The sequence below is a fragment of the Sorex araneus genome, chromosome 1 (assembly GCF_027595985.1).
Source record: "Sorex araneus isolate mSorAra2 chromosome 1, mSorAra2.pri, whole genome shotgun sequence".
Lineage (NCBI taxonomy): Eukaryota > Metazoa > Chordata > Mammalia > Eulipotyphla > Soricidae > Sorex > Sorex araneus.
This window is the reverse complement of record NC_073302.1, coordinates 22,879,713-23,124,320: the sequence shown is the minus strand read 5'-3', so window position 1 is coordinate 23,124,320 and position 244,608 is coordinate 22,879,713. Positions and strand designations below refer to the sequence as shown.

Below are 244,608 nucleotides of genomic sequence, written 5' to 3'. Positions count from 1 at the left end.
GAACAGGCTATATAGATGACCAAATGAGAAAATATTCATCATCACTGATTATCAAGGAAATACAAGTCAAAAGGACAATGAGATACCACCACTACAATAAGATTCTGGCCTATTTTATTCATTTGGTTGGGAGAAGTTCTCAGACAATGCTCAGGGGACCACACTGTGAGTGTTTGGGGCCCAGGGATTTATCCTAATGGTGCCTATGCTGTTAGAGATCAAACTGGTCAGCCTCTTGCAAGTCAGGAATCTTGAATCTTCAGCCTGACAATGGCTTAATCTTTAAAGTCCAGAAGCAACTGGTGCTGGAGGGGATGTGGTGAGAAAAGAAGCCTAAGCTATTGGTGGAACCATCATCTGGTTCAGCCTCTATTATGGAAAACTCCCTAGCCCCAAATTAATTACCATATAATTCAGTGATTCTACTTCATAGCTTCTATCCTAAATATACATACAATACATAAATACACACCTATGATCACTGCAGGACTATTTCAACAGTCTAGATTTGGAAACTATCCAACTGCAGATGAGTGGATAAGGAAATTGTAGCATAGGTAGACAGTGGAATACTACCCAGCTTAAAAAAAAAAAGGTGAAATCTTGAATTTCACTTCAATAAGAAGGACAAAGGCCAGATGATCTTGCTCACATGTGGAGTGTAAAGAAACAAAGTAAAGGAATAGACACTTGCTGCTGAAACAAACCCTGAGATTCTGTCACTAGCCCTGTGTCTGCCAAGTAGGGGTGAAGGAGGGATTAGGCAACAGAGGGCCTCGGGACAAGTGATTGAGATGTGGGTGTGAAGCAGTAAGTAACATGGTATAATTAAAACATGAATATTAATGTTACTGTAAATCATGATACTTCAGTAAAAATGCTTTTTCAAAAAACATCTCTTGGTTCTTATTGTGGGGTTTGGCTTTTGTTTTGGTTTTTTGTTTCCGGGGACTCCCAAGCAGTGCTAACCTGGCCTGGGGTCCCTCCTGGTGGTACTTGACCACTGGTTCGATGTGAGGACCCAAGGATGCTCAGACCCTGTGGTACCAGGGACTACCTAGACCACTCCAGTGCAGTTGGGGGCCTCCAGGGTGGAACCTAGTGATGCTCAAGGTACTACGTGGTACTGGAGATCAACCCAGGGTCAGCCAATGCAAGGCAGGTACCTTAACCCCTGTACTATTTCTCATGTCTCTATGCTTTGTGGGGAAAACAAAAAATATTTATATTTGGTTTGGTTGGTGTGGTTTTGGTTTTGGGTTTGGGCACCACATCCAGCTGTGCTTGAGGTTTACTCCCGGATTTGTGCTCAGGGATCACTCCTGGTGTTGGGCGGCTATATGCAGTGTAGAGGATCAAACTAGCCAGCCATAGGCAATGCAAATGCCTAACCCTGTACTTTCTCCAGAACCTTCTGAACTTTTTTTGTAAAATAACATGCTGTATTTTAGTAATAACAATAGTGCGTACTTAGAGAATATCTGAATTATAGATGAATAAAAGCACTCCTAGATATATACCAAATTGGAGAATTGGAACCAGGGAACATTGGTCTGCACGAAAACCTGTATGTGAATGTTCATAACAACACTATAAATAAGAGTGTAAGAGTGGAAGTAATCCAGATGCCGATCGGCTGAGAAGTGAATAAATAAAATTTGTCTACCCATATTAGGGAATATGATTCAGTATGAAGAAAGGAATGCAGTATTGATACATGCCACAACAACCTTGAAAATATTATTCTAAGGGAAAGAAGCCAGATACTAAAGGCCACATAGGTATCATTCCATTAATGTCTAAAATTTGTGTTGAGGATTGGGGATAATTGGGGAAATGGGATTTCTTTTGGGAATCATGAAATTCTTTTACAATGAGTGGTGATGTTTTCATATCCTTGTGACAATATCAAAGCCCACTGAATTTTGTCCTTTGGTGGATTTGGAGAGAGAGACACACACAGAGAAAGAGAGAGGCAGAGACAGAGAGAGACAGAAAGACAGAGAGAGAGACAGAGAGAGAGGGAGAGAGTGAGAGACAAGGCAAGTGCCTACCCTGGTGGCAGGTGGTGGGATGGGGTGGGGAGGCGGGAGGGAAACTAGAATGACTGGTGCTGGGAAAATTACACCGGTGAAGGAACAGATGTTGGAACATTATATGACTGAAATCCAATTATGAGCAACTTTGTAAATATGTATATCACTGTGATTCAATTTTAAAAAATAAATGGCGGGGGTGCTGGATCGATAGCACAGCGGGTAGGGCATTTGCCTTGCAAGCTGCTGACCTGGGTTCGATTCCTCCATCCCTCTCTGAGAGCCCGGCAAGCTACCGAGAGTACCCCGCCTGCATGGCAGAGCCTGGCAAGCTCCCTGTGGCATATTCGATATGCCAAAAACAGTAACAACAAGTCTCTGTGGAGACGTTAGTGGTGCCCGCTCGAGCAAATCGATGAACAATGGGATAACAGTGATACAGTAATACAGTGAAATAAATGGGGGAGGGGGACGTGGATTTCTCGATCATTCTACTGGCGAACAAGTTAGGCATGCCAAAGGGCAGGGTTTAGCCAGAGTAATAGTACAGCGGGTGGGGCCTTTGCCTTGCACGTGGACCACCCATATGGTCCCCCAAGCACTGCCAGGAGTAATTCCTGAGTGCAGAGCCAGGAGTAACCCCTGAGCATCACTGGGTGTGGTCCAAAAAGCAAAAAATTGATAATTAAAGGAATACATTTAAAAAAGGCGGTGGGGGTGTCAGGGTTCCAGCCCTAGCACCACATGGCCACTGAGCATTTCTGGGAGCAACTCTGAGCATGGCTGGGTAGGGCCCAAACAGCAAAAAGGAAAAAAAATAAATTTATGATATTTGACATCTCAATTTTAAATGGATAATAAAATATCATTATTTATTATTTCTTTCCAATTTTCTAACTTATTACTGAAATGTTTTCTGAAGAGGGGGGTGCGTAATTCCCATTACTTGGCATCATTGCAAGATCTCAGATTTAGTATTTCCTAGAACTTTCTACGTTTGACAGATAAAAATATTCTGTCTCATTGTTTAGGCAAATGTTTTTAATGACTAGTAATACTGTTTTTTTAATAAATGACTTTTGTTCTTTAAAAATATTATTGATGAAATAACTTAGTTATAATGGCATTAATGTTTATACGTTTGACATACAAAGTTATTGCACCACCACCAAGTGCCAAAGACCCTCCACACTCTTCCTAGGCCACTTCTTGTCGCCCCTCCTCTTTCCCCTATTCTCTCCACCCCAGACCCCATCTTGGTCACCTCAGCACTGTTGTCAGGTCAAATGATTTATCATTAGATACTCTACCTTCCCTTTTTTGTTTCCTTATGTGCCACATTCAGGTGAGATTATGTGGCATTTGCCCTTCTCCCTCTGACATTTTGCTTAATTTGAAACCCTCTAGTTCCATCCAAAAAAAAAAGCAAGCCCATCCCGTCCTGTCCTGTCCTGTCCTGTCCCCTTTTCTTTTTTTTTCTTTCCTTCCTCTTTTTTTTCCCATTCCTTTCTTTTCTTTTTTTCTGCCCCCTTCTTTTTTGGGGGGCCTCACCTGGCCTGGCAGTGCTCAGGGTTTACTTCTAGCTCTATTACTTTTTACTCCTTATTAGTCTATTACTTCTTACTCCTTACTCCTTTCTTATACCTGAGTTTCATTGTGTACAAGTTCCACAGTTCCTTTATCCGCTATCTGTCTTTGGACATTTGGGTTCTTTCCAGATCTTGGCTACTGTAGATAATGCTGTGTGAGCATAAGTGTATATGTATCTTTTTGAACAAATATTTTAGTATTGGGATAGATGCCAAGGAATGGTATTTCAAGGTCATATTATAGTTATATATATATATATATATATATATATATATATATATATATATATATATATTGAGAAGTCTCCTACTGAAACTGATCAGATGGCAGTAAATGAGAAGTTCTTTTCTACCACATCCTGACCAGCACTGGTTTTCTCCAGGATTTTTGATAGGGGCCCTTGTTACTGGTGTAAAGTGATATCTCACTGTCATTTGGGGAAATTTTTTATTGCTGTTTCAGTTTCCTTACTGGAACTGATTTGTTCAAGTTTTCTGCTTCCTGCTGATTCAGTCTTGGAAGGCTGTATGATTCTTAAATTTCATTCATTTTTTTAGATTCCCATTAAAATTGTTCACAGTAATTACTTATGATCATTTGCATTTCTTAAAATCCGATGTAATTTCTCTTTCATTTCTGATCCAGTTTATTAGAGTTTTTCTCTCTTTTTTATGAGTCTAGCTTAGGAACTATCAATTTTATCTATTCCAAAACAGCAACATCAAACATAGTTTTTGGTCTCATTACTGATGTTTCTTTTTTTTTTATTTTTATGTCATTGGTTTCTGCTCTAATTTTTATTATATCCCTCCCAGTACATTGTTATTTGTTGTTCTTTTTCTAGTTTCTTGAGATGTGAGGTTAGGTTATTTATTTGAATTTTTTCTTCTTTTCTGTTGTAAGCCTGTATTTATATGAACTTTCCTCTTAGTACTGCTTTTCTTGTGAACTAGGTTCTGAAGATACAACTTGTATTTTCATTCTTGCTTGTTTCCAAGAATATTTTTATTTCTTTAATTTTGTCTTTGGGTTCATAACTTTTTCCATCATTTTTTCCTTTTTCTCTTCTTTTTAGATGATGCCCTATACTATATTCTCCAAGTATAAGACAGTCTAAATTCAGAGTTTGATTCAGAGTTTGGCTTCTTCCATTTTGCTGCCTAGTTTTGCTAAAGTGTTCTTTTTTCACTTACCTGTTGTCCTCACTGACTAATTAATTTCTGTTTGCAGGTTATTAATATTTTCCTTGAACTTTATAGAACAACTCAAAAAAACTTTGTTTATTATTGGACATCATGTTTCACTCATCCATCAAAAAAGCCCCCCAAAATAAATAGTAATATCATAGACCAATGGACTGGAACGATAGCACAGCGGGTAGGGCGTTTGCCTTGCACTCGGCCAACCACGGTCTGATTACTCCGTCCCTCTTGGAGAGCCTGGCAAACTACTGAGAGTATCCTGCCTGCACAGCAAAGCCTGGCAAGCTACCCGTGGTGTATTCGATATGCCAAAAATAGTTACAAGTCTCACAATGGAGACGATACTGGTGCCGGTTTGAGCAAATCAATGAACAACTGACGACAGAGCTACAGTGCTATCATAGACCAAAATTAGGAGGGGAAATCCTCTTAGTTTGGTTTTTTGAACCATTTCATACAAACCAACTGCTTTTAGCACAGCTAAGCACAGACGAGAAAAAGTTACTAGAATACTCAGGATAAAATTTTTAATTAGGAGTGGGGTGTTTGGGGGTCATACCTGGCTATACTCAGGGGCCACTCTTGGGGATTGTTGGGAACTATATGCTGTGCCAGGGATTAAACCAGGGTCGACCATGTTCAAAGCAAGTGCCTTACTTCCATTACTATCTCTCTGACCGTAAGAATATTTTGTTATTTTTGCTTTTTTTTAAATTTTTGTGAGATTGTTTTTCTCCTTAGATAATTTAGTGGTCACACCACTAAAATTTTTTTTTTCTTTTTGGGTCACACCTGGTGATGCACAGGGGTTACTCCTGGCTCTGCACTCAGGAATGACTCCTGACGGTGCTCAGGGGACCACATGGAATGCTGCGAATCAAACTTGGATCGGCCACATGCAAGGCAAATCACCTACCCACTGTGCTATTGCTCCAGCCCCCAGCTAAAATCTTAAATTAGAGTAAAAGAAAATGTTCTGAAGTTTGAGTTGATCATCTAAGATCATTAAAAATACCTGGTCCTCAAACATGATGACCTCTCAGTGTCTGTGTTGCAAGACATAATGCCCAAAAGTAGAGAGAGATTATGGGGAATATTGTCTGCCATGGAGGCAGGGAAACGGTAGGAAAGAGGGGGGTATACCCAGGATATCGGTGGTGGGGAATGTGCATTGGTGGAGGGATGGGTGTTTGATCATTGTGAGATTGTAACCCAAACATAAAAGCTTGTAACTATCTCATGGTGATTTAATAAAATTAAAAAAAAAACCTGGTCCTATTGATATGTACAAAATACAAATAAAAAAATACAAGCAAATTTTACTTTTAAAGCAACCTTTTATAAAATTTAAATGGAATCATAAGAAGTTAAATACAATTATAATGCATGTCTAGTAATGAAAAGTAAAATTCCTCTGGAGTATTATTGTGCCTAGTGAAGAAATCATAAAATTGATTGGAAATATTAATCTGTAAAGACTATTCTTAGCTGTGAGTCATACAAAAATAAGTGAGGACTTATATGTTATAGATTGCCAGTCCTTGCAGTTAAACTGAAGAGTTCTGCCTTTTTTCTTTCTTTCTTTTTTCGTCTTCTACCACTGCCCCCTGATGTAGCCAAGAAAATAGGTTGAAGCATTTCTCCTCCCCCTCTTCAGATTAGATTAGAATTCATAAAACACACTGAGGAAAATGCAGGAAGAATTCTATAGGCTATGGACCTCAGAGGTGTTGTCAATGGCTTGACTCCATTGGCAAAGATCACTATCACTGTCACTGTCACTGTCACTATCACTATCATCCCATTGTTCATTGATTGCTTGAGCAAGCACCAGTCACGCCTTCATTCGTCCCTGTGCCAGTGCAGCCCAAATATAAAGAAAAAAATAAACAAATGGGACTACATCAAATTAAACACTTTTTACATAGAAAAAGAAACTCAGGCTACAGATAAAGCTCCTGTTTGGCACATGGATGACCCACGTTCAATCCCTAGCACTCCATGTGGTTCCTTGAGCCTACAGGTGTGATTCCTGAGTATAGAGCCAGGACAAAGTCCTGAGTACCACTGTGTGAGGCCTCCAATAACTTCCTCTCACCCCAAAATCCCTCAGATTAAGATTAAAGGATACCCTGCTGAATGGGAGGAGATACTTGCATACGTTGCATCAGATAAAGGACTAGTAGCAAAGTAAATGAATAACTCACAAAGCTCAGCAACAACAACAAAAAGTAACCCTATCAAAAAATGAAAGGAGGGGCTGGAGCAATAGCACAGCAGGTAGGCCGTTTGCCTTGCATGCAGCCGACCCCGGGTTCAATTTCCAGCATCCCATATGGTCCCCTGAGCACCGTCAGGGGTAGTTACTGAGTGTAGAGCCAGGAGTAACCCCCTGTGCATCACCAGGTGTGACCCAAAAAGAAAAAAGAAAATGAAAGAAGATGAACAGACGTTTCCTCAAAGAAGACATATGAAGAGGCATATGAAAAAAGTGTTTATCATCACTGATTAGTAAAATGCAAATCAAAGCAGCAAGATATCATTTCATGACCATGAGAATGGCAAACATCAAGAAGACTGAAGACAGTTAGACCTGGCGGGAATATGGAGAAAAAGAAATTTACTGTTGGTGAGAAATTATCTGTCTCAACTGCTATGGAAATCAGTAAGAAGATTATGATTATTATTATTATTATTATTATTATTATTATTATTATTATTATTGCTTTTTGGGTCACACCCAGCGATGCTCAGGGGTCATTCCTGGCTCTGCACTCAGGAATTACCCCTGGCCATGCTCAGGTGACCATATGGAATGCTGGAAAACGAACCCAGGTCGGCCGCGTGCAGGGCAAACGCCCTACCTGCTGTGCTATCACTCAAGCCCCAGTAAGAAGATTAATCCCAAGGAAAGAATAGAGATTCCATATAAATTAGCAAATCCACTTTTTGGCATCTACCCTCTAATCACAAAACTCAAAAATGTATAAATCAAGTGTGTGTGTGTACAAATTATAATAATCGAACTTAAAAATAATTAAAAAAATAAAAAGTTCATTATCCACAAAATTAAAGTATGTTTAAGGAGAAAAACAGGCTTGGAGCTTTCATTTTTCCTAATCTCTTTCAAATTTGCATGTGGCACTCCCTGGGATGGGGGTGATGGCAGGGACTGGGGAAAAGCAGGGAGCAGGGATGACTTCCTATGCGAAGGTCAAGGTCACAGTGACCTTGCTATTAAGTTTAACTTTTCCTTTTTGGCTGTCTGGTCATCTTCATTGACCTTCTGCTTCTTGGTGTTCACATCATCATCTTCACCTCCAGTGGCCTGTAACTGCCTCAAGATCTTCATCTTCCTCTCCATCCTTCTTCTCCATCATCGCCATCCTCCTCCTCTGCTTCCCTGCCCTGTTCATTTACCACTTTATCTGCCTCCTGCTTTCCATTTTCCTCATCAGCCTTACCATTAGCAGGGACCTGTCATTCATTCTCTGTGGGTTTTACAACTTTACCGTCCTTGGTGGTGATTATGTTTCTTGTGCGTTTTTGTCTGCTTGGGTGACTAGGGTTAGGATGTCTTTGTATGCTCACAGTGAGGCATGAAGAGGTGAAGAAATGTGCCTCATGATAGCACTGTGATGCCTCAGTTTCCTGGAACCAGGGCTCCTTGGTGGCGATTTTGGAGCTGGTGTCCACAGCTGCGTCTGACTCAATGAAGCGTGCTGGTAATCCAATGCAGTAGACTAAGAAGAAAACAAAAGTTTGGGGAGCCCGGTAAAGATCGGCCAGAGTTCACAGCAGCAGCAGAAGCTTGTGTAGAGGCTGACGCAGAGAACTAAGAACAGGACATGTGAGCAATGCAAAGACAGTTTGTCAGAGCAGCCAGTGGCTGCCGAGGATTTACTGAGGGTCTCTTGCACTGATTTCTCAGTTCATGGGACATCAATAGGATTGTTGTTTCAAAGGCTTTCTTGGGAGGTTTAGGGAGTTCTGGTGTGTATGAAGACCTTTCTGGGCATTTGCTCCATCCATTGATGTGGCTGTATTTGCTCATTTTGTTCATGATGCTGCTACATGAAGACTGAGGTGGAAATCCAAGCAGGAGCTGGCATGAGCAACAACCAGGGGTTTATGTCAACAAAATCAAGCTGGCATTAGTAGTCTAAATTTGCATGGATGTAGATGTCTGCTGGAGATTTGTGGTCCCCAATACCCTATAGCTGCCATAACTATGAGATCTAACTTGCCTGGACTCTGGGCAAGGGTTCACAGTTGCTGATATTTGGTAATTGTTATGGAGGAAAAGTCTTAACCAACCTGGGAAGCAACAGGGGACTGCTGCTTCCATGTGGTACCCAATCAATAACAGCTGTTCAAAGAGCTGATTTTCATAGGTACTGGTAAGGTTGCAGTTGCCTATTTCTGGGTCTAACTGCAGAGCTAAAGTTAGCAGACCTAGGGAGTGACCCTTGCATGCTGTGATGCTGTGATTGTTTGGCTGGGTCTATGGCACCTAGTTTGAATGGATCTTTGTTCTTGACAGATGGAACTGATCCAATATGTCTGAGTGCAATGTGTAAGCAGGTCTGATAGGTGATCAAGGGGACACATTTCTGCTATCCGATGAAGGGTCTGTGTTAAGTTTGAACAATTCAGATGGGGAGCTACATGTCTTTAAACCAGTTTTGGAGACTCTGGGAAAATATGACCAGAGAATTCAGGCTATGCACGGCCAATGATAACTGTGACCCAGTCAGCCTTGTGGGGCAGGCTTCAGAACAGGAAGGCCTCACAATACTGAAACACCTGCTCTGGGAGGTTCTGAATGGCAGGGAAACACTATCTGTCACTAGAGTTTGGGAGATTGATCTCCACTCTGTTCCACAGGTTTGGACACGGGGCCTCATGCTTGTTGCTTTGGGAGGGTTGCTCGGCTGAGAAACCCACCATGGTGGACTGATCATGCTGAGTCTGTTGTTTTGGCTCAGCAAATATCTAATGAGCTCTTCTCAGCCGAAGTCCTGATGGGCAGGGCTCACCTGTGGAATGATGGCGCCCAGCCACCGAGGCAGAGGCAAGAAAGACTCCACCCATGCGGCGCCCGCCAGCTTCTAATCTTTTCCTTCCCCATTCAGTGGATGGGAAAACAAAACTGGAGTCATGGGGAGCCTGTGTACTCAGCACACTCCCCACTTCCACTTTGCTTTTCATTATCTTAGAAACCCACAACTGACGTCTGTGCTCAGCCTGCCAAAGGTCTGTCCCAAGTGCTACTACACCTCTCTTCTGCTGCTTGCCCTCCCACAGAACTCCTCCCCAGGGTGGGTGTCAAGATCTGCTGATACTTTCTGTTAGAACTCAGATCAGGTTCTGCATTCTTCGGTGGAAGTTTTGCTAAGGGAATGTGTTCGACGGGTTCCCCTTCATTCTATCCTCTTAGCACTCCCACCCATGACTTTTGGGGGTGTGTGCCAATGGAATTAGGTCTGTGATCTGAGAGCAGAGTTGCATACATGGCCATTTCACCAGAGACCATGAGTTTCCTCATCTTACAAAGAAAACCTGGCTCTCTTATTCCTCTAAGGCCTCAGAGCCAGAAAGACAGTGTAGAGAGTATAGAGGATTGGATGGTTGCCTTGCACGTGGATGACCTGAGTCCAATTCCTGGCACTGCATTGGGTCCTCTGAGCCTGCCAGGAGTGATCTCTGAACCAAGAGCCATGAGTAATCCTTGAGCACCACTGGATGTGGCCCTAAAAAATAAAATAAGAAGAAGAAAATTGAGACTAAGTATCTCCTAAGCCAGGGAAGTCACTTTAGCTAGGACCCTGCCAAACCCTCAGCTCTTTCTTGTGTCCTCGATGTCCTTGACCATTTATAAACTCTCCTCCTGGTAAATGCATGAAATTGCCCTGTGTCTGCTATTTTCTGCTCTGGGGTCTTTGTGTCTGTTACTTCTTCAACTGAGTCCTTCAGTTCCTTTAACTAACAGTCATTCTGCCCTTGGGACTTGAATCAGATCAAACTTCTTTGTGATCTGGCTTCCCATGGCTCACGTACCCCCGGACCCTGTGTCACTGTCTCCACCCCACTTCTGTCCTAGTACGTAAGACTAATTGTTTAATTGCTCCTTTAATTGCTTGTGTTCATCACTAGATTGGGAAAGTCAAAGACAGAGAGAGCCAGTCATATGTGACATTGGGTCCCAAGCACTTAACTTAGAACCTGACATGAAATCTATTTTACTGAGCTAATTAATGAACAAATAAAGATAAACTTGCCTCGATCACTAAGTATATCCATTGCTAATTAAAGTAACAGCTTGAGGTACAGACAGTGGAATTAGGATTGTCAGGTTCATTTCCAGATCATTCCTTGCTTTCTGGACTATGCCTCAGTGGATATTGATGTTACTTCCTTCTCAGACTTGATGTGATGATTAAAGGAGATAGTACAGATAAAAAGCCATGCATCAATAAAAGCCTTGAATTGTGATAAGATCTCGAGGGTTACACTGTGGTTGCTAAGTTGAAAATAAAAGCTAAGTTACCCAGTTAACAAAGCTCTTCTTTCTTCAAGACTTGGGGTGAAAAAAATGCTCACAATCTAATTGAGAGGATTGCATGATCTTTTGCAGCGTTACTGACCCTCAATCCTTGAAATATTCTAGCACTTAATGACAAAATCAATCTGATTTCCTTGCGCTATTATAAATAGTGCTATTGTAACCCATCAAACACTGTACAGAACTGCGAGTGATTGAATTGAGCTGAAGACCTGGCAAACATCTGCAAGTCTCCGTTGCACAGGAACTGCACCCCTTTTTTGGTTTAAAACTTTCTATTAGGTGCATATGCTGCCTGAGCCCATGTGCTGCCTGTGCCCACGTGGCCGAGCACATGTGGTGCCCAAGCACATATGTCGCCCGCATCTCCCCGCTTGAGATGTGTACTTTCATGCTTTCGTGTCCAGTGCTAGGATGTGTGTAGAGCTCTCTCCACCCTTGGAGAAGCCTGCATTCTCTCTTGAGCGCATTATTCTTACTATTCTCTCTCCCACTTATCCCTTCCTCCTTCCCTCAGAAACCTCTAAAAAATATAATCTGTTTATGTCAAAAAAAATAAAACTTTCTATTACAGTTTAGGAAATACGTTTCCAACACTGTTCATTTTTATGGTTTTGGTGTATTTGGTCACTGCACCCCAGCACCACCATCCAAGAGCCCAAGACCCTTCACCACAGTCCCCATGGCCCCCTCTACAAAACTGTATCCTTACAGGAAGAGTCCATGAAGTCTGGACACAGGGAGACACAAGCACTCAGCACAGGACTTAAGACACTGCCTGACTAGGATGAACCTCTGTTCAGAAAAGAAACTACGAGGTTCAGCTAACAGAAGGAGCAGAGAGAAATGTAATTAGAACATAATGCAAACTCTTTGGGGGTGGCACCCTCAGGAGTGACTCCTGGCTCTGCACTCAGGAATCACAACTGGCAGGGCTCAGGGAACCATCCGGGGTGCCGGGGATGGAACCTGGAGTGACTATATGCAAGGCAAATGCCCTACCTCCAGTACGAGGGCTCCAGCCCCCATAATGCAAACTTTTAAGAGGGTAACATTTAAGCATCAAGGAATAAAATGCTAGAACAAAAAAGCATTTTTTTAAAAAACTGTAGCACTGCACTGTAGCATTGTCATCCTGTTGTTCATCGATTTGCTCGAGCAGGCACCAGTAACGTCTCCATTGTAAGACTTGTTGTTACTGTTTTTGGCATATCGAATATGCCACGGGGAGCTTGCCAGGCTCTGCCATGCGGGCGGGAAACTCTCAGTAGCTTGCCGGCTCTCCGAGAGAGATGGAGGGATCAAACCCGGGTCGGCTGCATGCAAGGCAAACGCCCTACCCGTTGTGGAGCAGAGCGATAGCACAACACAAAGTGAATAATTATGTTTAAAAACCAAATTGATACTGGGAATGCATATCCCAATAATGCAGAGAAAAATAAAACAAAGAATACTAACATAATAATGAATTTTTATAATTATTAATTTTAATATTGGGGCTTTGTTATCTAATCAGTTTCAACTTTAGAATTGAATCAACAGTTGTGGTTTGTGTACATTAATTTTTTTAAGAAAGCTTATTTAAGTGTGAAAATGCATAGATAATATGCTTTTGTGCAAAGAGCCAATTAAGCAGAGGCTTATAGAGTTGTAATTGTGTGATAGTGTTGTAATTGGAATTTTGGGAGGAAAAGATGATTGAATAAACCAAAGAAAGCCCATTTTATTCAGGTGTTATTTAGTCCCCAATGAGAATAGTGAAGCAATACACTCATACAAAGGATTTTTGTTTTGTTTTGTTTTCACACAAAGAAATTTCTTGTGAAATTTCTGGCTTCACATATAAATGAAAGACTCAACAACCGCAAAAAACAAGTTGTTGATAAAGAAAAGAGAAGTGGAGCATCTTGGACAATAAATATATTGCTACGATTTTGAGGTGAAAAGCATTATGATCTGAAAATCTTAATAATTAATCAAAACATAAGGATAGGGGCAAAGAGAAGGCATTTTGGGATGTGTAGACCTTGGAAAGTCTACCACTTATGTACTGTAAAGAATTAAATCAGTATTCAAGTTTGCATAGGAGGTAGGTGGAAAGAGGGAGAGAGAGGGGCTGTTGATGGAGAGACACTGACTTTAGCAGTGACTTTGGAGATGGAACATTGAATGTCTAAAACTCTGCAATCAACAGCTTTGTAAGTTACAGTGAATGTAAACAAAGTTTTCAAGAAAATAAACCTAATAAAAACCTCTGCATGGAAGAAGACAAAATAGAGGAAAGTGGTGGTGAATAATGAACCTTATATTAGTTATATTCTAAATGAATGATGCTAGCACGACATGGAATATTAGAGACTAAAGAAAAATAGTACAGTGGACAGGGCACTTGTCTTAGATGTAGCTGACCCAGATTCTTTTTCTGGCAGCACATATGTTCCACTGAGCTTTCAAGAGTGATCCCCAATGCAGAGCCAGGAGTAAGTCCTGAGCATCTCCAAGTGTGACCACAGCTCCCCCCATAAAACAATTTGTTAATTAGATCAAATTTGCTGCATGGGGAAATCCAGTAACCTCAGCTCAAAATTTGTTATAGTAATGGAATACTAAAGAGGAAAATGAAGAAGCAGAAGTGTACTCAGTTGGCTGACAGGAAATTGACTCAAAGACAGAAAACACAAATGAGCAAAGATGGGGGGGAAATGTCAGGGTATAAGAGAGAAGATGGAATATAAAGACATAGACAGTGATTTAGGAGTGGATTTATCATAAGTGATTTGTATACTTATTCCCAATCACTTGTCACTTGTAGTCCCGTTGATCTTTGATTTGCTCGAGCAGGTGCCAGTAACGTCTCCATTTGTCCCTGCCACGAGCTAGTGCACCCAATGATACCTGCTCGCTCCAGGAACAGGAAGAGCCTCAAATCGTTCATTCAGAGATTTGACGAAGAAATCTGACCATCTAGTTGGTGGGCGGCCACAAGGTCTTCTGATGTCCCGTGGAATCCAGTTGGTAACAGCTCTAGTCCAGCAGTCATTTCTGAATCGCATTACATGACCAGCCCATCTGATTTTCAACACCCTGGCAAACGAGACAGCATCCCTGATTTTTGACCATCAACGGAACGGAGGTCAGAACTCCAGATTCCTTCTCTCACTTGAGTGAGACATGATATTCCCAGCATAGCTCTTTTTTTTTAAAAATTTTTTTTTTTATTGAATCACCAAGTGGAGGGTTACAAAGTTCTCAGGATTATGTCAGTTATACAATATTCAAACACCCTTCCCTTCACCAGTGCCCATCTTCCATCACCAACCCCCCCAGTATATCTGCCGCCCCCTCCCACCTCCCTAGTCCCCACCCTTGTACGTGATAAGTTTCACTTCATTTACGCTTATCTCGATTATATTCCATGTTTCACCACACAACTCACTACCGTTGCTGGGGTTTCCCCCCAAAAAGAAAAAGACAGTCCTATTGCCAATGACATTTGATAGTTCTCCATTGCTAAGAATATAGAGATATTAAGTCCTGCTGTTTGTTACATAACTTTTCTTTTTCCCCCTTGCCCCGCGCCACCGAGTTCACGCCTGTTTAGTAATTGCCACGCTGTCTGACAAAGGGAAAAAACCCGAAGAGGATGATTATTTCCCGTCATCAGCCGGCGTGGGGCTCTGGCTTAGTTGATAGTCTAGTAGAGTGTCTGCAAGCAGTTTCTGGAACCAAAGGTCTTGCGCTGATATCGGCTCCGGCTCGAGATACCACCAGCGTCCCGCTGGTCCATGCACCTAATTTTTCCCCTTATTTCCCATTCCCACGCCACCAGGTCTGTTTGCTTAATGGACATCACACTATGTTTGACACCACACCACATTTCTTCTCGAGAAGGAAGGATATTTCTTCTAAGCCGGCGTGGGGATATAGCTTAGTTCAGTCTAGAGAGATGGCTACCATTTTGAATGCCTTCAATATTTCAACAAAATACTTACTATTCTTGTTAGGATCACCCACAAAAGTCGGACCCATTAAGAAGGAACCATTACATATTGCTGATACTAAGATGACATTAGGTCGCGCGGCCGCTGCCGCGGCCGCGCGGTTTTGGGTTTCTGTCTAAAGTCTAGGGAAAAAGTTGAAGGAGAGAGAGAGAGATTTCCGCACGGGGGACCTGGCGGAAACTCTCAAGTCACATACTGCAGGTTGCTGGTGGGCTGCTGGTGTCCCAAGCAGCTCCTTCCTCTTCGTCAGTCAGTCTGGGGGTGCGGGCGTGGAGAAAACCTTTTTTTTTTTTTTTTTTTTTTTGCTTTTTGGGTCACACCTGGCTATGCACAGGGGTTACTCCTGGCTCTGCACTCAGTAATTACTCCTGGCGGTGCTCAGGGGACCATATGGGATGCTGGGATTTGAACCCGGGTCGGCCGTGTGCAAGGCAAACGCCCTACCCGCTGTGCTATCGCTCCAGCCCCAGCATAGCTCTTTTGATTCCTCTTTGGGATACCCTAATAGCATTCTCATCCCGTTTGCGTAGGGCCCTGGTCTCTGAGGCATATGTTAGTGCAGGAAGAACGGTGGAATCGAAAAGATGTGCCCAGAGTCGGAGGTTCTTCATTTTCTTAACCACCTCTTCGATGCTCTTGAATGCATTCCACGCTGCTCTCTTACTCCTGCGCAGTTCTGGCACCAAGTCGTTCCTTATGTTGATTTCTAAACCCAGGTACACATAGCTGCTGTATTCGGAGATGTTCGTTCCATTGAGAGCAAATGGAGCTTCAGGAACCAGTTCGTTTTTCATGAACATCGTCTTGTTGAGATTCAGCTGCAAACCGACCTTTCCACACTCGTGGTCGAAGTTGGTCAGCATTTGTGCCACTTGTCTAATGTTTGGTGTTATGAGAACGATATCATCAGCGAAGCGGAGGTGGTGTAATTGCTGACCTTATCTTCACTCCCTAAATCTTCACTCCCTAAATCTTCACTCCCATTCCTTCCCATTCCAGTCGTCGCATGATGTTCTCAAGGGCGGCACTGAAGAGTTTCGGTGAAATGGTATCACCCTGCTGCACCCCTCTCTTTACATCAATGATCACTTCCTTGTAGAATGGTGAGATCCTGGTGGTGAATCCACAATACAGCTTGCGGAGGATTTTGATATACTGAGTTTGAACGCCCTGTTTGGCCAGGGCTTCGATGACCGCCTCAGTCTCAACAGAATCGAACACCTTCTTTAAGTCGATGAACGTTGACAGAGCGGCATCTTGAACTCTCGCAAAACTTCAATGAGTTTGATCACTGTGTGGATATGGTCTATCTTGCTGAATCCCCTTCAGAACCTGGCTTGCTCACATGGTTGTCCTTCATCTAGTGTTCTGCCTATTCTATTCAGGATGACATGAGTGAACAACTTGTAAACGACAGACAGCAGGCAGATTGGGCAATAGTTGCCGATGTCATGGATGTCTCCCTTCTTGTACAACAGAACAGTCCTACTGGTTTTCCACTGGGACAGAACCTTGCATTCAGACAGGTAGCATGTGAAGAGTCATAAAACCGGACACACCATAAAACACTGAGTACCTATTATTCCCACACCATATTTGAAAGGGTTCAAATTCGGTGTGAACCACGGTAACACCTCTAAGGGCGATTGGAGGCCGCCCTAAAAGCCTTCGTCCCTCTTGGAGAGCCCGGCAAGCTACTGAGAGTATCTCGCCCGAGCAGCAGAGCCTAGCAAGCCACCCGTTGCATATTCGATATGCCAACAACAGTAACAACAATTGGCCTCATTCATCTGTCACCGAAAGAGCCCCCAATACGGCAGCGTTAAGAAAGATGAGCAAAGAGAGGCTGAAAAAATCTCGGGGACGAACTAGACTGCCAAAATGAAGAAAGACTAAAATGATTGTCTGTACTTTCAACGCACGGACACTGGCATCAGAAGCATCCATCGAGGACCTGATGGTGCAAGCGCAGAAGATCAAGTACGACATCATTGGTCTGACTGAAATGAGGAGACATCAATCACATCACGCCATTCTCGACACTGGAGAAGAATTGTTCCTTGGAACATGCGACAACAGAGGGGTTGGTGGTGTTGGTGTCCTTGTCAACACGAACGTGGCCATGAGCATCGATTCATTCGAATGCCTAACAACCCGAATTGGACGATTACACTTGAATAGATGTGGCTCACTGCCTGCAGTTTCTATCTTCATCATTTACGCGCCAACTTCCAACTACAATGAAGAAGAAATTGAGAGGTTCTACATGGAACTGGAGAAGTTCTATAAAGAAGACCACACCTTCTACAAGATCGTTGTTGGTGATTTTAATGCCAAGATAGGTCCGAGAAGGTTACCCGAAGAACTCCACATTGGAACACATGGCCTAGAATGGAACGATCAGGGTGAGAGACTGTCTGAATTCATCATGTCGACCAAGACCATCCATGGTAACTCACAGTTCCAGAAGGCCGAATCTAAACGCTGGACATGGGAGTCTCCCAGTGGACAGTTCCACAATGAAATTGACCGCATCATATTCAATCGAAGGTTTTGTCTGACTGATGTCGCTGTTGTCCCAAAATTCCAAACGGGATCAGACCACCATCTCCTTCATGCAAAATTCTACTTCACAGAGTGGGGAGAAAAGTCTGCAAAATTTAAGTCTAAGAAGACAACTCCCAGAAAGACCACCAACTGGGAGCTCTTTGGCACTATTGCAGCAACGTGGAAAGATGCCGTCCTTGACAACATCGACGAGGAATACGATCGACTGGTTCAGCACCTCCGTATCTGTGCGAAGAATGCCGAGAGTGAGAAAGCCACAAACAGACGCCTGTCTTTGGAAACTCTCGAGCTCATTCATCAACGTATTTTGGCGCGAGCCTCAGGCAACCACAAGCTAACGTCTGAGCTCACAAAGCTGTGCAGAGATGCGATAAAGGAAGACCTTAAAGAGAGAAGAGCAGCAGTGTTGGCCAGTGCAACAGAAGCCAAGAAAAGTATTTGCAACGCTCGCCTGTCCTTCGCCAACTACAAGACCAAGATGACTGCCCTCCGACGTCCCGATGGATCTATCACATCCTCCAGAAAGGCAATGGAGAAAATTATTCACGACTTCTACTCGGATCTCTTTGACAGCCATGTCCACCTGCCCACATACCAAATTCCGCAGGATGGATAAGTCGTTCCCAATGTTCTCCCTTCTGAAATCCAACACGCCATTTCACTGGTAAAGATGCGAACAGCACCTATCCGGACAAGTTCAGACCCAAACACCTGAAGAATCTGCCACCAGTACTCATCAATACTCTGGCCCGACTCTTCACACACTACCTGTCTTATTCCCAATAAACACCAAAAATCTACTTATATCACCAAACCATTAAGTAGTGTGCCATTGCAGAAAGAGCCTAGTTGTACTAAAATAGTCTTTCTGTTCTTACTACGTGTGTTCCGAGAGTGGTAGAGCACTGAAGCAAGAGTAAGTACCATATTCAATATATATAAAAGCTTGGTATCTGTTGTAACTGGAAATTATACAATTTAGCTTATGCTTGACTTTCTCCCTCTTCTACAGGACACAATGCTATCATTATATAGCATCAATCTAATAGGACATAGAGGCCAGCATATAACAGATAAGAGGTATATGAGCCTAAAATGAAAGTTATATCCATGAAAGTATAAGGGACTTCCAACTTGCGAAAGTATAAATCCCCAAAGTTCAGGGATTTTGAGAAGCACCCGTGTCTTGTTCTTAGTAGACAGAGATTGGATTCCTGTCAATGCACAGAGAGAATTCATGAAATGTCAACTGCCCATTGTGGATTGGATGCTACCTAATCCATTAGGTTATGCATACTTAGCAACACTCCATCAAAATGTCCTAAAGGCACAAGTTAAGTAATAAGCCCTGATGACTCAAAACTCTCATTGTTGACTGCTTCCTCACACTCACCTTTTCCTTGACACATACCTATGATCTCATAGGGAATTCCTTAAAACCAGTAGGTTGAATAGAGGTGACTGCATGTCCTGGCAGCAAAGAGGGAGAAATCTAAGCATATTATGTCTCTTTAAGAATTAAACCACAAGTTTTTTTTTTCCATATTCAAAAGTAGAGGCCCTGTGACCATGAGAGTTGGACATGGTATACAAAGCACCTTTAACTTTTTTGGCAGTGTGTGTGTTGGGGGAGCCCACATTTGGTGGTGCTCAGGGGTTACTCCTGCCTCTACACTCAGGAATTCCTCCAGGCAGTATGGAATGCCGGGACTGAACCCAGGTTGGCCTTATGCTAGGCAAGTGCCCTGCTTCCTGTTTTATTGCTCCAGTCCAACACCTTTTACATTTATATGTAATTAGCCATTTAGAAAAATGGCAAAGTTCATTTCCAAACAATGAGTTCCACTGCTGTAGAAGTCTTAGTAGCCAATCAAAAGATGTTTCCATCAGGGACACAAAACTGATGATACTGGAGTCAAAAACCAAAATGGTCAGCCAGTCACCTGAGGCCCTTCACAGTGCTTGAACAGGCATAAATGGAGTTAGGTGTTGATTAGAGTGATTGTTGGTTTTTAAAATCTAATTGATTTGTTTTGGGCACCACACCCAGTGATGCTTAGGGGTTACTCCTGGTTCTGTCTGTATTCAGGAATCGCTCCAGGTGGTGCTCAGGGGACCATATCTGGTGCTGGAATTGAACATGGGTTGGCTGCACACAAGACAAATGCCCTCCCTGCTGTACTGTCATCCTGGCCCCTTGACTAGAGTGATCAATCCTGAAGAAAGAGAAATAGATGCTGTGATGCCAAGGTGGGAGAGAGGAGAGGAGATAAAATTTTGACTAGAATTAGACCCAGTACCTTGTTGTCCTGTAGCCATTGTGTTCCATAATTTTATATTGTAAGGCCAGGAATCTCAAAGGGCTAGTAGAGTATACACTTTTCATGTGGGAGTCCCAAGTTCTATCTTTAGCACTGCATTGTCCCCTTGCACTTGAGAGGCCCCCAAATCACTGCTAAGTGTGCCCCTCAATACTGTATTATAAAACTATGATAATCAAAACAGCATGGTATTGAATAAAAGCAGACACTCAGACCAATCAATTAGAATTGAGAGCACAGAGATAAGTGAACATAAAATGTTCACTTTTAGTAAATTATTTAGTAAATGGTGCTGGGAAAACTGAGTAATTACTTATGAAGAATTAAAACCAGAAGTTTTGTGGGACTTCCCAACTGTTTTGCAAGTGGCCTGAAGGTCCACTGGGAAATCTCAGCCATCTGAACCATTGGTTCAGTGAAAGGGCTCACAAGTGTGATATTACTTGGGCCTCACAGTGTTGGGGATACCTGAGCCACTCTAGTGATGCTGGAGTCACCAGGTCCATACCCAGCTATGTTAAAGAGACCATGTGGTACCTGAACTTTAACCCCGAGCCAGATCCTGTCAGGCACTTTCTCTAACCACTCTATTATCCAGTCCCTGAAATCAAACTCTTACCTCATGCCACAAACAAAAATGAACTCAAGATGGATAATATTTAGACGTTAGACCTGAAGTCATAAGCATACAATATTGAAAACATAGGCACGACACTCCATGATACTGACTTCAGTGGTATCTTCAGAAACCCAATTTTTTTTTTAAACTGAATCACTGTGAGATATGGGTGGAGGGATAGCACAGCGGTTGGGCGTTTGCCTTTTACACAGCCCACCCAAGTTCGATTCCTCTGCCCCTCTCGGAGAGCCTGGCAAGCTACCGAGAGTATTGAGCCCACGCAGCAGAGCCTGGCAAGCTGCCCATGCGTATTGGATATACCAAAAACAGTAACATTAAGTCTCTCAATGAGAGACGTTACTGGTGCCTGCTCGAACAAATTGATCAGCAACAGGATGACAGTGACAGTGACTGTGAGATATATACACAGTTACAAAGTTGTTCATGATTGGGTTTCAGTAATACAATGCTCCAATACTAGTCACTTCATCAGTGTGTATTTTCCACCCTCAATGTCCCCAGTTTTCCTTCTATGCCCTCTGTGGCAAACTCTTTTCCTCCCCCTCCCTCTGTCTGTCTCTCTGTCTCTCTTTCTCTCTCGTTGTATCTGTCTCTGTCTCTCCTTTTGACATTATGGTTTGTACTACAGATATTGAAAGGTTATCATGTTATCATGTTAGTCCCTTTATTTACTTTCAGCACTCAGTTCTTGTCCAGAGATCATTTCCAAATATTCTTTTCATAGAGGTTCCTTCTCTATCCTAACTGAACCTCCCACCCCTCCACCTGTGACAAGCTTCTAACTGTGGATCAGTCCTCCAGGCCCTTGTTTCTACTGTCCTGGAGTATTAGCTTCATATTGTTTTTTCATATTTGTGTTTTTCCCACAAATGAACACAATCATTCTATGACTGTTTCTTTCTCTCTGGCTGATTTCACTCAGCATGATACTTTCCTTGTCTATCCATTTATAAGTGTACTTCATGCCTTCCTTTTTCCTGGTGGCTGTATAGTGTTCTATTATGTAGATGCGCCATAGTTTTTTTTTTTTTTTCAATTGTCTGTTCTCAGGCTGTTTCCAGATTCTGGCTATTGTGAATTGTGCTGCAATGAGCACAGAAGTGCAGATGGTGCTTCTACTGTGTGTTTTTGGATTCCCCAGGGTGTATTCCCAGGAGCAGTATTGCTGGGTCATATGGAAGTTCAATTTCTAATTTTTTAAGGAATGCCCACATTGCAAAACCCAAATTCTACTGACAAGGAAAACAAAAGTTAAAAAAAAAATGAAACACTGCCAAGCAAAAGGCTACATTGAGAAACTGAAAGGGAGAAAATATTTATATGCAATATTTCTGGCAAAGCGTTCATATCTAACGCATACAAAGTGTTCATAAGACTATAACAACAACAGCAACAAAACCAGTCCTATCAGAGCTAGAGCGATAGCACAGCAGGTAGGGTGTTTGCCTTGCATGCGGCCGACCAGGGCTCGATTCCCAGCATCCCATATGGTCCCCCAAGCACCGCCAGGAGTAATTCCTGAGTGCAGAGCCAGGAGTAACCCCTGTGCATCACCGGGTGTGACCCAAAAAGCAAAAAACAAAAACACAGTCCTATCAAAGAAGTATCATGCTAAGTGAAATGAGTCAGAAAGAGAGACAGACAGAGAAAGATTGCACTCATCTGTGGAATATAGAATAACAGAGTAGGAGACTAACACCCAAGAATAGTAGAAATAAGTATCAGGAGGTTGGCTCCACGGCTTGGAAGCTGGCCTCACATGCTGGGGGAAAAGGCAGTTCAGATAGAGAAGAGAACATCAAGTAAGCTCTGGTTAGAGGACCCTCTCGGGAGGGGAGATGCGTGCTGAAAGTAGACTATAGATTGAATACGATGGCCACTCAATACCCCTATTGCGGACCACAACATCCAAAAGGAGAGAGAGAGAACAAAAGGGAATGCCCTGCCATGGGGGAGGAGGGGAGGTCTGTGGGGGGGATGGGATTGGGAAGTGAGAGGGATACTGGGTTCACTGGTGGTGGAGAATGGACACTGGTAGAGGGAGGGGTGCTCGAATATTGTATGAGGGAAACACTAGTATGAGAATGTGTAAATCTGTTACTGTACCCTCATGATGACTCACTAATTAAAAAATTAAAATAAATAAATAAAGTGGGGGAGAAGAGCTGAGCAGACACTTCTCCAAAGAAGGCATACAGGTGGCCAGCAGGCAAATGGAAAACTGCTTATCATCTCTGATTTGTTTGAAATGCAAATCGAAATGACAATGAGACATTTCACACCAGTGAAGACCTATCAAGGAGAACAGAAACAACAACTGCTGATGAAAATGTCGAGAAAGGGAATCTTCATTCACTGTTGGTGGGGTAAAGACCCTACGGAGAAGAGAGTGGAGATTGCTCAAAAAATTAAAAATATAGGGGCTGGAGCGATAGCACAGCGGGTAGGGCGTTTGCCTTGCACTCGGCCGACCCAGGTTCTAATCCCAGCATCCCATATGGTCCCCTGAGCACCGCCAGGGGTAATTCCTGAGTGAAGAGCCAGGAGTAACCCCTGTGCATCGCCGGGTGTGACCCAAAAACCAAAAAAAAAAAAAATTAAAAATATAGCTAGCATATGATCCACAATTCACTCCTAGGTATCTGTCTCCCAAATACAAAAACAAAACCAAAAACAAAACAAAAAAACCCCACATAAACAAAACTCCACTAATTTGGGAGGATATATGCACACCTATGTTAACTTTAATTCTATTTACAAGAGCCAAGATCTGGAAAGGACCTAAGTGCCCAACAGCACAAGAGTGGATAAAGAAATTGTATATAGGTACACATTAGACGCCTAGTCAGCTATTAGGAAAGATAAACGCTTGCCTTTTGCTACAGTTTGGATGGAAATAAATGCTTATGGTAAGCAAAATAAGTCAGAAGGGAAAGGTTGAGTGCCAAATGATCTCACTCTAATGTGGTATATAGAGGCATGAAGCAAGTATCTAATGAAAACAAATGGTTACCAAGCCAGGACTGAGTATGGGTACAAAGATAGGGTGGATGAGAAGTGATATAAGGACAATGGTGGAGAGGTGTTTTTTTTTCCCTTCATCATTTTAGTAGTAGTGGTGTTAGTGTAATAACTGTGCATCAAAAGCATAAACATCAATACTCTTGTAAACCATGTTACCTCAGTAGTAATATCTTTTAAGTTGTGATATATATGTATATATGTACATATATATACACACAAAGTTTTATTACCCTGTTATAAGAAAAAATGAAGTCCTGTTCTTTTGCTACAATGTCACTAGAACTGAAATATGTTATGCTCAGTGAAATAAGTCAGGAGGAGAAAGACAAACACTGGGTGATCTCACTCATAGGTAGTATCTATTTTTTAGAGAGTGAGAAAATAGATGACACAGAAGAAAACAAACCTCTAGAGGTACATGTAGAAGGGAAGAATCATGAATGGAGGGTTGTTGGGGGTGGGCATGGTGGGACAACACTGCATACCTCTAAGACATACAGTATGCACACTTTGGTCAGCTAATTTCACCTTGGTAAATTAATAATTAAAGAAAGAAGGAAATCAGATACACGCAAATAAAGGTTCAGGTCGCCATAGCATGAGTAGAATAATCATATTAGTGGAGAACAAAAGAGTACAGAATGAGTGGGGAAGGGAAGCAGACCTGTAAAGACCAGTTCTGGCCACTCTGCCAATTAAGAGTGGAAAGACTAGCCCACATACTTATATTTTTTTCCCTTTATGTGTGGTAACTAATCATCTTTTATCCCTTTAAAAAATTCCTACTAACATATGGCTATTTAGGGATAAATAGTATATTTACAGCATAGTTTATGATATAAAGGCAATCCAGATGGACCTAGAGAAAGGAAGTCCCTGCCCAAGAGATCTCGAGCCTGAAACTGACTGCTCTCACTGAGAACACTGTCCCTTTGGGGACAGAGACAAGGCCTGTTCTAATGTGGGAGACTGTTGCATTACCTAAAGTAGGAAAGTTATTGGGGATAAGCTGAAGGATGCTAGTGGAGTCTAAGCTGACGTCGGACGGACAAAGGACTATCAACTGTAGATATTCATTTCATTTTCTGGCACCCCAGAAAAATTTTGAACACATTTACTGTATTTGGGGGAAATTTTAAGTACTTTATAGTGCTCCACTCTCAAAAAGCAAAAACAAAGCAAAACCAATGTGCATTAGTGAAGGGATGGGTGTTGGAACATTGCATGACTGAAATTCAATCATAAACAACTTTGTAACTGTATATCTCATGGTGATTTAATAATTTTTTAAAAGGATTAAAAAAAACAAACCAAAGCAAAGCAAAACAAAAAAAAAGACCTGTTTTTTTTGTTTTGTTTTTTTTTAAAAAAGCAAAAAAACCCAAACTTTTTTTCCCAGCTTTCCTGATATACCTGTGGAACAGATAACTGGGGTTCCATTCATCTGGGTCTCCTATGGATGACCCGCTTTTGAGGCAAGTAGTTGATGGAAGCCTGGAAACAGATCAGCTGCATACTGGGTCTTTTTTGGTGACAAGAGGGTAATGAAAAGTATCTGACTTCCAGAGCCCTTGGGACTGAGTTCCTGATGAAAGAACGAACACATGTGGACTGCAAGAGCAGCTGCCACAGAAAAGAAATTTCTGGCCCTGAAATGGCAGCATGGAAACCACAGCATTTGGTTAGTCTCCCAGGGAAATATTGGGCATTTCCTCATAAAGCCCGTCAGCACTGTGGTCCTTGGCAATGTAGGCCTATAGCTGATTCATTGGGCACTAGGCTTGTCATTTGATCATATTACCCAATAGCCAGAGAGTTTCTGTTGTTTACAACTGATAACTGATCCAAAGAGGTACCAGTCTCATTTGAAGGATATGTGGAAAGAAGGGGAGAGGCTGATTACGCAGATTGCCCTGTAGCTTCACCCACCAACCACACACAAGATGATCTGGATAATCCTCATGGACCTTACAAACTAAAGAGGTGAACCTGCTAGCTTTGTCCACTGGCAACTGAGCCTGGACAAACCAAATGCATTAGTATTAAATCTTTGTGTCTGGTTTGTTATTGTTTGGGCAGGGTGGGGGGTGGGTGTTCTTTTTTTGGTTTGTTTGACTTTGGACCTGGCAGTGCTTAGGAATTCCTCCTAGCTCCGTGCTCAGGAATCACTCTTGGCAGTGTTCACCGGACCACAGAACTTGAAGTCTCTGGACACTAAGGCTGCAAGTGCAGCTGGCGAACACCGCCTAAAGCAACAAGCAGCTTAATAAATTCTTAGACAAGAGTTTATCTGATCTCAGACAACCTGTGATTTTCACATAAATTTATTTTCTATACCTATATATTTTAATATTGCAGCTTCCCTCCCCCCACCCCCGCTTTTTTGAGTCACACCTGGCAATGCACAGGAGTTACTTCTGGCTTTGCACTCAGGAATTGCTCCTGATGGTGTTCAGGGGACCATATGAGACGCTGGGAATCGAACCCAGGTAAGCCGTGTGCAAGGCCGTGTGCAAGGCCGTGTGCGAACCCAGGTAAGCCGTGTGCAAGGCCGTGTGCCCTACCCACTGCGCTATTGCTCCAGCCCCAATATTGCAGCTTTTTTTTTTAAATATTGCAGCTTTTTATCTAATCAAGTTTAATTCTAGAATTATTCAACAGTTGTGGCTGTTTTCTACATTAAAATAAATTTTATAAAGTTCTAAACTTAGTGAAGATCAAGACCACAGGAAGCTAGTCTAGGAAAATAAAGAAAGTCACCCTTCCTATCAATCAATCTTTTTCCCGTACTTTCTGTCACAAGATTATCCATGATTCATTTAAAGGGATATGGGGATTTCTTAGGAAGAGCATTTCACTTCCTGACTTTTGTAGGCGGAACCTTATCTTTGTCCATGGGGCCAATTTTATTATTGGTTCTCTGGTAAATTTATTGACCTACGAGAATAGAAAGGTGGACAGAAGTGAACATGGAAATAGTGGGGTCTAGAATACCTAGAGAGCAGGGAGATAATTCAGCCAGAAAAAACAACAAGGCCCCAAGTAAATAGTGCCTTTGAGAGCCTTCAGGAGAATGAGGCAAGAATGTGTGAGTGTAGTTTTATCTGTGTTTATTGTAGGGATAGGTATTTTCCCCCCTGATAACAAGTAGACTTTAGTCTTGGATAAGAGTCCAAGTCATGTCAACAGGGGTGGCTATAAGGAAATTAAAAGCAGTTGCCTAAGATACAACATCTGCCCACAACCAAATTCTCACACTGCAGAACTGCATTACTGTAGGAATGGCCGTCATGATACAACGCATTATGTAATAGAAAAGACACTGATTCTTCCAAGTCAACAACATCTTCCAGTGCTTCAGGAGCCAGTCAGCCACGGGGAGGCATGACTCTGGAGCGTGAGCACGCTCCGAGAGCACTCAGACCCTGCAGTGCTTGCTCCATGGGGAATGGGTGTATCAGTCAAAGATCACACCAAGTTGTCAGCCACTTGGCAACTCCAAGAATTTCCTGCAGTCAGTCACTAGCTCCGTGCAGGAAATCTCGAAGCTGATTATATAAAGCACATCAAGTCGCTGAGTAGGAAGAGAGGAGGGGAAGAGTGTAGATAAAAGACTCCTGACTCACCTCCTTTGGACTAAGAAGGATGTGGTCAGAGATTGTGACTATATGAGCCTCTTCACTTATTCCAGGGCACTGTGATGACGCTTCCAAGGGAGTGTCTGGTCTCACAGAGGAAGCTTCGGAAGGCTGGGAGAGGGACACTGCAGCCCCAGGAACAGCAGCTATGGTATCTGCTATGAAGTCTGACAAGACATGGCTACCGCTGATGAGCCAATAACACCCACAGCTACAAGATCCATGAGCTTCCTCCTGCGAGCCCTCCAAGAGTGATATTGGTGTCAACTGATTCCACTGCTCACCTATTGTCATGTAATGCATGTGTAGTGGTGGAGAAGGTGAGCTTTCCTCCCAGCTCCACACAGACCCAGGAAGAATGAGGGAGTCATATACTCCCAGGATTAAATCCCAGCTAAGTCACTTCACAATTGGATGAATATGGATAAATAGTCTTTGAGCTTCAATTTTTTCATCTGTAAATTAAGGATAAGATTATCCTCTATGGAGAGGGAGGGAGGGAGGGAGGGGAGAGAGAGAGAGAGAGAGAGAGAGAGAGAGAGAGAGAGAGAGAGAGAGAGAAGAAAAGCGCCTGCCATAGAGGCAGGCAGGAGGTGGGTGGGGGGTGATAGGAGAGAATCTGGGGTCAATGGTGCTGGGAAATGTATGCTGGTGGAGGAATGGGCGTTGGAATACTGCATGACTGAAATCCAATCATGAACAGCTTTGTAATGGTCTATCTCACAGCGATTCAATAAAAAAGGTTTTTTTGTTTTTTGTTTTTTGTTTTCTTTTTGGGTCACACCCGGTGATGCACAGGGGTTATTCCTGGCTCATGCACTCAGGAATTACTCCTGGTGGTGCTTGGGGGACCATATGGGATGCTGGGAATCGAACCCGGGTCAGCCGCATGCAAGGCAAACGTCCTACCCTCTGTGCTATTGCTCCAGCCCCCAATTCAATAAAAAAAAAAAGTTTTAAAAAAATGATTGTAGGGCATTTCAGTAGGTTAAGTTAAGGTATAGGAAGTACCACATCCAAAGCCTTGAACAAGGAGAAGCTCCCTGATGAGAACTGCCTTCTACCAGTTTACCAGTTTTGACAGGCAGCAGAAGGTCTCCTAAATATTTACACACTCTAATCCTTGGATTAGGGGGAACATATTATGATGCGTGTATATTATATAGAAGGAGGAATTAAAATTGCTCAACAGCAGATCTTAAAACAAGATTACCCTGGATGATTCAGACGAGCCAAGTGTCTTACAAGAGACATACTCATTTTGCGTGTGGCACATGCTCATTTTGCATGTGGCCAACCTCAGCTCTATCCCCAGAACCACGAGATCCCCTGAGGACTCTGTTTATGGCCCTGGAGGCTCCCTTTAAATGTGAAAGAAAAGAACAGAAGTATTTCTGACTTTGAAGATGGAAAGAGGGGGCTACAAGTCAAGCAGTGGAGGTTGCCTCCCCAAACCAAAAAAGGTGAGGGAATGATACGCAAGAACTTCCAGAAGGAAAAATAAAAGCCCTCTGACACTTTGATTTTAGCTCTCTGAGACCCATTTCAGACTTCCTTTTTTGTTATTTTGGGAGTGGGGGTGGGAAATGGGGGCCCCTCCAGCAGTGCGAAGGGCTGCCAGGGCTACCCCCAGTGCTGTTAGGGCAGCCGTGCAGTGCTGGAGATTGAATCTGGGGCCCCGAGCAGGCTCTCCTCTGAGCACCAGCTCCAGATTTTCGACCTCCAGGATTCTTAGTAATCACTTGGCATCCTTTAAAAAAAAAACTTTTGTATTGAATCACTATGAGATAGACCCTTATAAAACTGTTCATGGCTGGTTTTAGTCATACAGTATTCTAACACCCATACAGTATTCTAACATCCCTCCACCAGTGTACATTTCCCAGCACCAGAGTCCCCAGGTTCCCTTTCATCACTCCCCACCCTCCACCCCCTGCATGCCTCTATGGAAAGAGCTTTTCTTCTCTCTCTTTCTCTCTCTCTCTCTCTCTCTCTATCCCTTTTGAGTATTGTGGTTTGCAATATTGATACTCAAAGGTTATCAAGAATATCCCTTTATCTTCTTTTAACCCTCAGATCTTGTCCAGCGTGACCATTCCCAGCAATTATTGTCATACTGATCTCTTCTCTGTCATACCTACAGCCCCCCACATACTTGTGGTTAGTTCCAACTGTTGACCAGTCCTCCTAATCCCTGTTTTCCCTGGCCATGGATATTAGTCTTCTACTATATATATTTTTATATATCACAAATGAATGCATCTGTCCCTCTCCTTTACACTCATTTTCACTCAGCATGATACTTTCCATGTCCATCCATTTATAGGCAAATTTTATGACTTCGTTTTTCCTAACAGCTGCATAATATTCCATTGTGTAGATGTGCCATAGTTTCTTTATCTATTCGTCTGTTCTTGGGCACTCAGGTTGTTTCCAGATTCTGGCTATGGTGAATAGTGCTGCAATGGACATAGGAGTGCAGATGGTGTTTCTGCTGTATGTTTTTGGGCCCCCGGGATATACTCCTAGAAGGGTATTTCTGGGTCAAATGCGTGCTCAATTTCTAGTATTTTGAGAAACATCATATATTTTCAAAAAAAGGCTAGGCCAGTCAGCATTACCACCAGCAATGAAGGAGAGTCCCTTTCTCCCCATCCACATCACTTGGCATCTTTAAGTCACTAGGTTTGTAGTTATTTGGCTCATTAGTCAAAGACTATTCGAACATGAACCCATTCCAGACCTTTTCCTGTACTATTTTCAACTCTAGACAGGAAACTCCAATACTCTCTTGCTCAGCAGTCCTAAGTGTTTCTTATCCTCCAGCCAAAAAAGCCATGATGACCTAAGTATCACTTTCATCAAAATACGGTGCTCTGGAAAGCCAGAGGAGCTTTGGAAGTCCCCCATCCAAAAAAAAAAAAAAAGTGCTTTACCTAATACAATCTCCCTGCCACAAAGGATGATGCCTACTATGTTAAGCCCAGCTGAAATCAGATCCGGTGTGAGCTGTACAACTCTATCTTTAAGGTGACACGTATGCACAAGTCTGTCTTCGAAAGCTGTTTGCCTAGCGCTCAATTGCTACCTCCAGATGTTTCCGAACTTAGTCATCCATCTGCCTGGAACCACCTTTCCCAACAGTCACAATGATGCTGCATCTGAGAGGAGAATTTTCACCTCACCCCATTCTCAAGACGCTTCAAAGTGACTATTACTTCTTTCAGCCAAAACAAAACTGTGCAAAGTAAACAAACAGCCTGGTCTGGAGAGACAGAACAGGGGTAAAGTGCTCATTTTGCATGTGGCCAACCTCATCTTTATCCCTAGACACACATGGTGCCCTGAGCACTGCTGGGTGTCGCCCTGGAGGCTCCTGAGCACTGCTGGGGTGAGCCGGAATCCCCAGCACCACAAACCCCTTGCAGGGAACCACTGGGCTGGTTGACAGAGAATCCCAGGAGGGGCCTGACCTTCTGAGTACCATTTGGGAGTGCCTCCCTCTAACGCTCTCGCCTGCTTAATGAAAGGAAAAAATAAGAAAAACCCAGCCCGGCGTTTTTACTGTAAAAGCGCATTTTCACCTTCCAATCCCCCTGAGGAAATGAGCTCGTGATTAGTACCCGGTCATGTTTCTCATCAGTGTAGCTTTATTTCTAGATCAGTATTGCTCCTCCCCACTTCTCTAAGTATCCCCACTCCTCCCTTGCTACACACACATACCCATGAGCCTATCAGTGAAGTTAAGAATTTTGCCACATACTGCCTGAGAATGAGACTTTCAGGAAGGAAGGAGTATCAGGCTTCTAGGCTGCTTTGCATCTGTCTGTCTGTCTGTCTCTCTCTCTCTCTCTTTCTCTCCAGCCCCCTCACTCATGGGCCTTTCACAGGTGTCCTGCCTAACAACTGGGATAGAGAAGGAACCACTAGGTGAATGATGCTTGGAGGGCTCGCTCGGGATGGGAGATGTATGTTGAAAGTAGACTATAGACCAAACATGATAGCCACTTACTACCTGTATTGCAAACTGTAACACCCAAAAGAAGAGAGAGAGTAAAAAGGAATATGCCTTCCATAGAGGTGGGTGGTGGGGGGATGGGATGGGGGTGGTGGGAGGGATACTGGGAACATTGGTGGTGGAGAATGGGCACTGGTGGAGGAATGGGTACTCAATCATTGCAGGACTGAAATGTAATCACAAAAGTTTTTAAGTTTGCAACTGTATCTCAACGTGATTTAGTAAAAAATACTAAAAGGAAGAAAGGAAGAAGGAAAGAAAGGAAGAAGGAAAGAAAGGAAGAAGGAAAGAAAGGAAGAAGGAAGGAAGGAAAGAAAGAAAGAAAGAAAGAAAGAAGAAAGAAAGAAAGAAAGAAAGAAAGAAAGAAAGAAAGAAAGAAAGAAAGAAAGAAAGAAAGAAAGAAAGAAAGAAAGAAAGAAAGAAAGAAAGAAAGAAAGAAAGAAAATCCTATACAAAAAAAAAAAAAGTCTCCAGCCTAAGGTTGGTGGTTGCCACACCTCCCAATCACTCCCTCCAGCAGTCTTACACTCTGCCAGAGTCACATTCCAGTCCTATTTCCGGTCTCAGAGTCTCAGCAACTGCACGCCCTTGGTTTATTACCCTCAGGTCCCCTTTGCTCCTTACTCATTAGGAGGCTTCAGATTGGGTGGGAAGTCCAGCATGCTTCATGGGACATGAATCACAGTTCCTTTGGGAGGTTACTGACAGCTCAGCTATAAGGCAGGAAGTGGTACAGGTTTCAAAGTATTGATTAGACACCCTGGAAACTCAAACATGAGCACACTGGATCACTTTTTTCAAAGAAATTAAAATAACCAAGTTTAAAATAATAGAGTTCATCTCGCATGTGTATTTTTGTCTCCCAAACACAGCCACTTGTATGATGACCATGACCGCTGTGCCCCACTATCACAATCCGCCTTCAGTTTGGAGAGAGGCCTCTTCAGGAGGCGGGACAGGATGCTGAGCCAGGCCTTGCAAAGGAGGAGGGAGTTAGGGACGTGACAAAGGGGGTGGTGGCATTTCTGGCATTTCAGGTGAGTGGAGAGTTCAGAGGCATGATAAGGCCGGGTGGAACTGTGGGGAAGAATGAAGTTGAGCTTGATGGGAACAGAGCCTGGTGGGGGGAGAGTGGGACATCAGATGGGAAGTGTCCGCGGTGTCAGACTTCAGCATGCTGTCAGGAGAACAAACAGGCTTGCGTTTATAGCAGTCGGGGTCTTGAAAGTTTGGTGAGCAAAGAGGAAAGTCATGTACTTTTTTTTTTCCTTTTCACTTTGGGGGAGACACCATATGGACCCTCCAAAGTATCTCACGGTCTCCCAAAGTCACATTCTTTTTATTTATTTTTAACTATTTATTTATTTGGGGGCTGGAGCGATAGCACAGTGGGTAGGGCATTTGGCTTGCATGCAGCCAACCCGGGTTCGATTCTTCCGCCCCTGTCGGAGATCCCAGCAAGCTACCGAGAGTATCCCGCCCATATGGCAGAGCCTGGCAAGCTACCTTCACATATTCAATATGCCAAAAGACAGTAACAAGAAGTCTCACAATGAAGAGTTAGTGGTGCCCACTTGAGCAAATCAATGACCAACGGGACAACAGTGCAGTGCAGTGCTATAGTGTTTATTTGGGAGCCACACCAGGCAGTGCTCAGGGCTTACTCTATTATTCTCCTGGCTGCTTTCCACACACTCGGGCCAAGTTTCACATATGAGTTGAATATATTCCTAAACTGTATGGCCGCTTTTGCGGCCGCAAGACACATCATAAGACACTTTCCAATTGTTTTTCCATAATTACCACACCATATTTGATTGGAGGCAAAATGGCACCAATGCCACCTGAACCGCTCGCACTCTCCCGAACCCGGCTCACCATCTCGCCTTAGACAACGTGCGGCTCAGCACGCCAGGCATGAAACTCTATGTGTGATCCCTACTGGAAGTCTACACGTGATTCCTGATGGGCATCGCCAGCTGTTTTGCAAGATTCGGACAGCATGGCGTCGGCAGGGCACGGAGAAACTGTGACAGTGGCCACAGCATCATTGCCTGCCCAGGCCAGGACGAGTCACAACACCTTCGGACATAGAGACTCGGCAGCAGTGCATGCAGTGGCTCAGCCACTGTGCAGTGCTGTCAGCCAACCACCCTCGGCGCAGGTGTTCAACCTGGCACAGACACCCCGCTATAGGGTCCTGCTCTGCCAGCTGCTCAACAACCTCCAGCCACATTCCATCAACCTCGAGAAGATCAACCTGAGGCCCCAGATGTCCCAGGTTCTGCCCAGAGACGCAGGCAGGTGTGTGTTTGTCAGTGTGCAAATCGTTACAACATGCCAGTCGACCAAAAGCTTACATTCAGTAGACTGGGAATATCTGTAAAGGCGATTAGAGGCCACCCCAAAAGCCTCCATCCCTCTCAGAGAGCCCAGCAAGCTACCAAGAGTATCCTGCCTGCACAGCAGAGCCTGGCAAGCTATCCGTGGCATACTTGATATGCCAAAAACAGTAACAGTGACGGTCCTCATTCCCCTGATCCTGAAAGAGCCCCCAATACACCATCTGGCTACACTAGCACACAACAGAGACAAATGGAGGTGTTACTGGCACCCGCTCAAGCAAATCGATGGACAACGAGATGACAGTGATACAGTGATGATGATGATGATGATGAGGAGGAGGAGGAGGAGGAGGAAGAGGATTTTGACTTTCTGACTGCTGTGTGTGTCGTGAATGCCCTCTTCTGATTCTCACAAGAACAGCCTCCACCTAGCACATGCCCATCTTAGAGACCTGGACCAGGTGTTTCTACCCCAGCCTCCGCTCTTTCTGCCTTTCCTGCATCCCAGAGAGCAGGTCCTGATCCTAATCACCGGGGGCTGACAACCCAGCTGTGGGTGCCCCCAGCAGGTCGAGTGCCCTTCACACCAGTGAGCTCGGAGCTGTGTACTATTACCTGCAGTGTGGACAAGATGGGAGGGGGGGTAAGAAGAGGGCACAAGGTCAGGGGACAAAGGCCAAGTTCAACGTCATTCTGAAGTCAGGGCTTACTCTTGACTCTGCACGTAGGGATCATTCCTGGCAGGGCTCAGGGACCATACGGGATTCCAGGGCTTGAAACAGATCAGCCACATGCAAAGCAAATGCCCTAGTGGCAGAACTATGTCTCTGGCCCCATTCCAGAATTTTTTAATGAATAACTCATCTACTAAATAAGTAACAAAGAAAATTGGTGTTCTGAGTTTTTTGTTTGTTTGTTTGTTTTTTACTGTACTGTATGACTTGCTATCTTGGTCGTTGTCCAAACACTTTTCGGTTTGGGGGACACACCCGGCAGTGCTCAATGGCTACTCCCATCTTGGTGCTCAAGAGTCCAGCCCTGCAGTTCTTGAGAACTGTGCATGGACTTTTCTTTTAGTCTTTGTGAGATGTCTCTTCTAGCTGCATCTACTCTCAGAGCAGTAATGTACAGTTCCAAGCATACTGCATTATTATACATAATATACACAAAATTCTAGCTTTATACTACAAGCAAATCCAAAATTGTTTAAGTCACATAAACGCTTCCACTGAACTCTTCTCCCACTTCGATGCTAGGACCAAGGTCTGCCCATAATCCTGACCTGTTTAGGAAACCAAGGGAAAGACCCAAACGAGAAAACTTAGACAGCTTCTCTTGTCTGCAGTCAAATGAACCCAAGCTGAGTGTAATTCAAGGATCTTAAATGGTTTTTTAAAAGCTCTCCTGACTTTTCTTTCTCTGTAGTGGATGTTTTTCTTGTGAAGGCCAGGAGTTGTGCACACACTTAGCTTAAGTGCTCACACATTTTAATTGTGGCGTTTGCTGGAGGGCTGTTCGTCCAACTGCAGTGCTCACCTACTCAGCCACAGTGCTCACCAGCACTCTAGTTGAGTTGCTGGCACACATTCGGGTTTTGGTGCTACACATCGCTGTGGTGCTCATACAATGCTACTAGGGGTGCCACGCCCTGTCCCATGTGCTGGTTTATCTTTCAGTTGTGGTGCTTGTCAGGGGTGACACCCCTGGGTTGTGCTGCCAGGTGCCAGGGAGAGGAGGAAATGGTGCAGCAACACTATCTCCCTTGAACATTTCCTCTCCCCACTGTTGCTCTCCTGGGCAAATGGCCGAGGTGGGGGGCAGGGAACAACACGTGCATGACATGACAGACTGAGGAGGACTCTGCCCTCCTCCCTGTCTGCACCAACAATAGCAGGTGCAAGTGGGTAATTGGCCCCTGAGCACAGTCCCTGCTCTGCCCTTATCTGCGATGGGGAAATTATAACACGCCCCCCCCCCCAGCAGAAGGTGTGTGTCTGCATAAAGGAGTTCAGAGATTGTTTTATTGGGAGTGGGGGGGTGGGGTGCACTGACATGCAGTAGCAGAGCCTCCCAGGGGCTTCCCAGACCCATCTGGAAAAGAGAGGGAGACACTTTTGTCCCTGCCCACAGACACATGATCAGCCATTGGACACAAGGGAATATGAGCTCCTAACCCAAACAATAACGAGACATCGGAGGAGCAACAGCCATTGAAGAGGACCAAGCACAGAGCCAACAGCAGAGGAAGCAGAATTAAAGGGCCAGACCAATAAGTAGCCAATGAAGCTTTACAGAGGACCTCAGGAACCTGGTAGAGGACTGAAACATGTGATCATATGAAACCTAAAATTATAATGAAAGGAAATGCCATGTGAGAAAGAAAACAAGTAGTTGTAAGTTGATTGCGACCTAGATAAAATAGTGACCCTTAAGAAAACCCCAAAAGATATGTCCTTGGTGATCTAAAACCATGACAAATCAACAGTAACACGATGGGGGAGAAGGCTAGGCTACGGAGAGGTGAAACTTTGGGAAGGGTCTTGACTTATTTCAGAAGACAGCATTTATAAGTTTTAAAGATAAAGCTCGGGGGAATCTTAGTGCCTGGTAGACAGAAACTGAATAAGAAGAGTCCAGAGAGACCTGGGAAGCTTTTTAACTTTAGGTAAAATCCGTATTGAAGTTTTCACTACCACTGCCAACAGAGGTGAAGGGGAGATTAATGATTTCATGTATCTTTAGGAGCTTAGATCTTAAAGATGTAATAACTATGGGCATATATGCACACTTAACTGTCTTAACATCTATAGACACAACTCTTGGGACACAGTTAAAAAGGAGAGAAAATATATTTTTATTTAATTATATATATATATATATACATATATATATATATATATATTCAATTCTCAGGGCTTATACCTGGTTCTGTAATCAGGGATCAGTCCTGGCAGGGCTCAGAGGACCATACCGAGTGCTACAGATTGAACTAGGGTGGCATTTATATGAAAGAGCTATTTTTAGAAGAAGTTTAAACCCTTCTTCCTTCTCAAAAATTATAAGTACCTGTATGGATAGTTTAATAAACATAGCACTTTTTTTTGTTTGGGGGACACACCCAGTCTTGCTCAAGGTTTCTTCCTGGCTTTGCCCTCAGATATCATTCCTGCAGGGCTCAGGGAACCATATAAGGTGCCTGGAATCAAACCCAGGTTACCTATATGGCAAGGCAAGCACCTGAACCCCTGTAGTATCTCCTGACATCAGCATTAGATATTAAAAAAAAACAACACTTACAACATATGTGTTTCCAACTTATCTGAAGAAAATTGCTCATGATTAACAACTATCCCCCAAAGTCAGAAGTCTAATTGAGGGGTCAGACAGATAGTACACAGGTAGGGCACTTGCCTTGTATGTGACCCACTCAGGTTTGATCCCGAGCACTGCATACAGTCTCCTGAGCATTGCCAGAGATGATCCCTGAGTACAGAGCCAGGAGTAAGCCCTGAGCAGAGCTGGTGTGGCCTCAAAATCTGAGAATAGACCCCCCAAATAAATATGTATTTTGTTCATCTATCTATATATCTATAAATCTACCTATACATATGTGCACATGTGTATCTATCTCTCCAGAGAGAGAGAAAGAGAGAGAGAATTTGAATACTTTGAATTTGGAGGCATATACAGATATACAGTGTGGCTAGAACTTTGGAACCACACTGCCTTTATGTAGGATTCTGCTACACTATTTACAAACTGCATAACCTTGGGTGAGATATTTTGCTTTCTTACCCAAGTTTCCTTCTCTCAAAGCACTTACATCAGGGTTATTAAGATGAAATGAACTGCTACACAAAAGAATACTTGGCACAGGGAAGTGCTAACTAAACATTTGCTACCTTAATTACTAACAGTGATTATTTCTGGAGAATATTTCAGTGCTGCTACTTTTGAAATTAGGGAAAACAGTTAACTATTGGGAATAATTAATAACCCTAAGGTCAGTAAAACCATGAGCTACTGATGCAGAAATAGAGGATGACTGAATCAAAAGAGACTGCAGCAAAATTTCAGTTATGTTGAAATATTGATAGCTAATAAGTAGGTGAAGTTGATGGGAAAGATAATGAACCTAATGAATATTGGGTTCATTATCTAGCCATTTAGGGGGGGGAAATGTATGGCCAATTTTTGGAGGGCCAAGTCTAAAACAATAAATTGTCTCAATTTTTTTCTTTCTTTCTTCTTTTTTTTTTCCTTTCAGTTTTTGAGCCACATCGTGCAGTTCTCAGGGCTGACTTCTGGCTCTGAGCTTAGTGTTCACTCCTAAAGGTGCTCAGGAGAGCCTATAGGGTGCCCAGGAGTGAATCTGGATCAACCACATGCAAGGCAAGTGCCTGAACCACTGTAGCATTGCTCCTGCCCCTTGTGTGTCTGCATTTCTTGTCTAGCTATGCAGGATGCAAGCACTCTGCTTATCTGAAGTGACCTGTGCTCTGTTCTCCTTTAGTGCCACGAGTACTCTTTCCCTTCCTCCTTTTTCTGAGTTAGCTTCTCCCGCCAGAGTGGGAATCGGGCAGTAAGTGTCCCCTTAGTACAGTGTTCTCAGCTCTGGCTGAACATTAGACTCACCTGGGGAGCTTTTCCAACCATTCCTGCTGGGGTTCACCTCTGACTGAGCATTTGTCATTGTCTCTGGAATGGGGCCCAGATGTCAGGATTTTTCAAAGGTCCCAGATAATTCTACTGTGCAGTTGGGATTAACTAGCACTGCTCATGACATATTATTTTCCCAGAGTGAGATATATATTTTTCTTTGAAAAAAAAACTTTTCACACAAGTTGCTTATAGAGATCATTAATATCTCAACCTTTCTCTCCTGAAGAAACCCTCATTGACATAATTTTGTATTTAAATTTCGGCACTGTAGCACTGTCATCCCGTTGTTCATCAATTTGCTCGAGCAGGCACCAGTAACATCTCCATTGTGAGACTTGTTGTTACTGTTTTTGGCATATTGAATACTCCACAAGGAGCTTGCCAGGCTTTGTCAGGCTCTGCCATGCAGGCAGAATACTCTCAGTAGCTTGCGGGGTCTCCGAGAGGGACAGAGAAATCAAACCAAGGTTGACTGCATGCAAGGCAAATGCCCTACCTGCTGTGCTATAGCTCCAGTCCAGATTTCACATTGAATATTAATTACTTGACCTGTCATTAAAAAAAATTTATGATGACTCGGTATTAAAAGAAGTTTCTGTTGTGTAGCTGGGCATTATCCTATATGTTTGAAATATTCTGTGTACTTTCCGAAATTTTTCTTATTGGTATATCTGCATTGGCAGAACTTTTGATTCAGCTGGTGCTATCCTGGAGTCCCGTACTTACAGGCTGCAAGTGGTCGAGAAGCTTCCCTGCTCCAGATTGCATGGACTCGAAGCCCCAGCAGAAATTCCCCAGCACTACACCTGCCCGTCTCATCTTCTTACTGCCATGTCAACAAATGTTTCTTTGGAAGCCTGCCAGACTATGCCAATTGTAACCCAGATCTTGGAGAGCTTGAGCATAACAATCAGCAATTCCAAAGAAAGTATTGGGGGGCCAGTGCTTAGAGACATGGGTGTGATGTTGTTGGCTTACAGAAGCATAATGATCTGGTGGAGCAAGAGAAACTAGTCAAGCAAGCACGACCAGTGGGTGGTCATGTGCTTTAATAGAGCCAGAGCTTTTCAGGAGGGGATTATATATTGTCCAGTACAATGAAGAATAACCCAGGCACAAAGTTTAGAACAGGGTAAAGGAAGATGCTAAGCTGAGCCCAGAAGGCAATGATAATACTTCTGGGTTTGTTCCCATTCTCACTCCAGGGATTGTCTGGCCTGGCCAACTCCCAAGATCAACTGCAGTTTCCACTACCTAGAAGTCTATTGGGAGGGGCTTGGTGTCTTTCACTGCATTTCCTCCACTCAGCCAGATGCCTGTTCTTGGCTTCCTGTAAACAATTTGAGGAAGGAAAAGGATCATTCTAGAGTCAGGAAGGTTTTGAGAAGCTTGAAGTAGCATTGCTTCTGGAATGTTACTGTATTGGTCTCTTAGCGGAAACAGTCATCTCCTTGGTGGAGAAGAAAGTCTTATCTTTACCTTGTCAAGTACCTTTTTTCCGGTCTGGCATCATTGAGCTCATGCTGAAAGCCCTGTCAGACACATTTTGGGGGAGAAGGGAGCTACTGAAGATCACACCACAGAAAATATGGGGTGGGGAGAGACAGTGGCTAAAGTCCCTCCTAGCAGATTCCTTGGTGTCCATGGTGCAATGATAAAGAAGCTCTGTAATAAGCCCACAGAAATGTTATCACTTGTGTCACTTGTCATCCCGTAGATCTTCGATTTGCTCGAGCGGACACCAGCAATGTTACTGAGGTAGCTATAACAGAAATCTTATAGAGGTAGAGATTGACAAATATCTTGCACCTTTCTAGGAACCTGTGACAACTACCTTTGGGAGTGAGGGCACATTGCCCAGGGTAGTAGTTTGAGGTATTGAAGGCATTCTCTGTTCAGTATGGATACATTCATTCCTAGCTCTCATCGCATCCACAGACTTCTGGTCTCCTCATGGAATTAAAGCAACTGCCAGGAAACCAGATACTCTGCAGACTAAGCATTGGGCATGAAAACCTAGCTGCCATCAGGAAGCCTAAATAGAAAAAGGAAGAAGGTTCAATGCAGGTCCCAGCCAGATCTAGGATGTTCTCCAGCAAAGTGGCCACCCAGAGACAGACAGAAGAAGGAGCCCAGGGATGGTTCCTGCCTAAGGTGCAGGAAAGGAAGAGACTGTTCCCGGCTTTCATTCTAGCTGTACGCACCCCATCAGATGCTGCCTGCTGAAGTCTCCTCAGAGCCCCTCTGGTCTTCACTTCTTTCCCCTTCAGATGTTTTCTGAGCCCCAAACTGAGATCTTCCTTGGGAAGTAAACGGAGCAGAAAATATGAGTTTGGTCATGAGAAGTCCAGAGCTCTGAGACTGGGTGTGAACAGGACCTATCTGCTCTTCTGTGATGCTCTGTTCCTCCTCCAGGTACTTTAATTTTCTTTTATGCACCCTGGTATACAATACTGTTAATTGTAGGGTTTCTTGCATAAAGCATTTAAGCACCACACCCTCTACCATTGTCCCAGTGTCCCCTCACCCTGTCATCACCCATTTCCCCTTCCCTCCAACCCCCATGGTAAGCACCCTTTTAAAGAGCGGTTCTCAGTTTCTGAGAACTACCTTTGGGCATTTGTTATTCCCACACTCTTTCTCTATACTCGGCATATAAGAGAGATCATTCTGCGTCTGTTCCTTTCCTTCTGACTAACATCACTCTGCATGATTCGCTCCAGATTCATCCATGTAGCAGGAAATTACATGATTTCATTTTTTCTGAAGGCCCAGTAGTATTCCATTGTGTATATGTACCATAGTTGTGGTAGTGGTGGTGGTGGTTATTGTTTTTTAATCCAGCCACCTGTTCTTGAACGCTTGGATTGTTTCCAGATTTTGGCTATTGTGAAGAGTGCTGCATTAAACATAGAAGTGCAAATGTCTTTTGTTTTTTGGGGGAGGTGGGGGCACAAGAGCACACCCAGCAATGCTTATGGTTTACTCTGCACTTGGGGGTCACTCCTGGAGTGACCATATGGCTCAGGGAACCATATGGGGTGCCAGGGATTGAGCCTATGTTAGCTGCATGCACAGTCCTGCAAGCGTCTTTTCTGAATAGAGTTTTGGGGCTTTTGGGATAGATGCTGGGTCATGTGGAAGCTCAATTCTCCACATCCACAGTAACACTAGTGGTTCTGGTTCTTTGGGATGTGAGGTAGTCTTACTGGTGTGAGATGATATCTCATTGTAATTTTGATTTGCATTCCCCTAATGATAAATGATGCAGAGAATTTTTTTCATATACCTGTTGGTCATCTGTATGTCTTCTTTGAGAAAGTTTCTGCTGATCTTTTACCTCTGTTTTCTGATGAGGTCGTTTGTTTTCTTGAGTTACGTCCTACCAAGTGCTTTATATTGCTTGAATGTTACCCTTTATTAGATGAGTGACAGGCAAATATTCTTTCCAAGCCTGTGGGGTATCTCTTTATTCTGATCATTGTTTCTTTTGCACTGCAGGAATTTCTTAGTCTGATGTAGTCTCATTTGTTTATCTTTGCTTGTGTTTGCTTGGCTAATGGCATTGAATCATTGAAGATTCTTCTAGAATCAATGTCTTTCTACCTACATTTTCTTCAACATAACTTGTGGATTTAGATCTAATGTTCATGTTTTTAATCTATTTTGGTTTGACTTATGCAGTGTTAGGAAGGGGTCTTAGTTTTGTTTTGTTTTGTTTGCTTTTTGGGTCATACCTGGCAATGCACAGGGGTTACTCAGGAATTACTCTTGACGGTGCTCAGGAGACCATATGGGATGCTGAGAATTGAACCCGGGTCAGCTGCGTACAAGGCAAACGCCCTACCCACTGTGCTATCATTCCAGCCCCGGTCTGAGTTTTTTGTTCTTTTTGGGTTTTTTGCATGTGATCTCCAAGTACTTTAAAAGAATAGTAATCAGACCCAAGAGGCAGTACAGCTGGTAGGGCGCTTGCCTTGCATGTATCCAACCTGGATTCAATCTGCAGCACCTCATATGGTCTGCCAAGCCTGCCAGGAATGATCCCCGAGTGTAGGGCCAGGATTAAGCCCTGAGTATAGTCAAATGTGTTACTCCCACCCTCCCCCACCCCTCCCAATTAAATAAAGTAAAATAAAAGAGCAGGAGTCTCTAGACTGGCTTCCCTCCCTTTGTGAATCGTTAAAGCTCCCAGACCTCCTTGTTTATGGCAGCCATATTGGAATCCTTTCTTATAGTGTTTTTGAGCAGATTGAGAACTGCAGATATAAGGAAGCATGCTTATATCTTACACAGTAACACACAGAGGTGTTTAAGAATCCGCATATACTTTGAATGAGGGGGGATGGAGGAAGGGAGGGAAGGAAGGAGCGAGTGCGAAGGGAAGGCACCTCAGCAGGTCTCTGGGGCCTCTTTGCTTCTAGAAGTTTAGCTGCTTCCCACCAATCCGTATGAAGAGAAAATAAATGAGGAAAACAGTAAAAGACAAGAATGGTTATGGCCTTGGTTGCCCGCAGAAGGCACCAGACCTAACAGCAAAGCCACCTGTCAGTTGTTACAATCTCTGAACAGCCTAGCTGGACCTCCCGAGTGGTGGACAGGATAAAAGATATTTTCCCAATGGTATCAAAGAGGCCTGGTGCCGACTTTGTTGGGGCTTTGTAGTTCACACACTCTATATTTTTTTATGTTCTCAAAGTAGGTGACTTGATTATTAGATTGGGTCCAGGAGGGAGTGGGTAGAGAAGACACCATAACTGACAGTTCCAGAATGTCGCCCCTACCTGTGGTGGTTTGGGGGATACTCTGGTATAGTTTCTTAATACATGTGACTCAGACACTAGCAATGACACTTGGATACTGGTAGGGGGTCTTCAGCACTTTATGGGGGGGGTCGGTAAAGGTGCATACATCTTTGTAGAGCAAAACCATTAATATCAACACTGCAGTAGCTATACTACCCCAACTCCAATAAAAAGCCAAAACCAAACAAAAAAAGTGGCATCAGTGGGGGTGCAGAAAGTGTGGAAGAAGGTATATTTGGAATCTCAGGGGGTCTGAACTTAATCTGGCAAACACCTTGAAGTATAATTTGGGGCCTTGAATATTTTTTTGTTTGTTTTGGGGCAACTAAAACAAACCAAAAAAGTGGTGCTCAGGGGTTCCTCCAGGCTCTAAACTCAAGGATCACTCCTGGTGGGCCTCAACGGTGCCAGGGTTCTAACCTGGACCCGCTGTGTGCAAAGCATGCATCCTGGCTGCTGTTTTTATTCCTCCAACTGAAGTCTTTACTTTAATTTTTAAAAGGAAAACTGAGAGATGTTCACTGTTCGATTATTTTTTAGTCCATTGTAATCTATTCAAATCATGGAGTCATTGAGTCACAGCCTTGCTCACCAACTCATTTTAACATTTATGAAGTTTTCCTATGAGCAGCACTGGCAAAAATAGAGAATTCTTTAAATTCCCTTCTTGCTACTCATGTGATAAGGGGAAAGTTGGTGAGCATCTCCCTGGTGCAAAGTTTAAAGAGAATCAAAACTTTAGTCATTACAACTAATGATATATAATGATATGACATGGCAACACTATAAAAAAATCAAAAATGATCCTCAAAAAAGTCTACGGTGAACAAAATATCCACTGTGTGTGTGAGAGTGTGTGTGTGTGTGTGTGTGTGTGTGTGTGTGTGTGTGTGTATTATGGGGATTGAACCTAAGGTCTTATATATGCAAACACTCTATTGTTGAGTCACATCCCTAACCCCACAATTCAATTTAATTTAGTTTTGGGGAAGTTTAAGCCATACCTAGTAGTGCTCAGGGTCTCTGTGCTCGGGGATCACTCCTGGTGGTGCTCAGGTGACCAGGCAGTACCAGGGATTAAACCCAGGTCAGCTTCATCCAAGGCAAGGGTCTGAAGCCCTCTACTATTTCTCCAGCCCCTCAACACTTAAATGGTGACAGAATCTACTCCTGTCCTTGCTCAGTGACCAATGTGAGGGCCTCGTTCCCCACGCTCTCCCACCCTTACTCTGACAAAACATATTATTATAGAAGTAGCTATGGATACACTGTTCTCTGTGTCTGGAATATTCCTACCCCGCCCTTGACTAGTGTGCTCTCTCAATAGTTAAGTTCTTGTTCTAATGCCACCTTCTGAGAAAGGCTGTCCCTTCTCTGTCTTCACTCCCTAAAGCCAACCATCCCCACATACCCCCTCAGTTACTCTATGTGGATTGCTGCTTTACTCTTTTCCTGAGCCCTTGTTGTTACTATAAAATTGTGTGTTCATAAGTTTGCTAATAACTCTTTGGAGTCCAGCACAGAAAACATGTTCAAAAATAATTAAGTTGAATGAAGGACTGGAGCACAGTGGGTAGGGCATTTGCCTTGTTCGATTTCTCTGTCCCTCTCAGAGAGTCGGGCAAGCTACCAAGAGTATCCGCCCGCATGGCACGGCAGAGCCTGGAAAGCTACCCATGGCGTATTCTACAGCAGAGCCTGGCAAGCTACTCATGGCATATTCGATATGCCAAAAACAGTAACAAGTCTCACAATGGAGACGTTACTGTTGCCCAGTCGAGCAAATCAATGATGACAGTGCTACATTACAGAAGTAAACAAACAAACAGCTGTCTGTTGGACATCAGGCCAAGTACTTCCCAAGCATGAGCTCATTTCATCCTTTCAATGATCCTTTGAGGTCAATTTAATTACCACTCCTTTTTTTTGTTTGTTTGGTTTTTTGTTGGTTTTTTTTTTTTTTTTTTTTGCTTTTTGGATCAACCCAGAAATGCACAGGGGTTACTCCTGGCTCTGCACTCAGGAATCACCCCTGGCAGTGCTCAGGGGACCATATGGGATGCTGGGAATCGAATCTGGGTCGGCCGTGTGCAAGGCAAACGCCCTACCCGCTGTGCTATCGCCCCAGCCCCTACCACTCCTTTTTATACGAGTAAACCAAGGCTGAGAGGGGTTAGGAGACATTTTCAACTTCTATGACATAATGTCACAGAGTTAGTAAGTGAGGAAAGGTTAAAAGGACTCAGCATCCCATATCTTTGCTTCATCTCACCTGGAATCTCTCTGGGACACTTTGGATGTCGTGTTTCTCTCTTCCAAGGACAGATTTAAGACTCCACTTCCCTCTACACTGAGTCATAGTTGTGGAGCCACTAAAATCCCGACTTTTTCGTCTATAAAAAGCCCACCTGCCACTAGCGATGGAAGAACTCACCCCTCAGTCTCAGGTGGGGTCTGCTTTCTTCCTTAAGTCCCACCTGAAATCACACAGAAACCATATCCTCAAACACTCTGTGTTCTTTCCCACCAACAAGCACCAATGTGACTTTAGCGTTATGAACTGTTGTATTGTCTGGTGAGGTTTGATGAGAAAGTAACAACTGGGGAACAGAGCTTATTTAGGCTCAATAATAGATAATAAAGATAGCATCTGTGCTTCCTCTTTGGCCTTGAGTAAAATGGACTGTGCTACTGACCTTGTGTGCACACATGTGCATGTGTATGTGTATGTGCTTGAACAAATTTAAACACTTTAAAAACACAGGGGCTGGAGTGATAGCACAGCGGGTAGGGCGTTTGCCTTGCATGCAGCCAACCCGGGTTCGATTCCCTGCATCCCATATAGTCCCCTGAGCACCGCCAGGGGTAATTCCTGAGTGCAGAGCTAGGAGTGACCCCTGTGCATCACTGGGTGTGACCCAAAAAACAAAACAAATAAAAACATTAAAACACCAATAATTTCACTGAGTTATATAGCCAACACAATTGCCTCTTTTCAAACATTTCTCTCACTTAAACATTTAAACACCTGCTCATAGTTAATCCCCAATCTTACCTCTAAACCCCGGCAACCCTAATCTACTTTCTACCTCTGTAGAAAGTTGGCTTTTCCTGGACAGTGTACTCCAATGGCTTCATCCCATCTTTGGTTGTCTATGTCTGACTTTTTTCTTTCTTTTTTCAATTTTTATTTTTTAATTGAGTCTCTGTGAGATACAGTTACAAAACTTTCATGATTGAGTTTCAGTCACACAGTGATGTCTGACTTCTTTCAATTAGCCTAAAGCATTGGAGCATGCAACTTGTTTCTAAATACAAAAGGAGGGGCCCCAGATTTGTCTTTCCATGAAGACAGAACTGGAGGAAGTTGCTTCAGGACCTTTTAACTACTGAAGAGTATTCCAGACGCCTGTATATGAATAGGACTCGGTGAGCAGTTTTGGTCAATGTCTTCCTCTTCAGAGGTCAGTTATCTGGGTTTTTGGGAGGTCCTGAAGCAACTTCCTCGAGTTCTGTCTTCATGGAAAGACAAATCTGGGGCCCCTCCTTTTGTATTTAGAAACAAGTTGCTTTAGGTATGTCCCAACCCAATCTCCCCTGGAGGTCCTCGTCTCCCTCATTAGTCTGAAACCTCCTTGGAGGGGGAAACTGGATCCTCTGTTGCTTTACTGTAGTCCCAGTCTTTCAAGTACAAGGCTGATCACAAAGAAAGTACAACAAACACCTGTGAGTAAAGCAGGACGCAACAGATACTGTTAGATATTCCCTCCTCTCCGTCAGTCCTTGGCCTGAGTTGCCTGGCATTTCTCAGTATGTCCTGCTCACTGCAGCATTGAGCAAGTCCAGCAAGAACATGGCCATGTCAGCTCCTTGGATACCTAAGCTTAAAGGACTCTCCAGTCCATTCCGTAGAATACACTGGAAAGAACACAGATATAAGCTCCTGCCCATCAATTCTGGTTTTGGGTGATCTTAGGAATGATTTCTCTTCTGAAAAAAAAAAATTGGGGACCTAAGCGGAGATACATCTGTGTCTGACCTTCCCTGTGGTGGGCTCCCAGACTCCTCCAGGGAAGCCATAGTGGAAATCCCATTTATGGGATGAGAAAAGGGGGCCAACAAGTAAGATGAGGATTTGGGGGGAGGGAAAAGGAAGAAAACCACCCTAGAAAACCAAGGTCAGAAGGCCCTAGAGTTTAGGCCATTCTCTGTGCTACAGGAATTCTCTGCGAATGGTTGAGTGAATGAGTGGGATCAGGAGAGGAGAAAGGTACAAGCTGACTGTGTTTATCTCTCTAGTTGATGTGTTGATTTTTAGGACATTACTATCCTTTCCCAAGCATTCACAGTCATTAAAGGGAAGAGGATCCATGAACTGGCCTTTGGGGACAGAAAATGGGAGCTTTTCCTCTATGTCAGTCTCTGGGAATGAGCCAGGGTGAGTGGGTTAACCTCATGGGGAGCACGTGCAGCAAGGGAAGAATAGATAATCTGGGGTGCCAACTGACCACGAGAGAGCCACTCAGGAGCCACCTATTGGGTGCCACTGGAGGGAGAAAGGCCTGCTCCACAGATCTGAGCCTGTACTTGGCACCCCCAAGACAAGACCCGTGCCCCTGGGGGCTGTCGGGAGACAGAGCCTGCTCCCAGGCCCCCAGGCCTCAAAGCCTCATCCTTCCATCCCAGCATGGTGAGCCCAGATGGGAATCCTCTCCTTCTATGTCCTCACCCCGCGCCCAGGGCATTATACAAGGCAGATGGGCCCAGAGCTCTCTCAGGACAGCGCAGGTCAAAAGCAAGAACCAGGCCCCAAGAACTGGGCAGCCAATCGCTGCTTTTCTCTCTTTCTTTCTTTTTTCCTTTTTTCTTTCTTTCTTTCTTTCTTTCTTTCTTTCTTTCTTTCTTTCTTTCTTTCTTTCTTTCTTTCTTTCTTTCTTTCTTTCTTTCTTTCTTTCTTTCTTTCTTTCTTTCTTTCTTTCTTTCTTTCTTTCTTTCTTTCTTTCTTTCTCAGGACAGCTACATGAAAGGCAAGAACCCTACCTGGTGTACTATAGCTTCAGCCCCAAGTTCATACCTTTCCAAAATATATGTTGCCTCAAAGACCCAGCTGCAAAGTGTTGATATTCTCTCCCATATTCTGTTGGGTCCCCTTTACCCTAATGCCCACTCCCATCCCTGCTTTGCTAACTTCAGTTCTGTGGTATAATCTTCAGGATTGTTTTCATTTGATTCTGCTCTTGGGTTTGTTTCTTTAAGCACCACATGTACCTGGTCAGTGTTTCTCCTTCTGACCTATTTTGCTTAACACAACTCTACCTACTTCCTTTAACGTTGTAGCAAAAGGCACAATTTCATCTTATAGTTGAGTCATATTCCATTCTGTCTATATTCCACCATTTTTATTTATTTACTTATCTTTCATTGGTCACTTGGGTTGTTTCTAGAGCTTGGCTATTGTCATTAGCACTCTAATGAATGTTGCTGTGCGTATTTATCTTTTTGAACCAGTGTTTTTGTGTCCTTTGGAGAGGTACCTAAGAGGATTGCTGAATCAGTGGTAGTTCTGTGCTTAATTTTTGGAGAAATCTCCATCCTGTTTTCCACAGAGGCTGAAGGCCTTTACATTCCCACCGTGAGGGAGTGAGGGTTTCCTTTTTCCCCATATCCCCTCCAGCACTTATTTCTGGCCTTTGTGACACACCTCACAGGTGTGAGGTGATGCAGGTGTTTCCTTTGGGGTCTAACCATTAAGCCATTCTGTGAGAAAGAGGAAGTCATATTTGTGGGGACTGTGAAGCAGCTCTCTGCTCTCATCAATTGCCAGCTGGGGAATTGTTTCATCTCAGCTAAAATCTAGCAACTGGCGCTTACCAAACCAGAGCATTGCAGGACGTCAGGATTGCACCCCCCTCCCCAAATCTCCATTCCATATTTTGGTTGGGGAAAAAGTCCCTTCTTACTGAATTTTCAGGAAGCTCATGGTCCTGTGGAAAGAATGGATTATTCTTCGACCCCTTGTCTTCCTCAGTCTACCCTTCTTCCTCTGGAAAGTTTCCTCTTCTGGGTGTTGACTGAAAGGGTCCCTGCCATGCAGAAAGCAGCCTTTGAACCTCAGACTCACTGTCAACCCCTCACTTCCACCTGTTTACCGCCTCCTGAACAATCTCTGGTCAGTGCTACCTGCGGCCCCCTAACTCCAGAAGAACCAGCACATCTGAGAGAACTCTGCCCTCCTGTGTGAGGCCTGGAGGAAGTCTGATTTAACTGCCCCAGATATACTTTTTAATTGAGGTTCTGTATCAATATTATTAATAATGATTTATCATGCACATAATTTTAACACCACACCTAACACCTAACACTCCTTGCCCCAGATATTTTTATCTAAAATTATGAAGTGGGCTGGAGCTATAGCACAGCAGGTAAGGCATTCGCCTTGCATGCTGCAGACCTGGGTTCGATTCCTCCACCCCTCTCGGAGAGCCCATCAAGCTACTGAGAGTATCTTGCCAACACGGCAGGCCTAGCAAGCTACTCGTGGCATATTCGCTATGCCAAAAACAGTAACAACAAGTCTCACAGTGGAGACGTTACTGGTGCCTGCTCGAGCACAGTGATAGAGTGATGGAGTGGGCACATCTATCATACATGCCAGTTCTCAGAAGCTTTCTTCTGGAGTGAATGCAGGAGTGGAAAATAGGGTGTAGTGAATGTTGCTCTCTCATCCTCTTTTCAAACTTTGAGACTTAAATTCTAGTTCCTACACCATCAAATCCTTTACCTTCACTTCCTACATTCTCTTTGTCTTTTAAATAAATAGGAAAGTGCCAACAACAAAGGACCCCTATTGACACCTGAGGCACAAACATGTATAGATTTGGGGTTTCCCGCCCCCCTCCCCCGCCTCGCCCCAGATACAAAAGTAAAATGTGCATGTTGTGGTTTGAGAGGCTTTATGAAAATATGAAGGCTCAGGTGTGAAAGTTGAGGTGAAGGCATGAGGCTGGGGTGTCCGGCCTGACCATGTGTGTAGAGAGAAATCTCCAGGAAGGAAGTTTCTGGTAGATAATTCTCAATTCCATTTTCTAAAAGTGGTTGTACTTTCTGAGAAGACATGAGGAGGAACTTTGGCGGTGGGTTTCAGTATCTTAGTTAGGAGGTAAAGGCAGGCGGGGAGGCAGGCACGCCTTGGGACTCACTGTCATGCAATGCTTCTGTCATCATTGCTTGAGAGTGGTCTGAAGCAGCTGCTGGGCACAAGAAGACTCAGGGGCAGCAGGGCAGGCAAGAGCCCAGGGGAGGGAAGAGGCTGCACCCCAGTGACATGCATGGTGGTCGAGAAAACATTCAGGAACACCTGGCCCCCAGTTGTCCCTGAATCTCACCAAACACAAAGAAAGCAGAGCCAAGTTCCACGGGGAGAGCTGTGCTTGCCTCAGCTTTCTGCAGGCGGCTCTGCCAATCAAGTTTCCGGTGGAATGGTTTTCTTTTCCTAAGGAACTACCTCAGAGACAAGAAGGTTGAAAACAGAAATGCCAGAGACAGACAAGGAGTTAGGGATGCTCTTCAGAGGCTCTTTATTGGGAACATCTAGTATGACCTACACATTCAACCACAATGTGTCCCCTCCCCAGGACATTTAGATTTGGGAAACCCACATAGCAAAGGTGAGTGTCACTGCATGGCACTCAGATGTGAAAATGTCCTGTGTCTTTCTCTAAATAAGACCCCATTGGCTCAGGGACTCACCACCGTGGAGAGTGAAATATTCCATCTCAGTCCTGATTCAGATGCTCTGACTTATCTCCACACCTCCCTACCACACAGTCACACATGCCAGATGAGGTTGCTGTAAAAATCCTGGCATGGCAGGATGTGAGAAGGCCAGGAAAGGCAAGGAAGGGTAGGGGAGGCCCGTCACTACTTGAAGACAGATGCTCATGAAACCCTGCGATAGAGCTGTGGAAACCACCAACCACTTCCAAGTTACCAGATGTGAAGCAGGTAGACTTTGGAATTGTGAGGCAAATCAAGAGGTTAGTGGACCAGGTGTCATGTCTAGGTCTCTGGAAGCTATAGCCCTCCCTCCAAAGAGAGGCAGTGTGTGTCAGCAGTCATTCAACACAGTCCCACCGACGGGAGGCGAGTGGAATTGGAGAGGAGGGTCCCAATGGTTTGGTGACCTTAGAGAGAGGTCCCTTGCTGGGGGCATAGCGCGGGTTGAGAGTACAGGGTACTAAATGGCTCCCCCTATAGTACTCCTCTTGCTTTGTTTTCCTCAGACACTTATCCTCAACCTTCTTGTTCTTGTCCTGCCCTTTGATCTTACTTTCAGTCCTCGACCTTCCAGCCTCACTTCATTTCTTAATCTTTCAGATTTGTTTGGCTCCTCTCTCCTTGACTTCCCTAGCTCCTGAGTCAGATGGGTTCCATGCTTCTCTTTCTCCTCACTATCAGTCACAGGTCCTTCTGGTTGATTCTTTCTCCCTGATAGTCCCTGGCTACATAGCTGAGAATCCATGCATATTCATGCCTCAAAATCTCAGGCTCTATGATAAGAAAGAAAGAAAGAAAGAAAGAAAGAAAGAAAGAAAGAAAGAAAGAAAGAAAGAAAGAAAGAGAGAGAGAGAGAAGAAACAAAGAAAGAAACAAAGAAAGAAAGAAAGAAAGAAAGAAAGAAAGAAAGAAAGAAAGAAAGAAAGAAAGAAAGAAAGAAAGAAAGAAAGAAAGAAAGAAAGAAAGAAAGAAAGAAAGAAAAGTCTTTATCATTATCATCCCAGGTTTACCTTTATCCTTGCTGGCCCTGAAGTCCCCATTTATTCCAAATTTAATGTGATCACTTGAGTTGTTGGCTGAACTGGCCTCACCCGGCCTTTCCTGGGCCGTGGTTGGCTGGTTCTGAGACATCTACAGGACTCTTACTTCCAATGAAAGAGCTCTTTCGTGGCTGGGCTCTAAAGTGCCCTCCAGTGGCAGTGATGTAACTATGGATGAGACCAGTAGGGGATCGCAAACATTTGTGTGTACTTGTAAATAGGCAGGTTCTATATCTTCTACATAATGTCATAATTTAACATCCCCATTAGCCCCTTGAGGGATGCGTGTCATTAGCATCATTTTACAAACAAAGGGGTACAGAGAAGTGTAAATAACGTGTCCAAAGTGACACAGCCAGTTAGGAACACAGTAGGACTCTCATTCTAGTAGGCCTCCTTCCAAAGTTGGTGATTTAAGGCTTCTACTACAGTCTCTGACAGAGATAGGACCCACTCTCCACTAGAACCTTCTGCTAGAACATCTCCACCCCACCACAGAAATTATTTTCTAGGCATAGTACCATAGGCTTGCAGATACGGGTGGGGTTCCTTGCCTTGTTTCCCTCTCTGTGGTAGGGTGAGAGGAGGGACATTCTCTAAGCAGGTGGGCACTAGTCTAAGGTTTATTTCTTTGGTGCTTGAGCTAAAAGGCCAACAATATTAAGGGATCTTGTCTAGCAAAAGGCAGTCACTCTTTCCAACTGCAAGGCTCTGGTTGGCATCTTGTTTGTGATTATGAGGTCATGACTCTTTGACCAGGCTGACCATGGACTTGGTTCTGGGAAGAACTTACTCCCAAAGAACATACCTGTTCTATTTTTCTGGGCCTCCCTCTAAAGAGAGAAACAAAGCTAACATCATAGAACTCCTTTGAGCTATAACCTAGCATTTAAACATACCAAGTAATTTCTCCAGTGCTCAGTGTCCAATCTGTAAGTCATAGATCCCTGTCTTCGAAGCAGGGCCAAAGTCAGGTTCAGAATGTTCCTCTACTAAGATCCCATTCTGAGCCTCTGTGGTGGGAAAAATGTGGAGTTTCCCATTGACCCTCATGTGGAGAAGCATGTGACTCCAGTGCTTGAGGATGGGACCACCACCATCTGCTTGCTGTGGTTCTCATTCTTGGCCTTCACCTTGGTGTCTACGTTTGTGTCTGTATTATCAGGACCCCTGCAGAATCACATTCTGCTGAATACCCACAAGGCTTGGCTGGGAAAATGCAGCCAATATTTATAAATCCCACACCCAAGGAGGCATGACGTCGTATTCAAAGACATGCCACCCGTTAAAAGAATGTCTGAAAGAAAGGAAGCTTAATCTTTAATCTGCATCTCTATTGTGTTACAAGGAATTAATTCGTAATTCCCGACAACATTATGTGGGACAGAGTCCTTCAAAAAGTAAGACAGCCAAAAGAACTGTCTGTGAACTTGGTAAATAAACTCTTCTTGAGAATTTTCTCTTCCTTTTTTTTGGGTGGGGGGGGGGTCTGCTGCACCATCTGTGAACTGTCTAATTTGCTAGTAACCATTGATGGTAAACTGACTTCTATCAGACAGTTTTGTTCCTTAGGAAACAAAAAGCATCCTCATCTTTCAGGAAGAAAACAAAGCTTGAAACAAATTTAGAGAAAAGGTTTATTCTTATGGAGGTCTTAAAAAATATTTTTCAATCCCACAATGAGACCTAAGAGCTTCTCTAATTTAGCACGAACCAAGCTGGAGATCACAAAAGTAGCACATTGAGCCTTGTGAACTATTTCTAATCACTGTCACTGTCACTGTCATCTTGTTGCGCATCGATTTGCTCAAGTGGGCTCCAGTAATATCTCTCATTGTGAGACTTATTTTTTGGCATATCAAATACAAACTGTTTCTCATACTGTACTTAATTGAATCTAAAGCAATGGGGGAAATACAACTTTGTTTATGCACCATTGAGAAATAAAATAAAAGGTTTTTTGATTTTATTCTTTAATTAGTGAATCACCATGAGGGCACAGATACAGATTCACACATGTTAGAACTTGTTTTTCCCTCATATAATGTTCACAAACACATCCCTCCACTAGTGCCTTTTCTCCATCACCAATAAACCCAGTATCCCTCCCCCCCATCCCATCTCCCCCCCCACCCCACCCTGCCTCTGTGGCAGGGTATTCCCTTTTGATCTCTCTCACTCTCCAATTGGGTGTTGTGGTTTGCAATAGGGGTATTGAGTGGCCATTGTGTCCAGTCTCTAGTCGACTTTTTTTTTTTTTTGCTTTTTGGGTCACACCTGGCAATGCACAGGGGTTACTCCTGGCTCTGCACTCAGGAATCACCTCTGGCGGTGCTCAGGGGACCATATGGGATGCTGGGAATCGAACCCGGGTCGGCCGCGTGCAAGGCAAACGCCCTACCCGCTGTGCTATCGCTCCAGCCCCATACTTTCAGCACATATCTCCCTTCCCGGGCGGGATCTCCAACCACATTTTACTTGGTGTTCCCTTCTCTATCTAAGCAGCCTTTTTCCCCAGCATGTGAGACCAGCTTCCAAGCCATGGAGCCAACCTACTGGTACTTATTTCTACTATTCTTGGACATTAGTCTCCTATTCTGTTATTTTATATTCCACAGATGAGTGCGATCTTTCTATGTCTGTCTCTCTCTTTCTGGCTCATTTCACTTAGCATGATACTTTCCATGTTGATCCACTTATATGCAAAGTTCATGACTTCATAAAATAAAAGTCTTTTTGGCAATAAAAATCATGATAAATGTTTACTCTGAGCAGTTGTTGTTGAATTATCTTGTTTGTTTGTTTTTCCACATATAATGGATTTATCTCCATAGACGTAAGAAACTGTATTCAGAAATAATCCACTCTGTGGCAAAGCAGAAAAGTAGAGGCTGAACTGGTGAGTTGGATGGTTATGATAAGAGAACAAGAGAGAAGACCAGAAATTGCATTCCGTGGCACTGCGGTGCTCATACTCTGTTCGGATCTGACAAAGGATCTCTAAGTCTGGCCACCATACAGAGTGAGACTAGAGAATGGTCTTCCTGCCCACAAGAAGCAAAGTCACAGGTGGGGTACTCAAGCAAGAAGGTTGAAGATGCATATGTTATCATCTTTAAAATATATCCATGTGGTTCTGCCACTGAGATGTGATCCCAGCATGCAGCTGCATGAGCATGACTCCAGAGGCCAGCTAAACTACTTTTGGGGTGGGCAGCTCCTTGCAGAATGTCTCCAGACTAAGAACTAAGCCACGGCCCTATGCCTGCCCAGGAGGGGAAAGGTATTTCTCTCTCTTGCCTCTTCCTTGCCGGGGGTGAAGGGCGTGGCAACCGCCATATTATGACAACCATAGATGAGAGTTACAAGCTTGCAATGATCCAATATCTGGAAGAAATCTCCTTGGACTTAGTTGCTAAAGTCAGAAATCCAAAACCACTATTGCGGGCACACGACCTCATATCTCTTCACAACAGGTCTGACTCTAGTGGGGAACTCCTAACAATAATCGTGAGGTTTTTGTTGACATATTGAGTGTAACCAAAGTAAAGAGAAAGTAAAGTGAAATTTATCAGTTATGGGGGAGGGGAGAGGGGTGGGATGGGAGGTGTACTGGGTTTTTTTTTGGTGGTGGAATATGAGCACTGGTGAAGGGATGGTTGTTTCAGCATTGTATAACTGAGACTTAAACCTGAATGCATTGTAATTTTCCACATGGCGATTCAATAAAATAAAATTTTTATTAAAAAAAAAGAAAAATTCCAATTAAAATTAAAAAAATAAAATATATCCATGGGGACTGGAGTTATAGTAAGCATGTAGGGTGTTTGCCTTGCACACAGCCAATCGAGGTTTAATTTATAGCATTCCATAGGGTCCCCCACCACCATTAGGAGTAATTCCTGAGCACAAAGTCAGGAGTAATTCCGGACCATCGCTGAGTGTGACCTAAAAAGTCCTAGTACCACTGAGAATTACTGGGTATGACCCTAAGAGGCCTCTAAGTACTGTCAGGTGGTCCAGGTGTCCCTGGTGGTCGCCAGCCTACAGGGCTGTAGTATCACCACTTCCTTGGGTCATAGCACTAAATCCTGCAGCCCAGTTGGCTGAAAATGACCAGGAGTGGTTCCCGGGCCTGGGGGCACCAATTACAAGGCCCTCTCTGAAATTTATCATGAAGTTGTAATGTGTCTCTCAGGACAGAGTTCCTCACCATCTGAGAGAGAGTAATTATGATTTTGAAGCTGATGAGCATTACGGAGTGACTGATATTTTACACATATGCAGAATATGAATTACTAAAGAGAATTAATTGGCAGAAAGCAATGAAACTAACTTCTCAACTCAGTGAAAACTATTGTAGTTTCCAGAGAGAAGGGGGTTCAGGGAGAAATAAGTAGAGGGTTCTTTTTGGTGATGGAATGGCACTGAAAATTTGGTGGTAGAGGAATAAGAATTATGTATGTACAGGAATGTCAGACTAAAACACTGGGGCTCCATAATACTGTAAACTAATGAACAAGAAAGGAAGAAAAAGGCAAGTAAAGAAAAATAAAAAAGAAAGAGGGCAAGAGAGAATGAAAGAAACAAAAGGGAAGGAAAGAAGGAGAAAGAAAGGAAAGAAAGAAAGAGAGAGAGAGAGAAAAAGAAAGAAAGAAAGAAAGAAAGAAAGAAAGAAAGAAAGAAAGAAAGAAAGAAAGAAAGAAAGAAAGAAAGAAAGAAAGAAAGAAAGAAAGAAAGAAAGAAAGAGAGAAGGAAAGAGAGAAAGGAAAGAGAGAGAAAGAAAGAAAGAAAGAAAGAAAGAAAGAAAGAAAGAAAGAAAGAAAGAAAGAAAGAAAGAAAGAAAGAAAGAAAGAAAGGAAGGAAGGAAGGAAGGAAGGAAGGAAGAAAGAAAGAAAGAAAGAAAGAAAGAAAGAAAGAAAGAAAGAAAGAAAGAAAGAAAGAAAGAAAGAAAGAAAGAAAGAGAGAAAGGAAAGAGAAAGAAAGAAAGAAAGAAAGAAAGAAAGAAAGAAAGAAAGAAAGAAAGAAAGAAAGAAAGAAAGAAAGAAAGAAAGAAAGAAAGAAAGAAAGAAAGAAATGAAGGAAGAAATAAAAGGAATGAAGGAAGAAATAAAAGGAATGAAAGAGAAAGACAGAAGTAAAGAGAAAGATAAACATACAGAAAGAAAAAGTGAAGAAAGTATGGAAGGAAGTTAAAATTTTATTGCCACCCTTCCCTTGGCAAACTTTTCTGCTGAATTCCCACCTTCTGGAATTGTTGACCCAGAAATCCACAGAACATCCAGGCAATTCATATCCCCAAATTACTGGTGCCAATAAACTTTCAGGATACTTGAAGATGTCATTTCTAGTCAGTCTGTCAGGTCTCAGCCCCAGAGAGGCAACTCTGGCCCCTCCATCATTCTTTCTCCCCCCACTTTCCTTTCTCCCATACCCTCTCCTATACTGAGGTCCCTCGGCTATGTCTCCTTTTCAGGGGACCTCAGTCTTCTCAAGGCTTCTTAGGGAGCCCTGAGGACCTCACATTTGCTAAGTAGAGCATCACCCCAGTATTAGGTTAATGAGATGTTCCAGTTAGAGAGCTGAATGGAACTGGACCATAAAAGAAAGGCCTTTGGCATTGACCCACTTCCTCAGTGCCACTAACTATCCCCACATTTGAAAATTGCCATTTGGTTGCTGCTAGAACCAAGTGACTATGAGGAAAAAGAAATTCCTGTTCACACCAACACCACTGTTCCCCATTGCTGATCACAGCTGAGTCCTGCAAACCCTCAGTGACAAAGGCCTCTTTGTGACTCATATCCTTATTTTCAGCTCTCATTTTCTATTGTTGTCAGACAATATGGCTATACTTTTATTTTTTCTTGATGATTATTATTCCTTTTATTTATAGACAAATCATTGATGTTATTCACACTCTTTGAGCAAAGGGTTTCGATGAAGAAAAGCAAATTGAACCTGCATTGTTTTCTCATGAAGAAGTCACTAAAATAACAGTGCGAATGACGTTTTCCAAAGGCATTGTATTTTCTATTTGTTTGGTTTGGGCCCACATCTGGCAGTGCTCGGGGCTTACTCCTGGCTCTTAGTCAGGTATTATTCCTGGTGGGCTTGGGAAACTATGGGCTGCCGGGGATTGGCACCGGGTCAGCTGCATTCATGGCAAGCACCCTACCAGTTCTACTATCTAACAGCCCCTCCAAGGGTATTTATTGTAAACCAACAAAGACAAAGAGAACTGAAGAACAAATAATTGTAAATTTAATTAGCAGTAATGATTTTTGTTTGTTTGTGTGGGACCATACCTGGCAGTGTTCCGTACTTACTTCTGGCTCTGTGCTCAGGGGTCACTCCTGGTGGTGTTCAGGGGCCATATGTGATGTGCCAGGGATCAAACCTGAGCCAGCCACATGCAAAGCAAACACCTTACCCCTGTATTATCTCCTGTACAAACCCATTTTGCCACTGAAAAAATTTAAAGATCTTGAACATTAAAAGTCTATGCAGCCACCAGGAAAAATGAATTCACTTATAAAGAAATGGACACGGAGAACATCATGCTGAGTGAAATGAGACAGAAGGAGAAGGGCAGACAAAGAATGATTGCACTCATTTGTGGGATATAAATAAAATGTAGTATGAGACTAAAAATCAAGGACAGTAGAAACAAAGGCAAGGAGGATTGGTTCATGGTTGGAAGCCTGCTTCAAGTGCTGAGGAGAAGGCAATTGGGATAGAGAAGGGACCGCTATGACAAGATAGTTGAGAATGATCACTCTGGATAAGAATTGTGTGCTGATCCAAAAGGAGAGAGAGAGAGCAAATTGGAATGCCCCGCCACAGAGGCGAGGTTGGGTAGGGGGGATGGGAGGGATACTGGGTTCATTGGTGGTGGAGAATGGACACTGGTGGAGGGATGGGCTCTCAAACACTGCATGAGGGAAAAACAAGCACGAAATGTTTGAATCTGTAACTGTACCCTCACTGTGACTCACTAATTAAAAAATAAAAATAAAAAATAGTAAAAGTTTTAAAAAATTTTAAAAAAAGAATTGTGTGCTGAAAGCAGGTAAAAGAACAAGCATGATAACCTCTCAGTGCCTGTATTGCAAACCATAATGCCCAGAGAGAGAGGGGAGAGAGAGAGAGAGAGAGAGAGAGAGAGAGAGAGAGAGAGAGAGACAGACAGACAGACACAGACACAGACACAGACACAGACACAGACAGAGAGAGATAGAAAAGGAAGAAAGGAACAAAGTAGAGTTGAGGGGTTAGGAAGGAAACTGGAGATATTGGTGGTGGGAAATATACACTGGTGGAGGGGTGAATATTGGAACACTGTACGACTGAAACCCAACCATGAACAGCTTTGTAACTACGTATCACAGAATGATTCAATTAAAAAAATTAAATTTTAAAATAAACAAATAAAAGTCAGTACTGGGGCTGAAAAGATAATACAGTGGTAAGGTGCTTGCCTTGTGCGTGACCGACCTGGATTTGATCCCCAGCACATCAAATGGCTCCCTGAGCTCCACCACAAATGCTCCTTGAGCACAGAGCCAGGAGTAAGCCCTGAGCACTGCCAGGTATAACTCAAAAAAAATAACAAAACAAAATTAAATTAAGGTCAATTGTTTACTGTTTTCATTTTTTTTTTTTTTGGTTTTTGGGTCACACCCGGCGATGCACAGGGGTTACTCCTGGCTCTTCACTCAGGAATTACCCCTGGCGTTGCTCAGGGGACCATATGGGATGCTGGGATTAGAACCTGGGTCAGCTGCGTGCAAGGCAAACGCCCTACCCGCTGTGCTATCACTCCAGCCCCCTGTTTTCATTTTTATGCTTAAAGGTAAAAGGTGCAATGAAAAACTATTAGTGGTGTTCCAATTTTCTAAATACAGAGTTTCAGCAATGTCCTCAGAACTGTTCTAGTCATCTAGTAATCTAAAAGAACAAATAAGACTATAAATAATAAAATATTTACTATGAATTAGGAGCTATGTTATGTATAAAAATAGTTTCTTTTTAAATGTCAAAAGACAATTGCATAGAGGAACAGTCCATCAAGAAAACCTCACTCCTGTTAAAAGTAAGTAAGTGGACACCTTGACAAAATTTCAGCATTCCATAATGTCCAAAAGGAGAGAGGGTGGGGAAGAGAGCAAGAGAGAGAGAAAGAGAGAGAGAGAGAGAGGAGAGAGAGAGAGAGCAAGAGAGAGTAAGAGAGAGCAAGAAGAAAAGTGTCTGCCATAGACTGGAGGTTGGGGGTAGAAAGAAGGAAGTTGGGGACATTGGTGATGGGGAATGTTACACTGATGAAGGGATGGGAGCTGGAACATTTTATGACTGAAACACAATCATGAACAACTTTGTAACTGTGTGCATCACTGCGATCCTGTAGCAACACTGTCATCCCAGTTCTTCATCGATTTGCTCGAGCGGGCACCAGTAACGTCTCCATTGTGAGACTTGTTGTTACTGCTTTTCACGTATCGAATACGCCGCAGGTAGCTTGCCAGGCTCTGCCATGCAGGCGAGATACTCTGGGTAGCTTGCCGGGCTCTCCGAGAGAGAGAGAGAGAGAGAGAGGGAGAGAGAGAGAGAGGAATTGAACCCGGGTCAGTCACATGCAAGGCAAACGCCCTACCCGCTGTGCTATTAAAAAATAAATAAATTTAAATAATAATAAAAAGAAAACCTCTCTCAAGCTTAACATAGAGCTCTTGAAGACCATTTTCCCTGACAACAAAACACAGGCCCACACTAAAAGCTACAGCGTGAAGACAGAACTTCTGCTAACTAGGCAGGAACCTTCAGCAGCTGCTCCCAGGCCACATGCTTTTCTGCCCACTCTCTTCCTGCCTCACACTCGGTCACCAAGCCAGGTGGCTTTGCAGTTGCTCAGCTCACTTCCTCTCCCTGATCCAGCTCAGTTGTGTGTGTGTTGGGGGGAAGAGGGGGGAGGATAGAGTGGGGGGGAGGGGGCTGTGATACCAGGACATGAACATGAGGGCACCTCCTAAATCCCAGCCTGCCCAGCCATGGGATGCCTGAAAATAGTGTCCCACCGTTTCACACAAAGTTCCTGCTTATGCTTATGGTCGCCCTCGAATTCTCTGCACCATTCTCACCTCTTAGAGCTTCCCACCCAGCGTTATTACGAACTGGCTTAGCTGCTCATAAACCGGGGCTTTGAATTCCCATTTACACAGTGTTTCTCTAGAGTCTCACTGGAATCTGAGACATCTGAGACGTGGAGTAGTGTGAGAGGTGGACTCCCGCACCTCCACTGCCCTGATGTAAATATTGCTGAGGAGCATCATCAAAATTCGACCTTGCTTTTGAATACGTTCCAGTTGGGAATGAGAAAAAGACTGTCTCCCTCCCCCCAGCATTAATCTATTATTGTAAGTGACCTGAGCTGGAGCGATAGCACAGAGGGTAGGGCGTTTGCCTTATATGCTGCCAACCCGGGTTAGATTCCTCTGCCCCTCTCGGAGAGCCCTGCAAACTACCGAGAGTATCTCGCTCGCACGGCAGACCCTGGCAAGATACCCGTGGCATATTTGATATGCCAAAAACAGTAACAACAAGTCTCACGATGGAGACATTACTGGTGCCCGCTCCAGCAAATTGATGAGCAATGGGATAACAGGGACAGTGTAAGTGACCTAGGAAATTGAACCTACAAAAGGGAGTGGGTTGCTGCCATTTTAGAATGCTTTTTATTCCTAAACAAAAAAGAATGCATGAACCGTTAGTGATGAGGATTTAAATGCAATTCATCCTAAGGAAGTTTATACGGTCAAAATAATCATGACAAAAATGAAAACGAATTAATTAGGAAACAAAATTGGATTTTGAACTGATAAGTAAACCCAACAGCTGTTTCACTGGGTCAATGAAAACCAGAGACAAATCTCTGGCAAATGTAGTTATTTATAAAAAAAGAAAAGAAATAAGGCAACACAAATAATTATTTTTATCCTGGCTTTAGAAAGGATTTAATTATTGACAGAAAGATTTAGCAATCATTAACAAATGCCACGAACTGTTGTGTGCTAATGAATAGGAAAATTTTAATGAAACATACGATTCCTGCCTACCCCCAAGCTTCAGCTGCCCAAAGCAGAGAAATCCTTTCAGAAGGAGGCCCTTGACTGACATGTTAGGTCTGGAGGGACTACTTGACCCTCTTTTTTAAAATAAATAAATAAATAAAAGTGAAACATTCATGTTACACTACAACTCTCAGGATGCAAAGCCTATTCCTTTCGAGCAGGATTGACTTGTGTCTGTATTACAGCTAAAACTCCAGCACACTTTCAGTCACTTAAGAAAAGTACCCTTGGGAATGTGGGGACAGAGCCCAGTGTGTGACCCGGAAAACACCGAGTCAGAGACCTTGTTATGAAAGAAAGCAGGGTGGAGGGGGAGGGAAGAAATAGGTGGGGAGAGAATACTCAGTGTTCCGTGGGAAAAAAAGTTAAAACAACTTAAAATTTCTGATCTATCCGCTTCTTTTCTAAGTTCAAGTTGGATCACAACGGATTCGATCTTTTCTGTAAGTGGGAGCTAATTGCCAGGCATCTCCAAGTGGTTGGAAAGAAGTAACGTGCTATCCGTGGAAGCTCTTTGCAGAGAGAAAATCCTGCAGGAATGGTGGCACTCTTTGGGGGGTGAGCTAGAACAGGGGCCTCCAAGCTGACCCCCAGCAATCTTTGTTGTGGTGGATATGAGGGACATGACCTAGAGGATCTGATTGGTTATTTTAAGGCTGGCTTACATGGAGTCTAACCAAGCAGAAACAGCTAAGGATGGGTGAACGTAGAATATAGAAACATGGGCCACTGCGTAAGGGTGGACCTCAGGCTTGGCAGATGGCGCCGGGTGAAGGACAAAGCACGCAGACAGGTACTGTGTAAGAAGAAAACTGTTCAGCTCGGGAGACCAAGAACATTCAGGTTGGTGCACAATAGAGTTCATGAGAGGAAGACATCCTTGCAGTCAGGGCCTTCAGACCAATGGAAACTGGTAGGTAGCCTACCAGTGGACCAGTGAGCAGTGAGAATGAGCGAGCACGGAGCAACCCTAAGAGGCAACTCTAAGATACCACAGTGAGGGATTGAGAGGTCACTGGGGTTGGTGTCCTAGATGCAGGTACTTCTGTCTCTGGAGATACTATAGCTTCCAGAGACATACCCGTTAAAAGAAGAGGCTAAAAGAAGAGCTGTAACACAGAAGACATGTGAGGGGGGGGGTGTGCTAATCTTTTCTTTTCTTTCTTTCTTTCTTTCTTTCTTTCTTTCTTTCTTTCTTTCTTTCTTTCTTTCTTTCTTTCTTTCTTTCTTTCTTTCTTTCTTCCTTCCTTCCTTTCTTTCTTTCTTTTTTTTGGTGGGGGCTGGGACACACTCTGAGATTTTCAGGGGTAACTTCTGACTCTGTCTTAGGAATTACTTCTAGTGGTGTTCAGTGGACTTTATGGGATGCTGAGGTGTGAACATGGGTTGACTGAATACAAGGCAAATACCCTACCCACTGTATTATCTCTCTAGCCCCTAATCATTTTCTTTTAATTGAATCACTGTGAATGACAAAGTTAAAATTTTTTTCATAAAAAGAACATTTTTAATGCTAAAAAATAAAATTATTCATATTGAGTTTCAGGTATACAATGTTCCAACACATGGGTGACTGCATACAGGGCAAACACCCTACCCACTGTATTAATCTCCCTAGCCCCTAATCTTTTTCTTTTAATTGAATCACTGTGAATGACAAAGTTTAAAAAATTTTTTAATGAAAATAACATTTTTAATGCTAAACAAATTATCATCATCATCATCATCATCATCATCGTCTCCATTCGTCCTAGCCCTGAGATTTTAGAAGCCTCTCTTTACGCGTCCTTTCCAATGGTGCCGCACTAGAGGCTCTTTCAGGGTCAGGGGAATGAGACCCATAATTTTTTACTGGTTTTGGCATATGAATACGCCATAGAGAGTTTGTGAGGCTCTACCATGTGGGCAGGAAATTCTCGGTAGCTTGCCAAGTTCTCCCAGAGGGAGAACTAGGCTATAAGATGTCTTCAGGAAGCTTGTTTTTATAGTCTCTGGATGTTGGCCATTGGTGGGATTACACGGTGCTGGGGGCAGTCCCTGGGTGTGACCACCCAGCTACTGGAAAATGGGGAATCTGGGCGGAAGAGGCCCAGTCCCAATCCAAGCAGGCTTGGAGATCTCAGCCCCGGGTCCCACACACCTGGTTTCTTCTGCTGGTTCCTTCATGCATGAGGCTTATCTGAACGTGTGGAGAGGGGCTTTGAACATGGCTGTGGCTGGGTTCCGGAGGTCTTTGGCTTCGGGGGCTCAGCTCGGGGTGGTGAGGGAAACTGAAACCCACCCCCCTTCCAAGGGGCCCCAGTGAAGACAGCCAGGCGCAGGGGCAAAAGACTCTCTGCTAAACAAAAAACAAAATTATTCATGATTGAGTTTCAGGTTTACAATGTTCCAACACCAATCCCTTCACCAGTTACTACTTCTGTCCACAATAGCCCCACTTTCCCTCCCTCTCCCCAGTCTTCTTCTAAGGCAGACACTTTTTTTCTGTGTTTTTTTTTTTCCTTTCCCTACCTTGTAAACATTGTGGTTTACAAGAATGTTACTGACAGGGTATCTTGCATATCATTTACCTCCTCTTAGCACACAGGCATGGTGCAGAGGGACCACCTACTCTATCATTGTCATAGTGACCCCTTCCCTGACCTATGCCCCCTCCACTGCCCCGAGGCAAGCTTCCTACTAAGGATCAGTTCTCCTGCTCTTCAGTTCAATTGCCTTTTGGTATTAGTTTTTCCCCTACTATTTTTCTTTATTTCCTTCATTATCCTTCAAATGAGAAAGGATTTTTTTTTAATGTAGGAGTACTGCTAAGTATTCAGCCATTGATTAAGCTGATTGAATTGGGCATGAACTCCACAATACTTTAAAAAAAATTTTTAATTGGATATTCATGAGACAGATCATTACAAAGCTGTTCATAATTGGGTTTCAGTCATACAAATATCCAGCACCATCCCTCCACCAGTACATACAACACCAATGTCCACCGTTTCCCTACCACCATCTCCCACCCTCCAATCCCCACCCCTAGCCTCCCTCTATGAGAAGCACTTTCCTTCTTGCCCTCTCCTTTTCCTTTTGTGAATGAGACCATTCTGTTACTGTCCCTCTCCCTCTGACTCATTTTATGACTCATTTATTCAGCATGATACTCTCCAGATCCATCCAGGCATAAGAAAATTGCATGACTTTATCTTCTTCCTACAATGAGTAATACTCCATTGTGTATATGTATTGTAGCTTCTTTATTCAGTTACCAGTTCTCTAGCCCTTGGATTGTTTCCAGATTTTGCCTAGTGTGGTGTGCTATCTTATACTCTGCCTACAGGGACCCAAAAGCTAGCTGGTTCCACTGTAACATACTGACCTTCAGCTCTTCAATGCAGTGGTCCTCCCTCATCTACCAAAGTCTTCCTTTGTCTCTTTAGATATTCCTGTAGTTCTTGGATGGCTGATAAAAGGCTGAAGACCCCGCAAACGTTAGAAGGCCCAGTTGCCCTAGACAAGGTGGGAAAGCACACTTATACACCCCACTAATCCCACAATAATGTAAGTAAGGGCAACATCATATGCCACCTCTCTCCTTTGGTACCCTCATTTCATGGTCACCAAAGTCCTGTGTAAGAAGATCTGTAAAAGTTGATGGGGGCATAGATGCAGAAAACTGATCTCTAACTGTGAAACAATTAATCAGAGCCCACCAGGACTGAGCCCCATGGTGGGAAGCATAGAGCAAATTGAGGACACAGGAGGTGGCTTAACCCAGGTGGACCTGGGGAGGCTTATTGATTTGTTGTGTGTCTTGGTATATCACGGAAAATATAAATTCTGTGCAAACCAGTTGTCCCACTTCTGGGTGTTTGCTCCAAAGGAGAAAAAAACACTAGTTTGAAGAAATGTCTATGTACTCCTATGTTCCTTGCAGCTTTAGTTGCAATAGCCCAAGTGCCCATCAACGAAACTATTAAAGAAGATGTGGTCTGTATACATGGTGGAGTCACTTTTGATTTAAAATTTTTTTTAAATAAAATCTTTCCATTTGCAACATGAGTATGTCTAGAGGGTGTTATGCTAACTGAAATAAGTCAGATAGAGAAAGACAAACAAATATGACTTCATTCATACTTGAAAGATAAAGAACCAAAGCTAAAGAATAAGCAAAGCAAACTGAAAAAAACAACAACAACCTAAGAGTTTTAGTGGATGCCAGGAGAGAAAGGGGGGAAGGAATATGACAGGGTGGAAGTTAATTGCAGGGTAAAGGGTGAATACTTGACTTTGGGTGGAGAATATAATGTAGTTTAGTTTATACAGAGGCTTATTGATTGAAGCAGGCAAGCAGATAGGGGTGGGTGGGACTGGCAATAAGTTCTTGGGAAGTAATATAATTAAGATGTGATTCATGGGGAGCCCCTCTCAAAAAAAAAAGATGTGATTCAAAGAAGTTACTCTGTTACTAGCCCTAAAGTAGCTCAAAAATCATGAAGGCTGACCCCTCTGTGGACACAGGAACTGGTGCCTGTACCAGCCCAGAGAAACCTGAACCCACTACAGGAAGAAGTGTCAGATGAACAAAATAAGAACATTATTAGGGTGGTGGTTGGTTGACTCACCCTCTGGCCCGGCTCTACCAATTCACAATTCACCAATCTACTAAATCTCTGAGGAGACACAAGTAGTTAAAATTAATAGACACACCGGTCCCCCTGGCTACAAACTCTAGTGCTCCTCTTGGGAGGGGTGCGGCTGTGTATCACCCCACCACTGCAGCCACGCCAATGGCTCAGCTTCACTGCTTCATAATATTCTCTGCTAAGATCCAAAACTGCAAAAATTTCCAAGTATCCCAGTGCGTAGGCTAAGAACTCGGGGGTCTTCTCCAAGTGGGGACTGACACACCCCACATACTTCCTGAAGCCTCAGCAGCCACGCCCACCTCCCACAGCCACCACCGTGTCAACTCTTTGGCCCAGATCATAGATCCCGAAGTCTCTGGAACACCAACAACTGACACAGCCATGCCACACCTCCAAATTCCTCAATACTGAAATTTCAGTAAGAGCACACCAAATTAAATGGGAGAGTAACTAAGAAGCCAACTGAACTCAACAAACAATAACAATAACACAGAAGGCTCAACTAGCAACAAACATCTTAGTAAACCCTTAGACAAGGACTTAATAACCTCGAGGTAAGATACAACAATTTTCCTAGAAATTTTTATTTTTTTAAACGGCCAAGATCCAGAGACTATAAAACCAAGCTCCCAGAAGCAAATGCGGCCACACGACCTCTTATAGCCTAGTTCTCACTCTCAGAGAACCTGGCAAGCCACCGAGAGTTTCCTGCCCGCATGGGAGAGCCTGGCAAGCTCCCTGGGGCGTATTCATATACCAAAACCAGTAACAATGACGGGTCTCATTCCCCTGACCCTGAAAGAGCCTCCAACGCGGCACTATTGGGAAGGACGAGTAAAGGAGGTTTCTAAAATCTCAGGGCTAGGATGAATGGAGATGTTGCTGAGACCACTCGAGAAAAATCAATGATCAACGGGATGATAGTGATAGTGATTAATTTTAATATTGGAGCTTTTCTATCTAATCATTTTCAATTCTTGAATTGTATTAACAGTTTTGACTTTTGTCTACATTGAAAATGAATAATTAAAAAATAAAACATGATGGTAGACTATCAAAAGTTCCAAGTTCTTCCCCTTGACAACAACTTAGCAACCGATTCTAATCTACACAGAAAGTCCCAAGTGGAGGACGTTTGGGAGAAAATGTATAAAACCACTTTGCCTAGGCCAGCAGCATACTTTCCCATTCTGGAAGTTTCCTGCATGTCAACTTGAGATGTGTAATTCTGTTCTCTTACTTTGTGGGGTACTCTCAGTCCTCTCCCATGTGGAGACTCTTGAATGGAGACTCCCATGTGGAGTCTATCTTGAATGCACTCCTCAAAATCTCTATATGAAATGTTTTACTTCACTATTTGTCCCCTTCTGAAATTATTTTCTGTGAGGAAAGGCAATCAGCTTGAAAAGAGCCTGGACAGAGCTTAGGGCTAACTTTCCCCTTCTTGCAAAGAGCAATTCCTCACTAGCCTGAGTTCCACAGCACCCTGAAGAACTGGGTGATGGGAATGAATTCTCATGCCGGGAAGCGCAAGTCAGACTCAGGCACAGACTGGTCTACTGGTCACTGCCTAGTGGAGCTGGAAAGACACAGGCGTTTTCTCCACGTAGGTGCTCATGGCAGACTTTATTAGGCTGGACCCTCTTACGCACTATGAGGTGAAAACAGAGGAAGGCAGAAAACTCCCCTCTCAAGGCTATTACCTCTCCTCTCCACTTCATACAAATTACCTGCAACAATAATGTAATACACCTGAAACCTACATACTGTTATATGTCAATAATTTTGGGGAGGGGCTTATACTTGACTGTTCTCAGGGTTTACTCTTAGCTCTGTGCTCAGGGGTTAATTCTGGTGGTGCTTGGAGGACTGTATGTGATGCCAGGGACCGAACTGGGGTCAGCCATGTGCAAGCAAGCACCGAAACCTCTGTAATATCCATTTGACCTTCAAAATAATTTTTAGTTCTTTTCGGCCAGAACTGCCAGCATCCAATAAACTGCAAAAATGACCAACACAAAGGGAAAGTGGAGGGGCACCCGCTATATGTTCTCTAGCCCTTTCAGAAAACATGAAGTTGTCCCTTTGGCCACATACATGCGTAAATACAAGAAAGGTAATATCGTAGACATAAAGAGAACAGGCACTGTCCAAAAAGGAATGTCTCACAAATGTTATCATGGCAAAGCTGGAAGAGTCTACAGTGTTACCCAGCATGCTGTTGGCATTGTTAGCAAACAAGTTAAGGGCAAGATTCCCGCCAAGAGAATCAATGTCTGCACTGAGCATCCTAAGCACTCTAAAAGTCAAGACAGCTTCCTGAAACGGGTGAAGGAAAATGATCAAAAAAAAAGAAGGAAGCCAAAGAGAAAGGGACTTGGGTTCAACTGAAGCACCAGTTGAACCCAAGTCCACCCAGAGAAGCAGACTCTGTAAGAACCAATGGAAACAAGCCTGAGCTGCTGGAGCCCATTCCCTGTGAATTCATGGCATGCGAGGTGTTTGTTTAAAAATAAAGAGACTCTTGGACAATAAGAAGTTTTAAATATGGGGCTGGAGCGATACACAGCGGGTAGGGAGTTTGCCTTGCACGCGGCCAACCCGGGTTTGATTCCCAGCATCCCATATGGTCCCCCAAGCACTGCCATGGATAATTCCTGAGTGCAGAACCAGGAGTAACCTCTGAGCATCGCCGGGTGTGACCCAAAAAGCAAAAAAAAAGTTATTAAAGATAATAATTATTTTTTTTTTTTGCTTTTTGGGTCACACCCAGTGATGCACAGGGGTTAGTCCTGGCTCTGCACTCAGGAATTATCCCTGGCGGTGCTCAGGGGACCATATGGGATGCTGGGAATTGAACCTGGGTTGGCCGTGTGCAAGGCGAATGCCCTACCCACTGTGCTATTGCTCCAGCCCCCTTAGATAATAATAATTTTTAACGTATTTTATTTGCAAGTGACTGAAACAGTATAACCATGTCAGGCAGAAATGGGAAACTACCAAAAGATGAAAAAAATAATGAGTGAGAGCAGGGAGAAACTGCTAGAAATAGAATTTTCTCACCCTGACTGGACCATGTCTCATTTTTCTGTTCTTTCCAGATTACCAATTTATTTTCCTGGGGATTTCTCTATACTACAGAAGCATAGCTGCAAGCGGCACTCCAATTTGGTATCTTCCTTTATCTCTTACAGACAAAGGCTGCTTTTATTCAAACTCATCCCAGATTTTATAGCCCCAGAGAAGATGGACTAAACTTGGCAGGAATCTTAAGGGATTATTCGCTGTGGGGTCTTTTCCCTTGGCATGTGACAGAGGCTCAGCAAACTTGACATGGACAATACTGGTAAAGGATGCTCCAGCGTTGTGTCCAACTGGGAGGTGAAACCATGAACTCAACTAGGCTTCAGAAAAGTGTTGTGTGGAGGGCCCAGAAGCACTGCCTGGCAGCCAAGAATGACAACATTATTGCCTGAATTAGAATCCCAGCTCCACCACTGACCTTCCGGGAGACTGTGGGCAGTGATTTTATCCTTCAAAGCCTCACTTGCTTCATCCATGAGAAACCAAACTAAAGAGTAATGAAGACCAGGTTATAGGACTCATGATGAACATCACTGTATCACTGTGTCACTGTCATCCCATTGTTCATTGATTTGCTTGAGCAGGCACCAGTAATGTCTCCATTGTGAGACGTGTTGTTACTGTTTTTGGCATATCGAATACGCCATGGGGAGCTTACCAGGCTCTGCTGGGTGGGCGAGATACTCTCGACAGCTTGTCGGGCTCTTCGAGAGGGGCAGAGGATTCAAATCCGGGTCAGCCATGTGCAAGGCAAACACCCTACCCGCTGTGCTATCGCTCCAGCCCCATGATGAACATGATATTTTTTTTAAAAAGTACACAAAGAGCTCAATTATCATTGATGGGTAGCAGACTATTTCTCAAATTGACTTCTGCTCTCTCATGCTTAGAACTGAATTTCTTCTGATGAGAGTAAGAGTTTCATGTTCTAACACTCCTGCCAGTTAATCAGTTCATTTCTGCAGCCAAAAAGGCAAGGATGTGAACACAGTTGTACTTTTGTCACCAGAAAGAGATAATTCTGAAATATGCACCATTGCTGGGGACCAGAGAGAGAGTACAGGGGTGAAGGTGCATGCCTTGCAAGTGACAGCTTGATTCAATCCCAGCATCATGTGGTCCCCAGAGCATGACCGGGTGAGGTCCTGAAAGCCACTGTTCACAGTCAGGAGAATCCCCAGCAACATGGGACTGAGCAATATCCTGGAGCTCTTGCCTTAAGCCACCATCCCAGTGGGCCAAGAATCCCCCAGCAAGTCTGCAGGCCACCTGAGCACCACTTAGGTGGTCCCTTCCCCTCAAAAAGTAAAAGGAAATCTGTGGTTCGAGGGACTGACACCAGGAATACTCTTGTCCGGCCTGTAGGCAGTAGAGCCAGAGGATAGTGACAACCATGTTCAGGGAAGATGAGGCCCAGAAGACTGGACTCCAGGGCAGTGTGGGGACAAGAATCTAGCTGTGCGCTGTGGCCACCACTGCAGCCTCTCCTGAATGCATGAGGAGTCCCGAGAGGGCCTGACCTGTCATTCTGAATCTTTAGGTTGAAACTCGTTTTCCCCTTCAGAGTTTCTAAGTAGTGACTAAAGGATTCAACAATTTCCTTTACCCAGGAGAGCACAGACACTCTTCATTGACATGTTAAGTTTCTCTGTAGGTACCTCCCAGCCATCGAGACAAGAACCACATTGAAGCCGTACATGAAACCCAGAAAAAGGATCGGGGAGGGAGGAGAGGAAGGAGTTTACTTCCTTTAATTAGTACAATAAGTTTAATATTATTTTTCTAGAAGCCATCAATTTTATGCTTTCAAAGTATAAAGAGACATTTTTTCAAGGATGTCTGCACCAATGTCTAGCCCACGCTATCTGTTCTCTTTATGAAAACGTGCAGGTGATGTTTATGGTCTTGGTGGGCCGTGAGCACCACCAGGTGTGGCCTTGATGGCAAATCAATAAAGAAATAGAGTCTCTCATTGATTAAAATGGGAAACTGAAGTGTGGTGTGACAACAGCTAGAAATTCAGACCTGGTTCCAAGGCAGGCATGATCTTCTGAAAGCTCCACACAGACTCCCACAATGAAGCCTCTACGTGTGGGTCCCCACGGACCCGATCCCCCCCCTCTAACCAAAGTGAGAATCACAATAACAGGATATGCTGTGGGCAGCAGAGCTCCCTGGCTATCACCCTCTTCAGTCACCTGCTCTCATCCTGACTGATTACAAGTCAGGAAATGGAAGGCAATGGCAGGGGGAAATTGAACCAGCAAAAAATTTTTTTAAAAAAAAATGAAAAACAACTCAAAATTTCACTCGGCAAACAGGATCCTCTGGTGTTTTCTTATCAACAGGATAGAGAAAATGTCAAGGTTGCAGCTGAGCTTGTAGCACCACCCAGGGTCAGTCATAGCAGCCCTGGAGCATGAAGAGAAGCTCATGCAGGATTCAGCAGCAACAGAAGCCCACCCTCCTCCACCCCCGACCAGTCATCCATCTGTGATTCAAGAGCTCTCAGTTGGCTGACAGACTTGGTAGCGTTTCACAGACTTTAGAGCTAGCCAAAACTCAATTCAAATCCTGTGTGGCACTGGGTCCCCACCCCCAGGGTGCCATAAGAAATACAATATGACGGCATCTGTGAAGGGCTGGCAGGGACCGACAAAGCCCACCCACTGGTAAACGGTCATTCTCCCTTTCTCTAGCTGCTTCCAGGGTCTCAACAACTCCAGGCCTTAAATATTCCTGCCCAGCTTCTTACTCCAGCCTCAATTCAGGCAACCAGAATATTCCACCAAAAACATCCCTTCTAGGCGCATATGCTGCCTGAGCCCATGTGCTGCTTGCGCCCACGTGGCCGAGCACGTGTCGTGTGAGCACATGTGTCACCCGCATCTCCCCTCTTGAGATGTGTACTTTCATGCTTTCATACTTTTGTGCCTAAAGCTCGGTTATGCGTAGGGGCTTCCTCCACCCTTGGAGAAGCCCACATTCTCTCTTGAGTGCGTTATTTTCACTATTTTCTCTCCCACTTATCCCTTCCTCCTTCCCTCAGAAACCTCTAAATAAAATCTACTTACTTCAAAAAAAAAAAAATCCCCTCTCTGCTCATCACCATCAGAGAAATACAGTTCAATTATTTTTTAAAAAGGGCCTAAATCAGGGTCAATGCTGCCTTCCATGGTCACAGCTCACACCCTGGGTGTGTGGTTCGTTATTGGTTTCTAGTTTGGAAACTGCAGAACAGTACCTGCCAAACAGATGGGGATAAAAGATGGGGTTTGATGGCCAGACACATTTCCACTTTAGAGTTCCATATCTCTTCATCATGGCTGACTCTGAGCACAGCCCTCGTCGAGGTGACTTGGTTCTACAGCGGGGCTTCCTCTTCTGGGGTAAACCTCAGATGTATTTCTACCTACCAGGAGTGACATTTAACGCATTTGCAGTGTTGCGCAACCATGACCACTGTCTAGCTGCAGAATGGTTTTATCGCTCCTAAAAGAAGCCTCAAATGCAGGAAGCAGTTACTTCCCATTCTCACCCTGGCAGCCATGTCCAGCCTGCAGCCTCAGATACTGCAGAGAGAAGTTGCAGCTGAGGGAACCCAGAGAGCCACTCATCCGTCTGACCGAGGGCCCACCAGGAAGCCCCAGGTCTGTTCAATCCACCTTGATTACCCCCAGCAAGTGACCTTCCCAGATGAGGAGGACAGAGGTAGGGAGGCTTCTTTGGTGATTCTGGAAATCCCCAATTTCCTTGTCTTTTCCTGATCCTGCATCTCCTATAGTGCTTCTCTATAGTGGTGAATATTGGGATATTAGAGGGGGGGGGCGGCAGGATATGCCACGGGAGCCACGGGTGAACATCTCGTCAATGGGGCACCATGGCATGAGATCAGGGAACAAGCAGTAGGACGGGGGAGCCCAGGAGGGAAAGAAGACGGAAAGGAGCCGTGGTGTTATGGAGGGGTATTGCGGAAAGAAGCAGGTGCATGAGGGTATTGAAACTGATACCATTCCTTGAGGAATGAGAGTGGGAGAAGAGCATCCAGGACAGAGCTCTGAGGAGAGGAGAACCAACACCAGTGACTGGGCTGGAGAGAGGAGTCGTTGAAAAGGAGAAGAAAACCTATGCAAAGAAGGAACCGGAAATCCCAGAAAAGTGAAAAGTCACAAGGATCAAAAGGCAAGCTTGTCTTGGGAAGCAGAGAGGTGTCAGGAGAACGGAGTAAGATTGCTTACTTTGAACACAGCTCCCCCCTAGTGGGGTGGGGATGGGAGCTCTAGAGGGAAGTGGGTGAGGAGTGGAATGGGAGCAAGGACAGTCATCTGGAAGCCGCAGGAGGTTGGCCTGTTAAAGGGGGGGGCCCAGGAAGAGTATTTGGGGGTATTCAGATTTGGGCCCACAGAGAGATGTTTGAATGTTGATGGGGAAAGCCCTATTAAGGTGAAATTTAGGGGGCAAGAGAAAGACGGCCCCGTGGTGACGGGGTGGCAGAAGGGGACAGAGTGGATGGAGGCAGGACCAGATCCTCTAAGCGTGGATTGCCCAGCAAGAGAGCCTGGGAGGAGATCAGCCACTACATGTGTCTAACACATATAGAACAAGGGTGACCCTGAAAGTGCCAGCCTGGGGCGCGTACAGAAATGGGCAGTGGGAAGGTCCCAGCCTTACTCAGAATGAGCACCCATAAATACCCTTAGACAACAGCTCAAAAACCTGGATCCTCTCATGCCCACCTTCTTCAGGGTCTCCCTCATATTTTCCTAAGGTAAACAATGTCTCTGGGTGGACCATTTACCCCAGTGTAAAGGGACAGGAATGAGCGGGGCGGGGAGACAGATCAGAGTCAAAGCAGGAAAACAGGATTGCTCCCTCCCCTGGGGTCACTTGGAGAGGGAGACCCAGGCGTAGACAAAGGAAATGAGAAAGCGCGTGCAGGGGGGTACACTGCAGAGGAAGAAGCACAAACGATACCCTGGAGTTCTAAAATAAATAGACCTGGAGGGTCTTGGATCATAAATTATCCTGTCTCTGCAGGATGTACATCCTGAGATTTGTTTGGCCTCTCCGGGAGAATTGGTTCCATTTCCACTGACAGTGCAAAAGAGTCAGGGCTTGGGCACTGAGTGATTATACAGCCAGTAGGGCCCTTGCCTTGCATGCAGCTGACCCAGGTTTATTCCTTGGCACCCCATGTGGCCCTCCAGTCTGCCAGGAGTGACCCCTGAGTGCAAAGCCGGGAGTCAGCCCTGAGCACTGCTTACTTGAATATTTAATCCTCTCCCTAGCTGTGATGCTGCTAGCATGGAGAGAACTGAGACAGAAGCTTCTGGTTTGCAGGATCCATCCCAACTTCTCAGAAGGAAGACAGAAAGGTAAGGCTGCATGCTTGCTCCCCCAGCCAGGGCCTTGTACTCCCACAGAGAAATTGCTGCAGAGTGAGGAGCAGTGGGCACACATCAGTTCCTGACCCCAGAGTCAGAGGATGGCCCCCAGGACAGGGGGACCAACTCCTGCAAACACCTTCCAGAACTGGAGAGAGGGGGGGGGGGTTAAGGTATTTTCCTTGCATGCTGTTGACCTGGGTTTGATCCCCAGCACTGTACGTGGTACCCTGAGCCCCACCAGAAATAATTCTTGAGCACAGGGTCAGGAGTAAGCCCTGAACATTACCAAGGGTGGAGTAAGCCCTAAACATTACCAAAGGTGGCCCTCAAAACCAGAACACAACCCAAAAAGCATCTTGAGGACATGAGCTTGTTTAACTTCACCCTATGGGAGACACAGGATGACTAGAATTTTCAGATGACACAGAGGCCTACCTCTGTTAAGAGCATGTCACTGTCATCCAGATGTGAGGAGTTCCCATCAGAACCTGCAGGGTCATTCTTGTCCAGGATGGCTCAGAGAGGGGATATAGATAGGCCATATGGTTGCTGGAGGTGATAATTATCATTTAATTCAGTACAGCTTCTTAGATTGATCACTGGTGTTGGTTGAGAGAGGAACTCCCAAGTGTTTTTACCAAAATAATTAATTCTGTAAGGTTTTAGATGTGTTCATTCAATCCGTCGGTTAGATTGGTGGGGAAAATCCTTTTGCAACATATATGAACATCAAGTCATCACACTGTATACTTTAAAATTATACAGTTTTACTTGTTCTTTATTATATCTCAATAATGTTGGGGGGAGAGGGGGTAAAAACACAAGAAATGGACACAAATTACCATCAATGTGAGCACGTACCTGAGATCCCACTTGGATTTGGACAATGAAGAAACCACATCAGAACTGCTTTGGTTTGGAGCCAGGGATTGAGCTCCAGGACTTAAACATGCAAAAACGCATTCTCTACCACTAAGGTCCTTCAAACATTTGAATAGGGGGAAAATCAACCAACTGTCCAAGAAAAAAATCTGTCAGGATACTTGAAAGCAAGTTTATTCGGAAAAAAAACATCTTGTTAGGTGAACCTGATTTTATTGGAAATACTAAGCTTTCTGGCAGTATCGAGGAGGCTGGAACTAGAGGGGAGGATCTTTTTTTAAAATGTTTTAATTTTATTGAATCACCATGAGATAGTTACAAGCTTTCATGTTTGGGTTACAATCTCACAATGATCAAACACCCATAGAGGGGAGGATTTGTGTTGATGGAGGAGACCCAGAGATGTTTCTTCCAGAACAGCCAGCCAGGAAAGCGTGGCAGGCAAAGCATCATGGAAATGAACTTGCAACAAGTTCAAACCCTGTGTGAAAGGACATACTGTTGCACTGAGGATGCAGCCAAAGTGGTCAAGCGCATGTCCTGCATGTTCAAGGCCCAGAGCTGGTCCTCAGTACCACCAGGTGCAACGCAGAGATGTCTCCCAATCCGTAGAGCATAGCTGGTGGGGGGAGGGGGCTGTCCACATTTTGGGGGGGGGGGGTTAGTGACTTTTTTTTTTAAATTTTATTGAATCACCATGTGGAGGGTTACATAGTTCTCAGGGTTATGTCAGTTATACAGTACTCAAACACCCTTCCCTTCACCAGTGCCCATCTTCCATCACCAACCCCCCCAGTATACCTGCCGCCCCCTCCCACCTCCCCAGTCCCCACCCTTGTAAGTGATAAGTTTCACTTCGTTTACGCTTTATCTCGATTATATTCCATGTTTCAACACATAACTCACTATTGTTGCTGGGGTTTCCCCCAAAAAAGAAAAAGACAGTCCTATTGCCAAGGAAGCATTTGATAGTTCTCCATTGCTAAGAATGGAGATATTAAGTCCCGCTGTTTGTTACATAACTTTTCTTTTTTCCCCCCCTTGCCCCGCACCACCGAGTTCACGCCTGTTTAGTAATCGCCATGCTGCCTGACAAAGGGGAAAAAACCGAAAAAGATGGTTATTTCCCGTCATCAGCCGGCGTGGGGCTATGGCTTAGTTGATAGTCTAGTAGAGTGTCTGCAAGCAGTTTCTGGAACCAAAGATCTTGCGCTGGTATCGGCTCCGGCTCGAGATTCCACCAGCGTCCCGCTGTTCCATGTACATAATTTTTCCCCTTATATCCCATTCCCACGCCACCAGGTCTGTGTTTGCTTAATGGACATCACACTATGGTTGATGCCACACCGCATTTCTTCCCGAGAAAGAAGGATATTTCTTCTCAGCCGGCGTGGGAATATGGCTTAGTTTAGTCTAGAGAGATGGCTACCACTTTGATTGCCTTCAATATTTCAGCAAAAGACTTACTATTCTTGTTAGGATCTCCCACAAAAGTCCGACCCGTTAAAAAGGAACCATTACATATTGCTGATGCTTAGATGACATTAGGTCGTGCGGCCGCGCGGTTTTGGGTTTCTGTATAAAGTCCAGGGAAAGTACAACCAGAAATAACATCACTACAAACTTTTACCCTTTTATGGTGCTCATAAGATGAAGAAACCTAGAGAGAGCTGGCTCGGCGTCTCCATTTTGCACTCAGAAAGCCGTGGACCCTGCGCTGTGCTCAGGAGGAAGGGGTTGAGAGAGAGAGGTTAAAAGAATTGGGGAATGCCCGGTTTCCACTGTCGCAGCCCGCCGTGGGGTCTCCATTCCCGTGCCGGAATTAGTTCAGTGGGCTGCTTGGAGTCCAAGGGTGCTCTTTTGGGCTCTTCCATCATGCTCGATCTTCAGCAGCGCCAAAAGGCTAGTGACTTTTTTTTTAAGTGAATCACCATGAGGGTACAGTTACAGATTTATACATTTTTGTGCTCATGTTTCCTTCATACAAAGTTCGAGAACCCATCCCTTCACCAGTGCCCATTCTCCACCACAAATAAACCCAGACTTCCTCCCACCCTCCCCAATCCCATCTCCCCGCCACCCCACCCTGTCACTGTGGCAGGGTATTCCCTTTTGTTCTCTCTCTCTAATTAGGTGTTGTCCACATTTTTTTTACCTAGAGTAGAGGCGACACTGCGTCCCCATTCCAATCATCTCGTGGGAAACTGAACCTCAGAGATTGCAAAGATCTTCTCTCCCCACCTCCTAGTCCCGTCTCACTTTCAGAGCTAAGGACCAGGGGCCCTGGCGAGAAGCAGAATATTCTGGAGGTGCCTCTAGGACATCGCTGTGTGGCAGGGCTCAGCCACCATTTTCTGTATGAGACAAGACAGCACATATTTCAGGCTTGGTGAGGTAGAGATGTCTCTGGCACCATTTTTTTTTTTATCACTATTGCTTGCAGCAGCCACAGAGAGCAGGTACATTCAGCAAGACTTCATGGCCAGGGAAATTTGAATTTCCTATCATTTTCACATAGTATAAAATATTATTCTCCTTCTGATTTTTTCAAACACTAAAAAGGAAAGTGAAAGCTATTCTTGACTCACAGGTGGCACCCTAACAGGTATGGATCAGATTCGACCATGGGTGCTTTTCTTCATGGTTCCCACCAAGAAGCCTTAGCTTGAGCCTTGAAATTCCATTGCCCTATTGCCCACTAAAATATTTTTCCAAGGCTGAGAGTCCCAGGAATTCTACCCTAAACATAAAATGGTCACGTCTAGGCATGTTTCACCTTCCTGGGGTTCCATGAAGGATGGACCACAGCGTGCTGTTATTTAGGAAAGCTGTAGACATCAAATGCTCTTCTTCCCTACTAAGGAAGGTCCCTTCAAGGCCATTCCACAGCAGAGTAAGCCCAAATCCCACCCAGAATTGCCCCATAGCTGGAAGACTGCATCATGAGTGGAGGGTAAAAGGCAAATGGAATAGAGAAAGGATCACTAAGAAAATGATGGCTGGAGGAACCAGTTGGGATGGGAGATGCATGCCAAAAGTAGATAATGGACCAAACATGATGACCTCTCAGTGTCTGTGTTGCAAGCCATAATGCCCAAAAGTAGAGAGAGGAATATTTTCTGCCATGGAGGCAGGGGGAGGGTGGGAAAGTGGGGGTATACCCGGGATATTGGTGGTGGGGAATGTGCACTGGTGGAGGGATGGGTGTTTGATCATTGTGAGATTGTAACCCAAACATGAAATCTTGTAACTATCTCATGGTGATTCAATAAAATAAAATAAAATATTAAAAAATCCCACCCAGAGAGGGGAAGAGGTGGGAGTCAGAATAGGAGCAATTCCTGAGTGCAGAGCCAGATGTAAACCTCTGAACATTACCAGGTATGACCCAAAAATGCCAAAATAAATAAATACATTTAAAAAAAGAATGTGTTCCGCCCTTTGAACATACCATCTATTTCTTCTACAGGTTCTGTGGCAAAGAGCACAGACTTGACATCAGCTATAAGGCTGAGCACAATGAAAACAGAACTAAATCCTTCAAAACTGAGTCCACAGCCAGAGACTTCTACCTCCACAGCGAGTCCCATGTAGGTGTTAGTAGAGGTCAGGCTGCCCCTCCACACTCAACTGGTTCTGCTCGTTAGTGTCCTCAGTAAACCTCGAAGGGACATTAGGGTTCTGGCAACAAAGAGGGGAAATACGTGATTTGGCCTTTCCCAGGGACAGCAGGCTCCACCGACAGTGACTCACAGGCTTGGCTCGTAAGCGTCTTCGCTAATCATTTTGACCAACTGCTGGTCCCAACCTACTGCCCACTCCAGAAGGACTCCTAGCATATTTGTGGTGCAAACAACACCTCCCAGCCAGTTTCCACTTCCCCACAAAAGCCTGTTTTCCTTTGGCTTTGAGTGAATTGCTTTAGCACTGTGGAATTTTAGCCATAATTCCAAGGCCAGGAAGCCTCATGCCACTTCAAGCATGAAATCCTCTATCCCCCAGTTTAAAGAGCCTCACGGCCCTGATCTCCAAGCACGCTCTCCAGAACACCTGCTATTTATGTCATCATTGTGCCCTTGGCCTATCTCAGGCCCCTGCGGTAACTGCATTGGCTTCAAGCTTGGCTCTTGCAACCACCTACTCCCCAGAAGGATGACCAGACTTACTGGAAGGGAATGTTCCTTACGCAAGGCAATTTGAGATAGGAAATGTCATCCTGGAATTGGGTAGACATGAGAGCCTGAGAAATGCAGATTGTTTGCGCTGGGAAATTGCTCTTGTAATCTACAGAGTGCAGCCTGACCATTATTTTCTCAGGTGGAAACGGAATCACCCAGATTGATTTACCACTCTTTATCTCTGCATCCTTCAATCTTTGGTGCTGAGAACATTTTTTTTTTTAATTTTGAGCACTGTGGCTTAGAAACTGTTCACGGTATCACTGTATCACTGTCATCCCGTTGCTCATCGATTTGCTCCAGTTTGCATTTGCATGAGGCACCAGTAACGCCTCCATTGTGAGACTTGTTGTTACTGTTTTGGGCATATCGAATACAACACGGGGAGCTTGCCAGGCTCTGCCATGCGGGCGGGATACTCTCAGTAGCTTGCCGGGCTCTCCGAGAGGAATTCACCCATGAAAATATCCCAGAACCACATTGATGTGGCCACTTCAGCCACTTTTCCACCTCCCGTGCTAAGCTCCCTACTAAAGACAAGTTCTCAATTTCTGTCGTCCTGGGTCTTTGCTATCCCCTTTCCCTGTTTTTTCATACCCCACATGTAAGAGAGCTCATTCAGTGTCTGTCCCTCTCCATTATTTAAAGTGCACTCTGACGCTTTTTATTTCTCCTTCCCTCCCCTTTGTTGCTGTTCTCCTGATGACCAAAGGTTGCACACGCTAGATTGTGGTGCTTCCCACTAATTAGGATGCTTGCTGGAAACCAGATACTCTGTCACAGTCACTGGAATATTGTCCCATATACATGGGTGGCAGCAGGGATTAAACTCATGGTCTCCCATGTGTGAGGTAGGTACTTTGAGATACAGTCACCCGAAGGTCATTTTTGTATGTCCATACATTATATAGGAAAGACTGAACCAAGTTTTGTGGCATAGATGAATGAATGAAGCTCGCTCTCTCTCTCTCGGGAGTTAGGTCAGAATTGACCAGATTTTTCCAACAACTCTAGAAAAAAAACTCATTTTAGAAATTAATCTCATCATTGCACTGAACTTAATGAGCTTAATATTTTAAAATTTTACAAAATGATTCATAAATTAAGATGACTGCCCTTACATCTACTCTGAAGACAAGGGAATGAGAGAGGAGTGTCAGGCCCCAACTGTCCCCTCCCGCGGGACTTGGTCAATGGGGATGGCCGGGAACGGGTGCGCAAGTGAAAAAGAGACAGACACAAGAAGAATGGGAGCAAAACAGGAATCTGATCAAGCTCCAATTTTATTTCTCTTAAGCTAGTTTTTTATAGTTGATTATATGAGGAAGTGGGCAGAATGGGGGAATAGCAAAGAATTCAAAAGTTTAATGAAACAGGATGTGGGCTCTGATGGTAATTACCCTGGGCATTGTTCCACAACCTTCAAAAAGCACTTTGATATTTTTCCCGAGACAGGGTTCTTCCTTAATTACAGGTCAGGTTGAACTGACATATTGGTTCCCGGCACCCAACTGTACCCTTTATCAGCAAAGTGAAAGCTCTCCTAGGATCACCTCATCCCTTAGACCTCACCAGCCTAATGAACAAGACTGTCACCTCTGTCCTCACAGGAACATGATGGAGGCTAAGAGCCCAAATGCTCCATTTCCCCAAGACTCTAATGCAGAAGCACTTGGTGGCTACTGGGAAGATCAACCTAACATTTGGCACGAATGACTAAGCCATTTTGAAGAACAAAAGCCCTGAAAACTACCTATGTTCCTTACCAGTTACATTATAAAACTGCTGGAATAAAATCAGAGTGGTACAGAGTGATAGAAATTGACTCAGAAACAGATCCCAGGGGCTGGAGTGATAGCACAGCGGGTAGGGCTTTCACTTTTCACTTTTCGCCTTGCACACGGCCGACCCGGGTTCGATTCCTAGAATCCCATATGGTTCCCTGAGCACCACCAGGGGTGATTCCTGAGTGTAGAGCCAGAAGTGACCCCTGTGCCTTACCAGGTGTGACCTAAAAATAAAAAAAAGAAAAGAAACAGATCCCCGTATCTATAACAATTTAATATATTACTTTATAATTAAATATATATATATAATGTATTCCTGTTGTTTAGGAAACACGTGAGACTGAATGGACCATGGAGCTTGTTGGAGGGAGAATTATCTGAGAAGGGATAATTCATTCCACTGATGGGCAGCACTCCCTCTTCTCTTTGAATCTGGGAAAGTCAGAAGGAAGTGTTCACAGAGCATCCAGGTGATATTTTAACAATTCTGAGAACTACAAGTTCTATCTCCTTTGAGAAAAGGTTGAATTTCCAAGAAAATCTGAAGTGAGAAGTAGGAACTGCTCTAGCTCTTAGACAAATAAGAGGAAGGGGGTGAGCAGAAGCTGAAAGTGAGAGTAGACAGAAGGGGAAGATAAGGAGATGGCTTCTCACAGAACAGCTCTGTCTGGGATGAAAAGGTCTCTGACCTTGACAACAGAGGAATAACCTGACTGAAGAGAGTCTTTTTCTGCTCTCTAATAAGAAAAGCTACTCTTCATGAACAGATTTACAATGGTCCCAGGATGGGTAGGGTGAGTTTGGTTTGCGGGAAAACCATGAATAGAAAGTTCTAGAGGAAGTGAGAGTATTGTTAGGCCAGTACTCTATAGAGTTCTTGTAAAAATTATTCAAAACCTCATCATTCCAGGGAAATAGCTCAAAGGGCTGGAGCACATGTGCTACATGCGTGGCTCTAAATTCAATCCTCAGCACCACATGCTTCCCCCAAGCATTGCTGCGTATGTTCCCGGTGTCCCCTACATTGCTGAGCCCGAGCAGCATCCCCTCACTTGACCCAAACCTATTTGACATACACACAGAGTAGCTCTGGGTCCCCTGAGAACTGCTATGGAGGAGGAGGAAAGGAGGAGTGGGGAGGGTGGAGGAGGAGAGGAGGAAAAGAAAAAGCAGAAGAAAATTGTGGGCATCTAAGGGGTCCCTGCTCTCAGTTCCAATGAGGGCATCCTTTCTTCAGAGTTCTATCAGGAACATTCAAAGAGATATTTTTATTTCCTTCTCCCTGCTATGGAAGCTTCAACCCTTTTAGTTTCTCTGATATTTGGCTTTCTTACTGTCAAAAAGCTAAAAATGTTGGTCAGTTCAGCCAATGTAACTTCCAAAACCGGTTAAGGCATGACGCATAATTGATGAAACCAGATGAGGGAGAGGAAGTAATTCACTGATGAATTCCTACCTCCAGTTACATGTCTTCCCTAGAGACTATGTGTGGAAGCCACCAGCAACCATACATAGAATACACATGACAACAACATACATAAGGTAAAAAATGGTTGAAAACAAACTATAATAAATGAGGGTTTTTTAACAAGACATTCCAACCTCCCTGTGATATATCAAACTTGCAATCAAACAAAATTAGAATGCAGCTGACCCTGATTCAATTGTCAATACTGAATTTGGTCCCTTGAACATTGCCAGCCAGTGGCCCTTGGGCACTGCTAGGTGTGGCCCCCAAATCACCATCTCCCCAAATTAAAATAATTAAATGCAATTAGGAATAAAGGAAAGGAGGAATGAATAATAAAAGTAAGATTAAACCAGAAGAGAATGTTGCCTATGTTTCTTTTCTGTGTCCAGCTCCTAAGTCTAAGCAATAGAACCTTGTCTTTTCCCTCTGACATTAAGGACAAGGAAAACCTCAGCAAAGAGCCTTGTTCGCAGATACATATCCGTGTCTTTAGTTCTTGGAAGCGGATTAGCAAGTGTGAGATTTCAAGCCAGACATAAATGTGCTTTCAATTCGAATGGACGTAGCTGAATTGCGTGTCTAAGACCGCAGGGTTTTATGCCACTGCCCCATCAACAGGACTCTTTTATGTTGTGCCAATCTACTGAAAGATGGTATCTTATAATTCCTTCATTTCCTGGTCATTTGTATTTTCTTTTCTATAAAGAGCTTATTCATGTCATTTTCCCACTACAATTTGACTTCTTGGTTATTTCTGTCAATTTGCAGTTCTTTGAATATTAGGATATTAAATTATGAGACGTGTTGCTGATATGTCCACACCATCCAAAACGAAAACACTCATGCGAGGTGTGGGAGCGATAGTCCAGCAGGTAGGGCACTTGCCTTGCACGCTGCCAACCTGGATTTGATCCCCGGTATCCTATACGGTCTCCTGAACCAGTGAGAAATGACACCTGAGTGAAAAGCCAAGAGTAAGCCCGGAGAACCTCTGGGTGTGACCCAAAAGCAAAATACTCAACCCAGACACTCATGTGAAAAGACATACGCACACCTATGTTCACTGCAGCCACGAAATAGCCAGGAAATAACCCAAGTGCTCAATGATAGATGAGAGGATTTAAATAAAAGTTTTGATTTATGTACACAGGGTAATTCTACTCAGCTTTAAGAGGTGAAATCTTGCTCTCTGTTACAATGTAAGTGGAACTGGAGGGTGGGGTCATGCGAAGCAAAATAAATTCAAAGGGAAAAGACAGAACATTGTAGGTCCTCACTCATGCATGGTATTAAAAGTAACAGTGCAAGGGAACAAGACACCTTGAATTTTTTTTTTTAAGGAGGGCACATCTGGCTCAGGGCTTATTCCTGGCTCTGTGCTCAGAGATCACTCCTAATGGTACTCAGGAGACTATACGGGATGCCAGAGATCGAACCCAGGTCTGCCATATGCAAGGCAAGTGCCCTATCTACTATACTGTCTCTCCAGCCCCCTCTTATTTTTTTTAAATGACCAAAGGAGTTTATTTCTTTCAACCAGTGAATTAGAACTCTGATCTGTTTGGTTTCCTAATCAAGCATCTGTTAAATTTCTACAACAGGTTCCTCACAGCATCAGGTGGATGTTTCACAGGACAATTCCTTTGATTCTGAGCTGATTTTCTAACAGGTCCCAGGCCAAGCTTTGCCAGTCTCTCAGTAGTCTGTAGATCAGCTTACTGACACCATCCAGAAGTCTGTATATATAAAAAAAAAAGTGGGCCAGAGGCCAGAGATAGTACAGTGAGTAGGACATTTGCCTTGCTTGCAGCCGACCTGAGTTCAATCCCTGGCACACCATATGGTCCCGCCAGGAGCAGAGTCAGAAGTAATCCTTGAGCACCACTGGGAATGACCCAAAATCCAAAATAAATCAGTGAAAGTGTGGGATCTCCTCTCGGGTCCAGGGAGGGGGTGCAGGGCCTGGCGGCATATGTTCTGCATGTTGGGGATACTGATGCTGGGTGGGAGAGGTGACACCCACCGGAAGAAGAAAGCTTCCCCAGGTAGCCATGTGCTCTGGTGCAGGTCGGCTGGCTTCTAGCTGTCTCCTCCACGGGTTGCAGGAGAGTTGGATAGAGTGGGGAGCAAGGGAGGTAGCTTCAAGAAGTGCACCCAAAGGCTGAAGCGATAGCACAGCAGGTAGGGCATATGGTCCCCAGAGCACCGCCAGGAGTTATTCCTGAGTGCAGTGTGAGGAGTATCCCCTGTGCATTGCCGGGTGTGACCCAGAAAGAAAAAAAAGGAAAGAAAGAAGTGCACACACCTCTCTGCCTGCATTTTCCCCCTCCCCCCCACCCCCTACACACACCTGGGGAAATATTTGGTGTGGATTAGAACTGATGATGTCTGCCCCACGCACAAGCACGAACATCCCATCTGCCTCTCAAGGAAACTATCAAGTTGCGCCTAAGGTTCACCTGCTCTGCACGGCGCAGGGACTGGTTCCAACCACCTGAGTTCTCAGGGAGTCGAGACTCAGAGTGCAGCAAGGAATTGCCTCTGGACAGGAAAAGTCTGTCAGTCCTAACCTCTCAGCACATGTATCCCAGGAACGGGGCCTTCCCACACAGAGAATTTCAGGAGATGAAATCACTGACACTGTCACTGTCATCTCATTGCTCGTTGATTTGTTCGAGCGGGCACCAGTAACGTCTCTCATTGTGAGACTTATTTGTTAGTTTTTGGCACGTCCAATACGCCAATGGGTAGCTTTTCCGGCTCTGCCGTGCGGGTGTGATACTCTCGGTAGCTTGCCCAGCTCTCCGAGAGGGGCGGAAGAATCCAACACGGGTCGGCTGCATGAAAGGTGAACAGCCCAGGGAGATGAAATAGTGAAGTAAAAAAGCTTATTGAAATAAATGTGATTAGGGGCTAGATCAACAGCATAGAGGGGTAGTGCATTTGCCTTGCATGCGGCTGACCCGGGTTCGATTCCCAGCATCCTATATGGTCCCCGGAGCACTGCCAGGAGTAATTCCTGAGTGCATGAGCCAGGAGTAATCTCTGTGCATCGCCGGGTGTGACCCCTCCAAAAAAAGCAAAAAGCAAGAAAGGAAGGAAGGAAGGAAGGAAGGAAGGAAGGAAGGAAGGAAGGAAGGAAGGAAGGAAGGAAGGAAGGAAGGAAGGAAGGAAGGAAAAGAAAGAAAGAAAGAAAGAAAGAAAGAAAGAAAGAAAGAAAGAAAGAAAGAAAGAAAGAAAGAAAGAAAGAAAGAAAGAAAGAAAGAAAGAAAGAAAGAAAGAAAGAAAGAAAGAAAGAAAGAAAGAAAGAAAGAAAGAAAGATGCTTAGAAAAATGTGAGAGGAGAGAAAGGGAGAGAACCTAGACTTCTACAGAGGGCCAAGAAGCCACAATATGATTCTGACCACAGAACTGAGATTACAAAAGGAGGGGAGGGGAGTGTAAGGTAGAGGAAGTATTTCTCTGTCTCTCCTGGCTGCCTGAAGGAGAAAGGAGGAGGTATGGCCCATGGCAGTTCTTGTCACTCATTTCTGCCAGGATCCTCCCAGTATCCTTCAAACACACACACACACACACACACACACACACACACACACACACACCATGTGAATTTATCATATAAACACATACCCTATATGCGTGCATGCTTCTGTACATACAATGCATACACGATATACTAACTTGCACATCGCACATACATAATACATGCCTGCATGAACTCACACAGAGAGTACACAAACACACACTTCGAGGCTTTTATTTAGTTATTTATTTGTTTTGGGCTTTGGGAAAACACCCAACAGTGTTTGGAGGCTACTCATGGCTGGTGTTTAGGGGTTGCTCCAGCAAAACTCAGTGGACCTGGCAGTGCCAAGACTGGACCTGGGGACCCCGATGCAAAGCTGCATTCCAGCTCTCTGAGCACCCTCCTGCACCCCCACCCGCACCCATCCGCCATTTTAGTGAGAGGAATCCCATCTGCGTGCTTACAGGGTGTATCTGCCCAGCACGCTGCCCGGCATTTCTCAGTTTGGCTTTTTATTCTTTTCTAGGTCCTAAATAACATTCATCGCTGTGGAAAGCAGGGGCATGTTCTGACTGTGCCCCAGACTGGAATGTACACACAGAAAACCGCTGCCCATTTCCTGGGTCAGGTGGTGGGGAAACGGTTCCTCCTTTCGCAAAGGGGCTCTTCTCTGGTAGAACCCAGCCCAGGCACATTGAAGTCTCATCCTCAAACTCAGCTGCCGGGATGTCTGGCTGAGTCGGAGTATTAGGTCATCTTCTCTTCTCGGTACTCACGAGTGACTAGGGAGCGGGGACTCTAGTGATGAGTGGCCACGTGGAGGCCACAGTGTGCCAGGAACTTTCATATTACAGCTTGTCCAACCGAGATTGCAAAAATCCCATGCAACAGTCCATAACCATGACCCACTAGAGCCGGGTCTTTAACCTGTAGGGGCCAATGTCAGCTCAGCGCCAGTGCCAGGGCAGCTCCACGGACTGCTGAAGCCCTCTGAAGGTGCCACCAGAGCCCGCAGTTTTTGTCGTCTGAGTCCTCCAGTGAAAATTTTTTAGACTATATTCTGGTTTTCTTTTTTTTAAAGACAGGTAAAAGACTCTATTCTATTGTTCTTGTTTTTGGAAACAGATAAAAGCCACTTGCCATATATATATATTTATATTTATAAAGGAAATGTGCAGCTGGCTAAATTTTGATAATATATATTTATATGTACATATAATGTTTTTACCATCAGAGAAGCAGCAAAGAAGTGAGTCAAAAGACACACCATAGCTCATGAACACACACGGGAGGCAACTGTCGCGGTGATTTCTAAAGCTTTTCTAAACACTAAAAAACACTTAGACACCTCGCATCATGGGGAATAGTTGTTTTGTCGTTTGAAGTAGGTACTGAGAGGGAGAGACCTGACTTAGATTAATATATAATATTTTAAGGAAAAATGTTTTATTAGTCACAATTTGTCTAGGAGATGTTTTCTTCTTTCTGAATGTTACTTTAAAAGGTTTCATAAATCGAAAAGGAGAGAGAGAGAGAGAGAGAGAAAGAGAGAGAGAGAAGAAAAGCGGCTGCAATAGAGGCAGGTAGTGAGGTGGTGGGGTGGGGAAACTGGGGGCATTGGGGATGGGAAATGTACATTGGTGAAGGGATGGCTATTGAAGCATAATATGACTGAAATGAAATTATGAACAACTTTGTAATTGTATTTCACTGTGATTCCATTTAAAAATGAATACATTTTTTAAAAAGCTTCATAAGCAAATCTTCCCCCCCCCCCCAACCCTTCGTCTCTTCCAATACTCAGCCAATCCTTCCATGGTTTTGTTTCCACCTTGATAATGTTCCCTCCGCCTATTATCTTCTCTAATTGCTCTTGATGTGATTTTTGATTTCTCTCTTTTTGAAATTTTATTTATTTTTGCGTGCTACAGACACCCCACCCCATCCATTTAAAGTCTGTCTTCTCTGCTGGACAAAGCCCTACTGATTCTTCAAGGTTCCCTGCGATCTTCACCTGGACAGCTTTCTCTGTCCTCCTGCGTTCCTTCTCTCTACCATCCACACTGAACAGCTCTGGAAACCCCATCACTGAAGATGCACAGCAAGGTCATCGTTAGAGGACCAGAAGATAGTACAGTTGTCAGGGCACACGTTATCATGCGTCTGGCCTGGGCTCAGTTCCCAGCACCAGAGTTCCCTGAGCATTGCTGGGTGCAGCCCTGGAGGCTCCCAGTACCCCCAGGGTGTCCAGGTACCCCTGTACCACAGCCCTTAGCACGTCCTCAGACCCTTGTATTAAATCACCAACCTGGATGGTAGGATAATACCAGGGGATGCCCACTCTAGACCTGTGCACCACTTAGAAAGTACTTCTCTCTCAATTTGGGCTTTTGGTTTTTCCTTTTTGTTATTTCTGTTTGCTGGGCTCTCTGAGAGGGACGGAGGAATAGAACCCAGGTCAGCTGCATGTAAGGCAAACGCCCTAACTGCTGTGTTATTGTTATCCTGCCCACAAGAGCCTGGCAAGCTACCCATGGCATATTCAATATGCCAAAATCAGTAACAAGTCTCACAATGGAGACATTACCAGTGCCCGCTCAGGTATCTTTCCTGGCAGGTCTCAGGTGATCATATGTGGGACCAGGGATTGAACCCAGGTAAGCCACAGTAGGTTGTACAGCACCTGACCTGCTGTACTATTTCTCCATCCCCTCCCCAAAAAAAAGGTGTTATGCACTGATTTCTCAATCATTGGAAATTCAAAGGTAAAAGGAAAGCAGGGCCAGGGGTATGGCTCAAGGGGGAGATCCCAAGTGTAAGATCCTTCTTGGGTTTGATCTCTGCATCCAAAATGGCTCTAAGCATCGCTGGGCCCGGGCAATGCTGGGTGTGGTTAAGGACATCGCATACCCATTTCAGCTGGTTCCTGTAAGTGCTCATTGAACAACAAGGGTCTGAAGTTTACATTTGCCGTCTTGTTCCTGAAATTCCATAGGGAAACTTCCTGAGAACATTCAATACAGACTCACAGCCAGTTTTCTCTTGGGTTTCAGAGTTAGGACTCAGAAAATTGGTATCCACGGGAAGCCATTCACTAAAGTAGCACTTGGTAAGAAACAATATCTGGGAAGAGAAAGGCTAAAGCGACATGCTGTGTGAGTTCGATAAAACTCACACCTAGCCTTTGACGAGCGGGCAGTTGCCCTGCTGTCTGCGGACTTCCTACTCTCAGGTCAGCCATTGTCACTTCATTTCTGCTGGAACAAAGACAATCAAAACTATGACATCAGGCCAACGACATGGTCAAGAAGTAGAAGCTACTTGGCCGGCACTAGGTTCAGCATGGCGTGTCCTGTCCCCCAGCCAGGAATGGTCTGGTGGCCCTCAAACACAATCATAAGTGGCCCCACAACAATAAAATATAAGTAGAATTACAAAATACTAACGTATGACTTCTAAAGACTTGTAAGTCTCACAATGGAGACATTACTGGTGCCCGCCCAAGCAAATCGATGAGCAACGGGATGACAGTGACAGTGACAGTGATGACTTCTGAAAAAATGAAATGATTCTATTTTTTTTCTCCCTTTACAGTCTTTCTCCCTAATGATTAAGAATTCTGGGACTGTGGACCCGAGTGATAGTACCATGTGTAAGGCATTGGCTGGCACAGAATCAACTCTGGGCTCAATCCCCAGAACCCCGCATGGTCCCTTGAGTCCACAGTGATCTGTGGGCACAGAGCCAGGAGAAAGTTCTGAGTACAGCTCAGTGTGGCACAAAACAAAACAAAAAAATATTCTGAGACTAGGGGCAGCATAGTAAGAAGTCAGTGAGCAAGGCACTTGTTTTGCATGTGGATGATTCTGGTTCAAATCCCCGGCACCCAAAGTGGTGCCTCCAAGCACCACCTCCCTGCACAGAGTGAGGAGTAAATGCTGAGCACTGTTGGGCCTGGGCCTCACAAAATATTTTAAAAAGAATTCTGGGGCTGGAAAGGTAGCACAGGGTTAATTCACTGCCTTGCATGAGCTGACTCTAATTTAATCTCCATCACCTTATATGGTCCCCCTGAGCACCACCAGGGGCAATCCCTGGGCACTACAAGGTATAGCTCCAGAAACAAAAATTTTAAGTAGGAGCTGGAGCATTACAGCAGGCAGGGCATTTGTCTTGCCCACCCCTGACCCAGATTTAATACCCGGCCTCTCATCCCCCAGAAGCACCACCAGAAGTCATTCCTGCATACAGAGCTGGGAGCAACCACTGAGCATTGCCAAGTGTGGCCTCCCACAAATTTATTTATTTATTTTTAATTTTATTGAATCACCGTGAGATAGTTACAAGCTTTCATGTTTGGGTTACAATCTCACAATGATCAAACACCCATCCCTCCGCCAGTGCACATTCCCCACCACCAATATCCCTGGTATACCCCCCTTTCCCACCCTCCCCCTGCCTCTAAGGCAGACAATATTCCACATACTCTCTCTCTCTCTACTTTTGGGCATTATGGCTTGCAACACAGACACTGAGAGGTCATCATGTTTGGTCCATTATCTACTTTCGGCATGCATCTCCCATCCCAACTGATTCCTCCAGCCATCATTTTCTTAGTGATCCCTTCTCTATTCCATCTGCCTTCTCCCCTCCACTTGTGAATCAGTCTTCCAGCTATGGGGCAATCCTCCCCAAAATTTAAAGTAGTGTTAGCATTGTGTTAACCATATTCACTACAAACAATGACAAATTATTTCCAAATGGTTATTTATTTCTATACTTTCCTAATATTCTATCCTTTCCCCCCAGTCTGAAATTGCTACCAAGGCATTTTACTGATGAGAGAGAGCTGACAACAATGTCCCTTCCCAGAGCACTCCAAGCTACTGGATCATGACATTCAGACATCTAATGATTTTTTAAAAAATCAGAAACAAAAACAAATTCTTTTTAAAAGACAACAACAACAACAAAAACCCTGTGGAAATTCAGCAAGCTTATTCCTGAGAATTTTTTAAAAACCTATGTACTTTTGGCCTTGGGGTATTTTGGCATAAATATTGATTTTGGCACATTTCCAAAATGCAACATGACTCAGACTATCAAACTAACTTAAGCTGCAATTTCTGTAAGTATGTCAAACCTCATCCCTTTGTGTGATGGGAAGTTTGGGGGTGGCGGAGGGGGGGGGATGGCGTATTTATTACACAATTTCCCAGCAGAAAGATGGGAAAGAGAGAGGGGCAAAGAAGGAGGAAACAGAGCATACTACCCCACAGGCCAGGCCCAATTCATCCGGCCCAGACCACAGACTCCTACTTTCCCCTCCAGGCAGACCCTGAGGGCCTGAACCTCAGTATTCCAGACTCCCGGGCACAGGGAAGCGATGGGGTGTAGCAGCCAGGCTGCAGAAGAGCAAGGGAGAACCTGGAGGCTTAACTCGTATCCAGATTCTACAACACAATCCCACAGGATCATCCTCTCCACACAGTCTGGAGAGAGTGACTATGGAGTAGAGAAGGAATCGAGAGAGGACACCTCAAGGACGGCACCGTGACAACTGCAGTTACTAAGGCAGATGCCCAGACAACCTGAAGCCACAAGATGGAAGACAAAAGCAGCTGGTGGATCTACCAGCTGGGAATTCAGTCAACTTTGTGGCTGAGCAGGTGGGGCCGGGTGAATCCAGCTTATGGTCTCTAACCACCTGAAAGCCTGCCTGTCCACCAAGAAGGAACAATGTGGGAATTCCAGTAGTAAGAGATGAACAAGGTTGGAGCTGAGGGCCTCACGTGCTTGCTTTTTTTTTTTTCATATAGACCAAATCACCAGAACTCCCTGCATTATCTGTGAAACATGAAGTTTTATTGTTTTTTTGCCTGATGACTTGATAATGACTTTTTTAAAAAAAATTTATTGAATCAACGTGTGAAAAGTTACAAGGATTTCAGGCTTAAGTCTCAGTCATACAATGCTCAAACACCCATCCCTTCACCAGTGCCATGTTCCACCACCAAGAACCCCAGTATACCCCCCATCCCACCCCCACCCCCTGCCTGTGTAGTTGATGACTTTCACTTTACTTTCTCTTTACTTTGATTACATCCAATATTTCAACATAAAACTCACTATTATTATTTGGAATTTTCCCCCCAAAATCAAATCTGCTGAAGAGGCAGCATTTGATAATTTGTTTTCCCTTGCTGAGAATGAAGAGATACGAGGTCGTGTGGCCGCAATAGCAGCCGCGCAGTTTTGGATTTCTGTATTTTAGTAACTAAGTCCAGGGAAATTTCTGCCAAAAATTGCATCATTGCAAGCTCATACCTCTGTTTAGTGGGCCTTATAAGATGGCAGTCGCCACACCACCCCCCCAGGAAAGGAAAAGCCGAGAGAGTAAAACCTTTCCCCTTCTGGGGTGGCATGGGGCCGTGGCTTAGTTCACAGTCTGGAGGCATTTCTGCAAGAAGCTGCTGGTGCCAAAGGTAGTTAGATGGCCTCTGGGATTGTGGGCGTTCAGCAACAGAGAAGCCGCACATGTGTGGCTGCTCAGAACACATCTGGGCGAAGAGTGGTGGCTAATTACTTTTTTTTTTTCTTTTTGGGTCACACCCAGCGATGCTCAGGGGTTACTCCTGGCTTTGCACTCAGGAATTGCTCCTGGCAGTGCTTGGGGGACCATATGGGATGCCGGGGATCGAACCCGGGTCGGCCGCGTGCAAGGCAAACGCCTACCCGCTGTGCTATCGCTCCGGCCCCTAATTACTTTTTTAAAGCCTAGTTTTACTCACTACCCCTTTAAAGATTTTTAAGATTGTTTCATACATGGTCAAGTTGAGGTTTTTAAGAACTTAATTTTTAATTTGTAATAATTTTACATCTTGATTTTTTAAAAAATAGTAAAGATCTTAAATGATTGTCAAAAAAAAGAGGAAAGAATTTATTTCACTAAGGATCACGATGAATCATTTGTGTTGACCCAGGTTCTGTTCCCAATAAGGCTTATTATAGTCAGCCCCAGGCACCATCAAGAACGATATCTCAGCAGAGGCAGGAGTAAACCCTGAGAAGCTCAGGATGCAACCAAAAAAAGTGAATTTTATCATCTGTTATATTTAAGAGATATTTGTCTTTCTTTTCCTGTGAACTATATTTTTATAGCTTCTGATCACAGATTGGAATAGTTTTGACAAAGTTTTTAAGACTGAGAAGAAAATAAGAGGTTATAGGTACTCCCAAATCACAAATTACTTTGAGTTGAAAAGCAGAATCCTCTAAACAGAGACACACTAGCCAATTAAATGATGATGCCTACCAAGTTCAGAAATACATAAACCGCGCCCCTTCCCCAGAAATATGAACATTTAGGCAGTAATTTCATCAGAAAATTATCTAGTTTATGTATACTGACTATGAACATATTAATAAATCCATAAGAGTGGAGGGGCTGGAGCGATAGCACAGCGGTAGGGCATTCACCTTTCACATGGCCGACTCATGTTCGATTCCTCCGCCCCTCTCAGAGAGCCCGGCAAGCTACCGAGAGTATCTCGCCTGCGTGGCAGAGCCTGGCAAGCTACCCGTGGTGTATTTAATATGCCAAAACAAGTAACAACAATTCTCACAATGGAGACGTTACTGGTGCCCCCTCGAACAAATCAATGAGCAATGGGATGATAATGACAGTGATAAGAGTGGAGAACATTCTGAGAATTAAATGAAAAAGAGTGACAAGATACTTTTAATTGACATAAAAAATAGGTTTAAAAATTACAGCTGTTGGTATTGGCACAGAAATAGATCGGTAGAATAAAAATGAAAGTGCAGAAATAGACGTTAGCATATGCTCCAGTATATGATTCAAATCACTAGGGGAATAAATAAGTCAAACTATGAATAGAATAACTGGTTAAACCAGTTGGTGACTGCAAGGCCGCTTTCGCAGCCTCTTGACCTCTCATGATATTCATAATAAGCCACAGAAAATAAATTATCTAGCATTTGAATGGTGGTGGGAAAATTCAAAATAATGGTGGTGGGAAGGTATAATGGTGGTGGGCTTGGTGTTGAAATATTGAATATAATCAATTATTGTGAACAACTTTTTGAAAATAAAATTTCAAAAATAAGAAAAAAAATTTAAAAACCTCACTTGGTGACAATACAAAAGATGCCCCTCAACTCACCCCTTACAGTAAAATAAATTTCAAATGAATTGACAATTTACTTTTTTAATGCTAGGTTACATTTATTACCTTGAGTTTGGAAGATCCTTCCATGGCACTAAATACATAAGGAAAACATCTAATAAATGTCACTGCCACTGTCACTGTCATCCCATTGCTCATGCAGGCACCAGTAACGTCTCCATTGTGAGACTTGTTGTTACTGTTTTTGGCATATAGAATAAGCCACAGGCAGCTTAAAAGGCTCTGCCGTGCGGGTGAGATACTCTCGGTAGCTTGCTGGGATCTCCGAGAAGGACAGAGGAATTGAACCTGGTTCGGCCATATGCAAGGCAAATACCCTACCCACTGGGCTATCGATTATACAAATTTAAAGTTTTTGTCTGGCCTAATACAAACTAAGCCTAAGGGAAAATAAAAAACTAGAAAATTTCTTTACAAAATATGTAACAACTATAGGACTGAAGAGATAATACAGTGGGAGGCATGTTTGCCTTGCGTGTGGTAGCATGCTTATCTGGGTCTGTTCCCCAGCACCATACATGGCCTTGAGTTCCACCAGAAGTAACACATAATGGGACCAGGTGTGGTACAAAAATCAAAAACAAACAATATATAACAACTAAAGATTATGTAACAAAAAATATAACAATGTATCCCATACTATGATACAAAGAGTTTTTTCTTGTTTGTTTGTTTTAAATAATGTGGGAGTACTGCTATTTGTTCAGCCATTGATTAAGCTGATTGAATTGGGCATGAACTCCACATTACTTTCTTTTTCAATTGTATCATGATGAGATAGGGTTACAAAGCTGTCACATTTGAGATTCAGCCATGCAATGATGAAACACCCATCCATCCACCAGTGCACATTTTCCACCACCCACATCCCAGTCCTCACCCTGCCTCTATGGCCGACAATTTCCTCAATACTCTCCTCTCTCTCTCTCTCTCTCTCTCTCTCTCTCTCTCTCTCTCTCTCTCTCTCTCTCTCTCTCTCTCTCTCTCTCTCTCTCTCTCTCTCTTTCTCTCATTTTGGGCATTATGTTTTGCTCGAAATTTTCCACCACCATTCAAGCCTACCTGCCAGGGGTAGACACTAGATAATTTATTTTCCATTGCTCGTTCTGAATATCATGAGAGCTCGCATGGCCATGATTATAAATGTGAATTTCTAGATTGTAAATTGTTGGGTTCCAGATACATCTCGGTATGGCACTAATCCATTTTGGGATTAAATTGGGAGTCCAAAGAGTATTTTCGAATCACTAAAAATGCAGAAACATACTGAGAAAATACCGAGAGGACAAAAGGCAGTTCACCAGAACCTAATTGTAAATGGCTATTGTAGCACTGTCGATTTGCTTCATCGGGCACTGTTTTTGGCATATCGAATACACCACGGGTGGCTTGCCAGGCTCTGCCATGTGGGCGGAACACTCTCGGTAGCTTGCCGGGCTCTCCGAGAGGGACAGAGGAATCGAACCCAGGTCTACTGCATGCAAGGCAAAACACCTTACTCGCTGTGCTATCGCTCCAGTCCATAAATGGCAATAAACATACAAAAGAGAGAAATGCAAGCAAAATACTGAGACATTTTTTAACCTACCAGATTAATCAAGATAAAAGACCGAAATAAACCCTGGTGGCGTTAAGGCTGAAAGTGAGAGTGCTAACTATTATAAACATCTTTCGAGATTCCCGTGGCAATGTAAATACATGTAAATACATGTAAAGTGTATATAGCTTTTATTCCAACAACTTCACTTCTAGGAATTTTGCCCAAGTGATAATTGCATATAATTACACAGACTTGTGTAAGAACATCTGGAAACAATCTAAATGCACAATGCACAATAGAGTGCTGGTTAAATAAATTATGGTACAAATACATAATGCACTAATTATTGACCCTCACCCCCCCCCAATAAAAAAGAAACCAGGATATGTTAATTAACACATTGATGCTGAATGGTGGCTCACCCTTGAATGTGGTTTAAGGAAAACAACTGCAGTGTTCGCGTTAATGTGTGAATGAACAAAGCATGCTGCTAAACTTCATGCAGAGGCTGACCCCATTTTGGGTCCGTGGAGTTAAGCAAAAAAAAAAAAAGGTGTGGCTGTAGACACACACACAAACACACACATACACACACAACCCGAAATGATTAATTTGCTTGCTTTCAATGAGCACAAAATACTTCTTATACTGATTGCTTTGTTGTATCAGCTGCCCACACAATTGGGCATACAAGCCCTCTCTCTCAGATTGGCAACCGCTGTTTAACAAAAAAAGGCTAAACAAAGTCGGCACAGGGTCTGTGACACCCTTTGACTGGCCACTACTTCCACGGGTTTTCTTTTAGATAAACAGAATGAGAAAACAAAATGCTTGAGAAAATCACAATGTGAGATTAGGAATAAAGGGCCAAGGGGCAGCACTGAGAATTCTTTTATACTTCTTTTTCAAATCCATTTAAATATTAACTTTATTCGTAGCTAATGTGTAATTTCAAGATAATCACTTCAGCTCTGTTTTCTCTGAAGTGCCCAGGTGCAATTTCAAGTCCTGAGTCATAGGCAGATTGTTAACTGGTTCCCCAATTAACCTTCATTTATTTAGGTACTTGTGTCTTGTAGAAATGATGGGGGGGGGGAGTGGTAGTACTTTTGAGGGAAAAAATAGGCATAAAAATCCAGCTGTCCTATATTACTCCATAAAATCCCTTAACAATGTATACTGGGGCCAGAATGAGAATACCATAAGGAAGAAACTTGGCTTGCACATGGCCAACTTGGGTTCAATCCCTGACACACCACATGGTCCCCCAGCCCTGCCAAAAGTAACCCCTGAATGCAGAGCCAGGTATAGGTCCTGAGCACCACCAGATATGCCACCACATCCAAAAAAGAAAAAAGAAAAAGAGTATGTTGTTTGGAAATGTAAATGCCCAAGTCACTCAATAACTGTAAGGGCTGCCCACAGATTAGCGAAGTAGCTAAGTCAAAGGCCGATCAAATCCAGAATGAGAACAAACTTGCAGGCAGAAGACTTGGGCCCCAGTTCATATCCCTCTTCTGATTCAACCTAGTATTTCCACTCTAACATGGAAACAATAGGCCCTAGTCTCCTACCATACAGAAACTCTAGGAGGACAGAAGCAAAGATGCTGGACACATGCACGAGTCAGGGGATAGAAGTAAAGATGCTGGGCATCTCCCATAGGACCCTGCAAAACCACTTCTGGGAATATATCCCGAGGATGCAGAAAAGCACAGTAGGAATGACATCTGTACCTATATGTTCACTGCAGCACTGTTCACAATAGCCAAAATCTGGAAACAACCCAAGTCCCCTAGAACAGATGACTGGTTGAAGAAACTTTGGTACATCTACACAATGGAATACTGTGCAGCTGTTAGGAGAGATGAAGTCATGAAATTTGCTTATAAATGGATAGACATGGGGAGTAGCATGCTAAGTGAAATGAGTCAGAAAGTGAGGGACAGACATAGGAGGACTGCACTCATTTGTGGAGTATAGAAGAATATCACATGAGGCTGACACCCAAGGACAGTAGATACAAGGGCCAGGGGGATTGCCCCATTGCTGGCAGCCTGTTTCATGAGCGGAGGAGAGAAGACAGATGGAATAGAGAAGGGATCACTAAGAAAATGATGGCTGGAGGAACCAGTTGGGATGGGAGATGCATACCGAAAGTAGATAATGGGCCAAACATGATGACCTCTCAGTGTCTGTGTTGCAAGCTATAATGCCCCAAAGTAGAGAGAATGAGGAATATTGTCTGCCATGGGGCAGGGGGAGGGAGGGAAGGGGAGAGTATACCGGGGATACTGGTGGTGGGGAATGTGCACTGGTAGAGGGATAGGTGTTTGAGCATTGTGAGATTGTAACCCAAACATGAAAGCTTGTAACTATCTCACGGTGAGTCAATAAAATTTAAAAAAAAAAAAAAGATGCTGGGCATGCGCACAAGTCAGGGCAGGGAAGCAAAGATGCTGGGCACGGCACGAATCTGGGAGCCAGCTGCTCCAGGTCTCGGCAGCCTCTGTTTTCGACTCCTAGTCTGAAAGGAAGCTTCCGACCAATCTGCATCTGACCTCTGTATTCTGTTCCCAAGACAAGTGAGGGGGGAAAGATCCTTCCTCCATCCCTGCCTCAGGACCTAACTTCACTTTGTGGGACTTGCAACTTAGAGTGCTCCCGGCTCAGTGTCGGGCTAGAAAACCCTGCCCTCGCCCAGAAGACTCACTCTGTCTCCTCTGTTCACTAGGAGTTCACGGGCTACAGAGAAAGGAGAGCGCACGGGGCACTTGCTTGCCAGGCAGCCAGACCAGATTTGAGCCCTAGCTCCACGGACACGCTGAGCCGCTCCGGGAGTGAGCCCAAGCACAGGGCCAGGAGTCAGCCCTGAGCAGGACCAGCTGTGGCCCCAAATCCACCGCCACCCTCAAAAACAACCGGAGTTTACTTCAAGGGGGAACTATCTTGTGGTAATGCTACCAGGTGAGTTTAGAAATTATGAAGCAATTTTTGTGTTTGTGGAAAAAAATATTAAAAAGAGCTGCCGGAACATGGTCAAAGGTCTGCAAATGGCGAGCATTCATTTGTTGAGTATGAACACTGAACAAGTCTGCTTTATATTTTGGATCATTTAGAGGAAGTGAAAAAGTCTAAGTTTTGAGTCCCCAGAGTTATGCCAAAAAAGGCATAACTACTTTTGCTACTTCATTTTTCTTTCATGAGTGCTTTACATTTTTGCACTGTGCCCGGAAGCATATTTTACTTACTAGTCAATTATTTTCAATTTTATTTTTGGTATTTCTGAGATTTCTTCCTTTCAATGGTAATTATGCTACAGTATCATGTGGGCAGCTGTAGCTTCTAAAACTACACTTCTCTGGAAATTAGGGGAAGGTAGCTAAAGAAACACATGGTGTCTACAAACCAGCACAAAAAAAAAAGAGTGGAGGCTGGGGTTCCCTTCAGCTAGAGGGTTTCTCCAGAATCCTTGCAGAAGCAAAACTCTTCCTAACCCAAGACATTTGTAAGAATTCCACATTTAGCTCAAGAGAAGTGAGAACAGGATGTTTTAATCATCATGTCTGAAAATAAAAAAAAAGTATAAAGTAAAAACCCATTCGCATTTGTGTATGGAGAGCTGTACTTTGAAATTAATTCAGTGGAGAGCAGGGGGGTTGGAAATATTGATCCTGAGCCACAGCCTGAAGTTCTTTGGAGGGGAATAAAAAGAAGCATTTATTTTAATATTGCCAGGCGTCGGGGGCTTTGGCAATATTAAAATTGGACTCTCCCTAACTGAGCAGGAGGAGCACCTCCACCTCTCCCTACTGTCTCATGTGCCCTCTGGCCCCAGCTACTCAGACCAGGCCTGCCAACGCTCAGCGTGGTGACCAGGCCAGTCCACTGCATCACGGAGTCCTCTTTCCCCAGCTCTGCAACGCTGCACGAGCCCAGAGCCAAACAGGCTGCACCCTGGGACTGAGTTGCCACCCTCTCTCTAAACCCATATTTCATTCTCCAGGCCAGGATGGGGGGGGGGGAGGAGAGCACTCATACAGAAAAACCATGAGTCTCTGCCATTCTTTGTCAGATATTTATTGAGCTTTGGAGTTACACTGTCAGAGAGGAAAATTAAGGATTATTGAGTCAGGCTTTTATTTATTTATTTATTTATTTTTGCTTTGCGTGTGTGTGTTTACATGTGTGTATAATGCATGCACATATCACATACAACACATAACTGGTTCAGGTTTTTAAGTCTAATCTAATACCCTCCATCTGGAGGTTCAGCCTATTGACCCAGGCCCAGGACTGCTATTATCTCCTATGTCATGGTTCATGGCCCGATAAGAGCTTCTGAGTGGATAAAGGGATGCTCGTGCCATCCACATTGTACTGGCCTCACTGTAAATATGCGTAGACTCTGGCCAGGAGCATGATTCTGTCTCCACCCACTAACTACACAACCCTGGGCAGGGTGGGAGAGCACCTGCCTTGACAAACCACACTAGCACCAAATCTAAAGAGAGATGCAGGGTCGGAGAGATAGTACGGCAGGGAAGGTACTCGCCCTACATGTGGCTGGCCCGGGTTCTACCCCTGGCATCCTATATAGTGCCCTGAGCATGGCGAGGAGTCTGGGTGTGACCCCTAGATACCCCCACAGCAAAACAAAGAAATAAAGGAAGGTGCAGAGCACTTCAGAGAGATACTTGGCAGTAAAACATTAACTCAAGCTACTATAAACATTCTTGAGGAAGGAAAGAAGAGTTTAAATTACAGTATCTCTGCTGAATGAAGACTTGTGGGTTTTTTAATACATATTACAACAACTCAAGAGTATGAAAGCAATGTTGCCCGCTTGACAGGGCAGGGAACTCATGGAAAGTGGCACACTTTCTCACCCGCTGGCCCATGAACTGGAGGCGAGGGGCTGCTTCTCTAAAGCTGGCTGACTCTGTATGCTACCCGGGCTAGCGCTCTGTAAGATCTTCAATGACCTCCTTCATGGAGCCAATTCTGAGCCCAAAGTGAAGTTCATCCCACTGCCTACTGGCAGAGAGAGGACGAACCCTGGATTATTTCATGAATGTGCTAGAAAGGAAGAGGAGGAGATTCCTGCAGCCAACGTCTATGGGAGGATTCTCTCAGGCACCATTCGGTGCCCGACGCAGGGTCTGGAGCCCATGATCAGAAATTCGCTGACTGTCGAGGAGCTCCCGGTCGTGGACACAGACCTGGTGTGCTGCAGCAGGAACGACGCACATGGTACCTGAGCTCTCTCCGCTAGGGGTTTCCACGGAGAGCTCCCGTCCTGAATCGGAGATCAAGACCCCATTGGGAATGGGGAAAACTGTGCAAGTACACCTGGAGACAGAAGCCACGGGCAGCCTGTAAGCAGACATCCAAGGACTTGTCACATTATGGGCCCCCAGCAGCTTCTCATCCTCCCATGCAGAATCGTGTAGAAGAATCTAGACACAGAGGAGAAACGGAGTCACTGGCACATGTTAGGCTTTCCCAGGGAAGCTCACTATTTGCCCATGGCCTGGGAGCAGCATGGGGAAGGCCAACAGCACAGAGTGGCTAGCTCAACCATGGCCATTCCCAGGAGAAGGGGCAGCAGGCGCCCAGACCCTTTCCCCCGAGTCCCCTCCCCTCCTCCCTCCACCCCAGCTGCCCTTCAGGACTCCACCCCACCCTCCCCCAGTCCATTCATTCCCCCAAACAACGACGGTGTCACATACCACACTGCAGTGAAAGAGAGGGTTGCAAGGACCACCACAACAGCCACGGAGCCCAGCCCAATGCCCGCTATCTGCTGCAGCGTGATTGAGGAACCTGCAGGCAGGACAGAAGCAGCTGCTGAGGCGTCCCCGGCACCCATGCAATCACGTGCACCACGGACTCAGCCAGCTCCCTCAAAACCCACAGGTGAGTTTGCACCCATTTTGCTCAACTCCCAAGAACGCCCGGGGTGTTCACAGAGCTCCAAATTGGCACTGAGAATACCCAGCTTCAGGAAATTTCAGGGGTATTCGGGGGCGGGGGAGGGGAGGGGGGAGGTAATTTCTAGAAAGGCAGTGCAAACCCTGAAAAGACAGGGTCAAGATAAAGGCCAATTTACTGAGCCCGCTCAGACAGCTCCCCTTGCAGCTCTTATCCGCCCTCTCTCAACCAGTCACCCTGGGCAGATTCGTATGGGCAGAACCCCTTGGCACCAAGATTCTCACACCATTTGGGTTGGTTTGCTCCAAACTGTTAGCGCTATATAGATCTTATATAACAGATAAATCCTCTCTGTGAGACACAGTCCCCAGTGTGTTTTTCCAACCCATCAGCAAGGATGATGCTGCCCTTCTCTGCTGAGCCGAGAGCAGGGAGGGTAAAATCGGGAACCCGAGGCACAAGGAAAGGACGCCCTAATCTGATACAGCCCAGGGCAACGCAAGGGAGGACTCCTGGCACTCCAGGAACAACACTGGCATTTGAATCACATCTTTAAGTAACTGAATTGAGTGGCAGGAAAGGGCTCCTTGTGATTCACAAACACATCCTGACTCTGGGCCAGCCCCATCCTTAAGCGTCTCTCGGAACCTCTCCGCAAACACTGTGAGAATGGAGAGTGCACGGAGGGCTTTCCCTAGCCCACTTTCCACACGGAGCCTGCCTCGGAAAGCAGCGAGACTCAGCTCACGGCGCCAGGATTCAGAGTCCCGCTGTCCACTCCGGCTGCCCACAGCACTGCGCTTTCCCTGCAGGGGGAGGGTGTGTCGCAACCGGAAGTCAGGGGTATAAGCCTAACCTTTCCCGGACAGACTGACGCTGAAGGGGCCTGGGGCTGGTCAGTTTCCTCTTTCGAAGAATAAACGTCTGTGTGTAAAGGTGTCCCCAGGCCTCCAAGAGCTCTTGGGAGCTGACTCTCTGTGTATAGGGAATAAAAATAACCAAGAATGGAGGTATACTGGAACTGGTGGTGGTGGGTGTGGTGTGGCAACGTGCGTTTGAACAGATGTGAAACTGTATCCCTAAGACACTCAGTCTTAGAGGCCATCGCCTCAATAAAATGGGAGCCTGAAAGACGAAACAAACCCAACAAACCATAAATGTGTGTGAGAAAGTGCGAGCTCATCTGGATTTCACTGCATGATTTGTCTCCACTGTCACTGCTGGAATATTAAATTACTTCCTCCTTCTGTGCGCTCCTTTTCCAGATGCCCCAAGGTATGTGCTTAATCTGCCCCCTGGGTAACCCAGCCCTGCCTTGGAAGCGCTGAAAATAGCAAAATCAAAGATCCAAAGGGGGGTGAGGTCTTTCGAGAGAAAATAGTAGCTTCTGAACTTCCGGAACCGTGGAGACACAGACCATTTATTTTCCTGGCAATGACTGAGCTACACTTGAGAAAAGTCTGAGCCTTTAACTTTTCCATCATCTAGTCTACATTGTCCAATAGGCAGCAGCCCATGAGCCACAATGTGACTATTTAAATCTAAATTAATTGAACTCTATTTAAGATCCTGTTTCTGGGGCTGGAGAGATAGTACAGCCAATATGGCACTTGCTTTGCATGTAGCTGAACTGGGTTCAATCCCCTGCACTCCCCTATGGCCTCCCCCCACCCTCCAGAACTGCCAGGAGTGATTCCTAAGTGCAGAGCCAGGAGTAACCTCTGAGTATCACTGAGTGTGGCCCCCAAAACATAAAAGAATCCATTTCCAGTGCCTATGAGCTATGCGTGGTTATTACCATACTGTATGCATGGTTTATACCATACTGTATGGTCAATACCGTACCATACAGCGCAGCGCAGCTTTGAAATCTTTCCACCACTACAGGAAGTTCTATTGACTGTCACCATTCAGATCTCAGCAGCAGGTCAGGAACAATTTCCTTCTGTTGGGGACTCTAGGAGAGCTGGCACCATCAACAGCAGCCAAGGAGCACACCTTTCGCTAACAAAGCCCTGCAAAACCCATGACCTCAAAAGGGTTGTCAAGGGACTTTCTAGAACAGCATGGAAGGGACTTTCTAGATCAACATGGCTTGTACAGTTTGGCTGCTTTTGGTATTCAGAAGTAAAGGACTTTAATACTTGAAGAAGCCAATGTTCTAAAGTGGGAAGAAGAGCTGTGGTTAAATTAGAAAATAAAATAGAGGAGTGATGTGAATTATAGTTGTTCAGTACAGGAATTATTAATATGGAGAAACAAACCCACGTACATCATACAATGGCAAAGCCTGAAAGCTGGAATCCAGTTTTCGAAGTCTGATTATGAGCATGAGTACTCCGCAACTGTGTGACTTTGGGAAGTTATTTAGCCATCCTGTGCCTCAGTTTCCCCACTAAGGGGTGATTAATACAAGGAAGCAAACAATGGTACATTATAGGGTCATTTTGATAAATGAGCTTAAATGTGTTAGAACAGTATTATTGGGGGGAACCAGTTTTCTGTCTTTTTACTTTTGTTTGTCTGTTTGTTTGATTTTTGTGCCATACTCAACGATGCTCAGGAATTACTCCTGGTTCTGCATTCAGGAATTACTTTTGGTAATGCTTGGGGGACCATTTGGGAAACCAGGGACTCAATCTACGTTGGTTGTGTGAAAGGCAAGTGCCTTACCCACAGTATATACTCTCTCTGCAGTCCCTTTTTTATCTCTATTTATCTCCTGTACCTCAAACTTCTCTCCTCAGGTAAACTGAATTCTATTGTCAGTGTCCACTGTTTTTCTGGTGCTGTTTATTTTTTTTAGTACCAGAGATCATATATGGGACTTCAGACATGCAAAGCATGCACACTACTACAGAGCTATATCTTGGATCCTGAATTATCTTTACTTCTGTCTTCATCGTTTTGTAGCCTTGTATGCTGTACACATAGACAGAATTATCTAATACTTGCCTTTTTTCTCCGAACTTATTTCACTTCACCTCATTTCCTTGACCTCCTTCCATTTTGTTGTGAAGTGCAAACCCCTCATCATCTGAACCACTGAGCACTATTTTCATTGTGCCACACTCTTCTCCAATGCTCTTTTTGATGGTTGCCTCCATAATTTAGCTACTGTCAAGAACACTTCCATACATATCGAGATGGACCTAACTTTTTGTTTGACTCTTTATATATTCCTCAGATAGGTACCCAGAAGTGGGATCTCTGGATCATAGAGTAACTACCTCTATTTTCTTGAGGAAGTTTCATAGTGCTTTCCAAAATAGTTGCACCCATTTCCAAAAGCACCAAAAGCACAGTGCTCAGGATGACTGGGGCCCCACCCATGATTCTCAGGCAATCGGGCTGGTTCATTGCCAGGCCTGAGGATGTGACGCTACCCAAGCCCTACAGTACTAGCATCACCCAAGCTGTGCCGGGGACATCCAGGGCCACACTGATGGTGATTAAAGGCATCTAGGTTGGACCAGGTGATGCTTGAGGCCTGGGGGACCATGTGGTAATCCCTGAGCACCGCTGGTGTGATACCCCCCTCAAAAGAAAAAACCCAAAATATAAATATATAAAGTAAAAGAGAAATTTACAGTAGAGAGAAGTTGGATCTTTCCAGAACTGCTTTTTTTTTCATTAACACTACTCATGTTCTCCTTTGTTAATCAATATTTTCTATTTTTTCCTCTGTGGCTTCATCTTCTCGATATTTTAATCATTATTGAAAATACTGAACTGATGACAATTGCAGACAGTAAGCCAAGTCCTTCATTTTTCTGGATCTGACCTCGACTCATTTATTAAAGAGCAAGTTCTGTGCAGTAAAAGTCTGTATCTAACTTTCCCACAATCCTGTTACCTGCATGACCCACAGGGTAAGTTACATGTTGCCTGTAGTCAGAGAACACTCCTGTCTGCCCATCTCCCTGAGTAACCAGCAACCGTGTACAGCACAGCAAGTACTATGACCTACATGGCTGCTCCCATGTTGGCTGCTGTCGCTTCTACCCAGACACAAAGGCATCCCTGGATGACCCTGCCTAACCATAGCTTCAAAGGAGCGTTGACATGTTGTGAAATCTAACCTCCCTTGGGCCAAAGTTCCATGTTCAATTGTGCATCATGAGTTTTCTATCCTCTCTCTTGTCAAGATGTCTCAAAAATCAGGGAATAAGGATGTGGTTCAGAGGAGTAGGTCACACCTTTCACGTGTGAGGCCCTGGGTTTGATCCCTGACTCTACTAAACAGCAACAACAACAAAAGTGGCTTAATCAATCTTGCTTGAAAACAATATAAATCTTCTAGGATATGCCACATCCATATCAGGAGAATTTAATAGAGGACAATGAACTCTTCCCTGCTTTCAAATAACCCCTCACAAAGTAACAAAACAGAAGCTGAGTTGGAGTTAAGAAAATAGACTTTCTCTTGATCATTCACTCAGAGCAGAGGATCTATCTATTCCCGATATTAGAAGGAAATACTGGAATATCATCTTAACTTATCCTATGTATAAGTTGGGTTTGTGCTTGAGACAGAAATCTAGTGGTAGAAAATTACTAGACAAATGTCTTTTTTGTTTTGTTTTGTTTTGTTTTGTTTGGGGACCACACCTGGTAGTCTCAGAAGCTATTCCTCACTCTACGCTCAGGAGTGACCCCTAGCAGAGCTCGGGGCACCAAGTATAGTGCTAGGAATTCGAACCAGGAACAGCTGGCTGCAACTGAGTGCCTTAAGCCCTGTACTATCTTTCTAGCCAGAACAATGTCTTTTTGTCTGTTGGGTACATGCACTCTGAGAATCTGAGTCTTTTTATTCAAGAGTGCTCATGGTGTGACTTCACAGCTCATGTGCTTACTGAGAAAGTTTACACCTGGCCATTTTAGCTGTGTTTTGCTTTGTTTTTACTTATTTTTTATTATAGTTTAGGTAACATGGTTACATCGTGTTAATGGTTAGGGTTGCTTTTTTCTTTTTGGGCCACACCTGGCAGTGCTGGGTGGGGTTGGGGTGTTACTCCTGGATCTGTGCTCAAGGATCATTCCTGGCAGACTCAGGAGACCATATGGCATACTGGAGATCAAACCCAGGTCAGCTACATGCAAAGGCAAGTGCCTTACCTGCTATACTATTACTACTTACCTGCTATACTATTACTACAGCCTGGTGCGAATATTTATGGCTTAGATGCACAAAGTTATTGCACCTCACCACCGCCAAACTATCCAAAATCGCCCGGCCTGTTCTTATGGTACTCTTCGTCTAGCCCACTCCACCCCATAACAACTATCGGTTCTGTCCGCTTATTTTCTCAAGCCTTGTTTTCACTGGCCAGCGTCTATTCCCTTGCTTTGTTTCTTTATATCCACATGTGAGTCATCAGTATTTGTTGTTTGTCTTCCAGCTCCATTTGCTTAACACAATACCTTCCAGTTCCATCTACATTATACTGAAATGCAAGATTTCTCTTTTCTTACAAGTAATATTCTATTGCGTCTACATACCACAATTTCTTTATCCACCTGATGCTCCACCTGGGTTGTTTCCAATTATTAGCTATAGTGAAGCAGTGAGCATGGGTATGCATATATCTTTCCAGATTAGTATTCCTGGCAGATGCCAAGAAGTAAAACTGCTTGGTCATTTCGTAGCTCTCTTTTCAATATTTTTTTTGGTTTGGAGGCCACACGTGACAGTGCTCAGGGGCTACTCCTGCTCTGTGCTCAGGCATTACTCCTGGAGGTGCTTGGCGGAAGTGCCTTGTGGCACAGAGATCAAACTGCAATGGCCACATGCAAGGTCCAGGCCTTAGACCTTCTGCTATCTTTCTGGACCTCTATTTTCAATTTTCTTAGAAATACCCATACTGTTTTCCAAAGAAGCTGAACCAGGTTATATCCTCACCAACAGTGAATGAGAATTCCTCTTTTGTCCACGGCCATCGCACTCTGCATGTGTCTGATCTCATCTGATCTTAGAAGCTACGCAGGGTTGGGCCTTGTTAGCATTTCACCACACCCCCACCAACATTTTTGATATTGGTTATTCTCACTGTGATGTGAAGTGATATCTTTTTGTCATTTGGATTTGCATTTCCTTAATAACCAGTGAAAGTGAACACTCTTTCAGATGCCCGTTAGCCATCTGTCTGCAGCATCCATTTGTCAGAAAACAGTTCTGGGGGTCAGAATTTCAGGCACATTTTCTCTGAGTCATCTGCTCAGATGAGCCAAGGTGTCAGGTGGGCTGAACTCCACTCTGGAAGAATCCGCTTTCAAGATAATTCAGTTTATGAGCTAAATCTAGCTCCATGCAGCTGTAAGACTAACACCATCTATTTTTACTGGATTGTCAGCTGTGGCTCACTCAACTCTGACGGGCCATCTGCGTTCCTTGATGTGTGGTCCCTTCCATCTTCCAAGCCCACCTGTTATCAGTCAAGGCCCTCTCACATATAAGTTCTCCAGCTTCCCTTGTCTCTAATCTTTAGATCCATATTTAAAGGATGTGAGTCACAATACCCATCAGATAAGGGGTTGATATCAATGGTATATAAAGCACTGGTTGAACTCTACAAAAAGAAAACATCCAACCCCATCAAAAAATGGGGCGAAGAAATGAACAGAAACTTTACCAAGGAAGAAATACGAATGGCCAAAAGGCACATGAAAAAGTGCTCTGCATCACTAATCATCAGAGAGATGCAGATCAAAACAACCATGAGATACCACCTCACACCACAGAGACTGGCACACATCCAAAAGAACAAAAGCAACCGCTGTTGGAGAGGATGTGGGGAGAAAGGGACCCTTCTACACTGCTGGTGGGAATGCCGGCTAGTTCAGCCCTTTTGGAAAACAGTATGGACGATTCTCAGAAAACTAGAGGTTGAGCTCCCATTTGACCCAGCAATACCACTGCTGGGAATATATCCCAGAGAGGCAAAAAAGTACAATCGAAACAACATCTGCACATGTATGTTCATCGCAGCACTGTTTACAATAGCCAGAATCTGGAAAAAACCCGAATGCCCCAAAACGGATGACTGGTTGAGGAAACTTTGGTACATCTATACAATGGAATACTATGCAGCTGTTAGAAAAAAGGAAGTCAAGAATTTTGTAGTTAAGTGGATGGGCATGAAAAGTTTCATGCTGAGTGAAATGAGTCAGAAAGAGAGAGACAGACATAGAAAGACTGCACTCATCTATGGTATATAGAATATCAGAGTGGGAGACTAATACCCAAGAACTGTAGAAATAAGTACCAGGAGGTTGACCCCATGGCTTCGCGGCTGGCCTCACGTTCCGGGGAAAGGGCAACTCAGAGAAGCGATCACCAACTACATTGTAGTCGAAGGCCATGTGGGGGAAGGGAGTTGCGGGCTGAATGAGGGCTAGAGACTGAGCACAGCGGCCACTGAACACCTTTATTGCAAACCACAACAGCTAATTAGAGAGAGAGAACAGAAGGGAATGCCCTGCCACAGTGGCAGGGTGGGGTGGGGGGGAGATGGGATTGGGGAGGGTGGGAGGGACGCCGGGTTTACGGGTGGTGGAGAATGGGCACTGGTGAAGGGATGGGTTCCCGAACTTTGTATGAGGGAAGTATAAGCACAAAAGTGTATAAATCTGTAACTGTACCCTCACGGTGATTCTCTAATTAAAAATAAATAAATTATAAAAAAAAATAAAATAAAAAAATAAAGGATGTGAGTCATTAGGGCGTGTACTACTGGATAATATTCCTATTTGGGGACCATAGTTGCATTTTGTAATTATTTCACAGTGACACCAAGGCCAGGAATTTGTGAAACCATCTTAAAAATCTGTCTACCACAATTATGAAGATTTAAATTGGGAGAGAGAGCCGGGGATGTGGTTCATTGGTAGAACAAACACATATCTTGTACATGTCCTGGATTCTATCCCAGAAGCTTTTTTAAAAAAAAAAAAAAAAGAACCCTTCAAATGAGAGAGAAATGTATGCACAACACATACATATGTCTATATTACATATATATGTACATCTGTATACTTTTTTATGTGACATTTAATTTGTAAAGCACCTGTTGCTTCATTGTTTTTATCAAAATGTACTATTGATTCCCTGTTAATCATTCAACCTAATTCAACAAATTCTGATTAAGTAACTAATGCATGCCACACACTGCTCCAAATCTTCCAATGACCCCCCCCCGCCCATGGTATAAAAGTATCACAAGAGAAGGCAAATGCACCACCTGCTGTAAAGTTGGACAGAATGGGTGAAGAAAGGAAGAGTGGTAACTTCCGTGGGGTAGTAGGGAGGGCGGAAGCTCGGGGAAGAATGACACTTGATTTTTATCCCCCCCAAAGAGGCATGGTTGTAATAAACATAGACTCAATGGTAGGATTTAGGGCAAGGAAGTGGAAGCAGCAGAGTAATTACATGGGCAAAGCCATTAAGGAGAGAAAGCAAAGGCTAAAGGCACAGACAAGTTGGCATATCACTTTGTATGAAGATTGACGGGTGAGACGCTGCTGTCACACAGAGGCTTTAGAAACCAGGCTGAAAGGGAACAGGAGAGCTGTGGAAGAAAATGAGGGGGAATAATAACTTAGGGATAGTTCAGTGGCAGAGCATCTGTCTTGCAGGAATGGCTGGGAGTTCGATCCCCAGCACTGTCCCTCATGCACCGCCGAAGGCACTGCCATGTGTGATCCCTGGTAACACAATGAAGTGGGCGATGATCTCTAGAGCACTGCAGCTAGCATGGATACGCACAACAGCCATCACCACAGAGGGGAGGGAAAGGTGGGAAGGGTCTGCTGTTTCTATTCATAATAATAAACTTAAGAGTTGCCCCAAGGACAGCAGAGACAAGGGCCAGGAAGATTGCTCCACAGTTGGAAGTCTGCCTTATATGCTGGGGGAGAAGGCAGTTGGGATGGAGAAGGGATCACTAAGTCAGTGATGGTTGGAGGGATCGCTCAGGGTGGGAGATGTGTGCTGAAAGTAGACTAAGGACCAAACATGATGGCTTCTCAGTATCTGTAATGCAAACCATGAGTAGAAAGTAGAAAGAAAGAAGGAAGGTGCCTGCCACAGAGGCAGAGGGTGGGATAGAGTGGGGGTAGTGGAAGAAATACTGGGAACATTGGTGGTAGAAAATGCACACGGGTGGCAGGATGGGTGTTCAATCACTGTATGACTGAAAATCATGAACGCTTTGTTACTGTATCTCTCGGTGATTTAATTAAAATTTTTTTTTAAAAAACCCTTAAGAGTTGCTATTTAGAAACAGAAGTCAGGGGCTGGAGCAATAGCACAGCGGGTAGGGCATTTGCCTCGCATGCAGGTGATCCGGGTTCGATTCCCAGCATCCCATATGGTCCCCTGAGCACTGCCAGGGGTAATTCCTGAGTGCAGAGCCAAGAGTGACCCCTGTGCATCACCAGATGTGACCCAAAAAGAAAAAAAAAAAAGAAACAGAAGTCAGACTGGCGGATGGAGGCAAATGATGGGTGGGGGGAGATGGGAGGAACCACTGGTGGAGGGAAGTGGACCCTGGTGAAGGGAGGGTGTTGAAACATTGTATGCCTGGAACCCAATCATGAATAACTTTGTAACTTCACCATGACTAAATAAAAAAAACATTTTTTTTTTTTAAAAAGGCAGAGAGAAAGAAGTAAGAGGGGTAGCAGACAGGCCAGAGTGAGGAGGGAAATACTAAACTCTTGTCTGAGAAATGAACTGGGAGGCCTTTCCCACTGTGCAAGCAATGGAGAGTTTCTCAGGAAACAGACACAAAAGTGAAAAGCACAGCGACCTGCCCGAGATGGGAAAATGTGGCCTGAGCGTGAAAGACGAGGAGTCACCAACAACACAGAAGCTGCCTGCTCACGGCTGAGGAATGCTCCTTGACTGCCTCTTATTATCATTGCAAGACGTGTCCGATGATTTGCTCTGCAACTCGAGAAATCACAGACTTACTCTGCGGCAGGGAGGGGTCTCAGCTATGCCAGAAAGAGGCCACTGAGAGCCAGTTCGGCTACATTCAATTTCAAAGACTCTTAGCAGATCAGTCGCAGGACTCGAGCCAAGGAAGCCTGAGCATCTGCAAGCCCCCTCAAATCCATGGCGCACCCCCTGGTCCTCATCACAGAACTCTTTCAGGGGTTGTGCCAAAAGTAAATGGTATCATTCATCTCAGGGCAAAGGCAAGAACGGGGCTAACGCTTGGCACGAGTGAGCTGGATCAAGTCCAGAACTAATTCAGGTCCCAGTTCTCTTGGAATGACTGCTTCACATGGCAGCCTTCGAGAGTTCTGCAAAGGGAAACTGCCAGAGGGGAGTGCGTGGCAAATTTTGTGCCGAGACAAAAGTTTGCTCCAACTGCTTCTTCGGGACTTCCTCATTTTACTTCTCAGCATAAGACCCTATTCCTTCCAAGAGTTGGAATCCAAAGGTTTGAATTCTCCTTCGATGTTGGTTCTGAAGCCCCGGGGGGAAGGGACACTGCCCCCCAAACCACCTAGACACTTCCACAGCAAAGTCCTTCCTTAACTGAATCCTAGCAGTGACGGCAGCCAGCCCTTTAGGTGTTTGCCAACCATACCAAACAGTTGCTGAAAGAAATGGACTCCGGAAGCTCTTGTTTCGGAGCCTGAAAGGATGCCTGCATGTTGTGACTCTGCTGATCAAAGCAACTCTTTTCTTTGTGAGGACCCCATTCCCCCCTTGGTGTTTAGAGAACAGCCTGGCAGACAATGGCATTCTGAATGACGGAAGGTGTGGTCGCTCAACCCGGAAACAAACTGAGACTGGCCTGTCTGCACTCAGAAAGGTAACCGCACACACCTTTGTTAAGGGAGGCCCTCGCTAGTTTTGCTAAGTGAGTCCAAGAAAGACGCGTAGCATCTTAGCTCGCTTACACATAGAATCCCAAAGAGCTGAACTTGGTCAAGGAGATGAGGCCAGAGAGAAAGCACAGTGGGTAGGACACTTGCCTTCCATGTGGCCAATCCAGGTCGCATCCCTGGCACCCCAAATGATGCTCCAACCACCAACAGGAGTGATTTTGGAGTGCAAAACCAGAAGTAACCCCTGAGCATTGCTGGGTGTGGGTTACTTGGAGACCTTTTGGGATACCTGGGATTGAACCCAGGCGGTCTCGTGCAAAGCAAGCACCCTACTCACCCCATGTGGTCAAATAAACAAGAAAAGAGCAGAAAAGAGAGGGGAGATGGAGAGAGAGAGAAAGAGAGAGAGAGAGAGAGAGAGAGAGAGAGAGAGAGAGAGAGAGTGTGTGTGTGTGTGTGTGTACAGGAGGTAAGATGCTTGCCTTGTACGGATCAATCCCAGGACCTCATGTGGTCCTCAAGGCACTGCCAAGGGTCACTCTGAGCACTACCCACTACCCACCACAAAACAAACCATAATAAATTTAAAAAAAACTCAACTCATAAATGCAGAGAATTGTCAAAGGTTGAGGGGAATGGAGAGATGCTATCAAAAGGCTCAAAATGAGTTAAATTCTGAAGATCTCAGGTACAGTGTGGTAGTCAAAATTACTAATAATACTCTATCGCTGAAAGTTGCCGAGAAAATATATGGCAACTATGTTCACACACACACACACACACACACACACAACTATGTGAAGTGATGAAGGTATCAACTAACCTAATAATGCTAATCATTTCTCAATCTACACCTGTATCAAGTCAACATGTTTTATTGCCTTAAACAGCTCCAGTGTTATAGGGAGAGATGGATAGAGAGGAACAGAGGGAAAAAGAGAGAGTGGGAAAGAAAGAGGGAGACAATGAGGATCAGATGGGCGAGGAGGAGTGTCTTTGCTGCCTGGCAATCTGCAAACCTTGGAAATTCAAGATGGCTGGCAGGCAATGCATCTTGCCCAACTGGAATACAAAGTCTTCTAGCCTTTTTTTTGGTTTTATTTTTAAAAACATTTTTATTTTATTTTATTTTATTGGGTTTTGGTCACATCTGGCACTGCTCAGGAAGTTGCTCCTGGCTCTGGACTCAGGACTCACTCCTGCAGGGCTTGAAGACCTACGAGATGCTCGGGATTGAACCCAGGTGGGCTCATGTAAAGCAAATACCCTACCCACACTACCTGATGTACTGTCTCTCCCGCCCATCTAGCCTTGGAGAAGGTGGCGTGAGCAGATAAAAAATATGGGCAAATAAGATTAGGGAATATGAAGACAAACAAAGGAAGTCTAATTCCCTAGGTCCCTCCCAAACATTTCCTGCTATCTACCCTCTAGTGACAGGGTAAAAAGCCCCTGGCTGTCAAGTGCCCTCCACTGGACCACTCCTTGAAGCCGGGTGGGCCTCACCTCCCCTTCATGCCACTCTGAGATAAGGGACAGGAAGTAAGGGGTTAACCTGACCCGGGGACTAAGAGCAAAATTTCTGGGCTATTGCGAAGATTCAAACCACAAAGAAAAGGTCCGGATTCCAAGGTCATAAACTTGACGGTCTTTCTGGTTTGAGCTGCAAACAAATGGAATTCTTGCAGGTCCAACCCACGGGTTTAAAGACATGTCCTGCCAGGGAAATTCCAAGTCCTGCAAACATGAGCAAGCCCTGAGGGATTTCCCTGCCAGGATCACTGCCATGGGGAGCAGAGGGCTTCGTTGGGCAGAGCTCCTCCCGGCTGCCTTCTGCAGGCAGGGGGTTTATTATTATTATTATTATGTTATTGAATCACCGTGAGATAGTTACAAGCTTTCATGTTTGGGTTACAATCACACAATGATCCAACACCCATCCCTCCACCAGTGCACATTCCCCACCCCCAGTATCCCCGGTATAACTCCCCTTTCCCACCCTCTCCCTGCCTCTAAGGCAGACAATATTCCCCATACTCTCTCTCTACTTTGGGGAATTATGGCTTGCAACACAGATACTGAGAGGTCATCATGTTTGGTCCATTATCTACTTTCGGCACACATCTCCCATCCCGACTGATTCCTCCAGTCATCATTTTCTTAGTGATCCCTTCTCTATTCCATCTGTAGGCAGAGTTTTGAAGGAAGCAAGAGCATGCTCCGAGAGAGAGGAGAAAGGGAGACACAGACAGACAGACAGACAGACAGACAGACAGACAGAGACAGAGAGAGTCAGAGAGACAGAGAAGAAAAGTGCCTGCCACAGAGAAAGGCAGGTGGGAGGTTGGGAGGGAAACTGGAGACATTGGTGGTGGGAAATGTACACTGGTGAAGGGATGGGTGTTGAAACATTGTATACCTGGAATTCTATCATGAACAACTTTGTAACTCTGTATCTCACAGTGATTCAATGCTCCAGCCGAGGCGCCAGGACAGCCTGCCGCACTCTGCAGCCACCCCCAGAAGTTGCCTTTCCTACTCAGCAATACGCTCTCCGCATGATGGGTCCTGTGACCTGCGTATTATCTTTCCTCTTTCCCCGTAAAACTGCTTATTGTGGCTGTTCCGTTTTCCCTTTCGTGCTATATACTGCGGTTTAGGAATGATTGATTTGGCCAGTTAGTCAGGGGTTGCTAAGGGGATCTGAGAAGCACATCTGGTTCTGATAAGGAGGAAGAAACCATCCCCCAGGATTTCTGCTCTCGGGTCTGGATGCAGAAACATCCCCACCTTGGAGCTGGCCTCCGTTTGTGGTGGCCCGGACTGCAATTCCCCTTCCTCGCTGTGTGCTGCTTTCCACACTAGCACATGGTGTGTCGTGTGTGCTCACTCTAAGTGACAAAATGGTGGAAGGAAAGAGATGGCTAGAGCTCTCTGTTGTGGCAGCATGTTTGCGGTGGCTCTTTTCCCTCCAGTACAACCCTGGGGAGGGGGGGGCATTGATCACATAGATTAATTAACCTCCTCTCAATCACATTGATAACTCAGCCATGTGAGCAAGCCCAAAGCCACAGGGAGACCAATGACCTCAGTTCTTATTGACAGGGATCCATCCAAGAGGGGGAGGGAAGAAGAGAAAGGGAGAGAAAGAGAGGGAGAGAGAGGGGAGAGGAGGGAAAGGGAGGGGAGGGAAGGGGAGGCGAGTGGAGAGGGGAAGATGGGAGGCAGGGAGAGAGAGAGAAGAGGGGGGGAGGGGAGGGGAGGGGGATGGGAGAGGAGGGGGGAGGGGAGAGGGAGGGGAGGGAGGGAGAGGGGAGGGAGGGAGAGGGGAGGGGAGGAGAGGGGAGGGGAAGGAGAGGAGAGGGAGGGAGAGGGGAGGGGAGGAGAGGAGAGGGAGAGAGGGGGAGAAAGGAGGGGAAGAGAGAAGAGGAGAGGGGGAGAGGGGGCAGAAAGGAGGGGAAGAGAGGGGAGAAAGGAGGGGAAGAGGAGGGGAGAAAGGAGGGGGAGGGAGAGAGTTGAGGAGAGGAGAGAGAGAGGACGATCGTATGCAAAACAAAGAGTTCCCCTCCTAGTGTGGAGGTCCCTACTCTGGGTTCTGGTGGGTGCCACTCCTGCTCTGACACCACAACTCCCCTCCACACCCCCACCATCCTTCTCAGCAATGGAATTTTTCTTAGGATGAAATGAGATGAAATAAAATAACAACTGTCACCTGTGGCTGAGTCAAAGGAAATCTCATTAACATACACTTGACGCAGACAGACACGTTTAGGACATGGAAAGACAGCACTTGAAGCAGCAATGGGGTTACCTTTCACCCGAGCCCACACAGCACAGGAGACTCTTCTGTCCTATAAAGAAAAACAGCAGCACAGTTAGCCAGGTGACACAGGATGTCAGTTTAAATAAATCTCAGCCTTCCGAGTGCAGAGTGTCAGCTCTGAATCTGGACCCCAAGATCTTAAAGGTATCATCTAGCCCGAACTTCTTCTAACTTAGCCAAATGCTCATGGTCCCTTGAGCCCTGTACAGTAGCAGGAACAGAGTGGCCCTGGGGATTATTGTCTATAGTTTCCAAAGAAGCCTCAGAAAGCACATGCCATGGATAAGGAATAGGAAAGGGATCATTTTCCTTCCCTTACCAGCTCCTAGCCCTGACTGCCTGGACAGCAGAGAGAAGGAATGCTGAGGTCACATGGAGTTCTGAGGCATGCGACAGGAAGGCCGGAAGAGATGGTATGCAACAAGGCTTCACCTATCCAGCTGCTCCTGACCCAGTATGCTCAGCTACCCCAAATACGGCGAAGAAACAGGAAGAAAGCAGCAAGAACACATGTAAGACAAACAAGGGATGGTCTCACTTCTCTATAGTTTACAGAATAATTGGATGAGGAAATGCAAGGTGTTGGGGTGGGGGCCTTGAGGAAATGCAACGTATTGGTCAAGATCACTCTTGATCCCGGAGTAAGGGAGGGAGGACAGGGAAGGAAATAAATTAAGGGGCAAAGTAAGAAGAGGTGGAAGGGAAGTAACAAGGGGACAGTGTCAAAGGGTCGCAGGGACATGGGTGGAGGAGTGGTATAGCCATACATCCAGACCATCGTGTCAACAACACTGAAAGCCAGAGATCCAAAGTGCAACCATAAAACTTAAAAATGTGTCTGTGAATTATGAGCCGGGGGAGAAAGCAGCTTCAATAGAGAAGGGATCAGTAATGGTTGGAGGGTCCCTTCTCCCCCACTGTGATTTTCTGCATATTTGTCCGTTAGGAATGCTGGAACCATGGGACTGAACTCAGCAAAGTATTCCCCCGAGGAAGCTGAACAGGAGGGGTGAAAGATCCTTCTAACGTCATTAGGAAGTTCTCTTTCAAGTGATAACCTTGAGCATTCTGGTTTATGTTTCATTAAAAATTTTAAAATACATATTTACTCGATGGGAGATGTGTGATGAAAGTAGATAAAGGATCATACATGGTAACTACTCAGTATCTGTATTGCAAACCATAATGCCCAAAAGTAGAGAGATAGTAAGAGGGAAATTGTCTGCCACAGAGGCAGGGGGAGAGATGGGATGGGGTGGGGGGAGGGATATTGGGGACATGGGTGGTGGAAAATGTACACTGATGGAGGGATGGATTCAATCATTGTATATTGAAACTCAAACATGAAAGTTTTGTAACTATAGCTCATGGTGATTCAGAAAAAAAAAAGAAGAAGAAGAAAAGAAAAAAAATGTGTCCAGCAAGGAGGCAGATTGGGGATGGGAGGGAACATGGGGAACTGGTAGAGGGAAGGTGACACTGGGAGTTGGACTGATGCTGGAACACGGTACGCCTGAAACTCAGTGATGAATCACCTAGCAAATCACAGTGCCGTAATAAAAAAAATGTTTTTAAAACAAAAATAAGTATAGTGGGAATCCACTGCATCAGTGCACAAACCCATTGGAATGAAACACAGTCCCTTCTCCCCCACTGTGATTTTCTGCATATTTGTCCGTTAGGAATGCTGGAACCATGGGACTGAACTCAACAAAATATTCCCCTGAGGAAGTTGAACAGGAGGGGTGGAAGATCCTTCTAACGTCAATAGGAAGTTCTCTTTCAAGTGATTACCTCGAGCATTCTGATTTGTTTCATTACAATTTTTTTAAATGCATATTTACTCTAAAATTTTCTGGCATAGCCTCTAAATTGCCATAATGTTCCCAACGTGATTAAATTCTGCCTTTGTGAATCCTGTGTGTGCAATGGAAGATAACATGCAAAAATAACCAGATAAAGAATCTTGTGGAAGACCCTGGGTAAGCAAGAGTCTCCCAGTGTAACAGTGGGAATTAGGTCAGAAAAGCATCCACTATAACAATGACAGAGGGAAGCAATCACTCTGGACAGAACTGGGTGCTGAAAAGAGGTTCAGCGGTATGCACGAGAGCCTTTCAGTAACAGTATTGCAAACTACGGAGCCTAGGAGAAAAGGGGGGCTGGAGCAATAGCACAGCGGGAGGGCGTTTGCCTTGCACACAGCCGACCCAGGTTTGATTCCCAGCATTCCACAGAGTCCCCCAAGCACCACCAGGAGTAATTTCTGAGTGCAGAGCCAGGAGTGACCCCTGTGCATCACCAGGTGTGACCCAAAAAGCTAAAAAAAAAAAAAAAGGAGAAAAGGAAAAAGAAAAGTGTCTGCCATAGAGGTAGGCTTTGGGGCAGGAGGGAAATAAGAGGGACATTGGTGGAGAAAAGCGGACACTGAAGGGTCAGGTGCTTGAACATTGTAGACTGAAATTCAATCATGAACAAGTTTGTAACCTTGTGATGATTCAATACTTTTTTTTAAATAAAAAAATAAAAGTAAGAGAAAAAAACAGAGTGAAACAGTTACCTGGGAACTGAATGTACTAAAGGGGCAGCTGGCAGAGCCAGGTGCAGAAGAGAGCTCATGAAAACAGAGCACCTTCTTTGTTTTCTTGGGGTTTTTTTTTTGTTTTTTTTTATTTTGCTTTTTGGGTCACACCCAGCAATGCACAGGGGTCACTCCTGGCTCTGCACTCAGGAATTCCTCCTGGCGGTGCTCAGGGGACCATATGGGATGCTGGGGATCGAACCGGGGTTGGCCGCATGCAAGGCAAACGCCCTACCCGCTGTGCTATCACTCCAGCCCTGAGAGCACCTTCTTGAGCAAGTAAGAGACTCTTGCACACCATACAGCTGACAAGGGATCGATATATAAAATACGCAAAATATGCCAACTGAACAACAATAAAAAAAGCAATTCCCCCCATCAAATGAATAAAAGATCTGAATAGAAACTTCTTTAATGAAGGCATATAGATGGCCCAAGGATATCTGAAATACATATTCCACATCACTTGTTAAGGAAATACAAATCAAAACCCACAATAAAATATCAATACACCCTGTGAGGATGACCTATATCATAAAGATTGGAAACAATAAGTGCGGGTTAAAGGGCTCAGGGGACACTCTTGATGGGAATGTCTATGTTCCAGCCCCTATGGAAAATGGGATGGAGAGTCCTTAAAAACTGCTACAGATGGTCAATGGTGTGGGGGTGGAGGGTAGTTAAGATAGAGGAGGGTCCATCATGACAACACGATTTGGAAATGATCTCTCTGGCAAGAACTCAGTGTTGAACGCAGGTAAATGGCTGTATGTGATAACCTTTTGCTATCTGTATTGCAAACCATACTGCCTAAAATGAGAGAGAGAGAGAGAGAGAGAGAGAGAGAGAGAGAGAGAGGGAGGGAGAGAGGTGCTGCCACAGAGGCAGGCTGGGGTGGGGGGTAGCTTGAAGGGGTGGGAGGGAAACAGGGGACACTGGTGCTAGGAAATTACACTGGTGGAGAGATGGGTGTTGAAACATTTTATGACTGAAACACAATCATGAATAATTTTGCAATGTCTATCTCATGATGATTCAATTTAAAAATATGCTACAGGAGGGTGGGGGAGACAACATAGAGGACAGGACAGGGGCTGAGGCACTCGCTTTGCTCCCAGCCAGCCGGTTCAAGCCCCATCACCACATATTGTCCTTCAGCATAATTAGGAGTGACCTGAGCACAGAGCCAAGAGAGAGCGCTGAGCATCGCCAAAGTGCAGCTGAGGGAAAAAAGACAGGCCCTCCAAATCTGTTCTTAACATGGAAATCCCATGTAATATAGCAATGCCGCTTTGAGGCATTTATCCAATGGAGGTGAAAATACTAACTTGCATCCAAGTGTTCATGGTAGCATTCTTCATAACATTCGAAACACAGAATCAACTCAAATGGCCATCAGCCAGTTACCTAAGGAAGAGGTGGTGATATCCTCAATGGAATACTATTTTGCTAGTTTTTCAAAATGGTACTGTGTCTTCTAGAATAAAAGGAATGGAACTGGAGGTGATTGTGCTGTGTGAAATAATTAAGGAAGTGAAAGACCTGGACAGTTTCATTCCTGTGGATACAAATAACTAAAGCAAACTGACAGGCAAAAATAACCTAAACTCAGGAAGAATAGCTGCCGGAGGAAAGGGTGGGTGGGAAGAGTAGATAGAGGAGTCTTTCTGACAGTGAGAAGATGCTGGGACTGCATGGGTGGGCGGGTGAGATTTATACACAGAGAAATGCGTAGCTGAGCCCTTGAAAGTCCAGAGTGCTAACACTATGGGATAATAAGATCTGTGATAATAATCTAGTGATAATAGAAAAGGAAACATTTTGAACACAGTTCCTTGAAGTGATTTTCATTTTATAAAATTTCTTTCTCCTCAAGAAAACAGATAAGAAACCAGAAGATAAATTAGAAAATGGATATCCAGACAAGGTATGTCGAAGTCTGAGTAGCACAAATGAAGATGGAAAGGAAGACAAGCAATGAGGTATTAGAGTTGACACAATTTCATGATGATCCAGATCAGAAGATAAGGATCAGAGAGAATAGGAGAATGAAATCTAGATTTCTGTCTGATCAACTGAATGCATAGTGATGCAATAGATACTTAGAAGGAAAAAATAAAATAGGAGAATTGGAAAAGTCAGACTTTCTAATTTAAAATTTGACTACAAAGCTACAGAAACTAAAACAGTGTAGTACTAGCATAAAGAGACACATACAGACAAAAAACAGAAAACCCAGAAATAAATTCTTATGTATATGTCAAATGAGTTTTGACAAGTCTGTTCAAGCCACTCAATAGAAAAAAGGAAGTATTTTCAACAAACAGTGCTGGTCAAACTAGATTATAACGTGCCAAAGAGTGGATTGGACTCTTACCTAATATATGTACAAAAGCAATGAAAAATCCAACTAAATGAAAGCTAAAGCTCTCAAAAAAAAAATCTGTTGGAAAAGCTTCTGGAAGTTAAAACTGGCAATGCTCTCTTGGATATGACACCACAGGCATGGGTCACAATCAAGAAAATAGAGAAAAGGAACTTCATCAAAATTAAGAACTTCTGGGGCCGAGCGATAGCACAGCGGGGAGGGCGTTTGCCTTGCAGGTGGCTGACCCGGGTTCAATCCCCAGCATCCCATATGGTCCCCCAAGCACTGCCAGGAGTAATTCCTGAGTGCAAAGCCAGGAGTAACCCCTGAGCATCTCTGGGTGTGACCCAAAAAGCAAAAAAATTAAAAATTAAGAACTTTTATGCATCAAAGGACTTTATCAACATAGTAAAAAAAAAAGGAAGAAGAAGAAGAAAGAAGCCCACAGTTTGGCAGAAAACACTTTTCAAACTGTGTATCTCAAGAGGAATCAATATCCAAAGTATATGTAGAACTCCTTCCGTTGAACCAAATGCTATGAATATCTGGTGGTAGGCCTTCTGGGAGGGCTGGGTGGTTAGATGAGGTTCTGAAGGTAGACGGCCCAGGTGGGATTAACAGCCATCTAATATGGAGAAGACTGACCAGCACTCCCTCCCTCCCCACCGAGTGAGGACATAGCAAGAAGGCCGCCTCCGCAAGCCCACCAGTGGGTCTCACCAGCGAACCAAGCTGGCCTGCACCTTAATCTTGGGTCCTGCAATCTCTAGAACCGTGAGACAGAAATGATGTTGTTTACACAACCAGTCTATGGCACCTGGTAATGGCAGCCCAAGCTGACTAATAATACACCCTCCCAGACTAAAGTCTCAGTCTCTGATCAACAGCTTTCTGAGAAATCTCTAAATTGTAGTTAGCGTCCTGCCAGTGTTGTGTCTATGGCCAGACATGCCAAGCTGAGGTCTTGGCTGAGTCATAAATACCTTTAGAAAAAAATTAAGCAGTGTGTGTGTGTGTGTGTGTGTGTGTGTGTGTGTGTGAGCGTGCGAGCACCCGTACATAATCTGGCTGATGCCCTCTAATTTTTAATTACTACATTATTGTCACAAAAACATTACCACTAGTCCCCTATGCTATTTGAATTACTCTTAGAAATTGGTTTTATACCAACTGCGATATGGCCTGTTTGATCTATGTCCTCTACAGAACAAGATATTTCTACAGAACAAGATTCAAATGTGTGATGACCCTTCTACACAAATTCATCAGTTAATGAGTATTTATCTACCGCCATTTCATTTTCTTCTGGAGTATATATTAACTGGTGCGAAGACTACAGTCATTCTCACTTTAGGTCTCTTATATCGCACATGGATTGAGAATATATCTTACTACTTTTTTAAAATAATAAAGATAGAAACAAGTGTTAGCACTTTATCTTCTTCTGCAGTTTCAGTAATGTAAATAAAAGATGCCTTGATTAGAAAAACAAAAATTTCTATTAATGGTATTATCTTGTTTCCAGTTGCTGTTACCAGTCTAGTTGTTGGTACCAAGCTACCCACAGATAGCTTCACACTGCAGTCCTTCTAGGGCAACCATCACAATGATTCTTGCAGACAATCTTCCATCCCTGACCAACAGATCCACCTCATGTTCTTCAGCTGGTCCAGTTCATTATGGTTATTTACCATGTGGTGACTATTCAGTTCTATTTATTATCTAATGAATATTCAACCATTCTCATGGAAGAACAAAGCCTTTTTAAAGACAAGGGAGAGGAAACTGGGTTTGATGCACCACTCCCAAACAGGGTATGAGCAGAAGGAAGTAAGTGGTGAGTTTAAGCCCCCTCCCTCTTGCTTCCTGGAGGAAGCAGCAATCTGGCAAAGTAATGTCAGAGAAGGGCGGGGGAGGGGGGCGGGGAGAGGAGGGAGGAAAGGGAAAGTCATAGGCAAGGAAAAGAAAGTTCCACTGTTCCTCTCCAAGTCAGCCCTCAGCAGTGTTGCAAATGAAAGGCATTCAGGAAATCTATGGGGCAGAGGGTAAGGTGCTTGCACTGCTGACATAGGTTCCATCCCCAGCTGCATATGGTTCCCCAGCACTGCCAAGAGAGACCCCTGAGTGCAGAGCCTGGAATACATCCTGAGCACACCCAGGTGTGGCCCCCAAACAAAAACAAACAAAACAACCAGAATTGGGAAGCTTAAGAGGAAGAAGCAGAAGCAAGCCATTCATCCCAGGTCCCACCAGGTCACCCTGGAAGTTCAGAGTGTCACCACTCATAAAGCTTTTAACGGCGGCTCATTCTTTAGAGAGGCCAAGTACTCAACCCATTTTATGGTTATTGCATGCACTGTCCATCAAACGCCCAGAAACATTTACATTTCATGTGACAATACAAAAGAAAGAGTTCACAACATCTTTTCAAGAAATATACCTGATTCCATTCACTTGTGATTCGCACTATAATGCAGTAATCATTGCCTGTTTTCAAGGGTGCATTGTAATATTTCCCATAGTATAGCCTATCTCCGATAGAGAGCTCCATGACATCATCTGCAACATCCTTGGCCAGTAGTTCTGCAGCCACGTATCCATCAGCATTAGAAGTGTTGCTAAAAAATGAGGTAGCTCCTTTAGAATCACAAGGAAACGTGCTTTGCAGAGCCAGGGGAAGCACTAACACCTGATAGGAACTGAAAGAAAAAAGAAAATGTTTATCAACCTTTCAGTATCTATAACACAAACCACAATGTCCAAAAGAGAGAGAAGAAAGAAGGAGAGAAGGAGAAGGAGAAGGAGAAGGAGAAGGAGAAGGAGAAGGAGAAGGAGAAGGAGAAGGAGAAGGAGAAGGAGAAGGAGAAAGGGAAGAAGGAGAAGGAGAAGGAGAAGGAGAGGAGTGCCTACCATAACCATAGAGGTAGGCTGGGGGGGAGAGAGGGGAGGGTGATGGGAGGAAAACTGGGGACACTGGTGCTGGGAAATGTACACTGGTGGAGATGTGGGTGTTGGGACACCGTATGACTGAAACCTAATCATGAGCAGCTTTGTAAGCGTCTATCTCACAGTGATTCAATGAAAAAATTAATTTTTTTAAATTAATAAAAGACAATGTTTATCAGATCCTCACCTGGGGTCCATTCACTGCCTTAGTGTTACTTACTGAACACCCGCTGTTGCTTGGAGCCCTCTTCCTGACCCAGGAAACACTGCCCTGAACCTGGAATTGGCAGGCTGGCAGCCGCAGTGGTCAGGCAACTCCAACCCTGCCGCCAGGCGACAAGGAGCAAAGTTCACATTCTAACTGCAGGTGGGTGCGGAGGACATCCCCTTTAGCTAGGACCCAGGGCTGCGCATATCCTGCCTTGTGCGTACTTGTGGTGAAGTTCATCTAATCAGCGAGTCTCACGTGGGCACCTAAAGGCAGCTGTGAAAGGGCTTAGCGGTCACATGGAGGCCAGCTGCCTCCAAGAGTCAATGTACAAAGTCTGCCGACCATCACATGACATGTGAGGCAGAATCCACGGGATTGCACATGGCTCCTGACAGCTCACAGATCGATACCAAAGGTCATGTGAAAAAACTGAGACCCAGAATGCAACATCACGGGCCAGTGATGTGGCCTGACAATCTCCCACAACAGAAGAGAAGGTGTCACAGGGACCCTGTGAAACCATCCTTTAAAGGTAGGAATGGTGACACAAGGGCAGCCCGGTGTCATTTTGTCCCAAGCTTTATTAGGTGGCCCACCAAAGAGAAAGCCTGTCAGCAAAAAGGGTGTGTCCAAGTGAAATGGGACCAAGGATGACTCGTGCCTTCCTTTGTATCCTGCCTTTTACAGTGAGTGTGTGAACGTCTCCTTTTTCTATCAGCCTTGACAGCAGGGATTTAAATGATCTCTCTTTTATCCTTTCGAACCCTTGCATAGTTCTCTGGCTATGCCTGACTCCCCACTGAGGTTTCTTGAGTTGAAATTTTAATAAAGAGGATAAAGCAGACATCAGCGCCAAGTATGATTAGGGTGATTTCCAAAACCCATTAGCCCGCATGATTCTATTTCACCAGTGAATATAAATTTCCTGCTCCATGTACCTTGGAGCCCCATCTCTCGTTCTCAAGAACCCATGAGTCACCAGGTTAAATAAAGGGAGCTTTCTCCGACAGTAGGTGTTGGATTTGCAAAGTTCCCACCCACGAGGCGCTCTCGAACATTCCCGGTGTCCTCGGGGCCCGGATTTCCACAGAGCCTGGGTTCCCTTTCCGTCAAGGGCTTCCTTTGGAAAGGTGCAGTGGAAAGCTTCGTGGCCACGAGTTGTCTGTCGCCGCGGTAAATGATAAATATTTACTGAGCGTCCACCGCAGACAAGAGAGCACCTGCGGCCGTCCACAGCCCTGTGAATCGAGCACGGCAGCAGCTTCGCGCTGCCCGACGGCTCCTTTTCAGATCCCAGCTGCCTCCCCACGCAGGTGCTGGAGGCAGGGCCAAAGCTCAGAGGAACACACAGCCCCATCGAGGCGCCCTGCAGGACGCGGGAAGAAAGTCTGTCCCTGGGTTAGCATGCTCAGCAACCTCTACCTAGCAGGACGCTAACACTGACTTCTAGTCCCTTCCCATATGGACTGAGGTTGTGCTGATGATCAGCCCCACCCCAACACACACACACACACACACACACACACTCCCCAAAGAAACCCCGTAATCTGGTAGGTATGGAAGACACCAGCATGCAGGGAGCCCAGGCTATACTGACTCCCTGAGGTCACCCAGTTAAGGGTGTTTGGTCCCTGAGCCCCTAGCTCCACCCTGCACCCAGCTCTTAATCCTCGCATTGCACAGAGAAGACTTTGCTCTGTCTCAGCCCCTGAGGCTGCTCCCCGCAGCGCCCGAACAGGTAGGCAGGGGGAGGAAACCTCTCAGCCTTCCCGCTTGTAATTAGCACTGATGACAGGAGGGAAGCAGTTCTGGCTGTGGGAGACGCACGAGTGTTCTGGAAGGGCTTCTCCCCTTTTCTCCCTGCCACCCTCCCTGCAGTGACTCAGACTCCCACTTCCTGTTTTGAAGGCAGTGGCCAGCACAGGACCGCAGGGCCGCCTGTCTTCTGATTCTTCGTCTGGCCTTACGTAACTGCTTGGCCCAAATGCCACGTTTGCTCTTGCAAATTCTCCCAGGCAGTGATGTCACCTCTGTTCTCCTTGTAGCCCCAGAAGGACAGTGTCTTCCAGTTAACCGGACAGGAACCAAGAAGCACGACGACCTGTGCACCCTATCCATCCCTGGGAAGATCTCTGGGAAATAACTGAGCTCAAAGAAATGGAAAGGCAGACGTCTGTCTCTGCAAAGAAACGGATTCTCAGATAACATCTCCAGACTTTAAAAAGCAAATGTTTTTCCTATCTTCGTTAATGTTCGGTGCTGAGGGGTCTTTGATGAAAGACTCAGGAGAGACGGGAGAGCGGCAGGTCAGGTGAGGGGTGTCAGGGCTCCCCGCATCTCCTTGACTTGCTCCCATGAGTTGCTCATTTCCACCTGTGACTCTCTCAGCGGGCCACAAAGACAGGAGAGGGGTCAAGTCATTTGCCCTGCATGCAGCTGGCCCGGTTCAATCCCTGGCACTGCATGGTCCCCTGAGCACCAGCTGGGAGTAATCCCTGAGCACTGAGCAATGAGTAGCCCCCCCTCCCAGCACCGTAGGTTGTTGTAGGCCCCCTACAATCTTGATCTCAGGAAAGGGGAAAAAAATCTGTTTTCCTAATCTTATCACAACCGCTGTAAACAACATGCTTAAATGACCAACATAGCAGAGTCCTTTCACGGGGACAAGCTCATTCCATACCAATTCCCTCTGGGGTCCCTGAAGCCATCTCTAACCACACAACGTCTAGCACGTAACTAAATCCATCGATGAAACAAAAGAATCGTCCAAACGGTCCTTTCAGAAACCACAACACCGAATCATGTGTCCCGCAATCACTCTTAAATACAGAAAAATATTTTCTGTCTCTGCTCAGTGAAATGGCGCACCTGGGCCACCCTCGCCAACAGATGACGGAGAGATGGGGAACCAAGGACAAACCTGACATACTGTCGGACAAGCACAGGTGGAGCGAAATGCTTCTCTGGTGACCAAAGGAGCAAAGGACATTTTTTGAGCTAAGCCACCCGAACACTGGTCTCTGGTGCCTAAAAAGTGTCACAATTGGTTTGGAAGGGGACTGCTTAGAATTCAAGACCCAGTTGGTACTCAAGGAAACTGAGGACGAGGCCCAAGCTACCAGCTACAGGAGTGCAGGTACCTAAAAAGGAGTCTCCTCAGCTAAACCAGAGCTTCCAGAACATTCCCTGGGATTGAGGCGAGCGGGGGGAGAGGGGGTGGGGGTAGAGAGGTGTTGGAAAGGGGCAGCGACTGACCTGATGGGTCCATTTGCCTCCGAGGCTCTCCTCAGTCTCAGGCGAGGGAGGGGCCCTCCGTGCACAGTGTGGAAGTCCACTTCCGGGAGCAGCGGGTCTGAACACGCGTTGGAAAGAAGAGAGGGTGACAATGAGGGTCAGCAGAAGCACGAAGACGGGGGTCCTTCAGGAGGCCCAGAGGAAGGTGTCCCTGGAAGGAGTGACCAGCGAGTTCTAACACACGCCACCACGCGGAGGAGGCCTGAACACGGGGTGCTAGAGGCGCCAGAGCGGGCAGAGAGTGGTGAGGTGCTCTCCTCCACAAGACAGGGCCCGGGGCCTGGTCCCCAGCACCCCGAAAGTGGGGAAAGTGCTCCAGGAGCAGCCCTTCAGCACTGCCAGTATGGCCCCAAACACATACATAAACACACAAACATATCCCTGTACACACACACTCACACATACACACAAACACACACAGACACCCCTACCTATACACACATACACCTATACACATACACACACACGCACACACACACACACACAGCCACAGCTACACTAAGCCAGGGCATGGATTAATGAGTCAAGAAAAGAGAGAGCTTGAGATCCACTAACCAAGTAATATTGCTTGGTTCCACACCATATGAAACTTCTAGAAAAGGCAGATTCATGGGGGCAGAAATGGGCAGGCAGGAAGCTGCCCAGGGCAGGGAGGGGGAGTGGGGAGGTAGGGAAGGAGGATTTGATGCTTACTGGTCACACAGTTTCTGATGGTTTTGGAAACCAACAATGGTTGAGGTTGTCCAATCCCATAGAGGTACCTAATGCCATGAACTGGGCAGAGGGGTGTTTTGTTTCTATTATTTTACCAAGAAAAAAAGTGAGAGCCCAGCACTGCCAGAGGGTGGATGCTGTGGGCATGAACGTTTGCTTGGTGGACAGCTGGTGGTAAGAAATTAGCTCTCCCCATCCTTTGGAATCACAGCGTGTCTGCTTTGACTTCACATGTTCCAGCAACCGGGATTCCCAGATCCTCTTTCCACGGGAAGGACAGACTGAATGGCTGGCACGGTGGCTCCATCTGTGGTGTCAGTGTCCTGGCTGCCATTCTGACATCTGGCTTTACACGGCTAAGATATACTTACCAGGCGCTCACCAAACGCATTAGCTGCGTCCTGGCAATGCTCCTCTCACCGAGTCAGCTCCAGAGGCGACCAGGTGGATGAGGTGCACGAGCAGCCTTCCCTCCCGGCTCCAGACTCCGAGCAGAAGGCCAATCTTTCTTTCTTTCTTTCTTTCTTTCTTTCTTTCTTTCTTTCTTTCTTTCTTTCTTTCTTTCTTTCTTTCTTTCTTTCTTTCTTTCTTTCTTTCTTTCTTTCTTTCTTTCTTTCTTTCTTTCTTTCTTTCTTTCTTTCTCTTTCTTTCTTTCTTTCTTCTTTCTTTCTTTCTTTCTTTCTTCCTTCCTTCCTTCCTTCCTTCCTTCCTTTACTTCCCTCCCTCTCTCCCTCCCTCCCTCCCTCTCTCCCTCTCTCCCTCCCTCCCTTCCTCCCTTCCTTCCTTCCTTCCTTCCTTCCTTTACTTCCCTCCCTCTCTTTCTTTCCCTCCCTCTCTCCCTCCCTCCTTCCTTTCTTCCTTCCTTTCCTTCCCTCCCTCTCTTTCTTTCCCTCCCTCTCTCCCTCCCTCCCTCCCTCCCTCCCTCCCTCCCTCCTTCCTTCCTTCCTTCCTTCCTTCCTTCCTTCCTTCCTTCCTTCCTTCCTCCCTCCCTCCCTCTCTTCCTTCCTTCCTTCCTTCCTTCCTTCCTTCCTTCCTTCTTTCCTTCCTTCCTTTCTTCCTTCCTTCCTTCCTTCCTCCCTCCCTCCCTCCCTTCTTTGCAGGGTTGGGTTACCTGTTGGACAGTCTCCACACATCAAATTGAGGCGAGTCTGAGGCCAGGTCTGCTTGTACCCTGCTAACTCGGCTTCCCTTCCCTTCCCTGCGGTTCAGATGTGGGGGCAGATCCTGCAAACTTCCTTTCTGGGGCCTGGCACCAAGTCAGTTTGATCGATGAAACCCATCATTTCATCCCTTCTCACACTTGAGTCTATTTCTGAAGTAGTCCGAGGCGGGACTAGAATGATGCCCTTGGAAAGTCTCGTGGTCCAGATAAGGAAACAGAAGTGGGGCAGGGTTACGAAACGTGCCCGCAGTCAGCACAGGGCAGAGCCAGGACCTGACCCCAGTGCTGTACCTCTCCTCTCCCCGGGGCTCCCTCAGTGACTGGCTACTCCCACACTGACACAGCACTTTTGTATTACTTCCAGCACACTATTTGCTTGGGGGTTGCACCTCCTGGTTCTGGGTGCTTAAGTATTCCTGGAGAAACCCCCGGCATTGCTCGGGAGCCATAGATGATGTTAGGGATCTGAACCAGGGCCAGTTCACAAGCAAATCAAGGTCTCCACCGGCTGTGGTGTATCTCCAGCTCCCAAGTCCACTTTGGCAACACTGAGCCCACAAGCATAAGAAGCCCGGGGAAGTAGCCCTTCGCATAGTGACAGGTCTTGAGAAGTGGGGCCATAATTAAGCCACAGAGGTCATCACTGTGATGTCGTGGGCATGCCACAGACACCAGCCACTAGCTGCCTTGTCTGTAGAAGAGGAACAGGGACAGGCTGGAGGAACTGGAACTTAGTCCAGGGCTAAGGCGACCAGCCAGCACGTTAGGCTCAGAGCTGCACAGAGCCAGGAGCAATCCTTCAGCACTGCCGGGTATGGCACCAAACACACACACAAGCACACAACACACACAAACACACACACATGCGTGCACACATAAACACACATGAATGCGCACATAAATACACACACATGCACACACATACAAACACACACACACACACAGCCACACAGAGCCAAGGCGGGGATTAATGAGTCAAGATGACAGGGAGCTTGAGATACACTAAGTATATGTTACTGGTTCTTAAAATAGAGACTCATGAGCTACGCCCAAGGAGTGCCAAGTACTACGCTAGTCGCAGGGTGTCTCAGCAGCTCTGGGTGACGTCAGCTCGGGTTTCTCGGTGGCTCAGACAGGTGAAGTCACACCAGGGGCAGGTGGAGTCAGGTGTGTGACCCGGGTTCACATCAAGCTCCGTCACTGGCACTGCCATGACACCAAGCTAGGGTAACACGTTCACTGACAATCTCAGCATGACACCCACAGGGACAAATCCCTGCTGTGTCACCCCCAGCCTGTGCTCATAAGGAACAGGGGAGGGGGAATCTGAGGGAGCTACAGGCCAAGGAGATTCCATCACTAGGAGGTGAAGCAATAAGCAGAAACGCTCATTTGGGAAGGGCCCCATTTGTGTCCCTCCAAGCTCTCTGATCCAACAAAGTCCCCTGCAGCTGGGCTCATGTCTCTGAACTACACACACACACACACACACACACACACAGATACACACACACACACACACACACACACACACGATTCCCCAGGGGACTGAGGGGCAGGACCAGCGGGACATGTCGGAGAGGAGTCCTGAGGCCTTTGTTGGAGAGAGCTTCTGTGAATCCCAGGGACCAGATGGTGGAAACAGACCCCACAACCCTCAGGAGGCCAATGGGAAAAAGGGTCTTAACCAGATCCTGGCCTAACCCATCACTCTTTCAAAGTCCTTCACTGCATTGACAGCGGGGCAGGGGACAGAGAAAGACAGTGAAAGAGGAAAGTGCTTCCAGCCCCACTGTGAAGGAAAAGCTCCCAATTAGGAAATAGCTTTGGTGGTCATCATCATTACCATCATCATCGTCGAATTTCTCGAGTGGTCTCAGTAACGTCCATTCGTCCTCTGAGATTTTAGAAGCCTCTCATTATTCATCCTTCCCAACAGTGCCACATTGGAGGCTCTTTCAGGGTCAGGGGAATGAGACCCATCATTGTTACTGGTTTTGGCATATGAATACGCCACGTGGAGTTTACAAGGCTCTCCCATGTGGGCAGGAAACTCTCGGTAGCTTGCCAGGTTTTCCCAGAGGGAAAACTAGGCTGTAAGATGTCTCCTTCCCGTAGCTTGGTTTTATAGTCTCTGGAATGTTGGCCATTGATAGGATTACATAGCACCAGGGGCAGTTTCTGGGTGTGACCACCTAGCTACTGGAAAATGGGGGATCTGGGTGGAAGAGGCCCAGTTCCAACCTGAGCAGGCTTGGAGATCTCAGCCCCGGGTTCCACACACCTGGGTTCCTCTGCTGGTTCCTTCATGCGTGAGGCTCATCCGAACGTGTGGAGAGGGGCCTTGAGCATGGCTGTGGCTGGGTTCCCAGCTTTAATGGTAGCAGTGATAATTAGTCGAAATGATAATTTAAAAAGGAGGGGAGGGCTGCCTCGATTATGTTAAAACTCTTTCGAATGTGCTGCATCCACCCTGTTCAATGCACACGTTCTGGAGAAACGGGAGGACTACCATAAGAGGGAGTTTCACAGGCCGAGCTATGACACCGTGGGGGTGCCGAGGGAAGAGTGTGGCAAGAATGGGTGGCGAGAGGTGCAGGGGTGAGGAGGGGAGCCCATCTCGCAGGCAGGGAGAGAATGGAGACAGCTCAGGCTCCAAGGGGAGGGCTGGGCACTCCAGTGAGTAGCAGTGAGAGGCCCAGTCCTGGTCAGACACCGGGGCAAGGAAAGAACGGGAATTAGGGCATTTTCTTTGTCTTCTTGCAGGGCCACGTCCAGGGTGGGCTCACGGGATGCAGGGACCCTACCCACACCTCCAGCTCGCAAAGCACGCACTCAGCAAAGCATGCACAAAGCATGAACTCTCTCTCTGGATGAAGAATGAATTACGCCGTTCAATAAGATTTTATGACATGGTAAACTATGGGTCTGGTCAGAGGTCTACATCCTATGCGGCTGGAGACTGAGCTGGATAAAGAGCGATTTACCAGGTCCAGGTTGTTCAATACTGAGGTTGAAAAGTGCCCCGGTCTGCCCAGAAGATGGCTCCAGGGCTGCAGCAGAGCTAAGCTGGGGGCAGGGGCCCGTGGGGGCGGGGAGGGAATCCCCCTAGGCACGGCATTATGCCCCGAGGAAGTGAGGGCTAAGAGGACCAAGAAGATGTGATGGTGAAGAGACAGGAGGAAGGAACGCGGGCACCAAGGCCTGGGGAGCACATCCCAGAGGCGGCTCCCTGCCCGGTGGGGAGTGTCTGACGTACTCCTGCAACTACTTGACAGGCAGGCAGAAGGCGGGCAAACACAGGCCAGGAGCTCAGAGCAGCTGGGGCGCTCTGAGTTGAACATCAGGAGGAGAGAGTACCAGCATTAAGTGGGGCGCAGGGATCCCCAGCACCATATGTAGTCCCCAGAGCCCCGCCAGGAGTGATCCCTGCGCATTGTCCACTGTGCCCGACCCCCCAAAAATTAAACCTTGAATTTCTTCCGAAGTCGCCTGGACATGGTCATAAAGGTTATGTGTTCCCTAAACTTGTGGGACTTGCTGGGGACCCCAGGAGCTCCCCTGGACCAGCCCTTGCTTCCAATCCTGGCCCCCCACCCCAAAAGTGACCAGAAGCTCAGCCCTGTGTTTCCGTAGAAACCTATTGGGAGAAAAGCCCCTTTTGGTCCTGTTTGAAGTGTAAACTAATCCCTGGGCTTAGCGGGCAGATGTGTTGGGAGAGAAACACCTTTTCGTCTGCCTTGAAGGGAAGCCTGTTGCAATGCACATCATAATTCAATGTTACCTGGCGACAGGATGTTTCTGGCAAATGTGCCTTGAAGGTGTGACCCTATCTATAGAAAACATGTTTGTTCTGATCACCTTGAGTACGTGAGCGGTTGCACACTCCCACCACCCTCCTCAACCTATATAAAGGAGCGGGTAGGGCGTTTGCTTTGCACGCAGCCAACCCGATTCGATTCCTCCGTCCCTCTTGGAAAGCCCAGCAAGCTACCAAGAGTATCCCGCCTGCACGGCAGAGCCTGGCAAGCTACCCGTGGCGTATTCAATATGCCAAAAACAGTAACAAGTCTCACAATGGAGACGTTACTGGTGCCCACTCGAGCAAATCGATGACCAGGATGGCAGTGCTACAGACAGTGCTTTACAGCACCCCCACTGCTCATGTGCTTTTTTTCGCTTTCCTTGGAGGAGGCGAGGCGGTGGCAAGGTTTGCTCTTTTCCTCGGACCCCTCCCCTTAGCTGGAGGGAAGCTCGGCCCTGTCCTCAGGACTCTGCGCGGCCGCCCCTTGCTGGACGAGGGAACACGCTGAACAGACGCCAGGAGAAGGCCCCAAGAGAAACCCAGAAAGAGCTTCCATGCCTGGCACACAGCAAGACGGCGATGGAAAGTCAAGAGCGCACAAAGTGCCGGGAAGGGGCGGGGCCAGCTTCGGGTGGGAGCCCGGCACCCACAAACATGCCCTTTGGTTTGGTGTTTTGTCCATGCTGTGCTGTGGCTTTCCTCCCACGTTTCCTGTGTTCCGCTCAGAGACGAAGAGTTCACTGCAGGGGCTCCTCAGTTGGCTCCGCGCCTTGCCCTTCTTGGCGACCAGCAACCCCAGCCCTCTGCCCTCTTGGCCTGTCGTGAGAGCCGCCTGGGTGGCTCTCAGCCCAGGGTGGCATGGAGAAGGGGACCCTGCAGCCTTCCTCCTGCCCCAGCGAGCCCGGTCTGGCCAGGTGTCTGCGCCCTTGCTTAGAGGCTTTCACCCCCTTCTAGGTTTAACCATCCTCTCTCCCCCCTGGAGAAGCCTGCCCTTGGCTAGGTTCGTTCTCAGCTGTGTTCTCGTCACGTTTTCCGGGGTGCTGGGTGCTGCCCCCACACTAAGAGACCGATTCTCTGCTCCCTTGGCACCGTTACCTTCACGGCAGCCCCCCAGGCGTCGAATGGGCAGTGTCTGGGCTCTGGGGCCGCTCCTCCCTCTGGTCCTGGTTGCTAGGGCAACAGTCGGAGGGAGACCCTCACTCCAGCCCGGGGGTCACACACCCACCCCCTACTGCTAACGGTTATGGAAAGCTTTGAGAAATCAGCAGGAAAGCGATGAAGGAAGCTCTGTCCTATCAATTATTAAATGTGCTGAAAAGTTACAGCGAGGGAAATCAAGGTATAATAAGTGCAGGACAGGCAAAGCTATGGAAAAACCTAGGAAAGAGGCCCAAATAAATGAGAACGTGAATAAATAATTTTCATATGTTAGATATAAAAGATGGCAGCAAACTGGCTATCATTTGGGGAAAGGGATCTTACCTTATAGATGCAGCCTTATGCCATATACTAAAACAAATACCAGTGGCTCTAGGCTTAAAAAAAATTTTTTTTAATTATTTGGCAGTGAACCCACCAACCCAAGACCTTACCTATGCAAGCCAAGTGCTCTAATGCTGAGATGTAACCCTAGTTCCTAAAATGGGTCTGAATGACAACAAGGATAATTTTTTTAAAGCATGAGAGGTTAAGAATTGATTTCAAGGTAGGGAAGTTTTTTTTTTTTTCAACATAACCAGAGGCAGGAATAATTAAAGAATCAATAGAACTGCTCTTTTTTTTTAATTTTAGTAATTAAATGACCAAAAGAGCATTGAATTTCTAGAGTAAATTAACTGGAGAGGGGGACTGGAATGGTTAGGCCAAAAGACAAAGATCATAGATGTAGACAAACTATTGAAATCCATGAGAGGGGGCTGGAGCGCTAGTACAGTGGGTAGGGCGTTTGTTTGCCTTTCACACAGCAGATCTGGCATCCCATACGATCCCCTAAGCAATGCCTGGAGGAATTCCTGAATGCAGATCAGGAGTAACCCCTGGGCACTGCTCGGTGTGACCCAAAAAACAAAAACAAACAAACAAACAAACAAATACAAGGAAAGAAAATCCATGAGAGGAGTGAAGCTCATTAAAACGGACAAAATAGAAGCAAAAATAAAATTCACTTGCACCTGAACTAAGCAAAGGTCTTTCCCAACCTTATTTATTTTTTGTGTCTTTAAATCATTTTTTATTTCTATTTTAAGGTCTTTCCCAACTTTAATCTAGAAACTTGGGATAAATGCAAGTAATCAGTGCACATAAATACAAGGCATGAGAAAGGAAAATTGATGGCAGCAGAAGAGAGGGTGGCTTGCCCTCGACCTCCCGCTGCCACTACACTACCCACATCTCCCACTCCCAAAAGCAGGATATTTGGCCTCCGAGGGGAAAGAGTTGATCTTTTCCGTTTCCCCCTCTCCTTCAGCACCTGGCAGGCAGTACCCTTGGTACGTAACCAAGGAAGGTTCGCTTAACGTTGTTACAACATACCTTCCCCTGACGCTACGGCACACAGACCCTGGCTTTGAAGCTCCTTGTTGTGAAGGAACTTTCCCACGTGTGTTCAGTGAAAGCTCAAGTGAAACAGCAGGGGCGCGGGGAGGGCTCTGACCAGAGTGCTCAGGTATGCTCGGCCCCACAGTCATTTCTTAACTTCAGGTTTGCGGTTTGCTTTGAAGCAAGAAAAGAAGTTGGGAGATTTCTGTGGGTGAGAAGAATAGGAGGTGCGAGAGGGAATGGAACGTGTGTGTGTGTGTGTGTGTGTGTGTGTGTGTGTGTGTGTGTAAGAGAGAGAGAGAAAGAGAGAGAGAGAGAGAGAGAGGGATGGGGGGAGGGAGACAGAGAGAGGAGAGAGGGAGAGAGGTGACAGGTGAGAGGGAGAGAGAGAAGTGAGAGAGGGAGAGAAACGGTGAGAGAGAGGATGTGTGTGTGTGCGTCCGCTCCCCTGACCTAACCCAGATCTCAAGTCAAACAATTTGATCTTCTGAGCTCTGGGGACCAAGGGGAGTAGGGTTAAGTACGGCACCTTGGACCCAGCTGAAGGAGACCGGCCTCGCTCCGAGGCTGAGTCTGACGAAGCCTCTCTCTCTGTTAAAGACAGTCTGGCATACTCAAGGCACACCTGGGTTTTCGGTCGTTTTCCTGAGTATCTGAAAAAGGGTGTTAACTGTTTATTCTGAGGTGGGGGGTAAATCTCAAGCACTGCTCAGGAGAACCAGGGGCCCCACAAGCAATTCTCAACCCCTGGTTCAAGGCAAAGGACTGAGGATGTGGTGCTCGTCAGGTCCGGAGGTGCCAGGAATTACCCCTGGCGACCACAGCAGAGCTCGGAGGCCTCCAGAGCTGCACTGGCTGGTGCTGAGGGGGGTGGGGCATGGGGGGCCCAAGCGATGCCGAGGATCAAACCCGTTTAGGTGTATGTTCAGCACCTGCCCTAACCACTATCCTATCTCCAAGGCCTCTCTTGTCCTTGCTATGAATATAAGCAGAAGAGCCCAGAAGATTGCTCCATGACTTAAGGCACTGCCTGACAAGGGTGAGGTCATAGATCACAGTTCAAACTATGACCTATGGCACCTCGGTGCCACCTGCTAGGGATCCAAGAGAGAAAGCGCAGGGTGAGTCCCCAGCTTAACTCCCAAAGCACTGAGGCGCTTCTGACCACTCCACTGTCTGAGGTCGCCAGAGGGGGGAAAAAAAAAAAAACTTTAAAAAATTAAGGGCCAGGGGCTGGAGCAATAGAAGATAGGGCGTTTGCCTTGCATGCGGCTGACCCCGGGTTCGATTCCCAGCATCCCATATGATCCCCTGAGCACTGCCATGGGGTAATTCCTGAGTGCAGAGCCAGGAGTAACCCCTGTGCATCGCCGGGTGTGACCAAAAAAGAAAAAAAAAAAATTAAGGGCCTAAAGGAGAATGTCAAAGGGCTAAGGTGCTTGCCCTGCTTGCGCCTGACGCTAGTTTGATCCTGAAGCGCCAGCACCCTCGTGAGCCGGCAGTAGACCCCAAGCGTTACTGGGTGTGGCCCGACTCCCATCCCAAATTAAATTAGATGAAAATTCCCAAGACATGTGGAGAAGGAGAGAGAGGAAATTTCCCAAGTAAGCCCTGGCCCTTGTTCCTCAGGCCTGTAGGGAAAGGGTGGGCTTCCTCGACCCCCTTTCTTCACTATTGCCCCACAGATCACATCAAACGATCTCCTTGCTGGGCAGGACAAGTGGTCTTCTCTGTGCCCATGTGTCTGTCTCTCTCTCTCTCTCTCTGGACACTCTTTGATTAGACTAGAAACAGCCAATGGGTGCCAGCTCCTCTGGCACTAAGGTCAAGGGCGTTAGGCTGCTTTACCCCAACCCTGAGGGAACGAGTGGTGGCTGATCGGGGTCCTCAGGGCGTCCCAGGCGGTGCCTCCACCCACGCCACTCTCCCCTGCACCTGCTCTCCTGGGCCCTGAACACCTGTCCTTGTCCCTCAGGCGGGAATGCCAGCTCTCTGCTGAGGTCAGCCGCTTATTTAAAGCCGCACTTTCATTCTGCTCCTACCAGTCAGATTCCGTTTAACGGAAGACACTCAGAAAGGAAACTCCCACGCATTTTCTTCCTGGAAATTCGTGAGCTTTCCCCAGATCCAAGTCCCATGCTTAACTTTTTCTGGTAAATCTCAGAGTCTGGGAGTTTTAGCAGGAAAGTTTACCGGCACAAGGACATCACCAGGCTAGAAGTTCTGGCTCTCCTAGAACCGTTCCTTCTCCCCCGCCCCCCACCTCTGTAAAAGAGCATGGGGAGGGGGGAGTTTTGTTTTGTTTATTCTCTCATAAGATCTCAACAACTTTCATACACTGTCTAACCTTGCAAATTCTTTCAAGTAGGGTAGAGCTGAAACTGAGCAGTCTTGGTCTCTAGAAACTAAAGCCACCTCAGGCTTCTCGACCAACTCACATGGCTCGACAGTGTCCCCTGGTGGCCAGTTGCACAGACACAGGCATCTTGATACACCAGGGCTGCGATCTATCTACCACAGCAGGTAGAAATGAGTTTCTTGGGGGCTGGAGTGATAGCACAACGGTAGGGCGTTTGCCTTGCATGTGGCTGACCTGGGTTCGATTCCCAGCATCCCACATGGTCCCCTGAGCACCGCCAGGAATAAGTCCTGAGTGCATAAATCAGGAGTAACCCCTGTGCATCGCTGGGTGTGACCCAAAAAGAAAAAAAAAAAAGAAATGAAGAAATGAGTCTCTTATCAGATGAAACTCCCGCACCACAACTCAAAGAAAACTGAACTGCTGATCTGAATCAGAAACACAAGCCACCCAAGTGTGACAAGGATCAAAGAGCAGGAGACTGAACAGTGACTCAGTTTACCAGGAAGAAATACTCAAGTTGGGCTTTCCTTTTCAGCCCAAACTTGAGTCTAAACAATTTGATCTAAAGCCTTTCCGAATTATCCAGGAATTGCCTCAAAATCACACACAGGCCCTTTGAGTTCTGGCCCCTGTGTACATTCATGACAAAAAAAGATTTCTGTGCTGTACTCTGTGCTACCACAGTTCTTACTAGCTGGGGATTCAATGTAGAATAAACACACAGACAAAAATCTCTATCTTTGGGAGGTGGGGTTGGCAGAGCAAAAGTACAGTGGGTAGGGCACTGGCCTTGTATGTGGCCGGTCCAGGTTCAATCCCCAGCATTCTATGGTCCCCTGAGCTCCTGCCAGGAGTGATCCCTGAGTGTGGAGGCAGGAATAAGGCCAGAGTACCACCAGGTGTGGCAACAAAACCAACACACACAGCAAAAAGTGTCTGTCTTCAAGGAGCTCCTATTCTAGGGCAGCAAGAAGTCAAACAAGTCAACGTGAACAAGGAAATCTCAGTAGACAAGTTCTATGAAGAAATGGGGGCCAGTGAAGGGCTGGTGGAGAAAGGCAGGAAAGACTGTGACGGGACAGCATCTGTGCAGAGAGCTGAAGGACGGTATGACCAGGAGGCCACCGGGGGAGAGTGTCCCAGGAAGAGAAAGCAGAGGAGGGGCGGGTGGAGGCAAGAACAAGTCTGGCCTGTCCGTGCCCTAACACCCAGGCCAGTGAGGCAAGCGGCACTGGGAGCGGGAGAGTCAGTGAGGTAGGCGGGGTCAGATCACAGACTCCAGGATACAACCAGGGTTCTACTGAATGCTGACAGTCACACTGGGCGGGTCGGAGCTTGGGGTTTTGTGCTCTCATGCGCATGTCAGAGATCACTGGCTCCTGAGTGTGATATTAATAAAAGTTAATGGAGATTAAGACTGGGGTAGCAGGGAGCTGGAGTGATAGCACAGCGGGTAGGGCGTCTGCCTTGCACACAGCCGACCCGGGTTCAATTCCCAGCATCCCATATGGTCCCCCGAGCACCGCCAGGGGTAATTCCTGAGTGCATGAGCCAGGAGTAACCCCTGTACACTGCCTGGTGTGACACAAAAAAACAAACAAACAAAAAGAGACTGGGATGGGGTGAGGGCACCGACAGGAGGTTGTGAAAACAGGAGACAAATGAGGAAGCTACTACACGGGTGTGCGCAAGGGTCTCTGGCTTGGCTCGGCTTGCTAAGCGGGAAGGTGAAGTGAGGGAGAAGTGGTTGGGCTCAGGATACATGTTGAGAATAAACCGACAAGGCTGGATGAAGGATCAGAAACTGGTCTGAAGAGATGGAATCACTCCAAAACTCCTCTTGTCCTGAGCAAATTGGCACGTAAGCAATACCCAAGACAGACTGTGTAGAAGTAGATTTGAGGGTGAGGAAACAAGCAAGAAGTCATCAGCTCTGCTGCATTCACCTCTTCAATCGCCAACGAGTCTGTCTAGGAAACAGTCTGGGGCTCAGAGACAGGGGAACTGGAACACACATTTGGGGATCCTCAATAATACCCATCACTGGGCTGGAGAGGTAGCACAGTGGGTAGGGCACGTGCCTTGCACATGGGATCAATCCCTGGCATCAAACTTGGTCCCTTGAGCACTACCAGGAGTGATTCCCGAGTGCAGACCAGGAGTAATCCTTAAGCATTGCTGGGAGTGCCCCCAAGCCCTCCAAAATCTATAACTACAAGACTAACTACACAGCATTTAGAAGGGGCAGCTAAGGAAGAAAAAGAGAAGGCAGCTGGTGGCGATGGAAGGGCTTTGATAAAAGTAGCTGGTGCTGAAGCCAGAGAGATAGTTCAGCAGGAGGGTACTGGCCTTGCACGTGGCTGACAGGGGTTCAAGCCCTGACATCCTACATAGTCCCCTGAGCTCTGAGCACAGAGCCAAGAACAAGTCCTGAGCACTGCTGGGTGTGACCCCAAAACAAAACAAACAAACAAAAGTAGTTGGAGCAGCAGAGAAGACCAAGAAGGAGCGGTGAGCATGGCCAGGAAAACCCAAACCAAGAGAGAAGGGGTTCCGAGGAAGGACGGAGTATCAAGCTCACTAGACAGCACTGGAAAAGAACAAGTCCCCCGGGGGATTTGGCAAGATGGAGACCCAGTCGGCAAAACAATGAGGACAGGTGACCGCAGACTGGGAGTCCGCTAGCTGGAGCAGAGGCAGTGGGGAAGTGGGGGACACGCTCCGCCAGGCACTTCTCCCAAGGAGTTTTATGGGAAAGGGGTGTTGGGGGGAGGGGTGCAAAAAGGCTCTGTAACTAGAAGGGGTATGGAATCAAAGGAAGTGTGTTTATTTGGGGTTTTTTGTTTGTTTGTTTGTTTGCTAGTGTTTTTTTTTGTTTTATGGATTTATTTATTTGGCTTTTGGAGTCACACCCGGCAGTGCTCAGGGGTTTTTCCTGGCTCTGCACTCAGGAATTACTCCTGGCAGTTCTTGGAGGACCATATGGGATGCTGGGGATCAAACCCAGGTTGGCCATGTGCAAGGCAAACGCCCTCCCCATTGTACTGTCACTCCGAGCCCGTTTGTTTGTTTTTAAAAAAGAGGTATTACAACCTAGCTGAATGGATTATGAAGATGCAGTATATATACACAATGGAATACTATGCAGCTGGAAGGAACAATGAAGCACTGCACTGTAGCACTCTCGTCTTGTTGTTCATCAATTTGCTCAAGCGGGCACCAGTAACTTCTCCATTGTGAGACGACTTGTTACTGTTTTTGGCATATCGAATATGCCACAGGTAGCTTGCCAGGCTCTATCGTGCGGGCAGGATACTCTCAATAGCTTGCCAGGCTCTCGGAGAGGGACGGAGGAATCAAACCCGGGTCGGTCGCATGCAAGGCAAATGCCCTACCCGCTGTGCTAAGAGATCATGTTGGGTGAAATGAGTCAGAAGAAGAAAGGCAAATATAGGATGACCGCACTTATTCTACATCCTGGATTATGAAACATGTAGTAAAAAGGGGATGTCTAGATCACCCTTGACCCCAGTATTTAGAGAGGAGAAGAAAAAAGAGAAGGAAAGAAATCAAGGGAGGAAGAAGAGAATGAAGAGTAACAGGTAAACAGGCATCAGGGCGTCAGTGATACTGGTGATATGGGCAAGGGGTCTAACCATCTACCCAAACACAGACTCACAATCCTGAAAACAGGAGACCTAAGCTGCGACCCCGAAAACTTTGTAATGTGCCTGTCAAGTTGACAGGCGGGGATAGGGTGGGGTTAAGGCAGGGAGGGACTATGGGCAACACTGGCAGAGGGAAGTTGACACTGAGGTTGGTGTTGACATATGATACCCCTAAAACTCAACTATCATTACCTTTGTAAATCATAGTTCCTTCATTTTTTAAAAAATGAGGTATTACCACATTCTGGTTCAGGGTTGAGACTCATTGGACACTGGGAATGTCTGGGCGATCAGGGAAGGGATCCAACGCATCCATCTGGGGCGGGGGGGAGGATCACCTACCGAGATGCCAGATGGTTCCACAGGCAGGAAGCAACCGGAGATTCGGGAGTGGGGAGTCCTTCCCTGACTACCGGTCATTTCTCAAGGAAGTAAGAAACAAGAACCTAATGCTCGGAGGATTAACTCAACGAGTCCTGTGGGGTGTCACCAATTTGAGAGAGTGAGAACATGAGTGCAAAGTGAATGTGCTAGGGGACTCCAGTGGGACCGTCACCCGTTCTCCCTCACCATAAAGCCTAGCTTCCAAAACACTGGGCTGTGACCCACATAGAGTCAGGTAACAAAATGTGGGGATGGTGACGAATCTTTAAAAACGTATTCTAAGGGCTAGAGGAATAGCTCAATGGATGGAGTACAGGCTCTGCATGAAGGAGATCCTGGTCTGATCCCTGAGCACTGCCAGGGTGTCCCCTGAGCTCTGGGCAACAATAGACTGAAACACCACTCAATAGTGACCCCCAAAAAAACTATCATTATGATTTCTTTATAATTTATTATCAGTGAATGTTTTATTTTTACGCCTATTTTTAATACATATAGACTTAAAATGCTTCCAGGCCATGTGGCAGTTTTGTGCACAAGAGGCTACTGAGTAGAGAAAGTTTCAGAAGCTCTGTACAGAGGGACCACTATGACAATGACAGCAGGAAATGATCACTCTGGACAAAAACTGAGTGCTGAAAGGAGGTGAACCTGATAACCTTTCAGTACCTGTGTTGCAAACCTATTGCCCAAAAGAGAGGAGAGAGGAGAGACAGAGACAGAGACAGAGAGACAGAGAGAGACAGAGAGAGAGAGAAAGGGAGGGAGGAGAGAGGGAGGGAGGGAGGAAGGGAGAGGTGTGTGGGTGAGAGAGAGAAAGAAGAAAAGAAAAGTGCCTGCTATGAAGACAGGTGGGGCAGGAGGAGGCGGGAGGGAAACTGGGGACATTGGTGGTGGGAAATATACACTACGGAAGCAATGGGTGTTGGAACATTACATAACTGAAACTCAATCATGAACAACCTTGTAATTGTGTATCTCATTGTGATTCAATAAAAAAATTAAATAAATGAAAGGTTTTTAATTAATTAAAAACAATAAAAATAATTTTCTTAAAAAGTCCTGTATAAACTTGCAAGAGAATGAAAAATATGCTACTGAGAAGAGTATCACTGTATCACTGTATCACTGTATCACTGTCATCCCGTTGCTCATCAATTTGCTCAAGTGGGCACCAGTAACGTCTCCATTGTGAGACTTGGTACTGTTTTTGGCATATCGGATACACCACGAGTAGTTTGCCAGGTCTGCTGGGCAGGCGAGATACTCTTGATAACTTGCCGAGCTCTCCGAGAGGGGTGGAGGAATTGAACCCCAGTCGGCCACATGCAAGACAAACGCCCTACCTGCTGTGCTATTACTCCAGCACTGAGAAGAGTAACAGGAAAAATTCTTGTCAAGTATAAATATTTCAAATATCCAGAAGAAATTTGACCAACTCATACAAACTGTCCAGACATAACCAGCATTAACATTCTGCTTCAAGTCTTTTTTTTTTCCAGAAATAAAATATTGGCGGCCAGAGTGATGGTACGGTATTTGCCTTGCACACAGCTGACCCGGGTTCAATCCCCAGCATTCCATATGGTTCCCTGAGCATCGCCAAGAGTGATTCCTAAGTGCAGATCCAGGAGTAACTCCTGAGCATCGCATAATGTGACACCCAAAAAGCCAAAAATAATAATAATAAAAGAAAATATTGTAGTCACAGTTGCAGGTTTCCAATTCCATGCCCTTCTTCTTCACAGATTTTCCGTCTCCCTCTCAGAGTCCTGCCAAGTCAGGAATCAAATCCAGGTCTCACCCATGCAAGACCCATCCTGTACCACTGGGGTTCCGTCCCTGCCCTTCTTCCTCCTTCCTCCACCATGACAGAAAGCTGCAGTGCTCCCCTGTACCCCAGCATGACTACAGCTCGATGGTGACATCATGCACCTTGAAGCCACGGCTCAAGATTTACCTGTTATTGGGGTTGTCAGGGAGACGACCACAGGCAGTTTAGACGACAAAGCCTGGATGCTGACACTGTAGTTGGTACCCGGACGCAGAGACAAACACACCTCGGGGGTCTGGCTGCTGGTGCTGATGTTGAAGACCACTTCCTGGGCAAATTCTTTCTGGTACCATCTCTGGCCCTGAACGTGGAACTGAAACATAGAAAGTTTGGTGGGTGGGTCGCTCGCTTTGGAAAAGCTCCAAATGCTTACCTCTTCCGAGGAGTTCTCTTGCTCTGCTCTCAACTCAAAAGATCCTCCAAGAAGTGAAGCGCAGGGCCAGGAGAGAACACGGCGATCAGGGCACATGCCTTGCGAGCACCTGACCATGGTTCAGTTCCCTGGGCATCACATGTTCCCCCGAGCCTGGCCCAGAACAGCCCTGCCAGGGCATACTCGGGCTGTAGAGCCTGAGCTGGCATCATACCCTAGGGCCCTTGTACTCAACCAACAGCCTGGTTGACTGAGAACCACCAGCCGGTCGCGAGGCCCCTCCTGAAGCAAAGTGCAACAGTGAAACATTACTAGTTATAATACTATAGACATTGTTGTCACGATGTATCAACAGAATACAAGATATTTGCAAATCAAAATGCACACGAGGCCAAGGCCCCAGAGCCGGTGACTTTCTCTTCCTAGTTTCACACGGTCGATGCGTGTGTGACACACGAGACCTACTGACAAATCTGCAGGATCAGGGCTAAAGGAGGACATCTTCCTAGAAAGAAAATGATACAACTACACAACTACACGGCAATTTCACTTCATTCAAAATTGGAGGTAGTCGTCCAAGAGACACTTACTTTTACACTTTGATAAACTCAGCCCTGATTTAAAACAAACAAACAAAAAAATTAAAGATCTCAATATATCCCACAGAAAATCCCTCCTCTTCCTGAGCCCTCCAGACTCCCCATTGCATGACCCGACTCCAATAACTGGACACACCTATGTGCATGGTGACACACGCACTTTCCTATGACATCCCAGCACCTGGCCATCAGACACACTCTGTCCTACTCAATGTCCTCCAGGGGCAGCTCACCCCAAGCCTTCCCCTTCCTGACACTGGCCCCGTCCAGCTGCTGGGATTCCCACTCCTAGGCTGAGCCATGGGTTTCAGCCCAAGTCCACAAGCCCTGAAGGCTGCAGCCCACTGCTCTTGGCGACACGCTGGGGCATGAGTGACAGTCACTGGGTCCTCTGCCCGGACATCCACCTGACAGCCCAAGGCAGGTGTGCAGAGGGTTTCTCGGCTTCCCCTCGACCCCCCACAGCTGCTGTCTCCAACCAGGCAGCATAAGGGCCCGTTTCCATCTCTTGATGCTACCGTCACAAGCATTTTCCATTCCTAATGGCAGCTCGGTGAACAGACTTTGAGGCTTGCTGATATTTTTTAAATCCCCCATGCAAAGCACGTCTTGTCCAGGGTACGGTTGTGAGTGACTTACTAGGTACATCTCCTGGAGGCCAGCTGTCTTCCTGTGTCTCCAGCGAAGGCAGGTGTCATTGAATACCGAGACGTTGCTGACAGGCTGTTCGACTGCAGGAGGAAAGGAGGGAGAGACCAATGCACGCTTTTTTCAAAACTACGGCCTCTCATTAAAGCATCTCCTAGCAGCTACAGAAGGATGATTTCACCAGCTTTCTCATTTCATTCAAAAGTGGTGGCGGCAGTTTGAATCAAAAGACACTACTTTTGCATCTTTATAAACTCAGTCCTTATTTAAAAAAAAAAAACCTGCAAAATATTCCATTAGAAGAATCCCTCTTGACAAACACAGAAGGACTGCACTCATTTGTGGAATATAAAATAACATAATATGAGACTGACACCCAAGGACAGCAGACACAGGGCCAGGAAGAATGCCCCATAGTTGGAAGCCTGTATCATGAGCTGGGGGAGAAGGCAGCTAGAATAAAAAAGGGATCACTAAGTCAATGATGGTTGGAAGGATCATTCAGGATGGAAGATGTGTGCTGAAAGTAGATAAAAGATGATAAAAACATGATAGCCTCTCAGAATCTGTATTGCAAACCATAATGCCCAAAAGTAGAGAGAGAGTATGGGGGAAATTGTCTGCCTTAGAGGCAGGGGGAGGGTGGGAAAGAGGGGGGTATACTAGGAACACTGGTGGTGGAGAATGTGCACTGGTGGAGGGATGGGTGTTTGATCATTGTATAATTAAAACTCAAACATGAAAGCCTGTAACTATATCTCACGGTGATTCAGTTTAAAAAAAAAAAGCCCCCTTAAGAGCCACTGAAGCCCAGAGAGATGGCTCACTGGGCCGGAACTCATGTTTTGCATGTGGGCGTCCCTGCAGCTCCCCTGGGAACCCTCCCCAGGAAACAGGTTGGGAGCAGCCCCCGAGCCCCACCAGGTTTAGCCCCAAACCAAATAAAATAAAATACCAAGGTTCTTAAGGGGCAGAAGTCACCCAAGGTGCAGATGCAAAACAGAGCAAGACCCCTTCCCTCTCCCCCACACCTCACCCCTCCTCCCCACACCCCTTCCTCAGGCTCCGGCTGGGTGTGGTCTCTATAGAGAAGAAAAGCAATTTAAATACAGTCCCTGCAAACTCCCTTGGTTTACTTAAGTGAAGCTGAACTCATTGTCCTAGATTAGCCCATTTCCACAAACACACATTTGTTGAGAATTTTGAGCTGAGAGTCGCCCTCAGCAGAGACTAGAGAATGTCCCCCTGGAACTTGGAGGGTCTTGGGCAGGGAGTGAGGCATTTCTCCAGGAAAGGTGGGGGGTGGGGGGCTGGGGGGGGGCTGCCTGGGCCTCCTCAGCTCTTATAATCAAAGCAGCCTTTGTTGGCCTCTGCTCAGTTTCCAGGTAATCAATCCCAAAGTTGGTTTGCTCAGATCTAGCACAGTTTAATACGGAGGCACACACCACCCCAAACTTTTAAAAATATGAACGACTCATTCAAAACCCTGATGGCAAAGGTTACTTCCTTCTCTAGAGATCCCTGTTTCTAAGCTGGAAACAATGTAGCCAACTTGCTAAGGTAATTCCACGGATGATTCATCAATGATAAGGACAACTCCCCAAACTACTTTTTCAAAACTGAGTCTCACAGGGGCAGAGCCTGGGTTGTGTAAGCCCCTGTTTGACAGGTTCCTGTGAATGAAGCCAGGCTGGTAGCCGTGACCAACCCCCCTCCCACCCCCCACTCTGGAATCAGCTTTGCACAAAGAAAACCTGTTTCACAGGTCACAAGCTTTCCTTCAAATGTTGCAAGGCAGAAAGGCAGGGCAGCACCCAAAAAAACAGAGGTGACTCAGGTCACGCAACCTCACTACTGGGTGCAGAAGATGATCTCAGGGCCAGAGGGACAGCTCAGGGGGCAGAGATATATGTCCTGTAGGAACGAGGAACTGAGTCTAGTCCCCCAGTACCACACTGCTGGGTGGAGACCTGGAGGGCTCCAGCAGCCCTAGGACAGTGGCCCCTTCAGACACCTGCACCCCTGGGCCCTCCTTAGCATTGAACTGATGACCCAGCAGACCGAGTATCACAGGAAGCACATGCCCAGTACCCTGAGAGCTTGGGAGCCTCCCCACCCCCACCAGAGAAAAGATGACTTAAAAAATTAACAGTGATCCTTGGGGGCTGGAGAGATAGCCCAGTGGGTAGGGCATTTGCCGTGCACGCGTCCAACCCGGGTTCAATTCCCAGCATCTTATATGGTCCCCCGAGCACCGCCAGGAGTAATTCCTGAGTGCAGAGCTAGGAGTAACCCCTGTGCATCACCAGGGATCACCCCCCAAAAAAATTAACAGTGATCCAAGGAACCCCACACTTCAGAAACTTCCAAAAACCACATATCTCAATACTACCTGAACAGTCTCAGACTAGTGAGAAAAGGTGGAAAGTTTCCCAACTCATCCAATATCACTGTATGAGGGCAGGACAACCAATCACCAATGGCACTTATTAATATCAACCCTAAACCCCAAATGAGGTATAGGTTAATAGAAGCCAGGAGGGGCTGGAGCAATAGCACAGTGGGTAGGGCGTTTGCCTTGCACACGGCTGACCCGGGTTCGATTCCCAGCATCCCATATGGTCCTCTGAGCAGTGCCAGGGGTAATTCCTGAGTACAGAGCCAGGAGTAACCCCTGTGCATTGCCAGGTGTGACCTAAAAAGCAAAAAATATATACATATATAGAAACCAGGAGTACACTTTAAATAATGATCTATTATTTCCAAGGAATATTGGCTGAGAATCACGGTTGGGAGCCCAGGGCTCACTCCCACCTCAATGAAAGCAAGACTGATTACCAAAATCCACCACACTCCGTCGTGAAACAGTAAAGCAGTTTCTAGTCAAGAACCCTGAAAGGATGAATGATCTCAAAGCCTGGAGATGCTAACATAAGGCAGGAGAGGCAAAGAAAAATAAGAGTTCTGGATACCAAGAAACGGGGAAGACGCAATGCAACTACCTGCAAACCTAAGTTCCTTGGATTGCTCTCTAAAGCTAAAATATAACTCTAACACTGCTGTGAAGTAGCAGGAAAGGGAAAATAAAAAATAAAATAAATAACAAGAGTCTGACAAAATGCAGCCAGCTACAAGAAGAGACAGAAGCATCTGGTTTTTGGCTGCGGCCAGAGAAGCCACCCAGGCTCAGGGCTAATCTCGGAGAGGTGCGGGCAGTCGAGTTTTCCTGGGAAGGTCCCAATCTCTGGACCCTGGGTGGGCTGGGGCCAGAGCAAGGGGTCCAGCGCTCCATCCACCCACACCTGGCTCCCACCACTACCCGGGACCCTGCCCAGCTTCAGGTCAGATCTCAGAGAGGCCAGAGAGTCACCTGCAGTTGATCATCCCAGCTCCGAAGTCCCTGCAGAGCAGCAACTCCAAACTTCACAGAGCTGACAGCCCGGGGGAAAAAAGAAAATTAGATAAAAAAAACTGAGGAGAAGCCAAATAAGCTCAGTGAGTGGAAACAATAACACGGAAGGCCTAACTCGCACCAAACAGCTCAGTAAATCCTCAGCCATGACTTTAGCAATAACATTTCGAGATCTATGCTGTACTAAAGGACTAGTCCCTGACGTTCCATTTGCTCTCAACAGAACGAGCATCTCCGAGTGCAGCAGTTACGTGTACCTAGGTTGAGAACTCAATGTGACAACTGACCTGGCACCGGAGCTGCGCAGGAGGAAGAGAGCAGCGTGGAAGGCCTTCAAGAGCGTCGAAGAGGTTGTTAAAAGGACGAAGAATATCTGGCTCCGGGCACATCTTTTCAACTCCACCATTCTTCCTACACTAATATACGCCTCAGAGACCTGGGCCCTACGCAAACAGGATGAGAACGCTATTCAGGTCTCCCAAAGAGAAATCGAAAGAGCCATGCTTGGAATATCACGTTTCACTCAAGTGAGAGAAGGAATCCGGAGTTCCAACCTCCATCGATGATCGAGAATCAGGGACGCAGTCTCGTTTGCCGAGGCATCAAAAATCAGATAGGCCGGACACGATTTGGAGATGACCGCTGGACTAGAGCCGTTACCGACTGGATTCCATGGGACGTCAAAAGACCGAGTGGCTGCCCACCTCTGAGATGGTCAGACTCCTTCGTCAAGACCCTGAATGAATGGTTTGAGGCTCTTAGTGTTCCTGGAGCAAGCAGACGTCATTGGGCTTCTCTAGCATGTGATAGGGACTAATGGAGACGTTACTGGCACCCTCTCGAGCAAATCAATGAGCAATGAGATGACAAGTGATACAAGTGATGCTGTACTGAGCAATTTAAAGTAAATTAATTAGTGCCTGCGGAGGGAGCAGCCTTGGGGACAGGAAACTGGGCATGCTGGTGGTATTGGACTGGTGCTGGAACATTTAATATCTGAAATAAGTGGATTGTGAACAACTTTGTAAATTACAGTATTTAAATAAGACTTTAAAAAAGAAATAAGAAGAAATGCATCATTTTCTATGCATCTCCAAGAACAAGCATGGTAGGCTAAATAATAGTGTCCCGAAGATGCCCAAGCTCTCATCCCTGGAAACCCTAGGTGGGCTACTTTATATGTGTAGAACAGAGCCAAGATAATTAAGAAAGGCCCATTATCCTGGATTACCCAGATGGGTCTCGGATAATGACAAGGGTTCTTGAAAAAGGTAGACAAGATCAGGTTCAGAGAAGTAAAGATAAAAGGATGAAAGCAGTGGTTAAAGAGAAGGGGCCAGAAGGCAAGCAACAGTAGGATACTTACAACAGGCTCAAGAATCTGAGGGGTGGATGGGGCAAAACAAAAGATGTTTTTTAGGGGCTGGAGCAATAGTACAGTGGGTATGGTGTTTGCCTTGCACGTGGCCGACCTGGGTTCGATTCCCAGCATCCCATATGATCCTCTGAGCACCGCCAGGGGTGATTCCTGAGTGCAGAGCCAGGAGTAACCCCTGTGCATTGCCAGGTGTGACCCATAAAGCAAAAAAAAAAAAAGATGTTTTTTATCCTCTGAGACTTAAAAGAAATGAATTTACCCTGAGAACCCTTAAACTGAAACACAGGCCTGCTAACACCTTGATTTTACCAGTGGAAATGATTCTGATTTCTGAGAGCAAATCCACTATAATATCTAGAAATAAATTTAAATATAATATTAGAAGATTAATGAGAACTGCAAGAAACAAAAATAGAAAATATTGAAAGAGGACAAAGTCAGATACTAGTATCTGTGATAAAGCTGCCACTGGACTTATCAACTTTTTTCATAATAATCCCACAAGCAGCCTTCTAAAACATTTTTTTCCCCTATCCTTACCCTCTACGGAGTTTTAATAGCATGAATATTATTTGAATAGAATTTGAATTTGAATGAATGGTATTTTTTATGTATTGTTACAATCTATGTTTTATACATTATTTTTTTTTACCCCTACTAAAATGAAGTTTTAGGGCAGTGATGTAGCTCACTGGTAAAGAGCAGTTGCCTTGCATGTATGAGGCCCTGAGTTTGATCTCTGACACAGCCCAAACAAAAAGTGTTTTGTCTCTTTATGGGTGATATTGCCCTTCGAGGGGTGAAACTACCCCCACCGAGAATACGACAGAGTCAGAGAAAGAAAAAAAAAAAAAGCTGGCTCTTAAGCCACCACATTCTTTGGAGCCTTATTCCTGTTCCACCAAGGTGGTGAGCACTCAATCATTCCTCCCTCTGTTTCCCACAATACCCTGTTGATACCTCAGTTCCATTTTCTGCATTGCAGTATTACTGAGCCTTTTCTACTGCCCCAGTGACCCGTGAGTCCCTCGAGGAGAGAGACCAGGTCTTTTCAAGTTTGCACACTCAATGTCTGAAACAATAGCAGGCATAGCAGTCTCGGCCACTTAAACACAAATAGTAACAAGGAGAAGGCCAAGCCACTGGTGTCATGTTAACCCAGTGGAATAGCGGCACTCTGAACAAGATACGGTTTCTGCCCTGAACATGCACTTAATCCAGAAGAGGAGTCCCCCTGCCAACCTTGTATCAGCATAACAAGTAAGTAAAGAAGTAGAAAACAAATGTCACCAGGTAAATTTAAGTAACAGCCTACACTCAGTAGATATTTATTGTTAGGGATTGCACTGGCTTCCAACAAGCCATGCTGTAGATATAGTTATGCCATTTTCCCATTTTTATAGTTAAGACAGCTGACAGTTAGGCACATCAAGGGTGTCATTTGCCCAAAGGCCTGGAGACAGTCAGCAGCACACCTGAGCTTTGATTTAGGGAGTCTGAGACTCTGTTGCCAGGGCGCTGATCTTCACAGGGCTCCTGAAAGGGAGTCAGGAATTCAGAAGGAGGAAAACTCACTTTCTAGGAGGATCATGGAAGGAGGGAAGCTAAGAGCTAAAGGAAAGGAAGAAATTCCAGACGGGGGTAGGGGGAAAGCACAAGCAAAGATATGGAAGAGGGGGGCTGGAGCAATAGCAACAGCGGGTAGGGCGTTTGCCTTGCACACAGCCAACCCGGGTTCGATTCTCAGCATCCCATAGGGTCCCCCAAGCATTGCCAGGAGTAATTCCTGAGTGCAGTGCCAGGAGTAACCCCTGTGCATCGTTGGGTGTGACCCAAAAAGCAAAAACAAAAAAACCAAACAAACAAACACAAAACAATATGGAAGTAAAAAAGTGAGTACTGAAGAATTCATAGCAGATCTGAATTCCAATTAGGTTAAGGATAATGCGGGACAGGAGAGGGATGTCCCTTAAATCCAAGTCTTTCCATAGATCCTCCAAAAATTACCCAAACAATAAATCAAACAAACGAGACTGATACTGCCATCACACCTGGAAGACAGACTTTAAATTACGTCTACACAGTGAGGCTTACACACTCACAGAGGTCTGAGACTATGTACTCCCAAAATTATAGAGCTTTGTAAACCAATGGTAAATCAATAAAATTTGTTTTCAAAATAAATTACCTATTTTCTTTGGGAGGGGGGCGAAGAGGGGTGTCTGGACCCCACCCTGTAATGCTCAGAGCTTACTACTAGCTCTGTTCTCATTCCTGGCAGTGCTCAGGAGATCACATGAAGTTCTGGGGATCAAAACAGGATTAATTCTGTGCAAGGTTTTAATCTCTGCACTGTTTCCCCAGCCCACCAAATAAATTACCCTCTAAAGACAAAATAAACACCAAGTTTCGGAAAAGCAATCTCTCACACTGCCAGGAGTCACTGGAGAGAGGGCGGAGGCTCTTGAAGAGTCGTGTCTGTCAGAAAAGGGAGCCGAATGGTCAGTGAGTGAAATTCACTCCCGGAGGAAGACACTGCCCCCTGAATGTGGGAAGCAGACCAGCGTACAGGAGCGCGACCACAGGCAAAGGGCGAGGAGCCTTGAGAGAAGGCGCTACTTCCGCCTGCGAGGTGGGAAGGAAGTGGGGACAGCAGGGAAATGCAATATACAGCATTTATATATATATATTGCATTTCCCCAGGGGACTCTCCTCAGCACTCGCACGGGAAAAGGACAAAAATACTGCTTAAAGCCACTGCACTTCGCTGGATGACAGAAGAGGGCACTCTTGACCTAGAAATCTTGTCAACTATGCCAGACTATCAATTCTGTCCATGGGGTTAATGGCAAAAGCAGCCTTTACTTAAAATATATACATATATGTGTATATATATATGTGTGTGTATATATATATATGCATATATAGAATTTTTAAAATGTGTATCCACACACATGTATACATATACCCTGACTGGGCTGGAACGATAGCAAAGCAGGTAGGGCATTTACCTTGCATGTGGCTGACTCGGGATTGATTCCTCCGTCCCTCTTGGAGAGCCTGGCAAGCTACTGAGAGTATCCTGCCCATATGGCAGAGCCTGGCAAACTACCCGTGGCATATTCAATATGCCAAAAATAGTAACAGCAAGTCTCACAATGGAGATGTTATTGGTGCCCCCTCAAGCAAATCTATGGACAGACAGTGCTACAGTGCTAACCCTAACTACTCTCATGTATATAACATAATATAATATATTTTATATATAAGTGTGTGTATGTGTATGTATGTATGTGTGTGTGTGTGTAAAAGAATGGGTTGTCTTGCACACTTGTCTTGCACATGACCAAGCTGGATTCAGTGCCTGGTACCACATATGGTCCCCCAACAACTGCCAGGAGTAATCCCTGATCACAAAGCCAGAAGTAGGCCCTGACCATAGTCAGGTATGGCCCCAAAACATACTTAAGAAAAAAAAAATAGAAAATAATCGTAACACAATAAACTGAAATAGATACCTTCCAATAACACTGCAGATATAACAAAATCACCTTGAGTTAGAAATTGAAAAATTACAGAAAGGAATTAAAGCAGAGAAGGAACAAAACAAAATTCATTAAGTTTAGGAAAAATAAACAAAAGGAAAGTAAAAATATGTATCAAAAGTAAATTTTAATTTTATGGTGTTCAAAGGAAAGCTTAGAAATACAATACAATAAGGAGTATCAAAAACATAAATCAACCAAAAAGAAAAAAAATCAGACTTTTCTAAAGTAAAAATAATTTAAGAAGTAGACAAAGATCTAACAGAAAAATAATTAAAGTCTCTAAAGAAGATAACAGAATATTCAAAACTATAACGCAGAATAAATTCACAAAGGTCTAACTCTGAATCTCAAAAGGATCCACTGGACACCTGAAAAAAGCTTTCCAGATCAAGCGACCTTAATGCTTATCCAAGTAGAACTATTAGACTGTTTTTCACCAGGAGTTGGGGAGGCTTTGAACACACCCCGAAATGCTTAGGGTAAGCTTCCAGCAGTGCATCGGGACCAGGTGGTGCCAGGGACCAAACCAGGGTGAGCCACAGCAAGGCAAACTCCATAATCCCTAAACTGTCTCTCTAGACCCCGATCTACTATCAGGCCTTAAAGATAAAGAAAAAAAAAAGTTCTCCAACAAAATAAGTAAGATTCAAAGGCAAGGAGCCGGGAGCTAGTCCAGGCGATGGGGTGCCTGCCAGCACCACAGGCTGCCCTAGCACCCCGGGTACCGCACTGGAGGCCCCCTGGCATTGTTCAGGATGTCCAGAGGCATCACCACAACCCTGGTCCCCAGCAACAACCCAATGCCCGGTTGGCAGAGTCTTGATGGGAGTGGCCCCGAGAGCACCTTGAGCACTGCCTGAGCACTGCCTGAAGGCTCCCCACAAAATAAGTCAAAGGCAAAAAAATTTAGGTTCCATCAGGCTTTTCAAAAGCTACATTTAAAAACTAGGCAAGTACAAAATTTTAAGAAAACAAAAAGTAGGAGCTGGGGCCAGAGATAGTTGAGTAGTCTGAGCACATATTCCTCATGCTGGAGGCCCTGGGTAAGTCCCCGGCACCTCAGGTCCTCTGAGGACAGCTGGACCAACCCCTAAACACACAGAGTACTCTCTGAGCAACAGGAAAACGGGGAACTGATGGAGGGAAAGGGCACTGGTGAAGGGCTTGGTGCTGGAACACAGTACACCTGAAACTCAGTCATAAATAGCTTTGTGACTCTATAATTTATGGTGATTCCGTTTTTAAAAATGTAAAAATAATCCCTGAGCTCCGACAGGTATGATTCGAAATACAACCAATCAAATAAGAACCAGTATCTTTACAACATTTTGATAACTTAGATAACAGTTAAGTTATCTTCTAAGTACCAAAGCCATAGAGAAACACTATTAAGTAAATCAAGACTCGAGAAATTAAGAATCTGCAGCTGGAGCGTAGTACAGAAGGTAGAGTGTTTGCCTTGCACGCAGCCGCCCCTGGTTCAAATCCCAGCATCCCATATGGTTCCCTGAGCACCACCAGGAGTCATTCCTGAGTGCAGAGCCAGGAGTAACCCTTGTGCATTGCCGGGTGTGACCCAAAAAGAAAAAAAAAAGAAATTAAGAATCTATAAAATAGATGAATTCCAACTAGGAGGTAACTAAGGAAGCTTCAGCCCAAAGACTGACAGTCAGAATTTAATATAGTAAATTATAGACTTAAGACTAAATTACAGGTGGAGCAAGGTAGATGAGTTAAATATAAATGGTGTAAGTTCTGACAAAGTAAACTGCAACTGAAAGTTCTGAAGAAGTAATAAAAAAATAATTTAAATGCCAGATAGACACATACTATTAAAAATTAAGGTGGACAAGTGTGTGTGGGGCTGAGGGTAGCTAAGATAGAGAAGAGACCAGTATGACAATATTAGCTGGGAATGGTTATGCTGGACATGAGGGCTTAAAATCACTTGCATCACTTGTCATCATGTTGATCTTCGATTTGCTCGAGCGGGCGCCAGTAAGTCTCCATTTGTCCCTCCATTCATTGTGCTAGTGTAGCCCAATGCTATCTGCTCGCTCCAGGAACAGGAAGAGCCTCAAACCGTTCATTCAGGGTTTTGACGAAGACATCTGACCATCTTGTTGGTGGGTGGCCATGCGGTCTTTTGACGTCCCGTGGAATCCAGTCGGTAACAGCTCTAGTCCAGCAGTCGTCTCTGAATTGCATTACATGACCGGCCCATCTGATTTTTGACACCTTGGCAAACAAGACATTGTCCTTGATTCTTGACCATTGGCGGAGGTTGGAACTCCAGACTGACTTCTCTCACTGAGTGAAACGTGATACTCCTAGCATAGCTCTTCCGATTCCTCTTTGGGATACCCGAATAGTGTTCTCATTCTGTTTTCGTAGGGCCCAGGTCTCTGAGGCGTATGTTAGTGCAGGAAGAACGGTGGAGTCGAAAAGTTGTGCCCAGAGCCAGAGGTTCCTTGTCCTCTTAACCACTTCTTCGATGCTATTGAAGTCGTACCACGCTGCTCTCTTCCTCCTGTGCAGTTCTGGCATCAAGTCGTTCCTCATGTTGAGTTCTCGACCCAGGTACACATAGCTGCTGCATCCAGAGATGTTCGTTCCATTGAGAGCAAACGGAATGTCAGGTACTAGTTCATTTTTCATGAACATTGTTTTGCTGAGATTCAGCTGCAGTTCGACCTTTCCACACTCGCAGTCTAAGTCGGCCAGCATTTGTGCCGCTTGGCTAATGTTTGGTGTTATTAGAACAATGTCATCAGCAAAGCGGAGGTGGTATAGTTGCCGACCATCTATCCTCACTCCCATTCCTTCCCATTCAAATCACTGCATGATGTTCTCGAGGGTGGCACTGAAAATTTTCGGTGAAAATCTTCACCGAAGGTATCACCCTGCCGAACCCCTCTCTGTACGTCAATGATCACATACAGTTTCCCTGACCACTGCACGAGGAACCCCAGATCACCAAGAAGTGGATTAGCCTCTGAGCAGTACCAGGAGTGCTTGCAAAAACAAAAGAGTAAAATCAAATATTAAAAAATAACAATAAATAAAAATCAGCAAATCAGAAGTTCAGGATGTGACTCCTGAGCACATGCACAGTGGCAGAGCACATGCCTTGATGGTGGAGGACATTGGGTTCAATTGTCCCCTGAGTGCCACCTGGGCAGGGGTGGGGCGCCCATATGGAAAAAAAGATACTAAAGTTAAATGTGAAAATAAGATAATGGACTTTTATTTTTGGTTCTGTTTTGTTTGGAGGCCACATCTGGCCATGCTCAGGGGCTTCTGGCTAATGAGGCTTTTGAGGGTCTGTACCGGGTGCTGGGGGTTAAACCCAGGTCAGCCATGTGCAAGGCTAGCACCCCACCTGCTGTAGTATCTCTCCAGCCCTAAAAAGCGTTTTAAAAGACAGAATGGTATCCATTAGGAAAAGTATATATCTAAGGTTGGAGAGATAGCTCAATAGACTAAAACACATGCTTTGCCTGCAGGAAGTCTGAGTTCAATTCCTGGCACATGGTCCCCTGAGCACCACTGGGGTGCACCCCCTCCATACATACATCTGTTTGTATGTATCATTGTATCACTGTCATCCCGTTTTTCATTGATTTACTTGAGCGGGCACCAGTAACGTCTCTATTACACTCAGTCCTGAGATTTTAGCAGCCTCTCCTTACTCCTCCTTCCCAACGATTGGAGACTCTTTCAGGGTCAGGGGAATGTGTGCGGACGGGATACTCTCGGTAGCTTGCCGGTCTCTCTGAAAGGTATGTATATATCTGTTATTGTATTTTGGGTATAAATATGCCATGGGAGCTTGCCAGTTTGTTTGTATAGTATATATTGATCTTCCTTTAGATATAGTGAGAAACAGGCTGGAGCAATAGTACAGTGGGGCAGGGTGCTTGCCTTGCATGCAGCCAACATGAGTTCAATCCCCAGCATTCCACATGGTCCCTGAAGCACAGGCAGGAGTAATTCCTGAGTGCAGAGCTAAGAATAATCCCTGAGGACCACCGGGTGTAGCCCCACCAAAACCCCAAAACATTCTTAAATAGTACAATTAAATTAAAATAGAGAGAGAGAGACAGCAAAGAAAACATCACATAGAAAAAGAAATAAAGGCCATGTAACATAATATAGTAGTTATCACACAAAAAATAAGAGAGTTGAGTCCAAACATGTCACTCATAACATGAATGGATTCAACTTTTATGTTAAAAAATATTTTTGGTTTCTCCCAGACTAAAGATCCAGAAGGAAGATACAGTGCAGCTTCCATTATGGGGGCGGAGGGGGGGAAGCCTATGAAAGAATATAATAGGTATGAAAGGAGAAATTACTGATGTAGAGCGAAGGTCAGGGGAAAATTTTAATAGTGGGTGAGAGAGCAAATGTTTTAGGTTTACTGGGCCAGACAGTTCAACACGAGCACAAAAGCAGCCAACTGCACTGTATTCCAGTAAGACTATTATAAACTCAGGCAACAGGCCAGACTAGGCCCACAGGCCATAGCTTGATCATGCCTGATAGAGTGCTAATTAATAAAGCAAAATCTTGGCTTTTTGTAGATACTAATAAAATAGACAACCCACAAGCCAAATTGACCTAGAAGCAAGGAAGAAAACACAGATGCAGGAAGAAGTAATCACTGAAACAAAAGAAAACTCAAGAGGTTCAATGAAACATTTGTTCTCCAAGATTCAAATCTGAAAACACAGAATGCGCTCCTAAGGAAACACAGGCTACCAAAACATTGCACTGCACAGAAAACAAAGTTTATACCAGGACCAGAGCAATAGCACAGCAATAATAGTACTTGCCTTGCATGAGGCTGACCCAGGTTCAATCCCTGGCATCCCATATGGTTCCCTGAGCACTGCCAGCAATGATCCCTGAATGTAGAATCTACCAGGCATAAGCCCTGAACACCACCTAGCATGCCCTCCAACCCACCCTGTCAAAAACGTTTAAACCAGTATTCTTGACCTTTTACACCTGCCTTCTGGCACCTGTCTGCACAGTGGCCCATGGAACAGCAATTCTGACGAAGGCCACAGACCAGGGTTTTCAACCTTCTGCATCTGCAGGCCAGCACCTGGCTGGGGACCAGTGTTTAAAGCATTTAAATAGCAGTCCAGTTTCCACAGAAAAATATCAAGCAAGTTATCAAGAAATTTACTTGAAGAAAAAAAGGAGAAAAAAAAAAGAGAAATTTACTTGACAGAAAATGCCTGCTCCTGTGCCAAGATGGTGTCACTGGTGAGTTCTACCAAATAAGCAGAAATCAGATAATCTGAATGTAATAATGAAAGAAAGAGCAGTATAGCACCGAAGCAAATCCTTCCACTTTTTTTTAATGAAGCAAGGAAAATATAGATGCGTAAACTTGATCTAAAAAAATAATACAAAAAAGGAAAGCTATATACCAAGATCACATATTAACACTGATACCAAAAAAAATCAAGAAAATATTAGCTATGGGGCTGGAGTGATAGCACAGCGGGTAGGGCGTTTGCCTTGCACGTGGCCGACCCGGGTTTGAATCCCAGCATCCCATATGGTCCCCTGAGCACCACCAGGGGTGGTTCCTGAGTAAGCAGCCAGGAGTAACCCCTGTGCATTGCCAGGTGTGACCCAAAAAGCAAAAAAATAAAAATTAAAAAAAAAAAGTTCAACGCCAGACCCTCACACACACACAAAAAACTATTAGCTAGTGAAATCCAATAACCATATAAAAATTATAAAATGCCAATGGAAAATTTATTTCAAGTGGAGAAAACAGGAGAGGAATTTAAAATTACATCAAAATTTAGAGATATAAAAAAGTGAAATTTCGAAATCTTAGTTCCCTTTCCTTTGCATTTATATCAATGAATACTTTAGGCTAAGAAGTTAGTCAAAAGGCTGGAGTGCCCAGGCTCAGCTCCTGGCACTGAAACCACATGGTCCCCCGGCCTGGCCAGAAGCGACCCCCGAGTATAGCCCCTCAATACCTCCAGGTGTGGCCCCAAACAAACTTAAATAAAAATAAATAAATTGGGGCTGGAGCGATAGCACAGCGGGTAGGGCGTTTGCCTTGCACGCGGCTGACCCGAGTTCGAATCCCAGCATCCCATATGGTCCCCTGAGCACCGCCAGGGGTAATTCCTGAGTGCAGAGCCAGGAGTAACCCCTGTGCATCGCCAGGTGTGACCCAAAAAGCAAAAAAAAAAAAAAAAATAAAAAAAATAAAAAATAAAAAAAATAAATAAATTATATTTTCTCTGATTTCAGCCTCCTTGAGAAATCCTGGCGCTCCTGTCTGTCCAGAATATTATAACAGGGTGGTCCTGAAAAGAAGCAAAAGGAAGCCATGGCCGTCAAAGCGAAACATTTAGGGGCCTTCGAGCAAAGGGCCCCCATTCTAACAGCACTCCTGTTTATCTACCCCCCAGGTGAGGGCCAACCTCCCTGGATCTAGAGCACCATAAGGGTTAACAAAGAGCAATCATTTCGTCTCCACATTAAATATGTAGAGATTAAGCACATTACAGATTAAACACATTACAGCTGGTTGGCTATGCCAGGCAAAACGTTAGGCCTTATTTACGACCTGACCAGCTGCAAGTATGAGTTTCTCTGGCGAATGGTTCATACAGGAAGCAGACATGATACAGATGTAATTTTTCTGAAATTACGCATCTTGTTTTGTGGAAAGCCATCAGACACCCTGTTGAAGTATTTATGGCCATACATTTTGGAGTTGGATTCAAGGAACAGGAGTCAGTTACGGAATCAAACTCACAAGGTCAGCACATCTCAGATTATGCATGATGTTTGAAAACCTGCCATCCTAAATCACCTCGGCAGTCACGGCTTTCTGCCAGGGAGTAGAGGGAAGAGGTTCTGCACCCCTCTTTTTCACAAAAAAAATGGGGGGAGGGGCATTTCTGGAGGTGTTTGGGGGCTGTGGGCGATCCATGTGCTGTGGACATGTGGTATGGGAGCACAGACACTCTGCCCTGCGTGAGCAAACTGAGCTCACTGCTCGACCACCACAGCCTCAGGTCTTGTAGTTTTTTGGGTTTGGTTTTTTTCCCCCCCTTTGGTTTTTTTGGGTGTGTCCAGCGATGCTCAGGGTTACTCATGGCTCTGCACTCAGAATTACTCCTGGTGGTGCTTGGGGCCCATATTCGATGCCAAGGATCAAACTCCCAATGGGCCATGTGCAAGGCAAATGCCCTACCCGCTATACTGTCGCTCTGCCCCCCAACCCATTTTGTTTTTCTATTTTTTTCTCCTCAGCATCTTTTTGAAGCTATTTTTTTTAACTTAGCAGTACTATTTTATAAATATTTGAATATAGACAATTCTCTGTTGAAAGGAATGAAAAACTAGAATTCTCTCTTACTCATAAATGATATGTTTTAAAAATTATAATAAGGAGCAGCCTAAAGAGACAGTAGGTTTTGCAAAGTAAATATTGTCAGGGGAAGAAGATATCTACAAGCCAACTATTTGAAATGAAAACTACTATTTTTGTTTTAAATGCGCTATAAATAGCAGCACCATTGTAGTAGTCTTTAGTTATCTTTGATGTACACTTGCAGACACTCTTAGGGGAAAGAAAATAAAAATGTTGCTCAGGGCTGGAGCAATAGTACAGTGGATAGGGTGTTTGCCTTGCACGTGGCTGATCTAGGTTCAATCCCTGGCATTCCATATGGTTCCCTGAGCACCGCCAGGAGTAATTCCTGAATGCAGAGCCAGGAGTAATCCCTGAGCATCACTGGGTGTTGGATAACATTGGGTTGTCCTTGCTTAGATTTATGAGTTACTCCCACAACAGTGTCCCCGAGGCACACCCAATTCCACAAGCACTAATAATCCTATATTGCTTCTCTCTTTTCTTTATGTCACTTGCATGGCTTATTTAGCAGTGTTCTTTTTGTATAGACACTTTTTGTATAGAACTGTCAGGAAGACAGTTCATGTAACATAGAAGTTAAGTGACTCCAAAATAATATTTACTCCCGGGCATCCATATTTACTTGACTTTAGCTTCAGTTGCCCTTACTTCCTAACACATCCAAAAGTCGGGGTCTGACAAAGGGACTGGGTGGACCCAGGGCAAGCTGTAAGCTAACCCGAAATCAAAAGAGGATAAGTTAAGCACCATAAGTATAATGAGAGCACGGGCATGGGACAAACTCTGTCATAACCCAAAAAGAAGTAGCTGAATAAGGACCCTGCTGGGGTTAGGAAAGACTAACCTGGTCTGATGACGGTGGTCTGAGATATATAGGGAGATGTCCCCAGGAAGAGCCAACCTTGAAACTTAATATATCTCTTACTGCATTCATACGAAATGACTAGAAACATTATAAGAAGTAAATTTACTATGACTATTTAAATGGATGACTAGCTGAGGAAAGGAGAAAGCAAAACACCCTAGATGGAATCTCACCCTTGAGCAGATCTCCTAGTAATCTGGAGTGTTGAACCCTCAGATGAGATTTTGTCCCTGAGTTAATCCCTTAGAACTTCCCCTGAAGGAGTGGCCTTACCTTTGTTTGTTGTTATGACAATGTCCAGCCCCACCTTTGTGTACCCCCACCCTTCACGAATTCTATATAACTATGCTGTAAGGGGTCAGAGGGGTGGAGCACTTTAAGGTCTACGAGAATAGAAACACGGGGGCTAGATGACTAGAACTATGATAAGGACTATGAGGATGAGGAAGATAAGGACTAGACGAGGTCTATGATGACTAGAGGTCGAGGAAGATGCGCACAAGGCTGATGGAACTATGATGACTGGGACTACGACCCAAACTACAAGGACAATAGTGCTGTAGGGTGAGAGATTGGACCATACTGGGGAGGAGAGAGAAATAAACTGGCTACCGGCCAGCCTGGGAACCAGGCCTTGTTTTTCTGTTCCCCGGTCCTTCGTCCGTCCGTCCGTCCGTCTCTGTGGGCTGGCCAGGGGAACGGTTCTTGGCCACCAAACGTTCAAGCTCCTCATGTGCCCACACACCTTTTCTTTTGAAACTCACAACTGGGTATGAAGCAAAAACAAAAACAAACAGAACTGTTGCTCAAAGGTGGGAACTATTTATTCAGTATCTGGTTACAGGTACCATGCAGTCTTTCAGACTAAAAGCATGTTATCATACTATACGGAGAGGAAGGAGGTGTCAATCGCCCCATCATCCACATTACCTTGAACAAGGAGAGAGACAGAGACAGAGTGAGACAGAGAGAAAAAGAGACAGAGGGAGAGAGAGAGAGAGACAGAGACAGAGAAAGAGAGAAGAGACAGCGCCTTCGAGGCTCAATGACACCAATCAGATTTGAAAGAAACAGTGAACAGGAAATACTGCATACGTCAAGGACGCAAAATCCAGAGCCGTGTTAAGGAGGATCTGGGAAGGATGACTCATGAAGCAGGTCCAGGCTGAGGTTTAGAGGCTGAAGTAGACAGAAAGAAAGACCTCTTGCTGGGAGTGACGGGCAGTGCTGAATTCAACACGGATGCTGAACCAGAACTCACTGGCGTCATTCTCTCTCTCTCTCAGTGGAGACCTCACTGGCAGAATCCAAAGGAAGGTGTCAGGAGAGCAAGACTATGTAGGAAAATGAAAGGCAGAGAGAGGGAAGGGAAGGACTTGTATGCAACAAAGGGCACCGGCCAGATGTCAGAATAAAGGGGGAAGAGAAATTTCTCTGATAATAGGTTAAAAGCTGACAGCTCGGCTGGAAACTTAGAGGCAACTGGAAGCCTGCAGGCTTCTCCGTCTGATGCAGGAAGGGAGACTGCAACATCAGTTCCCCACCAAAGACCCCACAAAGTTCCCCAGCACACACCGAGCGAGTCTTTGAAAGGGTCCTCTGGATGAAAGGCCACTAGCCAAGGGGACCTCATTAGACCAGTGAGAGCCCGGGTTCAAGACACCAGCAGCTGAAAATCAGCCGAAGGCTAATCCAGGGCAGACTAATTAACGAGAAGCCTCTTCACCACGAGAGCAGGACTCCGAGGCAGCGCCTTAGAAGCCTGTGGAGTTCACACAGATGAACACGATACTTGGATCTTTCCGGGAATTGAGAAGTCTTTCAAAGCTGGGTTTAAATTCACATGCGGTGAGCTCCAGACTGCTTGGTAACCTACAGAGACCGAAATATCAAGTGCTAGATGACACTGCTTTGTGGGAAGCTGGGGTCCACACTGCCAAAGTCTGAACCACGGAGCCTTCCCCGTCTTGACCACTGTCACTCCCTTCATGCTTTGTTCACCAGAATTTTCAGTCCCACAAAACATGCATTTTTCTTAATTGTTGCTCTGTCTTCTGGCTGGCCCCCCAACTCCGACTCCCTGACAGCTGGCATTGTTTCACTGTCCCTACTCTGTAGGTCTCGGAACTTGCCTAAACAGTAGGCAAGAAATCAAAACCTGTTCAATGAATGTGTCCATTTAACACGTACATGGCTGACCAGGGAAGTTTCTGCTCTCTGTCCAAGGTTTACAGAAGCAAAGTGGGTCTGAACTATCGATGCACGGGATTCGGAAGAACACATTGTGCTTTTTCTTTCTACTTGTTTTTGTTTTTAGGGCCACACCTGACAGTGCTCAAGGCTTACTCCTGGCTCTGCACTCAAGGATCATTCTGGTGAGCTTGGGGGACCATCTGGGGTGCCAAGGATCAAGTCCCAATTAAATCCCCGCCGGCCACGTGTAAGGCAAACATCCCACTTGCTGTATTACTGCGCTGGTACCGGCTTTTGCTTTTTAAATAACAATGTAACTCTGTTGTGTAAGATGCAAATATATAAAAAACCATTTACGTTATTTTCTTTAAAAGATTGATTTGGGGAGGCAGGAAGACAGCTCAAAGGGCTGGAGTGCGTGCTTTGCCTGGGCTCAACCTTCGTCCTCAGGCAGCAGGCTGGGTGTAGAGCCCAACACTACTGGATGTGGCAAAGTGGGTCTGGACTAACACACTAGCCAAAAATACTAGCACACTGGGGGCTGGAGTGATAGCACAGCGGGTAGGACGTTTGCTTTGCACGCAGCCAATCCGGGTTCGATTCCCAGCATCCCATATGGTCCCTGAGCACCACCAGGAGTAATTTCTGAGTGTAGAGCCAGGAGTAACCCCTGTGCATCGCCGGGTGTGACCCAAAAGGCAAATATATATATATATTTGCCTGTGCTATCGCTCCAGCCCCAAATCATTTGTTTTCTTCACCACGTAGTTCACCAAGTGTCCCCAAACCAGTCATTATTTTTACACTAAAGTATTGGAGTATTTGGTTCTCTTGTTGGTTTCCTGATACGAGGGCCACACCCAGCAGTATAAGCAGTGTACTGGGGGCTATACCCAGCTCTGTGCTTGGGGGACCCCCCCCAACATGCAAAGCAGACACTCAGAGTGTGAGCTATCTCTCCAGCCACACAGCATTCTTTCTAAGAGAAATATTTTGCTACTTCATTCATCTGTTTAAAATCCTTCAGTGTGTCACACAGATATCAAAGTAAGACCCAAGCTCAAAAGCACAGAACAATTTATCATCTGGTCACTACTTAGATTTCAGCCTCATCTCTTCCTACCCCCCTTGTTTATTCTCTTCCCCAGTGGGTCAACTCCTCAGTCATTCAGTACCTTCCTCTATTACCCACTGGGTTCTTCATCCACACCTCAATTCCATCTAGTTTATTCCTACTCACTGCCAAGTACCCATCCCAAACTTGGCTTCTTGTTAGAAAAAAATAAATTTTACCTAGACATAAGCACACATTCCAGTTATTTACTCATTATCAAAGCATCTCTTATACCACATTGTAGTTTTCAGACTACTTGCATATTTATATGATTTGAATTGTAAATCCAGGTCCGTGATATTCTACTAGTAAAAGGTGAATGAATTGACCTTAATGTAATATTTAGTCTACTTTCTGCCAGATGATTTGCTAAGGCAGTAAAAATGACACATATGCACGTGCATGTGCACACACACACACACACACACACACACACACACTCAAAAAAGAACTCAATTCATTTCTGAATTTACTTGATATGTGTGATGTTTTAAAAAACCAAGTTATGGGGCTGGAGCGATAGTACAGCGGGGAGGGTGTTTGCCTTGCACACGGCTGAACCAGGTTCAATTCCCAGCATCCCATATGGTCCCCTGAGCATTGCCAGGAGTGATTCCTGAGTGCATGAGCCAGGAGTAACCCCTGTGCATTGCCAGGTGTGACCTAAAAAGCAAAAAGGAAAAAAGAAAATAAAAAAACCAAGTTAAGTGAAGGCCAATAGTCATTCAAGGAATTCCTAAAAAAAACACATCCAAGTATGAATTTGAAGACAAATATGCGGTTATTAAGTGCACTAAAATAAAATATACATGTGAAATACTAGACGAGAAAAATGACAGCAAGTCATCAGCTAGTGTCTGCTATCAATGTAGTCCCTCACTTTTACCCACTCACTCCTCACACTCATCTCCAGAAAAAAATTCACACACTCTAGAGGTGCCCTCCATTAGTAGTTTGTTTTTCACTACTTTGGATTCTCACTTGGAGGACACCCAAAATTTTATGTAACATATTCTTTGACGGATAGCATAAGAGATTCTCTTACTTAGTACCTTTGCTCAAATCCAACTTTCCTAGAATGCCTGTTCGATTTCAAACAAACCTCATTAAACACTGAAACACTGAAAATCCTACCATCTCTATAAGGTAAGGGAGAACATATGGAAAGGCTGAATCATGGCTAAGTACAATGGAAGTCTTGACACTGAAAGAGGACAAAAGTGTGTTTAACAAGAGCATCACATCTGGCCTCAAGGTCTGCCTTGACAACTTCTTAATTGCTGATCCTGCTTCCTTACCTGTAACATCAACTAACCCACTCATATTCTTATACACCACAGACGGTTCATTCAAATGGAGCGGAATATATATTATTTAATTGATATAAGTACATAAAGTCATGAATTTTTTTAAGAAGTTTAAAATGTACTGGAGTATTAAATAAAATATCATGAAGGAAGCATGTCAAAAGTGGTCAGGAAGTCTGAGAGAAGTCAATGACCATGGCTTAGAAGACCAGAGGTGGGGTTTCCAATCAGGAGATGACTCAGCAGAAAGCGTTTGTTCTTACATCAGAGTAAGATAAGAGTTACTCAGATGAGAGGGCCCTGGAGACAGAACAGTGGGAAGGGCGCTTGCCTTGCACCATGCAGACTTGGTCTCGATCTCCAGGACCCCTCGATGGTCCCCTGTGCCTGCCAAAAGTGATCCTTGAGTGTAGAGCCAAGAGTAAGCCCTGGCCAGGTACGGCCCCCAAACAAACACAAGTTACTCAGATGAGTACAAAGCACAGTGAAATAACAGGACAGCAGGCTTATTTCAAATACTACTTGGGAGCATTTAAAATAAGAGAAGGGAGAAATCATTTCAGGCCTCTTGTGATCTGATTCATTGCTTCAATGTTCTAGTTTTCTTAATGTTTTTCTTTTGTCCTTCTGACAAAGAGGCTTGTTACTAATGAATAAAGAACTGAAAGAGAGGACAGAAAAGACCACCGGTAACTTTCTAGGAAAAGCTCATTTCCTCACAAGCATAGACAGTTTCTACCAATAAGAAAAATCTTTCATGTGTAGAAGGGTGAAATTCTTTTTCATAGCTACCTCTGGTGGGTATTTCTCCTACAGGACCCTCTGCTCCCTGAGAAACAATGTTAACAATAGATTATTCCACTCGTAATCAGAATCGGACCAATACCGTTTTAAATACCAGTGACATATGTAGCACAGGCAAATCACTGGGTAAAAATATTCTTGGCTCCAAAGGAAAAATGCAAAACTCTAGTTCTGAGAGCAAATGTGAAGACCAATCCCATGTGTCTTTCTTTGTCTTCACAGCTCTTACTTTATTTTTTTTTTTTTTTTGCTTTTTGGGTCACACCTGGCGATGCACAGGGGTTACTCCTGGCTCTGCACTCAGGAATTACCCCTGGCGGTGCTCAGGGGACCATATGGGATGCTGGGATTCGAACCCGGGTTGGCCGCGTGCAAGGCAAATGCCCTACCCGCTGTGCTATCACTCCAGCCCCAACACAGCTCTTACTTTAGAGACATCATAAGAACATCAGAAGCAAAAACTTGTCATGTGGATGGATGCCTATAATGTTTAAGAACGCCAAAACTATGTATATAAGAATATCAGTTAGGCAAGCACCTGTCCCAGGTTCGACTCCAGCACCCGATGTCTCCAAGAATTGTCAGGCGCTACCCTGGAGGGCCCTGAGCACCGCTAGGGTTGCTAGGGTAATTCCTGGCACGGTAGTGCACAAGCAGCATCCTTGGAGAACCATAGGCCTGGTCAGTCAAGAATCACTGGTGACAGCCCCAGGCCTCCTGAGCATCCCACCACCACCACCAAAACAAAGAGAAACCCCACGGAGTGGGGGAGCAGCATAAGCATTGCATGCAGGAGCTCCGGATGAGATTCCGGTACCACATGGTTTCCCAAGCACCGCAGGGAGTGGCTGCCAGGTGTACACCACCAGGTACGGCCCAAAACTCAAAGAGAGCAAGAGATACTGCATACAGTGTGCACCTGTGCACAGCCATAAGATAAAGCAGCATTTATCGACTGCAGTTTCCATCTCAAAAACAACTCTCCCACTTATCACTCGCATCGTCTGAACTGAGAGTGAGACGGCAGCGGGAACCAAGGCACCGCGCTCCCACTTCCACTCCCGGTCCTGACAGAGTGGCAGAGAAGAGTGAAAGTGGGTCAAAATTTGCATCTGGTTTAGAAAGAGGGTTGGCCTCCATACTCAGGCAGAAGCAGGAAGGTATTTCTGCTCCGCGCAGCTGGGGGCCGGGCCGAGGGAAGATGCCAGGTGCCTTCCAAGCCAAAGCGTGGGGTCTCAAAGTCTCAGAGGAACTGGAGGAGGACCGGGTGCCCATGAAGGCAAGGCTGCCAGCAAGAACAGGCGTGAGAGGTGTGCAGTGAGGAAGGTTTCCCCGGCAGCCACTGGGCACTGGCTCCCCACCCTGCCTGCATTTCAGACTTGCCTGGGTACCACAGTGCTTAGTAAGGCCTGCCCGTCTGGGCGGTTTGGTTCTGTTTTAATTTGCCAGGCAATGCTGATAGGTAGACAGGGTAATGGTGCATCTGCCATGAGTGAGGGAATATCAAATGGCCCAAGACAACAGAACCTGAGAACTGGATCCAGAAAGGAGCTCATCGTAGCAGGGAGGCCAGGGGACTGAGGTGAGGATGGACACCAGACAGTGGTGGAAGAAAAAGTGGGCATCTTGGTGGAGGGTACAGTTTGGAAACTCTGTATGCATGAAATTGAGCATTAACCGTCTTGTAAACCACGGTGCCTCAAAAAAAAAAATAAAAATTCCCCTAAAAAGCACTGTTCAGGGTAGTATTGATAGTCACACTAGGTCTTCTAAGGCAGGGGGCCAGGGTCCTGGAAGTTCTACCTGACAAGAAGCCCCAGGTGGCAGGCAAAGAGAGAGGACTTTGTTCTTTGCTGCTCTGTAAACTGTTGCATCATAATGACATCAGGCAAAGCTGAGTTGGCCCAAAAGCCACAGCTTTACCCCCCAAGCACTTAAAAGGCTGAGAAATCAAGTTTAGAAGTTCCTGCAGCTTCTTCTGGAAGGGATCATTCAACTAGCACTTTGTTCTTCAAGATGCCATTGAGATAAGCATCCTAATATTATCCAATAAAAGGTAAGATCAAAAGGAATGCCATCCTTATATTATTAGAGAAATCTTAAACCCCAAGGATGAATATTCTAGGAGAAAAAAAAATCCTAAAACATGACTCTACAAAGAAGAAGAAGAAGAAGAGGGAGAGAGTGCTTAGGAGGTAATGTATGAATGTACTTTGGGAGGGAAAAAAATTCGTGCTCAAAGTAATAGTAACATTGGGTAACATCTGTTTTGTATTTTCAGTAAAATGTTTTAGAGATGGATTCAAAGATATAAAGGATGAAATAATAAGAGAATGAGATAGCGAGTGGAAACATGTTGAGAGGAAGACAGCAAAAGAGAACTAGATGAGAGTTTAATAATAATAATAATAATAATAATAATAATAATGAAACGAAAGTTCAACAACAGAATTGAAATTGCATTAGAAATAATAAAGATGTTTTCAAAAGTCAGAACTGGGGCTGGAGCAATAGCACAGCAGGTAGGGCGTTTGCCTTGCACACGGCCGACCCGGGTTCGATTCCCAGCATCCCATATGGTCCCCTGAGCACCGCCAGGGGTAATTCCTGAGTGCAGAGCCAGGAGTAACCTCTGTGCATCGCCAGGTGTGACCCAAAAAGCATAAACAAATAAATAAATAAAATAAAATAAAAGTCAGAACTGTGGCTTAGTGACGGAGCACTTGGCCCTGCATGTGTGAGGCCCTGGGTTTGATTCTCGGCACTGCCTGGTCCCCCAAGCCCTGCCAGGAGACACAGGGAACAAGAAGCCAGGAGCAGCCCCCAAGCAACACAGGATGTGGTTCTCCCCCTAAACAACAGCACCCCCCCACCACCACCACAACAACACAAAAATCAATTCATATATGACAACTGGCATAGGGAGAACAAACCCATTACATGCTTACCGTATTCATGGCAGGCAGAGGCAAAAGAACAGATATTTTTTAAAAAAAGGGGGGGGGGGAAATGGAGGATCAATGCAGGCAGATAAGAAATTTGACACAGGAGTACTTGAAAAAGTCAAAAAATAAGCTTTTATTTTAAAACAAATAATGAGAAACTTAATGAAAGAAAATGTTTCTAAGGTATAGGGAAGTAGATCAAAATCTGAAGGACTTCTGACTAATCGGATACTGAATTACCTAAACCGAATGTCAAACATGGGGCCAAGAGAAGTGCAGGGGTATGGCATATGCATGGGAGACCCTGAGTTTGATCAGCAGTACGGGATGCCCCACGTACTGCTGGGGGGAGCCCTGGAGCCCCAAACACCCCAGAGTTCCCAGAGCAGTACAAAGACCGCATTGTCAGAACAGAATGATCAGCCCAAGCATCACTGGGAATGCGCCCTTTAAAAAAAAAAACAAAACCAAAACAGTGATACTCAATGTGTAGCAGATGGTCAACAAACATCTACCAGGTGAATAAAAAATAATTAAAAATTTGAGCTTCAAGTTCTGATAGAGAAGGGATCATCAAGCAAAGGGTGCTAGGTGGGCCCACTAGGGATGGGAGATACGGACTGAAAATAGACTATAGACTGGACAGAATGCCTACTTAATACCTCTGTAGCAAACCACAACACCCAAAATGAGAGAGAGAGAGCAAAAGGGAAGGCCCTGCCATAGAGGCGGGGTGGAGTGAATGGAACAAGGTGGGAGTGGTGGGAGGGATGCTGGGACCATTGGTGGTGGAAAATGGGCACTGGTGGAGGGATGGGTACTCGATCATTGTATGACCGAAACACGAGCATGAAAATTTGTTAAGTCTGTAACTTTATCTCACGGTGATTCACTAATAAAATAAATAAATAAATAAATTTGAGCTTCATAGTTAGCCACTATAATATTCCTTCTGAGGAAACAGATTTTTTTTTTAAAAATATCACACCTATGCCTAAAATGAGAGAGAGGAACAGAAAGAGAGAGAGAGAGGAGAGGTACCTGCCATAGAGCCAGGCTCGGGTGGGGGTTGGCTTGAAGGGGTGGGAGGGAAACTGGGGACACTGGTGCTGGAAAATCACACTGGTGAGGGGATGGGTGTTGGAACAATGTATGACTGAAATTCAATCAGGAACAATTTTGCCATCTCATGGTGATTCAATTTTTTAAAAAAGGTAGAGACTGGGGGGGAAATGCAACAAGATGTATCTATTTTTCTAGGTCCCCAGGAGGGAAAAACAAATTCACATCTTCTGGGCCAGAGAGACAGTACAGCGGGTAAGGTACTTGTTTGCCTTACACAGAGCAGACCCAGGACTGATCCCTGGCACCCTATATGGTCCTTGAGCCCACCAGGAAGATCCCTGAGCTCAGAGTCAGAAGCCCTACGCACTGCTGGGTCCAGCCCCCAAACAAAAATACCAATAATTTAAAAATTCTAAAATAAATAAATAAGTTTACATTAAAATTATATAATAAATTAAAATTTTTAACATCACACCTTCATAGTCCTCCTTCAAAATTTCCAAAGCCAGCATAAATGCCTCCAGAATTCCAAAAACAGAAGTTATGGCCCAAGAATTTTATCTTTAATCAAGCTCTCATTCACTCATGAAGTCAACAACAACAACAAAAAAACCATTCTCAAATAACAATGGCCTCAGAGAGTAGCCCGGACTCAATGAGAAGACAGAAAAATCACCGTGCAGAGAGATAAAAATGCAGAAAGAGGATATTTCATATGAAATGACTGGCAATAAGCACTGAGACCATCCAAACACATAACTTATTTAAAGAAGTGCTACAAAGGCTGATATAAATCAACATAAAAATGAATTATTTAAAGATGTAATAAAAATTGTAAGTAACTTTAAATACGAAGCTGGCACTAGAATGCCATGTGAGAGGAGCACTGGGGGCTCAGGGGGCAGATCAAAGGCTGAAAGTATCTGCCTCGCAAGCCTGATGTCACGGGTCCCATCCTTGGTGCCACCCATGGGTGCTAAGCCTATATCCCAAGCAGCTCGGTTGTCTGGAACCCCGACCTCACACAATGTGCCATCTCCAGTGCCTCGCCAGGAGTGTGCCAGTACCACAAGTAAAGTGCACAACCCCCAAGGAGCACCACAACCAGGGATGTGTGCAAGCACAGTCGTCAGATGTGCAACCCCTGGTGAGCACTGTGTGTGAGCACCCCAGTGACCCCCTAGCATGCACTCAACTCAAATGTGTGCCAGCACCACTACTGAACTGCAGCCTCACAATGAGCATCACAACCAAGCACGCCCGACCCCAGCCACCCCAACACTGCGAGCAGCAAAGCAAAAAGGAAGAGAAAAACTTAGTTGACTGGTTTTAAACGCCATGTTAATCCAAAACACTAAGAGAAGCCAGCGAGGAAGAAACGAAAAGAAGAAAAGAATGCTAACTTCCTTATTTCATTTGGGAAATCACTGACATTTAAGTCTTAATACTGATAATCAAAGAGATATGTGATAAAACAAGATTCTTTTTAATATTTGCTGCAAAATTAGAGCAACAGCTATACTGCAGAATCACTAAAAGAAAATCTGGGTAGTAAAAAAAACTGAACCCAGAAAAGTATCATGAAAGATAAAAAAAATAAGATAACAGAAGAATGAAAAATATGCTACAACACTAATGCAAATTTATTCTATACCCAAAAATAAGCATTTCCAAAAGGCTCTCAACCAATTGTCTTTTACTGAGGTTTTTACCCTTTCGAACCTGCAGAGCTGTCTGTGGAGGAGCACTAAAAACCTGTCATCTACAGCCGTGTAATATAGTCATCATTTAAGACAAAGTGAGAGAAAAAAATCCAAAGAAGGAGTGCCCTGCCACAGAGGCAGGGTGGGGTGGTAGGGGATGGGGTGGGGGTGGTGAGAGGGATACTGGGATCATTGGTGGAGGTGAATGGGCACTGGTGGAGGGATGGGTAAACTATCACTGTATGAGTAAAATGCAAACACAAAAGTTCATAAGTTTGTAACTGTACATCACAGTGATTCTCTAATAAAAATTTTTTTAAAAATCCAAAGAAAGACAAAAAAATCAAGAAAACTAATATTACCATCCAAGTATTTTTCAAAGCAAAAAATGTTGAATAGAATAAAGGAAACCATTTGTTACTAGTAAAAGCTGAAAATCTACAATTAAGTTATCAGTGTTGAAGATAAATATCATAACATCAAAGTGCGAAACAAAATAATTTTTATAAGGAATTATGAAAAATGGCAAGCCAATTAAGCAAACACCTGAAGTCTTAAGTGATCTAGATCTTATGCAACCCAGAAGCAAATAATCCATCTTATCACAAAGCAATGCAAATAGTAAGCCTCAAGAATATGTCAATAAATCACCCCGAAGAATACTAAAATATAATAAAACTATAAATAACCATGTATTTTTTTAAAAAGAAAATATCTACTTTTGTATAAAATACATAATTTACCCTTCAGCCAATGGTGAAATCAAAACAGTAATTATATAGTGCTTTGAAAGTAAGGATAAAGAGAACATATATTAACACACTCATAAATAATTCTCTGATCAAAGGAAAAATCAGAATGGCAATTATAGCATGCTTTAAAAGTAAAGAATAAAGAGAACAAGTGTCAATGTCTAAGGAATTCTGTCAAAGCTCAAATTTAGAAGGGAAATAGAGTATTAAAGCTTCCTTTGTTAAATGGGAAAGAATGGAAACAAACTGAATTATGCACCTAACACTAGAATTCAGTAACAATGTAATTAATTTAAGAGAAACAGGAACATAAAAAGCATAACAAGAAGAGAATTAGTGAGATAGAAAAATATATATTTAAAAACCAAAGAGTTTATTCTTTTGCCAGAAACACACAATAATAAAACAGATAATTCAACCTAAGTGAATAAGTTTTTGTTTGGTTTGGGTTTTTTGTGTCACACTGCAAAGTTCAGGGGTTACTTCTGGTTCTGTACTAAGGAATTACTCCTGGTGGTGCTTAGGGTACCATATGGAATGCCGGGGTCAGCTGCGTTCAAGGCAAACACCCTACCCACTGCACTATCACTCCAGTCCCCTGAATATTTTTTTTTTTTTGCTTTTTTGCTTTTTTGGGTCACACCGGCAATGCACAGTGGTCACTCCTGGCTCTGCACTCAGGAATTACCCCTGACAGTGCTCAGGGGACCATATGGGATGCTGGGACTCGAACCCAGGTTGGCCACGTGCAAGGCAAACACCCTACCCGCTGTGCTATCACTCCAGCCCCCAATGAATAAATTTTTAAAAATAAAACAAAGATTAGAAATCAGAAAAACCCAGGATTATATAACCTATGCTCCAAGGGCATTGTAGACAAATATTCATGTGACGAGCCTGTAGATACTTTTAAATCCCAACAGGGAAATTTTAAGAAAATATAAATTTAAAAATTTGACTCAAGAAATGTAGAAAATCAGGGCTGGAGTGATAGCACAGAGGGTAGGGCGTTTGCCTTGCACGTGGCCAACCCGGGTTGATTCCCAGCATCCCATATGGTCCCCTGAGCACCACCAGGGGTAATTCCTGAGTGCAGAGCCAGGAATAACCCTATGCATCGCCAGGTGTGACCCCCCCCCCAAAAAAAAAGAAATGTAGAAAATCAACAGATCAAAGAAAACTAACAGAAAAAATTGACAGGGTTATCAAGAATCATTTTCCAAAGGATTAAAGCTTTGTTTTTTAAAAAAATCATCTAACGAGCAATTGTGTCCAACGTTAAAGGAAAGAAATAATTCTAAAATGATATAAACATTTTTAGAGCAAAAAAAACATTAAAAATTTCACAGTTCATTAAGAAAATTGTCATAATGAGATTAAGTAAACATGCAGAACCCCGAAGAAGAGAATGATGAGTTTATAGGCATGCAAAACTAAGCAGGGAGACAAAGTTAAAATAGAAAACAAATGTTAGAAAACCATACCTTGTTCTCAATTGGGGCAGTGACCCAAGAGAAATTCCAATTTTCACTAGATTAACTTGCACATTTAATCTAATTTGGAGTGAGGAAAAGGTCCTGAAGACATTCTAAAACTCACCCATAACTCCTCAAGGCTAAATTAATATGCAAAACCATATCAATCAGGCCTCAAATCAAGTATTCTCAATGGAAATTTCCTCCAAGAGGAAATAATGTGATATTAGTAAGAAGTTGTCCTTTTTTGCACAGTGACGGATGGATTTGATGTTCTGGGATGATTTTCACTTATTGTTTTTACCTTGGATGATTTTTCCTCCCAGAGAAAGAGGGCTGTGTTTAGGTCATACCTAGTGGTACCAGTGCTCAGAGGGTACTCTAGGCTCTGTGCTCAGGGGTCACTCCCAGGGGTGCTTGAGGACCATGTGACACCAGAGTGCCAAGGATCGAGCTAGCGTCGTCCTCGGGCAAGGCAAGCACCTTAGGCCCTGTGCTATTGCTCCAGCCCTGGGAGGAGCTGTTTTGTTCATTTTTCTTGGGATGATATTTTAAAGAAGACAGCTTCCTAAGAAATTAATGTCAGTTTACTATCAATTTCATACAAGTTTCTCTAATAAGTTATTGTATTGATCTTACGCCATATTTCCTTGCATACTATTTACTTAGAAATGATTTTCTTTTGTTTATCAAGTACCTAAGGAAGTCATTAGTGTAATTTTACCATGGTTTTATCTAGTTAAAACTAGTGGTCTGGGGGCTGGAGCGATAGTGCAGCAGGTAGGGCATTTGCCTTACATGCAGTCGACCCAGGTTCGATTCCCAGCATCCCATATGGTTCCCTGAGCACCGCCAGGAGTGATTCCTGAGTGCAAAGCCAGGAGTAACCCCTGTGCATTGCCAGTGACCCCCCCCCCCCCAAAAAAAAATAACTAGTGGTCTTCAATGCCCAAAAGGGGGAGAGAGAGAGAGAGAGAGAGAGAGAGAGAGAGAGAGAGAGAGAGAGAGAGAGAAAGAGAGAGAGAGAGAGAGAGAAGAAAAGCGCCTGCCATAGAGACATAGAGACAGGCAGGGGGCAGGGGGTGGGGGAGTGATGGAAGGGAACCTGGGGATACTAGTAATGGGAGATACACTGGTGGAGGGACGGGTGTTGGAATACTGTATGACTGTAATCCAATCACGAACAGTTTGTAAGGGTGTATCTCACAGTGATTCAATTAAAAAGTTAAAAAAAAAAAACTAGTGGTCTTTGAGTCAGAGAGATAATACAGTGGAAAGGCCTTTTCCTTGCACGCAGCCAACTGGAATTTGGACCCTGAACCCCATAAGGTTGCCTGAGTCCTGCCAAGACCCGTCCTGGAGTGCAGAGCCAGGAGCAAGCCCTGAGCTCTGCTGGGTGTGGCCCCCAACAAAAACAAAACCCAGAAACACCGAGTGGTCTTGGGACCCAGGGAAGAGCTCACAGGGCCGGACTGCATACTTTACTGGAACCCGGGGGGATCCTGCAGGCCGTCTACCAAGAGTGAGTGCAGCCCCTGGCTGGGAGGAGCCCCCCAGTTCTACTTAGTGAAGCCCAAAACTCAAGGGGAAAGATATCGTGACTTTACTATTGTTTCTGTCAGATCCACGGCATGTCTCGGGACCTGGAGGTCGACAACAGATGGCTGAGGTCTGTTTCTTTCCTTGTTTTATTGTTTTTAAATTAGTTTTCAAGACCGCATACTTTTTTTTTAGATTTTTTTAAATTTTATTTTATTTTTGATTTTTTTTTGGGGGGGTATCACACCTGGCGATGCACAGGGGTCACTCCTGGCTCTGCACTCAGGAATTACCCCTAGCGGTGCTCAGGGGACCATATGGGATGCTGGGAATCGAACCCGGGTCGGCCGCGTGCAAGGCAAACGCCCTACCCATTGTGCTATCACTCCAGCCCCAAGACCGAATACGTTTTAGGGGTACCAGTTCCCACACACATCAGTGAAGTGCCCGTGCCCTTCCACCATCGTCCACTGGGCCCCTCTCTGCCCTTCGAACCCGTTTGAGGTCTCTTTTCTCAAGTTGGAACACCAAACTGCTAGTTAAGAATGACTCCGGCTCCCTCACAATAAGCAACGACACCCCTGCCTTCTCCGGGTTTGCTTCTCAGGGATTTCAAGTCCTGCCATCTGATAACCAGAATTAGGAAAAGAGAAAAAAAATCCTTTTTTTGTAACTGTCACACTGATACAGTCAACGTTGGCATGCTAGCTCTGTGTGGCGAGGCGTCATGCTCTTTCATGCCTGCTTCTTCTCACCCGCACCCTTGCCCCTCCAGCAATGGGGCTCCGCCCTCCGCCTGCTGGGTCATGCTTGGCTGGGCTCCCCCGAGGCCCCGAGAGCCTTGATGCTGGTCCCCAGCCCAGAAAGAGAGAAGGCTGCTGGGTGAGCCTCCTAGCTGCTCCTCTCCTAGTTCGGAGGGAGAGAAGGCTCTCCCTACTGAACTGTCCTTCACAGCGAGGATATCTGGGGACTCTCGTCACTGGGTGTTCCAACATGCTCCTAGCGCCGGGCACTTGGACAAGGGCCTCCCCTGCAGAGCAATTGGCAGAGCAGGGCCCACTCAGTGACTGTCAGTGGGTCCGGGATGGCTCCTCCTGTCCCTGCTCTGGTTCTCACCCTGGGCGCTCTCGCAGGGCTCTGGCTGCAAATCTCGGAAAACAACCGTGAAACCCCACCCCGGCCCCCTGGCCCCTGGCCCTTGGCCCCACCTAGTTGATCTGAAGCACATGCACCCCCGCCCCCCCCGTCCTGTACTGGGCATTTTCTAAGAGGAAACGCCACTTCCCCTCCACCTACCAGCTGTCTCGAACCCAATGACGGCTGGCACTGAGCGTCTGGGAGGGGCAGTGGTAATGCTCACGGTGTAGTTGGTGGCCTGCTGCAGAGCCAGGCACACTGCTGGGGTCCTGCTGTCGGTGGTCAAGGTGACGGTCTCCTCGTGTGGCAAGTCCTGAGGGTCCAGCTGTTGTCCTTTGATGTGGATCTGGGAGAGGGGAACAAGGCAAGAGAATCCACGGCGACTCCAGTTAGAACCGAGAGACTGTCTGACACTGAGTCTGGCTCTCCCGCGGTTTCTCTGGCCCCGCAACTCATCCTTCTGGGGAAAGTCGAGTAACAGAAATCTCTGCCGCCAGCTCTCTGCAGATAAGTCAGTTCATCCCAGTCATCAAAAATGTGGAGGCTGGAGTGATATCACCACGCAAGGGTAAAGCTCTTGCCTTGCACACGGCTGATCCGGGTTCAACCCCCGGCAGCTTGTATAACCCCCTCTGAGCCCCCTAACCCACCCCCAAGAGTAATTTCTGAGCAGAGATAAGAGTAACGCCCCCGAGCATCGCCAGTATCCACCCTCCCCAAAATAGGCATGAGTGACTGACATTGTGAGACATAAAGACTGACACTGTGAGCGAGCCCGCCACCAGTGACGGAGGCGGCCCCCGCTGGGGACTACCTGCTTCCTCCCATCCCAGATGCTTCCAGGCTCGCTCGCTCTCTGGGGAAGTGAAACCAGGCACTTGAACACAAGCGACAGTGACAGATTGAATGCAAATTCATACCCCCCACCACACACACACACACACACAAACACACACACACACACACACACACACACACAGAGTCAAACGACAAACATATTAAACACAAAATGTAAACCCAAACAATCCAGGCATCTTAAAATTTCTGTTCCCGTTTCAAAAGGACAGCTGGACAGGGAAGCCACTGGCCGAGAGGCTCTGTGTCCAGGCAGGAAAGCGCAGGCCACTGCACTTACCACGTACGTCGTCCTGGACGGCAGGCTGCCTGGGTTTACTTGCCACCTCACACAGGTCTTATTAAACACGGAGAGGTCGCTGATTTTTGTGATTATTTCTAAAATAGAAAAAGAAGAAAGGGTCGGAGGGAAGAGAAGCCACTCACAAAATGTATCTCCGGGCTTTGGAAAACACTTGAGGTGGACGCCTTTGGGGCGCAGGACTTAGCTGGTTCTGCGAATGCCCATTCATGTGCTGACCTGGGGAAATGGAAGGAGGCGGAGCGAGCTACCTGTTCGATCCCCTGGAGAATTAATCTTCATCTTCATCGGGTGAGCCAGAGCTGTGACCTGACTCAGTGGGGGCGGGGGGGGAGGAGAAGGCGGGGAAGAGCCCACTTGTGTCTAGAGAATTCTGTGGTCGGACTGCCGGGCCACTGGGTGCCACTGGTGCTCCGTTCATGCGGGCTGGCAGCAGGCCACAGCCAGGCCCTGCGTCTGCCCTGCAGCCACAAGGGTGAAGCCTACTTCCGGCTTCCTGTCCTTGCTCTGTCCCTTCAGCTGCAGAATACTGCTTCTGGGCCACTTCTGGCCTCCGGAGGGAAGAGGGGAACACCAGCTCTCGGGCCCGCCTCAGGAGCAGCCTGAGAGGGGGAATGAAACACGTTCTCCAAGTGGTCCTGTTACTTCTGGGGTTACCCATCATGGAAACCATGCAGTGCTGATCTCTGGGAAGTGCACCCATGTCTTGCTTCTGCCTCTAGAGTCTTCTGCATGGATGCCATGTAGGAGGTGGCCAGGCAGAAACTCATACGAGGGTCTTGGTTCCCTGAAAAATGTTGGGTCTCCTAGGAAGCCATTCAGATGGAGAAAGGGCAAAGATCCAGCTTCTCCTCCACATAAAATCAAATTCCCTCCTGATAAGTTAGGCTATCTATTACTTGTAGATAATATATGTTCTTATTTTAAAAAAATATCCCAAGGGGCTGGAGTGATAGTACAGCAGAGAGGGCATTTGCCTTGCATGCGGCTGACCCGGGTCTGATCCCCAGCATCCCATATGGTCCCCTGAGCACCATCAGGAGTAATTCCTGAGTGCAGAGCCAGGAGTAACCCCTGAGCATCACCAGGTGTGACCAAAAATGCAAATATATATATATATATATATGTATATATATATATCCCAAGAAATTCACCCAAAAACTGTCAGAACTACAGGTTTCAGTATAAAAAGTCAATATACAAAATCAAGTATCTCTGCACATTAAAAAAAATCTAGAAATATATTTAAGAAAATAATTTAATCTAGGGATGGAGAGACAGTACAGGAGGTAGGGTGCTTGGCTTGCATGCGCTGACCCAGGTTCAATCCCCAGCATCCCATAAGGTCCTCCAAGCACTGCCAGGAGTGATTTGTGAGTGCAGAACCAGGAGTAAGTAAGCCAGGAATACAGAGCCAGCAGAGCCCTGAGCACTGGCAAATGTGACCCCAAAACAAGAAGAAAAAAAAAAACTTCATCTATAGTAGCTTCAAAAGAAATAAAAATTGTCTGCAGAACCATAATACCCGTAAGTAGAGAGAAAGAGGGACATTGTCTGCCATAGAGGCAGGGGGAGGTGGGTAGAGGGGAGGAGGGACCTGGGGACATTGGTGTGGAGAACATACACTGGTGGAGGGATGGGTGATCACTGTATGACTGAAACTCAAACATGAAAGCTTTGTAAGCAAAGCTCACGGTGATTCAATAAAATAAATAACTTTGCACTGAAAAAAAAAAAAATTGTCTGGAGGCGGAAGCGAAATCCTCTCCTTCCCAGAGGGCAGAATCCTCATTGCCCCAAACAAGACTATCCCACAGCCCAAGCTGAGCATTTCCAGGGAATCAGCCACCTCCAGTGGGTTCCGTTGACCCTCTCCAGCTCAGTGTTTCTTGTTCCGAGCTGAGATGGGCTTTGACAGCGTGATTGAGGCTGGTCTCATTCTGGGACATCCCGCTTGGGATTGCCACAACCAAATCTGGTGATGCAAGGGAGCAGACGCCCAGGGGCCCGGAGGTGAGCCCTCCCTTTCTTTCCCTGGAGGAGCAGCTCCACAAAAACCCTTTCACTCCAGCTGTGGCACAGCTGGCAACAAGGCTTCCTTCCATCCCTCCCGGCCTCACCCACCTTGGCGCTCCAGAATATATAGTCCCCGCTGCGGCGGAACACATACAAGCTCTCTGCCCCGCGCGCTGTCTCCCCAAGTTAGACTCCCCTCAAGCAGTGGTGGTCACTTTCCTCTTGCAAAGACATGGTTGTCCTCCACTCAGTTCCTCTGCCTCCCTTCAAGCAATTCTCATCACAGCCTCCAAGAGGGAAAGAGTGCCTGATTTTTAAGAAGTGTCTGTGGCAGGCGCCGTTCTCCTGTGCTCAGGACCAAAATCACCCTTACACAAGCCTTCACTTACTAATCCCTTCTTGCACAAGAAGATTTTATGTCTACTAACGCACCCTACAGCCTCATTGCTGGAGATTTTGTGCCCCACAAAACTGGTCCACTATAAAGGAGTCAGAATGAGTAGAAGCAGAGAGAGGAAGATAGGCAAACTCTTGCAGAAACACCAAAGGATCACCTTGGAAATCTACAGCAGAGGTGTTCAACCCCTGGTCCAGCTGCGGAAAATGGGTTGAAAATTAGTGGCCAAACCATTCCTGGGTTTGAAATACGGCAGTATTTCGCCTCAGAGGAAAAGAACATTTGAAATCAAAGAGATTTCACTGTGGAAATGGATACCCTACAAATTGCAGAGACAAGCATCCAGTCACAAAGATACTATTCTGGTTTGGGGGCAGCAGCATACAGGGGCCATTCTAGTGTGGTGCTTGGAAACCGTTCCCAGTGGTATTCAGGGGACCACTGATGCCCAGGAGACCATGTGGCGCTCCCAACAGGAGATCAACCCTGGACCCTCCTGTGCAAATCACACACTCCAGCCCTTTGAGTCAGTGCCCCAGTCCCTGGCACCAATCTTTATAGAATCTAAATAAGCCACCAGTATTCCTGCCCCTTCATTCTCCGCTGCCCCTCAAAGTCCTTGAGTTCTGACCTTTGACCGCACACACATCCCTCTGATTCTCCCCACATGGTGAAGTAGGAAAAGGAAGTATCACACCCCTCATCTTCTCGCTGAGGTGCCAGTAAAGCAAAGGCCCTTCTCACCTGGGGCCCCTTTAAGCCCAAAGAGAGACCAGGAAGGAGATAGACATAAAAGTTTCCTTCCCCACCCTTCCTCTTTCCCCATTCACTATGACAACTGCAAATGATATCTCAAAATACCATCTGTCTCCAGCCTGTGCCATGCTCCCTGCACAGATGGAGGCCAGATCTGATTATAGAGATGTCAGATATTGCCTCCTAAGCAGCAGTTAATGAAATTTGGTTACTCTTCCTTGCAGGTGTCCACAGATCAGAAATGGAAAGACGTCCTTAAAAACAGAGGGTCAAGAGATAGTGCAAGAGTTAAGGTGCCTGCCTTGCATGCAACCAGCCCCGATTCAAATCGCTGCAGAAGGTTTCCCAAGGCCACCAGGGGTCTCTCCTGAGCAGAGAGCCAAAACCTCAAAGAAAACATACCAGAAATGAAATCTATGGGGCTGCAGCACTGGTGGAAGGAAGCAGACAGGGGTGAAGAGTTCAGTATTGAAACATTGTATGCCTGAAAGTAATTTCACACAATGACTAAATTAAAAATAAAATGAAAATATTTCAAAATAGGCTTGGAGTTACAGTGGATAGAGTGCTTGCCTTGCATGCAGCCAACCCAGGTTTAATCCCCAGCATCCTATATGGTCACCTAGGAGTAATTCCTGAATGTAGAGCCAGGGGTAAGCCCTGAGCATCACTGGGTGTGGCCCTAAAACCAAAGAGAAATAAACAAAAAGAAATAAAACAAGCACATGAACACTACCCTTTAAAAAAAAAAGGCGGGGGGTGGGGGGAGCGGGAGTTGGAAGCTTGAAAGACTTTGTCCTAAACCGAGAAGTCTTGTGATTAAAAACATCTCTGCACGTTCTCTTTAAAATTGACTCAGGGGCTGGAGAGATAGCACAGCGGGTAGGGTGTTTGCCTTGCACGCGGCCAACCGGGGTTCAATTCCCAGCATCCCATATGGTCCCCCGAGCACGGCCAGGAGTAATTCCTGAGCATTGCCCAGTGTGACCCAAAAAGAAAAAAAAAAAAACACCTGACTCAGGGGGAGTTTTAAAGAGGAAAGGGGGCGTGGTTATGCACCCTTCACCAGGAACTGCGTGACTGCTGAAAGCCAAGCATCACTACCATGCTGGGCCCCAAGCTGTGATCAGAACATAACTCCTTTCCTTGGGAACATGTTGTCCAGTGGAGGGAGAAGATACGAGCTGGTAAACAACAAGCTCGTCAGTATTAGAGCAAAGCGCAACAGAGCGGGTGACCGGGAAGCAGAGAAAGTCACCAGAAACTCTCACTGCAGGCCCCAGGGCAGCAGGTGTTACGCGGGTGTGGCCCCATGGTGAAAGACCAGCCCCAGGGCCGCAGAAGGAAAGCATGTGGTCTGGCCCTGGTACATGGACGCTGCTTGTCAAGCAGCCTGTGGCCCAAGTGCCGCTACTGATGGCCCAAGAGTGATGTCATAAACATCCAAATGGCCCTTGGCAGGAAGGGGGCTGCCTGTCCCTGCGGAAGATGAGGACACGCACACCTGGGGCCGTGAGACGCAGCAGCCCTGAGTGGTGGGTCAGGGTCACGTGACAGGGGTGGGCAGTGAGGCTAAGGAGGGGCTCTGGCCGGCCTAGGGAAACGCAGACAAGCACTGGCTCACTCTGCCAGCAATGGGGGGGGGGGGGGGCGAACGCAGGAAAACGATGGGAACAATGCTTTTAAGAAAGTAAAGGTGGGGGCTGGAGTGATAGCACAGCGGATAGGACATTTGCCTTGCACGCGGCCGACCCGGGTTCGATTCCCAGCATCCCATATGGTCCCCTGAAAACCACCGGGAGTGATTCCTGAGTGCAGAGCCAGGAGTAACCCCTGAGCATTGCCAGGTGTGACCCAAAAAGCAAAAAAAAAAAAAAAGAAGAAGAAGAAAAGGTGCATTCTGAGGAGACACTTCTTCTACACGAACAGATGAGGGCACAGGGAAAGTAGACGAACCTGTATTTCTCAGACTGCAACATGCCAGTGCTAAGAAATCTTACAAGTAAACCAGACCCCATGACAATGATAGTTCTGAAATGATTACTCTGGACAAGAACTGGGTGCTGGAAGGAGGTAAAGACATGTACATGATAACCATTCAGTACCTGTATTGCAAGCCATAATGCACAAAAGGAAAAAGAGAGAGAGAAAGTGTCTGCTGGCACTGTTCACAATAGCCAAAATATGGAAACAACCCGAGTGCCCTAAAACAGATGACTGGTTAAAGAAACTTTGGTACATCTACATAAAGGAATACTATGCAACTGTTAGGAGAGATGAAGTTATGAAACTTGCTTATAAATGGATAAACATGGAGAGTATCATACTAAGTGAAATGAGTCACAAAGAGAAGGACAGACAGAGGGACTGCACTCATTTGTGGAGTATAAAATAACATCACATGAGGCTGACACCTAAGGACAGTAGATACAAGCAAGGGCCAGGGGGATTGCCCCATAGCTGAAAGACTGCTTCATGAGCAGAGGGGAGAAGGCAGATGGAATAGAGAAGGGATCACTAAGAAAATGATGGCTGGAGGAATCAGTCGGGATGGGAGATGCATGCCAAAAGTAGATAATGGACCAAACATGATGACCTCTCAGTGTCTGTGTTGCAAGCTATAATGCCCAAAAGTAGAGAGTATGGGGAATATTGTCTGCCATAGAGGCAGGGGGAGGGTGGGAAAGGGGGGGTATACCCGGAATATTGGTGGTGGGGAATGTGCACTGGTGGAGGGATGGGTGTTTGATCATTGTGAGATTGTAACCCAAACATGAAAGCTTGTAACTATCTCACAGTGATTGAATAAAATTTTAAAAAGTTAAAAAAAAATAGAAGTGTCTGCCATAGAAGTAGACTGGGGCTTAAGGGGGGTGTTGGGAGAGAAACTGGGGACATTGGAGGTGGGAAATATACATCACCTGGTGAAGGGAAGGGTTTTTGAACATTGAAACCCAATCATAAAAACAACTTTGTAACTGTGCATCTCACAGTGGTTCAATTAAATAAATAAATATAGGTCAGAGAGGCTGAGAGACAGCTCAGGAGGCTAGAGGAAATGCTTTGCATGTGGAAGTCATGGGTCCAATTCCCAGCACCACTTAGTTCCTGAGCACCAATGGAAAAATAAAAATCCTGAGCACTGAGGCAGAAGTAGCCTCTGAGTACTGCCAGGTGTGGACCCCAAACCCAATTCACACAGTAAACTTGACCTCAATTTCATAGCAGCCTTAAAAAAACAATCATAAAAGTCATAATAATCAAAAAATCTGGGTTGTCGCTATGGTCTGGGCACTATGCATAATGTTATAACTGTAGAGTTTATTTAGTCTTCCAAAGAAACGCATGAGCTAGCTACTGCCTTGTCCACTCGACTGATCCAAGGGAAGTAAGGAAACTGCCAGAGGGGGTGTGCTGGTGACAGTGAAAGTCAGGTGTCCCAACCAGACCTGTCAAACCCTAGCACTGAGGATGCGCCTCAGCAAGGAGGTAAACTGACGACACCAGGGCACTGGAGTCCCTGAGACAAGCTCGAAGGAGAAGCAACAGGAAGGACAGGAGAGAAGGCTGACTGCCAGTCTTCGAGCTGAGAGTCCAAGTAAATGGTCTTTTCCCGTTCCTATAAGAAACGCAAGAAGAAGTGGACCGGATCTGAGAGAAACAGACAACTGAATTGTGTGAGGAACTTGCTAAATCCGAGTTCTCAAATAACTATTCAGGTGGATAAAGTCCTGCGAGTCCTCTGTGTGTGGGTGGTGGTTAAAACCACGGGTACAAGTGACAGCCACACCGGCACCCCAGGAGAAAGTAAGGAGAGAGAGCAGCAGGGAAGGACGGCAGGAGCTGGAGCATGAGGCCGACAGAGTGAAGGGGAGAGAAGCCGCAGAAGGCGCAGCTGCTTCCTCAAAAGGTGTGCCCTTGGGGGCGGAGAGACAGTGCAGCGGGGAGGGCGCTTGCCTTGCACACAGCAGGTCCAGGTTCAATCCCCGGTATGACACGTGGTCTCCTGAGCGATTCCTACGGGAGTAAGCCCAGAGCATCGATGGATGTGGTACAAAAATGGTGTGCCCTTCCCTTCCCCGTCCCTCACAACCTCCTCACTACCCTCCCCATAAGGACGTCAAGCCGACCTACGGGGCACAGGGGCTCAATCTTTCTTCTTTCACACAACACAGGGTGCCCAGAGCAGGTTAGGACACTTAGGGGTCTCTGAACTTGGAAAAGAGAAGAACCCCACAGTGTCCACACGCGCTACCCAGAAGATTTGGGAAACCAAATCCTCAGCAGGTAACACACACACACACACACACACACACACACACACACACACACACACATACACGCACACACACAGAGGTGACATTACGCCTTGTTTGGGGGGAGTTGGTTTGTTCTGTACTTAGAGCACACCTGGTGGGAGTTTAGGGGCTACTCCCAACTTGGCATTCAGGGACCAAAACAGTGCCAAGGACCGAACCCAAACTGCCCACATATAAAACAGCTGCTCCAGGAGGCTGGAGCAATAGCACAGCAAGTAGTACAGATGTTCGAATCCCAGCATCACATATGGTCCCCTGAGCACTGCCAGGAGTAATTCCTGAGTGCAGAGCCAGGAGTAACCCCTGTGTGTGCATCGCCAGATGTGACCCAAAAAGCAAAACAAACAAACAAACAAAAAACACAGCTGCTCCAGCTCCTTGAACTATCTCTTCAGCCCTGTGTTTTCTTAGTATTCGAGGAGCATCCAAATATTTCTTTGTGGCATTTAATCACAGATATTAAGTAAATAATTTTGTAATTATTCAATGTCCATCTCTCCTAAATGGAAGGTCTGTGATGGCAAGAAATAGATTTATCTCTCCACCCACAGCATCTAACCCAGTGCCTTGGACATTTATATTTGCATATTGGATTATACTTATGTATGTCTGGGGATGCTCAGGAGCTACTACTGATCTGTGCTTGGGGTTGCTCCTGGCAGTTCTTGGGTGCCATCCAGTGCTGGGGATCAAAGCTGAACCTCCCTCCAGCTTGTAAAGCATTTGTTCCCGCCTATTGTGCTCTGACCCATCGATATTTCTGAAATATTTGTCATTTGGTTAATTGGTCAGGTGAGTGGGTGGATGGGCAGATAGATCATCAACAATGCCTAAGGATGAAGAAAGCCTGAGCAAAATGAGATTGAAACTAGAACATGAACTTGGCTATCAGATGTCATCTGTGACCTTGGTACAGAGCTCCGGTGACGTGGGGCACTGAGTGCCGACTCTCCTATAGCGGAAGAAGAGGATGAGCAGGAAGAGGCAGAGAGCAAAGAACTCTCAGTAATCCCGTCTGGACAGGGACTGGTCCAGTAAACTACCGGATTAGGTTTCCAATTTTAGAGTGTTTCCCTTAGTTTTGGAAATAGCAAAAGGTCGAATAAATTCAAGTGACCTAATCAGATGGTCAAGCTAGTTGCCATTTCTAGCTTAAAATAGCATCTGATTTTAAAGGTATTATGATTTACCTTTTAATATTACTCATAAACTACTTACCCAAATGCAATGTCCATCCAAGGATTACCAAAAGGGATTACCAAGGATTATAAAAAAAAAAAAACATTTTCAGAATGGTATTATGCAGCTATGTTTTCTTTTTTTGTTGTTTTTATTTTTTGAGGGAGGGTGTGAGGATGCCACATCCAGCTGTGCTCAGGGATCACTCCTGGTGGCACCTGAAGGACCATCTGTGGTGCAAGGAATCAGCTGCCTGTGAGGTAAGCTCCTTATACACTGTATTGTCTCCAGCCCACATACATTTTCTCTCTTTTAAATTTTCATAATCACATAAAGTAGGAGGAAACAGCATGGTTTAAAATTATGCTTTCCTCAAAGGAACAGATAAAACCAAATGAAAACACACCAAGACCCTCAGACTACAGAGCTGAGGTGACCAGAGGGAGGTGGGGAGAGAACATCAAAGGTGGGGCACTTTTCCAGGAGCTATGGTAGAGGAATATGGGTACTTTGGTGATGGCTGTGGTGTGGTAATGTATCTTGTTTGTTTGGTTGGTTGTTTTTTGTTTTTGCTTTTTGGATCACACCCAGTGATGCACAGGGGTTAACTCCTGTCTCTGTACTCAGGAATAACTTCTTGCAGTGCTCAGGGGACCATGTGGGATGCTAGGAATCGAACCGGGTCAGCCGCATGCAAGGCAAACGCCCTACCCGCTGTGCTATTGCTCCAGCCCCGGTGTGGTAATGTATCTTGAAGAGGTCATGTAAGCTAACATTACCTCAATGGGAATAAAAGTTATGTTTCTAAAATGCATTATACCCTTTACAAGGATTTTTGGAGTCAAATGAATTTTTATATTAGCTTTGTACTGAAGTTTCTCATTATTGTGGGGACTATACCTGGTGGTACTCAGGGGCCCGGGACCACCCTGAGACCCTTGGGAGGCCGTGGGGTCCAGGGTCTTGAACACATAAGGTCTGGGTTTGCCCACTTGAGCCACTGCCCCGGCTAGTCTATATTAAGGGGGGAAAAAGAAACAGAACTATAATAAACGCATCAGTTTATATATTTCAAAATGCCCTTGATTGAACATTTTTTTTTTTTGCTTTTTGGGTCACACCCAGCGATGCTCAGGGGTCACTCCTGGCTCTGTACTCAGGAATTACCCCTGGCCGTGCTCAGGGGACCATATGGGATGCTGGGAATTGAACCTGGGTCGGCAGCGTGGAAGGCAAATGCCCTACCCGCTGTGCTATCACTCCAGCCCCGGATTGAACATTTTTAACTATAAAATTAACTTTTAAACATCAGTTGCTTAAAGAAACTTATAAAACAAAGTAAACTTTTATGGCGGGGCGGTGAACACCTTTGGGGTAGCATATAAATAATTCAAAGCCTGGCACGGGGAGACTGACTGTGGGTTTTCGGGCTCATGTCTGTGTTCAAACCCGACCTCTCCCATTTGCTAATCACTGCGAGATCCAGAGAAAGTTACTTCACTTTTATGAGTCTCCAATTACTCATCTATAAAATGAAAACAACAATACTCCCTTCACAGGATTTTCTGAAAACAACAGGAAATGAGCATTCAGAATGCCACACGGGGCCAGAGAGAGAGCACACAGCAGCTAAGGCACTTGAGGGCAGGCAACCAAGACAGGTTCAATCCCTGACTCCACCTCTGTTCCTCTCAAGCACCACCAGGAGTGGCCCAGAGCACAGAACCAGGAAGAAGCCCTGAGCACCGCTGGGCGTGGCCCAAACTGCCCTCTCAAAAAAAAAAAAAAAAACCAGATGAGTAAACCAGTGCTCAAGAGTAATAGGCCCTATAATGCTCGAAACCCAAACTCAAACACATTTTCAAACAAATTTCAGGCACACAGGTATTTAGACAACGTGTCCCTGCATTCCGCTGACCCTTCTTTTCCATCTGAAATGTGTCTGGTAGTATGTGACCACCCAGCGGGCTGATGAGGAGGGCCAGCGACAAAGTCAGCGGGGTAGAGACGAACAGCGGGCCTGAAGGCAGACAGACTCAGCATCCGAGACAGCGCAGGGGGGCTCAGAGAACCGTCCAGCCCAGAGACAGCCTGAGGTCCCACAGAGATGTTACCCTAAGAGCACGCAGGGAGTAAGCATCAGCCTTTAATTATTAACTCCGATTTTAAACATAAAAAGGTCAAATGACCTGCGCAAAATGAAAGCCAGAAACCATCTTATCAAGAATGAATCAGCTACTTTGATCTTGAGGTGAACCAACTCACTAAACATCAAGCTTCCACCTGGGGTTTTTCCAGACACGAAAGTGGTTGCCTAATTCTCAGCTGTCTGCAGTTTCCAGTCCAAACTGGCCTTTAAAAAAAAAAAGCATCCCAGCACCGTGCCAAAGTTCACACTCCATTAGTATCACATACAGATCTATGCTACTAACAAAGAAACGGGGGCTCCAAACAATATTTTTAAGATAACCAAAAAAGGATCCTAATAAAGATTAATGAGTCCACTCAGTTTGGAGCTGAAGAGCCCAGTATTTAAAAATGGGCTGGGTGTAGTGAAAACAGCAGAGGTAGAGGACATTCGGAGATGAGGCAGAAAAGTAGAATGTGAAGGCAAAAGCCCAAAGTGAGCATCAAGGAAGAGAAATGTCAAACACACAGAGGGAGCTGGGGCAAGAAAAGAGACTTGAAGTGGGGGGGAAAAAATGGAGGTGGGTGGGGGTGGGAGGAAGAAACGCAGGAAGGGGCCAGGAGAAGCCAGAGCCAATCTCACATTTCCAAAAGCCTCGCCTACCTACCCACCCAGAGATCTCATGTGCACCGCACCATGAATTAATCAGCATGTAAATCACCCCCTTTATCTGCGGAAATTGAATTTAGCTGCCAATCTTGATTGAGGGCACAGAGGCCTCTGCAGAGAGATCACAGCTCTTAGGGAGAATGCCTTTTCTCTCCTTAAATCAAAGCCTGCTCAGACCCATGGCAACAGCTGCAGCTGGAGCTGCAGACTGTGTGAAAGGTGGCAGGCTGAGGACGGTAATTATAATTAGCAGTTACATAACATGTTTGTTCTTCAAAGTGCTCTACAAGCATCAGCTAATTAATAGCTTACTATGCCCCATGCAGACCCACTGGTTTTTCATGTAGTGACTAATCCTTGTACCCCATGAATTCAGAAGGCTGCAGGCAGAGAGGCTTGAGCAATGAATTAAATGGCCTGGGGTCCAGAAGCGATGCCCAGCTCTTGTACCAACTGATTCCACAGGTAGCAGGAGGCCAGCAACACTTGCATGTTGAGCTCAGCATCCTGAGAGGCAGCTGCCTCACTTCACAGGTGACTCAGAGTGGCTCTGTTAGAGATGCAAGAAGGGGCTGGGATGACTGAGTCTAGTACAAGAGGGGACTCTTCTCACTTCCCGGTTTCACAGTTATTAAGATTGGGACTGTGGAATCCCTGACTCCAGTAATAGATCTGTCTGTGCTGCTCAGTGTAAGGTGGGCAAGTCCATGCGGCGGGAGAGAAGGTAGTTCTGGATTGTGGGTTCCCGTCTGTGCTTACCCTTCGTGTTCTGATTGGACTCTAGCTGACAGCCTCAGGGATGCATGTTAGAGATGAGTGAAGGTGGGAACTGCATGGTGCAGCAAAGCCTCAGTTCTTCACCTGCTCCAGAAATGTCTTACTCGAGGACTTCACAGAATCATAAATATCATGAATTTGTAAAACTCGTGTGTGTGTGTGTGTGTGTGTGTGAATTTCCTTAGAGAAAGGTCTGTTTACACTCTTGGTGATAAATTCCAGGAAGATAGCATTTATCAAAGTACCTCACACATAGTATATGCGGAAGAGCTCTCAAATGAGTTGATCGAATGAGCTGAATTCATCCAATTCCTATATCCAAAATAATTATGAACTACTGCTCTATGGAAAATCATCACCAGAAACAAACGTGTTTTGCTTACTCAGGCCAGACATCCCTATGAAAAACTGTGGCAAGGCCAAGACATGCTGTCACAACTCTACTGCAAATCTAGCCAGAGACCCTTTAAACCAAAGCTCCCTTCAGGTATTTCAGGTACCACTCCCTGAGGTTCGTCTTCAGAGTCGCGCAAGTCAACTACTAGAAACAGACTTCCAGAGTTATTCAAGACTATGTGACAGCCGGCAGAATATCCTGCCCCCGAGCCAGGTTGTCTTCACTGGGGCCTCTCGGAGGGGGGCAGGTTGAATTTCCCTCCCCACCCCAAGCAGAGCCCCGGCAGCTGAAAACCTCCAGAATGCAGTTGTAGCCATGCTCTAGGCCCTCTCCACATGCTCAAATGAGCCTCATGCATGAAGGAACTGACAGAGGAACCTAGGTATGCAGGATGGGGCTGAGATCTCCAAGCCTACTCAGATTGGAATTGGGCTTCCTCCACCCAGATCCCTCATTTTCCAGTAGCTTGGCAGCCACACCTACAAACTGCCCCCTAGCGCCATGTAATCTCATCAACGGCCAACATCCAGAGACTATAAAACAAAGCTCCTGAAAGAGAGCAATGCAGAATCTCCCATGGCAGAACCTGATAAGTTACCCGTGGTGTATTCGATGTGCCAAAAACAGTAATAATAATGGGCCTCATTCCCTCAACCCTGAATGCAACAGGGACAAATGGAGACGTTAATGGTGCCCACTTGAGCAAATTGATGAGCAACGGGATGACAGTGATACAATGATGTGACAGCCACTCATCACACACAAATAATTAGTCCTTGTTTTTTTTTTTAACCACCTTGTTTCTTGGAGGCAGATGTGTGAAATGAAGCATACAGAAGTTTTACTTTTGATTCATGATATTTTCCTCAGCCAAGGTTAACTATTTGAAAAAGATGGGTAAAACGGTTAAAATGGGTGAAATTTAGGTACAATGGGTATGGTGCTATAAACTTTTCAAAAATGTTCCCACAGATAATTATTTCATGGTATTCTCTCTTTGAAGAAAAAAATAGACTTTAATTCTTTTTATGGATGAGAAACACTCAGAATAATTTTTTTTTTAGGTGATGACATAGTTTTTAGTACATAACATTGAACTCAAAACTCCTACTCACCAGTAATTTCATTTTGGGATCTAGATCCAAAAGAACTGAAAGCAAGATCTCAAGGAGGTATTTGTGTCCCCATATTCATAAAGTATGCTTCACAATAGTTAAAAGGAGGAAATAACCTAAGTGCCAATCACTGGATGAATAAACAAAATATGATATATTCATAAGAAGAACATTACTCAGCCCTAAAAATGGAAACCCTGCCATTTGGAACAATATGGATTATCTTGGACTTCACTATGCTAAGTGAAATAAGCCCCTCACAGAAGGACAATGATGCATGATTTCACTTTGAAGAGTTATCTAAATCTGTCAAACTCATAGGAACAGGAAGTAGAATGTAGTTCCAGGGGCTAGAATTAAGGTGGGGGACAGGAAGGCACAGTTGTCATGAGTACAGAGTCCTAGTTTTTCAAGATGAAGAAATTCTGGACATTAGCTACATAATTCACGTGAGACTACTTAATAGTTAAAGATGATTAAGATGCTAAATGCTATGCTGGGTGTATTTTACCATAATTTTGAAAACAGCTGAAAAAATCCTCTTTCATCATAATACCTTCTACCTATAAAACTGTCAACATGTGCTAAGCTAGAACATTAAAGTATGGCCGCCTGGAAAATGGTTCATGTAGAAAAATGTCTCGGCCAGCCAAGCAGAAGAGACAGGAATCACTGTGATTTAACGGGAGTTTTAAAAATCGAATGCATGAAACTTTTCCATCCAACTTATGTTTCCAATTCATCTTCCAGATCTTCAGGATTTAGCTGCCTGACAAAACTAAAGCCGCACACCCACCCGGCTCAGCTGTACAGCCAGGGACCGTGGCGAGAGAGGACATAGCCCCTGAGTGGTTGCATGTCCCACACTCTGCCTCGTAACAGGAGTCTCCAGGAACAGAGCCTGTACCTGTGCAAGTCAGAGGACTTTCACTCCAGGTGCCTTTCTCTGTGCAGACGGAAGTGATGGGTCCTGCTGGGCTCTCAAAGCCCTCCTGGCACCTGTAATGAGCCACACCACCTAGGCTGGAGCTGTGGTTCTTCACCAGGAAGGCATGCTGCACTTCAGGAGGATGGCCACAGTTGATCTCTGCAACGGGAAGTAGCACAGAGTCAGTGAGGACCCCAACTTCTCCCCTGTGATCGGTATTTTGGAAACAAACATTGAGTCATGATGGAGTCACTTATATGGGAAAAGGGACAACACAAGCCACGTACAATGATCCAACTGTAGGTATGTAAGCTACTAAAAATAAGGTCTGTAAAACAAGACGACTCATAAGTAAAAGAAACAGGTATGTTTGACTTTTAAAAACTTCACACTTTGGGGCTGGAACGATAGCATAGCGGGTAGGGTGTTTGCTTTGCACGAAGTCGACCCGGGTTCAATTGCCGGCCTCCCATATGGTCCCCCAAGCATTGCCAGGAGTAATTCCTGAGTGCAGAGCCAGGAGTAACCCATGTACATCACCGGGTATGACCCAAAAAGCAAAAAATATAATAATAAAAACTTTTTAATAAAAAAATTAAAACTTCATACTTTGTGTGTGTGTGTGTCGGGGGTGGGCTTAGAGCTATCCCACACCCAATGTCCCTCAGGAACTGTTCCTGTACTCAGAGGTGATCCCTGGCAGTGCTCAGGGAACTATATTTGGTGCTGGGATCAAACCAGGCTCAGCAACAAGCAAGGCAAGCACCTTAACCCCTGTAGTAACTCTCTAGCCCAAAGAATGTCACATTTTGATGAAATTTATACATTAGGGGCCAGAGAAATGATGCAAAGGGAGACCCAGGTTTGATCCCTGGCACCCCACAGCTCCCTGACAAACACCATGCTGGGAAGCCCCCAACTACTTCCAGTTCTGAACCCTCCAGAAAAGAACTTTTTACTTTAAAAAAAAACTGTTAAGCAATTAAAAAATTTAATAGTGAGTTTGATTTTTTTATTTACATAGTGAAGCGTTCTTTGGTCAATGAAATAATCCATCTCAAAGTGCTTCTAATATTCAAAATTTCTAGTGCCTTTTATTCTGTTTTTATTTAGGCATTTTGTCACCAATTAAATGGTAAATGAAATTATATTTTTAAAAGTTTGAACCTGGGGCCAGAGAGATAATACAGTGAGTGGGTGGGTTGCTTGTCTTACATGTGGCACACCCAGGTTCAGCCCCCAGCAACCCATATGGTCCTCTGAGCACTGCTGGGAGTCATTCCTGAATGTAGAGCCAGGAGTAACCCTTGAGCATCACCAGTGTGGCCCCCACACCACTCTCCCAAATGAAAACTTGGAACTTTTTAAGGAAAATTATGCAGAAAGTATGCATAGCCTAAACATTACATGCACCATTCAAAGAACAATATCAATACCCACTGCAGAGAGAAAAACATGAAATTATAAAATTTATATGCAAATGCTTCTTTGCAATTCTGACTACCTGAAAGCAATGGAGTAGTTATCTAGAACTATCTATAGGAAAAGGGAATATGAATGACATTACCGTTTCAGACCTAGCCAACACTACAGAGGGGCAAAAGAAATTCATTTCCATACACTTTACAATTTAAAAGAATTCATATGAGTATCTTTTAAAAATTAAAAAATAGGGGGCTGGAGCAATAGCACAGTGGGTAAGGCGTTTGCTTTGCACACGGCCGACCCAGGTTCGATTCCCAGCATCCCATATGGTCCCCTGAGCACCGCCAGGAGTAATTCCTGAGTGCAAAGCCAGGAGTAACCCCTGAGCATCGCCGAGTGTGACCCAAAAAGCCAAAAAAAAAATTTAAAAATCGGGGCCAACGAATCTCAGAAGAGATGCAGGCTGAGCTGCAAAACCTCACAGGTATCCCAGTCCTCTGGCTGAAAACTCCGGGGCACCCTGAGGAGGGGGGCAGGCTGAGTTCCCAAATCACCTGCAGCCACACCCACACCCCACCCCACAAATGCTGTTACCCCAACCATGCACACGACCCAGCTTCACCACTCTTCATCTGCAGAGATGCCAAACCAAAGGGTAATTCCAGATACACAGGTTTTGGGTGTTCTTGGAGTGTGTGGGGGTGGGGGGGTGGAAGCAGCCTCCCCCCAGTCACTGAAGCTCCAACAGGCACACCCACATCCCACAGCCACGACCACCTGAGCAAGGACCCAGCTCCACAGTTTCACAACTGATCTCAGGAGAGATCCAAGCCAAGTCAAGCCTCAGACACTCATCAGCCCAGTTTTACAGATCCTAGAATTCCTGAAACACATATGTGGCCAACACACACTGTCACCGTCACTGTCATCTTGTTGCTCATCGATTTGTTCGAGCGGGCACCAGTAATGTCTCTCATTGTGAGACTTATTGTTACTGTCTTTGGCATATCCAATACACCACGGATAGCTTGCCAGGTTCTGCCGCGCGGGCTCGATACTCTCGGTAGCTTGCTGGGGCGGAGAGGGGCGGAGGAATCGAACACAGGTTGGCCACGTGAAAGGCGAATGCCCTACCGCTGTGCTATCACTCCAGCCCCGGCACGACACCTCCAAATTCCACAATACTGACAACCCGGTAGGAGCACACCATATTATATGGGGAAATAGTCTGGAAGCCAACCAAGCTCAATAAATAAAAATAATAACACAGAAGGATCAACTAGCAACAAGCAATTAGTAACCCCTCAGACAAGGACTTAATGACCCAATAGTGACTTACAAAAACTTTCACAAATTTTCTCTTACTGAACTAGTTTTCAACAATTCTATTAGCCATTTTGTTGTAATGCACATATACTTTACAATTTATTATTTTGTTCTTCCTCAGGGAGCAGGCTTGGAGGGTGGGTGGGACACTGGGGAAAGTCACACTGGTGGTAGGATTGGTGTTGGAACACCGAATGCCTCAAACAACTGTATTATAAACAACTTTGTAAACCATGTTGTTTATTTTTTTTTAAATATAGAGAATTTTATTCTATAGGGTTTATGGGAACTCCAAAAATAGAGAAAGTAATTAAATTTGAAGTAAGCTTAATAGAAATTAAATAAATGTGAATAAATAAAACAAAACAGGGGCCAGACCCATACTACAGCAGGTAGGACACTTGCATTTCACACAGCTGACCTAGGTTCAATGCCCAAAGCCTCGCCAAGAATGGTCCCTGAGTGCAGAGCCAAGAGTAAGTCATGAGCACTGCCAGACGCGGTCTTAAAACCAAAACCAAAAATAAAATTTCCAAAAAAATTGTTTTAATATTTCAGGCTAGGGAAATAGTTCAAAAGGCTGGTATGTATGTATGTGCAGGATCCTGGCCTTGAGCCCTGGCACCACATGGTACCCCAAGCACTGCTGACAGCTACCCACAAGCACTGCTGAGAGTGACTAAAACTCAAACAAGTAAAAATAACTGCAGGGGCTGGAGCAATAGTACAACAGGGAGGGTGTTTGCCTGGCACGCAGCCAACCTAAGCTCAAGCTCCAGTACCCTGGATGGCCCCCAAGTCCTGTGTAGAGTGACTCCTGAGGGTAGAACCAGGAGGCAGCCCTGATCACCGCTGGGTGTGACCAACAAACAAACAAACAAACAAACAAACAACCCTCCAGTTCAAAAAAAAAAATGAATCCAAATAAATCACTGTCACTGTCATCCTGTTGCTCATCTGTTCGAGCGGGTACCATAACGTCTCTCATTGAGAGACTTATTGTTACTGTTTTTGGCATATCCAATACTCACGGGTAGCTTGCCAGGCTCTACCATGCGGGCGAGATAATCTCGGTAGCTTGCTGGGCTCTCCGAGAGGGGCGGAGGAATCGAGCGCGGGTCGGCCGGGTGAAAGGCGACTGCCCTACCACTGTGCTATCGCTCTAACCCAATCCAAATAAATATCTTTTTTAAAAAAACCTTGGGCCAGAGAGACAGTACAAGGAGTTAAGGCATTTATTTCCACATGGCTGAGCTAAGTTTGTGCCCCAGCATCACGTATGGCTTCCTAAGCACCACCAGAGTGATCCCTGAGCACAAAGCCAAGAGTAAGTACTGAGCACTGCCAGGTGAGGTCCCTACAACAACAATTAATTAACTAAAAGGAGATATTAAAAGATCTAGCAATAAGTCATGAAATCATTAAGTGTGCAGAAATGTCACAGAGTTTAACAAAACTATTAACAAAAGATACTAGAATTGAAAGCTAAAAAATGTAAAAAAATAATAATTTGAAAATAAAACCCACAATTATTTTTATAAAATTTGAGCAATGAATTAAGGGAAAAAATAAAGCATATGCTGGGGCTGGAGCGATAGTACAATGGGGAGGGCATTTGTCTTGCACATGGTGGCCGACGTGGGTTCGATCCCCAGTATCCCATATGATCCCCTGAGCACTGCCAGAACTAATTCCTGAGTGTAAAGCCAGGAGTAACTCCTGTGTATCGCCAGGTGTGATCCAAAAGCAAAAAAGAATTTTTTTTTCTTTTTGGGTCTCACCCAGCGATGCTCAGGGGTTACTCCTGGCTCTGCACTCAGGAATCACTCCTGGCGGTGCTTCAGGGGACCATATGGGATGCTGGGAATCGAACCCAGGTTGGCCCCGTGCAAGGCAAACGCTCTACCCACTGTGCTATCACTCCAGCCCCGCAAAAAAAGAATTTTTTTTTTTGGTAGGTAAGATTTATTGAATGCACTTTGATTTACCTTTTTTTTTTTATAATTTATTTATTTTTAATTAGAGAATCACCGTGAGGGTACAGTTACAGATTTATACACTTTTGTGCTTATACTTCCCTCATACAAAGTTCGGGAACCCATCCCTTCACCAGTGCCCATTCTCCACCACCCGTAAACCCGGCGTCCCTCCCACCCTCCCCACTCCCATCTCCGCCCCACCCCACCCTGCCACTGTGGCAGGGCATTCCCTTCTGTTCTCTCTCTCTAATTAGCTGTTGTGGTTTGCAATAAAGGTGTTGAGTGGCCGCTGTGCTCAGTCTCTAGCCCTCATTCAGCCCGCAACTCCCTTCCCCCACATGGCCTTCGACTACAATGTAGTTGGTGATCGCTTCTCTGAGTTGCCCTTTCCCCGGAACGTGAGGCCAGCCGCGAAGCCATGGGGTCAACCTCCTGGTACTTTAACCGCTGTTGGAGAGGATGTGGGGAGAAAGGGACCCTTCTACACTGCTGGTGGGAATGCCGGCTAGTTCAGCCCTTTTGGAAAACAGTATGGACGATTCTCAGAAAACTAGAGGTTGAGCTCCCATTTGACCCAGCAATACCACTGCTGGGAATATATCCCAGAGAGGCAAAAAAGTACAATCGAAACAACATCTGCACATGTATGTTCATCGCAGCACTGTTTACAATAGCCAGAATCTGGAAAAAACCCGAATGCCCCAAAACGGATGACTGGTTGAGGAAACTTTGGTACATCTATACAATGGAATACTATGCAGCTGTTAGAAAAAAGGAAGTCAAGAATTTTGTAGTTAAGTGGATGGGCATGAAAAGTTTCATGCTGAGTGAAATGAGTCAGAAAGAGAGAGACAGACATAGAAAGACTGCACTCATCTATGGTATATAGAATATCAGAGTGGGAGACTAATACCCAAAAAGAATTTTTAATTAAAAAAAATAAAGCATATGCTAAATTTCTCACAGCAGGGAGCTCACAGATATAATTTTATCCAAGAAAGCATCAAATCAGGGCAGGAGCAATAGTACAGCAGGTAGGGTATTTGCCTTACACGTGGCCAACCCAAGTTTGATTCCTGGCACCCCATATGATTCTCCGAGTCCTGTCAGGAATGACCCCTGAACACAGAGCCATGAGTAAGCCCTGAGGACCACCGAGTATGGTCTAAAAACAACCTACAAAAACAGAAGCATCATATCAAATATATGATAGTCACGTAATTCAAATATAACCAAAAACTCCAGTAACAATCAGAAAGAAAAATACTCCTTTTAGCACTCATTCTGACTTAGCTTTCTACCCAAACTGTAGTTAGTCAAGGGAATTAAATACTGGGGCCAGAGCAAAAGTAGAGCATGTAGGGAGCTTGCTTTACATACAGTTGACCATCTCATATGGTCCCCCACGCACCATCAGGAGTGATTCCAAGGATAGAACCAGAAATAGCCCCTGAGCATTACCGGGTGTGCCCTAAAAACTTTAAAAAAAAAATTAAATACTCATGAAATCCATGCAGAAGTCCATTTACTGAGATAAAGCATTCATAACAGAGATTATATGATCTTTTTCATTTATAATCATATATATTTATATATGTGATTTCTCTTAAATTAGTATTGAATTTGGTGGTTTGTGATCTGTTGCAGAACCCCAGAGTTATTTCCCTGCGGAAGGCATCCAGAGCAGACTTCCAACTTATGATAAATGGAGTTCTCATTATACCCTTAACACAGATCTCTCTGAGACTTGGGGGAAAAAAAAACAAAACAAAAACTAACCTCTGGTCAGTGAAGATTCAAATCATGAGCAGTTACAGTACTAGAACAAGGCGATTATTCATAACACTCCCAGCTTGCCTACTTCTTTAATGGGATTTATTCTTTGCTTGTGCATATTTACCAGACATAAGATCCCAGCTCCTCATTGTGTGTTCCCTAAATCAAACTTTTAGATGCATTTGCCAGCCCCTAATATTCCAAAACATGAGTATATTTGTGTGCATATGTGCAGCCAACCAAACAGGTGATTAATAGGTGAATTTTCTAAGGTGACTTAGTCACTGTTGACACCTAATATTTCTCCTTGTTGAGCCAAGGTTCTGTGGGAAGTTGAGGGACATCCATCAAGAGATTGAGGCTGTAGTTTATGTAGGTTTATGGACCTTGAAGCTGGAGTTCCAAGGACAGAGGTAATTCACACCTACCAAATACCAAGCAGATGAGAGCTGAGAAGACCCATTAAAAAGCAATATTGAGGACTTATAAATGAATCTCACAAGAGAGCCACAAGTTGTATCACCCTATCTAAAATCTCAGAATCCCTGGAGTTCTTATACCCTGCTCCATATGACGAACTGAAGCAATAGCACAGTGGGTAGGGCATTTGCCTTGCACACAGCCGACCCGGGTTTGATTCCTCTGTCCCTCTCGGAGAATCTGGCAAGCTACTGAGAGTATCCCGCCCGCACAGCAGAGCCTGGCAAGCTACCTGTGGCATATTCGATATTCCAAAAACAGTAACAAGTCTCACAATGGAGACATTACTGGTGCCCGCTCGAGCAAATCGATGAACAACGGGACAACAGTGCTACAATACTACTCCACATGACAGGCTTGGGTGATGGGGCAGGGCGGGGTGGGGGTGCAGGTAACTAAAGGGGATAGGAAGGTGTTATGATTCTGGGTTAGTTGTTAAAATACTGAATGTGGTAAATTACTGTGAACTATTTCATTAAAATAAAATTAAATTGGGGGAAAAATAATATTGATCCTAGTCTAAAGTTGCTCATCAAACTTTAAGGATTTTAATGATTATAGTAGTAATCCAAGACCCATTGAGCACAGGGTAGCTTATTAGATAGATGGATTAATTGATTAATTGATTGAGATAGCTATCTTATATATTCCTCATAGACATCTGCATAGCAGTTTTTTGTTCTGAAACTCAGAACATCTCAAATAACTTCATTTCATTTAGCTTAATTTCATTATAATATGGATTGGAGCAGAAAGAAAGGTCCTGTAAAAGTTGCAAAAAACGATTATTATTCTTCTATGCATGCTTCTGTTTTATGTCATTTCTTTAAAGTCGCAGGTTTATAATTCTATGATGAATGTTATGTGGGAACTTACTGTGGAACATAGATATGGCAGTGGGGGTGTGATCCTGGGTCAAGTTGATTAACTCTGGAAGGTTTTCCAGGGAAGGGTCCACTCCAGGCCCTGACAGGCTGACCTTATAACTTAGCACAAACCTCAGAAGCAGATACATGAGAGAGCATTCAGATGAATCTGGATGGTTCCATGATAACTCCCTCAGCCCAATCTTGTCTCCAAGAACTTTCCTGAATAAGAGAGCTGCTGGGTACAGATGAGGGCTGCTGAGTGAAGTTTTGCGGAATGATACCATCTTTCTTGTCTACTGGTGTCCAACCCCACGGCGTGGCAGGCTGGCCCAGGACAGGCCCAGGATATGAATGACCCTGCCTCTAAGAAATGGCAGCCAGTGTCACTTCTACTCCAACAAAAATGTTCCCAAGAACTCATATGACTCCTATTAAGAATACTCAAAAGGGGGTGGGGCTGGAGCAATAGGACAGCGGGTAGGGCGTTTGCCTTACACGTGGCTGACCCGGGTTCGATTCCCAGCATCCCATATGGTCCACTGAGCACCTCCAGGAGTAATTCCTGAATGCAGAGCCAGGAGTAACCCCTGAGCATAGCTGGGTGTGACCCAAAAAGCAATAATAATAATGATAATAATAATACTCAAAAGGGGGAAGGAGAGGAGACCTAAAATATAGTTCAAAAGGCAAAGGGACAATGGGGGAGGAGAAGAGAGAGAGGAGGAGCATCGAGAGGAAGGAGAGGAGGAGGATATGGGGAAGGGAAAAGGGAAGAAGAGAGGGGAAAAAAAAGAGAAGGAGGAAGGAAAGAAGGGAGGAAGGATGTAATCATTCAAAAAGGGCTAGCTAGAGAACTCAAATACAACACATGCCTGACACAAGCAGAAATGCTGTTCAATTACTGGGTGCCCCCAGGCCTCCCTTGAATTACCATGGTGGGGTGGCCCCCAACTTTGCTGTGGATTGCCCCAACTAAGAAATATTTGAAACTCCTGGTTTAGAAAGACAGTTTAAGCCTAGAATGTCAGAGGTCAAACTTAGACCATGGAGGTTCTGAGTATTACCCACGACGCCTCCAGCCCTGGTAGCCCTGCACCTCAGGGCGTAGCCATGGTGGATCCCAAGTGTCAGTGGACATAACCCTGTTAGTCCTTGGGCACCTCCAGGTATGGTTCTAGCAGCCTCGGGCACTGCCAGGCACAAGCACCAAACCACTGTCTACACTGTGAGGCTGAGCATCACGCAGAGAGGTCCAGAACCTGCCCCCACCAACTTTGCGTGATATGGCTCATTAAAAAACTAATAAACACCCAAAATTCATTCCAACAGAGGCTTCAGTATGTATTCGTGAATATATAGCTGTACATGAAAATTCCAAAGCTCTCATATACACAAGGAAGGAAGCCACGTAAAAACAGCTCATAGTTGGGGCCAGAGTGATAGTATGGTGGGTACGACAGTTGTCTTAAATGCAGCTGATCAAGGCTCGATTCCCAGCACTCCATGTGATCCCCTGAGCATCTCCAGGAGTGATCCTTGAATGCCAGAGCCAGGAGTAAGCCCTGAGCAACATCAGATGTTGCGCAAAACACAGAAACAAAAAACAATTTATAGTCAAAGGGAAGAGAAAATACATAGCACAAATTTGCATTACATATGTATTAGGAGGGGTTCATTAAAAGAAAGCAGTTCTCTGGCTAATCACATTATTAAGCAACACTTGGATCTGCACCAGGAATACAGTCGACTAATTATGACCATGGCTGGGAATTTTCCCCTTAATATCCTAGCATCTATGATTTTATTTAAATAATCAAGTTCAGTCTCCTTATGAGGAAAATGTGTCTTGCCAGATTCATGGGCCATGTTTATATTGTAACATATTCTCTCTCTCTCTCTCTCTCTCTCTCTCTCTCTCTCTCTCTCTCTCTCTCTCTCTCTCTCTCCCTTCTCCCCACCCCCCTGCTGAGATGCATATCTAGCAGTGCTCAGGATTACTCTCAGTTTGGTGCCAGGGCTTGAACCCACTTCTACAGGTAAAGTATGTACTACAGTTCTTACCTCTCACAGGCCTCATTTCCTAATACTGAAGGTAAAAATGTTTATCCACACTGCTAGCTTTAATATTCTAACCAAGAAAATACTCCAGAAGGGAATTCGCTTGGTGAAAGGTTGGGACAATTTATGGCATCTAATCAACGACCAGCTAGATCACCAATGGCAGGCACACTGGAGGTTGTTTATTATAAACATCACACAATGATGTGATTAATGACAGAAATAACAGAGTAATGGGAAACTTCATATGAAACTGCTTTAGAGACCAATAAATACCAAGCTGAGAATTTTTTTTTAAGTAACCAATAATGTCTACAAATTGAGGCAGACATTTTGCCAAGTGCTGGGGGAATGCATGATAGACTCGTCTACATATTGATCCTGACCTCACAGAAACAAATCTTCCCACAAAAATATAAGGCACTAGATTAAAAGCTCCTGGGAAAGAATAGAAACAGGCCTGAACACATGAGAAAAATCACATTAAACTCAGTTTTCATCTTGACTTGAAAATAATAGAGACTAGTCTATTACTGCATACCATCAAATTTGAACTCTCCATCCCCTGTAGCGGGGTGGGGGCGTGTTTCCAAAGGGCTCAGATGACTGAGGCAAATTGACCCTCAGATGCACCTGACAGTCATGCTCCCATTCAGACATTTAGATGTCTGCATTTAGACATTGCTTCATTTGTAAAACTGTTCTGTCTCCTCCCTGCCCCCCCAGTCCCCACAATGGTAAATTCCTCAGGGATTGTGTCATATCCCATATATATTTTTAATATCCCTGCAGCCATTTGAGTTTTTAATATTATTACAAACATTAATCTTTGTGATGTTTAACATGCAATATATATAGCCTACGGAATGGAGCTGAAAAGTAAAGTCTTTTTTTTAATGGTATGTTCTGAATTAGGCAAATATAGTTAGCCCCTCATACCAAAGATCAGTTGGACACTAAATTACATATATTGGTGGGGGAGGAGCGGGGACGGAACCTAACATGTAAATATGCACTCATTTAAATTTAGAGGATGGTCTAAATGATGAAATGATGATCATCAAAGGAAAATGAGTTACAGTAATGTCACGAAGCACATTCTCAAGCACATCACACAATGATGTGATTAATGACAGAAATAACAGAGTAATGGGAAACTTCATATGAAACTGCTTTAGAGACCAATAAATACCAAGCTGAGAATTTTTTTTTAAGTAACCAATAATGTCTACAAATTGAGGCAGACATTTTGCCAAGTGCTGGGGGAATGCATGATAGACTCGTCTACATATTGATCCTGACCTCACAGAAACAAATCTTCCCACAAAAATATAAGGCACTAGATTAAAAGCTCCTGGGAAAGAATAGAAACAGGCCTGAACACATGAGAAAAATCACATTAAACTCAGTTTTCATCTTGACTTGAAAATAATAGAGACTAGTCTATTACTGCATACCATCAAATTTGAACTCTCCATCCCCTGTAGCGGGGTGGGGGCGTGTTTCCAAAGGGCTCAGATGACTGAGGCAAATTGACCCTCAGATGCACCTGACAGTCATGCTCCCATTCAGACATTTAGATGTCTGCATTTAGACATTGCTTCATTTGTAAAACTGTTCTGTCTCCTCCCTGCCCCCCCAGTCCCCACAATGGTAAATTCCTCAGGGATTGTGTCATATCCCATATATATTTTTAATATCCCTGCAGCCATTTGAGTTTTTAATATTATTACAAACATTAATCTTTGTGATGTTTAACATGCAATATATATAGCCTACGGAATGGAGCTGAAAAGTAAAGTCTTTTTTTTAATGGTATGTTCTGAATTAGGCAAATATAGTTAGCCCCTCATACCAAAGATCAGTTGGACACTAAATTACATATATTGGTGGGGGAGGAGCGGGGACGGAACCTAACATGTAAATATGCACTCATTTAAATTTAGAGGATGGTCTAAATGATGAAATGATGATCATCAAAGGAAAATGAGTTACAGTAATGTCACGAAGCACATTCTCAAGAGCAGCTTATTAACTGCTATAACTACACTAATGAGCTCATTAGTACCATAAGTCCACTTGCCCTTCAGGCAAGCGGAAAAGGGAAAAAAATTTATTTTAGGATGTACTTGGTGCTCTAAAGTCTTCCATGAATTCGGCCCATGACTAACAGCACATTTCCTTCAGATTTGCTGGAATCACACAGGAAGCTCATTTGGAAAAAAAAGAAAGTTTTTTCATCTGACAGAATAATACTTATTGTCAACCAAGAGCTACTCCTTGGTTTATAGAGAGAACGAGGAACAGGTCAGAACCTCAGAGGGGAGAGAAGCAAGAGGACTACCAAGAAAAGAGAAAAGGGTTTATCAGAAGTAAGAATTTATCAGAAAAGAAAACAGAACGTCTCAGAGGCAGCTTCCAGCTGTAGAGCTGATAGTGGTTTTGATGCTATGAAGCCCCTAAGAATCTTTCTTGTTTTTTAAAAATAATATTGTTGGGGCTAGAGCAATAGCACAGCGGGTAGGGCATTTGCCTTGCACACACTCGACCTGGATTTGATTCCCAACATCCCATATGGTCCCCCAGCACCGCCAGGAGTAATTCCTGAGTGCAGAGCCAGGAATAACCCCTATGCACTGCTGGGTGTGACCCAAAAGGAAAAAAAAATTAAAAGTAAAAGTAAAATAATAATAATAATGGTAATATTGTTAAGGGGTCGAAGCAATAGTACAGTGGGTAGTATGCTTGCCCTGCACATGGCAGACACAGGTTCGATCCTCGGCATCCCATAGGGTCCCCTGAGCACTGAACGCCATTAACCCCAAGCATCACTGGGTGTCCCCCAAAACACAAAAACAAAACAGAAACAGTATTGAGTGCTCATGTTAATTTTATAGCTACATATGGAATAGCTGAATCTAAAAAAGGAAAATGAATAAGAAATATAGTGAAAAAACTGACGAATTTTAGACCTCAGGGGTCTGCAGCAGGTTTCCGGAGGAGCTCAGATTACCGTTGGGAGCTGCGGCCCCTCGCCCCTCGCCCCACGGTGGGGCTCTCATTACAACCAACACTGGCCGCCACTTCCTCTGCACCAGGCCCAGGTACTTACAGATTAGTTCATTAAAACTTCTGAATAATTCTACAGGCTGGAAAACGGCTGTGCCCCCTTGCCCAGAAGGAAACTGGACTTCACAAGCTTACAGGTGCTGACATAATTTGTCAGCAACTCGGGCCGAGCTCAGTGTTTCTGCTTTGAGAGCTCAGGCTTCGGAACCCCGTGAGTCCCGGAGAGCAGTGGCATGGCTCTTTGTGCAGAAGTCTCCACCCATTTGTGACATGTTTTGATGCCATTGACTCGGCCAAAGAGTAACGAAGGAGACTGGCTGCCTTTGGAGAGTACAGTATAGTTCTTTCAAAAAAAAAAAATTTAAATATATGGTTTGGGGGGGTTGGGTTTTTTTTTGGTTTTTTGGTTTTTTTTTTGTTTGTTTGGGGGCCACACCTGGCAGTGCTCAGGCTTACTCCAGGCTCTGCACTCAGGGATCGTTCCTGGCAAGACCCGGGAAAACCATATGGGATGCTGTGGATCAAACCCTAGTCAGCTGCATGCAAGACAAACCCCCTACCTGCTAGAGTATTGCTCTGGGCCTCCGCTGTTTAAATATTTCCAAAGCTCGGTACACAGTGGGCCGCCAGACACTATTTCAAATGAGCAAACCCTGCCACCACCTGGCACGCATATACACGTGGCCCCACTCCATCGTCCTCAGCTACGGGTGGCCAGGGGACAGCAGCTGGGCACGCTTCCCTGCAGAGTCCAGAGGTGGCCCAGAATCCTCTGCCGAGCACTGCACTGCACGGCTGCTCATCCACTAAGTGTGACAAGACGAGCACATGCCAACACGTGTCCAAGCCTTTCCAAAACCGTCCCAGCTTTACAGAGATAAGATGGGACGCCGTGAGGAAACTTTTTATTTCATTTTTTTTAATATTATTTTTTATTTTATTGAATCACCAAGAGATAGAGCATTACAAAGCTGTTCATAATTGGGTTTCTGTCATACAATATTTCAACACCCATCCCTCCTCCAGTGTAATTTTCCAGCACCAATGTCTCCAGTTTCCCTCCCACCCGCCCCAATCCCCCCTACCCCAGACTGCCTCTATGGAGAGCCTCTCTCTTCTCTCTCTCTCTTCTCTCTCTCTTCTCTCTCTCTCATTTTAGACATTATGGCTTGCAATACAGATGTTGACAGGTTATCATGAATATCCCTTTACCAGTATTCCACACTCAGTTCTTGTCCAGAGTGATTATTTCCAACTAATGACTAATATTAACCTAATGGACCTTCCTCTATCTTAACTGCCTTCCACCCCATACACCTTTTTTTTTTTTTCTTTTTGGGTCACACCCAGCAATGCACAGGGGTTACTCCTGGCTTTTCACTCAGGAATTACTCCTGGCGGTGCTTGGGGCACCATATGGGATGCCGGGGATCGAACCCAGGTCAGCCTCGTGCAAGGCAAACGCCCTACCCCCTGTGCTATCGCTCCGGCCCCACACCCCATACACCCTTGCAGTAAGCTAGAAAACTTTTTAAAAAGAGGAAGAATTGAAAGCTGGAGAGACAGCACAGCAGAATAAAGCACGAACCAACCCTGGCTTGATCACCTCCTGCCACACAGAAGGTCCCCTGTGCTCTATTAGGAGTGACCCCTGAGCAAAGAGCTAGGAGTAAGCCCCGAACACACCAGGCATGTTCGCCCTGTCCCCCAGGCCTACCCACCCATCCCCCCCCGCCAAAAAGAAAAGACAGGAAGAATTGAATTGGGAACAATAAATAGCCCTTGGGTGGGTCCCAGAGAGCCAGAGAAGAAATAGGTCCAGGGGTCTCTCTCCAGGTAGGGCCCTCCAGTTTTTCAGCAGAAAACCCATCCCCAGAGCTCAGGGGGGCAGCTCCTAAATGGAATTTGCCATCTGGGAAAGTGCTTTGGGTTCTCGGTCTGGTACATAAGCTGGTGACATAGGTTAGCTGTTTTCTCTCTCTGGCTCTCAATTTTTTTTTGTCACACCCGGCAATGCACAGGGGCTACTCCTGGCTCTGCACTCAGGAATTACTCCCGGCGGTGCTCGGGGGACCATATGGGATGCTGGAAATCAAACCCGGGTCAGCCGCGTGCAAGGCAAATACCCTACCCACTGTGCTATCACTCCAGCCCCTCTCTCTGACTCTTAATGGGAAATAAAACCCATTACTTGCTCCCTGTATGTAGACTATTTGTGAAATGGGAAATTCAACCCACCAACTAACCTCTAGGAAGGCATTTCTAGAGCTCGCCTAAGGCACCGTGCGTGGAGAAGCTGGTAAATCTGAGTGCTGGCCACCTCTAAGACTTGGACTCTGCCATGGCTAGATTTCAGAAACCATGTCCAACCGGGGCTCGCCCCTGCAGAGGAGAAGCTCCGCCCCTGCCATCGGCCCAAGGCCTGTCACTCTGGGGGGTAGCAGCGCAAACAGGAGTCAACCCCACTGCCTTGCTCCTAGTATATCAAAGCAGAGATGATAAGGCAAGTGCAGAGCAAGCAGGAAGCCCCAGAAGACAAAAGGGCAAAACCCTCGGGGTCTGGAAAAGAAGAGGCCAGGCTGGCCAGTTTCCCTGTGCTAGTCCCCCAACCCCCCACCCCTGCACAGGCCCGGACAGTCAATGAGGAACCATTCCACAAGGTTCCATCTGCCTCGACTCTCCAGGAGGGGCGGGAGCGCTTCCAGGATTCTCTGGCGCCAGACACGGCTCCAGGTGCTGGAGAGACACAGACCAGGCTGACGACACCAGCTGGGCCCTGAGCTCCCTGGTTTAGACTCCGGTCAGGACCCCAACACAAACCACGAGGACAGTTCTGCAGAACAGACATGCAGACGGCGCCTGATTCACATGGTCCACCAACAATCCTAAGACACTATGATGGGGGCAAAGAGTTCCCCCAGGGTCTGAGAGCCTGCTCCGACATCCTAGCGCTGTTCCCTCTCACTGTGTGTCTGTGTGTGTCTGTGTGTGTGTGTGTGTGTGTGTGTGTGTGTGTGTGTGTGAGAGAGAGAGAGAGAGAGAGAGAGAGAGAGAGAGAGAGATGCGAGGTGCCTGCCATAGAGGCAGGCGGGGATGGGCCGGGGGCTGCTTTGGGAGGGTGGGAGGGAAACTGGGCACATTGGTGGTGGGAAATTACACTGGTGAGGGATGGGTGTTGGAACATTGTATGACTGAAACCCAATCATGAATAGCTTGGTAATTGCTCTAATCTCATGGGGATTAAAATTAATTAATTTTTTTTCTTTTTGGGTCACACCTGGCGATGCACAGGGGCTACTCCTGGCTCTGTACTCAGGAATTACTCCTGGCAGTGCTCAGGGGACCACATGAGATGCTGGGAATCAAACAGGCAAACACCCCACCTGCTGTGCTATCACTCCAGCCCCCCCAAAAAATATTTTTAAAGACGCAGTGGTGGTGCAAAAAAGATAGGTGCTCAGTTGGCATGGCATTTTAGGTTCGATTCTGGGGCCAGAGACCTACATTGTGAGATTCTCCCAGGCCACTGCCCCACCTGGTAAACACCAACGTGAAATAAAAGGGTCTTTGCACGATAAACACCCACAGTGAACTCTGTTGCCAGCACTTCTGTTTAACATTGTGCCTTATGTTTTTGCATCTCAACGTGTCTGTTTCCCATGATATAGCCTATGCTCAATCCCTGCTCAATAGCACAGTGGTAGGGCATTCGCCTTTCATGAGCTGACCGGAGTTTGATTCCTCTGCCCCTCTCGGAGAGCCCGGCAAGCTACAGAGAGTATCGTGCCCGCATGGCAGAGCCTGGCAAGCTACCCGTGGCGTACTGGATATGCCAAAAACAGTAACAATAAGTCTCACAATGAGAGACATTACTGGTGCCTGCTCAAACAAATCGATGAGCAACGGGATGACAGTGACAGTGACAACAAATTACTTTAATACTCGATTATAGAAGAGTTTTAGAGAAGGGACCACCACGACAAAGGTAGTTGTAAATGATGACTCTGAAAGTAGATAAAGGAACAAACATGATAAACTCTTAGCATCTATACTGCAAACCATAATGCCTAAAAAAGGAAGTCTGAGAGAGAGAGAGAGAGAGAGAGAGAGAGAAAGAGAGAGAGAGAGAGAGAGAGAGAGAGAGAGAGAGAGAGAGAGAGAGAGAGAAGCGCCTGCCATAGAGACAGGCTGGGGATGGGGGTAATTGGTCAGAGGGAAACAAGACATTAGTGGTGGGAAATATACATGGTGGAGGGACAGGTGTTGGGACATTGTATGACTAAAACTGCATCATGAATAGCTTTTGTCACCTGTATCTCACGATAATTCAATTTTTAAAATTATTTTAAAAGTTTAAAAAACAATAAAAGAAACAGAAATCAAAGGGTCTTTGCTTTAGATGGGATTTTGTGTGGATTTTTTTTGCTTGTTTGTTCTGACTTTTGTATTGGTTTTGGTTTGGGGCCCCGCTTTGTGGTGCTCAGGGGCTAGTTCTGCCTCTGCACTCAGGTTCGACACCTGGAGGTGTTCAGGGGGACCCTACGGTGGTGCTGAGGATTAGAACTGGGGTCAGAAGGCTGCAGAGCCTTAACCCCTGTCCTATCTCTCCGGCCCCATGGTAGGTGGATCTGCCCATCTGTAGGCTATGGGGAAAATTAAGGGCACTGACAGCCGCCCCTCAGCTCCACCCCTTTCCCGACTTCCCTAAGGGAAGCCAAACACAGTCTTGTTTGCTACCATCACCAGAAGCTCCCAGGAAGGGAGTGAAACATTTGGAGAGCCGCTCTCCCATCTCCGGGCGCAGAACAGCACCTTCCACCCCCCTACCCCTTCCCCCTCCCCCCCATCTTTCTCAAGGCTGGCCCCAACTGCCAGGTGTCCTTTGTTCTGCCCTTGTTCTGGAGTGTGTGTGTGTGTGTATGTGTGTGTGTGTGTGTGTGTGTGTGTGTGTGTGCGCGCGCCCCTTCCCCCAAAGTCCTGGCACAGTTCAGTACCCAAACCAGTGCAATCAGGGGTACCAGCAAGGCCCCAGAAACAGCCTGGCTGCCGCTGCTTGCCTGACGGGTTCAGCGTGCTCGGCTCGTTCCACTTGCCCAACCAATCCTGCCTGCTGCTTCCATCATTAAACAGCATTAAGTCTGTGTCTCTAACAACTGGCCCTCCGAGGGCTTTGCTTTGAACTTGGTCATTACTGCGCTCAGGCTCTTCAGAGAGCCGAGCTTGCGGCAGCACATGGACTAATACAAGTGTTCTGAGTTCGTTTGAGGGTATATTGACTGGGAGTGGTAAACGCAGTTTCAACTTGTTACTTTCAACTTAAGGTGGATTTATCTGAACGTAACTCCATCAGGAGCCTCAGAAAAGCAGATACTTAAGGAAGGGCTGGGGAGAAGGCTCTGAGGCCCAGAGCACGTACTTTACATGTGGGACTCCTGGCTCTGACCATCTCGGTATGAGCCAGGTCATACCGAGCCAGGTTCGGTATGACCTGGTTCATACCGAACGGTGCCCCAGGCCCCAGGTCAGGAGAAACCCCCAGCACCACCAGCTACTGGCCCGAGGAGCAGGAGATGGGGGCAAAAAAAAAAAAAAAAAGGAAAGAAGGAAAATAACAAGGAGACTGTGATGCCCAAGGCAGGGGGACTCTATTAATGGACAAAGCAACCTGGTGAGGCTCTGGGTTGGATCTGGCACCACACCCTCCCAGGAACAGTCCCTGACATGACCAGAACAAAAGAAATTATTTATAGCAAGAAAATTGTGGGCGAGAGTGTTTGGGGCCACACACCAGAAGGTGCTTGGGAACATCTCCTGGCTCTACTGCTCCCGGAGACACTAGGGGACCGTGTAGACCAGGGATTTAGCTGGAACCCGCTGCAGGCACGGGATGGGACCTTAACCCTTAGACTCTCGCTCCAATTCCAACACAGAAAAAATGTTTAACAGTAATCAGAAAATGCGAGTTAGACATTCCATCTTTTCCAGAGACTTCCTGGGACTGACATTTCTATAAATCTGGGGACCTGAATTGGAAGAGGGGGTTAGCCTGGCCTTGTCACTGGATGCTTTCCTCCCCACTTCCAGCTCCAACCAACCCCCCACCCCACCCCTCCTCCTGCCTGGGCAGCCCCGCCTCCAGGGACCCCACCCCCTACCCCCAACACTTCTCCACGCCACCGGGAAGTTCATTAGCAGCCGCCCAGGCCGCACGGCGCACGGCTACGTACAGCTGCTCCCTGCACGCCCGCCGCGTCCCGCCTCGCAGTTGGCCCCCGCGTGGAGCGGAATTCCCGATTCCTGGGGCTTTCTCACTCTCAGCTAAAAATACCGTGCCACCTGGCACGCGGCCCAGCTTCGGGAGCCCCCAAGAAGAAGGAGGGATAAATGAGACGGGGTGTGGGGGCGTGGAGGTGGGGCGAGAGGGGAGAGGAAGCGGTGAGAATCCACAGCCAGGAGGTGACACGTGGAGGAGGAGGGGGACAGCGACAGCAGGCAGAGAGAGGAAGCAATCCCGGAGGAAGGGGGGAAGCGAGGAGCTTGTAAATAACCACCCTCCCCGCACCTGTCACAAGAGCCCACCTCTGCACTAAGCCTCCCTGCTCAGCCCAGTAATCCCAATGACTGCTGATTTTCAAAGCAGCGCCAATTATGTGACATGGGGTTTCCTCCTGAGCCATATCCCCAGCCTCTGTACAAAATCAACTTTGTGTGTGTGGGGGGGGGGCGGGGAATGGGAGGGAATAATGGGGTGAACCACACCTGGTGGTGCTCACGGCTTACTACCAACTCTGCTCAGGGATCACCTCTCAGGGTGCTCTGGGGACCATATGCAGTTTGGGGTATACCAAAACAGGGGCTGCTGCACGCAAGGCAAGCGCCTTAACCCCTGCACTATCTCTCTGACCCCTGTAGAAGCCAACATATTGTCCATATAGTTCGCCAGTCAGTCATATCCTCTGAACACAGACCTGTTTCAGTAAATGTCCTTTACCCGCATAATTTTTTTTTTGGCTTTTTTTTTGGGTCACACCTGGCGATGCTCAGGGGTTACTCCTGGCTTTGCACTCAGGAATCACTCCTGGCGGTGCTCTGGGGAACGTATGGGATGCTGGGAGTTGAGCCCAGGTCAGACGCGTGCAAGGCAAATGCCCTACCCGCTGTGCTATCGCCCCAGCTCCTACCCACATAATTCTTTTGGCTACATAATACTCACTCTATTTTTATATGTGTGCCATGCTTCATTTTATTGCTAGACACTTGGGATTGTTTCCAACAGTTCATCGTATAAACAAAAGTGCAAGAAAATTAAAAGTGTGAAGCCTTTGCTCTTCTCCAACAAGAAGTTTCAAAATCTGGAATAAATGGATGATTTCCTAGAGATGTATATAAATTACTAAAATGGATAGAAAACTTCAAGAGTTGACTAAGCACAGATTTCAATGATTAAACAAATCCTAAGGGCGGGTCAGGATGGAGGCTGGTGGCAGGGCACACTGCCAGGGGTCACCGCCAGGCACCAAAGGAAACAGCCCAAGAGCAATCTCTCCCAAAGTGCTCCATCTCGATGGCTTTCCAGATCAAATTTCCCAGGTCCTTAAAATTCCTGCTTATAAGCAGGTAATAGTATTGCAGAGAATGAAAAGGGGAAGTAGGCAGTGTTTTCATTCTCTGGACTGGCAGTGGGGCACACGCAGCGACGTTCAGGCTCTGTGCTTGGCAGGAATGGTGCCAGTTGCTCTCAGCGGTGTTAGAGGAAGCATGTGAAGCAGAGGGTCGAACCCAGGCCCCTGCACACTCAGCACCGAGCAGTCTCCTCAGCCTGCTCACCAGCCCTCGTTTTTCTCTTCAGTACCAGAGTAACACTGAGCCGGAGAGACAGGACAGGGGGTTAAGTGGCTTGCCTTGCATGTGGCCAGCTCTGGTTCATTCACAGACCCCTGAGCACTGTCAGGATTGGCTCCCTAAGCACAGAGCTGGGAGTGGTCCCAGGCACCACCAGGTGTGGCCCAAAAAGCCGAAAAGGGGAAAAAAGAAAAAAAAAATTCAGAGTCGTGTTGATAACAAGCCCAACAAAGATGGTATGGAAACAACAGATCCACTTAATGTCAATGCAAGAATTCTCAGGGGCTGGAAAGATAATACAGAGGGTGAGGCACCTGCCTTGCACGCAGCCATCCTGGGTTCAATCCCCAGCACCCCATGTGGTCCCCAGAGTACCAGCAGGAGTAAACTCTGAGCACAGCTTACCCAAAACAAACCAAACAAAACCCAGTAGAAATAATTCCAAATAAGTGAGAGGGGGTAAGGCATACACCTAGCACTTGTAAGGCCCTAAGTTCAAGCCACATGGCCCGCCAGCACCACCTGATGTAGCCCGGGTGTCCCAAGTATCACCAGAGTGGCCCCTGTAATAATTTTTAAAATTCTAAATAGGGGCCAGAGTGATAATACAGAGGGTAGGACGCTTGCCTTGTATGCAGTCAACACGAGTTTGTTTCTCAGCACGCCAATAGGGTCCTCTGAGCACTGTCAGGAGTGATCCCAGGAGTGATTCCTGAGTGCAGAGCCAGGAGTAAGCCCTGAGCACAGCCGGGTGTGGCCCCCCAAAACATAAGTAAATAAAATTCTAAGCAAAATTTTGCAAATGAAAAGAATAAAATACCAACAATCAAAAAAATCCATCAGTGAAATTTATCACCAGGAAATCTAATAATATAATCCACCAAGTAACTGGAGGGAAGAAAAGTATGATTATCTTAGTAATAAAAATCATTCCGATTTTTAAAGTCCAGGCCAGGGAGGTAGAACAGCATCAGTGCATTTGCCTTGCATGTGTAAGGTAAAGGAAGGAAGGAAGGAAGGAAAGAAGGAAGGAAGGAAGGAAGGAAGGAAGGATGGAAGGAAGGAAGGGAGGGAGGGAGGGAGGGAGGGAGGGAGGGAGGGAGGGAAGGAGGTATGGCCCAAAAAGCAAAATAATAATAATAATTTTAATAACAAAAATTATAAATATTAAATTGGTAATAGATGGAGAAAGCCAAAAGCAGAAAACAAGCCTAAAATCCATTTTCATAGAAACAGAAGTACTATACCAACACAATTAAGAGCACAATCTCTGACCCAGAAAGCAAGGTCAACTGACCAAGAACACACAAAGTATGCTTTGCATGCAGGTGGCCCGCATTCAATCCCTGACACTGCACGCCCATGCCAGCACCATGGGAAGCAACCCCCAGCCCCCAGTCCCCCAAGAAAACACAACCACTGAAGCCAGAATGTCGGGCATTCATATTTCAGCTCTACCACTGAAGTACTATTACCTTGAACAAGTCACATTTGTATATCTCCATGCCTTCATCTGTAAAATGTGGTGATAATATCTACTCATGGGGATATTATCAGTATTGAATGAGTCAGTACACATACACATGCATGCACACACACACACATGCACACACAGAACAGCACAGCAGTGCTCTGATGATATCTGGTATTCAGGTCTATATGCATACAAAAAATATAATATGTACATATTATCAAAAAGTCAAGGTCATAAATGAACAGTGATCACATTTATACCATTGCCATAAAACTTGTGAATAAGAAAGAATATTCCAAGTCAACACTACTATTTATTTACTTTTTTTCTTTTTGGGTCACACCTGGAGATGCTCAGGGGTCACTCCTGGCTCTGCACTCAGGAATTACCCCTGGCCGTGCTCAGGGGACCATATGGGATGCTGGGAATTGAACCCGGGTCGGCCACGTGCCATGAAATCGCCCTACCCGCTGTGCTATCGCTCCAGCCCCTCAACACTACTATTTAAATGTTTGTTCTGAATATAGCCAAGTTGCCAACAAGGAGTATAGAAAGTATAGTATAGAGCATAGAAAGATAAAACATGGAACTCTAATTCTCAGCTGAAAACTGAGAATCAATTGAAAACCTATTGAAATCACAGAAGCTTGTGGGATTTGTTTAATCCATTCATCTTCTGGAAGAGAAACAGAGAGACAAACACCATGAAGAAAAATCTCAAATCAGATGAGCTGGGTAGTTTGGACCCTTTGAAAACTCACCTTGGCAAATTAGTTTTGGAGACTCCCAGGTGCCTGAGGAAGTGCAGCTGGAGACTATATCCTCTGAGTCACTGAAAAATCCCTCTTTGCAAGCATAACGGACCTGACTTCCAAGCTGAGAGGTATAATTTCCTAGGACGTAGCCATCTGGGACGTCAGGAGGGGGACCACAGTCTATGGCTGATAAAGGAAATGAATATCAGGTTCGTTACTGAGTGCATATGAATTTCAGAACGCATGCTCTCCCTCTCCCTCTCCCCCATCCCCACCGCCACCCTACACACCCCTTAAGCATGTTTTAAGTAGACTGGTTCATTTCCTTATGACTTCTGATTACATTTCCAGTGATTCCAGCCTTCCGGACCGACATCAGCCCTCACTAATTCACACTAAGCTGAAGCCTAGTTCCTGAAGCTGAATATCTGAATTACAAAGTCCCAGAAAATGTCTAGGCCTGCATATCTCTCTGGCTACTTTTTTATTTATTTTGCTTTTTGAGTCACACCTGACGATGCACAGGGGTTACTCCTGGCTCTGCACTCAGGAATTACCCCTGGCGGTGCTGAGGTGACTATAAGGGATGCTGGGAATCGAACCCGGGTTGGCCGAGTGCTATCGCTCCAGCCCCTCTCTGATTACTTTTGTGATGCTGGTCCTTCCCAGTTCAGCTATATTTACTATCTAATATAATTTATTAACATTGGAGTAGTAAGTGCAAAAATATCCCCTTAAGTTCACTAACTTGAGCTTTTAAAAATATATACATATACATATATATATGCATATATATATATTGCCCCCTTCTACCTTGCTTATCTGATTATCTGCTTTTGTTTGTTTGTTTGTTTTCAGAGTTTGCACCAGTGCACAAAGGCTCAGATAATGCCCATGCATGTTCCTCCCACGTGAACCACAGTCCCAGGTTCACGGTCCAAGGAAGTCCACAGAGCCTCACCTTTGTGAAGTTGAATCCCAACCGCAACCCACCTGTGCATGACGTGGCCTCCCGGGCTGGGTGGAAAGGCACAGGCCCGTTCCTTGGAGAGTATCCATCCAGACAGTAGCATTCAAAGCTGCCTTGTGTGTTCACACACCGCGCGCCATGCCCACACAGGCCAGAAGACTCACACTCATCTACGTCTTGGGACCCAGATGTAAGGGGAAGAAACGCAGAAAAGAGAGGGGGAAAACAATGGGTTATGAGAACCATTTCTCCAACTCTCATTCTGCCCTTAAAAATGGATGATTCTGGGGGCTGGAGCAATAGTACAGTGGGTAGGGCGTTTGCCTTGCACGCGGCTGACCCAGGTTTGATACCCAGCATTCCATATGGCCCTCTAAGCACTGCCAGGGGTAATTCCTGAGTGCAAAGCCAGGAGTAACCCCTGTGCATTGCCAGGTGTGACCCAAAACAAAACAAACAAAAACAGATGATTCTGCTTGCAATTACAAATGAATTTTAATTTTATGCTTTAATTAGGCTTCTCATAGATCCCTCATATCATAGGAACTAAGAGATGTTCAATAAATAGACTTCAGGGGGTGGAGCAATGGTACAATGGGTAGGGCATTTGCCTTGCATGTGGCTAACCCTGGTTTGATTCCCAGCATCCCACATGCCCCCTCCCCCCCGAGCACTGCCAGAGGTGATTCCTGAGTGCAGAGCCAGAACTAACCCCTGAGCATCACTGGGTGTGACTCAAATAGGAAACCATAAATTAAATAAATAAATAGACTTCAATGTGACCTTGAAATCTATACCTCCCCAAATTAGCCACATCACCAACTCTGACATCCAACAAACTCGGTGTCAAAGAAGTGTGCTAACAATTGACTATTAGGGGCCCGAGCAATAATAGTACAGCAGGTGGGGCATTTGCCTTGTACAGGGCTGACCTGAGTTCTATCCCGGCACCCCATATAGTTCCCTGAGCACCGCCAGGAGTAATTCCTGAGTGCAGAGCCAGGAGGAACCCCTGAGCATTACCAGGTGCAACCCCAAAAAGCAAATAAATAAATAAATAAATTGACTCTCTTAGCCACTAAATTTAGGGAAACTGGAAGGGGAGGGGCAGAGCGGAGCAGAGGGAGCAGAGTAACACAGTTACCAAGATAAATATACATATAGCACTGTCGTTCCGTTGTTCATCGATTTGCTCGAGCGGGCACCAGCAACGTTGTTGTTACTGTTTTTGGCATATCGAATATGCCACGGGTAGCCTGTCAGGCTCTGCCGTGTAGGCGGGATACTCTCGGTAGCTTGCCGGGCTCTCTGAGAGGATAGAGGAATCAAACCTGGGTTGGCTGCATGCAAGGCAAACACCGTATATATGTATAAACATATATGTATTCCAATATATAACTAAGAGATTTATTGACATATAAAGAGATATATAAGCCCAACTGAGACTAAGAGGATATTGAATTAATGTTAAGGGGGGGGAAGCTTCAAAAAAATAGGATCTTAAGAAATTAAAAATGAAATATGAAGGCCCCAAATAAAACTTCAATAGAACCTGGGATGTGGCTCAGTAGCGGAGCGTATGCTTCCCATGTGAGAGGCCCTGGATTCTATCCCTGGCACTACACAAAGAAACAAAACCTCAACAGAAGCACTAAGGCATCGCTATTGAGAAATAAATATGAAAAATTCCAACTTGAGAATTTCTCAAAAAGCACATAGAAAAAGCAAGTATGTGAGCTAGAGTAGGACAAAAATAATATGAAGCCACATCCAAACTGTCAGTATCCACGGAAGAGGAACTGTTAAAGAGGAAGGAGCAAATATGTAAGAATGAGTTTACAGGGGCTGGAGCAATAGCACAGCCGATAGGGCATTTGCCTTGCAGGCGGCCGACCCCGGGTTCAATTCCCAGCATCCCATATGGTCCCCTGAGCACTGCCAGGAGTTAATTCCTGAGTGCATGAGCCAGGCGTAACCCCTGAGCATCGCCGGGTGTGACTCAAAAAGCCAAAAAAAAAAAAAAAAAAAGAATGAGTTTCCATAACCTACCAGGGTGACAGACATGAACTCGGGGGCAGGGAGCAGGGGAAAGATCCTTTTGGATTTCATGGAATGAGAGGATCTAAACAATTCTCGAGAAAAAGGAATGGTGGTTTACAAGGAAAAGGATCCATCGTGACCCAGGGTTGCTCATCGGGAACAGCAGTAGGCAGCAATGAATTCCTATCTGCAGAGGTCTACAGCGAAGGAGAGCGAAGCATCGTGTTGGATTTAGGCAGGAGTGACCTTTAAAGCACGACTGATCTCAGGAATTATACCACTGACATTTCTTTCCTGAAAGGAAGATTTGAAGAAAATACTCGAGCCAGCGAAATACATCTGAATCAAGGATGTCAAGACAGGGGGAGGAAGACATCATAGAATACAGCAGAGTGTGACGAGAGAACCAGACCGGCAAAGCTTAGGGTTATATATTTCAACAACTACTGAAAAACTAATCACGGGGCCCCAGCAGAGAGTGTGGGTGCCGAGGCACATGCCTTGCACGCTCAAGGCCCTTAGTTACATCCCCAGCACTGCCTGGTCACCCTCTAGCATCACCCTGCGGCCTCCAGCACCACTGGGCCAAAGCACTAAGCCGTGGACTACCAGAAGTGGTCCCAAGATCAACACCTCAGCACTGCTCAAGAGCCTCCTTTCGCTCCTCCCACCTCCCTGTCCCCACACCAAAAGTTAAGGGGGGAAGAAAAAAACCATAATCATACAACTTGTATAATTGGTGCCAGAGTGGTACCAATTGATAGTGATTAAGGTGCTTGCAGTGCACGCAGCCAACCTGGGTTCAGTCCCCGACACCCATATGGTCCCCCACCGCACTGCCAGGAGTGATTCCTGAGTGCAGAGCCAGGAATAACCCCTGAGCATCCCCAAAACAAATAAACAAACAAAAAAATTGGAAATAATTATTAAGAAATGTGGGGCTGGAGCAATAACACAGCGGGTAGGGCATTTGCTTTGCATGCGGCCGACCCAGGTTCGATTCCCAGCATCCCATATAGTCCCCTGAGCACCGCCAGGGGAGATTCCTGAGTGCACAGCCAGGAGTAACCCCTGAGCATCGCCAGGTGTGACCCCCCAAGAAAAAGAAATGTTTGTGGGTTTTAAAATAAAAATAAAATAAAACAAGTCTCAACTCAGTACAAACTTGAGAGACACTTTCAACACTGCAGATCGTAACCTGCATTCCTAATTTAAATGATCCACTTAGTTTATCAAGCCTCTCATTCCCGTCAGGGAACTGTAAAATGTGTGTGTAATCCTCTGACACAAATAATTTTCTAACCTGTTTCACTTGCCCCAGGCTTCTTGAAAGAGAGTGTGAGCTGAAGAATCTTTCTGTAGGTGTCTACCTACATGCAGTACAAAAATGTGGCTGAACAACAGTGGTATAGAAAAGATTTTGAGTTTCTAGATTCTGATCAGTCCCCGTAGGGGCCACCATAGTCATTAGTCATTTGACTTTGTGCCCCATCATTTGACTACCTAATGACAATAACTGTCAAAACGATGGTTAGTAAAAATAATCTGCATTACATATTCTACATGCCAGGCTCTATTCTATGGGCTTTGGAATGTATAAGTATATGAATACACCTTATCATACTATCATTGTTATTTTCATCTCATTCAACAGTCTCAGTGAGCCTGGGAGGGGAATGCCATTATCATCCCCATTTTACAGATAAAGTAACTGAAGCAGAGAGTGGATAAGGAGCTGGACTGTAGTCATGCAGGTGAGGACTGGAAAGGCAGGATTAGAAGCTGCCTCCAGAGACCATATCCCTAACCACCCTGCCTCACTGTCTCTCCCCTTATGATCTCATTGGAATAGCATCCAACTAACAACTCTCCATCTCATTGCAGCGTGTCAAAGGTACTTCTTTAACCAAGTCATATATATCTCCTGTGATACACCGATATTTAGATGCTAGAATTTTAATGTTTGATCTTCTGCTATTTCTGAATGCTTACAAGCCTAATCCAGCCTAGAACCTTAGCCAGATAAACACGCCAAACTCATCAGAAAAACTTCTCACGATGATACATTTCATGGGGTCTCCAAGGCTATGATGCTGTGTTCGTTGGTGGAAGGAAGATGCGGCAAGCAACCTTACTAACACAGTCAACAACTCCAGGGGAAAGACTGGGTTCCATTCCACACACAGAATGATTTCCCTTTAGCCGTAGTCACATGGGACTAGGAAAACTACACAGGACACTCGGGACTTCGATGGTAGGCCTTGGTGTTCTATCAATAGCATATTGTTTTATTAAGTCAAACAAACCCAGGCTTAAGAATTGATCCTGGGGGCCGTGGAGAGAGCTCAAGGAACTGATGCACATGCTTCGCCAGAAGGTAGACCCGAACCTCAGCACTGCACGGTCTCCCGAGCGCTTATGGAGGGGACCCCCAGCACTGAGCCTCGAGTAGCCCCTGAGTGCTGCTGGATGTGGCACACATGTGCACACGGGTGCACCACCCCCCCACACACACACCCCTGATCTGTTACTTACGGACTGTTCCTTAACTGTCTGGAACCACTTTTGTAAAATGGAGCTGATATTATAAGTGTGGGAATGGCTAGAAGCAGCTGTGGGGATGGTTGGCAGACCACAGGGCCTTAGTCTGTGCTGGCTGGTACATGAATGGACCTCGCCTCTCTCCTGGATCAAGGCCTCCCTGGGGAAGATTCCAGTCCTTCATAACCCACCTCTGAGTCCCAGTGTGACCATTACCAATGCCTGTGCATGTGCCTGCACATGTTTACCTACATGCGTGGACACACGCACGCACATACTCTCCCTCACATACACTCCCAGGCGTCTTGGTTGGAGCCGTGCCTGCAACAAAACTTTGCTGGTGCTCAGTGGCCAGCAAGGCTACCCCTGGTGGGTGGGAGGGTGGGTATGTGGTGCTGGGAATCAAATTCAGGTCCCTGCATGTGCAGCTACTCTCTGGTCCTACATACCTTCTTCGTTGGGGTGGGGGGAGGGAGAAGGAAGAGGGATTATTTGTTTGGGGGCTACACCCAAGTGGTGCTCAGGGACCAGCCCTGGCTCAGGGCTCAAAGAGCGCCTCTCAGCAGTGCCTGGGCACCTTGCAGTGCCAGCAATCAAACCCAGAGCTCCAGCATGCAAAGCCTGTGCTCCAGCCCTTTGAACTGTTGCTCCAACCCCCTGCGTACCTTCTTATGAGTGAGGGGGAGAAGGGGGAGTACTGGCTCATTCTTCTGTCTCCTTCTGGGAATAACAATCCAAGATCCTGACAGTGAGAACCAAACAATTCCTTCATCCCTATTCTATTGCAGTGATCTGTCCTAAAGGAACAACAGTCCATCCTTTTTTGGCACATAACGTTTGCTCGATTCAGTGGTAGAATTCTTGCCTGCCACGTGGGAGGTTCAATTCCCGGTCCATGCAACTTTTGCTCACCAGTAGCTGAAGAAATAAGGGGTTATTTTCAGTCAGGCTCACCATGCTTTAGCCGTGAGCAGTGACCTGAACTCAATAGCCTGCACATTTCCTTCATAATCTGGTCAATATTGTTTGCTTAGGTGAGCTTTCATTATAGGTTCTCATTATAGGTGAACCACCTGTATTTCATTATAGGTGGTTCAAAGAGAAACTGCAGCCCAGCTCCTGTCTCTCAACCATCAATCATAGATCATTATAGATCTATCTCCTAAGACTTTTGTTAGTAATATAAAAAATAACTATGTATACATATTCTTTTTATTCTTTTTTTTCTGGTTTTGGGGCCACACCCAGCAGTGTTCAGAGCTTACTCCTGGCTTTGTGCTCAGGGATCACACCTGGCGGTCTCAGAGGACCTTACGGGATGCCGGGCATTGACCATACTGTCTGTCCAGGCCCAGGGCACAGGCTTTGGATATGGAATGCCTGGGTTCGATCCCTGGCACCTCTTGGTCACCCAGGCACCACCACAAAAGCAACCCCAGAGCACAGAGCCAGGAGTAGTTAAAGAGCATTGCCAGGTATGCCCCCAAGCAAATAACAAAAAATAAAATTAAATAAAATAAATGAACTGGTATTGATTGTTACACAATTTAGCAAATATTCCCCCCAAAAAAAACCCTCACAGAATTATACACTTTTTGAAGTCAATTTTATGGCATGCAAATTATAGCTCAATGTTTTCTATCAACTGGCCAGGTCACTAAATAATTACAAAAAGTAGAATAAATAGGAGACGAACCTAGACTCAAATCTTATTTCGAGAAGACTGGTTTTTATTAGAATGACATCTTCTTGGCCTTTCAATAAAACGCTTCTTTTCTTCTGCTCTCTTTAAAAGTCAAATGCATCCTGGTACATGCCATTGTAAATGCTTTGGCCTGGCACATTCCCACGGCTGAGAAGACACAACCCCACCAGGCCCTCCAGAAAGTCGATCTGAGCCCTCCCTGCACCCAACATAAGAACCACCATGGATTCCAGTGAGTGCCCTTCACTTAACTCTGACCAAGAGCTTAATCTGAAATGCTGCTATTCCTCCACTGCACAGCCTTGGTGCACAGGAAGAACACGAGAAGCAAGATGAATGAACAGAATACCAATTCATCAGCAAAGACTTTTGCAAAAATTGGTCTTATTTTGGGGGGGACCAAAAAACAGGGTTTAAGATGTTTGCCTTGCAGGCAGCCAACTCTAAGTTGGTCCTCAGCACCAGAGAGGGTCCCCTGAGCACCGCTGATCTCCCCTAAACACAGTGAAGGATATCCCCCAGGCATGCAAGGTGGGACCCAAAACTACCCCTGCACTCCCACCGCCATCACCAAAAAAAATGGTTTCTTCTTATTAACGCACCTCACTCAATTCTGCCAGCAATGACTCCTGCAGTCGTGTAGCAAGGAATTCACCAGCCAATGCAACTGGCTAATACAAAGCATTTTCTCTGAGGAATGCATCATTCATGCCAAAAATAAATTAAACGTACCCTTTGAGGATTTTTGGTGTTTTTTTTTTTCTTTTTGGGTCACACCTGGCGATGCACAGGGGTTACTCCTGGCTCTGCACTCAGGAACCACCCCTGGCCGTGCTCAGGGGACCATATGGGATGCTGGGATTTGAACCCGGGTCAGACGCGTGCAAGGCAAACGCCCTACCCGCTGTGCTATCTCTCCAGCCCTGGTGGGTTTTTTTTCAGCTTTGGTACAGTAAAGAGGGAGAATGAGTGATAGCATGAAAGCCCTGTGGATGACGTGCATGGACCACTCCCCTTCCCACCCCTAGACCTTTAAATATCACACTTTATTTTTTTTATCTGTGGTTGTTTTGTTTTGTTTGGGGGTGATACCTAGTCTTAGTCCTGGCTTACACACAGGGCTTACTCCTGGCTTTACACTTAGACATTACTCCTGGCAAGGCTCAGGGGACCATAGGGGTGCTGGGGATCGAACCTGGGTTGCATCAGTGCAAGACAAGCACCCTACCCACTGTCCTATCACTCTGGCCCCTAAATATCACAATACTTAGAACAGTAGCGAAGGGTAAAGTCCAGAAAAGGCTTTCAGTTCTAATGGTTTTGCATCAACTTCATCTTTCTGTTCGCATATCGTAACACACCTTATTATGCCCCTATCATGGCTCACAAACTCAGCACCAATTCCCTAATACTGATCCTGTCTCAGAAGGCAGCTGGGATAGAGAAGGGATCACTAAGTCAATGATGGTTGGAGGAATAGTTCAGGATGGGAGATTGTGTGCTGAAAGTAGATAAAGGACCAGACGGGATGACCTCTCAGTATCTATATTGTAAACCATAATGCCCCAAATTAGAGTGAGAGTGGGGGAAACTGTCTGCCATAGAGGCAGAGGGAGGGTTGGAAAGGGGGGGGTGTATACTGGGGACATTGGTGGTGGAGAATATGCACTGGTGGAGGGATGAGTGTTCAATCAATATATGATTGAAACTCAAACATAAAAGTTTTGTAACTGTATCTCACGGTGATTCAGTTTAAAAAAAAATACTGACCCTGTCTCTGTTCAAAACTCTCTCCTGATACTCTTAAAGGCGGAGCAATAGTACAGCAGGTAGGGCATTTGCCTTGCATGTGGCCGACCCCGGTTTGATTCCTCCGTTTCCTCAGAGAGCCCGGCAAGCTACCAAGAGTATTCCGCCCGCATGGCAGAGCCTGGCAAGCTCCCCGTGGTATATTTGATATGCCAAAGACAGTAACAACAAGTCTCACAATGGAGACATTACTGGTGCCTGCTGGAGCAAATCAACGGGATGACAGTGCTACAGTGCTACTCTTAAAGGAGAGTCCTCTGGTAAACCAGACCCAGGGCGGCCCTGCCACCTCCCTCGTCTCCTCCCTGAGGGTCCTGCACCACCCCCTTGCTGCCCTCAGCCTCTCCTCCTGTACCTGCGCAGAAGGTGCCGTCGTTGGGGATGAAGGTCGTGTCATTGTTCGTGGCTCGGTAGCCTTCTAGGCAGATGCAATAAAAGCCCCCGAGCGTGTTGTGGCAAGATGTGTGGTTCCCACAGACCACGGTGGCTCCAAGCTGACACTCATTTTTATCTGTGGATACACAGAGACAATTCACGGCTAGTGGAATCAAGGCAAAGCACGCCTGACAACCCACAGTGCTCTCCCAGCCAGACGCGCGAGCCTCGAGACTCGGGGACCACAGGGTAATAGGAGGGCAGGCCTGTCACGAGACAGAACGTGAGTCTCTCCGAGCCACGCAGCACGAGGAGGTGAAAGCACAGGAGGAGAAATCCAGAGTCTCCACCCAACTATCCCTCTTATGTGGAGATGGAGAGAAGGGGTGTTTTGTTTTTGGTTTGTTTTGGTTTTTTTTGCTTTTTGGGTCACACCCAGCAATGCTCAGGGGTTACTTCTGGCTCTGCACTCAGGAACTACTCCTGGCGGTGCTCAGGGGACCATATGGGATGCTGGGAATCGAACCCGGCTTGGCCTCGTGCAAGGCAAACGCCCTACCCACTGTGCTATCGCTCCAGCCTGGAGAAGGGGGTTTTCTGAGCTTCGGATAGGGAGGGGGTCTGCTTGTGTTGGGTGTGGGGTGGGAATTGCACGCATGAGAAACCATCATTAACAGCATTGTAAAACACAGAGTCTCGATTTTTAAACTTTCGAAAAGACCAATAAAATGTGGTAGTGGGGTGGGGTGGGGGTGGGGGTGGGGGGCTGGGGGTGGAAATAAAGATCTTGTCACTGGCCTCCGGAAACCAACTCAGTCGGATCTCGGCTTTTCCAGCCTGGCCCTCACTCCCTTGCCTTTTTTTTTTTTTTTTAAGAAAGCCGAAGCAAATGATTTGTACATCCAGTGATTAAGTGGAAAATTGGTTACTTCTGAGTTACCAGGAAACACAATGGAATTAGTGCTTAAGCCGCATCCGGGAGCAGAGCTAATACTGGGGCAGAAACAGCACCGGCTAACGATCCATGTGACCCAGGCAAGTCACCCGGGAGGAGGCGCTGCACGGGGCCGCTCAAGGCCCCCAAAAGCCCGCCCTGTGTATTTGTAATGAAATAATTTGACGGGGAGGTAAAATGAAAGCAAATCTCCCTCCCACCCCCGTCCTCCGGCTCAGGGGTCAACGAGCTTTCTCCGTCAAGGACCAGCCATCTGGTCTCTGTGGCAACCGCTCTCCCTCGAGTCGGCAGGGGAGCACAGGACAGACAACAAATAAAAGAGCAGTGCTGTGTTCTCACAAAACTCTTCAGAGAAACAGGCTGCGGCCAATCTGCCTGCCGGCCTGAGTTTGCCGACTCTGCTGTGGCCTCTAGCTGGCACCTTTCCAGGGAGCTCCAGGACCTTTTCTTCTCCATCCTCCGAGGAAGCATCTAGACTCCTAGTTTTTGCTGGTGGTGAAGCGGGGTTGGGGGAGGGGGAGGGGGCTCGAGTCCTCCAGGGCCGACCAGGCTTTCTCTGTTTCTGATTAGTGTCCTATCAAAGCCTCGCTGCTCTCCAAGCAGTTCAATCTCCCCTCACAACTTGCACTCCCTTCCTGCTAGCTCACATGCATCCCTCACTGCTCCCCCGCCCTCCAAAAATAAAAAATATAGTTCTATTCTCCCCTCCCACCTTTACCTTGCTTTTTTATTTCTAAAAAAAATTTTTTTTGGGGGGGGAGTCTGGAGCGATAGCACAGAGGGTAGGGTGTTTGCCTTGCACGCGGCCAACTCGGGTTCGATTCCCAGCATCCCATATGGTCCCCTGAGCACCGCCAGAATGCAGAGCCAGGAGTAACCCCTGTGCAGAGGAGCCAGGTGTGACCCAAAAAGCAAATAAATAAATAAATAAATAATCTTTTTTTAATTTATTTAAGCTTGGAACAGAATTTCTCTGCTGAAATTTGCGTGAGAGCTTAGGAAGACACATGGCTCTTCATGCCAAAGCCAGGCTACGGTGGGGCTTGGGACCCAAGTCGAGTAGCCCCCAGTGGGGCACAGCTGTCCTCTCCTGATGTTTTGGAGGCACGTTCCCCCAGCAGACCTGGCCAGAAGGGGCACTTGGGTTTGCAGGGGATTCCAGAACTCGCACAGTTTCCTGTCCCGTAGAACATGCCACAGCGTGTCTCCAGAACATACACGCGGCCTCACCTACACCATGTGCGCCATCCCGGAGGCTGAGAACTGGGGGAAGCAGTGTCCAGCGTTAGCAAGCAGCCCCTCCTGCATGAACAAAGCCCCCCTTCCCTCACCTCAGGGGAAGGGGCTGGTGCCCAGAGGTCAAAGTCAGTCCCTCTGGGAAGATTTCATTGGGAGAGAGCCCAAAAGTCTGGCTTGGGCAACCCAGCTCCAAGTTCAACTCCACGCCCCTGCTGGCAGGTAGGGGGAGAGAAATGCCCTCAGGACCCTCTGGCTGCAGGACAGAATCCTAGAGAGAAAAAGAGTGGGCGGAGACCGCAGGGATGGGCCTGAGAAAGCCTGGACCTGTTGGATATGTCTCTGGGGGGGAAAGGGGTTTGCCCCTGTAAGTGCTTGGGGTGGTGTGGGGTAGGGGAGTCTGGGGGGCTCTGGGGCTCCTCCCACCAACATTCAGCCTGGCCGTGTGGAGCAGGTGTTCAGGCCCAGACGCTGCTTGTGCCTAGCAGGCCTTGGGGGTCACCAGAATCACACCCAATGGTAGCTGGGGGCCTCCAGGGCTATGCCAGGAGTGCTCAGGAGGCCACATGGTACCAGACATCAAACCCAGGGCCTGCCAAACACGCACTCCAGCCCTGTGAGTTATCTTCCTGGCCCTAGAACATGACTTCAAGTTCTAATTTTGTTGTTTTCAGCTTGGGGGGGGGGGCGGGGGGGCGGGCATCTGGCAGCACTAGGCTGCTACGCCCAGCACTAAAATCAAGGTCATTTCCAGAGGTGCTCAGGACAGCAGGCAGTGCTAGGGACTGAACCCTGGTCTCCAGCAAGCAAAGTGCATGCTCAGCCTGTTGAATGAGTTCTTTTGGCCCTACGGTCTGACTTATTTTTCAAAACTCAGAACTGAATTCTTATTTTTCTTTAGAAATAAAAAAAAAACTATCACAAGGTTGTAGACTGTTGATCCGCAGCTATGAGGCAAAGCTACATATTTTTACTGCACTGAACAGGACTGCCAGACGATCAAACATTCACTATTAAAGTGGCTGTAAGATCTTTCTCTGAATTGGGCTTAGACCTGGAAATCTGGGACCAAAGAGATAGTATAGCAGGTAAAGCACTTGTTTGCAGGCGGACGGCCGGGTTTCCATCCCATATGGTCCCCCCACCGTGCACCACCAGGACTGATTCCTGAGAGTAGAGCCAGGAGTAACTCCTGAGCAGTGAGGCCCAAAAACCAAAAGAAAAAAAAAAAGAAAGAAAGAAAAACCTGAAGGATGGGCATCAATTATTGGACTCAAAACAAGAGCATTTCACCAGTCCCATAGGAAACTATGTTTAGTGTTTCGCTGCTCCTCATAGAACTCATCTAAATAGTTTCATAATAAACAAACAAAGAAATGATGCAATATTCACACAAGTCAAGTTAAACTCAAGACTTCAAACAGATGTTTGAATGGTTTATTTTTGTTTTAACAATAGAGTCACTATTACTGAGAAACGTTTTAAATTTGTATTAGGACAGGGAACTTGTGAAGATTCAAGTTCAATGACCTCTGATGTGAGGGATAATTCTTGGGAACCCTAGAGAATAAAGATATCCAAACACTAAAACAAAGGCTTACTAACAAGCCACAAAATATCTTCTGATAAAAAATACCTTAACAAAATTACAATGCTTTCCCTCTCCGGGACATGAATTCTTCAACAGGAGAGAATCTGCTTTCTTGACTCAACTTTTCAGCTCAGCTCAGAGTAAGTTCAGAACTTACCAATACACTGGGTTCTCCCATTGCCCACAAATCCATAGTTGCAAATACACATCTTCTTCCCCTCTTCTTGCTTGCAGGTAGCATGCTCATGGCAAGTGGCACAGACATTCAAACCTGAATCATAAATGACGTATTTCAGAAAAAAGAACAATTCAATGGCCTCCTCTTGAGACAACACACTTGGACACAATGGGAGCAGGGGAGGGGGGTACCCGTGTACCAAGATTTGGTTCCATCTTCGAAAGCCTAAAAAATATGACACTCACTGCCCATAAGGAGAAGTACAAATTACCCAGCCTAGCACCCAGTGCTCTCAGTGGTGCAAGCTAACACCTCTAGCCCTTTTTTCCCAAACCATCCATAGCACTACCCACTAGACAAGGTATTAACTCTTTCCCAAATATGCAACCATGTCAAGCTTCATATCATCCTTATGATAGTCCCTTCAGCCACAATTCAGCCACAATGCCAATCCCTCTATCAGCGTAGTACTTATTTCTTTTAAAAGGCCCAGGTGAGGGGCTGGAGCAATAGCACAGTGGGTAGGGCATCACATATAGTCCCCTGAGCACCGCCAGGAATAATTCCTGAGTGTACAGCCAGGAGTAACCCCTGTGCATCGCTGGGTGTGACCGAAAAACGAAAATAAAAGCCAGGTGAAACATCAGATTCTTCCTAAGGTCTTCTGAATCCCTCCCTTTTTTTTGGGGGGGGGGGGGAAGAGGGAAAGAGAGTAGCCACACCTGATGCTGCTCAGGGCTTATTTCTGTCTCTTCACTCACGGACCATACCTGGCAGGGCTCAGGGAACCAATTGGAATGCCAGGGACCATATGGGGAACTCAGGTGGGAACTCATGTGCAAGGCATGTGCCTTTTCCAGGACACGTATCTCTTTGCCTTCTCCCATCCCTTCATTCTTTTTTCTTTTTGGGGGGGAGGGTCTGGGGCAAACCGCACAACTCTCAGATGATACTTCTAGCTCTGCACTAGAAATTACTCCTGGCAGGACTCAGAGGACCATATGGGATACCAGGGATTAAACTCAGGTTGACCACCTGCAAACAAGCACCCTACCTGCTGTACTATCTCTCCAGCCCCAAGTTTCCAAGTCTAAGCCTAATTAGAGAAAGATTTTATAGCATGCAAGGCAAGCACCCTACCCACCGTACTATAATTTTGGCCCGCTCTGTCCCTCTATTTTTTTTTTCTTTTTGAGTCACACCTGGCAATGCACAGGGGTTAATCCTGGCTCTGCACTCAGGAATGACTCCTGGCGGTGCTCAAAGGACCATATGGGATGCTGGGAATCGAACCCGGGTCAGCCGTGTGCAAGGCAAACGCCCTACCCGCTGTGCTATCTCTCCAGCCCCTCTCTCTCTCTTCTTAAGGGAACTTCAACTGATATTCCTCTGTACTCCCCTAACACCTGCACCTCAACCAAGTCAGGTTTTTCATTATATTCTATTCCCGCTGACTTCCCAACTGTGTATTATGAACAAGCCCCTCAAACGTGTGCATTGTGTCACTTGCTCAAGTGTCCCCGTGGCACAGTATAAATGGTGCTTGCATAATGATAAAGGGACCAGGTAAAGGAACCTGCCATCCTAACTGCAATAAATCAAGAGCAAGCAGAGGGTTGGCTAACCCACCTAGGACCCGACCCACTTTCCTTTAGGGAAGAGAGTGAAAGTGTTTGAAACGTCAATGAGACAGCTGCCAGGTCCCGATTACTTAGATAAACAGCAAAATTGTTTAGGGTTAAAACTCCTAAAACATCCAATCTACCAGATGGTGATATCTGGCCTAAGATCAAACAAGAATTTCTACCCGAGGGTATGTGGGATATTGGGTTTCACTCTTGGTGTCTGTAATTTCAGGAGGAGCCCCGTAAGGAGAACCTTTCCAGCATGGAATTTCATCTGAGTCTTGGCCCCATTACCTCCCAAGTAATAAAGACCTGGCCCTCGGGCCACTCCAGGCATGAAACCAACAGAGACAGAGAGATTTCCAAATACTCTAGGCCATACTTGCTTTAATTTTTTATTTAAACAAAAGATAACACAGAAATAAAACAAGCCACAATTTATGACGAAGTAAAACCAAATTACAGACAACAAAAAAATGCAAGAAATTTCAAAAATGTAGAAACTACAGAGGTCATGTACATATGACTACCATGTGATAATGTAATAAAGCTACAAAATAAAACATTGGACTAGTATCCACTGAAGAATTGGAAACTGTAGAACATTCTCCTAAATAACTAGAGAGGTAAATGAACAGCGAGAGGTCAGAGAGATAATACGGTGGATAAGACACCTGCCTTGCATGTTCTTTTTTTTTTCTTTTTTTTGGGGGGGTCATACCTGGCGATGCACAAGGGTCACTCCTGGCTCATGCACTCAGGAATTACCCCTGGTGGTGCTCAGGGGACCATATGGGATGCTGGGAATCGAACCCGGGTTGGCCTCGTGCAAGGCAAACGCCCTACCCACTGTGCTATTGCTCCAGCCCCGACACCTGCCTTGCATGTCGCTGACCCAGCTCCCCGTATGGTCCCCTAAACTCCACCAAGAGTGATCCCTAAGCTCAGGGCCAGGCGTAAGCCCTGAGCACCGCTGGGTGTGGCCCCCAAACCAAAATAAAACAAAAGAAGTATTTTTAGATACAAAATATAAAAACTTACCTACTCCAGAAAAATTGAGTTTTACAATGTTTTTTATATTTTTAAAAAAGGGAAAGACAGGAACTGGATATTAGTCCAGTGGGTAGGGTGCTTGCCTTGCACATGGCCAACCCAGGTTTGATCCCCAGCACCTCTTACAGTCCCCTGATTATTCCCACCAAGAGTGAACCCTGAGCACAGAGCCAGGAGTAATCGGTGGGGGGGCAGGAGAGATAGTACAGGGGCTAGAGCGAGCACTTGCCTTTCACATGGCTGATCCAGGGTAGATCCCAACATCTCATATGGTTTCCCCAACCCCCACCAGGAGTTTTCCCTGAGCACAGTGCCAGAACTAAGTACTGAGAACTGCCAGGTGAAGCCAAAAACAACAACAAAAAACCAAAATGGGAGTGGAGGGAAGAGGTAAGCAAAAGGATGGGCAGAAAAGAATTGTAATTCAATAAGCATGAATATACATCAATCTTTTGAGAATTCCAAAGCCCTTATTTTACATACGAAAAACCGTGATGAAAGAGTGTAAGAGATTCGCTGGGAAGATCACAAGATCTCCTTAGACCCAGGATTCCAGTTCTGACTGCAAGGAGAGGAGCGGAGAGAGAGAGGATAGCAGGTAAGGCGCACTCAAGGCTAAGTCTGGCACTCAAAGGGTGCCCCAAGCCCTGCCGGGAGTATTCCCTGAGCAAAGAACCAGGATGAGCCCCGAGCACCACTAGGTGTGACCCAAAACCCAAAATAATAATAATTTTAAAGTGTAAAATAAAACAATCTCTCAAACGTGAACCACGTTTTGAGGAATAGGGGTTAATGGCTCCTGAAGTCCTTTCTCACTCAGATTCTCACGCTCCATTCTTGGGGAGCCTGTGTTCATGGCCTGTTAAGAACAATTTAGCAGGAAGCCAGAGTGATAGTACAGCGGGTAATATGTTTGCCTTGCACGCAGCCGACCAGGGTCCCATCCCTGGCATCCCATATGGTCCCCAAGCACCACCAGGACTAATTCCTGAGTACAGAGCCAGGAGTAACTCCTGAGCATTGCTGGGTGTGACCTCCCCCAAAATAAATTTTAAAGAAAGAAAGAACAATTCAGCAGGAGCGGGGAGATGGCTCAAAGGACTGACACACATGCTCTGCAAGCATGGCCAGGAATGGCCCCTGAGGACCACCGAGGGTGATCTCCCCCCACGAAAAACACATCATTTTAACATATGTGTAACCCCCAGGGTCATGTAGCAGACTCTGACTTAATAAACAGTTGCTTTTCCTAGAGGCAAAAAAGACAAGGTGCTCCTGACCCATCCAAAGGCGTAGGCCCAGCACAGAAGAGAGAGAGAGGCTGACCGAGAAGAGGGGCCTCAGCAAGCAGCTTCATCTCAGCCCTGATTCGCCTCAGCCGTGGGGCCCCAGAGGGCAGCCTCCTGCGGGGACAGCTTAGCCAGAGGGAGCGCCGGAAGCAGCATCCCAGTACAAGGAGAACAGAGCGGGAGACTTCAGGGCTGCTTCTAGTTGGTTTGGTTTTGTACAGGAAACTGAGGCACGGAGACTACCAAGGGTTAGTGACATGACACGCAAGACACAGAGCCGAGACTGTTGCTCCAGTAATCAAACACAACCTATACTAAGGCTTAGTCTGTAATGCAAGAGACTGTTTATGAGAGCGGCTCCTCGCTCAGCTGAAAAATCAGCTGGAAGAGGTTGGGGCTATGGCTCAGCAGGAAAGTACCTGCCTCACGTGCTTAAGACCCAGGCCCAATCCCCAGCCCACAAGATCACCATGATCATCACCACCATCATCATCACCACCACCATCATCATCATCACCATCATCATCACCATCATCACCACCATCATCATCACCACCATCATCATCACCATCATCATCACTACCACCACCACCACCACCATCATCATCACCATCATCACCACCATCATCATCATCATCACCCATCATCATCACCACCACCACCACCATCATCACCACCATCATCACCACTACCACCACCACCATCATCATCATCACCACCACCACCACCACCACCACCATCATCACCACCACCATCATCATCACCTCCACCACCACCATCATCATCACCTCCACCACCACCACCACCACCATCATCATCACCACCACCATCATCATCACCTCCACCACCACCATCATCATCACCTCCACCACCACCATCATCATCATCACCATCATCATCACTACCACCACCACCACCATCATCATCATCACCATCATCACCACCATCATCATCATCGTCACCCATCATCATCACCACCACCACCATCATCACCACTACCACCACCACCATCATCATCATCACCACCACCACCATCATCATCATCATCATCACCACCACCACCACCACCATCATCACCACCACCATCATCATCACCTCCACCACCATCATCATCATCACCTCCACCACCACCACCACCACCATCATCATCTTCATCAAATGATTAAACACAGATCTACTAGAGCCAAGTTCCAATACCCTGCACCCGATTAGTCCCCTAAGTACTGCTGAGAAGGCCCTAGTGGCCCCCAACATGGCTGGGCCCAAGAACGAACTGTCTGGTCTGGAAATCCAGGCCAGGTATCACTGACAGTGGCCCCCAATATCTTGGGAGACAAAATCAAAAACAAAACTCAGTCCTCCGTGTTTATTCTATGAGCTGGAACACGGTGTTACACAAATTCAATGAGAAATATCCGTGAGGTCTAAAGCATTACACTAGGCCACCACCGACAAGGATATTTATGTCTCTTTCCTTATGTAATAATAACAACAAATAGACGTTGCTATTATTGTCAGAAACGAGTCATGCAAAATATACTTCCTGGTGTGTGGCCATGGGCTTAGGAGCAAGGGTGAGAGGGATCACTGGAGCACTGATCTCAGCTCTGTGTCTTGCAAGTCGTACAACCAATCCTTGGTAGCCTCTGTGCCTCAGTTTCCCATACATCTGTCACATGAGGGTTAATAGCAAATCCACCTTTTTCGTTATTGCGGGGATTAGAGAGAAGATGAGTACGGGCAAAGCAATTAGAACATGTTAGGCATTATTAGAACAGTCACTCAACAACTCTTTGTTACTGAGTAGATGACGGTGCTGACAGCTAGCCAACCCCCCAATTATACTAATGGGGAGCGTGATGGAGGACTGCATTGAGGCAAAAACCCGAAGCAAATCTGAGCAGACAGATGCCTGACATTCAAGTGGCTGAAATCTGAGGAACCATTATATCCTCATTTACGTAAGCACTCCCGGCCTTCCTCGCCTCCCCCTCCCAGCCTCCCGCCGTAATCCCTGACTCTTCAGTCCTGCTCACCTCTGCCTCTGCCTCGTCTCCACTGCACCCCAAGTAAACCTGTTCCTCAGGATGGAACGGGGTCAGCCAGCCTGAGCAGCCAACAACTTCATCAGCGAGCTTCTGAGATATCAGCAGGTGGATATGAACAACAGAATGAGGAGATTTTCTCCACTGCCAAGAGAACCGGTGTTCAACAGCAAAAATGGACCGCTTGGACCGACAGCTTCATCTAATCCCCAGCCATTCGGTCAGCTGTAACAAACCCACTGCACAGCCCTCAGAGATCTTATCCCTCCACCCCTTGGAGAAGGGAAACGGATTCAATGACCTGAGGAAATGAGCAAAGGGAGCCCAAAACCCAGGGAGACAAAGCGTTCCCAACCTTTACACCCCTCTCTGTGAAACTGCATTGATCTTAAGTCACTGTCACTGTCATCACTGTCAGCCCGTTGTTCATCGATGTGTTCGAGCGGGCACCAGTAACGTCTCTCATTGTGAGACTTATTGTTACTGTTTTTGGCATATCCAATATGCATGGGTAGCTTGCCAGGCTCTGCCGCGCGGGCGTGATACTCTCGATAGCTTGCTGGGCTCTCTGAGAGGGTCGGAGAAATCGAACTCGGGTCAGCCTCGTGAAAGGCAAACGCCCAACCGCTGTGCTATCGCTAAAGCCCCATATTCTCTCCTGTCCAACATCCCCAATGGGAACAATGAACATGGCCTGGGCCTCAAGGGTGCACTGAGGGCACACTGCTCCTTCAGCAAGAGAACCCTGATATGGCCATCACTGTATCCCCTTCACCTCGCCTGCAGGATGGGGAGAGAGCAGCTCCCCTCAGCTCCCCTCAGCTCCCCTGTGCCTCTGTGTCCACCTTCCTGTTGGACCAGGACCACTTGCAGTGGGGTCCCTGTGCCCTCCCTGTGGAGTTCCTACAGCTGGCCTCAGGACCAAGAGTCACCCCACAACGGTGTCCCGCTTTCCACACCCTTAGGTGTTTATTTTGTTTTGGGGGTGCAGTGGGGGTTCTGTTCTGCTTTCTGGGCCATTCTCTGCTGTGCTCAAAGCTTACTTCTGGTTCTGTGCTCAGGATTCACTCCTGGCAGTGCTCCAGGAACCATATGTGGGTGTCGGGGATTGACCAAAGGACAAGGCCAAACAGCCACCGGCCAGGCAAGTGCCTGACCTTCTGTGCTATCTCTCCAGCCCCCGCTCCCGGGGTCTTTATTTTTTTTTTATTTTTTTGATGAATCACCGTGGGGTACAGTTACAGACTTACAAACTTTCGTGCTTACATTTCAGTCATACAATGATCGAGTACCCATCCCTTTACCAGTGCCTATTCTCCACCACCAATGATCCCGTTATCCTTCCCACCCACCCCCACCCCTCCCCACCTCTGTGGCAGGGCATTCCCTTTTTGCTGTCTCTCCTTATGGGTGCTGTGGTTTGCAATAGAGGTATTGAATTGCTATCCCTCGGTCTGTAGTCTACTTTCAGCATCTCCCCTCCGGAGCGGGCTGAAACAGAATGGGAGACTTACGCCCAAGGATGGCAGAGGTGAATACCAGGAGGACTGCTCCACGGCTTGGAAGCCGGCCTCACATGCAGGGGGGAAAAGGCATCTCTGATAGAGAAGGGAACACTCCCGTGTTTTGACTAAAGCAGTCTTTCATCTAGATTGCCCCTGGGCTGGAGTCAAATATCTCACCTACTACCACGCCTGACTCAGCATGGGGGCATGAGAGGGACACACAACACACAGGCAGTTCCTCCCTGAGGGTCCCTCAAGCGCCAGCAGCTCCCTCACCACCTCAGGCTGCAGGGAGAGACAAGCAGGCTCTCATTTTAGAATCTGACCAGAGACTGAAGGACTGGTGGGCAGAAAAACCCGCCCCCCCTCCCCCAACTCCACTGAGCAACTGTCTCTGCAGAACAATCCAACAGCTCCACGCTCCACGCCCCTGACCTGACCGGCACGGAGCCTCACCAGGACGGGGAGCGGGCTACAGAACGCGAGGGCGAGTGAAGTCAAGGGCGCTGGCACCGTCAGAACAACTTGCCCAATCTTCTGCACCAAACGCCTCTCCCGATTCTCAGGGCCTCCGTAAGCCCCAGGCGGGCTTGAACAGACAAGTTCCCGGGCCACTCCCCAGACCCTGAGCAATAGCTGAGAAAGGTGAAGAAACAGGACCGACTCGTTCCGCCCCTCCCGTCCTGAACCTCTATTCCCCTGGGGCCGGGCACCCCACCCCACCAACTGCCTCATACACCTTCCTCCTCCTCCTCCTCATCATCATCCTCCTCCTCCTCGCACTCGGGCCCTGGGACTCGAGCACCGCCCTGAAACAGCTCTGGAAGGCCTGAAGTGGATCTGCTGCCTGTTACCATAAAGGAACGGTGGTGAGAGAGCAGAGATTAAATGAGAACTCTTGGGGGGCAAGGGGGGGACAGGGGGCAGCTTAAGTGGCAGAGCACATGCCTAGACTCAAGACCCTGAGTCCTCTGCCTGCGCCTGCATGACACCCGCTGCCCACCAGCACTGCTGACGGGGGAGGGGATCAGGGGGAGGGCAGGGGAGGGCAGGACCCTCACCCAGTTTGCAGCTATTAGTTCAGCAAGAAGTTAAGTCACAACCTCTGTAGCAGTTTGTCCCAAAGGTCAGGATTTAATCAGCATGGCCAGAGTGCCTCATCTCTGCCCTCCCTCCTTCCAACGAGAGCCGGTCCGAGGAAGAGACACTCTGGAACCAATGACATCGAATGCCTGCTGTTAGCAGCAGCACCCAGCTGGGGTAACACCTGGCACCTGCGTCTTTGTTCCACTCAAAGCTCTCACACCCCACTGCGAGTGGTGGAGTGGTGCGGCAGGCGACACAGTCCTCGCCTCGTCTCTTTGGAGCAGGTCTTCATGGCCAGGGCAAGAGCAGTTCTTTAGTCTCCCATTCCCTCTCACAAACAAAACTTCTTTGTTTTTGTTTTTGTGTTTGGACCACACCTGGCGATGCTCAGGACTTAGCCCTGATTCCTGTCTCTGCACTCAGGAATCAGGAATCATTCCTGGCGGTGCTCGGGGGACCATATGGGATGCCGGGAATCAAACCTGGTTTGACCATATGCAAGGAAAGTGCCTTCCCTGCTGTGCAAAGGCTCCGGCCCCAATCAAACCTTCTGGGTTATAAACCAGCTTTGCTTTTCTTCATTAACTGACTCCATTGAAAATCTCATTTCCAAAGGCTGGTGCCTGTGCTTTGCCTGGAGGAGCCCCGGGTTGCTCTCTGGCACCCCTGACACCCCAGCACCGATGGGACTGCTCTCTGGTCATGCTCGGGGTGTGGCCCAAAGCAAGCAAAGTGTCATTTAGGAGCCCAGGGAGACAGCTGAAGTGGTACAGCCCTTGCCCGGCACCCTGCAGGCCCTGGCTTCCCGCTGGCACTGCACAGCCCTGCCAGCACCAGCAAACTAGCCCTGCGGGTCCCCGACCATCACTCGTGGGTGCCATATTTTTATGGCACTTAGTTTTGCATCCATCTCTAGTAAATCACAGTTCTCAGTATGAAACATTCTTTGGTTGGCTATTTACCCCGCCCTCACTCAGCACTCCCCATTTTCTCACACAGACCTCCAGAGCCCAAGTTGAGTGTTTCCTTCCCTTTCCTTGAAGCTTGCAAAAGTCCCTAAGTCTCTGCACTCTGGTCCCAGGCAGCGCACTCTGGCTCACCCCTGACCTGAGTCACCCAATCCAATCTTCTCTCATCAAAATCACCAATCTCTCCCGGCAAATGAGAATATTCAAGTCACCCAGCTTCTATGCCCGAGAGTCATATTGCATTTTCTTCGGCTGTCATCAAACCCATGGGCCCAGTCCTCAGACATTTTTTCCCTCGGGGTTTGGTCTATGGCTGGAATACAGCTCTCTAGCGGTGCTGGACTCCAGTGCCGGGTGGAAGTCAATGCCAGGGACGCTGTGTGGGACCAAGTGGGGGGGGGGGGGGGCGGTCTCTAGCCCTCTGAGTCATCTCCTTAGCTGAGGCTCAAGGGCCTTAACACAGAGGTTCTGAAATAGGTTCCAAGCACCTAAGGGTTTGGATGAAAGTTGGGGAGAGAGAGAGAGAGAGAGAGAGAGAGAGAGAGAGAGAGAGAGAGAGAGAGAGAGAGAGAGAGAGAGTTAGGGAGGGAAGTTAGAAAGCCTCCCAGACCATCTAATGCACAAAAATGAGCTTCAAGAGAAATAGGCAGAGGAGATGGTAAAAGTCTGATGGTCAAAAAGAATTGGGAAAGTCAGGATTCTGGGTGTGCAAATCTCCCCCATCACCTTACATGGACATTCTCTTCCCCTCCAGGACTAGGGTTCACTTAGACTCACAGAGTCCCCTTTTCCTATACAACTCCCAGCCCCAAACCTGCAAGGGCTCTCACTGGCCTCTCCCAGGTTCTGACAACGCAGTCTAAATGCCTGGGTCACCCCAAGCAAGTCCCTGCCTCATGGTTACACCCCGTCTGCTCTTCCAACCTGGGCCCCAAACCACCCCTCTTGTCCTACACCCGTCAAACTGGACCCACAAAAGGGAATGCCCTGCCACAGAGGCGGGGTGGTGGGGGTGGGGGAATGGTGGGAGGGATACTGGGATCATTGGTGGTAGAGAATGGGCACTAGTGGAGGGATGGGTACTCGATCATTGTATAACTGAAACGCAAGCACGAAAGTTTGTAAGTCTACAACTGTACCAGATGGTGTTTCACTAATAATTTTTTTTATTTTTTTTTTGCTTTTTGGGTCACACCTGGTGATGCACAGGGGTTACTCCTGGCTCTTCACAGGAATTACCCCTGGCGGTGCTCAGGGGACCATATGGGATGCTGGGATTCGAACCCGGGTCGGCTGTGTGCAAGGCAAACACCCTACCTGCTGTGCTATCGCTCCAGCCCCTCACTAATAAAAATTTTTTTAAAAAATCTGGACGCACAGTCCAGGCTTCGGGCCCAACCCACCCTGCTTCCTGCGCCATCCCCTCCATTTGGTGGGATTCATTTCTTCTACACATATTCGTGGACAACTGCCTGCCCTCTGCTCCCACGGTGACACCCGAACATCACCAGTCCCGAGAGCGTGGTTCGAGGGCCACGCCAGCCACGCCATCAGTGGCTTCACCCCTAAGCTGGTACTTTTTCAGGACCCTGGCACTCTGCTCTGTGTGTAAATGCCTCCCTGCCTGGGACCTGCAGTAACTTCCACCACAATCAGCGCTGAGCTGGGAGAGGGGCCTGGCCTGAAAGCTGCTGCTTTGCCTCCACTAAAGTGCTCCAGGAAGAGCAGAAACTTGCCCAGGCTGGGCAGAGGCAGAAGACTGACCAGCTCCCAGGCTGCCCTCAGGCCACTGCTAAAAAACACAGTGATACCTGGGGGCTTCCCTCCTGCAAACATCAGGAGACCCAACTACCCCTTAGTTTTCCTCAAAGCGCCAAGACTACCCCTTGTTGGGGGGGTAGTCACAGAGGATGGGTGAGTGTGTGTTGGGGGGGTTGTGAAAAGGATGTGGGTGTGTCCTCAAAGTTGCAAGGGTGTGTGTGGGTGTGTGTTGGAGGGTAGCGGGAAAGGAGGGGAAGGTGTGTTTCTTGGGGGTTGTGAAAGAGTGTAAGTGGGTGTGCCCTCAAAGTGCAAAGTGGACAAGGGGGTATGAAGAAGTATGAGAGTGTGCGTGTCTGTGTGTGTTTGGAATTGTGAAAAGAGGTGTGAGTGGGTGTGTTCTCAAAGAGCGAGGGGTGAATACGTGTGTTTTGGGGGTGTTGGGGTCCAACCTCTGTGCCCAGGGGCTCCTCCTGACTGTGTGCTGGGAAACCAGGCGGTGCTGGGGGGTCACCCCGGGGCTCCTACATGCGGCCCAGCCCCCGGAATCCTCTCCCGCGCAGCTCACAGCGAGCAGGCTGGACGTTAGTGAGGAAACGGCTTCGGGAGGAAGCTGGGGGCGCGCCTAGCGGGCGCACGGCCGGAAACCCGACGGCGCCGCCCGCCCGCCCCCGGGGGATCGAGGCGGTGGGGTGGGGGGAGCGCAGGCCGGGTCACCACGTGGACCGGGCCCCTCCGGCCGCGCGCTCCCGCCCCGGCTCGGTGCCCTCTGGGGGCCCCCCGGGGGGAACGGGCGTCGCGGGGCGTCCCGGGCCCCGCCGCCCGCGCTCACCGCCCGCACTCACCGTCCGCGCCCGGCGCTCCGGGGCCGCCGCGGGCCTGGCCGAGCAGCAGCAGCAGCAGCAGCGGCGGCGGCAGCGGGAGGCCCGGCGGGCGGCCCCCGGGCCCGGGCCCCCAGCCCATGCCGCCGCGTCCCTCCGGCGCTCGCGACTCCGCCTGCGGCCCCGGGGCGCCGAGATAAGGCGGCGGCGGCGGGGAGGCGGCCGGGCGGGCGCTTCCGGCGCGGCGCGGGGAGCCCCGGGCACCGCGGGGCACCGCGGGCACCGCGCACGCAGCGGGGACAGGCGCTGGCCGCGGGGGGACCCCTCCCGCCTCCGGTTTTGGACTCGGGGTGCGGCGC

General features: G+C 46.0%; 1 protein-coding gene across 1 annotated transcript; it reads right to left on the bottom strand.

The window, feature by feature from the left end:
- Positions 1–101,177: 101,177 nt before the first annotated feature.
- Positions 101,178–244,392, bottom strand: SUSD1 (sushi domain containing 1). Its single transcript, XM_055143119.1, has 15 exons — positions 244,274–244,392; positions 232,079–232,192; positions 228,120–228,275; positions 219,693–219,845; positions 218,706–218,885; positions 195,626–195,805; positions 180,945–181,042; positions 179,969–180,155; positions 147,138–147,229; positions 145,653–145,839; positions 129,021–129,117; positions 125,049–125,226; positions 117,648–117,687; positions 102,793–102,886; positions 101,178–102,519 (listed from the first exon to the last, which is right to left on the bottom strand). Coding segments are annotated over exons 1-15 (1,875 nt in total). The 5' UTR covers position 244,392; the 3' UTR covers positions 101,178–102,518.
- Between the last annotated feature and the right edge of the window lie 216 nt (positions 244,393–244,608).

What these genes read in the sequence shown, in the direction of transcription:
- SUSD1 (XM_055143119.1), bottom strand. Translation starts at nt 244,391, where the DNA reads ATGGGCTGGGGGCCCGGGCCCGGGGGCCGCCCGCCGGGCCTCCCGCTG. An exon ending in CATTGGGTTCGAGACAGCTG is followed by an intron (nt 147,230 to 179,968) that starts GTAGGTGGAGGG and finishes TTCCTCCTGCAG; the next exon opens with TCGAACAGCCTGTCAGCAAC. An exon ending in TGTGTGGGCTCGGGTGAAAG is followed by an intron (nt 102,887 to 117,647) that starts GTAACCCCATTG and finishes TCCTGCCTGCAG; the next exon opens with GTTCCTCAATCACGCTGCAG.